The sequence below is a fragment of the Eublepharis macularius genome, chromosome 2 (assembly GCF_028583425.1).
Source record: "Eublepharis macularius isolate TG4126 chromosome 2, MPM_Emac_v1.0, whole genome shotgun sequence".
In the NCBI taxonomy this organism is placed as follows: domain Eukaryota; kingdom Metazoa; phylum Chordata; class Lepidosauria; order Squamata; family Eublepharidae; genus Eublepharis; species Eublepharis macularius.
In genome coordinates this window covers 5,128,538-5,370,744 of record NC_072791.1, presented here as the reverse complement: position 1 = coordinate 5,370,744, position 242,207 = coordinate 5,128,538, and the positions used below count along the sequence as shown (strand labels likewise).

General features: G+C 46.5%; 4 protein-coding genes across 4 annotated transcripts; 1 reads left to right on the top strand and 3 right to left on the bottom strand.

Moving 5' to 3' along the window:
* Positions 1-26,754: 26,754 nt before the first annotated feature.
* On the bottom strand, positions 26,755-60,020 carry L2HGDH (L-2-hydroxyglutarate dehydrogenase). Its single transcript, XM_054971504.1, has 10 exons — positions 59,833-60,020; positions 57,520-57,635; positions 53,430-53,581; positions 43,933-44,064; positions 39,183-39,345; positions 37,232-37,266; positions 33,855-34,022; positions 32,620-32,777; positions 31,137-31,268; positions 26,755-28,153 (listed from the first exon to the last, which is right to left on the bottom strand). Exons 1-10 carry the CDS (start codon positions 59,952-59,954, stop codon positions 27,958-27,960), a joined length of 1,374 nt encoding a protein of 457 aa, XP_054827479.1. The 5' UTR covers positions 59,955-60,020; the 3' UTR covers positions 26,755-27,957.
* On the top strand, positions 59,975-69,538 carry DMAC2L (distal membrane arm assembly component 2 like). Its single transcript, XM_054971505.1, has 5 exons — positions 59,975-60,062; positions 62,386-62,559; positions 66,885-67,093; positions 68,680-68,851; positions 69,407-69,538. The coding sequence occupies exons 2-5, from the start codon at positions 62,453-62,455 to the stop codon at positions 69,519-69,521; spliced, it is 603 nt and encodes a 200-aa protein (XP_054827480.1). The 5' UTR covers positions 59,975-60,062; positions 62,386-62,452; the 3' UTR covers positions 69,522-69,538.
* A 2,102-nt stretch (positions 69,539-71,640) lies between these two features.
* On the bottom strand, positions 71,641-112,516 carry CDKL1 (cyclin dependent kinase like 1). Its single transcript, XM_054972390.1, has 10 exons — positions 112,400-112,516; positions 110,010-110,309; positions 97,765-97,886; positions 92,577-92,649; positions 84,374-84,464; positions 82,187-82,387; positions 80,767-80,849; positions 79,991-80,047; positions 75,351-75,506; positions 71,641-73,690 (listed from the first exon to the last, which is right to left on the bottom strand). Exons 2-10 carry the CDS (start codon positions 110,175-110,177, stop codon positions 73,583-73,585), a joined length of 1,059 nt encoding a protein of 352 aa, XP_054828365.1. The 5' UTR covers positions 110,178-110,309; positions 112,400-112,516; the 3' UTR covers positions 71,641-73,582.
* A 2,300-nt stretch (positions 112,517-114,816) lies between these two features.
* Positions 114,817-224,860, bottom strand: MAP4K5 (mitogen-activated protein kinase kinase kinase kinase 5). The gene is made up of 33 exons (XM_054970520.1): positions 224,676-224,860; positions 219,123-219,400; positions 184,188-184,245; positions 170,326-170,416; positions 169,536-169,600; positions 167,582-167,637; positions 163,938-163,985; positions 163,371-163,413; positions 160,213-160,285; positions 159,387-159,518; positions 159,204-159,266; positions 154,259-154,340; positions 148,781-148,897; positions 146,189-146,267; positions 145,047-145,105; positions 144,335-144,402; positions 139,908-139,952; positions 139,008-139,050; positions 136,157-136,367; positions 134,284-134,381; positions 132,944-132,985; positions 132,000-132,084; positions 131,829-131,908; positions 130,523-130,583; positions 130,098-130,212; positions 128,674-128,732; positions 127,946-128,049; positions 126,955-127,132; positions 125,548-125,616; positions 122,676-122,768; positions 121,161-121,231; positions 120,042-120,097; positions 114,817-116,786 (listed from the first exon to the last, which is right to left on the bottom strand). Exons 2-33 carry the CDS (start codon positions 219,228-219,230, stop codon positions 116,699-116,701), a joined length of 2,640 nt encoding a protein of 879 aa, XP_054826495.1. The 5' UTR covers positions 219,231-219,400; positions 224,676-224,860; the 3' UTR covers positions 114,817-116,698.
* Between the last annotated feature and the right edge of the window lie 17,347 nt (positions 224,861-242,207).

Below are 242,207 nucleotides of genomic sequence, written 5' to 3'. Positions count from 1 at the left end.
CTCAGTAGCAGCAGATTACAGTGGTGAGGATTCAGTAGTGAGGGGCCGTGACTTAGTGGAAGAGTCTCAGCTTTGCATACAGAAGGTCCTAAGTTCAATTCCTGGCATCTCCAATTAAAAGGATCAGGCAGTAGGCGATATGAAGACCCCCGAGAGCCACAGCAAATCTGAATAGATAATTCTGACCTTGATGGACCAGTGATGTGATTCAGTATAAGAGAGCTTCTTTCATGTGTGCTCAAGAAGTCACAAACAAGGCTGTGGATTGGGGCCTGCTCTCCTTCATGACAGGTAACATATTTACCTGAATGGAAGATGGCACTGAATGTAAGACCACCATACCCCCTTTTAAAAAAAATTACAAACAAAAAGTTTTAAAAATTACTATATGTTATATGGTATAAAATATATTGTCTGTAATATTATAATTGTATATAATGTTGTAAAATTTTCATTGTTATTGTATATTGTCTTATATGAGCCCCATGGTGCAGAGTGGTAAGCTGCAGTACTACAGCCCAAGCTCTGCTCACGGCCTGAGTACGCAGATTCCTGGGTGTAGATGACAGGGGAAGGCAATGGAAAACCACCCCACAACATTGATCCGGAGGAGTTAGCTGTATTAATCTGTAGTAGCAAAATAGAAAAGAGTCCAGTAGCACCTTTAAGACTGACCAAGTCAGTTAGTCTTAAAGGTGCTACTGGACTCTTTTCTATTTCACCGCCTAACAAAAAGTCTACCAAGAAAATGTCGTGATGCGACGTCCCCCCATGGGTCAGTAATGATTCGGTGCTTGCACAGGGGACTACCTTTGCCTTTACCTATTGTATTATAATTGTATATAATGTTATAAATTTTAATAGCTATTGTATATTGTTTTAATCTGTATGTTATCAGCTCTGAGCCTGCTTTGCAGTGGGAGTGGACTACAAATCCAATGAATGAAATTAATACCAGTGATTTGTGTGAAAATTTAAGAGGACCAACTGTTTTTCTTGATGGCACTCCTAGAAAAAAACTAGTTTTCCTTCAAGGTAAATAACGTAATGAGGGAAGAAGGGAAGTTTGCCTTATTTTTTTCTATGCTTATTTGAATTGTCAAAGACAACAACCAATGGAATTAATCAATCTGTAAAATGTATAAAGACCCAGTACACGGAATTGTTTAAAAATTTCAAATAATATTAAAATGCCACATGGAATTCTCAATTGATTTAATCACCACCAAACCGGCCGGGAAGTCTACTTCATCAATAAAGATCAGACTCCATAACTGGGCGACAAATCACTGATGAAGATTTTATGAGAAGTCCACTGACTTCCTGATCTCTTTGTTATTTGGCAGTGAATAGTCAACCCACTTCCACCCAGTTAACCAAATCACAACTGTTGCAAAAGAGTCCATGAATAGATTGACTTTGTACTGTAGTGGTGGTCTTTTTTTAAAAAACAGTATGAACAATTGAAGATCCTTGTATACAGGGCTCATTTCGAGGGGGAACACGCAGGAATGCAGTTCCGGTAGTTCCCCAAAGAGGTCACGTGTCAGGTGGCCCCACCCACCTGACTCTCAGCCATTTTGGGCCCGTTTCGGCCTGGATTGGTCCCAAAACGGCCAGGATCGGGCCTCTGACAGGTGGTGGATCACTCTCCCACTCAGCAGTGGCCCGATCCTGATCATTTTGGGCCCCTTTTCAGACATTTTCAGCCCCTTTTTGCCATTTTGGGCCCAATTTCAGCCCTGGATGGCCAGGATTGGGTCCAAAGCAGCCAGGATAGGTGATGTCAGGGGGTGTGGCATATGCAAATCGGTTATGCTAATGACACACTTCCAGTGATGTCAAGGGGAATGGCATATGGTAATGAGTTATGCTAATGAGTTCCTCCAGCTCTTTTTCTACGAAATGACCCCTGCTTGTATATTATAAAACTGACTGTTCCAATCTGGTACTTTATTAAAATAAACGAATGCTGTTGGTTGTTGTGTCTGCTGTTTTTCACTGTTTGGTGTACAGATCATGTGAGAGAACCTCCTTTTCGGTTTTTGCTAATCTAGACGATCTCTTGTATATTCCAACATAAATGTGCAATTTGATCTCCAGTGCCTCTTCCATTTGTGAGTCCAGCTTGAACATCTGGCATTTCTCATTCCATGCATGGTAAGAGTCTTTGTTGTTAAATTTTGAGCATCACGTTGCTTGCATGGGAAATTAATGTGATGGTCTGATAATTGCTTCTCCTTTTTTAACAATTGGAAGATAGATTAAATGTTTCCAGCCTGTGGGTTATTGTTTTATTTTATTTATTTATAGTCTGCCTTTCTCACTGAGACTCAAGGCAGATTAGACAGCATAGTTCAATATGATCAACGGCTGGAGCCTTCCAAAAACAATACAATTGAATATGGATTGCAGAAATGTGAAAACAAGCTTACATCCAAATACAGAGATGAGGGGAAAAAATTATTTGACCTGACATATTAAACTAGTAGGAGCATATTTACATCAACAGACAGTGCCTAGTAGTATTGTCTACAGTCCCTTTACCAAAAGCATCTCCCTGAACCATTTCTTATGGCGCAACCCTATTATCCAAGTAAAAAAAGCCTTCCTAAATAATTTAATTTTGCATAGTTTCTGGAAAGCTAAGAGAGTTGTAACTGTCAGGGCTTGCGGCGGCCGCCGCTGGGCAGGGCCCCAGCATGGCCAGCCCTGACATCAGAGGAGCACCAGGGATGCTGCAGGACCCTGCTCTGTGGAAGGAGGGGCGGTATACCTCACCCAGACTCCCTCTCAGTCCACTCGCTGGCCTGCTCAACCTGCGCCACTCATCGCCTTTGACCTCCACCATCACTCCTACTCAATCAACCCACCCTGAATGCTCTCCTGAGCCAGCTTTTATAGGGTTCCCCTTGGCTGCCTCCGCTCTTCCTTCCAAGCTCCTTCTCTCTCCTGAGGCTGCCCGGCTGTGTCTGCTCTCAGGTGTTCCTTCTCTTTCATTAGCTCCTCCCGGCCTTCCCTGCCTCTCTAGCAGGGGGGGGGGCTGAATGTAAAGGTGTCCCAGCTGAGGCTTCCTCCAGGTGTGCCTTCTTCTCTCCCTCATTCTCCTTTAATCTTCCCTGCAGGACTGGGCTGGCAGGGCCTTTCCAGGTGCCACGCCTTGGCCGTCTCTGCCTCTGCTCACGAGGTGCCCTTCCAGCCAGTATCTGGGCTGCCTGTCTCTTGGAGCGGGGCGTGGCTGCCCTTCCCTGGCAGGCTTCCCCCTCTGGCTCTTCCCCTCCCACACTTGCTGCTGGCTGTGTTGCCTTCCCTGGAGCCTCTGGGCCCCCTGCCTCTGCTGCTGGGGTGCTGTGACTGTTCCAGCCCCCTGGCTCTGCTGCTGGGGTGCTGTGGCTGCTCCAGCCCCCTGGACAAGTGCCTGTGGAAGCAGCTGGGTGGATGTCTCCTGGGGGTCTCCCGTCCTTTTCTCCAGGTAAGTCTGGGAGCTGGGTTGTGGACCCCGGACAGTAACTTTCCTGGACTCTTTAGGTAGGCCATTCTATAAGGGGGAGGGGGCACCGAGAATGCATGTGTACAGGCAGCTTGTTGATTTTGCCCATTTGGAGGGTGGCACCTGCAAAAGGCCTTGTACAGATGAGTGAAGCTGCCTGGACAGAGCATAGGAAGAGAGGCAGTCCTGCAGATACAGGGGACCACGGGCATAAAGAGCTTTGTACGTGATAGCCAAAACCTTGAAATAACAGCAACAGCAATGTGCTTATATACCGCCCTTCTGGACAGATTAGTGTCCACTCAGAGCGGTGAACAATGTCAGTGGTATTATTATCCCCACAAAACAACCGGGGCTAGAAGAGTGGCTTACTGAGCTCACGGCAGTAATGGGAGTCGAACCAGCAGTGCTGATTCACAACCCAGCCATTTAACCGCTATGCTACAGCAGCTCAGATGAGACCAGTAATTAACGGGTTTCCAAAGGGATGACTGCAGAAAAGGAGTAATATATGCCATGTTTCATCTAGCTCCTGATCATAATTGAGCTGCAGCGTTCTGCACCAGCTGGAGTCTCCAAATTGACTTGGAGGTGAGGCCTATTACAGTAGTCTAGCCTCAATGATACCCGTGGCATGAAATGATACCCGTGGCATGAATCCAGGTGGCTGGATTGGCAATATCAAGGTAAGGGGCCAACTTCCAGGTTGGTCTGAGTTGGGGAAAGGCCTTTTTTGTAGCTGTGTTAATTTGCTTCTCGAGCCTCTGTGCTTGATCCGGTATAATCGCGAGGCTCTTTATTGAGTCGGCAAGGGTCAGCTGAATCCCATCAAAAGTGGGAAGCACAATCTGGTTTTCTTATTTGTTGGCATATTATTGTTAAGATTTTGATGGACTCCGTTGATATCCCATCTACTCCTGGGGATTTGTTTCTTCAGTTGTTTTGACTGTAGCTTTCACTTCACTTTCTAAAGCTGCAGGTTCTTCATCAAAAAAATTATTCTTTGAAGGGATGTGTCACCCTTTCCTTTTTTCTGTACAGTTCTTCAATGTACTGTTTACATCTCTTCTTTATTTTGTCCTGATCAGATCATGTATTTCCGCGCTGATCTTTCAGCAATCCTTGCTGTGAATTTATTTTCCCTTTGATTTCTTGGATTTTGTGGAACAAATCTTTTGTTATTCCTTGTTCATTGTTCTTTTCTATTTCTTTGCACTTGTAGTAATTATAATAGTTCTCTGCATGCAAATCACTGAAAAGCTGTGTTTAGAATTCTGATCCTAATTCTGCCACATTTTACTTTTGTTTCAAGTCTGTCTACTTTTTAGCAATTTTAAGAGTTTAGTAGGTCATCTATTGGGGCATTTCATTTCTTTTGGCTACAGGAATAGTTTTTGTGCATTCTTCTATGATAATGTCTCTGGTTTTGTTGCAGTAATATGGATTAAAGTATATTGCAGTAGGCAATACTAAGCAGTATAAAGCAATACACTATTATTCTGGGTGAACTTCTCAACTTTGCATGAACTGCCTGTGTGTTTTTTTCAGAATGTTAGGTAACCAAAGAAGGTGTCCTTTTGATCTTTGACAGCTAATTAAAAATAGTGGACTTGATATAGATTAATGTTCCTCTATCAGAAAATGAATCAATGGTGATCTACCAACTTAACTCTTTCTGTCACTTCTCACAGATTTATAGTTTTGTTTTGCAAGCTGGATATAACATCATTTTTTGGCTAATTAGGTTATACAATAGAAATTATTAATATCTAATGAAGTATCAAACCAATCATAGTTTGTTTATACTATCACGTGAAAATATCTTAGATATTTGCATGAGATAACCTATAAAACATGCAAATTCAGATAGTGTGTTAGCGTTCTGATGGTGAGAATTTAATCTTTGAATTGTAATACATTTTATAGAAACTTTGATTGTTTTAAACTTAGAGTTAATTAGGAAATTTTAGCAAACCTAATTCTTATTGCCTTCCTGTGTTCTGTTTTTGAAGGATTTATATTAATAACCGTATATATTTTGATAACTTGCTTCACTAAGAAACTAGAGTGTAATTTCAATAAAGAAAATAAATAAACTCTAAAAAGGTGTCTGTGTACTTTGATGAGAAGGGTAAATAATGTACTGATAAGCAGATTGTTCAAAGAGCAGTCCTGTTTGACAGGCCATACTAATTGCTGAAAGCTATCCAAGACAGAGTAAAAGATAAATCTTTCTTTTGAGATTGTAGGATCTTTTGGCAAGGCGCAGGTAAGAGTCCATTACAGTTTCAGCCCACAGTTCTTTTAGTCCATGATCAATTAAACGTAGTAATGGAAATCTGTTGTACATGATCTTTAAAATCATCAAGAATTATATTTAGATTATATTTTTGAACTATGATTGTTTTAGGTTTTTTCCCAGCTTTACTCTAGTTATGGTTATTAACAATTCACGGACTGTACTACAATCAGCTCCAGGTCATGTTTTAGCAGAGAGAATAGAGCTTCTCCATCTTCTGCTTCTGACTATGTGATCTATTTGATTTCTGTATTTGTCATCCAGTGACATCCACACAGGGCTTTTTTTCTGGGAAAAGAGGTGGTGGAACTCAGTGGGTTGCCCTCGGAGAAAATCATCACATGGCTGGTGGCCCCACCCCCTGATCTCCAGACAGAGGGGAGTGTAGATGGCCCTCCGCACCGGAGGGCCATCTACACTCCCCTCTGTCTGGAGATCAGGGGGCGGGGCCACCAGCCATGTGACCATTTTCAAGAGGTTCCAGAACTCCGTTCCCCTGCATTCCTGCTGAAAAAAAGCCCTGCATCCACATATACAATCATCTGTTGGGTTGCCATGTGTTTACTTCACAAATTGCAGCCTACAAAATTGTAGGCTTCACAAAATTCTATGCATCACTCTCCTGCTTCATTTCATAATAGTAGTGCACATTTTTTCAACAATATTTGACTCTGGTTTTTACTTTTGCGTTCCAGTCACCTATGATTATCAGCACATCTTGTTTAGGTGTATGATCAATTTCTTCCTGGACACTTGCATAAAAGCTCTCAATTTCTTCCTCTTCCAGTACCTGTAGTTGGGACATAAACGTGAAAGACGTTTCTGCAAACGATGCAAAACTGAATTATTCAAAAGGGCTTTTTACTCAGATAGGAGGTCTGTATTGTAGGGAGGGGATCTCAGATGCCTTGCTAATGAGTTAGGAATCGAGATGGGCACGGAAGGAAAAAAAAGAACCACATGATTCGTGGTTCGTAGCATTCCACGGAACATCGAACCACGAACTTCCGACCTTTTCCCAGTTTGTGGTTCGTTGTTCCGTGGCATTTCAATCGCCCTACACCAGCTGCTGAAGCCGATGCGGGGCGTTTGAAACAGACATCCCGTTTCTTCTGCTGCCATTATTCTCAGATACCAATTTGTAATCTGACTTTTGCAGAAAACATCTTTAAAAGGAGGTAACTAATCTTGAGCAGATCTATTTGCTAGTAAGTCCAATTTGATTTCATTTCACAGACCCTGCGCTGGAACCAGCGCGGGGTCTGTGAAATGACAGCTTCTTTCTCCTGCTGCCAGGGCTGTCAGTTTTACAGACCCTGCACTGTTCCAACACGGGGTCTGTGAAACTGACAAACTGACAGCCTGGGCAGCAGAAGAAAGAGGCTGTCAGTTTCACAGCCTCCCTGCCAGTTCCAGCACGGGGGTCTGTGAAACGGACAGTCCGTTTCTCCTGCTGCCCAGGCTGTCCGTTTCACAGACCCTGCGCCGGTTTCAGCCCATCGGCTGAACCCCGCACAGGGTCTATGAAACTGACAGCCCCTTTCTCCTGCTCGGGGGCTGTCAGTTTCACGGACCCCACGCGGGGTCCAGCTGATGGGCTGAAACTGGTGCGGGGTCTGTGAAACGCCGAACCTGGCCACGGAGTGGCTGGAAAAATTCGTTTGTTTTGTAATGCATGTTTCGGTGCAAACAAACCAGCCATTCCATACGGAATTTTGTTCCGTGGTTCGTTTTGTGCCCATCTCTAGTTAGGAACCATAGACTTCATCACTATGTTGTATTGGTTTCCTCCTAATGCTATATCTATGTTAATTTTGTATCTATTTACTGTATGGCATTGTTTATGGAAATGTTCTTGATATTAAATGTACTAATCTCACAGTATGTAATCCGCCTTGAGTTTCAGTGGGAAAGGTGGACTACAAATGACATAAACAAAGAAACAATCAAACTAATTAACTAATAAAAATATTGATAGGCCTTCTGTGAAATCTGATTGATACTATTCAGTCAGATTTTGTGATAGCTCCTGATTGTTTGTGCTATGAGTCACCTCACTATCCTACTATATAAAAGAGTAAGCATGTATTTGTTGCTAGTGCGCAACATAATTTCTTCTGAGTTTATTTCTAGAGTAAAATACTTCATAATTTTCTGACTGAAAATGTCCTAGTCCAGTCCCCTTTAGTTCACTCACACCAGAATTACAGTGTTTAAACAGTTGTGGTTTAGTGGTAAAGAGCGGCAGGACTCTAATCTGGAGAACCGGGTTTGATTCCCCACTCCTCCACTTGAAGCCAGCTGGGTGACCCTGAGTCAGCCACAGCTCTCTCAGAGCTCTCTCAGCCCTACTCACCTCACAGGGTGATTGTCGTGAATGTTGTTGTTATTGTTGTTGTTAAATGTTCCGTTTTTCATTTTATGATTTCAAGCTTGTCGTGATTCATAATTCTCATGTTCCATGTTCCTATTATGTGTGTTGCTTAGCTTTGACCTTGCTTTTTGCATCTGTTCACATCATCAACTGAATGTTCTTTCGGCTTTAATTTGGTTGTATCATTAATAATATCACTCTTTGTACTTGTCTTCTGCTCTGAGTGCTTTCCACCCTGGGGGTCTTACAGCAGTATACACCCTTACAGCCTTATATCTTCTTTTGTTTGGGATTTGTGAGGTATGAGATGATCAGATGTGGTTTACCATTACATTCCTCTGTGCAGTACTAACTAGGGTTTTCTAAAGCGTCACTGCCGTTCTCTATGAATGATCCTTTGCTAGCGTCACCTTCCACTACTGCTGCTGACCAGAAGGGGGTGGATACCTCTTCGTCTGGTGTCTCAGCTTTGACCATTCCACCTTGAGTGATTCTGCTAGGAGTTTAAACTCTTAATAGAGTCCAAACTTCTGATGGTATTCTTCTCAGCGTCGCTGACTTACCCCCTCACCACGTTAAACTATGCGTTCAAAAAGGGGAAAGTAAACATTATAAATATTAAGAATTATTAAGCCTAAAACACAAACGGAAAAAAGGAATTGGGAGGAAAGGGGCATCGTAGTTGTCAGATCTTATTAGGATGGAAGACGTCTAGGTGACTCACACACATGCTCAAAAATCTCACTGGTCCTGATACCCAAGAGCAGATCTTTATATGCCATCCTTTCAGAGTCCGGTTAACAGAAGTGGCTCTTTGGCTGCAGTCCTAAGAACACTTTCCTCAGAGGAAGGTCTATTGAATCAAATTAGATTTACTAGCGAATAGACCTGCTCAAGATTAGTTACCTCCTTTTAAAGATGTTTTCTGCAAAAGTCAGATTACAAACTGGTATCTGAGAATAATGGAGATATCTTTCTATGGCCGAATGACTAAACTAAGGAACTTCTCTGGATCCAGTTCTAGAACTCTGGCTTAGGTCTCCCTCTGCTATGGTAAAGTAAATGGCTAAAGCAGAACGGACAATGATGTCACAGACCATCCACTAAAGCTTCTAGAACAACAGTAGTCGGAGCAAGAACAGGAACACCACCACAGAAAGGGAGCGCAGGTGACCAGTTTATCCAGGCCTATTGCTTTGACCTGAGGGCCATGATTCCAGCTGGCTTGTAGTAGGAAGGAAAAGAAACGCAAATTGGTCTGCTCCCATCTGGACAATGGTACAACCTTCATACAAGCCACTGCCCTGATGAAAAGAATAAAACAACCCCCGTGAAGTGGGATCAGACAAGATAGCTCTCATGTTTCCTTTATTCATAGCTTAGGTTGGCCCACCAGCAGGGGACAAGACAAAAGGGAGGGGGAGATTTGACTTGCCAAAGCTGCGACCATCGGCTTTAGGCACTCAGGTCCTCGGTTAGCGGTGTGTCTGCAGAAGGAAATATGGATGGTTCTAAGCCCACTCTTGAGAACATACTACTTGGGAGTGAAGAAACCCTAGATGTTGAGGAACGGAAATGTAATGATGAAATCAATGAGGACAACAACAATGAGATCCAATACCAGGAAAGTGGAGATACTGGACCAGCAATGGAGGAAGAAGCCCCAAAGAGAACACTTTCTAGCAAAGATGTGCTGGACCAGTCTCTGCAGACAGACAGCAAAGTGAGTATTTTTAGGCGTAAAGAATATATAGAAAAAAGTCAGCAGACAGATATTTCCGACAGTACAACATCTCTTAGGAAACTATCCCACTCTAGTAGCCCTCGAGTCATTGGCCATGACTCACGCCGTACCAGTCAGAAGTCTGTTGGGCACCAGACACTACACAGCCACAAGTCTTCCCGAGTACAGTCTGAACAGGAGATTATTTTGCCTGAAGATCCTGAAATGGTGCAAGAACTTAGATATAGGAACGAACAACTGGAAGGTCAAGAATCCCGACGTGGTAGTCGACAACTAGGGAAACAAGAGCCACACCGTGGTTCTCAGCAGCCGGAAGAAAAGGAGCAAAACCAGAGATGGGAGTCTCGGCATCCCAGTCTGCAGTCCATTGGCCGCCAGACCTTGCCTGCCGAGGGGCAAACCTTGAATGAAGATGATATAGGAGAGGAAGCAACTTGGATCAGCAAAAGAACAGGTGTAGAAATGCTATGTAAAAGTCAGCAAACAAATAGTGTTTGTGAACTGAAACCACTTTCTGAAGTTCTGCATCTGTCTGGACAAGAAAATGAGATAAGCAGAGCTTCAGTACAAGAGTCTCACCACAGTATTCAACAACCAGTGGAACAGGAGTCGCCACGTGGTAGTCAACAACCTGCAGTACAAGAATCTCGCCACAGTATTCAACAACCAGTGGAACAGGAGTCGCGACGTGGTAGTCAACAGCCTGCAGTACAAGAGTCTCACCACAGTATTCAACAACCAGTGGAACAGGAGTCGCGACGTGGTAGTCAACAACCTGCAGTACAAGAGTCTCGCCACAGTATTCAACAACCGGTGGAATGGGAGTCGCGACGTGGTAGTCAACAGCCAGCAGTACAAGAGTCTTGCCACAGTATTCAACAACCGGTGGAACAGGAGTCACGACGTGGTAGTCAACAGCCTGCAGTACAAGAGTCTCGCCACAGTATTCAACAACAGGCGGAACAGGAGTTGCGACGTGGTAGTCAACAACCTCCAGTACAAGAGTCTCACCACAGTATTCAACAGCCGGTGGAACAGGAGTCGCGACGTGTTAGTCAACAGCCTGCAGTACAAGAGTCTCGCCACAGTTTTCAACAACCGGTGGAACAGGAGTCGCGACGTGGTAGTCAACAGCCTACAGTACAAGAGTCTCGCCACAGTATTCAACAACCAGTGGAACAGGAGTCGCGACGTGGTAGTCAACAACCTGCAGTACAAGAGTCTCGCCACAGTATTCAACAACCGGTGGGACAGGAGTCACGACGTAGTAGTCAACAGCCTGCAGTTCAAGAGTCTCGCCACAGTATTCAACAACCTGTGGAACAGGAGTCGCGACGTGGTAGTCAACAGCCTACAGTACAAGAGTCTCGCCACAGTATTCAACAACCGGTGGGACAGGAGTCACGACGTGGTAGTCGACAGCCTGCAGTACAAGAGTCTCGCCACAGTATTCAACAACCGGCGGAACAGGAGTCGCGACGTGGTAGTCAACAGCCTGCAGTACAAGAGTCTCGCCACAGTATTCAACAACCGGTGGAACAGGAGTCGCGACGTGGTAGTCAACAACCTGCAGTACAAGAGTCTCGCCACAGTATTCAACAACTGGTGGGACAGGAGTCACGACGTAGTAGTCAACAGCCTGCAGTTCAAGAGTCTCGCCACAGTATTCAACAACCTGTGGAACAGGAGTCGCGACGTGGTAGTCAACAGCCTGCAGTACAAGAGTCTCGCCACAGTATTCAACAACCGGTGGAACAGGAGTCGCGACGTGGTAGTCAACAACCTGCAGTACAAGAGTCTCGCCACAGTATTCAACAACCGGTGGGACAGGAGTCACGACGTAGTAGTAAACAGCCTGCAGTTCAAGAGTCTCGCCACAGTATTCAACAACCGGTGGGACAGGAGTCGCGACGTGGTAGTCAACAGCCTGCAGTACAAGAGTCTCGCCACAGTATTCAACAACCGGTGGAACAGGAGTCGCGACGTGGTAGTCAACAACCTGCAGTACAAGAGTCTCGCCACAGTATTCAACAACCGGTGGCACAGGAGTCACGACGTAGTAGTCAACAGCCTGCAGTTCAAGAGTCTCGCCACAGTATTCAACAACCGGTGGGACAGGAGTCACGACGTGGTAGTCAACAGCCTGCAGTACAAGAGTCTCGCCACAGTATTCAACAATGGGTGGAACAGGAATCACGACGTGGTAGTCAACAGCTTGCAGAACAAGAGTCTCGCCACAGTATTCAACAGCTAGAGGAACAGGAATCCAGGATTAGCTGTCAGCCACCAATAGGTCAGGAGTCTTACAAAAGCATCCAACAAGTAGAAGCAGAGAAATCTGAGGACCAAAAAATGAAGATATGTAGAAAAGTACACAAAAGTAAAATTGATCATGCTCAACAAACTGACAGTGCTGAGAGTTTGAAAAGAGAACTGCTAGAAAAAGGTCAACAGACGGACGTTTCTGAAAGTGACAAAATTAGTGCGGCAGTTGAATTGCACGATTCCCGTCATGGTAGCCTGCAGCTTGGCCTGGGAGAGTGCAATTCAGAGAATCTGCCAGACCAGCTGCAAGAAGCTTGTGGTGCTATCCGGCAGGCTGAAGTACGGGAAACCTACCGTGGCAGCCTGCCCCCTGAACTGCAAGACCTGGACAGAAAGCAGAATGAAATTCAAGAATATCACCGGGGCAGTCTTCCACCAAACTTCCCAGAATCCCACCGTGACAGCCAGCAATATGAATTACAAGAATTCCGTCAGAGCAGCCTCCCGCTTGTGTTGCACGATCCCCGCCGTGACAGCAAATACCAGGAGGCTGGTATTTGCAGAGAATCCCTCCGGAGCAACTTTATGCAGGTACAGAAGGACTCTCAGCTTGGCAGTGATCAGACTGCTGTGCAAGAATCTCCGTATAATAATCAGCAGGCAGCGCCACAAGAATCTCAGGATGGCAGCCAACAGCCACCAGGAACAGACAAGAAGGGAGACGAAGATGAGCCCCAGCTGCCCCTTGCTCCTACAAGGGAGCAAGCACAGCAAAAACGAAAAGCGTCATTTGCTCAGCAAACATACAGCATTATTTCAATTGAAAGCGCTGCCTGGTTAAACAGAAGAACAGGCCTATTAATGAAAAACCAGAGCCAACAGACTGTAGAGAGTTGGCTCCAGAACTACTGGGCCAAAAAACAACTGAGTAAAAAAGTATCAAGGAGTGGTGAAGTTGAGGATCAAGAGGCAACCCACCCTGTGGGTGAAATGGAACAAACAAAAGCACAGCACACTGCTGGACATGAAACTCAAGCGGGCAGTGAACAACTCGTAACATCCGAGTCTCGGAGGCAAAGTAAGCAACCTATCATACCAGAGTCCCAGAAAGAGAGTGAACAGCCCATCATAATCGAGTCACGGAAGGGGAGTGAACTGCCTGTTCTACCAGACTCCCGAAGAGGCAGTCGAGAGCCTACAGCACGTGATTCCCGGAAGGGGAGTGAATTGCCTGTCGCACCTGAGTGCCAAAGGGGCAGCCAAGAGCCTACTGGGCCTGAGTCCCGTAAGGGGAGTGAACAGCCTATCATACCTGAGTCCAGGAAGGGAAGTGAACTGCCCACAGTTCCTGAATCTCAGAAGGGGAGTGCACTGCCTCTTACACCTGAGTCCCGGAGAAGCAGCCAAGAGCCAACAGCAGCTGAGTCCCGGAAGGGGAGTGAACTGCCTGCTGCACCTGAATCCCGGAAGGGGAGTGAACCGGCTGCTGCACCTGAATCCCGAAGGGGCAGTCAGGAGCCTACAGCATCTGAGTCCCGGAAGGGGAGTGAACCGGCTGCCACACCTGAGTCCCGGAAGGGGAGTGAACCGGCTGCTGCACCTGAAGCCCGAAAGGGCAGTCAGGAGCCTACAGCAGCTGAGTCCCGGAAGGGGAGTGAACGGGCTGCTGCACCTGAGTCCCGGAAGGGGAGTGAACCGGCTGCTGCACCTGAATCCCGAAGGGGCAGCCAGGAGCCTACAGCAGCTGAGTCCCGGAAGGGGAGTGAACCGGCTGCCGCACCTGAGTCCCGGAAGGGAAGTGAACCGGCTGCCGCACCTGAGTCCCGGAAGGGGAGTGAACCGGCTGCTGCACCTGAATCCCGAAGGGGCAGCCAGGAGCCTACAGCAGCTGAGTCCCGGAAGGGGAGTGAACGGGCTGCTGCACCTGAGTCCCGGAAGGGGAGTGAACCGGCTGCTGCACCTGAATCCCGAAGGGGCAGCCAGGAGCCTACAGCAGCTGAGTCCCGGAAGGGGAGTGAACCGGCTGCCGCACCTGAGTCCCGGAAGGGAAGTGAACCGGCTGCCGCACCTGAGTCCCGGAAGGGGAGTGAACCGGCTGCTGCACCTGAATCCCGAAGGGGCAGCCAGGAGCCTACAGCAGCTGAGTCCCGGAAGGGAAGTGAACCGGCTGCCGCACCTGAGTCCCGGAAGGGGAGTGAACCGGCTGCTGCACCTGAATCCCGAAGGGGCAGCCAGGAGCCTACAGCAGCTGAATCCCGGAAGGGGAGTGAACCGGCTGCTGCACCTGAATCCCGAAGGGGCAGCCAGGAGCCTACAGCAGCTGAGTCCCGGAAGGGGAGTGAACTGGCTGCCGCACCTGAGTCCCGGAAGGGGAGTGAACCGGCTGCTGCACCTGAATCTCGAAGGGGCAGTCAGGAGCCTACAGCAGCTGAATCCCGGAAGGGGAGTGAACTGCCTGCCGCACCTGAGTCCCGGAAGGGGAGTGAACCGGCTGCTGCACCTGAATCCCGAAGGGGCAGTCAGGAGCCTACAGCAGCTGAGTCCCGGAAGGGGAGTGAACCGCCCGTTGCACCTGAATCCCGAAGGGGCAGCCGGGAGCCTACAGTAGCTGAGTCCCAGAAGGGGAATGAACCGCCTGTTACACCTGAGTCCCGGAAGGGGAGTGAACCGTCTGCTGTACCTGAATCCCGGAGAGGCAGCCAACCATCCATTGTGCCACAATCCCGGAGGGGTACTCAACAGGCAGAGTTGCCAGAGTCCCGGAGGAGCAGCCAGCAACTTCTACAAAGAGAATCCAAGTTGAGTGTTGATAAGGAACCCCATGCGCCATCTCATCTTGACAGTGATACGACTCTACCAAAACAAAAGTCTTCTTTTTCTGCGAAGGCTCAACAAACATATAGCATTATTTCTCTTGAGATAAATACCTGGATAAACAGAAGAACGGGTAAACTGATGACGTGCAATAGTCAGCAAACTGACAGAAGTTGGCTTCAGGATTATATAGCAAAAAAACTAAAGCTGACCTCCAAAGAAAGCCAGTCAAGAAATGCTGAACCTGAAGCAGAAAAGATGGAACTTCCCAGCCCTGAGGCTTATGGAAAAGATTCTGCTGAACAACATGCTGACAAAGATGAATTCCACACTGAGGGGCAAGCAGAGGTAACTGAAGATCAAGAAACAATCTTTCTTGAGGATAAGGATGCACAAGAAGTGCTGCAGCCATCTCTTGAACCCCTAACAAACAGCCAACAGGACATTGTGTTACAGTTCCGTAGAGAGAGCCAACCAGCTGACGCAGCTGAGTCCCGGCGGGGCAGCCAACCAGCTGATGCACACGAGTCCCGGCGGGGCAGCCAACCGGCTGACATGCCTGAGTCCCGGCGGGGCAGCCAACCAGCTGATGCACACGAGTCCCGGCGGGGCAGCCAACCAGCTGATGCACACGAGTCCCGGCGGGGCAGCCAACCGGCTGACATGCCTGAGTCCCGGCGGGGCAGCCAACCAGCTGATGCACACGAGTCCCGGCGGGGCAGCCAACCGGCTGACATGCCTGAGTCCCAGCGGGGCAGCCAACCAGCTGATGCACACGAGTCCCAGCGGGGCAGCCAACCGGCTGACATGTCTGAGTCACGGCGGGGCAGCCAACCGGCCGATACTGCCAAGTCCCAGCAGGGCAGCCAACCGGCCGACATGCCCATGTCCCGGCGGGGCAGCCGACTGGCTGACACACCTGAGTCCCGGCGGGGCAGTCAACTGGTTGATGTGCCTGAGTCCCGGCGGGGCAGTCGACCGGCCAATGCACCTGAGTCCCGGCGGGGCAGCCAGGTGGACGTGAAGCAGGAATCGCAACAAGGAAGCCAGCAGCCTGTAGACGTTGAATTTCCACATAGCAGTAACATAAGTACTATGGAAAGTCCAATCCAGCAGCCTGAAGACTCTGACAGCAAAGGTACTCTCGAGAGCACACCATCATATATCGATGGGCAAGATGAAGCTCTGCAGACATACAGCATAATTTCTCTCGAAGATGGAATCTGGTTGAACAGAAAAACGGGCAAACTGCTGATAAGCCATAGTCAGCAGACAAGCGTGACCTCCTTTTTGACACTTGGCAAAGCAGCTCCGGAAACTTATAAAGACACATCAGAAGAAGGTCCAAAGCCACCAAAATCTGGTTCGGAGAAATGTGAAGGACCAGAAGCAGAAACGCACCATCAATCTCTCTGCGGCAGCCAGGCGCCTTCCGGTCAAGAATCTCACCGCAGCAGTTGCCCAGGTCAGAGTGAAGCCTCCGACCACAGCATTGTGCGTCCTTGGGGAGAGAATTCTGAAGACGCAGAGAAGGCGCTTGGCTCCCCACCGAGCCGGACTACCCTGGCCAGTCTAGAATCATCCTTGACCTACGCAGAGGTGGAGGAGGACTTCCTGCCAACTTACAACGTTGTCTCCATTGCTGAAGGAAGCTGGGTCAACATTAAAACTGGCAAGGTGTTGGCATCCTATGGTCAGCAGACGGAGGAGTCGTGCTTTCAAAAGTCTGAAGACCACATTCAAATATTCCAGTACTCTAGCGATATGTCTGAACCAGACCTGAATGCAGTTCCTGATACGAGTAGACGTAATAGCTCGATTGACAGCATTTATGGTAGATCAATGAATGAAGCTTCAGCACCAACCTGTCAAGCTGGTGGTAAAACGTGTGTAGAATCAGAGGTGTCTGATGGATAGGGCCCTCAAGTTTCCTGAAGACAGGAAAGACCTTGGAGAGCTAGTCTTGACCGTGGAATTTTGGAGAACAGCTGCTAGAAGAGCAAAAGAAAGTCCCGGGGAAACGGATGACGGAATAAAAAGGGGAAACCTCTGTATTTTGTGGTTCATCTGCTTGAACAGTTATTAATAATCATTTTAGCACTGTACCAGTTCATTATTTATACAATGGGGGTCAGGCAGAGATTTATGAATGCACATTCATCCCTTGATGGGTATTACATTGGGTGATGATGGGCACGAGCGAATGAGTTGGTGGTACTTCGGGGGATAAAGGGGGAGAAACAAAATAGCCAAGCCTGATCCTGAAAGGAAAAGATGAAGGAGAGTCCAGTGCAGGAGCAGGTGACAGGAAGCAAGTCTGAGGATGAATATTTGAAGGAGGGGAAATCTCAGTGATTTCAGCAAGAATAAGGAAGTTGGTCAGCCTTGGGGTTGGGGTAACAAGTTGGTTCCAGGAAACCAACTCCAAAGGTTTGGGGGCTGAGAGGCAGCTTATATGCACCTTTGGTTGCATTGAGAAGGGGATGGTGCCTTTGCAGCGATGGGATTGGGTTCTGGCTAGAATCACAGAGTTGGAAGGGGCCATAGAGACCTTCTAGTCCCACCCCCTGCCCAATGCAGGATGAGCCTAAAGCATCCAGCCTCTTCTTGAAAACTGCCGGTGAAGAGGAGCTCACCACCTCCCTAGGCAGCTGATTCTACTTTTGAACTACTCTGACCGTGAAAATGTTTTTCCTAATATCCAGCCAGTACCTTTCTGCATGTAATTTAAGCTCGTTGCTTTGAGTCCTACCCTCTGCTGCCAACTGGAACAGCTCCTTGCCCTCCTCCAAATGACAGCCTTTCAAATATTTAAAGAGAGCAATCATGTCCCCCCTCAACCTCCTCTTCTCCAAACTAAACATTTCCAAGGCCCTCAGCCTTTCCTCGTAGAGCTGTCTCCAGACCCCTGGTCATTCTTGTCGCTCTCTTCTGCACCCTTTCAATTTTGTCCACATCTTTTTTGAAGTGAGGCGTTCAGAACTGCACACAGTACTCCAGGTGCGGCCTGACCAAGGCAGTATAGAGAGGGGCTATGACCTCCTGCGATTTTGATGCAATGGCCCTTTTGATACAACCCAAGACTGGGTTTGCCTTTTTTGCCACCGCATCACACTGACTACTCATATTTAGTTTACAGTCCACTCTTATCCCAAGATCTCTTTCGCATACACTACTACCCAGAAGTGTATCCCCCATCCTGTATTTGTGCTTCACATTTCTGTGGCCCAGATGTAATACTGTGCTCTTATCTATGTTGAATTGCATCCTGTTCACAACCACCCATTTCTCGAGAGTATTCAGGTCTTGTTGAATTTTAATTCAATCTTTTGGGGTGTTTGCCACTCCTCCCAATTTGGTATCATCAGCAAATTTAATGAGTAGCCTGTTTACCTCGTCATCCAGATTATTGATAAAAATATTGAAAAGTACCGGGCCTAAAACCAACCCCTGCGGCACCTCACTGGCTACCTCCCTCCAATCTGATGAAATGCCATTGACCACCACTCTTTGGGTGCGGTCCTCCAACCAGTTCCCTATCCACCGAACTGTCCTATAGTCCAGTTCGCAGTCTTCCAGTTTACCCATTAGAATGTCATGGGCAACCTTATCAAAAGCTTTACTGAAATCCAGGAAAATCACGTCGACAGAGTTCCCACGATCCAGTAAGCTCATCACTCAATATAAGATGGAAACCAGGTTGATCTGACAAGATCTGTTGGGGACAAAACCATGTTGACTTCCTCGGATCACTGAGCGGTCCTTCTGATGCTTACAGATTGATCCCTTTAAAATCTGCTCTAATATCTTCCCAGCAACAGAAGTCAGACTGACCGGCCTGTAGTTTCCCAGGTCATCCTTATTCCCTTAGTTAAAGATTGGGATAAACTTTTAACCTTACTGGAATTTTAGGGGAGTGGAAGGTTGAAAGAACTCCAGATATGGGCATTTATTTATTTATTTATTTTTAGGTCTGATATGGAATTAGCAAGTTATGCAAGTGATTATTTATTTATGTCATTTATAGTCCGCCTTTCTCACGGAGACACAAGGCGGATTACACAGTGTGAGATTAGTACAGTCAATATCAGGAATAATGCCATAGGGTAAATAGATACAAGTTCATGAAGGCATAGCATTTGCAGGAATCCAATACAACATAATGGTGAAGTCTATGGTTCCTAACTCATTAGCAGATCATCTGAGATCCCCTCCATACAATATAGCCTTCCTATCTGAGTAAAAAAGCCTTTTTGAATAATTCGGTTTTGCATTGTTTGCGGAAAGCCAGGAGGGTGGGGGCTCTCCTCCTAACCTCCTCAGGCAGGCCATTCCACAGGGTAGGGGCCACCACAGAGAAAGCCCGTGTATGGGCTGCTATTGATTTCACCGATGTGCAGCGTGGCACCTGCAGGAGACCCTGTTCAGATGAGCAAAGCTGCCGTGGAGGAACACAGAGGAAGGCGGTCCTGTAGGTATGCCGGGCCAAGGCCATGAAGAGCTTTGTATGTGATAGTCAATTCCTTGAACCGAGCACAGTAACTAATGGGCAGCCAATGGAGTGACTGCGGAATGGGAGTGATGTTCATGCTCCTGCTCACTCCTGATAACCGTCGAGCCACAGCGTTTTGCACCAATTGGAGTCTCCTGGTTAGTTTAGATGGGAGACCAATGTATAATGCATTACAATAGTCTAGTCTTGATGTTACCATAGAATAGATTCACGTGGCCAGGTTGGCCATGTCGAGGTTATTTTCCAGGCTAGGGAGAAGTTGTAGAAAGCATTTTTGCGGCTGCCTTAGCTTGTTTTTCTAGTAATAGTGCTGGATCCACTATAACCCCTAGGCCCTTAACTGAGTCTGCAAGGGTCAGAGGAACGTCATCGAAAGTGGGAAGTACAACGTCCTTCAGGATCTCTGCCTTCCCAACAAGCATCACTTGTTTAAAAGTATGGGAAAAGTCAACCTGGAGTGCTTAGGTTACCTTAGAACTAGCCAGCTCAGGCCTGTTGGAGAAAGGCTGAGAAGTGCCTTGATTACCCTCCCTGGGTCTGTGGTTGAATGCTTTAGGCTGATCCTGCACTGGGCAGGGGGTTGGACTAGATGGTCTGTATGGCCCCTTCCAACTCTATGATTCTATGAATTACCTGAGCGGCAAGCATGAATAACGAAGGCTAGGAGATGGCTGATGTCCCTGGCATCCCTTAGGATTAGGTTTCCAGGGGACTTCTGCATTGTAAAGTAGGTTATTGGATGGTCAATTATTGTCCAGCAAGCCTTGATGGCCTGAATTTTGATGAGCCTTCAGGAAGCCAAATAATAGAACTATTGTCAAGGGAGTAAAGCATCCAGTAGCACCTTTAAGACTAACCAACTTTATTGTAGTGTCCGGGGTGTGAGGCTCAGCCCCCGGACTTGCTAGGAAGAGGAGGTGGGAGATGGCTGGGAGCCAGCTGCTCATCCACCCCTTCACAGAGACTCACCAGGTGGAGGGACGGAGGGAGGCTGCTGCTGTGGAAAGCAGAGGGGCAGCGGAAGAGGGCAACGCTGCGGCTGGCCCTGCCACCGAAGAGACCACCCGGTAGCTGGCACACGTTGCAGCAGCAGACTCCGGACACGGAGCCCCGCCCCTCCCGATTGCCAGGGGAAGAGATGCCTAAGCCACGGCAGGTCAGGTGGGGCAGGTGGAAGCTGGCCAGGTCTACCCTCCAATGGGAGGAGCGCAGGTAGGGCGAGAGAGGAGAGCCAACCCCAGGAGGGAGGCCCAGGGGCCAAGGCAGCTGCCCATCAAGCCCAAGGGAATGGGCTGCGCAGGGATAGGGCAAGGATGGGAGGTTAGGGCAGGTGTCCCTCCCAGAGGCCCCCATAAAAAAGGCAAGAGAAGAGGAAGGTGGGGTGAGAAGTTGAGCGGAGAGTAAGAGGAGGAGAGTAGTTGTGGGGGGGAGGGAGAGAGCGCACAGAGGTGGGGGAGGGAGAGAAGGATGCAGAGTATGGAAGGCATTTGGAGCAAGGGCACGAGGCGTGCAGGGTGTGGAGGTGGATAGAAGGGTGTGCGGGTGACATATGCCCCCCTCGGGCCACGGACCTGAAGCTGGCAGCAAGCCTAGAGTCCCCCCAGATTCCCTCATCAGGCGTTGGGGCGCCAAGTACAGCAGCATCTCAGTTGAAGCCGGGAAAAGCCGCCTTCAGGATGCCCCGTCAGGCGCTAGGCTGCCCAGCACGGTGGCGCCCGTCAAACTTTGACATGTAGCATAAGCTTTCGAGAGCCGTAGCTTCGTCAGATGATGAAGAGAGCTGGAGCTCTCCAAAGCTTACGCTACAATAAAGTTGGTTAGCCTTAAAGGTGCTACTGGACTCTTTACTATTTTATTACTACGGGCGAACACGGCTAACTCCTCTGGATCTATGGTCAAGGGAGTGTCAGCACCCCAGGGGAAGGTGGCCACTTCCCGGCGCCTCAGCCTTTTTGCTGCCTGCAGCCTGATCTCAGAGCCAAAACACACGAGAAGAAATACCCCGGTTCAGCACGTGTTCTCTTACCTCAAGGTAATCTGCCGGGATCTGTAGGCGTCCTGGAAGCTTAAAGTTTAGCATTTACAGAGCAGCAGGAGGGGAAATACAGGCGCCTGCATTTCCCTTCCCCTCCCTGCTGCTCTGTAAATGCTAAACTTGTTCTTTTACCTCAAGGTTTGTTGGGAAGTGTAGGTGTCCTGGAAGCTTAAAGTTTAGCATTTACAGAGCAGCAGGAAGGGGAAGGGAAATGCAGGCGCCTGTATTTCCCTCCCTGCTGCTCTGTAAATGCTAAACTTTAAGCTTCCAGGACGCCTACAGATCCCGGCAAACCTTGAGGTAAGAGAACACGTGCTGAACCTGGGTATTTCTTCTCGTGTGTTTTGGCTCTCAGTTGCTCAGTTTTAATAGCAAACATGGGTTCTCTTCCACAGTCCCAGACAGCATATGACCTGAGAAGTTACGGAGGTGATCGAAACACAGGGCTGCTTTCAGGTTTACATCTGGCCCAAAGCCTCTAATGCAAAAAGAGCTTTGAACGTAGGCAGTTGCCTTATGCTGAATCGGACCCGTGTTCCATCAGGGCCAGTTATCTTCGAAGACTGTTGCAGCAGCTCCCCGGGGTCTCTGGCAGAAGTCCTTCCCGTCCCTTCGGCCTGATCCTTTTGACTGCAGGTGTCAGGGATTGAACTGGGGACCTTCTGCATGCCAAGCTGATGCTCTGCCACGGAGCCACAGCCCCTCCCTTCCATGATATTTTACTCAGGCATAATTAGGGGCCAGCCAAATGATGCGTTTTCTTTGATCCATCGCCTGCCCTCATGCCAAATAAAGAACAAACTGCCAGATCCGTGCAGCAACATGTCTTCCACAGGGTAGTGCCTGCAGCATTTTTCTGCCCCCGTCCCCTCCGCCCCTGTGAGCCATTTCCACGACACCACATTGATCTTTTAAAAAATGAGTAATTAACATTTTCTGATTAAAAAAACAGAAAAGGCCCCTGGTGGTGTGTGGGGGAGGGAATGGCACAGCTACCATGGAGGAATGGGGCAGAGGAAAATCGTACCAGTGTGGGCAGGAAATATCTGGGCTTTTCTATCTTCACGGCAGAGACTTCCATGTGGGTTGTCTGCCCTAGGTTTGATGCTAATGGGAAATTGTTTTTTTCCCCCAATGTTGTGGTGCTCTCGTACACCCCCTGGCCAATCTTTCTCAAACCCGCTTTGCTCCAAAGTTTTGGGAAAGTTCACAGTAAAGCTGAAATGGCTGCCATGCGGGTGGGAAATTTTGGGTTTTCCTTTCCACATGACAGCCGTTTTCTATTATAAGCCTTTCCCTTTACATCTCTGCAATGGAAAGGGCAGGAGACTTTCCCTCTTGCTGGGGGACTGTGCAGGGAAACTGCAGGAAGCTTGTCTGCCACTGCACTGTCAACAACTGCATTGGCTGCAAGGACCCCCTCCCCATGTCTGACCCCAAGTGGAAACTACAAGCCACTACCACACCTTTGCAGTGGTTTCTCTGAGAGCCAAGCTACAAGTGATGCCTTACACAGGTTGGACACTTGTCAGCTTCCCTCAAGTTTTGATGGGAAATGTAGACGTCCTGGTTTTATAGCTTGGCTCTCCATTACAGCTACAAGACAAGGGTGCCTACATTTCCCATCAAAACTTGAGGGAAGCTGACAAGTGTCCAACCTGTGTAAGGCATCACTTGTAGCTTGGCTCTCAGGGATCATAGTAAACAGGAGGAAAAGCCAGATGGTACACAAGAGCGCCACAATGCTGTGTGGAAGTGGGGGGGGGGAGTGACCTTGGGTGTTTTTGCAATGTTGCCAGTGCTAGACTCCAAGTACTTCTATGTGGCACCTCTGTAACTGAGCTGATCTCCAACGAATCTATTTTTACATCAAGAGCGTCACATCGCAGTCACAGCACAGTTTGCAGTGTCAGAAATTACCTGGTTTCCTGATGCACGAGGTTCCATAGGCCATCGGAGATGCATGAAAGAGCTTGAGGAGGTGTCTGTTTCACCCGTGTGCTGTCTGAGTAAACGAATCCCCCATTCAGGCTGGTTTCAAGTGTACGCTAGGGAAACAGAACTCCCGGAGTGGCGCATGCCATCCCCCAGACAGGCTGGCTTGCTTTGTCCTCACATGTCACTCTTCTCTATGCCGTCTCGAGTTATGAGTATTAGATATCCAAACTTCATGGCTCAAGGTCGGAGTCTTAAAAGCTGTCCCGTTTTCAGACTTTGCTAGTAATCGGCACGTCTTAGGCCTGATGAAACATGAAGTGGGCCGGGCAAAAGGTCTCTGTGGGCCTTTGCTCTCTCACAGCACCTTGTTTAAATGGGGCTGCTACTTTGGAAAAAGCTGAAAGGCTGCTATCGGTGGTAGCCCAGTTTAAACGAGATGCTGTGCGCGTCCCATAAGGTGTTTTTGCGTCATTAGTATCATGTTTAAATTAACTCTTTGGCCATGCGTTTAGCCTCTCGCTAACTTTTGCTTAAGAAAGATCACCAGAAATCCAAAGAAGTGAGCTGTGACTATGAGGCACCCTTTCATAGTCTTTAAGGTGCCGCTGGACTTTTGTTTTATTTTCCTATTTTGTTTTATTTTCGTAACCACATTTCCCATTTGGGAAGAAAGACATAGACAAACGTTCCAATCATTGTTTGGGCTTATGAGTACTAAAATTCAGCTTTCTAGGCAATACACAAGTTCCTTAACTAGCTGAGGGTACTGGTTATGCCATCCTGAGGAAGAGCAATGGAAATGTTCCATTTTCAGACGAATGTAAATAAAGACCAGAAATGGGACATTTCCCCCCACTTTCCCTCCAAAGGGAGAAGTGGTACCCTCAGCTAGCATATCACCCAGTAAACTGAAACTTGGTAATTACAGCCCATTTCATAGTTATTGGGATGATATGTTTTGGGGCGCTGGTCTTTTCTATTCATTACAGTGTTTTGGATGATGACATACCAAATGGTCACTTGCAAAATGCTGAAGTTATCTACCTACTTCATGTCTCCTGTTTTTGTACAAATTATCCATTTTTCGTATGAATGAGGGTTTCGTTCTCAACTTGGTCCAATTTCCTGTGTACCTCAGCCCACATGCGAACTTATCATGGAAGCAATTAGCCGGGTGGGGTGGGTGGGGGTGGGTGGGCTCACGGCAGGTTTTCAAGCAGCCATCCATTATGGATGCTCTGACTTTGTATTCGGAAGAGGAAAGGTTTCTTACAGGCCCCTTCCAGCCCTATGGTTCTATTATCTTCCCTACTTGCTTCGGCTACTTTGTGTCCCTTTGTATGCCTGAGTGATGTCCTACAAAAGCAAATCTGCTTCTATACAATCTAGGAAAGCCTGTTAGATCACAGCAAGTGATCATCACTGCTTCCCCCCCCCCCCGCAGATCTTTAAAAAAAACCCAATCATTAAAGAATTTGCTTAGATGAAAAGATCGTAAGAACTAAGCTAAAAAGCATTTCTGCACATTTGGCAACCAGTCTAGACCATGGAGTTAGCTCACGCTATTATCTTGATGTTGCTTTTAGACCCCCACCGTCCCTACATAAAGATTGCGTTGATTGGCCTGGGAAGGGTGTGTGTTTGCGTGGGGGGAATTCATTCTTTGTCTTATCTGACTTCATGGCCAGCCTGTGCTATAGATGTCACTGCAGTTCTCGTGTTACGAATGGTGCACTGCGAGAGAGACAGATACTTGCACAAAAACACCTGAACAATCTCTGACTGAACAGGGAGCTGAATCCAGCATGCCGTTCAGATTTCGAGACCAACTTATGACAGTCAATGCCAGCTTTCAAGAGGTCTTTTGCACTTGTGGGTGTTTGAAGCAACAAACCTCTTAAAAAGTTGTTTGACCCCAGGGAAACTGATGTCTTGCTAACAGAATCTAATTCATAATTTCAGGTGGGTAGCCATGTTGGTCTGCAGTAGAACAGCAAGATTCGAGACCAGTAGCACCCTAAAGACTAGCAAGATTTTCTGGGTATAAGCTTTTGAGAGTCAAAGTTCTCTTTATCAGATACAGGTACTTCTGTCGTACCTACTTTTATCTAACGAAGGGAGCTTTGAGTCTCAGAAGGCTATACCTAGAAAATCTTGTTGGTCTTTTAAGATGCTGTGGTGGAGGAAAGTGCTGTCAAGTCATAGCTGACTTATAGCAACCCCTGTGGGGGCTTTCAAGGCAAGAGACTATCAGAGGGGATTCACCATCGCCTGCCTCTGCATAATGACCCGGTTCTTCTTTGGTGGTCTGTCCCATGCTGGACTCGAATCTTGCTGTCCATTCATAAATAATCTTTGCTGTAAGAATAGTTACACAGCTCCTCTTTTGTAACCCACCCACCGCAGTGACTATCAATTTATACAAAAAGAACTCCCCAGAATATTTCTGGTCTCTCATCCAGGTCTTCTTGACCAGATCTATACTTAAGCTTCAACAGGGCTGCTGTATCACATGCTATGATACAGGACTCCCCAGGAATACAGGAAAACGCCCTGAGCCCTTTGTGGGGAGGGCGGAATAGAAAGCTAAATAAATAAAGGACTGTTGAACAACATAAAAGTCAAGGCCTTTATGACCTGGGCCCACATGCTTGAAAGACTCTCTGTCCCGCTATGAATCCAATCGCACCCTTCACAACAGAGAGGCCCCTCATTTTCAAGAATATGATCCATTACAACCTGAGTCTTTTCTGTTGCTGCCCTGCTGCTGTAGGGCAGCAGGCTGTGTAAGAGAGGCTGTCAAGAAGGCTGTGTACGAGAGCTTATGGGGCAAGCTTGAACGTGATCGATACGTTCTCTGGCTTATGCATTTAATGATAGTTTTAATGATTGTAATGGATTACTCTTTTTGCATAGTGGTTATTGTTGTTCTTCACCTTGACTCCTAACTGGAAGAGGGAGAGTATATACCTAACCCTAAATAAATAATCAAATTTCTTTCTAGCCTGCCACTTTTCAAAGCCACAATGAAGGTTTTTTACCCTTATTAATGCTAAGCAGGTTCAGTTTTCAGGATCAGAGGAGAGCTCACTTTCAAATAAAATCTCCTGCTTTGGTACCAAGAAAGGCAAGAAGAAAGGGTGGCGTGTGAACCTAACATGCTCAGTTTTGCCAACCACTGAGGTGGACTCAAGAAAGTATTGACTGAACAATCCCATCATAAGCAAGAGTGAAGTCGAAGTAGTCTGTTGGAGACAAAATGAAGGGGCCTCACACAGCATGGCTCAGCAAAAGTGTTTATAATTCTCTTGTCCGTCATCTTTGTATAAACCTCCCTACTATTGCATACAAAAGTTCGCATGAATTTGTCTTGAGCAATTTGTTGTTGTTGATCAGCTCCTACTAACCTTACACACATTCACTATGTTGTATTTTACAAAAGTATCTTGCATTCGGTTGGGTACTCGTTTATTCTGAATCTCTGCAAGGCTGGAACATCCAGAGCAGAAAGATTACACGCGTGTGACTATTTAGTCAGATAATTAAAATGAGACCATTTCCTCATTTCGCCTGTGCAGTTTGGAGAATCAACTGATCTGCAAAAATTCCTCCAGAGGTAACTCAGGCGTGGCTTTTACCCTACTCGCTAGGACAAACCATTCTCTTGCTTCAAAAGTCAGCCCTTTCTTTGCTCCCAATTTTTCCAACAGTACAAAATTTCCCAGGAGAGTTTCCCTCCAGGCACAGAGAGTATTTTCCTATGCCCTCTTCCGCGTCTGTGTGCTGAAGCAAGGGAAACAAAGCTACCACCATGAAAAACAGGCACCCTTTTCGGTGGGCTTGCAGCATGGTTTCCGCCCCTGCCGATACTCCCTGTGGGGTCTTATATTGCCACCGCCTGCAGTGTGGCCTGACAGAGCAGGACAAAACTGTGAGACGAATGTGCTCTAGGCAGACAGTCCACACCTGTGGAAAGAGCTACCTGGACTGACCATCTTCCTGCTCTTCTTCTTAAGGTGATTTACAGGAGGATGGAAGGAAGGCAGATGACACAGTCACAGTCCCCCCCCCCCAACCCAGACTGTTCAAAAGGAGGGCCTCAGTGTACTGGAGATCCTCTTCATGAACAGAAACGAGGGAGCCTTGCCTCCCTCCCACTGAAAACTGCGTAATGTAAAAACACACTGCCTAAGAAGAAGGGCTGCAGGTGTTCTTGGCATTCTCCTGGATCCACCATGGACCGATTTTTTCCAGCCAAATTTACAGGGCATTCACAGGAAGTGGCTGGTCTGCTTTCCTTATCAGAACACAGTATGGACTGTGACTTCTGCAAGGCAAAACGTTGAGCCAGCAGCCCAAGTCTATTCCCAGCTGCTTCTCCCCAGACAAGCTGCGTTCCCTGCTCTTTCTTCGATGGCATCACTCAAATCACGACAGCCTGAGCACCAACAGGTCAAAACAGTCCAACGTCTCCCAGTGTTCCGGTCACAGTTCAAATCTCCTCTCTACCTCATCGGCAATCATGTTTGCAATAGCCAGGGAGGAGGTAGCCGCAGGTGAGGGAGCATTTCTGACATGGAGAATTCGGCCCCCGATGTCTCCGGTGCCTCCATCAAACACAAAGTCATCTATCAAATTCCCGTTGCTGTCCAGGGCCTGAGCTCTGACGCCAGATGGACCCCTGCACAAAAGAAGAAGACGGGCCTTCAAAAACAGGAGAGAGGAGTGACTTCTCTGTCTAACAAGACTCATGCACAAACGCCCCCAAGTGAAGGCTCAGCCCCAGGTCTCTTTGCCAAGAAGCAGAACCCCTTGCTGTTGCTCTTGGGGTTCGCTGCTATTCCTAAGCACTGCAAGGCCAGAGTTCAGGAGGCTTCTTCAATAATTATCTACAAATCCTCTGCATTTTAAAAAATTTCTGTAAGGTTCAGCAGCTATTACAGCAAAGTGTGCTTCTTTTTTGGCAGCTGTCATCGCCATCGTTATCATCTACTAGTAAAAAAGCCTGTTGTGGGAAAAAATACAATGGGCTCTAGAAAAGGGAGGGCGGGCAGGTGGGCATTGCCTCCTCCTCTGTGACTGACCCCAGCTGGGTGAAGGCGGGGGGGTGGGGGGCAGGCATTGCCACCTGCTCCAATCCTGATCCCGGCCAGGTGAAGGGGGATGGGTGAAGAGGGGTGGGCATTGCCTCCTGCTCCACACCTCATCCTAGCCGAGTGAAGTTTGGGGGTGAGCATTGCCACCTGCTCCAATCCTTATCCCGGCCGGGTGAAGAGGGGTTGCACATTGCCTTCTCATCTTGGCAGGGTGAAGGAGGGACGGGCATTACCACCTGCTCCACTCCTGATCCCAGTTGGGTGAAGGAGGGTGGGCATAGCCTCCTGCTCTGCACATGATTCTGACTGGGTGAAGGGCGGGCATTGCCACCTGCTTCGCTCCTGATTCCAGCTGGGTGAAAGGGGGCAGGAATTGCCACCTGCTCCGCATTTATCCTGGCTAGATGAATGGAGGGGCATTAATTGCCTCCTGCTCCAAGCCTGGTTCCAGCTGGGTGAAGGGGGAAGGCATTGCCACCTGCTCCGAGCCTGATCCTGGCTGGGTGAAGGTGGGGATGGGCATTGCCACCTGCTTTGCTCTTGATCCCAGCTGGGTGAAGGGGGAGGGGCATTGCCACCTGCTCCACTCCTGATCTCAGCTGGGTGAAGGTGGAGAGCAAGCATTGCCGCCTGCTCTGTGCCTGATCCCAGCCTGGGCTTCCCGCCACAGAGAGCTCTCTGGAGGTATGGGCTGCCTCATCTGGGCTTCCTTCCATGGCAGCTCCCTCTGGAGGTGCACCAGGGTAGGAAGTGAGTTGTCTGGAATATGGTTAGCCTTTTATATAGTAGGACAGTCTGCCTCCCTCTCTGGGCCTCTACGTAGATTAGAAGTATGATGATAAACTTTCAGTCAATCTGTAAGCAGAGTACAAAGTATGACAGAATCTGAAAATCAGTAAGCCAGTAACAAGATATGATATTTTACACAAGATGAATGAAGTTGGGCTGGTATTATAGCATGGTGGGGGGTGGGATAGTACAATGCATGAAACCTATCTGATTAAGGAAACAAGGCAATCAGTGTAGGAAAAAACATTATCCCTGACAAAAGTTACCTCCTGAGCCGACACATTACACCAGAGCTTTGCTCCCCCTACCAAAAAGCCTTGCTGCACAATCCTGTTTTGCACATTTGCAAAACGACAGAAGCATGGAGGGCCAGTTAACGTATTCTTGACTTACAACAGAGAGTTAACTTCAGCTCTTCCAGGTCAGTGTCATAAGACCTGGCTGATGTCTTCCTGATGCAGCGGCACTTCAAAGGCAGGTGGTGCCAGGCTGAACAGGCAGCCACTTCTCCCTGCAGCAGCTGCTAGTCGGGGGAAAGGAAACCCCCGTTCCGGGACAACAGCAGCTGCCATCCACAGGTCTGCTGCTTCTAAACTGATGTCCCATTCAGTCGTCATGGCTACTGGCCACTGATGTGCCTCTTCTCCATGAATTGATTTCTTTCCCTTTTAAAGCCAAATAAGCTAAAAGATCTCTTTATTTTGTGGCAGTGAGGCCCGTAATTTAATTATGCTCTGTGTAGGGGATCAAGCCCTTTTTTTTGTGGTCTGTTCCGAAACTATTGCCTGTCAACTTAAGAGGAGAAGGAGAAAAATTGTCTCGACCCTTTTTCTTTGTATCATGTATAATTAAGAGACAGTGACAGATCAGGACTAGAGACCTGCATTCAAACCCCTTACTCAGCTGTGAAGCTCAGTCAGTCTCTTTAAGCCTGACCTTCCTCGCAGGTTTGTTGTGCGAATAAAGTGGAGGGAGACCCAAGGAAGCTGCCTTGAACTTCTTAGAGGAACAGCAAGACAAGAATGTCATGGATAAATCTTCCATCACCTCCTTGTACAAAGACAAGTCACTCTTCCAAAGAAGCTGTTTGCACTTAAATAAATGCCTACAAGCTTTCCTATGTGCTTAATTAATACATTTTCTGTATGGAAATGCCCAAATAAAGGCATTTAACATTTCAGCCCACAAGTACCCCCCCAATCATAGGCATCTGCATACTCAGAAGTAATTCTAACCGATTCAGGTTGGTCTGCAGTAGAACAGCGAGATTTGGGTCCAGCAGCACCAACAAGATTTGCAGGGTATAAACTTTCAAGAGTTAAAGCTCCCTTTGTCGGATACCCTTCGGCATCTTGTTGGTCTTCAAAGTGCTACTGGGCTCAAATCTGGCTGTTCTAACTGATTCAATAGCATTTACTCCCAAGGAAGTTTGCATCAGTCTATAGCCCATGCGGACAGAGACAGTTGTCGTCGTAGATGCCAAGCAAAAAAAAACACGAGAAGGGCACGTCACTGCATTGTGAATCTCCTTGCGCTTAAACTGGGGTAAAAACACAACAATGTTGTCATGTCACACATCTTGTTTTATTAGACAGTACCTGAGAAGAGGAAGAAGAGACCTGAAGGCTTTTAGAGGCAACTGTCCCTCTCATCTTGATAAAGTAGTTTCCGTTCTCAGGAGAAGCTATACACTTTTTCCTCTGACTCAACTTATCGGAGGGGAAACAGCTGAAGACATCTAAATATCTCTGAAAAGTTTAAAAGTTTGGTTTTTCTTACCTGAGTATATCATCGATGGTAACTTCAGGTATGAATTTCTGGAGCTGCTTTACTTGTGCCTTAAGGAAGCATGCTCTATACATTTCACCCACCCCGTAAGAGAGGTTCTTGCACACCAGCTTCCATAAACCACTGGAAGGAAAATAGGAAAGTAAAACGTGTTGCAAACAGAGATCTCTCCTTCTGCACTCGTGGCCTTGTATGATGAGCACACAGTTCCAAACACTGGCTGCATTTCACTTTTCTATCCTACCAACAGCAGATATGCCAGGCGTCATGGGTACTACACAGCAAGCAAGGCATTAATCATCCTTTGACAATGGAAATGATGTACCTCTTCTGCTTTTTTATGTAGTCTACTAATGCTACAGAAAGTTCCTCTGGTGCCAGCAGCAAGTTAAGCACAATACAAAGCCTAGACATGGCCCGGACCTTGAACAGGAAAACGTTCCCAAACAGCGGACATGCCTGTGGAGGAGTGCCTGTAGTCAAGACCTGGAGGCAGCTGATAGGAGCTGTGCCTACCAGTTCTCTCACCTCCACCCAAGATTCCCTTTCCCCCATTGCAAGCTTATATCTGGTTTTGGAGCCCAAAGGGGGGGAAATGAAATATCCCATGGTGGGGTTTGTGGGGGAGAACTGGCAGGTGAGGGAAAGGTTAAGGTCCCCATAGGGAAGACAGTCAAGATCAAGGGGTGTCAGTTGAGTGTCCGGGATGGAGGTCAGAAAGGGAATCGAAAAGGGAGCGGATAATGGAAATAATTTTCTTAAACAGATGACATGCAGGAACACAAAGGTGGAAGCAAAATCAGAGAGGAGGAGAACTTGACGTATTAAGAGAGGCAATATAATCAGACCAACAGGACAGAGTTACAACATTTGTAGAAACATCTGTCAGGTCTTGCCAGGTACTTCCCAAAACATTTCACTGCCTCACGGGAGTGAATGAGTTAAAGTTGGTTTTATTAAAGAAGAATACCAGTATCAAGATGATATGACAGGAGCATTGGCTGAAGTGGCTCAAGGTAGCAAAGCAAGGTTAATTATAGGTCAGCTTCCCTGCCTCCCCAGTGGGAAAAGAAAGTCTGTTAGGATTTTGGTGCGCTGAGCCTGGGAAGAGGGGAGGAAGGAAAGGATGAGCTCTGCTCAGTCTCTTAGGAGTTTGGTGCAGTCTCTGCTGAAACTTCAAGGCCATGTTCTCAGGCCGGCCAGGAAATTGTAACCAAAACACCTGCAAGATAAGCAGCTAGCAACCATTCAGCAAAACAGGTTTCCCTCTGCATGTTCTCAGAGGTACACTACACACTGCAGCAAAAAATCCGTAACACATGACAGATATGCTGGAGGCACCTCTATCAGCACTGGCGGGCACAACCCAGTGGGGGCTGACCTATAAGAGAAGAATGTCCTAGAATGTCCACAATTAACATTCCAAGCTGAATTCTCATTCTGAACCTCACAAATAAATGGAGAGAGATGTTACCTGTAAGCAGTTGCATCAATGAAATCCCGAAAGCTGAAGTCATAAAATTTGTAACCTTCTCGCTTGAAGGCAAGCACTGCATTAGGCCCGAGCCAGACGCTGCCATCCATCCTTGGGGTGAAATGAATGCCCAAGAAGGGGAAACGGGGATCAGGGACCTACCAGCAAAGCACAAAAAAGGAGGCCTAAACAACAAGCACATCTTGACATCATACGGGATGAATGGGAAGAGTGGATGCCCATGTGCTGTGAACCTGATACACGGTAATGTGGGCCTCACAGATCCTTGCATAAGATCACAATCCACACACCAACCGAGGGGAAGTTAGTTGGGGATATCTTCCTGCTGGATGAACGTCCTAAGGTCGCATCTACACCAACAAATTGGCTTTATACCAGCTGAACTGTCAATTCCATGGGAAATGTTGTCTTGTAAACAGACATCAATATATAGCAATCCTACACAACTACAATTCCCAGGGTTCCTAAGGAAAGAAGCCATGGCAATTTGTTTGAGGCTTGCAAGATGGATGTGCACTTAAGACAGGATTCCCTTTCCCTCCAGATAACCTAAGCAAACCTCAGAGAGCTACTATGATGACACTAAAATATATCCTGGTATATCTTACCAGTCACATATCACACCTGTCCTGCACCAGCTGCACTGGCTTCCGGTTGAATTCCGAATCAGGCTCAAGGTGTTGGTTCTTACCTTTAAAGCCCTGAGCGGGTTGGGACTGGCATATCTTCAGGACCGCCTCTCCCTGTATGTTCCCTGGAGACTGCTTCGATCAGCGGATAAATGTTTAGTGGTGGTCTCCGACCCTAAGGAAGCCCGCCTCGCTTCAACCAGGGCCAGGGCCTTTTCAGTCCTGGCCCCAGCCTGGTGGAACGCTCTGTCAATGGAGACCTGAGCCCAGCGGGACATATTATTGTTCCGCCAGGCCTGTAAGACAGAGCTGTTCTGCCAGGCGTTCGATGGTTGAAGGGGACGGTACCATGTTGGCCTCCCACCTTTGCGTACTTGGTTAATTTATGTTATTATTGCTTATTGTGTGTTGATTTCAGAATTACTGTTTTCTTGTTTTTATTGATTTTAACTGTTGTTCACCGCCCAGAGCCCCTGAGGATGGGTGGTTTATAAATCGAAATAATAAATAAATAATAAATAAATAAAAACACCCAGAAGACAGCCTGAAGCTCTTACTGTGGAAAACACTGAACAAACAACATACCGGATAAATGTTCCCTCGAACCAAATAGCTCTTCTCTGGCTTGAGCACCAAATAGTCGCCCCGGAAAGGCACAATGCGAGGCTCGGAGCTACAACCGCTGATCTGTGAGAGGCGGTCCGAATACAGCCCTGCGCAGGATACAATGTGTCTGCAGTGGATTTCCTTGCCCTGCCGCAAAACAAGAGGTACGAATTCAGGAGACAAAGCTCTGCTAAGAAGCCCACAAGGTCACAGAAGCCAGCCGCTCCTGAGCTGTCTTCTCTTGCTTCTAATCCCAGGCCTTCTGTCATGTTGCTCCTCCTGCTATGGGGATCCAAGCACCTGCCTGGAGGAAGGGGACCGACCTTGGCCGTGAAGGGGCGGGCAGAGGAGGGTGCAGTACATAGCAGGAGCCGGATCTTCAGTACCTAGGAGAGCTCCCATGGAGCATCCAAGCCTAGCCGTAAGGGACAGAGCTCCTGTTCTTTCCTTCCTTCCTTCTTTGTATCATTTATAACCCACCTTTCTCTCTAATGTGGATGTTGAATAGCATGTATTCAGCGTGACTGCACCGGCTTGAAGAGAACCCAGAAAGAGTCCACACCTTGTTTGTTTAGTAAAGGTGTATAATACAATTTATTTATAGGTGGATAAAGAGCAATATATACAGGTTACAGTCCAGAGAGACAAAGTGCTTCGCCTACACCTGGACTCGAAAGAAGCCCCGACCATACTGTACATAGTAGCTATTTATACATGTAGACACCCAATCAGATGCATGCATGAGTTTTAGCTGAGTCATTCACTTACGTCCTCCTGACTCTTGACTTAACCATCTGACTCTTTGTCACCTGATGTGTCTACCTGTCATACTGATCGTTCTGATCTAAAGCCTCTGCACACTGGCTTTTGACACTTAGATATCAACAGTGGACCCATTTTATCTCCTCCACATTTTATCCTCACAACAACAATCCTGCACGGTAGGCTTGCAGTGAAATTCACTTGTTCATTTCTTTTTAAGTTAAAATATCTTGGGTATGGCTTTTAAGACTCCCCCCCCTCCTTTTAGGGGACGGGGGCTGGTCGGCATGGTTTATTCCAGCCAAATAAGAGGCCTTGAGCCACAGGTGCAAACCTGAAACAGCCTTCAAGGACAAAGCTTGAAAGAGGCTGGAATGGCCCCCTGGCTTGTTAGCATGTAGCTTTATAGGGGTGAGTGATGAGTTCTTTCCCTCCCCCCCTTACCTGTAAGGACAGGCCACGGCCAAACCTGTCATAGGAGGTTTTTTTGGCCCTTCTGATTGGCTAAGGGTTTAGGCCAGCTGCAGGCAGCTGGTCTTGAAAAGAGTCTCCCCCAGTCTCTTGGTGTCAAAGAAAGATCAGGGAACAAGAAGGGAAGAGGGAAGAGAAGAGGATCTGTTCCTGCTTTTGCTCCTACGTTTTGCTCCACGACTGGTGGATTCCTGTGCTACAGCCTTTGGAGCTTTTGCTAAAGCTCCTTTTTAGACTGGGAAACTTGCTGAAGGTAACTTCTGGAACGAGTTTAGGGCCTTCCAGTGAATACAGCCCAAATTCAATAGGCTGTTGTTGATCTGTGCTTCTCCACCTACTTCTATGTTTATTTCGTTTGCTTTTGCACTTTCTTTAATAAATTCCTTTTCTTAATTTAGTGTGGAGGTATTGAGGGTTGTGGCTTCAGTCCAAATCCAGTTCTTTGACCATTCTGCCATATGCTACCTTGTTAGTTTGTTTCTGGACTCAACCTGCCAAGTGCCTACCTCACAGGGCTGACCTCCTGTTTAAAACCTGGCAGGCCTGGCAACTGGCCTCTCAGTTCCAGAGTTGAAAGTTTAGTTAAGAGAAGCTGGTGGTGGGTTTCTTTCTACCCTGGCAGTGAGGCTTCGCTTACCAATTCTTTTGGGGTTTTGCCTTGGGAACCCAGCAAGCTTCCATGGCAGAGTGGAGATCTGAACCTAGCTCTCCCAAATCCTAGTCCAATACTCTAACCACTACACAACTCTGCCCTTCCTGGAGCTGTGCCCTTTGGGGCCTCTCACCAGTAACCTGAAGGTAGAAGCCTACCAGAACAGGCCTCGGACAGCATCATCTTCTGGCCATGGAGGTGGGGGGTGGGGTGGGGTCACTGGGGCAGTCGGGGGTGGGGGGTGGGGGTAGTTGTGAGTTTCCTGCATTGTGCCGAGGGGGGGTGGACTGGATGGCCCTGGAGGTCCCTCCCAACCCTGTGATTCTATGATTCAGGCCCCTCACTAGAAGATAGCAAACAACAAAAGGAAAGTGGCCTCTAACACAGCAAATATACACGGAGGACCCGGTTCAAAGACACAGTCCTAAGAGACCACTGTATACGAAGTATAAATTTAATATGTCAGTGAAAGTGCAAAGTGCAAAACCCCCCAATCAATATGGTTTATGTTACAAAAACTGTGGAACTCACCAGCGTTGTTTCTCCAGTGACAATTTATTGATAATAATTGGGACATTGTCTGATTGTGAATACTGATATTAGGCACTGGTTAAATAATTGTCAGAGAGCTTGGAATATTATTAAGAGCTATAATATTTATTGGGATTTTTTGCACTTTGCACTTTCACTGACGTATCAAATTTATACTTTATATACAGTGGCCTCTTAGGACTGTGTCTCTGAACGGGGTCCTCCGTGTATACTCCCTCACTAGAAGAGCCTTGCCTCTCTTCCTAGAAAGGCCTTGCAGAGGAGACGTGTCCCAGAATGAGCCTCCAGCAGATTGGGGAACGCCAGGACCTTGAGGCTGGCACCTGCTGGCCCTGTGTCTGCCGATGCCTCAGAGTCACTTTCTGAGACGTAACCGCTTCTCTCCCCTGCCCGCACTTATCCCCTTCCTCTTTCAGGCCTTGTCCTTCACCCTCAATCCTGGCCCTCTGCATCCATCAGTCAAGCATGGCTTTAACACAGTCCTCCAGCAAGGAACTGCCTCATTCCAATGCCCATCTTGCACAGCCTGCTGGCCCAAAACAAAGAATCAGCAACTGCAACAATCCCAACAGCTACCATTTGAGTGATGGGATAAATTAGTTATACTGGGGGTGGGGTGGGGGGGGCGCTGTTGATTTCTTGATATAAAATTCTATAGGTAGCTGGCTTTGAGGACCAAGATGAAATTACCTTAGACTGAAAGGAGAAATAATACATTTCTCTAAGACTAAAGGGCCCAGTGGATTTAAAAGCACAACTTAATTACAACTTTGAAACTACCAAGCTTGCCTAAGATGGTATAGGCAATGGCATCTCTACATCGCTATTAATTTTATAAAACAAGGAATCTTTAGAAATGGAAAATCTTCCGCCCCACATCTCTGAAAAAAATAATAAAAAACATGCCGCTTGGTCTTACCTTGGAACTTCTAACAACAACGGGATATTTCATCCCTGCCAATAAGAAAGATGCACATGTTATGAAACGGTCATCTTCCCTGGGGCATAACACTCCAACCAAAGCACAGACTCTGCATACACTGGCCAGACAGGCGAGCTGTCTGGGTAGGCGCTTTTGCAATTAGTGGATCCGGAGGAGTTAGCCGTGTTCATCTGTAGTTGCAAAATAGTAAAGAGTCCAGTAGCGCCTTTAAGACTAACCAACTTTATTGTAGCATAAGCTTTCAAGAACCACAGCTCTCTTGCATCTGACGAAGAGAGCTGTGGTTCTCGAAAACTTATGCTGCAATAAAGTTGGTTAGTCTTCAAGGGGCTACTGGACTCTTTACTATTTTGCAATGAGTGTTTGTCAGGCCAAAGCAGGCCAGCCCCCCTCCCCGCTCCATTTATATCATTGCAGAAGCTAGACAGGTAACCCATTTCTGAACCAAATATGTGAAGCTGCCTTCATATGAATCCAGATCACGTATTGCCTATTCTGACTGGGAGTGACTCTCCAATGCCTGAGACAGTGAAAGGTCTTTTCCATTAACCCCTGCCTGAGATCCTGCGACTCGGAGATGCCAGGCTCCGAAACTGGGGCTTCTTCATGCAAGCCCCATGAGTCACCACCAAGTACCAGCCATTCCATTCACATGCTGTGGTGCTCTTTGGGCCTGTGGTGGCCTCTCACTCTTTTTCTTTGACTTGCTAGATGCTAGGACATGGGGGAAAAAAATCACTCATAGAACCTGTGTGTGTCACAGCTGACTTATGGCAACCCCTTACGGTTTTTGAAGCAGGAAATGTTCAGAGGGTGGTTGGCCATTGCCTGCCTCTGCACAGCAACCCAGGACTTCCTTGGTGGTCTCCCCTCTAAGTACTGGCCGGGGCCAACCCTGTGTAGCTTTCGAGAGCTGATGAGATTGGGCTAGTCTGGGCTATCGCGGAGGCTACAGTGTATTTATCCTTAAACTTGAAGGCATCTGTTGAAATGATCATGCAGCAGGTGTTTAAAACAAAATAGTTCACAATTTACTGGCAGGACTCTTGGTCGCCCAAAGTCGCAAAACCCAGCAGTACAATGGTGTTTTTAAAAAAAAGACAGATTATTTATTTTAAGATGTATACTGTGCCCAATGCGACACTGCAGAGCTGTTAGGGAAGCTCAAATTATGTAAAGCAACAAAAGCGAAAAAGCAAATACAAATAAAACCGATATTCATTTAAATCACACAAACAGCAGGCATCCGATAAGAAATCATATAAGCAATATAGGAGTAGTGGAGGAAACACGCACATTGTAACCGCCTTGGACTTCTGCTGGCTTTAAATCTTTGCAAATTTGCATTGACAGACCCTATGACGTTGTTTACTGAAATGTCCCTGAAACCGACTGTACTAACTTGCACTGTGTAGTCTGCCTCAAGTCTCACTGAGAAAGAAGCACTATAAAAATAAATAAATCCATCCATCCATCCATCTAATAACTTGTCCTGGACTGATGGGTTATACTTCAGATAAAAGTTTCATAGAACTGCTTTAAGGACAAGAAGCAGTCCTGCTTCACTGGATATTTAAAAATACCTGCCTTAAATCGATAGACTAATTTGCGCAAGGAATTCTGCCTCCATGAAATGGCTTTTGGAACAAATGCTAGGGAATGCCTTCCCGCCCTGAATCCAAATGGGTCTGCTACTCAAGCCTCTCAGGTCATCCCACAAGCTGAAGCTATTTCAGCTCAGAGGGTCTCTGGAGGATTCACAAATTACTTTCAGTGAAACTCTAAGCAGAATTACTCCAGTCTAAGCCCACTGAAATCAATGGGCTTAGACTGGATTAACTCTGCTTAGGATTTCACTGTTTATGTCACCACTGAAACAGCAATGGTTAGGAGTAGTAGTATTGGAGGGGGGGGGGGAAGAGTTCACCTTCTTTACTTCCTGTGGGACTTTCTTTTGTCATCTCCATGCCTTCTACCTCGAAGTCAGTGAAGACCGTTCCCCCAGCTGCTTCGAAGTCTTTGGCATAGGAGAGGGCCACCTGCCTGTAGTTCACAATGCCAGTATATGGAGAGTCCAGAGCCATCAAACCCTGAAAAGGAGAGAGCATATGATATAAAGAAGTCCGAGTGGTTTTCTATACTTTCCAATTACGTTGAGACCTTTCCCTAATTTTATTGTATCAACCTGTGACGTCAGTGATATTTCCCCCTTCCAATTTCTGGCCTCCAGGAGTTTAGCTGCTGTCAGTAACAATATGATTTTATTGCCTAAAACTCCCAGTAAGATGACTTTGGGCTATAGGGGAATGGAATCATCAGCTATTTTATATTTAATTAGTGTCCAAAAGTGCTCCATCTTTACATGCTCCCGTTAGGTATGAAAACAGGAACCAGTGTCGCCACATTTCTTCTGGCAAGTTGATGGATATTGACTAGTAATGTGATGTAGTTTATTTAGGGCTATACACTGTCTAGTGTATAACTTAAATGTGAGCTTGCTTGTGTTAACAGAAAATAAGATGAAAAGAGGTGAAGACCAAACAGAAGGCCATGTTTTAGGATGGGTGGTGAGCCAAAATCTCTTCCCCATTTAACTATATATCCTGGATTTTCTGCCCATACACAGCACTCAAAAATTGTATATTTAACAGCAGTTGCCTATTATGTAAAATGACCTCAAATCTTGGTTGTTGTGGGTTTTCCGGGCTGTATTGCTGTGGTCTTGGCATTGTAGTTCCTGATGTTTCGCCAGCAGCTGTGGCTGGCATCTTCAGAGGTGTAGCACCAAAAGACAGAGATCTCTCAGTGTCACAGTGTGGAAAAGATGTAGGTCATTTGTATCTACTCAGGAGGGGTGGGGTTGAGCTGAGTCATCCTGTAAGAGTTTCCCAGGGTGTGGAGTGCTAATGGCGGGAGGCTTCACTGTATCCTGAGGAGGTTCTTTTGCATATGGATTGGTGCTTGATGTGCTAATCTTCTCTGCAGGGCTATTGTCGGGTGTAGAGTGTTTTGTTAGCCTGGTGTTTTTCAGAACTGGAAACCATGCTCTGTTCATTCTGTTCACTGCAGACTTGGACAACCTGAAAAATCAGCAGTGGCTGAACATAGCCTAACTCAAACAGGGCACAGTATCTTATTCCAGGACACCAAAATACTGGACAACACTTCCAACTACTTTGTCAGACTGCACAGGGAAGCCACTGAAGTTCACAAGCATAAGCAAAACTTCAACAGGAAAGAAGAAACCTTAAGAATGAACAGAGCATGGTTTCCAGTTCTGAAAAACACCAGGCTAACAAAACACTCTATACCCTAAAATAGCCCTGCAGAGAAGATTAGCACATCAAGCACCAATCCATATGCAAAAGAACCTCCTCAGGATACAGTGAAGCCTCCCGCCATTAGCATTCCACACCCTGGGAAACTCTTACAGGATGACTCAGCTCAACCCCACCCCTCCTGAGTAGATATAAATGACCTGCCAACATCTTTTCCACACTGTGACACTGAGAGATCTCTGTCTTTTGGTGCTACACCTCTGAAGATGCCAGCCACAGCTGCTGGCGAAACGTCAGGAACTACAATGCCAAGACCACGGCAATACAGCCCGGAAAACCCACAACAACCATCGTTCTCCGGCCATGAAAGCCTTTGACAATACATCGACCTCAAATCTTGTTGGATCTCTATTAAGCTATTTCTGTTTATTGGAAATTGTTTCCTACTTTTAATTGAAATAACATTATTCATTTTTTTTTTGCAATTTCACGTACTCTGATATATTATTTTCCTCCAGATTTGGGAAGATCCTTACATTCAAGGGGGGAAACATCTAGGTTCAAAAGAGTTGGAAATGGGGACAGATCTGGTGGAAGAATTTTTCACCATTTCCCCCAGACTAAGCAGAAACAAGTTTGTTATTTCTTTGGGATGTTCCCCTTTTGCATCTAGGTAACTTCTTCTAATGACCAGTGCTTTATATACTGTTTTTCTATAGCCACCCGCTGATTGTGGAACAATATACATCAAATGACATAAATATGGTTCACAACTAGGAAGCGTAGCAACGTAATTGTATTTTTGGCGTTATCGTGCCACCCTTATCTTGAGGGAGTCTAAGGGCTGATCTGGGCCATTTTTTCATCCCCTATAAAAATATCTATGATTCTATCTATGATTCTTAGAGGTTCAGAAATTACCATAGAATGGAAAAGAAAAAGCAGAAGATCAGCATTTAAGTTATTCATGTATAGAGATTTTTAGTTATTAATAGGTATAGATCCAGAGGAGTTAGCCATGTTAGTCTGTAGTAGCAAAATCAAAAAGAGTCCAGTAGCACCTTTAAGACTAACCAATTTTATTGTAGCATAAGCTTTCGAGAATCAAGTTCTCTTCGTCAGATGCCTGATCAAAACTGGGCAAATACAGAAGAGGAGGGGAGAGAGGGGAGAATGCATCTGGCAGGGAGAGCTGTGGTTATCGAAGGCTTATACTACATAGTAATTGGATGCTTTCACTGCTGCAAACTAACACGGCAAACTGACTCCACACCAAAAGGAGATGTTTACATTTACTAGTAAAGTGAGATTAGTGGTAAGAATCTCAGATTTAATACAGGACCTGGGAATCAGATATTGTCCCATACTCTTGTAAAATCTGGAGCTGCTATCATAGATGTCACAGGCATAGTCAGATATAGCCCGGTGTCATCTGTTTATAAGCTCACCTTGTGATATGTGACTCCTATCAGCAGCCCTTCTATATCTTTACACCACCTCATTTCCTCAGCAAAAGAGTGACGGACAATATGGAACGGACGGGGAACATCTCTGTTTTGTACCTCTGTCTATCTGGAAATTCCCAGTTTTGAAGCTACTCGCTTTTATGGGGAAACCAGAGTTTTTATATAGGGCTTTGACCACCTGGAGGAATCCTTGTCCAAATGGTTTAAACTTTTAAGGTTCTGCAGATACCTCCAGCAATGACAAGCTTTGGTATAAAGCCATTTTAGTAATATTGCCATACTGAAGGAAAAGGTGGTGGGAAGGCCGTGGCCCCCTCTGGATTGGTGCTTCCATGTGAAATACCGATCTGGGAAGGTGGTAGCACGTGTGGTGGTGGTGCAAGCATGCACCAGCTCTCTTGTGGTATTCACAGAGTTAACAGTCCCAATCGGACTGGCCCACGTACCCCAAGGGCTGTCCGAACTGGATGAGCCTCCCCCTCCTGGTCACCTCTCCCACCATCTCTGTAGGGTCCGTTTGGTCGTGGTGAGCAGCTGCGGCAGGCATCGGCATGGGATGCTTGTTGGCACTTCCCCAGTAGGGCACAACTGAGAGTGGTTATCACTAGGGTGCCCCCTTTATCCGCATATGGAGATATTTTGCAGCACCTGGGGATCAGGGCTGGGGCGCGGACCACCCCCTTGCACCCATGTGTGCACGGCCGGGCGAGGGAGACTGGCCCTGTCCAACAGGATGTGTGATGCCAGCATAGGAGGGTGCCATGGCGAGGGTCCAGCTACCTGGGCTGCGTGGGGTGGCCAGAGCTGTGACATGCCCAATCAGTGACAGGAGTTGCTCCTCCGGCACCCAGGCTCCCCCAGGCAGCTTTCCCCCAGCCAGGCACCTCAATGTGGATGCTGTGACAGCGGGGACATGTGGTGCCCAGCTGCCTGCTCTCTGGTGGGGGGGGGGAAATGGAGGTGTTGACAGGCAGCTGGGCCCATGGCCCACGCCTTGGCTGCGCCTTGCCACTCGCACACCTGTCATGGGGGTGGCATGACCTCTGTGGGATGCTGGTGGGGTTGTCAGGGGAATGGCAGGGCGTGTGCTCTCTGCAGCAGCCTTGCCGTGCCATGCCAGGCTCAGCCACTGGCGTAACTCTCTCACAGAAGTGCTTAGGGAGCGGATGGGTGGATTCACAGGCACGCAGGTGTGCGGGCACCAGTGGCACAGCAGGCCTCAGGATTGCGCTATAAATGTTGATCTTCTTTTACATCGTGATTTATGATGGTGGTAAGCCTAGATGCCAATAATAAGGCAAAGATTTCAGCATCTTGAATTTAAGAAGTGAAATCATTCTATAGGAATCCAACTGTGAAAGACCTTCTCCAGGTTTTGGAACAATTATTATATGGGCTTCATTCCAGGTGTGTTGGATGTTTCCTATTTTTCAAACAGTATCGAAAAAAAGTCTTGGCAACCAGATTTCCCCCCCCCCCCCCAATATAAAAACAGTCCAGGAAAGCCATCTGTGCCTGGAGTTTTATTGCTTTGCATTTTTTAGGTTATGTCTAGTGCTTCCTCTCAATAAGGTTCATATGTTCAGTGGAGATAGTTTGTCTCAATATTTTTTCTAAGAATCTGTTTATTTTATCTGGCTCATATGAAAGGTCGAGCATAGCATAACAGCAAATTCATTATCTATTTTAGATGACTTAGACAGACAGGTGACATATTTTTTAGTCTCTATAGTTACATTTCATCTCTCACTCTTTTTTCCTTGTCCCGTTTTATCTGTCAGTTAGACGGAGAATGTGTGATCATCCCGTGATTCCCCCACTGAGCTTCAGGGCAGATTAAAAACTGAACCCAGGTCCCAGAAATTCGGGACTGACACTCTTAACTGTTACATGGCACTAACTTCATTTGTCTAAAGAGCAGGAAGGTTCTTACCCGGCAGTAGGGCTCCTTTGCTTGTATTTCTTTGGCAGTGATCAGTTTCAGCCCCCGGACCCCGTTCTGTAGCCCTCTCTCGTGTAATGCCTTGAGTCTCGGAATTTCTTCATGTTCAACCGCAACAATGAGCTACAGAAGGCACAAGAAAAGTGGGCTAACCACGCCACGAGAATGCAAATGAACCACTTCTGTTCAGAGCACACACGACAACGTTCTGGAAAGCAGAACGGCAGCAATACCATTTTCCTTGAGAATTAAAAGGTGGGGACAGCATAACTTGAGAAGGCTGGACCTAGCTGAAGGCTCTGGGCTTCAGCACACCACGCCTCCCAAGGAGCAGCAAAATGAGCGGATCCAGAAAGACTGCTTTGGAGGTTTTTCAGAGGTGAAAATTTCAATTAATGTTGCGTCAAGATAACCATGCAAAAAATTCAAGTTAATCACAAGCATCATATATAACAACTTATCTAAGCATGATACCAGTGAGGCAGACCATATAGCTACTTTGCATTGGTAGCCAAGAGTATGAAAGTACAAAAACTCACCGGTGAGCTGCTTTGTTCTGCAGGATCCCATTTAAACCAGGCCTACCTCTAGCCTTTGTGATGGGCAGCATATCTAAACATACAGTTGACCCTGGGCCATTAATCTGCCCACGCAGAAAGGAATGACGGTGAGGCCCTACCTCTCAGACACATCCCGCATTGTAAAAAGCTGCAGCTCTAATGGAGTGAAAGTCCATTTGTCGGGCATTAATATAATCTGTTTGGAATTACAATTTGCATCTCCGTTTCTCCTCACTGAAAATGGCTTACTTCATCCCGCACCTCGCCACTTGCTTTAGACAATCCTGAAGACAGATTCTGACACACACATGATGTCTGTATAACACATTAACAATAGCCCCCCGCCCCCGCTACTCCAGCAAGGCAAGGGGTTCCACCAATGGCAGAGACTGCCAAGGCTCACCAACAGTAAGAGGGGAAATCAGATTCCTCAGTGCCCCCTCAAAGAGCCTGCAGCTGGCATCGGTGCACAACCCTCTAGTTTGCCCCCAGGATTGCTAGGTAACCAAGTATAGCGCCAAACTAGAGAAGGCAGTAGGTTACTGAATTGTAGCTGCATAATGGAGGAGGCCAGGTTGTCCCGACCTGGTGCAGTTTTCCCATTCATTCATTTCTTTATTTACAGTCATTTGACCAATCATGTAACACCACTGCACTAAAAAGAAAATTCAAAGCATAAAACAGAACAAATAAAACAATTTGGAATTAAGATCGAGTTGCAGCACAATATAATTTCCAAGTCCTGAATATCACCAAGCAATATCTGGTTACTTGATAGGTCATCTTGGCATTCTTATCAGACAGAAAGTAATCAAGTCTAGCTTGTTCAGAAATTTTACCTAATAAAAATATGATCATCTCATCACTCTAAATCGCCCCATCCCACGAAAGCTGCTATTTGAACCCAGAGGAGAAAAGATACAGATGCCCGTATAGTGCTTGAGGGTTTTATGAACTGGGGGAACAGCAGTGCACATGACAGGGGAAGAGATTCAGATCAGTTCACAAGGGCAGAAATATTAAAACTTCACCTCCCCCAGAGTCACAGCCTTGATTCAATCCCACCTCTCGCTCCCCCTGGGCTGCTTCTAAATTGGAAAAAAAAGAGGGTGGGGGGAGTTCTCTGGTTACAGACATCCCACTATCTTGTCTAGTTTGAACTTTAGCATGCAGTCTTCAGCAGCCAGGGGCTCATCGCTGCAAGGTCATGCATCTTGGGATCATAGAATCATAGAGTTGGAAGGGGCCATACAGACCTTCTAGTCCCACCCCCTGCCCAGTGCAGGATCAGCCTAAAGCATCTCTGACAATATTCATCCAGCCTCTTCTTGAAAACTGTCAGTGAGGGGGAGCTCACCACCTCCCTAGGCAGCTGATTCCACTTTTGAACTACTCTGACTGTGAAAAAGTTCTTCCTAATATCCAGCCGGTACCTTTTCTGCATGTAATTTAAGCCCATTGTTTCAGGTCCTGCCCTCTGCTGCCAACTGGAACAGTTCCCTGCCCTCCTCCAAATGACATCCTTTCAAATACTTAAAGAGAGCAATCATGCCCCCCCTCAACCTCCTCCTAACTAAACATTCCCAAGGCCCTCAGCCTTTCCTCATAGGGCTCAGTCTCCAGACCCCTGATCATCCTCGTCGCTCTCCTCTGCACCCTCTTGATTTTGTCCACATCCTTTTTGAAGTGAGGCCTTCAGAACTGCATACAATACTCCAGGTGCGGCCTGACCAAGGCAGTATAGAGAGGGGCTATGACCTCCTGCGATTTCGACGCTATGGCCCCTTTGATACAACCCAAGATTGAAGTAGCCTTTTTTGCCACCGCATCACACAGAGCCAAGCTACAAGTGACGCCTGACACAGGTTGGACACTCGTCAACTTCCCTCAAGTTTTGATGGGAAATGTAGGCATCCTGGTCTTGCAGCTGTAATGGAGAGCCAAGCTGTAAAACCAGGATGCCTACATTTCCCATCAAAACTTGAGGTAAGCTGACAAGTGTCCAACCTGTGTAAGGCGTCACTTGTAGCTTGGCTCTGACTGCTCATATTTAGTTTACAGTCCACTCTTACCCCAAGATCTCTTTCACATACATAAGAACATAAGAACATAAGCAAAGCCATGTTGGATCAGGCCAGTGGCCCATCCAGTCCAACATTCTGTCACACACAGTGGCTAGAAATCCAGTGCCATCTAAAGGACTGTCAGTGAGGCCAGGACACCAGAAGCCCTCCCACTGCCTTCCTTCCAGCACCAAGACAACAGAGCACCACCTCCCCACAAAGAGAATACCATCTATCTCCTGTGGCTAATAGCCACTGATGGACCTCTGCTCCATATATTTGTCCAGTCCCCTCTTGAAGCTGGCAATGCTTGTAGCTGCCACCACCTCCTGTGGCAACGAATTCCATGTGTTTATCACCCTTTGTGTAAAGTAGTATTTTCTTCTATCTGTTCTAACCCGACTGCTCAATAATTTCATACAGTGCCCACGAGTTCTTGTATTGTGAGAAAGGGAGAAAAACACATCTTTCTCTACCTTCTCTAACCCGTGCATTATCTTGTAAACCTCTATCATGTCTCCCCTCAGTCGTCTTTTCTCCAGGCTAAAGAGCCCCAAGCGCCTCAATCTTTCCTCATAGGGAAAGTGTTCCAACCCTTTAATCATTTTAGTTGCCCTTCTCTGTACTTTTTCCAGTGCTATGATATCTTTTTTAAGGTGTGGCGACCAGAACTGTACACAGTACTCCAAATGAGGCCTTACCATCGATTTATACAGAGGCATTATGATACCGGCTGATTTGTTTTCAATCCCTTTCCTAATAACCCCTAGCATAGCATTAGCTTTTTTTATGGCAGTCGCACACTGTGCTGACGTTTTTAGTGAGTTATCTATCATGACTCCAAGATCTCTCTCTTGGTCAGTCTCCGCCAGTTCAGACCCCATCAACTTGTATTTATATTTTGGATTTTTGGTTCCAATGTGCATTACTTTGCACTTGGCTACATTGAACCTCATTTGCCACATGGATGCCCACTCTTCTAGCCTCGACAGATCCCTTTGGAGTGCCTCACAATCCTCTCTGGCTTTCACCACCCTGAACAATTTCGTGTCATCTGCAAATTTAGCCACTTCACTGCTTAATCCCAATTCCAAATCATTAATAAACAAGTTAAAAAGCATTGGACCCAATACCGACCCCTGTGGCACCCCACTGCTCACCACCCTCCACTGTGAGAAGTGCCCGTTTATACTCACTCTCTGTTTCCTATTAATTAGCCAGTTTTCGATCCACAAGAGGACTTGGCCCTTTATCCCATAGCTACTGAGCTTACTTAGGAGCCTTTGATGAGGAACTTTGTCAAAAGCTTTCTGGAAGTCAAGATAAACAATATCTATCGGGTCTCCCTTGTCCACTTGTTTGTTCACTCCCTCAAAGAACTCTAACAGATTGGTGAGACAAGATCTTCCCTTACAGAACCCATGCTGAGTTTTCCTCATCAGCTTTTGGTCATCAATGTGCCCACTAATTTTATTTTTGATAATAGTTTCCACCAACTTACCCGGTATTGACGTCAGGCTGACTGGCCTGTAATTTCCCGGATCTCCCCTGGAACCTTTTTTAAAGATGGGGACAACATTAGCTACCTTCCAGTCCTCAGGAACAGATGCAGAGTTTAATGACAGATTACATATTTTTGTGAGGAGATCTACAAGTTCACACTTGAGTTCTTTCAGAACTCTTGGATGTATGCCATCTGGGCCCGGTGATTTATCAGTTTTTAAATTATCTAGCAGTCGCATAACCTCCTCTCTCGTCACCTCAATGTGACTCAGGTCTTTCAAAACCCCTCCCAAAGTCAGTGCTTCCGGAGTGGGCATGCACTTCTTATCTTCCACAGTGAAGACAGAAGCAAAGAACGCATTCAGCTTCTCGGCCATTTCCCTATCACCCTTTAGTAATCCTTTTACGCCTTGGTCATCCAAGGGCCCCACTGCCTCCCTAGCTGGTTTCCTACTTCTAATATATTTAAAGAATTGTTTATTGTTTTTCTTTATGTTCTTTGCAATATGCTCCTCATATTCCCTTTTTGCCTGTCTGATCACAGACTTGCACTTTTTTTGCCACAGCTTATGCTCCTTTTTATCAACCTCACTCCGACTAGTTTTCCACTGCCTAAAAGAATCCTTTTTACCTTTTACAGCTTCTATTACATTGCTTGTTAACCATGCTGGCCTTTTCCTAAACCTATTTGTGCCTTTCCTAACCAGCGGTATATATTTAATTTGAGCTTCCAGGATTGTAGTTTTAAATAGTCTCCAAGATTCCCCAAGTGTTTTGACCTTTTTTACTTTCCCTTTCAGTTTCTTCTTCACGTACCCCCTCATCTCAGAAAAGTTACCCCTTTTGAAGTTAAACATGGCTGTGTTGGTCTTATTTGGCAATTTCCTATTTATACATATGTTGTACTCAATAACATTATGGTCACTGTTCCCAAGTGGTGCAATCACATTTACATCTCTCACCAGGTCTTCAGCATTACTGAGGACCAAATCCAGGATCACCTCTCCCCTAGTAGGTTCTGTAACCATCTGTAACCATCTGTTCCATAGCACAGTCATTGACACATACACTACTGCCCAGAAGTGTATCCCCCATCCAGTATTTGTGCTTCCCATTTTTGTGGCCCAGATGTAATACTGTGCACTTGTCTTTGTTGAATTGCATCCTATTCACAGCTGCCCACTTCTCCAGAGTATTCAGGTCTTGCTGAATTTTCATTCTATCTTTTTGGGTGTTTGCTACTCCTCCCAATTTGGTATCATCAGCAAATTTAATGAGCAGCCCTTCCATTCCTTCATCCAGATAATTGATAAAGAAGCCAGTGGATGTCCCAAGAGACAGTGGCTTGTATGTGGCAGAACCCAGTGGATCCACCGGCTAGCTGGACAAAAGAAGCAACTGGAAATGCAATCATTTTAGTCATGTCACAAAAGCCAACAGTCCAATGTCAATTTTGTGTCCTCTGTATTCAAGGAGGCTGTGGGTTTGTTGTTGTGCTGGTTGCCTCTGATAACAAACGGAAGGCCAGGACCCAGTGCCGCCCTCAGTCCCTGCCTTCAAAGGAAATGCAGACGGCAGGGAACCTGGCGAATGGAAAGCACAGCTGATACGTGGGTACCGCTGTACTCGCTGCTTTCCCCAGATATATCCTAGAAAATACTGGGAACAGCCAGTGCAGCCTGTCTCTCATTCCATCCAATTGCTGATGAAGGCAGGGGCTTCATCAAGCTTCACTAGAAGTGGGAAAGTCCGTTCCTCAATGAAGACGCATCAGATTTTCCCACATGAACTTTAAGTCCAGCCCTTGTCCCTTTGGTGAAATAGAGCGTTTAAACTGATAAATTCTTGTGCTGGTCTACAAAGCTAGTTTCTCATGCGAAAGGTGTGGGGTGGTTAAAACATTCCAGCTCTTACAGCCTACAGCGATATATTCCTGGAAATGCTCGGACAGACATCAGAAGGAATGCCATACCCTTCGGGCTTGCTGGTTGAAACATTAAGCTTTGAGAGGTAACCTATAAAGTGCAGGCAAGTGCTCTAACCGGCCTTCTGAAGATGCAGAGAATGTTGAAAACATGCACATTACACCCATTCTGGAGTCACGGCATTGGTTACTAATCAATTTCCAGGAGTGCTTCAGTACTCTCCCCGTATGTGCCCCAGAGGACACTCTGATCAGGATAGAAACAACTATTGGTGGTCCCTGGCCCCAAGGAGGCCCACCTGGCATCAACCAGAGCCAGAACCTTCTCAGTCCTGGCCCCGGCCTGGTGGAACTCTCTGTCTATTGAGACTAGGGCCCGGCAGGATTTGTTATCGTTCCACCAGGCCTGTAAGACAGAGATGTTCCACCAGGTTGAAGTTGGGCTTGGCCTCCTCTGGCTGATTAGAGGGGAAAAAATGGAAGATCTGAACCCTCCCTATTAGGATTGTCCACCCACCTGCTTCTAACTAGTGTTTATCAACTGCTGCCATCTAGTCATTATGTATTGCTGTATGTTATATTATGTAAATGTTTTAAAATGTTTTAAAATGTTTTTTACTGTTTTATATTATATATATATCATATGATGGATTTTAATTTGTTGTAATCCGCCCTGAGCCCACTCGCAGGGAGGGTGGAATAAAAATTTAAAGTAAACAAAATAAAATCAATAAATACTAACCATCACCTCATTTCCTGGCCTTGGACCCACATATCTGTAGGACTGCCTCTCCTACTATGCCACAACAGCTTCACATATCAGAGTAAGACTTTTTGAGGGTGCTGCCCTGCAACTGGGCATCTCCACTGGGTGCTCTGGTCCCAGGTGGTAAAATAAAATGCTCTCGGGGTCAAGAAGCCCGGCACCCCACAGTAGGGAGCTGCCACCCATTACCTCTGACTAATCCTAAGCTTAGAGCCTGAGGAAATAAAGATTCAAGTGGTACTGGGTGTTAACTGCTGTAGCATAGTGGTTAAGTGGCTGGGCTACGAATCAGTACTTTGTTAGTTCGATTCCCACAACTGCCATGAGCAAAGCAGGTGGCCTTGGGTAGGCCACCTCTCTCAGCCCCAGCTGTATTGTGGGGATAATAACAGCACTGACTTTGTTCGCCACTCTAGATGTGGCACACATCTGTCCAGAAGGGCTGTATATAAGCACACTCTTATTGTTGTTGTTATTATTATCTTGGAAGTCAGCCCTGCAAGGTAGACCACTTGCCAGCTGAGTTCCAACACACTAATTAAATAGTAACTGGCCAATAGGCCAAGATGCTGATTGCCCAATACAATGCAAGATTCAATATTAATTAAAACTGTACATAAAAGTTCATATATTTAGAAAGTGTGTAAGACAGGACTGTTAAAATAATAAAGACTAACTAAAATACACAGTACTAAACATACTTGGCAGTGTCCTCTGCAAAGACGTTACCTTGCAAAGGTTATGCTGCAGTCAACAACAAACTCCAAACAGGACGCAAGGGCCAAAGCTCTATCCAAGCTGGTCCAAGCACAAAGAACCATACTGAATCTCCATTTCCCCCCATACTGGACAACAACATGAGGAGGCTCCAGGAATCAATCAGGGCCTTGCTGGGACATGTGGTCCTGGGTCTCTGCCAGAGCAATTATCCTGAGCTGGGTTCTGATAAGCTTAATGAGATGGAATGCAGAGGGTGAACCTCCCTCTGCCCATTTGGCCTTCAATCCTAGATGGTCAGTTGCATCGGAGTTCTGTGTAATATGTCTGGGCACAACTCGGCTTTTCTCTGGGTTTCACTGAGTTACCCAGAATCCTTCCTTGGGCCCAGCCAAGCAGGCTTACCTTAGCATATGAACGAATGAAATCCTGTCCTCAAGTCACAGTTGACTTATACCAACCCCTGGTAGGGTTTTCGTGGCAAGAGATTAACAGAGGTGGTTTGCCATTGCCTGCCTCTGCTACCCTGGTCTGCTTCGGAGGTCTCCCGTCCAATTACTGACCAAGGCCGACCCTGCTTAGCTTCTGAGATCTGCCAAGATCAGGCTCTCCTGGGCTATCCAGGTCAGACCTCGGCATATACTCTGGCCAAGAAGCAGGTTTGGCTCTTGAAGGTTGGTAAAATTGGCAACAGCCCGTACATGTGCATTCTCTGTGGTGGCTTCTACCACATGGAATGGCCTGCCTGAGTAGGTCAGGAAGGGTCCCGCACTTCACTTGCAGAACGGACAAAACAGAAATGTTCAGGGGGGCATTTTTTTTATAAAGGTATTAGAGCTTTAGTATAATGGAACAGCTCAGGAAGATGCTTTTATAAGGGAACAGAATTGTAGTCTCTCGCAATGTTCATTGCCCGTGTCACCTTGCTTTTGCTGCACTGTCTTCTACCTTGGTATCTCATTTTCTGCATTATGGTACGTTGTGCCTTAGTTTTTAAAAAAAATTCTGACTCTGTAATCCTAGTCCTATTACATTGCTTACTGGATATCTCGCGCTGCTTGATTGAACTTTTTTTTATACTCTGTAATTTGTCTCGAATTTCAGTGAGAGAAGCAGGCTAAAAGTGAGCAAGTAAATAAATAACCCACAATTAAATCTACCTGGGAACAGGTAGCCTGCTGCTTGAAATTTCAGATTGGAGTGCCTACCCACAGGAAGCAGAACAAAGGTAGACCAAAGACCAATCAACAAGAAATTTTTAAAAAAATGAAATGTAACAGAGGAAACATAATTGGACAATGGACCGAAGGAAGTTCTGGATCCCTAGATTACTGAAGATTTTTCCTCTGTATAACTACTAACAGGTAACTTCCATTCTGCCCAACAGAATTTTGTGTTACTGGAAATCCTGCAAACTCTGTAATCATCAGAAGTTGGTTCAGCGATTGGTAGATGCTGCCTAGTTGGCCCCTTTCTGGAAAAAAGCGTAATCTAACCAAGCACTAGTGAGAACTATATGGTTGACATGAAAGTGGTAATGAAGGACGCCCCCATTATCCTTAGATATCTGGGTATATGAAAACGTGGCGCTGCACCCAAAGAATTATATTTTCCAGCCTTGATATAGTTGTTTTAATATAAACACAAGGGTTGGGATGCCATCACACAGAAAGGTCACCGGGATCAATCGGCACAGAAACATATAAACATTACATTAAGATTTAGATAGACAACACTTCTTACTGAACCAAACAGTTTTTAAAATATTGGAAATAAGCTTTTTGAGTTACACTGAACCCTTCTTCAGGCAGAGGACATGCCCAGATTGTTCTCAGGTTCACTCTAGCCGAGTCTGGTGTCCTTTAGAATGAAACAGCAGGTGTATCTGAGCGGAAGCTGGGATGGGTGCTTTTGTTTTGGGAGAGTCAAAGAGAAAGGAGAAGCACCTACCATACCTTGCCGCACAGTTTATACGGGATTCCCTTTTCGTCACAGTATTTGTAGCAAAGGGCAGCGCCTTCCACACACAGCTTCGCTTTTAAGGATCCCGGCGTGTAATAAATCCCACTGTGAATGACGCCGCTGTTGTGTCCGCTTTGATGACGGGCTACATAAGAGAGGCAATGGAATTATTATTATTATTATTATTATTATTTTCATTTATAGTCTGCCTTTCTCACTGAGACTCAAGGCGGATTACACAGTGTGAGATTAGTACAGTCAATTTCAAGGACATTTCCAGTGCTATAGGGTAAATAAACTCAATTTTGCAAAGACATAGCATTATTAAGAATCTAATACAGAGTTGGAGAAATACTGAAACAGAACATAAGCAGTTCCTGGGCTGACATTAGACCACATGAAGCACAAGTAGCTCATAGGAGCCCATATTAAAGACAACAGATAGTACGTAAGGCAACATAGTGGTGAAGTCTATGGTCCTGAACTCATTAGCGAAGAATCTGAGAGCCCCTCCCTACCATAGGAAAGCCTTTTTGAATAATTTGGTTTTACATCGTTTGCAGAAAGCTAGGAGGATGGGGGGGGGTCTCCTGACTTCCTCAGGCAGGCTGTTCCACAGGGTAGGGGCCACCACGGAGAAGGCCTACGTACAGGTTGCTACTGATTTCGCCCACATCCAGGGTGGCACCTGCAAGAGACCCTGTTCAGATGAGCGAAGCTGCCATAGAGGAACAAAGGGAGGGAGGTGTTCCCATAAGTATGCTGGGCCAAGGCTGTGAAGAGCTTTAAATGTGATATATATATAACATATATGAAATGTAATTTGTTAAAGAGCCCGGAAATGCTGTTGCTAGGATTGAATATGCAAGAAGTTAACATGAGGGACAGAACTCTGTTATATTATATGACTGCTGCAGCAAGAGTTTTGTATGCACAATAGTGGAAACAAGAAGACGTACCAGAAGTTGAGGAATGGATCCAAAAGCTGTTGCACGTGGCGGAAATGGAGAAACTGACAAGGAAATTGAGAGAGCAGAATCCGAATGAATCTTTAACTGACTGGAAGAAGCTTAAGGACTATGTGGAAAATAAATGGGATGTGAGAGGACAACTGTGGACTTTAGATAGTTATTAAGTAACATGAGCCATGAGAATGAACATGAACTTTACCTTAGATAATAGGGACTACATAGTAATTAGAGATAACGATAAGAAATTAAGGGTTTTTAGTGCTGTTTGAAGTCGAAAAGGGAAAAGGGGGAGGGGGAAGGGATGGGGAGGCATATACGGTAATTATAAGGGTAAATGAGTATGTATTGTCTATTATGTAATATGTTAACCCATTCAATAAAATTTCTATTAAAAAAGGGGGGCTTTATATGTGATAACCACTACCTTGAACTGAACATGGTAGCTGATAGGTAGCCAATGGGGTGACTGCAGAAATGGGGTGATGTTCATGCTCCTGCTCGCTCCTGATAGCAGTCGCGCCACAGCATTTTGCACCAACTGGATTCTCCTACTTAATTTGGATGGGAAACCTACATATAGTGCATTACAGTAGTCAAGTTTTGATGTTACCATAGCATGGATCCAGGTGGCCAGGTCGGCCAGGTTGAGGCAAGAGGCCATCTTCCAGGCTAGATTGTAAAAGGCGCTTTTTGCAGCTGCCTTAACTTGTTGTTCTAGTAGTAGCACTGGATCCAAAATAACCCCTAGGTGAGATGTCTGTCTAGTACAGTATAATCCCATCCTGCCTCCATGGAGATTGGGAGGGGGGGGGCGTGGTGACAGAGAGAGACTGCCCCAAGAGCACCTCGCAAGCTTCACAGCAGTGTGCAGATTGGAACCCAAGTCCGCACACTGACACACTAATCACTACACAACAATGGCTCTGACTGCCACACAGACCGTAAAAAATTCAGGCTAAACTTTTTTTTCTTTTGGCAGTCAGATGAATTACAAGTCCTGCTTTAATGGCCTAGAGTTCAAGGAGATAGCAACTCCGCGTCAGGGCTGTACCACTTTGGCCTGCAGGTGGAGGCTCACATGACAGGACACTCCCAGAGGACCATTCCATGTGGCCCCCCAGTCTGCCCTGTCCTATGCCACTTGCATAGCCAAATTGTAAAGGTGGGCCAAGTAGACATGGAAGCTGTGAACCAGCCACAGCAGAGAAAGATGAGGGCAGCACAAGAGTCAGAGATGGAGGGCATCCAAAGATGGGATGTGGCGGTATGCAGAGCGAGGTGACACTGCGGAAAGCATGTGGCATGCTCCATGCCAGAAAGGTTTGGGGGCTGATGGCTGAAGTCCGGAGTGGGCAGGGCCTCCGTGCCCCAGCTTGGCTCTCTGTAAGGCTGCCCGTGTGGCAGAGCTGAAATGGACGAGCTCTTGCGTAATGAGGACTGGCATGATGGGTACCATGCCTACTTGCCTCCCTGTTCTCATTCACAGCACCCAACCCGCACGTTACCAAGCGAGTCTTGAGTCTAAACACTACCGAGAGGCAAAGCTGCTTGGAGATCTTATCATTCCATTAAACAGCCGGTGCTCAGAGGCAACAAGCTCCCAAGGTGACCCTGAGCGTGTCCTCGTCTCTCAGCCACAGGCCACCCTGCCTCCTTAATAATACTGCCCTACCTGAAAAGGTTACTGTCAAGGTTACTGAGATAGTGCTTCATGTATGTACACAAAGTAGCGTCATTATTTAGCCATTCAGAGGAAAATTATATTTCAGTCACACGCACAGAATAAGGCTCAACTCTTCAGCCAGGCCAAACAACATAAAATGGTCACACAATAGTCTTTCCTATGAGGGTATCAAACAGACAACATCTTGTACAAAATCATTCAGGCTGGGCATGCTAAAATCTTGCGAAGGAAACAATACACATAGGATGAGCTCACTCTTGCGTCCCTTGAAAATAACAGAAAATCTCAGATGTATCGCAGGGATCACTGAACATAAAAAGCATAAAGTTAATGCTGTAGTAAATCTGTTAGCCTGGCGTTAGCCATTTTGCTTGCAACAAGGTAACATGACTATCAAGCGCCCTTTAACTGATTTTAGTAACTGTATCACATACCACAGTAACTGACCATGAAGCAATACAATCGGCACTGCAATTAACTAGCACAGTTCAAGAGCAATTGTGCAATATCCTTAATAAACTGAATGGATGTACAAAATAGGGATTGAGTAGGAGAAGTTACTGATGGATTATACCAGCTTTACTAAGCATTTTAAAAAAACAAAATCGTACAGTCCAGTAGCACCTTTAAGACTAACCAACTTATTTGTAACATAAGCTTTCGAGAACCACAGTTCTCTTCGTCAGGTACTACTGGACTCTACGATTTTGCAACTACAGACTAACACGGCTAACTCCTCTGGATCTAACACCGCCCCCCCAAACCTGAAAGCTAAAACTACAGAAAATATCAGAAAAAACTATGAAAAACCATGGCTCAGTTGAGAATTTAAAACAAACCATGGCTAAAGATTACTGACTGATTTATTTCATTTATAGTCCACCTTTCTCACTGTGGATTACATAATTAAAAACAATACAACCATGGATCGCAATCAGTTGGCAAAACAGAACCAGAAGTCATTGTTTGAAGGTTTTAAAAACATGGGCCCTTTTCACACTACTTACGTGCCTCCAGAACATCGCAAAATGTAGCGCAAGAGACACGGAAGATTGCGTCTTCTCGCACGAATTTTGTGCAATGTTGCACGAGTTTTGTGTGACGTCGCACAAAACTCTCGCGAGAAGACGCGATCTTCCGCATCTCTTGCGCTACATTTCGCGATGTTCCGGAGGCACGTAAGTAGTGTGAAAAGGGCCATGGTTGAAGTTGACCATCTATAATTACAGCTGTTGCTCTTCCTCTAAAGGCCACTGCATTTTAAAAAAGCAGAAAAGAAATGAAAGCAGTAAAACAGTTATCGCTTAAACCTGTTTTGCACTGGGGACTGTAGTTTGCAATCTAGGCTAACCATGGTTGGGGGTCTGAGTAAAACAAATGCAAATTACTTTGTCAGATCCAGACACAGAAACAAATGCAGTTTCATACCCAACTCCTCTTCCTTTTCCAGCACTCCGAAAACGAGGGAGGGATGTCTCAGAACGAGCGCTCGGGCAGATGCCAGCCCCACAAGGCCACCGCCAATCACAGCTACATCCAAGGTGCTATGGAAAATGTGTTTGAAAAGAACATTCTCAGGTCATACGCTCCACCCTTTATGAAGAGCTGATTTCAGTGACGAGCTACTAGAAAAGGTCTGAATTATTTATACATGCTCTTCTATTATTTTTTATATATTATTTATACATGCTCTACTCAAGAAATAAATTCAGAAGAGAATGATCTATCCTGAGATCTTGGACCATTTGGAAATAAAAATCCAAATGACTAAATAATTTTTAAAAATCACGTTGATAAAACTGTCTCTCTATATCCTGAACAAGGGGCAGATACCCAAACTGCCAACTCCCAAAGGTCATTCCTCTGATTTCCCCATTATCCATTGTAATGAGTCCAAAACCTCCCATGAAAGATAGTCTTGGGGTGGCCCCCCAACTTAATTTTCTTGCTTTAATACTGTGTTAACAAGAGACTGAGCTGAGGCAGGGCTATGGTTCATTGCTAAAGGCTCTAGAAAGCTTATACCACGAAAATCTGGTTGGTCTCTAAAGTGCCACTGGACACAGAAACTCTCCAGGTCAATCCCAAGCATTGAGACTTCCTCTGCCTTTGAGAGCCAGCAGTAATCGGTGCTGAGCTGCTCCCTGCAAACAGAAAACAAGCAAAGCAAAGGGGCAGAATCTTTCTCCCTGCTATGCTAGCTTTCTGTTTGCAGACTGTGTTAAACTCAAGGAAGCATTTAACCACGTGCCTTCTCAAGTGGACCCCTCCCTTTTACCCCCTCAGCATTCTGCCCATTTCATTGTCCTGCATTTGTGAATTACACCCACGTCAGAGGAATTCACGGGATGTGGGCTAGTGCTTAAGAGCCTGGGCTGTGATCCAGGAGTTCCCCTGTTTAGATCTCAATTCCGCTGCCACGATCTCCCTATGTAATTTTAGGCAAGTCGCGGTGGGGATAATAATCCCAGCCTGCTGTTAAGAGGGAGAACAAAACGATGCGGCACTTTGCACCCTAAAAGCGCTACATAGTACTTGGATGGGAGACCCCCAAGGAAGCCCAGGGTCGCTATGCAGAGGCAGGCAACGGCCAACCCCCTCTGTTAGTCTCTTGCCTTGAAAACCGGTTTTGGGGGGCGGGGACTATAAGTCGGCTGCACCTTGACAGCACTTTGCAAACACCGTATCTTTTGGCACCCTGACCTGTATGGCCCAGGTTAGCCTGCTCTCATCAGATCCTGGCAGCTAAGGTGGGTCAGTACTGGTCAGTACTTGGATGGGAGACCACCAAGGACGTCCCGGGTGTCAGGCAATGGCAAACCACCCTCTGAAAGTCTCTTGTCTTGAAACCCCCTTGAGGGTTTGCCCTAAGCCAACTGCTATTTTATAGCACTTGACACACACACAACTGAAGCAGGGGAGGCATTTGTGTGTTCCACTGCCTCTTTCAGGGCACTCGCCCCACCAACAGTGCTGGAAGCTGACATTCAACAGGTTCAGCTCTTCCTTCCAGCCAGCGACCCCGGTTAAATGTATGGCTGCAAAGGGCAGCTGCTCAAGGCACTGGCGAACAGAAAAAAAGAGAAGAGATGCCTTGGTGCCAGTTTGGTGTAGTGGTTAAGAGGGGCAGGACTCTAATCTGGAGAGCCAGGTTTGAGACCCCACTCCTCCACATGAAGCCAGCTGGGTGACCTTAGGTCGATCACAGCTTCTAGCTCTCTCAGTCCCACTCACCTCACAGGGTGATTGTTGTTGTGGGGATAATAATAACACACTTCGTAAATCACTCTGAGTGGGCATTAAGTTGTCCTGAAGGGCAATGTATAAATTAAATGTAGTTGTTGATGTTATTATTGGTACTGCCAGCCTCTTGAACGGGTTGTAGGATTGCCAGCTCTAGGTTGAAAAACTCCTGGAGATTTGGGGGGTGAAGCCTGGGGAAGGCAGGGGTTGGAGAGGAGGAGGACTTCAGCACGGTGTAACGCTACAGAGTTCACCCTCTAAAGCGGCCCTTTCCTCCAGGGGAGCGGATCCCCGTGGCCTGGAGGTCAGTAGCAATTCCGGGAGATCTCCAGGGCCCACCTGGAGGTGGGCACCGCAAGGGGTTGCCACATCTCCCCCATCCTGAGTCCCCCCGCCTCGAGTCTCCAGATTTGGGGGGCACTTCGGCCGTCCCCAGCCCGCCCTCCCTCGGGGCCCGCTGAGGGGCCGGTCCCGGCGCGGCTGCCGCCCTCGCTTCACCTCCTGGGGCTGCTGCTGAGGCGCCTCCCGGCGGCGGCTACCCGTTCGCCTCCGCCTGCGCGCCGCCAGGCCCAGGCCCAGGCCCAGGCCCCGCCGCCGGCCCGCGCCAGGAGCGTCCCCATGGCGAGCTTCAGCCCCGCGGCGCGGCTCCTCCTCCCTCCCCGCCCTCCTCGCAGGCCCGGGCGGAGCCACTCGGGCGCCCGGACGCGCAGGAAGGCGGGCAGGCGGAGGTGAGGCCGCGCCGCTTCCCCTCAGGCCGCGCCACGGGACGGCGGGCGGGACGGCGGGCGCCCTTCTTGCCGGTGGGCGACGCCGACTCCCTCAGCGCAGCCGAGGCCGCAGCGCCGCTTGCTCGGGCGTCAACCCCGCCGGGCCGGGCCGGGCCGTTGCGGTTCGTCGGGCTGCGAGCCGGGCCGGGCCTGCCTCAGCCCTCCCCTTTGGGGCGTGAGGAAAGCTCCCTCCTCGTTATATTGGCCTCGGCCTGCCTTGCAGGGTGGTTGTCAGGAGCCACTAGGGTTGCCGACTCTGTATTGAGAAATTCTTGGAGATTTGGGCGGGGGGGGGGGGGAGTGGAGCCTGCAAATGGTGGGAATTTGGGCAAGACCTCCCCAGGGTATAATGCCAGAGAGCTGCTGCGCCGCAGTGGCTAAGTGGTTTGGCTGCGAATCAGCACTGTACTGGTTCGAATCCCACTCCTGCCCTGAGGTCAGCAGGTGGCCTTGGGTGAGGCACTCCTCTCAGCCCCAGCTCCCCAGCTGTATTGGGGGGATAATAATAATAATAACACTAGTACACCCTCCTGGGTGAGAAGAGCAGTAAATAAGCGCAGTTATTATTATTATAGAATCCACCTTCCAAAGCTGCCATTTTCTCCAGGGGGCAAACTCATTTCTATCATAGAATCATAGGGTGGGAAGGGACCTCCAAGGTCATCTAAGTCCAATCCTCTGCACAATGCAGGAAATTCACAACTGCCTCCCCACCACGCCCTGATCTCCAAGTGACAAAGATCACTTCCCCTGGAGGAAATGACTGCTTTGGAAGATGGACTCTATGGCATTATACCCCACTGAAGTCTCTCGACGAACCCCACTATCTGCAGGCTCCACCTCTGAAATCTCCAGGAATTTCCCATCCTGGAGCTGGCAACCCTAGTTGCTCAGAATTTTTGTTAAGAATATATCATTAATCTGTGGGTGGTTCCATGCTTGACTCAGTGGATCCTCCACATTCAGGGGCAATGTGCCTCTGAGTTCCCATTGTTAGGGGCAGCATCAAGAGAGGCTGTGGCCCTCTTCCTTGAAACTGGAGGCTTGAGTAGACCTTGGGCCATTTCCAGCTACGCAGCTCTGTTATTCTTTAATCCTGACACCCTTTTTAGCCATCCTGTTGGTCCAGAGCTGCAGCTTGGCTAAAGCCATATCGTTGTTTCTCCACCTTTGCCAAGCCAGAATGAGGAGCCAGTGGGCTTCTCCCAAGGTCAGAACACCCCAAAATCTAATGCTCTCTTCCCACCTAAACTGCTACCTTTCATGATGCATTCTGGTCATTGGAGGTTTACCTTGTGTTGTTTTCTACCTTGTTTCCCCGCATCAGCCGTAATCCCCTCATCTGGAATTAACATCTATATGGGGCACAAAACATAAGACAGGCTTTTAAGCTAAGCACCTTGTGTGGAAGTGCACGTAAAAGAGCCCCCTTTTTAAGCTTCTTTCACACTGTTTGTCCATATAGTACAGCTATGCATGCACAGGAATCCTACATTAAAATCGACAGAGATCCAGTTTAAATTCATCTTTGCTAATTTCCTCCACTTTTTGTGCTATCTGTAGATGTTAATTCCAGTTAGGAGATGGAAGAAAAATAGGCCCTGGTCTTTTTTTCCTGGACACCTTTAAATTTTTCTTGTGCAGTTGGGTTTGTAATACAAAAGTAGATGCTCACTTGGCAGAAGTGTGCATTTACGCTACAAATATCTCTCTTCTGCTTTATATTTTCCAATGAACAATAGCCAAATGTTCATATACAAAATTCCATAAAGCTCAATTATAGCACATAGACCCCAGTTTCTCTTCGCCTTTTGGAATGCATACCTCACAGTTCCATACAGAAACCACAGCAGTCTTCCGGCGCAACTTTAGAGGCTTTGGGGAACATGACTGCCCCAAATTACCAGAGTCCACGGATGAAATCTCATCAGCCACAAATTCATCTTAAGCAAGAACTAATGGAGGGAAAGCAATTATTTAAGGTTTTATGTTGTATGTTTTAAATTTGAATTGGTAAGCTGCCTTAAACCATGGGAAAAGCTGAGGTGTAAATATTTTAGCCTCTAATAATATTGGCCTACCTTACAGGGCTGCTTGAAGGATTCTTGAGTTTCTGTATTTGAAGCTCTCAGAATGCTTGACGTGTGCTGTGTAAATATTCAGCATTAGTAGGATCTTCTAGCAGACAGACTGCTTGATTACGAGTAAGACGGCACCAGCAATGTATATCTTTTTTTTTATTCTAGAAACTGCCAGTAAACAATGTGTATTATTCCTTTTGCAGGGTCAAAGATGAGAAAACTGATAGCTGAGTTACCACAGCTGTAAACTGCATCTTGTTCAGAAGTTGCATGATGCTGATCAAACATTTGGCACACCAGGCACACAGATTTCAGAAGCTGCCCTCTTGTCAAACTTACAGGCACCTCTGGGGATGGCTGAATGCAGTTTTTAACAAGTAAGGAATCAGGCAGGGATAAATAAAAGGTATTTTCCCAGATGACACTAGGTGCACTGGTGAACTACGGATCTGGACCAGTTTCCAGCTCATTAACTGTCATTCCAAAAGAATTTCTTCTTTGAGGTTTCCCTGCCCTTTCACAGAAGTCTAATTCCTGCTTTCCTGGGTTGGCTGTCGTGTCTTAAAATTACCTGGCCGTCCCAAAGGGTATCTCATTTATACAGAAAAGGATCGTTTTTAAAACAGAAATACAAGCTGCGAGCCAACAAGGAACTGTGGAAGAGGACAAGTTTAGAAATCCCACTTCATCTCCCAGCCTTCCCCTTCCAGGGTTCTATAAACTGCCTGAATAGGCTAATTTCCCTTCTATCCCTTCCCCCCTCCAATCTGACTCTCAGCTGCTAGTGACATCCTGGTGCCTTTTTCAGAGTATTACCAGACTGGGCACCTGCTGGTTAATTTACAAAGTACAATAGTGTCCATGGGAGAGCTGCTTTCATGGCTGGGGTAGGAAGGGACCAGCTCCTGCACTGAGGAGCTTAGTGATATTCCACCTATTAGAATAGTAGAGAGTCCAGTAGCACCTTTAAGACTAACCAACTTATTTGTAGCATAAGCTTTTGAGAACCACAGCTCTCTTCATCACATGCATTGTCAGTAGCTATGGGATAAAGGGCCAAGTCCTCTTGTGGATCGAAAACTGGCTAATTAATAGGAAACAGAGAGTGAGTATAAACGGGCACTTCTCACAGTGGAGGGTGGTGAGCAGTGGGGTGCCACAGGGGTCGGTATTGGGTCCAATGCTTTTTAACTTGTTTATTAATGATTTGGAATTGGGATTAAGCAGTGAAGTGGCTAAATTTGCAGATGACACGAAATTGTTCAGGGTGGTGAAAGCCAGAGAGGATTGTGAGGCACTCCAAAGGGATCTGTCGAGGCTAGAAGAGTGGGCATCCATGTGGCAAATGAGGTTCAATGTAGCCAAGTGCAAAGTAATGCACATTGGAACCAAAAATCCAAAATATAAATACAAGTTGATGGGGTCTGAACTGGCGGAGACTGACCAAGAGAGAGATCTTGGAGTCATGATAGATAACTCACTAAGAACGTCAGCACAGTGTGCGACTGCCATAAAAAAAGCTAATGCTATGCTAGGGGTTATTAGGAAAGGGATTGAAAACAAATCAGCCGGTATCATAATGCCTCTGTATAAATCGATGGTGAGGCCTCATTTGGAGTACTGTGTACAGTTCTGGTCGCCACACCTTAAAAAAGATATCATAGCACTGGAAAAAGTACAGAGAAGGGCAACTAAAATGATTAAAGGGTTGGAACACTTTCCCTATGAGGAAAGATTGAGGCGCTTGGGGCTCTTTAGCCTGGAGAAAAGACGACTGAGGGGAGACATGATAGAGGTTTACAAGATAATGCACGGGTTAGAGAAGGTCGAGAAAGATGTGTTTTTCTCCCTTTCTCACAATACAAGAACTCGTGGGCACTCTATGAAATTATTGAGCAGTCGGGTTAGAACAGATAGAAGAAAATACTACTTTACACAAAGGGTGATAAACACATGGAATTCGTTGCCACAGGAGGTGGTGGCAGCTACAAGCATTGCCAGCTTCAAGAGGGGACTGGACAAATATATGGAGCAGAGGTCCATCAGTGGCTATTAGCCACAGGAGATAGATGGTATTCTCTTTGTGGGGAGGTGGTGCTCTGTTGTCTTGGTGCTGGAAGGAAGGCAGTGGGAGGGCTTCTGGTGTCCTGGCCTCACTGACAGTCCTTTAGATGGCACTGGATTTCTAGCCACTGTGTGTGACAGAATGTTGGACTGGATGGGCCACTGGCCTGATCCAACATGGCTTTGCTTATGTTCTTATGTTCTTATGTTCTTAAATAGTTCTAGATAATGTCACCTCCAAGACCACACGAAGCTGCTCAGCCCCCTGCTCAAGAATGGAATGTTAGCCCCTGGGCAGTAGTTATTTAGATAATCAGGGCCCAGAGATACCTTATTCAGGAGAGATCTCATAACCACCTCTTTCAAAGCAGTTGGAACTACACCCACCCGCAGAGAGGCATTTACTACCTCCTGGATCCACTCAACCAATCCAACCCTGCCCGATTTGATTAGCCATGAAGTGCAAGGGAGGGCCACGTGCTTCTGAGAAGCTTGGTGTAGTGTAGAGCCAGTTTGGTGTAGTGGTTAAGGGCAGCAGAACTCTAATCTGGAGAGCCCCCACTCCTCCTCTTGAAGCCAGCCGGGTGACCTTGGGTCAGTCACAGCTCTCTCAGAGCTCTCTCAGCCCCACCCACCTCACAGGGTGATTGTTGTGGGGATAAGAATAACACATTTTGTAAACTGATCTGAGTGGGCGTTAAGTTGTCCTGAAGAGTGGTATAGAAATCGAATGTTGTTGTTATTGTTATTCAAATTACATGCATCACAATCAATAATAAACAAAGGTCACATGTTATCACTGATTGGCCTTGCTGAGCTGATACAAGTCTCCACAAGAGACCTAAGTATCAACCAGATATCGGCGTAATATGTACGCTGTTCCATGTAGCGCCGTCAGAAAGCTGCAGTTTTTGCATATGAATTGCAAAGTTTTTCGAGATGGTTCCCGGTGCCCCGATGACAACGGGGACTATTGCTGTAATCTTCTTCCATAGTCAGGTGGTTTCTATTGTCAGATTTCTATATTTAACCTTTTTCTTGTTCTTTTTCTTCAACTCTGTCATCCCCCAGAATTGCAATGTCTATTATACAAACTTTTCAATTTTCCACAACTGTTATGTCTGGTGTATTGTATTCAAAGTGCCGATCAGTTTGTATTCTAAAATCCCACAAGATCTTGACTTGAACAGATAAAGCTGTTTAAAAACAGCCCGCAAAGTCATAACGAACTGTTGGAGGAACCCTGTGAGGTGGGTCAGTTTGCACGGTCTAGTACCCTCCTCAAAGTTCAACATCCTGGATTCTTTGGAGGAATCCATGACAACCCGTATCCTGTCTTCATGCTGGGATACATTCGAAGCAGCAGATTTGACTCATGCAGACAAATCACAAGAAGAGAAAGCTTACTTAGAGAAGGGCATTTTAAACAGCGATTGGATGGTTTTCCTTGAGCATTGCTGGCAGAGGAATTGCCTGGGAAACGCGTGTTCGAGAGACGTTTTCTTCCCTGTCAGTTCCTCTTGCTTCAACTGCAGAAATGGTGCTAGATGAACAGTTGGGAGAAGCAGCAGCTGCTAGGGAAGGAGCAGGGCTCTGCGTGAACGCCTTTCGGACTCTTTCGGCATCCTTGGGCCCTCCTCTAGAGTCAGCATTAAGGTGCCTTCACCGATGAATGGCGTGCAAGGACCCCCATTCTCAGTACACAAGAGCAAGGACAGGTGGAAAGGGTCGGCATTTAACTAGTTCTCTGAAAGCGATTCCACCCCTTACAAGAGAGCTCCAATCTGACTCTCAGCTGCTAGTGACATCCTGGTGCCTTTTTCAGAGTATTACCAGACTGGGCACCTGCTGGTTAATTTACAAAGTACAACAGTGTCCATGGGAGAGCTGCTTTCATGGCTGGGGTAGGAAGGGACCAGCTCCTGCACTGAGGAGCTTAGTGATATTCCACCTATTAGAATAGTAGAGAGTCCAGTAGCACCTTTAAGACTAACCAACTTATTTGTAGCATAAGCTTTTGAGAACCACAGCTCTCTTCATCAGATGCATTGTCAGATGCATCTGACGAAGAGAGCTGTGGTTCTCGAAAGCTTATGCTACAGAGGCATTTGACGAATAGAGCGGTGGTTCTCGAAAGCTTATACTACAGATACATCTAATGAAGAGAGCTGTGGTTCTCGAAAGCTTATGCTACAAATAAGTTGGTTAGTCTTAAAGGTGCTACTGGACACTACTATTTTGCAACTGCAGACTAACACGGCTAACTCCTCTGGATCTATCTCCACCTATTAGAGAGAGACAAGCAGGGAAAAACAAGCAACCCCTGCCCCCAGTTTCTACTTATAAAAGGATCTGATTCTTAATTCATATGTACTTGCCAGGTTAAAGTAGAACCAGTGATGATTCCTGGCAGTGTGGATTCCATATGTGCCCCAGGGGTGCATGTGAAATGAAGGAGGTATTCCTGTCTGATTCTAGGGCTCTCGGGGCTTAAACTAAAAAGCTCTGCAAAAAAAGAGAAGAATAGAAGTATTTTGATCTTCAGGGGCTAACGTTTGGATTCAATAAAGTGCTTGTATGATTGGAAGATGCTCCGTATACCTGGGAGGTCTAATGAGCTGTGCCTCTTTGTTGACAGAGTAGACTATGAACGGATTCAGGCTGTTGGTCCAGACAGAGCAGCCTCGGAATGGCTCCTGCGCTGTGGGGCGCACGTGCGCTACCAGGGCCTCGATAAATGGCAGCAAGATTACAATGGACTCCCTACAGGACCGTTAGGGAAGTACAAGATACAAGCGATCGATGCCACAGAATCTTGCATCATGAAACAGGGATTTGATCATCTGGGTAAGTTCTTGAAATAAGCGTTTGATAGAAGCTCTTGTTCCCTGCGTCTCATGCTGACTTTGTGCTCTAAAAGACGCCAAAATGGTTAAATGCCTCAGTTATTCAGAGCAGTCTTCTGGACAGATTAGTACCCACTCAGAGTGGTGAATAAAGTCAGTGTTATTATTATCCCCACAATGCAGCTGGGGCTGAGAGGAGTGGCTGATCCAAAGCCACCTCCCGAGCTCAGGGCAGCGGTGGGATTCAAACCAGCAGAATGCTGATTTGCAACCCAACCACTTAACCAGCAGCTCTCCCTAGTGAGTTTGTGCGGTACAGCAGTGAAGAGTGTTTGACTATGACCTGTGATGCCTGGGTTCAAATCCCAACCCTACCATGAAGTTCCCAGGATGATTTTTGTTCACTGTCAGCCTCAGCTATCTCCCACGGTTGTTGTAAGGATAAAATACAGCAGCGGAAACTAGAGTGGCAAGCGGCAGTACTGCAGCCCAAGCTCTGCTCACGACCTGAGTTTGATCCTGGCAGAAGCCGGGTTCAAGTAGCTGACTCAGCCTTCCATTCTTCCGAGGTCGGTAAAATGAGTCCCCAGTTTCCTGGAGGTAAAGTGTAGATGACTGGGGAAGGCAATGGCAAACTAGCCTATAACAAAAAGTCCGCCAAGAAAACGTCATGATGCGATGTCCCCCCATGGGTCAGTAATGACTCAGTGCTTGTACAGGGGACTACCTTTACCTTTACTAGACAGGTAGAAGCATGCTGCTTTGTGGCCTTTGATAATAGACTCAGCTGTCCCGTTTTGCATGTACTGCGTGGATTACTTGTGGAGAGATTTCATTTAAAATGTACTCTCTCCTGGTGATATCTTGCATTTAACCACCTCCGAAAATGCCTCTAAAAAGCAAATCTTTCCACTTCTTTTTAGCCTGACACAGAACTAGCCAGGATAAACCCATGACAACAGATACACGTTTGAGCAGTTTAATACAAAAGATTTTTGATGCTGAAATGCTTAGCTGCAGACAATTGTAACTTGTTTTGACCAGCTGCAGCAACTCAAAACTTTAAAAAACCCTTTCTGGTAGAATATGCACAGCCAACCCTTTCCCCTTCACGCCGGTGTCTTAGCTTGATTTCAGGGACTGGAGTAGCTGCCAGCCCTCAAAGACTATTAAGCAAGCACCAGCTGCCAAGTAATGCTTAGAAGGAAGTTCCTAAGAGGAGAGGAGAACGAGGTGAACTGTTTTGGGTCCCCATTGCAGAGAAAGGCAAGATATAAATGAAGTAAAATAAAAAAAAATATATGAATAAAAGTCTGCATAAAACCCAAGGCTCATGTTTGTATCACGTGATGGAATGGTGCCTGGAGCCACACAATTATTAAAAAAAACCACATCAGCATGTTGCATGGCACACTTCTGCATTCCCTAATGAAAGACGTACAGGCCTGCATTCCCCAAACAGTCATCTCTCGCCATTCCTTTGTGGTGGAAGCCTTCCTGTAATTGTTTATGAGCTAGAACTGTAGCTTTCCAGGCAGGCTTTTGTGGTAAGCCCCCTTAAAAGTGGATGTTTTCCCTCTGTTCCAGATGGCCTGGAGCACGTTGAGGAAATCAAGTTTTGTAAGTGTATGTATCTCCAGGATGAATGCTTGCAGCGGCTCAGCGAGATCCAAAACTTACAGAGAAGCCTACTGCGTCTGTGGCTAATTTCCTGTGGGAATGTCACAGACAAAGGCATTGTTGCTCTCCATAAACTCAGGTATGCAAATTAAATTTGTTTGTTGCATGTACAATATTATTGCACCAGTGTTTTCTGCAGTCAGTGCGAAATACAGAAGGCGTCAACCTCATCATTCAACCTCTTATGTCTGCACATCTGGGAACGGCAGTTGGGCCAGGACCTCTAGATGAGTATGCAGGTACTTAAACAGAACATACACCTGTTCTCTTGGAAAATGTAAAGTGTGAAAATAAGCACATTTCTGCTGATCAGTATGGTGGGCTTTGAACATCTTTCCGAAGCTATCTTGTCCAGTGTGACTTTAAGTGAACCGGATTCAAGAGGATGACGAGAAGGTAACCTGTCTGGGGTAGCCCAAAATTTTTCAGACCGTTTTGAGTGTGTGTGTGTCGGCCTCTTTTCAGACGAGCAAGGTTAAAAGTACGTGTGAAAATATCCTGCTAGGTTTACATTTCCTATTGCTAGATTTTCCATTCCTGCTTATTGCTGCGTGTGCGTATCTGAGGCACTGTAGCCGAGAGCAACTCCTTTGCCAAGCCTAATCCCCCCCCCTTCTCCTTTAATTTTGTACAGTAATCTGCAGTATTTGTTCCTGAGTGACCTGCCTGGGGTAAAAGAGAAGGAAACGACTGCACAGATCCTTAGGAAATCAGTGCCCTCACTGGAGTTGGAATTAGACCTGGAATAAAAGGAAATTCCACGTTATTTGGCTTTAATGTATTACAAAGTGAACTGCCTTACATCACGTTTGCCCAAGAGTAAGTTCTGGTCCTGCTGCATTTGGAGAGGATGCCCCTCGCGAAGCGTGATCTGTGTCTGTGGCCCCATGAGCATCCTGCAGTGTCGTTTGAGTAGTCCTGCAGCTCTTTGAGCTGAGCTGCTGAGGCCAGCTGCTTAGGTTCAGGAGGACAGATGCCATTTGGCAAGTCATACAGGTGCCTGTAGCCCAAAGGCCAGGGCAGGAGCAGCCCAGGATAGCAGTTCCTTTGCATTTCTCATTGACCGCTGCAGGGCTTTTTGTGGACTCTGGAAGCCAAAATCTGACTTGTAAATGTACTGCTATAATTTCTTCTGATTATTTACTGTGCTGCTAAAGCTTGTGGCTGGAAGCCACCTTGACTTCCAGAAATGGTAAGGTATATATTAAATAATAAAATGGTTTGCCGTGCCATGGGGAGGTTGGCTCCTTATTCTCTCTTTCGTGGGCTGCACACTGGCCTGAGCACCATAAACTGCCATAAAAGGGGACTTAGGTGGGGCTGTGTGAGATGCCTCCGCTGCAGTTGTCAACCAGAGCGTATGACTTCAGGTGTTATGGACTGAAAATGACTGTCTGTTAGGATTGCTGAAGTGAGCTGTGGGTGCAGATGGACTAGGATTGCTTAAAATCACCTGCTGAGTTCAAAGGAAAATAAAATATAAAGTAAAACCAGGCATAGCCTGGTTTGCAGGTCTGTCTTTCTCAGCGTACACCTATGCTTGTTTACTCAGACATAAGTCCCACTTTACTCGAAGCTTAGTCCTACACAGGGCTTTTTGGGGCGGGGGAAGGGGTGGTGGAACTCAGTGGGTTGCCCGCAGAGAAAATGGTCACATGGCTGGTGGCCCCGCCCTGATCTCCAGACAGAGGGGAGTTGAGATTGCCCTCCGTGCTGCTTGGCGGCGCAGAGGGCAATCTCAACTCCCCTCTGTCTGGAGATCAGGGGGCGGGGCCACCAGCCATGTGACCATTTTCAAGAGGTTCGAGAACTCTGTTCCACTGCGTTCCAGCTGAAAAAAAGCCCTGGTCCTATATAAACATGCAAAAGATTGCAATCTGTGCTAGACTAGTTCTGATTGTTACCAATTAACACATGTAAAAGGGCCCACTGAGTGTTTTAGTGAAGTTGCAAAGTTTCCAGTGCTTATCGTTTGGAGCCGGAGAAGTTGATTCTTAAATGCGTCTATTAGTAATAAATAGAGTGTTACAGATAAAATAATTATACAAGTTTGCGCTTGTGAATATGGAGTCTAAACTGTTGAAAATGGAGGGAGAGGCAGGCAGGGCCACAGCTGATAAATGGCTTGCTGATGCCGCAGGTCTGTGCGTCCAGGCTTTGCTTTAGTTGGCATAAAGGATTAAGAAATTTAAGACACACCATCAGAGAGAAGGCAAGTCTGGAATAGGGATTTTGATGAACAGAGAAAAGAGTGTCTTCTCTTCCATGCTGCTGTGCTATTCATAGACGAATTTAGGCATGGCAAATTCAAAAGGGTGCCACCTCTTGCCAACTTTCCAACCCTCTCCTGGAGAATATTCAAATTCACACGACGCCTGTCTTTATTTTTAATTCATCGGTGATTAATTAGAAGGTCCAGAGTTTCATAATACATCTGAAGGGGGATGTATATAGAAACCTCAGAAGTTATCTTTTCCCTTTTAATTCTACAATAATAGTATTTTTCCTTAAAAGTTGCATTTAGGACAGCAGTCAGGATGGTTACATCAAATGTTAGCCCATTGCTCCTCAAGCACAACATCACAAATAATATGCAGTGTGTGTTACCTTCACACACAGTCCTGTGAATATAATTATGTGACTGGTCAAACCAGTTACATTTCTTTGAAAGGTATCGATGTGTTGGCTTGTTGCCTAGCAATCCTGCCATCTCCTAGTAATCCTGTCAACGTGGTGTAAAAAAAAATCTCTTAAATAACCTTAACATGACATTCATCATTAAACAATTGCTAGTATTTAGAGAGCAGTATCAGTAAAGGATGAGCTGCAAATAATTCAAAACACATTACCATTTATAATACAGGTGAGGAATAGTAGACAGTTTTTTATTCCAGGCAAAAATGCCTGCTGTCCTTTACCATACACATGGAGTAGCACAATTTAGTTGAAGTTACTGTGAACCATCTGTGAGCTGCCAAAGTGTTTTGAGTGACGAATGATCCCGCAGACAGAAGTTTCTTCAAAATGAAAATGTCAGGAGGACCCAAAATAGCATTTGGAGGGTGTATTTCAAGCATTCGGAGCACTTCACATACATCAACTTACAACAACCCAGTACTATCACTCCTGTTTTGTACACTGGGGCTGGGGAGAGGAGAGCTTGAGAGAAAGCGGGATGAGAAATGATCTAAATTGCTAAGAGAAAAAGATTGCATAAAAGGAAAGCTGCATTCAGGTATCACTGAAGGACACAGGTTTACCCGTGACAGGCACAAGAGCTTGTTCTCACACTTGCCCAATACATTCCCCCCTTGCCACAGAGAGCAACAAAAATGTCCTTGTTGGGGAAGGCTTCAGTTCACTATGACATTAGAATACTTGGGTGAATGAAGTAATTTCCCCCTCCTCCCAAAACACCACAATTGTAAACTGGGATTTAACCATGATTTAGGAAGCCGATGTACAGAAAGGAACTAAACTAGTTCGCCCAGGAACCTGCAAATTGGGACGTCCAAAGCAGGAAGTTTTCAACTGCACCTCTACAAGTGGTAGAGGGAAGCAGCCAAGCATGAGGCCGAGCCACACTTGTGCTAGTTTCCTCTATCTGAATGTAGTCCAGAGTTCCTTTTTGGGATTCACTATTTTCCCAAACATGCATTCCCCGAACAGGATCCCTGGCCAAATTGGTGTGGAGAAAATTGCTTTCTGAGCGGCGATCGGCATTACCCTGGGCGTTTAAGAAGGGGCCACGAGAACTAAGCACTGATGTAACCCTGGTTCACAGAATCAGCATTGCTGTCAATGGCCATCTAGCCTCTGCTTTAAAACCTCCAAAGAAGGAGAGCCCACCACCTCCCAAGGAAGACTGTTCCACTGAGGGACTACTCTAACGATTTAGTGCATCATTTGTAATGCTCTTTGCCTTGTCAATGCCCCCCCCCCTTCTTCGGTCATACTTCAGGAAGGTCCATAACCATGTTGGCGGAGCATCTGCTTCACCAACACAAGACCCCACCATCTCTCTCAAGCTGGAAGGCTTGAGGCAGGTGGAGAGGCATTGCCAGTCAGCACTGGGATATTTTTTTATTTTCAAAATGTATACCCTGCCTCTGCAGCCAAAAGCACCCCAAGCAGCTTCCATACAGTATTAAGAAACACCGTAATAAAACAAGACAGGTATTAAAAGTTATTTACTACTTTCGTCAATCACCATAAAGGGAGGCAGGGGGACCCCAACATTTGATGGAAGGCCTGGGACAATAGATCAGAATCCATAGAAATCAGCTTCAAAGCTACACTGGCTAAAGCTAAATAGGGAGCTCGTGGCAAAGACAACAAGGATCCTCCTCGGTTACAGCCCATTCTCTCAGCTACTATATCCACAGGAACCTTTCGTGTGCAGGACCAGCTATTCATTGCCACTTTCTGAAACAAACCCAGAGTTTCTTTCCCTTGCTTTGACACAACGGGATTTTGTGAATCAAAACTGATTTGGCATACTTGGGTTCCGTCCTCCAGCGGCAAAGCCTCACACGCAGCAGCGACGAGCGTGGGCTGCCTCATATTGGACAAGACGATGGAGCCAGCGGAATAATTCGGATGCAGTCCCACGTTTTTGCAGCAAAAAAAAATCCCCCAAACAGATGCATTTTCCACTCAGCTGTGAGCAGTCCAAAATCTTCGAAGACCACCTTTCCTTCCAAGGTTTGCTTCAGGATACAGTAACGCAGTATTCAGCCTCTTCTTTCAAGTCCCCTTTCCAGGTTTGGGGGTGCACTAAGACTTTCAGCGAGAGACAGAGCTGAGCGTACTAGATGTTAGGGAATCGGTAGTTCTGCTTTCTGGTGCTACAATAATACTTCTTGGTATCCAGAGCAGGCAAAACGTTACTGCTGGTTAACTGGGGTAGATACTGTAACTAAGAGAGCAAAAGAGGATAAACCATTTGGCGAATACATGCTTCGTCTTAGCAAATAATGTAAATTATTCAGAAAAGCGCAGGCAGGGCTGGCTCCAGCTTTTGGGGCCTTATGCCAAGTGAGAACCAAGGTGGCAGTATTGGCACCTGATGTGAGGGTCAGGCCCCCCACAATAACAAGAACATTCGATTTATATACCACCCTTCAGGATGACTTAACACTCAGATTGGTTTACAAAGTATGTTATTATTATCCCCACAACAACAAACACCCTGTGAGGCAGGTGGGGCTGAGAGAGCTCTGAGAGAGCTGTGACTGACCCAAGGTCACCCAGCTGGCTTCAAGTGGAGGAGTGGGGAATCAAACCCGGCTCTCCAGATTAGAGTCCTGCCACTCTTAACCACTACACCAAACTGCCACAGCCAACCAGCTGAGAAAGATTATTTTTGCCTGTCATGAAACAAACACGGAGGCCAGAAATGAGGTTCATCTTCGTTCTTCTGTGCCTCCACACATGGGGACTGCGCAGGCGCAGAAATGAGGTATCTGGGGCCCCTCTGGAAAGTTCCAGTCCTCTTCTCAGAAATATCCAGCTTCCATTCATCAAAAGAAGCCCTTCTTGTTGAGAAAAAGGAGAGGGAAAAGGTACCAGGGGCATTCCACTGAGCGCAGTTCAAAAACCACGTACTCATAAATCATAACAGAAAACTAATAAACAAGTCCTACACGGCTCTCCTTCTAGCATTTTAGCGAATGAGGATCAAAAGCAGGAGCTGTGTAATTTTTTAAAATATGTTCTGAACATCTGATTAACATTTAATACATGGGATGGGGCCGTGGCTCAGCACCTGAGCATCTGCAGAGTGCACCAGGCCCAAACTCCAGCATCTCTAGTTAAAATGTATTTGCTTCACTTATACCCCCCTTTTCTTTCCCAGTGGGGACTCAAAGCGGCTGACGCCATCCTCTTCTCCCCTCCCCTCCCCTCCATCAGGCAGTAGGTGACGTGCAGGACTTCTGCCACAGTCCACTGCCACTCAAAACGGACCCTGGGGGGACAGTAGAAGCAGCCTCGTGTACCAGTCCAATATATAAGCTATCTGTATGGACGCTCTTGGTTTCTTCACAGTCTTGTCCCTCCCCCAGTTTATTCTCAGAAAACTCCCAGCTCTGGGCCGGATTGCAGCCAGCAGGGGCACAATGGGGAAACAGACGAGGTGGGGGGTGGAACCAGAGGTCTAGGGGGTGGGGGGTGGGGAGAGGAAATGTTCTACTGGCCTCCTGTGGCTACAACTACCATCAAGGAACGGGAAGCCAGGACAGCCCTGGAACCAGTCAAGCTAAGCAGCCTCTGCGATGCTACAAGCCAACACTGCAGGGCTGCTCATCTCAGAGAATGGGCATTAGCCCACCCACCGCATCATCCCCCAGACTGAAAGCTACGCAGGAGGAGAACCAACTGCCAGCTGGGCCAGGCAGTGGCCCGCCAGGAAATTTCCCTGCAAGGTCAGGGTCCAGTCCACCCCCGTGGGAAGCCCAGGATTTCCAGCTCTACACTCAGCAGAGCAAGCCCTGAAGTCCAAACCAAGCTCGGCCTCGTGGGGTGTGGCAAGCAGCCAAGTCCTTGCCAGGGCATGCAACACAGCAGACCTTGCTTACCCCAGGAACATGCTTCCGAGTCGGCCGGTTTGGTTTCCGCGTGATGGATTTTTCACGCTCCCTCCCAAGCTCTACGTCTCGGATGCTATCAAAGTACGAGTGCTGCAGGAGCTGCTCACAGGTCAGGCGCTCGGCAGGATCCATGTGGAGGCAGCCCTAAGGGGATGTGAGAAGAGAGATCGGGCCACGGCAGTGAATGCCTGTAGATTCCAGCCCAATTGTTGCCACCAAGCTGGACGATATTACTGGTCCAAGCATTTCCTTCATTTACAATAGTTTCTCACTGAGATTCAAGGTGGAAAGGGGCCGTGGCTCCATGGTAGAGCATCTGCTTGGTATGCAGTACATACAGCAAAAAACGGAGGACCCACTCAAGAACAGAGTAAGTGAAAGGCGGAGAACCACAAAGGTGGGTGGCCCACAAGTATTTCTTAATATAATTGAACTCAACAGAGGTTACAGGTGTTCTTTTCCAATATTATATTGCAACAATGCAACAGTCTTCGCCTTGGAGTTTTCCCAGAAAGGACACTTCCCCATATCTCTGAAAGAGTTTACTGCCGCCCCAACTGGGGCGAGAGACTGGATACTTGACTTTTTTTATTGTAAGACTGTCATCCAGGGACTGTTTTCTCCTTGACTGTTCATAATGTATATGCTTTCATTTATGTAACTGTTGCATTGTTGCAATATAATATTGGAAAAGAACTCCTGTAACCTCTGTTGAGTTCAATTATATTAAGAAATACTTGTGGGCCCACCCACCTTTGTGGTTCTCCACCTTTCACTTACTCTGGTATGCAGCACGTGCCAGGTTCAATCCCCAGCATCTCCGGCTAGCCACGGCTAGTCTGACTCAGTACGGAGCAGCTGCATGTCCACAATTAAAAACCGTAAGACAAAGCAAAACTACAAAACTAGAGCGGCAGCACACTAAAAACATGGTACTATATACAATTAAACAAAACGAGATTACCAAACAGAAACAGTACTAACAGACCTGGTTCAACAAAATGGGGGAAACAAATTTGCTCGTGTGGCATCCACGTTAGAGCAGGGTTTTTTGGTTGCTGTTTTGGTGGTGGCGGCCCGAACGTTCGCTGTTGTGGCCTCCACTTTGTGGAATGGCCTGCCTGAGGCATTCCACTGACTACATAAAACAGATTTGTTCAAGACTGCATTTTTCTAAAGGTAGTATTATTAAAATGGTCATAGATCCAGAGGAGTTAGCCATGTTAGTCTGTAGATGCAAAATAGTAAAGAGCCCAGTAGCACCTTTAAGACCAACCAATTTTATTGTAGCGCAAGCTTTCGAGAACCACAGATGCATCTGATGAAGGAGAGCTGTGGTTCTCGAAAGCTGACAATGTATCTGACGAAGAGAGCTGTGGTTCTCGAAAGCTTATGCTACAATAAAGCTGGCTAGTCTTAAAGATGCTACTGGACTCTTTACCATCAAAAAAAATAGTTCAGAAAGGCACTTTTAAAAGAAACAGGACAGGGAACTATACCACTGTGTACCCTGAGTGTTACCCCTTATTAGATGTCTCATCCTATCAATTTACACTGTGTAATCTACCTTGAGTCTCAGCAAGAAAGATGGACTATAAATAAAGCGAATAAACAATAAATATGGTCAAGGAAGGGGCTCACTGTTGAAGACCCTGCCCACGTCAGTGCCGTTTTCCTTGCCTAAGCCCCCCCCCCCAGGATCGCCAATTCCACCCTGCCCCCTCACCAGAGGGCTTTCCCCAGCTGTTTTTAACATCAGCAAATAACCATGTCATAGTGATCGACTGCCACAATTTACTAGTTCCTTTGAATTCCCAGACACTCCGCAACAGAATGGGCTAATGGCTTTTAAAATAAGCAGAGGAATAACCAGTCCATCATGACAGTAGATCGTTAGAATAATATTGCACTACTGCAACCAGAGTGCCAGTTTGGTGTGGTGCTTAAGAGTGTGGGACTCTAGTCCGGAGAACAGAGTTTGATTCCCCACTCCTCCGCTTGAAGCCAGATGGGGGACCTTGGGGCAGTCACAGCTCTTTCAGGGCTCTCTCAGCCCCACCCACCTCACAGGGTGATTATTGCCGTGGGGATAATAATGACATACTTTGTAAACCGCCCTGAGTGGGTGTTAAGTCATCCTGAAGGCCGGTATATACATCAAATTTTATTATTATTATGTTATTAATCTAGCAACTGCTGATGTTTAAAAAACGAAACTAGGAAAAAGCCCTCCAGTGATATGGGAGGTGGCAGCCAGGGGGAGCTGAGGCCGGGAAAAGGCAGGGAAAACTGCCACATGGAAGCTCTGCTGCTTTTGCAAATGTTCCTGCATTCCCAGCAGCAGGGAGAGCCACACTGAGGTTCGTCCCCCTGTGGAAACATCCACTGGGGGCCACACCAGGCATGAAGTTCTCCCGTGAGTTGGGACCGGGCTCCCCTGATTCTTATCGGGACCACAGCAAAGCTGGAAGAGGGGCCTCAGCCTTCCCCCACGCTGTTTTCAGGGGAGGGGCGTTATTTGCCCCATTGGGGGCACCACCCATGCAGTATTCTTTGCATGTGCAGCCTGCCAGTGGGGCAAATGACACCCCCAGGGACAAACTGAGTTGGGAAAGTAGAGCGGGAAGAAGCTGAAGCCTCTTCTCCCTCCATGGTGAGGTCCAGCCTTGAGTTGGGGCCAGGGCCGGTGCCAGACTTCCTGGTGCCTGAGGCTGGGGACAGCTTCAGGGCTGTTGCCGCCCTCCCTCACACACATGCGCACCCATATGACGTGATGATCACGCAGCATGCCACTGCTAGCCGGCCCAGCGCACGGGTGGCCTCCCAGCCCTTCCGCTCAGTTGCCCCGTGCTGTCCCGGCCGTCTGTTGCGCATGGCCCGCAGCTGTGTGCTGGCAGCAGCGGCGGCAGCACGGGGCAACTAAGCGGGAGGGCTGGGAGGCTGCCCGCTCAGACTGACCTGTGCTGCCACCATCAACATGTGCTCCCAGACGGGCGCAGCAGCTGCGGGCCAAGTGCAGCAAGCAGCCAGGGTGGTGCGCGGGTGGCTTCCCAGCCCTTCTGCTCAGCCGCCAGTGCTGTCACCGCCAGCTCCGTGGCATGCACCCCCAGCGCCCCCTCCGGTGCCTCAGCGCTTGAGGTGGCTGCCGGACCCACCTCAATGGATGCGCCAGCCCTGGTTGGGGCCCTACCACACTTGGGAATTTAATTCCCAGCAGTGTAATGTTCGGGCAGGGGGAACCCAGTCCCGACTCATGGAAAAAGTCACGTCTAGATTGGCCCCTCGTTACCTAAAGAAGAATAAAAATCCAGTCCCTGCTGGCTTGTTATTGACTCTGCATCACCTTTATCAGCTGCCCTCTACAGATTCAAAACCTTCAGCCACCTAGCCTGTACTAGAACAGGCTGGTTTCTCCCCAGTGACCCTGAACTAGAGATACCAAGGATTGCACCTGGGCCCACTGCAGTGCATCCTCTGGCACTGAGCTCCGACCTCTCTCCTCCTCCTCCTCCCTGTTTGTCCCAATGCTAGTTTTCTAACGCAGCTCTCATACGCAGCATCCAGCCAAGCCCCAACCCCACCCACCCATTCCAGCCAGACTGCCCTGCTACCCATCCAGAGCGATGGGTGGGGTTGCCGGCTCCTTCCATATTCCTCACCACCGCATGGAGGGGAGACCCTGCCCCACAGACAGGAGAGCCGACCTTAGGCCCATTGGCGTAAACAAAACCCAACATTTACTTGCAAAATTAAATTTAGGGGGGGAAATTAAGCAGAAGCACTCCAAGTCTTTTGTCCACAGTGGCTCAGACTGAAGAAACCTGAGTCGTATCCTATGCCTTTGTTTCGGAGAAGAGGCTCTCTTTCATCAGAGGCAGCCTCTCCTCATCTTAGCAGAGTGTTAGGGTGCAACTGGCTGCGTTCTGACGAAACAGTCCCACGACTAAAAAACCTCTAACCATAACAGAGATAGAAAACGCAAAAGTGGCAGAAGTGATCTGAGATCTTTCAATACACAATTTCCTCCCATTTCTTGTTTAGTTACATCAGCAAGGCGGAGGAACAAAGTTGTGAAGAATTAGCAAATTGTTAACTTAATGGGAACAACCGGAACTGAACTGGCACACAAGTGCAGAGGCCTAAAAGGCCCTTTAAACTGAGAATGAGATTGAAAGAATTCAGAATAAGGTTTACATGGTTAACCTTTACAAATTGAAGTAGGATTTGGGAGGGAAAACAAAATAGGAATAAGGTAGATCCAGAGGAGTTAGCCATGTTAGTCTGTAGTTGCAAAATAGTACAGTCCAGTAGCACCTTTAAGACTAATCAACTTTACTGTAGCATAAGCTTTCGAGAACCACAGCTCTCTTGCATCTGACGAAGAGAGCTGTGGTTCTCGAAAACTTATGCTGCAATAAAGTTGGTTAGTCTTAAAGGTGCTACTGGACTCTTTACTATTTAGGAATAAGGTAATGAGCCATATCAAAGGTTGGACCCTCTGACAGTTATTTTGGAATGTGTTCTAATCAAATTGTTCCCTTTGAAGCCTTATTATTTCCAGTTTATATGATGAACTGTACCCATTTCAGTGCAAATATAAGGATCACAATCGGATGGGTTTCACTCACCTTCATAAGACCCAGGGCCGAGTAGGAAATGGTTGGGAATTTCACTTCTAACGGCTCCTAAGGATAGAAAATATTAATACAGCAAGGATTTAATTCATTTTAGCCAATCAAAACAAAAAACAATAATGGAAGTAGATGTGTTTTTAGAAGCGCAGTTACCCAGGGCAGAATGAGACAGCCAAGCTTGACCTTACAGTTTTGCAGTTTTTATAGGTTTGGATTTTGACTTGGGTGGCCTGCCGTGTTCTGCCTGCTTTCCATTAGCGCCGCTTCTCCCCTCCCGCCCCACCCCCAATATTCCTTTCTGTTCACATCTCCTAGTTACCCATGACTTCACATCTCCAATTGTCTTTGAGAACAGAGATGAATTGGAAAGTTAACCCAGGCAAGAAGCAAACTGAGCGGATCGGTCTGTCCCTGCCGCATTGGCTCAAAATCAGCTAGTGGAGGTGACAGCAGCCATATCCTTGCCTCTTCACCTCTGAAGCTTACATGTTGTTGCCGAGGCATGACTCATTCCTAGCTGCGAGTGGCCCTCCCCAATATGACGACAGGCCAGCTTGCCTGTTTGGGCACTAGCCATTTCCATCAGCTGGCCCCCAGCTACCAAGCAACGGGACCCAAATCTCTGCACATTCCCTTTGCCAAGGCAACCAGACTGGAGCCAAAGCAGTATCATCCAGCGCTCCCTCCCAAGGAGACACCAAACAGCCAGAGCCAGATGGCAGTGCCCCTTTGTGCAGATGGGGCACTGCGGCTAGGCAGGGGCCGCTCACCATGCTTTCTGGATCTGGAATCCGCACCCCACTGAAGAACTGGTTGGTGCTGAAGACTTGCTGGTGCCTGGGAATGAGATCCCCTGTGAACAAGAAGGAAAGGAAAGGCTCCGTCAAAGTCAACACCGTCACTGCCGGTGGGAATACTGGGGAGAGTCTTTCCATGGGGGAGGGCTGCTCTGCATGGGGAGGGAAGAACGGTGGGTCTCTGCACGAGTGCCGGCACCTGTTTCAACGGGGCCTTCATCCCCACTGCCAGTTTCTCAGATTTAAAATCATTACTTTTGACTAGAACAATTTTGCCCTGCAAGCGACAGCTCCTAACGTAGGGCATTTTACTCTCAAAATGCTGTTTGCAGGATTTTCCGTGCGACACAAAAACTGTCTTACCACACACAAGGGGTCAAAGACCCACCAATGCCCATGTGACCTTTGGACAGGCCTGTGTTGAGGGCGAAACTCCAGACGCCCAGGCCCCAGTGGAAGCTCACAGCCTGGGCCTGGCAACTGGCAGCCAGAGCGCTGCATACGGCAGGGAACTCCCCCAGCGTTTCCAGTTAAAAGGACCGGGCAGTAGGTGATGTGAAAGACCTCTGCCCGAGACCCCAGAGAGATGCTGCCAGTCTGAATAGGCAATTCTGGCCTTGATGGGTCAACGGTCAGCGTCAGGCAGCTTCATGTGTGTTCAGGGACCTTCTATCAGTGCCAGAAACTTTCTTCTAAAGTAAGAGTGTCCTTCGCATCAGAGAAGGAATTCTTGTGTCTGAAGAAGGGAGCTCCGACTTTCGAAAGCTTACACTCTGAAACTCCTGTTGGTCTCTAAAGGGCCACTGGACTCGAAGTCCTGCTTGCAACACAAGAAAGCGCTGCTGAGAGCTGAGCAAGAGACACACAGGTAGGTTACAATCCCTCACCTTTGGCTACACCGGCAGTTACACAGCCCACCACTTCACGGGATCTATTTCTTGCAATGAGAGTTGTATCAGAGACATTCCCAACAGATTAAGGCCGTTTTCAAATGCACCCGTAAGATCGCGCGAAACTCACGGAACGAAGCGTCTCCCTAGCACGATTTCCCATCACGATCCCCTTTAATGGCCCGATGACATCAGAAATCGCGCCATTCAATGGGATCATGCCAGGAAATCATGCTAGGAAGACGTTTCGTTCCGTGAGTTTCGCGCGATCTTCCAGAGGCTTTGGCCATGTGGAAATGCAAGCAAGCAAGCAAGCCTTTACTGGCATATAAAAAATTATAAGATTTTAAATACAGAAATGAGTCCGTGTGGAAATGGCCTAAGTGTATATTATCTGGGGGAGAAGAGCATCTTCAAGATTCACAACACATCCGGTTCAGATAAGAGCTTGTGGCCCACTTTCCCTAGTGTTTCTGACGGGTCCTTTTGACAGGCAAACTCACCCAGCGTCCTTCTAATCAGGTAAAGTTGATCCACGTCAGATTTCCCAGGCCACAGAGGGATGCCTGACAGCAGCTCAGCAAAGACACAGCCGATGGCCCAGACATCCACGGGTGGGCCGTACTGGGTGTCCCCCACAAGGAGCTCTGGAGAACGGTACCATCTGGTAGCCACGTAATCCGTGTAATAGTCGCTGGGCCCGGCTAAGCAGAAGTTAGGAAGGGAACACAAAAACAGAAGGGGAAATTAGAAATGCAAACCCAGCAACTACAGGCAGGACTTGCCGCCACTGTAACATCTCGATTAGATTACTGCAATGTACTCTACGCGGGGCTGCCTTTGAAGAGTGTCCAGAAACTACAACTGGTACAGGACGCCGCAGCAAGAATGGTATCTGGAGCGATCGGAGGGACCATACCACTCCAGCTTTGTTCCATCTGCATGGCTTCCAATCTGCCCGGTCTCTGAGCCCAATTAAAGGTGCTGATACTGACCTTTAAATCCTTAGGTGGGCTGGAACCTGCGTATCTTAAGGACCACCCGCTCTCACATGAATCTACCTGACAATTACGGTCACCTTTAGGATCACAGCAGTCTCTAGCCCTTTTCACTGACGACGCAGGAAAGCAAAATGCATAGGCTGTATTCTACCCAACGGCACTGCAAGAAACAAACCTGCTCCCACTTAGGAATGTGTTTGTGTTTCCAAACAACTGACCAAAAAAAAAAAAAAGACTTTGTTTCTTTTCATCCATTTAAGTTACAAAAACCACCCAGGAAAAGCAAACCCTTCTTTCTTCTTCCTCCTCTCTGGGCTGCAGGCTGGGCCTCTGGGTGCTTCTAGTGCTGTGGCCCGGAAGGCAGGAGGGTCACTAACCAGTTTGCCAACAGGTGGGTGAAACTATCTCCTGTCTTGGACCTTTCGCCCAGAAGTTGCATCTCAGAACATCCTGAAGACTAGAAGGGCAGGCGAGAGCTACTTATCCAGTGCATACTAAGGCACAGCTCCCCAGAGAGGAATTCCCCCACACCGCTTGGCTGGCTAATCGGACACCACATGGCTACAAGGAGCCACACAGATAGGCGGGCAAGCAGAAAAAAAAAGGGGTTGCTCTTCCCCACAGGAAGGAATGTAAATGAACTCAAATGAAAGGGAAAAACCCGAAGGACATTTTTGAAAACCAGAATGGAAAAAAAAAAAAACAGCTACTGGAGATCTGCTAAAAAGAGTGCCAGGCAAGGCGCCGAGGTGACCAATAAACAACTGGCACTTAGCTTTACTTCCACCAGAAGGATCTCTTTTTATTTTATTTGCAACACTTAATTAAATCACATAGAAGTATCAACAGAGGGCAACTGTGTGAGCCTGCTGCAGCAAAAACTAAATCCGTAGTGGCATCTTACAGACTAGCCCAGCGTTTCCCAACCAGAGCTCCATGGAACCCTGCGGTTTTGCAGGACATTACCAAGGCTTCTGTGAGGAATCGTGGAACAAATAAATACAAATGTTGAAATACTGTGAACAATTCCAAAAATCCCTTGAAATATCATAGTTAATAAGGTTATATAAGCTGACATGTAGATACATAGCGGCTCTTTACAAATAAATTGCTGCTCCCTGCCAAGAACTTGTCTCTGGCCTGTAAACGTTTTCGTTAGTAAGGGTTCCTCAGGATTTGAAAAATTAATTTAAGGGAAAGGTGGAAAACAGAGCTCTAACCATCAATTTTGGAGGATTTGCGGCTGCTTCATCAGATGCACCCTTCCAATTCCTGGAAAGTTTATCTTAGAATAAAAATCTTTTAAGGTGCTACAAGTCTCCTCTTTATCAAGATACTAGACTACTTGCATTAAAAGTTTTTAAGACATGTTTTTATTATGTATGTTTTTAATCTGTTAGCCCTTGTGAAGACAGAAAGGGAGGGTATAAATTTTGGTATGTAAATAAATAAATAGGTATTGGTTGTTATGCAAGGATGTCACACATCTCACCCTTCTACTACAAGATCTGTGGATATTCAAAGAAGAACTTTAGACAGCATGAAGTGCAGAAATCCACAGAAACCACACAACGGAGGCAAGGCAGGCACAAACACTGTCCAATGCCATTTTCCTGGATGTCACAATATTTAGGTCACAACCACCGGATAATTTTTAGCCTACACAACACAGACAACCCCAGAACTTACTTAGGATCCGAGCAAATCCAAAATCGCAGAGTTTAATGACAAAGTGCTTCGTTATCAGGATGTTCTCCGGCTTGACGTCTCTGTGTATGCACTAGGCACAAAAAAGAGGGACATCATTGGCACAAGCAAACAAATTCTTTTATTTAAATCAGGGACACCCTACACATTGGATCTGGGCCCCGTGGCAATTTTTTTAAAACAGAAAAGTAGAAAAGTTGTATCTAAGTAACCAGCAAATTTTCTTTCTATACATATGGATCCAGAGGAGTCAGCTGTGTTAATTTGTAGTCACAAAATAGTAAAGAGTCCAGTAGCACCTTTAAGACTAACCAACTTTACTGTAGCGTAAGCTTTCAAGAACCACAGCTCTCTTCGTCAGATGCATTTTTATTTTATTTTTTATTTTATTCATTTAACAAAATTTATACCCTGCCTTTCTGCCCTCGTAAGGGCCACCAAGACAGCTAACCAATTAAAACATATGTAATACATAATAAAAATACATCTTAAAAACCTGTTAAAACCAACCACAACAAAAAAACAGGCCAATATCTAGGCCAAGTTGGAATGCTATTTCCCTTGGGGGTGGGGTGGGGGGGGAAATATGCCTAATTTCTAGGTGAGGCTTTCCTAAATAAATCTTACTTTGGTTTTCTATTGAACTTTTAAGTGATTTAAAACCATTGCACTGCAGTCACCCTGGCTATGAGCACATATAAGGAGGTAAGGTGGAGGAAGCCAAAGACCAGGAGTTTGCCAAAGCTCCTTGGCTACTAAGGAGAGGTTTTAACTCCCAGGGCCAAATACCAGGATCTCTCCATGGGCCACACCAACATTCAAGGGAAGCGGAGCATTTTAGCGCCAGTGTTTTTCCTTTGGAATCCATTGATTATGTTGAACTCTTAAGTTAGAGCGGGATACAGCTCTTCATGGCACGTTCTCTCTCAACAAGTAACAGGAAAAACACTCTTGACAGCAGTTCCTGCCCAGTGCTTCGTCATCAGGGTGAGCCTGGCTTCTCTTTTTTTTTTTTTTGAAAATTTTTTATTGGGTTAGAATCCATTATTTCCACATTTACATTCAATTTTCCCCAATTTTTTCATCTCTAACCCCCTCCCTTCCCCCCCCTTTTTGTTGACTTCCAACAGCTTTCCAACCCTTTGTCCCCTTTCCCTTACTTTTATTAGCTTCCTCTATCTAAAACAAATATATATTCTCCATTATTCTAAGCAGTACATCCTTAACTATTTTTAACATTATATGCCCAAACTGTAAGCCTTTGTTTCCATCTTAGATAAACAATTTATCCCAATTTTTCAATTTCAGGTATTTCTATATATCATAAACCATATAGATCATACATTCGTTTATATCAAACAATTTGACTTATTCTCTCTATATATTACTCATTCTATCTTTTTATAATAGTTCTATATATCTCTCCTCACGTAGTCAATCAATTTGACCCATCTATATCTTCAGACATTCAGTTTGGTACAAAACTTGTCAGAAAAAAAAAGAAAATATTGTTAGTTAATCGCTCCTTATATTTAGTCCTTATAATTAATTATTTTCTCTATGTTCTGTTTGTTAACCTATATATATCTATATATATGTCAATCTATTAATCTGACTGCTTATTAATTCACATTTATCTCTTCTCCCCCCGGTAAAGTCTCCCCCCTCTACTTCAATACTTCAGTAGCTCTCAAACTGCCACAGTTTTCCTCCCACCTCCCATTTCTTCTCCAGGTATTGTTTCAGCTTCTCCCAGTCTGTGTTGAACTGCCCTGAGTCCAGATCTCTCAATTTTCTTGTCATCTTGTCCATTTCAGCCATATACAGCAATTTGTAAGTCCAATCTTCAATAGTTGGCACTTCTTGTACTTTCCATTTTTGCGCATACAAAAGTCTAGCTGCTGCTGTCATATAAAATATCAACGTCCTGTGTTGGGCTGGAATTCCCTCCATTCCCAAGTTCAGTAGCAGGAGTTCTGGGTTCTTATTAATTTGAAATTGTAAAATTTCACTCATTTCTCTTATTATTTCCCCCCAGTACTGCCTGGCTACCTCACACGACCACCACATATGATAGAGGGAGCCCTCATGCTTCTTACATTTCCAGCATTTATTAGAAGTATTCGAATTCCCTAGCGCAATCTTCTTTGGTGTCATGTACCAACGATAGATCATTTTATAAATGTTCTCTTTGATATTAATACATGTCGTTGTCTTCATTGTAGTTTTCCACAAGTATTCCCATGCCTCCATTGTTATTTCTTTATTAAAGTTTATAGCCCATTTCACCATTTGTGTTTTAACTATCTCATCCTCGGTATACCACTTCAACAGTACTTGGTATACCTTGGATATTCTTTTCTTATCTTCTTTAAGAAGGGTCTGCTCTAGTTCCGAATTCTCTATTCGTATACCTCCCTTTACAGAGTCCGAATTATATAAGTCTCTGATCTGTCTATACTGGAACCAATCGTAGTTAGGTGATAGTTCCTCTTGTGTCTTTATTCTAAGTTTGGATGCTTCAGTTTTAGTTATTTCTTTATACGTTAAACATTGTTGTTCATTATCAACAGCTCTCGGGTCTATCACCTCATATGGAACCACCCACAAAGGGGTTCCTTCTTGTAGATAAATTCTGTACTTCTTCCAGATTATGTATAGACTTCTCCGAACAAAGTGATGCAGGAACATCGAGTTGACCTTTACTTTGTCATGCCATAAATATGCGTGCCATCCAAATATTTTTTTATATCCCTCTAGGGCTAATAGTTTCTTGTTCTTTAATGTCATCCATTCTTTCAACCAAACTAGGCAGATTGCATCATAATAAAGTCTCAGATTGGGCAGTTGCATTCCACCTCTTTCCTTTGCATCTTGTAAAACTTTCACTTTCACTCGAGGCTTCTTGCCTGCCCAAACAAAATCTGATATTTTCCTCTGCCATTTTTCAAATTGTTTGGAGTCTCTGATGATTGGTATTGTCTGTAGCAAAAACATTACTCTTGGTAACACATTCATCTTAACTGCTGCAATCCTGCCCAACCATGACAAATTCAATCTATTCCATTTAATCAAGTCTCTCTCTATCTGAGTCCATAGTTTTTCATAATTGTTTTTGAATAGATCTATGTTCTTTGCAGTTAATTCGACTCCCAAATATTTCACTTTACTTGTTACTTCACAATCCGTTGTTTCCATTAACAATTGTTGTTTCTGCTTAGTCATATTTTTGCATAATATCTTTGACTTCTTTTTGTTAATGAAGAAACCTGCCAAGTCTCCAAACTCCTTGATCTTATCTATCACTCTTGGCATGTTCTCCAATGGGTCCTCTACAATTAACATTATGTCATCCGCAAATGCTCTGACCTTGTATGAATAGTCCTTTATTTTTATTCCACGAATTTCATCATCTTGACGTATTTGTATCATCAGAATCTCCAATACTAAAATGAACAACAATGGAGATAACGGGCAACCTTGTCTTGTTCCTTTACTTATCGTCAATTTCTTGGTCAATTCATCATTCACCACAATTGCTGCAGTCTGGTCTCTATAAATTTCCTTAATTGCTCTGATGAATCTTTCTCCCAATTGTAGCTTTTCCATAGTGGCAAACATAAAGTCCCAGTTTAAATTGTCAAACGCTTTTTCAGCGTCAACAAAGAAGAAACCAACCTCTTTGTCACAACGCTTGTCATAATATTCAATAGCATTGATCACTGTCCTTAAGTTGTCTCTTATTTGTCTGTCTGGCAAAAAGCCTGCTTGTTCCTCCTCTATGACTTCCGAGAGCCACCCCTTCAATCTCTCCGCCAATATCTTCGCAAAAATTTTGTAGTCATTGTTGAGTAGCGATATAGGTCTATAATTTTTCACATTAGTCAGGTCTTGGCCCTCTTTTGGGATCAATGATATATTCGCTTCACTCCAAGTTTCTGGAATCCTTTGATCCCTTAAAACCCCATTCATCACCTCTTTTAGGAATGGTGCCAGTTCATTAGCCATTGTCTTATAGAATTTAGCTGTAAGTCCATCTGGCCCTGGCGCCTTTCCTAGATTTGCAAATTGTATTGCCTTACTTATTTCCTCGTCAGTTACTTCACTATTCAACTTATTTCTCCAAGCTTCCGAGATTTCTGGAAGTTTGGTTTTCTCCAAATATGACGCTATTGATTCTTTGTTTACTTCTTTTTTATTATACAGCTTAGCGTAAAATTTATAAAAGGCTCTACTAATGGTAGCCTGCTCCAAATACGTTTTGTTATCTTCGCAAATTTTATTTATTATCTTCTTTTCCCTTTTCTTCTTCAATTGCCATGCCAGGTACTTCCCAGGTTTATTAGCACCCTCAAACGCTTTTTGATTCAGTCTTTTGAGATTCCACTCCAATTCTTTATTGCTCATTGCTGTTAGCTGTTCTTGAAGTATTTTAATTTCCTGGTATACCTTCTTTTTCCCTGGTCTCTTTTTTAGCTGTATTTCTTTGGCTTTTATTTTCTCCTCAATCTCTTGTCTTTTCTCCTCTTTCTTCTTTCTTGCTCTACCATTTAAGTCCATTAGTATGCCCCTTACAACCGCCTTGTAAGCATCCCAAACTTTATTGGTTGGTACTTCTTTATTCACGTTGTATTGTATAAAAAACTTTGTCTCTCTTCTCAGTATTTCCATATTCTCTCTTTCCTGTAACAAGTCCTCATTTATTCTCCATGCTTTCCTTTTTCTCTTTTTTCCAAATTTCCACATAATTGGGTTGTGATCTGAGCCTACCATAGGCATTATTTCTACCTCCTTAGTCCATAATGCTAAGTCTTTTGAGGCCCAGATCATATCAATTCTTGATAATATAGAATGCCTTGCAGAATAAAAGGTAAACTGTCTGCTTTTAGGATATTCTCTCCTCCATACATCTTCAAGAGTCTCTTGTTGAATCAACTCAAAAAAAAGCTTTGGTAATAGTCCTCTTTTCTTTTGTGCCGTTGTAGTCTTTTTGTCTAGTTCCAAGTCTGTCACTCCATTGAAGTCTCCAGCAAGAATTATCTGGTCGTATGCAAGATCGTCTAAATGCTTCCTTAAATCCTCAAAGAAGCTTTCTTTTGCACCGTTAGGTGCATAAAGTCCGACTACCAACACTCTCTTTAAATTCCAAATACATTCCACTGCTACAAATCTAGCTTCCACATCTCTCATAACAAATTTTGGCTGTAGCTCCTCTTTTATGTACAACACCACTCCTCTTTTTTTCTTGTTGGAGGCCGCTACATATTCTTTGCCCAATTTTCCAGATTTTAAATATTTTACATCCTGCTTTCTGATATGGGTCTCTTGCAAACAAACAATGTCACATTTTTGTTTTAGTAGCCAGTGAAAAGTATTTTTCCTCTTATTCGGTGAGTTTAGTCCATTTACATTCCAAGATAATACTTTACACTCCATACTCATGATCTTGTTGGTAAGTCTTTTTCATTGTCCTTAATAAATCGCTCCATCTCTCGCTCAGATCTGATGCGTTTTTTGGCCCCTCCAAACTCAAAGGACACTCCTTCCGGTAACTCCCATCTGTACCTGATTTTCATGTCCTTCAAAATCTGAATTAGCACTTTATATTTTTTCCGGTCCAGTAACACTGATCTGGGCAGTTCCTTCATTATAATAATCGTCTTGCCATCAATCTCCAATGGATCTTGAAACTGTTTTGTCACAATCCTCTCTTTCATATTTCGTGTTGTAAACTGCACAATCACATCTCTTGGTAGTTTCCTCTGGGTTGCTATTCTCGAATTCACACGGTATGCCACATCTAGGATAGCCACAACTTCCTCCTCCTCCTTCCCCAGGTACTCAGCCAACACCTCAGTCATCTGTTCTTGCGCTGACTTTCCTTCCACTTCTGGCAAGCCACGAAAACGTAGCTGCTTCTCCATATGTTTAGTTTCTGCAACTGACATTCTCCCCTTCACCAATCTCATCTCTGTTTGTTGCGTGTCTGCTAAATTCTCCATCGCGTCTTCTACTGTTTTAACTCTCTGCTGCGTTCCTTGTAATTCATTTCGTATTGTTTCCATACCTTTTTTCACTTCTGACAGCTCCGATTTTACTGTCTGTGTAACCTCTTTAACCTCTTTTATCAGCTCCAATTTCGTGTCCTTAAGTTCTTTAATCATATCTAAAAGTTTTTTGTCCAGGTTTTTATCCAGGTTTTCTATTGCCGATTGCCACTCTTTTTTTGACATCGTGGGGCTTGCTTTAGCTCGCTCCCACGAATCCGCTCTCTTCCTTAACTCCGTGGCGTAAAATTTAACGTTTTTCTATTTTAAATGTCCCGGTCTTCTTATAGAAATTAAGTTTTAAAGAGTCCAAAATGTCGGGCGTCTTTTCTCTATGGTTTCTCTATGATTTTGTAATCCAAGATGGCCTACTTCCTCTTCCGCTGAAGCCGCGACCCTTCCCCTTTCAAAAATGGCGATTCCCTACTTCCTGCCCTCCAGCAAGGGCCGCTTCTCTCCAGCCACTCTATTGTTATTACGCACTTCCTGTCTCCCGTCTTCCCACAGCAGATCTCGCGATGGTGTCTTTTTCTCACAGCTCCAAAGCCACAGGTATTCAAAACAATAGTCCCATTTCTTTAATAACTTCTTTAAACTTAGTCTCTTTTTAAATTCGATTCCTGCCGAGTCTTCCCCTCCTTTTCACTAGTCTGTTGCAGTTTAAAAATCTACTTTTTTTCCTCTCTGTTTTTATCAATCTGTCCCGTCTCAGAAGATAATGATCTTTACCTTCTCTTCACTTTTCTCGGGTTGTAATCGCTGTTTCGATTTTAAGTTCTCCTCTCAGCTTCTTCCCCCAATCGATGCTTGGGTATGTAGGTCTTATGCCAGCCGAATTGGCCCCAAAACTGCCGCAGAGATTATAGCCGACCCGTCGCAAGGTGGGACCTCAAGGATCGGGGGGAGACTCGTTGTGTAAAGCCCCCCCTCGTCCGAGATCTAGCTCACCCTAGGGTCTTGAGCGTTCTTTGCCTGCTCCCCGCCTGAGAGCAGTCGGCCGCGGGCTATTTTCACCCCGCCGGCCGGTTAAAACGGCAGTCCGGTCAGCTCCGCAAGTGGAGCTGCATTAGACCTCCATGGATCCCAAACAGGAAGTCCAGGGTGAGCCTGGCTTCTCAAGGTGGTCTTGCACCTGAACACGTGCGCAGACTGAATGCTGGCTCCACCAACAACAGAAGCGGCCCTCTAAGTCCGACATCTTGTCTCACATAGCCTTGGAAGACCGATAAACAGAGCACAGACACCAAGGGTGGTTCCTTTTACCACTAAGGTTTACTGCCTCTGGTTCCTTTAGTCCCCAGGGCTAGTAAGCCCTGAAGGCTCTATCCTCCGAGAATCTGTCCCATCTCCTTCGAAAGCCAGCTCTGGACGTGGCCTTCACTACATCCACTGGGCATGCATTTCATGATTTAATACTTGTTGAGAAGTTCTTCTTTTTCTCCGTCCTGAATTTATTGTGCCTCATCATGTGTCCCCGAGGCCTAGTATTTAGGGATAAAAACTTCTCTTTGTCCACTTTGTTTAATTTTATAAGCCAGGCATCTATCTATATAAAAGGGAAACCGTGTTCCCAATGATGCACTTTTATCCTGGGCACCTGCACAGGAGCACCAGGATAAAAAATGCGTCCTGGCCAATGCGGCTTCCAGAAGGAGCCGCTGCCGTGGGACAGCCAGGCAAGCCCGCCCACCCTCTGGAGGGAGCCACTGCTATGGGACGGTGGGCAAGTTCACCGGCCCCTCCGGAGGGAGTCGCTGCTGCGGGAAGCCCAACGTTCCCGGGTTTTCTAGGGCCCTTTATTTAAAAAATGGTCTGTATTGCTAGTAATTTCATAAACTTCTATCACATCCGTACTTCATCTGTCTTCCTTCTCCCCTTGAGCTTCAACAATGCTGACTGTTTGGGTTTTTTTCCCTCCTTCACCTACAAACATCTGCAGACATTACAGAAACAGCTGCTAAACTGCTCCAGAGACTGCTGGAGGGGGAGGTATACCCCAATGGGCCCTTGAGCAAGTCCAGAATCCTCCGATGTCCGCAAGGGTTCTTTGGCAGACAAACGGATGCAAAAAGGAAAGCGCTGCTCCACAGCAACGAAGTGGAAGGGAAAATCTACGGCGCACAGACAATAAGACTTACATTATGTTTATGGCAGAAGTTTACTGCTTGGAGGGTCTGCCAAATTATGCTCTTCACAAGATGCTCAGGAACCCTGGGGGAGAAAAACACAAATTTCAGCCACTTTCTGCAGTAAAGAGAGACACCCGTCCTTGGGTCTCTATTTCAGTTTATCACATTTTTATCCTACCGTTCTCCCAGGAAGCTCAGGGCTGGCCTACCCTCCTCCACTACCCGCTCGCCTCCTCACAGCAACCCTACGAGGTTGGCAGGTAGAAGGCAAGTAACTGGTCCAAGTCCACCCAAGGTGCTCCATGGTTCACGAAGGACTCCAAGTCAGCCCTTGCCTGACCCTCCAGACACCCAACTGGTTTTCTGCTTGGCCTTACGTAGAATCCCATTATCAGAGTCGGCTTTAGCAAGCGGTCTCAAGTATGCTAAAGAAAGTCAGGATACTGGCGAAATAAAGAAAACAAACAACACATGTATGGAAACTGATGGACGGGGAAAAAACTAGAACTTAAGTTTCAAAGCCAGTGTTACATCAGCAGAGCAACATTAAGAAGCTAGAAAAGATGAGCAACGACACTTGGTATTTGCACAGAAGTTTCTCCCCTTCCACTTGAGCATCAAACCAACAGGAGAATTTTTTGGAAGCTCAGTTGTAACACAGAAAGCCTGGTCTCTCAGGGAGTGCCATCCTACAGGAGGTTGTGCCTTGCTCAAGGGAGGAGAATGGGGGAGCCAGAAAGCCCACAAAGGCCCTGCTAGCATGTCCCCTTGTGCCAAGAAGACGGATGACAAAACAGCTCCGTCTGAGGCTCAGAGCATGCACAACATTTGAAGGACCGCCACAGGACACCTAGGAAACATACCTTCTTTCAAAGCATAAGCTGTATCATGTGGAGTAACTGGAGCCCGTGGGACCGAATACAGCCCTCTGAGAAGTGCCAGTTTCCAAAAGTCACTCACAGATTACGGTCACCTTCTGCAGGCACTACACCTGAGCAGCTCAGAGGTGGAGACCAGGCCTACCACCACATGCCCCTTCTCTCAAGGAGTTGCCCCAGAGAAGTGGTTGCTGACAAAGGGGCTACACCCTTGGGTCTGAGCAGGGAAAACCCACATTCACCTGACCACTTAGCACTATTTCACATGCTACATTTTTAACAGTTCCACAAATGGTGGAAGTCCCAGGGGCCAAAGTTAGAAGTATAAAGGTATTTTATGGAATGTTTTAGGGGAAATCCTATTGCAAACAATTAGAAACAGGATGTTCTGTTTTGTTGGGTGTTTTTTCCCCCCATGTACATTGTTAGGATACCATGCTTTGAGGGAGCCAGCATACTGGAGCTGATGAACCCAGACTGAGGAGTCACTCCGGAACCTTCCTGGGGTGACCATCGGCCTGTCACAATCTCGTAGCCGAAAGACTGTCATGAGATGCTAAACTCATGCCTGGTGCTTTGACTTCCTTTGAGGAAGATAGTTGGGGGTACAAATATTTATACAATTTCCAAGAGGAACCACACACATGCTGCACAAAACTATAGCACTGTACTTAAATTTACAAGGACATGGGAGACCCAGATTCAAATCCTCACTCTGCCCTGGAAGCTGGATGGATAACCTTGGGCCAGTCACATACACATTCAGCCTAATCTAACTCACAGGAGCAAGAGTCCAGTTGCACCTATAAGACTAACAAAATTTGTGGTATGGTATGAGCTTTCGTGAGCCATAGCTCACTTCTTCAGATACCTGAAGAAGTATCAGAGATATGAAGAAGTGAGCTGTGGCTCACGAAAGCTCATACACTACTGCAAATTTTGTTAGTCTTATAGGTGCTCCTGGACTCTTGCTCTTTTCTACCGATATCTGAAGAAGTGAGCTGTGGCTCACGAAAGCTCATATCCTGCCACAAATTTTGTTCGCCTTATAGGTGCTCCTGGGCTCGTGCTCTTTTCTACTGCTACAGACAAACACAGCTACCCATCTTGATCTACCTCAAAGGGTTGTTGTGAGAATAAAATAAGAGTGGGATATAAGCCGCTTTGGGACTCCACTGGAGAGCAAGGCAGGGTATAAATGAAGCAAACAGATTCTGTTTCTTATTTCAAAGTGCCCATTTTACGTTGCACTTGCGTTTCTGCCAGTTCCTCCATATTGTGCCGAACACGTAATTGGCCCCTCTTTCCAGACCTCTGTGGACACACAAAACAGTGAACAGTGGTCCAATTGGGGCTCACAGCAGTGTAAGGCCATGTGCTTGGTGGCCACGCTTTCCGTGAGTCTTTGGGGCACACTGGGGCGGTGGCGGTCTTGTTCCACAGCAAACGGCATTCCCGTGTCAATTTGAGAGCCGCAGCCTTGCTTTCTCAGCCAGCCCTTCCTCTTCTGCGGGCCCCTCAGCTCATATAAGGCCGGCAAACTAACCTGTAAACCCAGGCTCAGGAATGAGGGAACCAGGGATATCAGTGTCCTCTGCAAACTCAACCGATTTACCCACATCCCATAATACGAGAGAAGAGGATTCTCTTCCCCCGCCCGCTAGCGACGTCCTGGCTCCTTCTCTGTGTGAACCGCTGTTTAAAAGGATGAGCGGTTGACCTTCAAGGGAGGTTTACAAGCTCCGCTGGCCAACATGCTGGAGCAAGACCCCTTGACAACGGTCTGGCAGAGGCCGATCCGCCCTCCACCCCTCACCGGGCCTTGTTTTCCCTGCAGATGTGTGGAAAACAGCAAAGCATGTACTTCTCGCAATGTTCATTCGTTCACTTCTGCAGCCGATCCCATAAAATATGGGCCCGTTATCTAGACTGTAGACCACTGTACCTATGACTACTATGCATTCCTGGAAGAAAAGCAGGATAAAAATATTTCCATAACTTCGGCTCTACCCGGACAGATGCGATTTTTAATATCAGAGCTCTGACCAAGGCTGGCCCACCCCGTAACATAACAACAACATAATAACATCCAATGTATATACCGCTCTTCAGGCAGTATACTCAACTGCTTGTGTTTGTTTTTAAATATTTATATTGTATTTATTACGTTTTAAATTGTGCTTGTAATTTTAATATCTATAAATGTGATCCACCCTGAGCCTGCTGGAGGGCGGAATACAAATTTAAACAAACAAACAAATAAAATAACACCGACTCAGAGTGGTTTACAAAGTATGTCATTATTATCCCTACAACAATCACCCTGTGAGGTGGGTGGGGTTGAGAGAGCTCTGAAGAGCTGTGATTGACTCAAGGTCTCCCAGCTGGCTTCAAGTGGAAAATCCAGCCTGGCTCTCCAGATTAGAGTCCTGCCGCTCTTAAACACTACACCAAACTGGCTCTCGGCCTCAGCTCTCAGTCCAGCCTCCTTTTTCCTCAAAGTGGCCAACAATGATATTCTGCTTCCCCCAGGCAGGCGAGGAACACCCCACCACCACAGAGGCCTAAAGCCAAAGATGCTGCCTGGTTTGGGCCTGGCTGTAGGCGGCTCATCCCAAGTTGCAATGCCAGTCACTTCCCATGCCACTGATGACTGGGACCCAGCTGAGCCACCCTCCTCCCCCTGGCATTGCTTGGGAGGCTTGGTTGGAGACCACTTTGTGGGCATCTCCACAAGCAAAGCACGAAGGCCACCACCTTGCCCCATCCCACCTGTCACTGGCATTCAAAGGGATGCCGACAATACTTAGTCATTCCACAGCACCCCAAGTAACTAGTTGTTTACTAATCTCTCCATTCCTACACAATGTTGGGCTTTGGGTCCAATGAAACAAACAAGCAAACACCCCTGCAAGGAAGACTTTTGGGGGAAATAAGAGACTGCTAAGGGGGAAGAGGGAGAGATGAAGCCCTGTGAGGTAGATTTTATCTGAGGGCACGCAACTTGCACGAAACCATGCAGGGGCTTTATGGCTGAGTACGGGGGCAGTCCTGGATCTCCCAGATAATATTTCCGCACGCTGGCTCTATAGAGCTCCGTATCCGATTTCTCCTGTTTTTTCAAATTTCTGCAATCTATACCCTATTGTATTGTTTATCGAATGTCCCAGCTGTTGATGGTACCGAATTACACCGTGTAATCTGCCTGGAGAAAAGCGAGCTATAAATAACAAAAATAAATAAAAGCACGGCACTCTACGAACTTCAGACAAAGATCCCCCAAAGAAAATAAAAATATTCTTAACAGCTTTTACTTCTGAGAGATCCCTTCTAAAATATTCCAGTTCTATCACGATAGCTCCCCCACCAAAAGTTCTTGCACTGAAGGAGGTGTGCAACTGTCTGAGATGAGCCTCTGTGCCAGAAAAAAAGGCTACATGGGTCATGCCCCCCCACATTCTCATTTTTGCTTACTGGACAGAGGCTATGTGCCATCCTCAACTATGTGGGCAGCAGTTCACTGCCAGGAGAAACTTGCAGCGTAATTGTGCCATTTTTACACTAAAGAAAATGGCTGAACTAGTACTCAGTTTTCACATCTCCTTGTCCAACACTCTGTTTGGCGGGCTTTTCCAGCTCTGAAATGAATTCAAGAATCCTTTAGTTCCACAAGAACCACATTACTAGAACCAGAGGAGTTAGCCCTGTTAGTCTCTAGCTGCAAAATAGTAGCACCTTTAAGACTAACCAACTTTATTGTAGCATAAGCTTTCGAGAATCACAGCTCTCTTCATCAGATGCATCTGATGAAGGGAGATGTGACTCTCAAAAGCATATGCTACAGATGCATCTAACAAAGAGAGCTGTGGCTCTCGAAAGCTTATGCTACAATAAAATTAGTTAGTCTTAAAGGTGCTACTGGACTCTCTACTACATTACTAGAAGGTTTTCCTGAGCATTGTAAAGTTGCCGCAGCAGGCAGGGAAAACTCTGTCCTCAGATACCGGCTCACGCTGGCTTATCATATGCCAGAGATTCACCGAGGCCTCTAAGGAGCGATTCTCTCCCCCTCCCATCAAGCTAACCAAATATCACTCCAAATGTTCTACCTTAACCGTGTTATCTCCTTGGTGAGGTACTGATACTTAGCCCATCCTTTCAGGCAGCATTGCCGCACTCCATAGCAACGAAACACGTTGCCCCAGGAACGGCCCTTGTGGTCTCTCTCGACTTGCGATCATCTTTGTGTTTCTATGGAGAACCTTTTATAGTGAAAACCTCATCAGAAAGGCCCTCTGCTGTAGGAACTGGCAACTTACCCACGTGGGTTCTTGTCCAATTCGTGGAGAACAGTGTGATCGCAGTATTCAAAGACTAAGTGAAGCTTTCGTTTCCTCCGGAAAACCTCCAAAAGGTTGACCAAATTGGGGTGTTTGAGTTGCTGAAAAACAGAAAAAACAAGGCAAAGTCAACAGGGGCCTGCGTCCACCACACAGGCTGTGTTCAAATGAGTGGGGCCGGCAGGGGGAAAACAGTATTTCTCTTGACTGTTTTTGGCTGTGTTGTTTTGTTTTAGTTATCAATCCTAGTAGCATAACCTCCACTAAGCACACATCTCCTAATCCCCGACAGTCAGGGAAGAAGATGCTCTTGATGGGCAGCCCAGCCTCCAAAGAAAATCACTGTACAAGTAGCCCAATTTTTCTAGCAAAATTCTGTATATCAAAATGAATAAAGTGCATACTTAACCATTTTAAAAGTACTCCAATGTCTAAAGTGCAAAATATTTTGCACTTTAGACATTGGAGCACTTTTCAAATGGTTGATTATGTACTTTGTTAATGAACTTTGATATAAAAAATTTTGCTAGAAAAATTGTTTTATAATTTGGGACATGCAATGTATTTTATAGTTAGCTTTTCACTGCTTATTGCTTCTTTCTAGTCTCTTTCCGTGCTACTCTCCTTGTAAGTTACACAGAACGGCTTTTGAGTTCTCTGGAACTCTTCATCAGGTTGCACATTAAGAAAAAAAACAAAAAAAGGAGGGGAAAAAAACATATTTCGGGCCTCTTTTCTGCCTCCTGTGGGATCTTTGGGTCAGGGAACCAAGGGGCCCCCAACTTCATTGAGTCCAGGTGCCATCCTTGGTGCCCACTTGCCAAGTCAGCAACATGGGTGACGCTTTTAAGGCAATGCCTGTTAGCCAGCTGTGACTAGTCCTTTAAAGGCCAACGGCCTGTCAATCAGCTGGGAGGCAGCCTTGGAGAAGGGAATGAGTTGCAGCTGAGCTTCAAGGCAGCAGGAGCTTTCCAGGGGAACTGCTCAGATATCAACTTTGTACGGGCTCGGGTGGGTCTCTTACACTCTAAGGATGCTTAGTTGACATGAGCGGGTAAAGGGTGTGGCTGGCTTGTTATCCGATTGTACCCCTAGCATGCTGGAAACAAAAAATGGAAGCATCTAATAGAAAAATACAAAAAAAGCAGCTAGTCAAACATCTAATATTAGGGCAGGCACACAGATTCCTTGGAAGGCTGAGAGAAGCAGAAGATTTTGTACTACCCATGCTGGAAATTAATTTTAGTTGGCATATGTGGCAAAAAGTCAACAGAAACCAACTGGGATAGTATCAGTTTGTAAGAGGGAGATTTGAATCCAGTGTCCCTTTAACGACTAACAAGATACAGTCCTAATACAGGCAGGGGACTACGACACAATAGGCATTACTGAATCTTGGTGGAATGACTCTCGTAACTGGAATACTAGGACCGAGGGATACAACTTGTTCAAAAGAGAGACAATTGGGGTGGGGTTATTTTTTTCTCTTCTGTTCAGTATCTCATAATTATTCTTTTATTTATCTAAAATTAAAATAAATAAACATAAAAATAACAAAAAGGGGACAAAATATTATTGAAGAGGAAATAGAAGAAGGTTTGTCTGGGTTTAGGGAGGGAACTCTACCTTCCCAAGAAGTCTTGCTGTGCGATTATTTCTCTGTATTTATAAAATAGATTTTGACATAGTTACATTTCTACCCACTGTCAATATAGCTTCTAGTCATAACAATAATTCCTATTAATAATTAATTATCAATATTTTGGCAGTAGTAATATTTATTATTAATATTGTAATCGATAGGATTGCTCATTAATGTATTAGTAAACGTGATTACTTCTGTGTTTGTCCTTATTTTAAAAAATTAAGGTGGCGGGTTTGTACAGTAGAGGAGGGTTGTTGGCTTTATTTGGTGTGGTTTAAGGGACTGGTAAGCTATGTGTAAAGTAACGTCACAAATCATATATTATTATTATTTCTAATTTTTGATTGATTCAATTATAAATTATACTTTTCAAATTAAAAAAAAGAGAAAGATAGACAAATAAGGAAGGGGGGGAGGAGTAGCATTATATGTAAAGGAGGTATATACTTGTGAGGAAATACATATATCTCTGAGCATGGAAATTTAGTTGAGAGTCTCTGGGTAAAAATAAAAGGAGTAAGAAATAATAGTGATATTACGGTGGGGGTCTGCTATAGACCCACAAGCCAGGCAGAGGACTTGGAAGAGATGCTCCTGCAACAAATACAGAGTTCATAGAGAGACAGGACACAGTGGTCATGGGAGATTTCAATTACCCAGGTATCTGTTGGAAGTCTAACTCTGCTAAAAATGAAAGATCAAATATATTCCTGATTTGTCTTGCTGACAACTTCATTTTTCAGAAAGCGGAGAGGGGAACAAGGGGTTCTGCTATCTTGGACTTGATTCTCACCAACAAGGAAGAACTGGCTGACAAGGTGAAGGTAGCGGGCACCCTGGGTAGCAGTGACGATGTAATTTTGGAATTTACAGTCTTGGGGAAGAGAAACGCCATACGCAGTCAAATATATTGGTTGGACTTCAGGAAAGCACATTTTAAGGAACTGAAAGTTATGCTGGGTTGAATCCCATGGTCAGAAATACTTAAGGAGAAGGGAGTTCAAGAGTGGTAGGTGAAATATTAAAGGCACGATCACAAATGATTCCTATAAGAAGGAAAAACGGGAGGAGCCTAAAGAAGCCAAGGTGGCTCCATAAACAGCTTTCTAACAAATTGAGAAATAAAAAAGACTTGTTTAGGGAATGGAAGGAGAGCCTTATAACCAGATACCCAGAGGAGTTAGCCGTGTTAGTCTGTAGTAGCAAAATCAAAGAGAGTCCAGTAGCACCTTTAAGACTAACCAAGGCTGATTCCGCACACGTTGGATAATGCACTTTCAATGCACTTTATCAATTGTTTGAGGTGGATTTTTTGTTCCGCACATGAAAAAATCCATTCCAAATGATCTATAAAGAGGACTGGAAGTGCATTATCCAACATGTGCGGAATCACTCCAACTTTATTGTAGCATAAGCTTTTGAGAATCACAGTTCTCTTCGTCAGATGCAGGCTGCATCGTCAGATGTATCAGACAAAGAGATCTGTGATTCTCGAAAGCTTATGCTACAATAAAGTTGGTTAGTCTTAAAGGTGCTACTGGACTCTTTTTGATAACCAAAGACGAATCTAAATAAATAACCAATGCTTGTAGGGAGCGTGTTAGAAAAGCTAACACTCAGTATGAGCTTAGGCTAGCAAGAGATGCTAAAAACAACAATAATGGGTTCTTTGCTGATGTTCAAAGCAAGAAAAAGGGCAAGGACGTGGTGGGCCCTTTACAGGGACAGGAAAGTGAAATTGTAACAGATGATGAGCAGAGGGCAGAACTGCTCAATTCCTACTTTTCCTCAGTCTTCTCCTGCGAGGGAAACGGTGCTCAACGTGGCAATAACAGACCACATGATGGGGGAAGGGAGTTACAGCCGAATATTGGCATAGGGGTAGTACATAAACTCCTAGTTTCTTTAAATGAAACTAAATCCTCAGGGCCAGATGAATTGCACTCAAGGGTACTAAAAGAACGTGCAGATGTAATTTCTGAGCATCTGTCCGTTATTGTTGAGACTTCTTGGAGATCAGGTGAGGTGCCAAAAGATTGGAGGCAGGCAAATGTTGTCCCCATCTTCAAGAAGGGGAAAACGGAGGATCAGAGTCACTACAAACCCATCAGCTTGACGTCTGTACCTGGAAAAGTTTTAGAACAAATCATCAGTCAGTCCTTGAGCATTTCGAAAGGATGGCTGTGATTACTAAGAGCCAGCATGGGTTTCTCAAGAAGAAGTCATGTCAGACTAACCTTCTCTCTTTTTTTGAGAAAGTTATTACCTTGCTAGATCAGGGGAATGCTGTAGACATAGCTTATCTCGATTTCAGGAAGGCTTTTGATAAGGTTCCACATAATATCCTTGTTGACAAGTTGGTAAAATGTGGTTTGGATCCTATTACTATTAGGTGGATCTGTAATTGGTTGACAGATAGCATTCAAAGAGTGCTAGGTAATGGTTCCTCGTCCTCTTGGATAAGAGTGACAAGTGGAGTTCCTCAAGGATCAGTCCTGGGACCTCTTCTGTTCAACATTTTTATAAATGATTTGGATGAAGGAATAGAGGGAACACTTCTTAAATTTGCAGATGATACTAAATTGGGAGGGGTGGCAAATACGGTCGAAGACAGAGTAAGGATACAGGATGATCTTGACAGACTGGAAAACTGGGCTAAAACAAATAAAATGAATTTCAACAGGGATGAGCAGGGAGGGCAGGAAGGGCCACATCAGTGCTTAGTTCTTGTGGCCCCTTCTTACATGCCCAGGGCAAGGCCGATCGCCACCTTGGAGTCAGGAAGCAATTTTCCATAGGCCAGTTTGGTTAGACATCCTGACAGTGTTTTGCCATCTTCTGGGCATGGAGCAAGGGTCACTGGGTGTGTGTGTGTGGGGGGGGAGGGGAGGTAGTTGTGAATTTCCTGCATTGTGCAGGAGGTTGGACTAGATGACCTTGGAGGTTCCTTCCAACGCTGTGATTCTATGATTCTAAGATTTCCAGGGTATAAGATTTGAGAGCCAAATCTCGCTTCATCAGATACAGGGAGAAATGTTATTTTGTAAGAAAAATAATGTGATTATTTCATAATGCGAAATCTTATTTTGTATTGCAAGGAAAACTACTATGCAAAGCCTTTTCACACATTCATTTTCCTCCAGTTTCAAACCCCTTTCTTTATAAGCTGAACTCAGGTATTCCCTCAGGTATTCTTTGCTGCCTATTTACACATTGGAGATCTATCCAAAATGTCTGTGGGAAGCCACCTCTCTTCCCCCCTTTCCATGCCACCCTCAGCTTAATTTTCATTCCATCTGAAGTGTGGACTAGTTTATTATTTCATCCCTTGTTATTCGTATTTGCTCCCCCACCAATATAAGCTCATTTGGACTGTGGCTGTAAGCTACTTGGGGCAGAGCCTCATCTTTTTGGAATCAACTTCCATTGCTCTGGGAAATGCCAAGAACACAGATAGTGTTCCTAAATCGTTATAATCTGCAACTGCCGGTTCCCACAAGCGCCTTTATACATTCACACCCTTCCTATCTTTGACCCTGTGGGTCTGGAGGACACAGGCCATGCCTTGATAGAAGGGACCGAACTTCCAGTTTTTGGCTCTTTCCCAGCAATAGTTAATTTCTAGAAAGCATCTCAAACCTGAAGGGAGACACCCACACCTTCAAAACTAGAGGCCTTTCTCCTAAATGCTGGTGTTTTTCTTCCACATTTCTCAAGACTAAGCCAAAGCAGCCAGAATAGCGGCCAGGGGTGACCCTCAGCTTTGGTTACCTTTGCATAATTGTTTCCAGCAGGGCTTTTTTTCAGCGGGAACGCAGTGAAACGGAGTTCCGGCACCTCTTGAAAATAGTCACATGGCCGGTGGCCCCACCCCCTGATCTCCAGAGGAGTTTAGATTGCCCTCTGTGCCGCTGCGGCATAGAGGGCAATCTAAACTCCCCTCTGATCAAGGGGCGGAGCCACTGGCCATGTGACCATTTTCGCCGAGGGTGATTTAAACTTTAAAAAACTCCCCCCTTGTTCCAGCTAACCCAAAGTGACGTCATTGTGCGGTCCTGAGTTCTACCACTGAGTTCCACCACCTCTTCCCAGAAAACAAGCCCTGGTTTCCAGTAGATATATTTTTTGAAACTGAGTCTAGCAGCCACTTGAAGAGAAACTGGATTGCATTCTAGCACAGCCGACTTCATCAGATGCATGGAGCAGATCCTCGGTGATTGCCAAGCGAGAACCTACCGCATGCATGTCTTTAAAGTGCTCTTAGACTCACTTATTTTTGCTACCAGCGTTTAGGAGAAAGGCCTCTAGTTTTGAAGTTGTGGGTGGCTCCCTTCAGGTTTGAGATGCTTTTTCTGGAATTTTCTGTACCTCTCTTATACCTGAAATGTTAGGCCCCCCGACTGCCCCGAGAGGCTACAGGTGAGCTGGCTGGCAGAATATGAATTGCAGGATAAAATAAAAGTTTAAAATGAAGCCTACACAATTCTGTGAAAAACAGCTGTGTTTGCTTTCAACTGTGCACATTTGTTCTACAATGCAAGCCTGTCTCTCACATGATTATCCACCCCTCACAGAACTCCTTTGATTCTTTACAGGTTTTATTCTGGACACACACAGAGACATACTTTTGCACTGTTGGAAACCAGGTCACTTTTGGTGATTAAAAGCTTTTCTAACAACAGCACAAAAACATCAGCGGAGAGACAGAGGGACCTGATGTCTTTGTAAGACACTTCCGCCCGCCCCCCCCCCACCCATACACACATTTTCCCAACTTGTTTTTCCACACATTTCAAAACCATCAACAGCAAGAGAAAGAAAAAAAGAGGGGATAACAACAGTTCCCTTTTTAATCTCCTTGCCACACGCTGCCTGCCTCTCCGATCCCTGCTACCAGAGGCTGTGCGTTACCTGGGGCCTTTGTTCTTCAAGTGTTTACAAGGCTGGGGGAAAAAAAGTTTCATCAGGAATCTCATTTTTCACTGATGAAAGTGCAGCCTTCTTAGATCTGAGACAAGGCCCCGGTGGCCCAACTTGCACTGCTGTCTAAAGCGCAAACAAACAATCTGTTACTATTGACCAAGGCGAGAGATGAAGGAGCAGGCCTGCAGTTACTTGTTCGATCAATACCCTTCGGCACAGGCCCCGCATTTCACGTTGTCTTGTTTTGTTTGCAACGGTTGCATGAAGAGGAGACGCATCCATCACCCACGATGCCTGACATGAGCTGACGGTGCTACTGTTGGGTTCCTTTCTGGCCCTTTGGAATCCTTCTCAGAGGAGCCCTGTTAGATCAGAACCATGGCCCATTTGGTGCAGCATCATTTTCCACAATAGCTAACCAGATGACGTAGGAAGGCCTCCAATCAGAGCAAGGAAATCTAGGCTTTCCCCTTTGGCTGTTCCCCAGCGCCTGGTATTCAGAGGTAAACTGCCACTCAACTTGGAGGTTCCATCATACTAACAGCTGTCTGAGAGTCTCTCTACACGATACCTCTGACACGTGAAGAACACTTGTCGGGAGAGGCATGTTAGCCGGGAAGGGTAGTTTAAAAAGACAGAGCCAGCGGCAGGGCAAAGGCTTTGCTATACACTGGAGCTGTGTGAAGGGGCTGTGAAATGGCAGAAGGGAAACTTCAGCCCATTTTAACCTCTCCAGGTCCAAGCCCAGCTCTGGAAGGCAGCTCCAGCCCATCTCCATTCCTCGCTACCCTCTGGTTGCAATCCCACAGTTTTAGACTGGAGAGGTGAAATTGACAGAGCCTACCTGGCAGCGAAGATGAAATTAACAAACTCTCTGAGGAGTGATCTCCACCGGCTGTCTTTTTAAACTACCCTTCCCAGATAAAATTGTGTCTCCCAGTCCCTACACTTGACAAACACGCAACGAAGCATCTCATGTATAGAGACTCTGAACTGGTGGCTTTCACTACATCCCACAGCAGTGAGCCTCATGCATTTGTCACGCCATTATATTAAGAGAAGGTTATGGAGATGTGAGGCTCTGATCAGGCAACAGTTGCCTGTTCATGGGGAGGGAGGACCACTGAGAAAGAAACATAAGTGAGGTTCCTGAAACTGCACATAAAATGCAAACAGCTGCTAAAGTTACCAGAATGGAATTGTTGGGGGGAGGGGAGGTTATTTTTACATGTTGACACGGAACATTTTAATGTGAGGGTTCAAAAAAAAGTTTAAAGCTGTTTTGAGTTTTTTTCTAACATGCAGGTGATTCTATTGCAAGATGTCCGTAAACGAAGATGGCTTTTGAAAAGATCAGAGAAATTAACAGAGAACAGAAGTCTGGCAGTGGTCCTCAGTCATGACAGCTAACCTCTATGTTCAAAGGCAGAGAACCTTTGACAACCAGAGTCTATGAAATTACAGGATAGTTACTTTTATGCTTCCAGAGGCGTCCAGCTGTTGAAGGCACTACTGCCCTGTGTCCTACCACTCTGCTAGCTACTGGTCCCTTCCCCCTTGGACGCAAGGGCTTTTTGCATTGGAGGAAAACTCCTTGGCACCTCCGATAACAGTTCAGCACGTGTTCTCTTACCTCAAGGTTTGCCGGGATCTGTAGGAGTCCTGGAAGCTTAAAGTAGGCGTCCTGGAAGCTTAAAGATCTGTAGGGGTCCTGGAAGCTTAAAGTCCTGGAAGCTTAAAGGATCTGTAAGCGTCCTGGAAGCTTAAAGGCGTCCTGGAAGCTTAAAGCTTAAAATACAGGCGCCTGTATTTCCCTTTCCCTTTTTGCTGCTCTGTAAATGGTAAACTTTAAGCTTCCAGGACGCCTACAGATCCCGGCAAACCTTGAGGTAAGAGAACACGTGCTGAACCTAGGTTTTTCTTAACGTGTGTTTTGGCTCAGAGTGGTGGGATACAACCCTGAGTGCTGGACTAGAGGAATGCCTGGCCCATTCCAGCCTGGCAAACCTTACAGCCTTATCTTGTGTTCTTAGTAGCACAGCACTCACACAAATCCCCCATCAACTGCATTGTATACAGAAGACTTATGACTAACAGCTCTATTCACACTTCACATCAACAATCTCTCTCAAATCCTGCACCACGGAAACCAGAGTTCCAGATAAAAATAGACAAACATGAACAGGCCAACGTGGTGTCGGAAGTGGCATTCTTTGCCTAGAAGCGTAGGCGCCAGCCCCCAAACCTCTTAGGGTCTAAGCATTGTAAAGACAGGCAAGGACCCACACAGTTACATCTCCTGGCTGCCTGACAGTGGAAGGCCCCAGCTGCTTCCATGTTTGTAACCAAGGCTGTGCTTGATCTGTGACAGCCAATGCACACAGATCGGTCTTTCCTGGATGCTGCAAGGTAGTAGGGGAGCAGGAAGAGCGAGGGAAGAAGCTTCCTGGGCCCTCCTCCTCAAATACCTGATAACATCCGTCTGTCTTGTTTAACTTAAGTGCAGAGCGAAAAGCAGCTTCTTCTGTTGTAAGCATGCCACCAGACAGGGCTGGGCATTTTTGCCAATTCTGCAGCAGCTAACTGGTACAGAGGGCCACAACAAGAGAATGCCTGCTATCAACCTAGCACATACTGTAGAGGATAGTCTGGAGTTGTTTTCCATTGCCCTAGCAGGTCGGACCACAACCAATGGGTTGAAATTAAGAGAGTTTTCAGCTGAACATTAGGGAGAACTTCCTGACAGTTAGAGCGGTCCCTCAGTGGGACAGGCTTCCTCGGGAGGTGGGTGGGCTCTCCTTCTTCGGAGGTTTTTAAGCAGAGGCTCGATGGCCACCTGACAGCAATGCTGATTCTGGGAACCTGGGCAGAGCATGAACGGGAGGGCAGGAGGAGCTACATCAGTGCTTAGTTCTCGTGGCCCCTTCTTACATGCCCAGGGTAATGCCGATTGCCACTCTGGGGTCAGGAAGTAATTTTCCCCAGGCCAGTTTGGCCAGGGATCCTGGAGGTTTTTTGCCATCTTCTGGGCATGGAGCAGGGGGTCACTGGGGGTGGAGGGGGAGGTAGCTGTGAATTTCCTGTATCGTGCAGGGAGTTGGACTAGATGACCCTTTGATTCTATGACTCATGAATGGGCGCAATGGCAGAATGGAGGCCGTATGAGCATTACAGCTTGGGTAGGACTGTCAACCAGGTATGGGGCACAGCTTCATTACCCACCTCCAATACACACAAAGATGAATGAGGTGGCTGGTGGTGGAGGGCAAAAGTCTTAGCCGCAAGTGGATTTCGTTTGCACAGTTCACCTTTGGCAACTCGTTGACGGGGGCGGGGCGGGTGGAGCATTCCCCTGCCTTCCCCCACTGGCAGAAAACATGGGATTAAATTTGTGGGGGAGGGGAGGAAAATACATAACCTTCTCATCTGTCTCCTTCCCCGAAACACAAGGTCAGGGGGTGGGCAGGCCTGGTTCTGCAGCCAAGCCACCGAAACAACTTTGTGGGGAGGCACAAAGGGGCAAGTGCAAGTACCCCCCAAAGGGCTCAGCTCAGCCCTGCTCACTGGCAGCACGGGAGGGGACGGTGTCCCCCACTGCGCCTGGGCCAGTTGCTAGCTCCTATTGTAAGGTGTCAGCACTGGAGCTTTATGATTTGTAAACAGATACACAATATATTACTGCAGAGCTGCCCGTACCTGCACACCTTAGAAATAATGCCATGAGATTTTAATCAGACACACAGGGAACAGCCACTTCTAGCGAGGCAGTCTCTCCCACCCCAATATTTGCAGGTCTCCGATCTTTAATCCTCTGGTGAGCTGACTACAAGCGAGTCAATGCAAAGAGGCTGCCAGGTTTTTCCCCCCTGCTCCACCAAGAATGCAAAGAAGAAAGTCAAGGACGCTGGGAGATGTGCCAAGGTGGAACCAGAGACAGGCACAAGAGAGAAAGAAGTCTCAGCCTCCATGCTGCCAGCGTTTCCCAAGGGAGGGGGAGAACGATACCCCTAAAAGCACAAACGTGGCACGTTCAGGCATCCCTGGACGGGAACTCAGCCTTGCAAGGCAACAGTTGGCCAAAACAGACGGGGAACGTCAGTTTGCATTGTCATTTGGAAAACATAAGCTGTTGGTTGGATTTAATCCTCGCGTTCCTCAGAGGAAAAGCAAGGCGGTGGATTCTGGAGGCTCTCCAAGGCAGGAGTAAGGAAGGGGGAGAGAAAGAGCCGATCCTTAGGGCCTGACCTCTTGGAAAGTTCGCCTGCACATCGCAGCAACACAGTGGGTAGATTCTGACCACCGCAGCCACCGCCTTCGGGATGGCCCGGCCGTGCTGCCTGTTGCACACGAAAGCAGGTTTGCCAGGGTCTGGCAGGAGGTGAAAGACTCAAATGAGGTCACACTTCCCCCAAGCACGCTTCTCCCTCTTGACAAAAAGCAGGAAGGTTGTCAGGGAAGATCATACGCAGGGTTTTGCAAAATGTGCCACTGGGAGCAAAATCCAGCTTCTTAGGAACCTCATTAAAAAAATGGTTCTAGCCTTTATGATTGAAAAAATATGCTTGAAAGTGAATAAGCAAAGGAATAATAACAACAACAACATTTGATTTATATACCACCCTTCAGGGCAACTTAACACCCACTCAGAGCAGTTTACAAAGTGTGTTGTTATTATCCCCGCAACAACAAACACCCTGTGAGGTGGGTGGGGGCTGAGAGAGCTCTAGGAGAGCTGTGACTGAGCCAAGGTCACCCAGCTGGCTCCAAGCAGAGGAGTGGGGAATCAAACCCAGTTCCCCAGATTAGAGTCCTACTGCTCTTAACCACTACACCAAACTGCCTCTCTCAGAAGCCAGAGGAACTGGCAAAGGATGGCACTTTAAAGTACAGTTTCTTGCTCTACCTATCCTATGAGTAGTATATACAATTTTTAAAGTCTCTAGTTCTTTTTGTTGCAGATATAGGATTTCCCTTCTATCTTTGCAGTGAAAAGGGCTAGACTTATTTAATGAATGCTGGCATTTCAGAGGAAAAGGGAGATCACAACAGATCAGTATAATTTTTTATAGGACAATCGCAATTACCACTTTTTTTAAAAAAGGCCTCTGGTGGCACAAGGGGGAAAATGTAGCCATGGGGGGATGAGTCAAGGAAAACGGTACCATTGTAGGTGGAACATAAAATGCAAACGTTTGCTTCAGAAGGCTTATGAATGCAATTGGACAGCATTCTTTCTGGAAAAATTGTGCCAAATCGGGTTGAGAAAGAGTGCATTGGCGATGGAAAAACCTGGAAGGTGGACAATAAGAGGACAGCGACATGTGGATGCTCAAAGTATAACCCCCAAACAAACCCAGTTTTTTAGAACCCAAGGTGGGTTCAGCCTTCCTTACAGATACAGCCATCAGCAGTCAGGCTTGGCAGCAATGCTGTTTCCAAACCCTTAAGTGACTTGAATATATGTTCAAAATACTGTAGGCATGAGATAACCCTTTTGAACCTCTGCCTGTATTAAGATGATAATGGTTATTTTTTTTTAAAGGTTTTAAATAATTTTTTTCCCTTCTAACTGATCTGCTTGATTAAACTGAGAGGAAGAAAAGCGGACTGGCACACAGCCCTAATTTTCTGTTAATGAGAATTCTGAAGAAGTTACCTTTAACATCCGGATCTCTCGAAGTGCGATTTTTTTAATAACAGGATCGTCTTCGGACTCCAGGAACTTTTTGATTGCGACGATTTGGCCGGTGTCCTTGTTCCGGCACTTGAAAACGACTCCATAGGAACCTTCACCAATCTTGCTGATCTTCTCATATCTCTCCATAGCACTAATGTCCAGAGCTGAAGGTAAAGCCTCGTAGTTATGCTATTCCAGGGGGGGGGGGGGGAGGTTGGAAGAAGAGAGAACACGGTCCTTCAAAAGGTGCAAAATAATCCCAGCACCATTTCACAACACCTGGAAAACAAAAACCAGAACTGAAGTTACACTGGGTAGCTGAAGAACTTGAGAATTCAAGATCAACAGTACTTAGAACCATAGAATCAGAATCATAGGGTTGGAAGGGACCTCAAGTCCAACCCCCTGCACTATGCAAGAAATTCACAACTACTACCTCCCACAACCCCCGTTTGCTCCCATGCCCAGAAGTTGGCAAAAAAAAAAAAAACCCTCCAGGATGCATGGCCAAACTGGCCTGGAAAAAATTGCTTCCTGACCGCAAAGTAGAAATTGGCATTACCTTGGGCGTGTAAGAAAGGACAATGAAAACTAAGCACTGATGTAACCCTTCCTGCCCTCCCTCTTACGATCTGCCTGCTTATTAAGGTCTTGATTATAGCTGAATTTTAATGCAGAGCGCAATGGAACGGCATTCTTTGTTTCGAGTCCAGATTTGGGGTTTTGTTTGTTTGTTTTCTTCCCTGTCTATAAAGTGAATTGACTGGAAATCATTAGGGGAAAAGCAAGTTTTTCTTTCAAAGAGTGCATTTATTTGGGGGGCCCACTGCCATTTGTTCCCAGTGCATTCAACAAGATTCCCCCCCCCTCACACACACAAGCAAAAACCTTCCCAGCTCAGCCTTAAAGCAGAGAGAGCAGATTAAAGCTCCTTATGCCAGACTCCTGGCTTCACACCCATTTCTCTCCTGGCTTCCTTGTTTGAGAGGGGCACATCTGGCTGCATCTGTGCTTATGCTCCCTTCTCTCTAGCAATTTAAACATCTTGGGGCAAGTACCCTTAAAGAGCATAGCAACAGAACAGCAGTAATAGGATTGGGAAACGGAAAAGATGGAGAGACCACAGGTCCAAATCGTTTTGCATCTCATTCTTCTCGGCAGCCACCCCTGATGCCTCCAGGAAGGTTCGCACATGGAATGAAGCCATTGGCCCTTTCCCACAGGCTGCCTCCAAGCATGAAGGGTTCATTTCGAACAGCCGTCATGGGCCTCTCCCGCTTTCTAAGCCATCTAGGTTAGCGTCTGCAGGTTTCTTTTTACTTTGGTGTATTGGATTTTAAATTGTTTAATTGTTATTACAGTGTTCTAGCCAGCCTTGAGGCAGCTTATGGGGTGTGTGTGTAAAAATCAAATAAATTTAAATTAATCCTGTGACAGCGAATCCCCCCAATTCAGTATGAACTGTGTGTAGGCTTACTTTGACCTGGCCTGACTAGTATGCCTGTCAGTTCACCAGCTGACACACAATGAGTTAAGAACCATAGACTTGGCAGCTACGTTGTATTGGATTCCTACTAATGCTGTGTCTTGTAAACTCATCTCTCTTTACCCTCTGGCATCGTTTATGGAAATGTCCTTGATACCGACTGTACTAACTACCCTGTAATCCGCCTCGAGTCTCAGTGAGAAAGGCGGACTAAAAACGACATTAATTAAAATAAAATAAATAACAATACAGCCCTCTGCAGAAGAGGCACATGGGATGGTTGCCCAGGAAAGCGCACAGGGTGAGGGCAATGGAGCCGCTTCTCTAAGGCGCACCTGCTCAACACAAGAGCCAGGGATCGGGGCCCGCCGCACGCTGCCTGCCTGCCTTGCCCTCTTCGCGCCCGAGGCACCGCGTCCTCCGGGGCCCCCGTGCACGGTGATAGGGCGCACGGCCGGGGCACCCCGGAGCAATGCAGGGCCGTCCCCCGGTGCAGCCCCAAGCGGCTCTCCCGCCCCGGCTTCCCCTTCCAAGGGCCCGCGGGGGAATTGAACTTTCATTCAGGCCCTCCGGGGCTGCCGAGGAATGCGCGGGCGGGCGGGGCAGCGGGCGCGGCGCGGGCTCCGGTGCCTGCTCTCGCCCCCCTCGCCTGCCTGCCACGGCGCGGCGCGGGCAGCCGAGGGGCCGCGCCAGGGAGGCGGCTGGAGCGCTCCCGGAAGGCCGGCCGCTCTCCGGGCCACGGAGGTGAGTTGCCCGGGAGAAAAGGCCTGCTTTGGGCGGCACGGCCGGGCGCTGGACCCGAAGGGGCGCCCCGCCGCAGCCCCACGGCGCCTTCTCTGACCCCCTCCCCGGGCAGGCCTCAGCCTCGGCGCCCCTCACTCACCGGCGCCGGCGCCTCCTCCTTCCCGGCCGGGCGCGCCTTTCGGAAGCGGGGCGCCGCGCTGGGCTGAGCCGCTAAAGGCGCCGTTGCAGCCAATGGGGGCGGCCGCGGGCGGAGGTGTGCCTTGGCCGGTCAGCCCGGCGGGGCGGGAGGGAGGGAAGCCGCGCCTCGCCTGGCCTCCCGCCGCAGCGGCTCCAGGGGCGCCTCCAGACGCCGGCCGGCCGGCCGGCAGCCCTCCGCCCTGGCGCCCGGCTGCAGAAGGGGCTTCGGAGGAGGGCAAAGGCGAGGCCACTTTGGCGCCTGCGGGCAGCGAAGCCCGGACGGGGCGGCCGTGCCAAGAAGCGCGCGCCTGTGGAAGGGCGCCCCGGGCGGGCCGCGTCGTGGCGCGCGGGGCCCCTCCTCCCAGGCCGGGCGGCCCCCTCCGGGCTTGCCCCTCGTGCGCCCGCCGCCGCTTTCCAGCCTGAGGGCGGCCCGTGTGTGGGGGGCCTCGTGGCGCCCGCGGCTGAGGCCCTGGTCCGGAGCCTCCCTCAGCGGTGGACTTCCCTGCCTCTCCTTGGCCACAAGGGCGAGGCGCTGGTGGGGAAAGTGAAGGGCGAAGCTGCCCGAGGGGAAAACGGGAGCGGACAGGGCCCCGCCTTCCCAACCATTCCGGCTCAGCAGCGGGGCTTTTTTTCAGCGGGAAGGCGGGGGAACGGAGTTCCAGCTCCTCTTGAAAATGGTCACATGGTTGGTGGCCCCGCCTCCTGATCTCCAGACAGAGGGGAGTTTATTCCCTCTGGAGAGAGGATAAACTCCCCAGTGTCTGGAGATCAGGGGGTGGGGCCAACAGCCATGTGACCGTTTGCGGAGGGTGATTTAAATTTTAAAAAACTACCCCTTGTTCCAGCTGACCCAAAGTGACGCCATTGTGCAGTCCTGGGAGTCTGCATGCACTTTGCGCAGGCTCATATGGTGCCAGGGACACCACCTCCTGCCAGGAGTCGCCCCCTGTGCTGGCAGCCCACTGAGTTCCACCACCGCTTTTCCCAGAAAAAAAAGCCCTGCTCAGAAGTCAGGCCTGGGGGACTCCCATTCCAGCTGTAGCTGAAGAAGTGAGGTGTGACTCACAGAAGCTCAAACCCTACCACAAATTTTGTCCGTCTTACAGGTGCTACTGGACTCTTGCTCTTTTCTACAGCAGAGAGGGGGAAGTGGGCTGAGGCAAAGTTTTTATTTATTTGGACTAAGGCATCCAGTTGTCCATTTCTGCGTTCTCGGCTATGGAGGAGGTGGGCCAGTGTCAAGTGCCTCAGAGCATGTGCAGAGTGCTATGCCGTATAATCGCAACATAACCGCAGCAGTGTCCCCTGCGTTTCTGAGTTGCCAAGATGAGTATCCATGCAGTATCCAGCTGACCCGCATGTTTCACTAGCTGCAAACTGGCGATGAAGACTCACAGAAGTCTGAAAGCTGGTCAACATTAGTGGCATTTTGGTGTAATGTAGAGCCAGTTTGGTGTCGTGGATAACAGCTTACTGGTTAAGAGTGTACGTGGTGTAGTGGTTAAGAGTGTAGAGCCAGTTTGGTGTAGTGGTTAAGAGCAGCAGGACTCTAATCTGGATAACCAGGTTTTATTCCCCACTCCTCTGCTTGAAGCCAGCTGGGAGACCTTGGGTCAGTCACAGCTCTTCCAGAGCTCTCTCAGCCACACCCACCTCACAGGGTGATTGTTGAGGATAATAATACACTTTGTCAACCCCTCTGTATGGGCATTAAGTTGTCCTGAAGGGCGGTATATAAATGAAATGTTATTATTTGACAACGCAAGTGTTTTAAACAGCAGGGTGGAACAGACATTATGCAGTGGTCAAGGCAGGCCTTGAAGGGACACATGGGAGAGTATGAGAGTAGCTGCTAGTCCACACAGGCACGTGCAGGACAAGTGTTGAGGTACTGAACATCACAGACACCATCCAATACGTCCTCAAGACATTTCTGAAACTCTGAAATATTCAGCAGTCCAACAGGCAAGAAAGGATCCTGCAAACATTTTCCCAGCAAGGATACATCGTGGCTGCTGGGAAAATATACCCCCCACCCCCAATCAACTGTGACTCCCTGAAGGGAAAATGGCTGGATCCTTAACTGCAATTGTATGAGTCACTGCTAGTTTAGTCTACAACCAACATGGTACAGGCATGAGCAAGGCAATTGTTGTGGTTCTGAACATGAAGGTGGCACAGACACTGTCCAATACGTCCTTGAGACATTTCTGCAACTCGGTACCATCCAACTGACAAGAAAAAATCCTGCAAACATTTTCCTAGCAAGGATCTATCGTGGCTGCTGGGAAAATATAACACTTAGTTGCCATATAAAAATCGCACAGCAAGTATAATTCCTTGTTTACCCTAAACCTTAATGAAGAAAGGCAGACAAAATCAGAGGCAAAGGGATACTTTAATGGGGGGGAAACAAAAAAGGAGAGACACGAATGACAGGCTCGAGAGTGGGCTAAAGGAGATTCCCCATCTTTTATTAGACAATACTGCATCGTATAGATATATTTATACCATACCGCTGGGAAACAGCCCAGAATGGGGAAAACACAGGCTCTGTCCTTTCTCCGGCTCCCCTCTGGTACAGTATAAATAAAATACGTGTCCATGAAGAAGGTCAAAGCAGCATCTTAAAACTTCTTAAAGCAGATTCCTGGACACCACGCTTTCAAAAGACTTGTCCTGTTGGCGGCTTCTGAAGTTCCTGGGTTGGCACCACAGTGTGTGTGTGTGAGGTTGTGTTCCAAGAAAAGGAACAACTTTTGACCCCTTTTCCAGCAGGCCAAATCTCACGGTGAGCACTCTGGCGGTCTCACGCGTGCCTGCCAGCTTTTGTGTATGGACCGTGACCGGGAGAGGCCGCCACATGATAGCCGCCACATCTGGAATGCAGTGCATCAGGAAGCCCCAAGATCCAGCAAGACAAGCCTTTCACCTCTTTTCCCACAGCAGCTTCTGAGACGAGAAGGTTCTATGTATCTACCATTTCTATCCAGACCCCAAGAAAATTTCCTGATTCTTTATTAAGAGCTTGCTTGCATTTCCGTAATTGTTTCAAAATAGCAAAGAGTCCAGTAGCACCTTTAAGACGAACCAACTTTATTGTGGCATAAGCTTTCGAGAACCACAGCTCTCTTCGTCAGATGCATCTGACGAAGAGAGCTGTGGTTCTCGAAAGCTTATGCCACAATAAAGTTGTTTCTGATGAAGAGAACAGTAGTTCTCGAAAGCTTACGGCATCTGATGAAGAGAACTGTGATTCTCGAAAGCTTATGCCATAATAAAGTTGGTTCGTCTTAGAGGTGCTACAGGACTCTACTGTTTTGCAACTGCAGACTAACACGGCTAACTCCTCTTAATTGTTTCAGTAAATACCAAGCATCCTTATGGCCAGTTCCTTGGGCAGAACCCATACAAATTACTCTTGTACAAAACTGCATTGATACCGGAACAGCCAACAACCCACCTGTCCCTTCCTCCATATACGAACGCTTCCCTTAGACACTGTGCTTACATCTAAGAGGAAGACAAATGAATGCCTGGATCTTTGTACAATTGTAAAAAATAAAAGCCCCCCCACCCCAACCAGATGCTGCTCTGCAACCTTCCTCTGCTAAAAGTTAAGATACGACACACCACCCTAGCAGCAGATTAATAAATAAGGATTAAATAGTCTATTTTACAAACCCACAGAGGAATAGTTACATTTTTTAAAATAAATCAAAAACACCATACTGGAAAAGTCACTCGACCCCTTGAAATGGGGATATTTGTGGGGCATGCGCAGGAGACGTTCCCGGGGGTCATGCCCCCGAAACATCTCCCCATTCTTCTGACTTTGACACACACCGCTTGCATAAAGAAGACGCGTTGCCATGTCAGAAAAACGGAAGAACGGGAGGCCCAGCCTTTTTGACCAGAGCATGGAGAAATTATATGGCACCTTTACTGCGTTGGGTCTTCCGCACACCTAGCAAACAAAAAGGGCTAATCATTTCATAGCTTTTATTAAGCGAACTTGACATAACCAACCACATAGTGGCAAGTGGCACGAACAGCTGTATTTCCAGCTGTGAGACGCACACAAGTTTGGCTCTGGTTCCTAACGGATCGGGTCCTTTTGCATATCGACACAGAAAAAAGTAGGCGGCGGGGGGGGGGGGGGGGAGTTGTCCCAGAGTCCGGTCTGTACAGAGTTTCCTTGAAGGCTGTTTCCTTATGCGACGTATTCCTTGGCTGGCTCTCCGAGTCGGGTTACGGTTGCCTAGTAACTGTTCTCATGGCCTGCCAAAATGTAGAGATTGCTGTGTGCAGTTGGGTTGTCCGTCGGCCTGCTTTCCAGCACGACCACCCTGCGACATAATCAGAGGAAGGGAAGGTCAGCACTCCCAACACAGCACGCCAGTGACCGTATCTGGCCCACCAACACTGCCAGCACCCTCGGTTTGGGCTGCTGGAAGTGACAGGAGGGTGCAGGGGTCCTCGGTGGCACAAACTCTAAGCAGGCCCCACTGCGTAGCCCTGCCCTTTGGATTAGTGCCAACTCCAAATTCTGCAACCCTTCAAATCAATTCAGAATAATGAATGCACATGGAACAGCCAGGAGAATGGCAAGGGTACAAAACGGGAATGGTGATCTAATAATATGTTCCATTTTCCTTATGTCCTCCCCCATCTTCCCATGACCCGAGTTTGGATGTGTATGTAGATTCCACAATGGGAATTCCCTCCCAAGGCACGTGTGGGTTCGACCTAAGACAGGCCTGCAATGTGGAGGGAGGGGGCTCCTTAAGTCTCTCCCCATCCCGTTTTCCATTTTAGGGGCAGGGGGAGCCTAGGTGTACACCATCAGTACATGAGGAGCCCGCAACAGGGAAAATGTCCCCCCCAAGGCCAGTACCGGATGGGCAAATGGCATGGGGGAGAGGCTTAAACACCCTCATCTCATAATCCCACCCCTGTCCTACTCCAAATTTGGCCTGTGCATGCCTGGGAATTCCAAGACCAGAAGTTGTAACGTGCATCGGATAACGCAGACCCAGGGAAGACACACAGAAAATGAGATGTGAAGTTAGCTCCTCACCACCACCATGGGAGGAACCAAGTATATGCTCGAATTGTCACGTTTTGCCTTGTCCTCTCTTCGCTTGATTTTTGGCATTTCAGGCTCAGAGATTCCCTTCCAGCCAATAATAATCCATTAATGCCCAACAAATGGCACCTACTCTTAGCCCTTTCAGTTTGCACAGCCAGGACAAAGGCACGCCAACCAAGCCCAAAAGGCATTTCTTTTATTCGTTTTTCGTGTTTTCCAGGACTAAAAGCTGTTGGGTTGGGTTACTGTCTGCAGACGTAAGACACTTGGTGAGTTAGGCAGATTTCCCCTCCTACTGCAGACCCTGGCACTGCAGCCAATGCTTTCCCCAGGGATCTTCTGAACCACAGGGGTAGCGTTTCAAGGGGCTCGGGTGGTAAAGGGGGAGGAAGGAGATGAAAAAGCGTTCTTCTGTGAATGGAGTATAAAGTCAGCACAATGAAATCGGAAGTGGTACCTGGGCTTTACTGCTTCAGGCTTTGGATTTCATGTTTCATAGAAATGTGTACTCACATTTGTTAAAACTCCTTGAATGTAGAAAACCAGCATGTGAAGGGTGAAGGGTTTAATCTTGCCTTTTCCCAGAAAAAAAAATGTCTTTCTTCAAACTCAGTCTGGCTTGGAGGATGACCACCTACCTTGACACGGCTGACCTGGATCCACGCCATTGTGATATCAAGACTAAGCTACTGTACTGCACCCTACATAGGTCTCCTCTCAAAGTCAACTCGGAGACTCCACTCAGTGCAGAATGCTCCAACTCAATTACAGTCAGGTGCTAGACGGAGCATGCATATTGCTCCCGTTCTGCAGTCATTTCATTGGCTACCCACCAGTTACCAGGATCAATTCAAGGTTTTGGCTATCACATACAAAGGCCTTCATGGCCTTGGACCTTCATATCTGTGGGGCCACCTCTCTCCTTATATTCTGCCATGGCAGCTTTGCTCATCTGAACAGGGCCTTCTGCAGGCACCACCCTGCACATGGGCAAAATCAACAGCTCCCTGCACACATGCACTCCCTCTGGTGGCCCCTAACTTATGGAATGGCCTACTTGGAGAGTTGAGGAAAACTGCCACTCTCTTGGCTTTCCACAAACTATGCCAAAACCAAAATTTGAGTCCAGTGGCACCTTAGAGACAAACAAGATTTTCAGAGTGTCAGCTTCTGAGAGTCAAAGCTCCCTTCTTCAGCCTGAAGAAAAGACTTGTGATTCTCGAAAGCTTACACCCTGAAAATCTTGCTGATCTCTAAGGTACCGCTGGACTCAAACCCTATTGTTTCTGCATCCTTTAATACGTCATGTTAAATTACTTATGTTTTGCTTCAGCATTGTTTCAACTCTGTATCAGATTTCTGCCTGGTTTTTTAAAGATTTCTGCAATCCATACCTTATCGTATTGCTTATTGAATGTCCCAGCCACTGATCGTATTGACTTGTACAGCATAAGCTGCCCTGAGTCTCAGTGACAAAGGTGGATTATAAATAATGTAAATAAATAAAAATAAATGCTATTTTTCAACATTGCAGGGAACCATTTCTTCACAAGGTCAAAAAGAGTCCAGTAGCACCTTTAAGACTAACCAATTTTATTTTAGCATAAGCTTTTGAGAATCAAGTTCTCTTCATCAGATGCCGAAGAGAACTTGATTCTCGAAAGCTTATGCTACAATAAAGCTGGTTAGTCTTAAAGGTGCTACTGGACTCTTTTTGATTTTGCTACTACAGACTAACACGGCTAACTCCTCTGGATCTATTTCTTCACAAGGGGCATTCAAAACACGATTGTTCAATTCTACTGACCTTAACCCAAAATGAAAAGCGACGGGGGATTCCTGACGTGTTCTAAGGTCCTTCCATACAGAGGCCCCTCCAGCCATGGCCTGGTGTGCTGAGTGAGCCAAGCAGGTACTCGTTTGCCATTCCTATTCTTGTGGCCTGGAGCACACGCTGGGGCCCTTATCAGCAGGACCCCAAATTTGCTGCCTGTGGCCATTGCCCATCTGTGGTGCCTTTAATAAGGGCGGCAGAGCAAACTCCCTGGCAGGACTGCCTCCGTCTTTGTATTTCAGGCCCCCCAACCAAGCACTGAAGTGCAACGCGCACACAGCCCCATTACATCCATCCCCCCCCCCAAGGAGTCTGCCCATCCTCACCTGTTTGGAAGGCTGCAGCACCCTTGGTGTGTTTGACCAAGAGATTCACTTGGATGCTCCAGAGCGAAGCTGACAAAAAAAGCTGTGGGGGGGGAAGGGGGGGGGAGGCAAAGCTGCTCCCTTAGACACGGGAAGGGACCACCAACACACTCAGACACACACAAGTGGCTGGATTCTTTGGTGGTATCTTTCAGTGGAAGAAGAAACTCCCTTTGAAGGGAGGTGGTGGCATGATCCGGGGGGTGGGGGGCTGTTGACCCCTTGTAGACATTCCCAGCTCCTCCTCTGAACATTCAACTTTTTTTTAAAAAAAAAGAGAGACAAAAGGTGGGTAATTTTCTCTGCAGATTACCTGTCTGAGCCCAGTAAGCGGAACACCCTGGTTTCATCCGAGATCTCCTGGGTGACCTGCCGAAAAGGGGAAAGGGCCAGAGAGCGTGAGAGGAGACCAGTGGAATAAGAGGCGCTCTCAGCCATTTAGAGAAGAGACGCTGTGTCCCGACTGCCAATATACACTGGCTGAATTGTACCTGCTGCTTTTAAACCCACACCTGAGTGCTGGTGGAAGGATGAGCAATCAGGCCAGCTTGTTTATACTGATCTTGCCGTAGTGGAGATCATGGGCTGGGGGGTCTCGACGAGCACCGCAGAGGTCCCGGCGCACACAATGAACAGACAATGCACCCACTTCAAGAGTCATTCCCCATTCTAACAATCTCTGAGTGTGCGCACTGACAATTCACAGTAGTGCCGAACGTGGGAAAGAATACCAACGTGAGCTTCCTCGAAATCTCAGGCCTTTTCACAGAAGCCCCACCCCCCAACTGCCAGGTCCCTGGATCTCATGATTGCAAAAAGATTCTTAAAAGCATATTTTGCATGCATCTTCCACATGCAGTGCAGGCACTCTTCCACTCAATTACTGCCTCACAATAATTAGGGAAACGTGCACATTATGGGGCAGGTCCCAGACTATGATTGGTTGGCGTCCTGCATTTATGAAACAAGAGAAGTGAAGGAGAAGTAGGAACAATTAATTGGTATGTATGTAGTTTTTAGAGTGTTCACACTTATACATTCTCTCTGTGGGCCTTTCAACATCCCTGTGAAGAGGTCCAGTATTACGATCGTCCGCAATTGCAGACGGGGAGCTGAAGTTCAGGGGCTCACTAAAGATCACCTAAAGGCTTCAGAGCCGAGGTTAACATTCAAACCCAGGCTGTAACAGCGTGGACTCTGGCTAATGGCACCCCACCAGCTCTCAGCTGTAGTGGTACATGTGAAACTTCCCATGCATACCAACAGCTCTCTTTGGCCATTCTTGGGCAAGTGTCCGCTTCTGTCTTGTGTGAACAGCACAAAAATGAACCCCCTTCTTCCACTTAAGCCCTTCAGGCTTTAGCTTTGGCAGTATGAAAACCCAGGCAGGAAGAGGGGGGGGGAATCTATAAAACCCAAGACTGATACTTACTTCATCGGACTTAAAGCTTTTGCCCTGCATCCCGTGCTTCCAAAAGGCCAACACGCTGTCTTGAAGGCACACTGAAGAAAAGACACAACCTGAGGTCGGCAACTGAGAGTGCAGCCTTTGATCGCAGAAAAGCAGAACATCCCCGTATCACTTTATACATGTGTTGGGGAGATGCCCTGAACACGGTGGGAATGCACGTGGAATCATGGCCGAGAGACGGGAGAGGTTTTGCACTGCTCACACCTGATGGAATTCCGTAAGTACCCCCCCCCGGGGGGGGGAGGGAGGCCGAGAGGAGGAGCTGCTGATGTTGGGACAGAGTGTTGGCTTACCCATTCGCACGAAGACCAGCAGCGCTAGCTTCTTGCTTACTCTCTGCCCCTGGCATTCACCTTCGCCTGCAGCCTGACCACTGAACCTTGTCCAGAGAATTCATTAGAAGCCGCCTGGACCATTACTAAGGAGGGGCCGTCCTTAGCAGCCCTGGTCAATGACAGCCCTCTTCCACCACAAACTACCATCCCAAAGAAGTGGGGTCAGGAGGAATATTTCCGCTATAAAAACTGCAGCGCTGTGGGCCGAACCAGAAGAGATCTTGGAGATCCATGGTCTTGCTCCATGCCTCCCTTCACTACATTTTATATCAGTTGCATGAGTGGCTGAGAATATTAACCAAGACTGCAGTGTTCTGGGGTGGGGAGATTAACCCTCCCCCCCCGCTATTTCTCCTGGTGTAAATGGCCCCCCAAGCTACTACTTGTCCCCATATGGAAAACGTATAGGTCTAAATTCTGACCACTGCAGTCCAGACCCAGTTCACACACCACCACTTCACATTGGCTGTGAAGATAAATTTAAAGAGACGGGAGGTCTAATCTTGGATTTCCAATGTTCTGTCTCGTTTGGCAATCAGGGAAGACGCACAAATATACTCTCACACTATGTAATCTACCTCACTGAGAAAGTAAAGAGTCCAGTAGCACCTTTAAGACTAACCAACTTATTTGTAGCATAAGCTTTCGAGAACCACAGCTCTCTTCGTCAGATGCATCTGACGAAGAGAGCTTTGGTTCTCGAAAGCTTATGCTACAAGTAAGTTGGTTAGTCTTAAAGGTGCTACTGGACTCTTTACTATTTTGCAACTGCAGACTAACACAGCTAACTCCTCTGGATCAGTGAGAAAAGCAGACTATAAATGACATAAACAGAATAAAGAAATCTGAACCCAGTAGCATGTTAAAGACCAACACGGTTTTCTAGGTATAAGCTATTGAGAGTCAAAGTTTCCTTTGTCAGATACAAGTAGGAATGGAGATGCGTAGAAATGGAATGGAAGCTGCCTGCCCCTGTACACCTGACAAAAGCTTTGTCTCTCGAAAGCTTTACCCGAAAAACGTTGTTGTTCTTTAAAGTGCTACTGGATTTGACTCTTGCCACTCTACTGCAGACCAAACAACAGCTTACATTCAAAAGATTATTATGATGTTGTAGCGGACTGGAAAAGCTCTTGCTTACCTACAGATACGATGCGGAAATCAAAACTGAGCTCGGAGGCCAGCTTCTTGCTTGACTTCAGTTTTCCTTGCAGATTCACAATTTTCACAAATCCTCAAGAGAAATGCCAAAAAGAAACTAATCACCTCAGTGGCAAATCATGGTTGTTGAAAAGGGCTCAGATGCTGTGGAAATGAATGCTCTAAAGAGGTTTCTTTAACAGGGCTTTGGGGGGAGCTACAGAGAGTGCTGTTTTTGATCAACGTTTCTAGCAGGTGGGTGGGTGCACAGAGCCTTCTTATTCATAGACAAACTCTGATCTTTAATCCTTATATTTATCATTCGAGGACTGGCTCTCATGTGTATCAAGAAATATGCACAATCAGGGCTAGGCATGGCTATAATTTAGGATTCTGAAAACCTGGGAGAAGCCCCAGATTAGCAAAAAGCAAGGGATAAAAAACGGTAAGAGCTGTCTGTGCATGTGCAGACAGCAGAGAAGTGCGGCTTTTTGACTTGGGACTGTTGGCAGGTTCCCTTGTGTGGACATTCACTATTGTTGACAGGTGGCAGAAGAGAGGGTGGACAGCCATTAAATGCCACCCCCCCTCCCTTCCTCAGAATCTGGTCTCGTCCTCAGCTGCTAAAGCTTACCCCAAAGTTGGCCTTTTATCTGGACTTCTGCATATGGACATCCCTTGGAACGTCTGAAGCTGCCATCTGCAGACCAACTAGACCACTAGTGTACCTAGCTCAGGCAGAGAAAAGCCACACACACACACACACACACACCCCATACCTGCCACTCAAGATTCCTTCACTGAAGATGCAGGACTGACCCGGGAACCGCTGCACGCTCTGGCCCCTCCCTTACCCAAAGGCAGGGAAGCTGCGTGCCCCTGTACACCTGGAAGCAGCAGCAGGCCGTGAAGCATTTATTGGCCAATCACACCCCTCTGACGAGGAGGTCCGAGATTCCGAGGGCCCTTATGCAGCAATTCAGGGGACTTGCCACTTGGGGGCGCTCTCGCAAGAAATGTCCCCAAGCAAAAAGCGGCCAGTAAAATCAATTTTTTTCCCCCTCCGTCACTTTATTGCATCGTAAACGAATCGGAACAGGCCAGTGTCGGCCCTAACCGAAAACCTAATTTTGCAGTGCCTCAGGTACAAAGCAGGACAGTAAAATCACAGCAGTGTAATTACACTTTGTGCTTTATTGAACATTTAGCTTCCCACAAAATATTGTTCTTTCACTCGACCGAGAGTCTCACCCAACACAAACCTGTTCACCAACTGCCTTCTCTGAATCAGTTTTTATTCAGTTTTATTCCCCCCCTGCCCCCACCCTTAAAGCAGATAAAACAGCCACTGCTCAGCTGCAAGCCTTTCTGGCCATGGCGCCACACTGTGGAATGGCCCCCCTGAATGTTTAATGCTCCCTTAACGTTCAGGAAATGATACAAAACAGAATTGCTCAGAAGGACTTTTGGCAAGCACATCCCTGTGTTGTTTTTGCAAACCGCTGTAGCTTTGCCCAGTTAACTGCTGCTGTTATCCAAGGCTGCTTTTAACTACTGGCACTGGCTCCCTGGCTGGAGAATGGGGCCCCCTGAGAAGGATCTGAATAAAAATTAACAGCTCCCAGCACTGAACACCGGGCACTTCGAGCTGTGAAAGGACGTCATGTGCATGACCTCAGGAATCCTCTACGGCAAGAAGTGCCCTTCTACCTGGGACCCACCCTGCATGGAACTGACTGAATTGCAAGCATGTGACGGAAAGTCATGTGACATCAGAGACGTCCTCTGTGTGTGTGTGTGTGTGTGTGTGTGTGTGTGTGTGTGTGTGTGAGAGAGAGAGAGAGAGAGAGAGAGAGAGAGAGAGAGAGAGACCAAACAACCACCTGACTGCAGTCAAGGTCAAGAGTGCAAGTAGCAGCTCATGAAAACTGGAGGCAGGAAACACATGGAGAGGGGTGTGCCACAGAGCGGGGAAAGTAACCAGCAGAGCCCTGGAGGAATCCTCTCCACGGCTGCGTGACTTCACCTTGCTGCCCCGCTGGATGCATGCAGAGAGACGCACCCTCAGTTTCTACGCACGCACCCCAGCAGAAGACCCTTCCAAAAAGCAGGGGGTGGGGAGGCAGCTGGGCAGGGGCTCCCCACGCCTAGCAGACGGTAGGTAGTCCGTGACTCACCAGAAGGCCCTGATCCAGGTAGGTAAGGCAGGTAAGAAGAGCCGCCGCTTTACAAGGGAGGTCCCGGGGGGGGGGGGGGGGGCTTGCCTCGGCACAGCTGTGAGAGTCCTGAGCCAGACCTTTCCCACACGAGCAGTCCATGAAATCACCTCCCCTGGGGTGCTTTAGGGAAGTGCTCATCCTAAGAGACTTGGGCCAATTGTGTTAGGGCTATTAGGATGATGCTGGCCCTGTTTGTCGGTGGGCTTTGAGACACGTAGGTAGGTATGGACTTGGAAACATTTGTTCCAAGAGGCAGGATTTTATTGTTGTTCCCATGCTGGGGTCAGGCGTAGTCCACCTCGGGTACCTCAGCAAGGGAAAATGACAACAACAACAACATTCTATTTATATACTGCCCAGGACAACTTAACACCCACTCAGAGAAGTTTACAAAGTGTGTTATATTATCCTCAGGACAATCGCCCTGTGAGGTGGGTGGAGCTGAGAGAGCTCTGAGAGAGCTGTGACTGACCCAAGGTCATCCAGCTGGCTTCAGGCAGAGGAGTGGGGAATCAAACCCGGCTCTCCGGATTAGAGTCCTGCCGCTCTTAACCGCAACACCAAACTGGTGTGTTTCTTAATGTTTCAGCAGAGAGATGCATACAGCAAATCCCACTGTGGCCAAAGCAGGTCTTGGTGTGCCTCGTTACTTACTGTCCAAGCACACGAGGACGGTGTCTCTCTCCAGCTGCGTGACGTGGATGGCATCCAGCTGCTGGCAGCCTTGAGGGGAGAAAAAAGATCAATGGGCAGGATTCTGTTCTCCCAAGTCAGCCTCCCTGAGCCTGTCTGAGGCTCTGGCCATCACAGTTACAGGAGAGGCGATCGTGGCACTGCCTTCGATGCTGACGAGCGTTGCTAAAAGCTTTGCTTTTTAAAGGTGCTCTCAACATTTCCTTAGTTTAAATTACACAATAGAGGTAAAGTGGAGAAGTGATTCACTGGTAACGGCTACTGTAATGGAGGAAGCGCCCCTACTTAACTCTGGGCCAGAATACACATGATACCAATCACAGGACCTCTTCAGTTTGTGTCAGGTAAAGTGTGTGTGTGCGCAAGCATGGGCACGTGTAAGACCAGCCTCAAATCTAATTGGGGTCATGTAGGAGGGAGAGAGGGGTGTTTGTTGTTTAACCCGTTCAATTTTAATAATAACATTAATAATAACGTTTGATTTATATGCCGCCCTTCAGGACAACTGAATGCCCACTCAGAGCAGTGTGTTATTATTATCCCCGCAACAACAAACACCCTGTGAGATGGATGGGGCTGAGAGAGCTCTGAGAGAGCTGTGACTGACCCAAGGTCACCCAGTTGGGTTAAAGCGGAGAAGTGGGGGAATCAAACCTGGCTCTCCAGATTAGAGTCCTGCCGCTCCACCCAACTGGCTTGTGCTCGTCGAAGGCAGGCTTCTCGCAGTTATTGATATTTTAGAGGGTACATGGGATGCAACTCCCCTCTCCCCTTCGAAGTGAGGCAGAGAGCAAAGTGCCTCTCCCTACACTCCGTGGCATCAATAAACATTGGGACTCTGTGCAGACATCCAGTTTGATTTGTATAGACTGATGGCAGTCCAGTGGACTGGAGGTTAGCTATTAGTGTTTGGGTAAAAGAATCATTCCAGCAACCCCCCCCAACCCCACCCTTCACCTTCCTTGCGAAATCAGGAGCCTTCCTCAGACACAAGAGGCTCTTCTGCTAAAGCATCATGAAGGAGGGAGGTTCCTCGGGCTGGAGAAAGCCGAGCAAAAGGGTATCGCCCAATATCACCCCTCGGGCGGCTGTCAAGAACAACAGCTGAAGAGATGTGGGGAGCCACGTCCGTACAACAGGAAGATGCTGCTGCTGCGAAGAAGAAGCTCCCAGGGCCACGAGACAGCACACAGAACGCTAGAGTTGCACAGCGGCCCTAAAGCAAAAGCGTTTCCTCAAATTCTCTTTGTGCCCATAAGGACTAGAAAGTTGCCAACACAACAGCAAATGAACTGAGACCATCTGGGCAACTGTTGGTCGTGACTGCCGACACTTAGAAATCGAGGGCCATCGCGCCAAGAGCCTCACCTGCGCCTATTTCTGTAAACCACGAAGAAGCCGAATTCAAGTTGATCGTCTCAAACTGAACGACTTGGTTCGGGTCGGCCCCCTTGCTGATCGCAACGCACACCATGGGGTATTCCTGTTCTGGGATCACCAGCATTTCAAACACGTTCAAGGGGCTTGGCAAAGGAAAATCAAAGTGCTGGGGCGAAAAATCAAACACAGATCAGACTGAAAAGCAACCAGCCGGTTTTAAGATCCAGTTCCTTAAAAGACGGCTGTTCCATTCATTGCCTTGGTTGGTGTCCCCTCCCTGTGATCAATGGCCCTTCGGCCTCCTCCCAACAGCTATGAATGCATCTAGTACCACCCACTACATAATCTGAATTAAAACTGATGTTAACTACACCACTGTAATGAAAACGTACACAGATACACGAGTCAGGAGTGCTGCCCAAAGGCCTTTCTGAAAAGAAAGGTCTTTGGCTCGCCACAAGACAGCCTGTTTGATTTGCTTCTCAGGGGAGAATTCTGTGACAGAAGGGCCACCGTAGAAAAGCCCCTCCTCTCCACTTTCTTCTCTCTTTAAATAATAACATTCAATTTATATACTGCCCTTCAGGACAACTTAACGCCCAATCAGAGCGGTTTACAAAGTATGTCATTATTATCCCCACAACAACAATCGCCCTGTGAGGTGGGTGAGGCCGAGAGCGCTCTGAGAGAGCTGTGATTCGCCCAAGGTGACCCAGCTGGCTTCAAGCGGAGGAGCGGGGAATCAAACTCGGCTCTCCAGATTAGAGTCCTGCCGCTGTTAACCACTACACCAAACTGTCTCTCCTGGCATTTAAGCTAGGCCTCCCCTGATGATCGTAGGATGTGGAAGACCAGCACTGGCATCACGGACTGAGTCCACAAACAACTGGCCAGCAGTGTTCAGTTAAAGGGAAGCAATTCTCTCTCGAAATGGCCCATGGAAACAATTAAACAACTGAGCAAAGTAGATAAAACGCACCTTTATTAACATGAATTTTTGCATGGGTTCATACCACTGAAGCAAAACGATTCCTGACTGTAATGCTCCACAGAGGTATTTATGGCCGGTGTATGGGTTTCTTACTAAAAAAGAATTTTAAAAACAATTCATTACACAGCATGAAATATTATGGCTAATTTGATTAAAACTCACAAGCTGTTTGCATTTTTCTCTCCAAATTCATCAAACCGAACACTTCAGACCCCGCCCTCTACTATCTTCCCTTCCTCCCTTCCGTTCCCTCTCCCTAAATTCCTCAGGGTAGGGGCTGTCTGTCTTTTGTCCATCATTCTGAAAAGTGCCCATACGGTGATAACTCCTTAAACGATGCTAACGGTTTCTGCTACAACATTTGCAATACAACCCCCTTGCACCCATCTTTCCTTCAGCGCAGTCACTACAAGATGGTTCGGCAATATAAACACATGGTACAGATGTCCTTTGCATGCGCCCACCATGACATGAGTGAATATTTAGAACAGCCAAGAAAACAAGGAAGTGTGTTAAGAGACATAAAGGTCCACGTTCCAAAACCTCACTTTGAGAACTCTGATTAAAGACGGGTTCTCAGCAAGTTGGCCACAGTCACAGTTAATGCTCAACCTGGATCACAGGGCGAGATTACGGAGGATTCCACCAAAGCAGGGAGACTTCCCAGTGGATCGTGCTAAAAAGCAGAGGAAAAACAGCTCGAGCTGTAGACTCACCTATGCAACATTTATGGCACCCTTTCGTATCCGGGATCTTGGTGGTTAAGGCAAACTTCCTGGAATGACAGAGTCAGCGGTTAGCAAAAGAACGAAGCCTGCAGAAGTCTTGAGCAGCACAGCAGCTTCTGCATCATTTTTAGTTAGTCCCATAGAAGAGAAAAGGGAACGGGAAGGAATAAAACTAGTCTCAGTGACTAGTAAACATCACAGCTATCTAGATCCTCCATTCCATTGACCATACAAGGTCTGCTGCCTTCATGCCTTGCTTGCTTAACCAGACAGAACTTGGAGAGGTCCAAAAGGGCCCCTTCATGGGCATCGTTTTACTCTCTCTCTCTCTCTCTCTCTCTCTCTCTCTCTCTCTCTCTCTCTCTCTCTCTCTCACACACACACACACACACACACACACACACCCCTTTGTCTTGTTTCAGCATCCATTTTTTTGTTGCTCAGTCATTTCCTAAAGATACTCTGTGCGCGCTCGAGTTCCCTTTAGTGAGAAGCACAGAGACCGCAATGGTATATCATACAATTGTTCGTATCACCGCAGTCAGAAGCACAATTCTGATCAGGGGATATTCGGACCCCATCCACCAGTCAGATAAGCCATGTGGCCTGCTATAATTGTTCAGACACATCTCCCTTATTTCTCCCCAGCCTCTAAAGCTATCTGCATATTTAAGGTCCATCACCAAAGCAAGCATCCCATACGATCTACATACAGTCTTCCACTAAGTCCTCTACAGTCTTCTATTTGGTGACTATTAATTCGCCCCCTTCTCTTTTAAACTCTAACAGACCGCAGAGGGAAGCCGCACAAGAAGGGGCAGAGTATCATGAGAAGGGCAGTTTTCATTCGCAGCAGCAGCGAAGAGAATGGGACAAAGCTTTGAGGCAACAGCCGGGGCAAGCTGGGATGTTCAAACTGCCCACAAGCCCTAGTGCCACAGCTAGATCTGGGCTAGGGGCCCCCCTCTGGTACAGCCAGTACGGCTGGGGCTTGGCTCACATCTAGGGCAGCAGCCACCCCCCCCCCACCCATAACTCTCCTGGTAAGATAAAGGGCCCATCTTTCCCCAGGCAACGAGTGAAAACATGTGAAGTGAAGCAAAGCACAGTTGGAAATACAGCTCTGTGTCGAAGGCTTATCTGTATCACAGCCCAGCAGGGTCCTTTTCTTCCTTCTCAAAAAGGATTTTATTGGGTGCTTATGATGAAAACCAACTGTAAAGAGTACCAAAACTGAGCCAGGCTCAACAGAGGTAAGAATTCACAGAGCAAAACCAGCACACACACACCCCTCAACATTCGAAGTTTTTGAGATGGGTGTCAGTTCAAAAATCACAGCTTTATGGCTCTCTCTTGTGACAACACCGTTTTCTCCACTGTTCGGTTCAACAGACAAGGCGGCCTGTCCTTACCTGGGTAATATTCTGTCAGGGAAACGATGGGTCTGAATGTGAGCCGCTAGTCCTGTTTTCTTGGCTTGCTCAAACAAAGCTATTAGGTTGTGGGAGTAGAGCTGGAATGTTTTCCCTGTAACAAAGATAAACATGACCGGTCTCAAAATCTTACAGAAGAGAGAGAGAGAATGTGTAAAACCGAAAAGGGGAAAAAAAGTAAGAAAGAGTGAGAAAGATTACCTTCTAAAAGGACAGCCCCAAAATATCCAGAGAAGTCCAAGCAGAGAGCAAAAGACAAAACAGAATTACTGGTGACTTTCATCGCATTACCAAGCCTATATAAGTTTAGCAGATTGAATTAAACGTTTCCTCAAAGGGAATCTGCTAGGTGTCTTCTAAACCTTCTGAAGTGTTACGGCTTATTTCGGAGGCAACTGACATACCTGAGAGTGACATCAAGGTATTGTTGATCACATACAGCCACGTACACCTCCGTGGAAACAGCTGGAGAAAGAAACAAGTTATTTCCAAGAGTGAGTAAAACAAACAGGCTTCCTCGGGAGGTGGTGGGCTCTCCTTCTTTGGAGGTTTTTAAGCAGAGGCTAGATGGCCATCGGACAGCAATGCTGATTCTGGGAACCTGGGCAGATCATGAGAGGGAGGGCAGGAAGGGTTACATCCATGCTTAGTTCTCGAGGCCTAAGGTAATGCCGATCGCCACCTTGGGGTCAGGAAGCAATTTTCCCCAGGGCAGTTCAGCTAAGGATCCTGATGGTGCCTTGCCATCTTCTGGGCATGGAGTAAGGGTCACTGGGTGTGTGTGTGGGGGGGGGGAGGTATTTGTGAATTTCCTGCATTGTGCAGGAGGTTGGACTAGATGACCCTAGGGGTACCTTCAAATCCTATGATTCTATGAAACATGGTCCAGTTATTCCTAGAGCAGTATAACTTCTATGGCATGTGTGTGCCACATAAGCATGGGATATAGCACTGAAAATTTCAGCTCTCACTGCTTTGGACAAAGCAAGATTCCATTCCTTTACGGTTGTCCTTTATGAGAGAGCCAGTTTGGTGCAGTGGTTAAGAGCGGCAGGACTCTAATCTGGAGAGCCGGGTTTGATTCCCCACTCCTCCACTTGAAGCCAGCTGGGTGACCTTGGGCTAGTCACAGCTCTCTCAGCCCCACCCACCTCACAGGGGGATTGTTGTTGTGGGGATAATAATAACACACTTTGTAAATCACTCTGAGTGGGCATTAAGTTGTCCTGAAGGGCAGTATGTGTTATTATTGTTGTTGTCAAAAACATGGAAACACAACAGTAAATTCTCACAGGAAGCCTTTAAATCTAAGCACCACTGTCCTAATGGCAACCACGTTCAGTACTGGTTCTTAAGCTACGAGTCTTAGGCAAGCACTGGGGGATTGCAGGCAGAAAACGGTGCATGCCAGAACACTTCATGGCTGGTTCAATTCCTCCTCCTGGACAAAATTGAAGAACCAGGTTTAAACTTAGGCTGGAGATGGTTTTAGCAGACTCCCTACTCACAGGGGCATGGAGAGGTGGAAAACAGAGCTGGTATTTCCCCCCCAAGCAAAAGCAGCACCGATGTTACCAAAGAGGAGTGCTCCCGGGAATCTCGTCCCAATCATTCCCTGGAACGCCTGGTCAACTAGACTCAGCCCACTTGCCTAGGAACTCGGCACTCCTTGACCCGCCCCCCTCGTGATGCGCTAAGCAACTCTCCTACCTGTTCCATGGTAGCTTCGTGAAGCTCGTTGAGGTTCAACGTATAAATGCCCTCTTCGGTTCCAAAGATAATATACTGATCTGTAATACGGGGGAGAAAAAAGCAACTTAGTCTGTTTAGGAATGCAACAGGTAAACGGAGCCCAGGCATATAAATCAAAAGCTACCTTACCTTTCGTGTCTGGATGTATCCATGAGGTGGCACAGTTGATCTTCAAAGGGCAGCCGTCGAACACTTTGGAGAAGCACGCTCCCATCTGCAAAGGAGGAGAACCAATTGCCCAAAGATCAGAGGCATATGCACCAACAGGTTACGCATGCTGCTCCCCATGGAGCTCTCTGGGGCCAATTCAGTTCATAAAAACAGCAAGAGGGAGGCAAAGGCTGAAGTACCCCCCTCCCTGCACCACGGTATTGATCCACATCGGGCCACACGTGCCTCAGAGCTGGTCTCCACTGGGGAATGTGAGACAAAATCCACATGACCAGCTTGGAGGCGAACATAACGTGTAGTTCGGCCCCTAGTGTGTGTGCCCGTGGGCAAGGGAAAGCTCAGGAGGCAGAGAACAGGCTGAGCGTGATTCTCAGGGTTCAGACGGCAGGAAGTCAGTGACACACACAGCCCTTCCTGCTCCCACCAACGACCCACGCAAGCAGAGGCAACCCTGTTCAATTACTTGTATGCAATTTTAAGTGAAAATCTAATTTAGTTCACAGGAATTTAGCCACTTGCCAAGGGGAGGGAAAGAGCTTTTCAGCAGCAATGCTCAAAGTTTCATCGGAGAGCCAGGGGCCACTCCTGCTCCTCGACGCCAGGGCAAGCCCTACTCATACGAAGCCACAATCCAGCTGAGCAAGGCACCTTCCAAGCTACCTTTCTGCAGCTCACATATTCTTACAACTAGAAAGGAGACAGGCAGAGGAGGAGGGCAGAGGCTTGGCCTCCAGCAACCTAACAGATGGGATGGGATCCCAAGCAGGGGGTTAAACCAGTGGGGAGAAGAGCTGAGAAGGACCTGTACTTATTTCTCTTGAATCGAGTAAATATACCGCTGAAGCAAAGCAGCTCCATGCGCCCTTGCAGATCTTATTTAAAAAGCCAAAAAGGTTTCTCACCAGCACCTTTGGCGTCGGCGGCAGGCCGTTGATAGCTGGTTTCTGCAGAGAGAGAGAGAAAAAGGGGTTGATACCCAGCAACGGCAAGCGATGCGACTGTTCGGGTGAATTCTTAAAAGGAAATAATCCAATCTGGGATATTTTAAAGTTCCTTACGGTTAATGGCACTCAGCACATGAGCATTACCCTATTCTCTCACCCCCACCCCAAAAAACAGATATGGGAAGCTACAGTCTGGAGTGGAAGAACACGTAGGGGCAGCTATAACCCACCCCACCCAGAGCTGCTTTTCAACTCACAGTAGAGAAAACACTCAATAAGCATGATGTGTAATTTTAATCTTAAGAAGTGGTATATACTTATCATTACCAAGAACCAGGAGCAGTTGCTCTGTATTTATTCTTCATTCATACCCCACTTTTCTCCCCAACAGGGACACAAACAGCACAATCCTAAGCAGAGTTACTCCAGTCTAAGCAACTCTGCTTAGCATTGCTCTGAAAGTGGCTTACAACATTCTCCCCTTCGCCATTTTATCCCCATATCAACCCTGTGAGGTAGGCCAAGCTAAGAATGTGTGACTGGCCCAAGGTCAGCCAGCAGACTTGCTTGGCAGAGTGAGGATTACAACTGAGGTCCTAGCCCAACACTCTAACCATGACACTATGCTGGCACATTCAGTTATTGCCCAGCTCCAACACAATACCCACATCTTCCGCGTCGGACTAGCCCAGAATGCTGAGAACAACAACTGACATTCCAGTGTCAAGGCAAGAGAAACCTGCTTGTTTTGGAGCTGTAATAAATCAGAGTGCTTGGTGAACTCTGGCAAAAGGTTGCCACCCTGCAACATTTGAAAGTACCCATTGTTTCTGGACCCATTTGAGAGCAACCAGTTAAAATCGCCAGATGGACCAAAAGTCCCAATCCTCCCAAAGGCATTTAGACCCTGGTGATTCTGACAAGATCATGGGGACATACCGGGGCATAAGGGCCTCAGAGCCACTAATGAGTCCTGATGGCCCCTCTCCCTTATGCAAATTACAAGTCTTTTTAGATAAAGGAACGCAAACGGCTTGTTGCCCGAAATGCATGTTAGAGATCTGAACATCTCTGCCCTTTCCACCACTGTGTACCTGAGATGGATCTCTTAACTCTTAAGAAGATGGATCTCTTGTAAGCCACTTAACTCCGGAGAGCGTGGCTTCCCAAAGACAGGAACCCAGGATGGCAGAGGCTGGGAACCAAGGGGTTACATCCGTATTATCCTGAGCACTCTATGAAACCAGGGAAGGGTGAAGTGCTACCATTTGGCCACACAACAGAGGAAAAACACCCACCGGATAATCTCGCTTCTCCTTTTTACGTGGCAGTTGTGGCACTTGTCCCAAAGCGTCCGCATTTTCCTCGGCGAGTTTTGGCACGCTATCGCCATTCCCTAAAGAGAATTTTAAAAGCATCTAAACACCATGTGAGGAAAAAGAGGGTTCAGCCAACAGGGGTGGGGCAGGGAGTGTCACAAGAAGAGCGAATGACAGCTATAAACTGGCCACAGCCAGATTTGCAAACAGAACCGTATTCTGCCCAGCATCTTCCATATGCTGAAGTGTGAGACGGGGGCAGAAATGACAGAATTTCAGAACATAAAAATGGGAGACCTGGGGACAAATTCAACATACAGGTTTTGCCTCAAAGCCTGTCAGCTGGCCCAGACAAAATTGCTGACGCGCTGCCCAATGGTTTTAAAGTTCGCTATACTTTAAACTGCTATCTGGGTTTGATTATTGCCAATTGACACATTTTCTTATGTTACAGATCCAACCTGGACCCCATAAGAACATAAGAGAAGCCATGTTGTATCAGCCAATGGCCCATCCAGTCCAACACTGTGTGTCACACAGTGGCCAAAACCAAGGTGACCACAGGAGTTCTGCCAGTGGGGAAGGGACACTAGAAGCCCTCCCACTGATTGCCCCCCCCCAAACACCTCCACTTGCAAGGTGTCCGATTCCACTCCTTCTATACTCCAGTGCAGCTGTACCAAGTGCTCCAACCAAAAGAATACACGTGAACGGGGAAGGCCTGACTGGGAACAGTACCTAGGGATGCATGTCGATGCATGTCAGGCTGCTTCTGTGTAGCTGGTCTGCTCCACTGCAGCACCCAAACAGGAGTCATTCTCTTCCCAGCACCCCCACAGCACTCTTGTGCATTCACGCCCTTTCCATGTTTCCCTTTGCTTAGCTGTAACCTTTCCTGACACTGCTTTGGGACAATCTTTTCTGAAAGATCTGAGCCAAAGTGTATTTGCTCCCGTGTGGACAGGCAGGTGCAGATATTTTCCAGGCGCTGCCTGTACTGGTACCATGTTTCCTTCACAACTACCTCTGCCCCTCTGCCCCTGCAACACTTCCAGTGACCCCCTGCTCCATGCCCAGACGATGGCTAAACACCAACAGGATCCCTAGCCAAACTGGCCTGGGGAAAATTGCTACCTGACCCCAAGGTGGTGATCGGCCTTGCCCTGGGCATGTAAGAAGGGGCCATGAGAACTAAGCCCTGATGTAACCCTTCCTGCCTTCCCTCTCATGATCTGTCCAGGTTCACAGAATCAGCATTGCTGTCAGGTGGCCATCTAGCCTCTGCTTAAAAACCTCCAAAGGAGGAGAGCCTACCACCTCCCGAGGAAGCCTGTCCCACTGAGGGACCGCTGTAACTGACAGGAAGTTCTTCCTGATGTTTAGCCAAAAACTCTTCTGATTTAATTTCAGCCCGTTAATTCTGGTCTGACCTTTCGAGGCAACGGAAAACAAAAAAATCCCCAATCAGGGAGAAAATTTGGACTTTTAAAAAAAAAAATCTCTATAGCATTACAACACTGTAGCAATTACCAATTTTTGTACAGCCCCCAAAACCCTTTGGTGGCACGGGGCGGGGCGATCGGCAGCCACGGGGGCTGAGGAAAGGAAAGTGTGTGGAAAACCTGTCGTATGAATGCTCCACAAGAGTGACACAAAGAGCTGATGCTGTGTGGAAGCAGGCCTCTGCCAGCGACGAGGAGCAGAAGAGCTGCATCCAAAAGGGATGTAGCCAGGTCTGACTTTCGGAAACATCCCTCAGCATCTTCCCATGTCATTTTCATTGAACATCCAACGAGCACACAGTACACAATACGGAACGGACCATGCCGGCGACCGCAAGGAAGCCGCTTACCCATGTCGCTGTATCTGGCAGTGAGCAAGCCAGGGCTGCTGACGCTACTGGTCATGCCGATCAGGGGGGGCTCCAGCTGCGGCCCACACACGGGGATGCTTTGCCTCCTGTGAGCCGGTGGCGCTGGATGGTGGGAGTCGGGGCAATATTTGATCGTCTGGCTCTTCTCGTCGTCCGCGAGGCTTTCTTCCTGGTAAATACTGAGCCTGGGCTGGAGAAGAAAAGGCAGACACCGCAGCTGCTTTTCAATTCGAACTGGGAGCGCTGAGCCTCCCAAAGCCCCACGTTCCAACAGCCAACTGGCAGAGTCTATGGAACCCCCTTGCTTTCCCTCCACGGCATGGCCCCTCTCCACTGCTCAGCAGCTCCCCGTCCGCCCTGGGGAATAGGATGCATGCTCCAACACTGCCGTGGGCACAGAAGCCCCAAGAGAGCAGCCGCTTCCACCGTCCTTGGGGTGCCATTAAGGACACCAGACCTGTGACTGCCGCCCTGCACGATACCGACCAAGAGGCCGTTCGTATCTTTCCGGGCCAGTGACTGGGAAGCAGCGGGAAGGGGCGAGGGCGTCTCTGAAATGCCATCCTGAGACAAAGCACGTTAAGGAAGGGCTAGAGAAGGGTCAGCAAATCAGAGGAGAGCTACGGACCCAGTCAGTGCTAAGGAAGGGAAAGGCACAGAGCCTGGAAGGAAGTGGCAAACTCAGGCCGGCGTTTCCTGCCCCTGGGAGCCCTCCAGAGTAGCCCCCCCTGCTCCTCTTCCCCCTTCCGTCCCCCCACATTCCTACCCCTGAAGTTCTCTCCTCCTGCTACTGGCCACCAGCAACCTCCTTTCCTTCCAGACACATTTTTGGCGTTCAAGCCAGGAGACCCAATACACTTCTCATAGGGCTGGCTGCCTTCCCTTCCCCTGCCCTTGGCTATGGAGGCACCTGTAGAGCCCCCTCGCTGGGAACATCTAGCAACGACATCAAGGAACGCGTGGAAGGGGTTGGAGGACAAAAGGGAAGCGCGCTGGGCAAGAGCAGGAAGGGGTGGGAGGCCATGCCTGGAAAATGTATGTACAAAAGTGCAGCAGAGGGCAAGTGACCGGGAGGTTGAAGTTTCCATGGGACAGCCAAGCAATTTTCTCGGTAGCCACCAACTCATTATTAAAGCTTGCTACTTTGTATTGTAATTGTTCACAGGAAAATTAGCAGACATAAATAACTCTTAGTAAGCCCACTGTCCTGAAATAGATTAATTAACTGCCCATCGATATAAACCAACGGCACCAAGATCCTTATCTCAGCTAAAGTGGTTTCCACACACGGACAGGCTTGTGTGGTTTCACCATTGCTGCTGCAGCTGCTGCTGTGGTGCGCTGAAGCAACAGGGCTTCCACGTGGCAGGATGCCCCACGGTTGCCCTGCTCCAGTCCCCGAGAAGAACCATCCTTCCTTTCAAGGCCTCAGGGAAATTTTAATTTTTAAAAAACTAGCAACGGACTATCATTTAATTGATATTACATTATAATACTTAACGTACCAGGTATTCTGAATTCCCAGCTTTCATTTTTTAAATAGTAAATCTCTTGCCTTTTTTGTTGCAAATATATGCTTTTCCCTTTATATCTCCACAATGAAAGGGGCTAGAGCCCTAAAACCAGGGATAGGGGAGGAAACGGCCCCTGCGGAGACAGGGTCAGGGAAAATGGCTGCCCATGCGGGTGGAAAATCCCACTCAAGCAGCAGCCATCCAGGCTTTACTGAGATCTTTCCCCAAATTTTGCAACAAAGCAGGTTTGAGAAAAATGGCAGAAAAACCAGGGAAACTCCGCACCACAGTGCTGTGGGGAACCAGGGAAAAAAGTATTTCCCAACAGCATCAAATCCAGGACTAGTAATGATGTGTGGAAACGCCGTAAATTATAGAAGTGCACTGAATGAAGGCTCATGGAACTTATGCTATAATCCTTCTTTTGCCACAAGACTCTTGTCACATAAATTAAAATACTGTCCATATTTAACTTGGTAAATTATGAGGAGAATACAACTAATGCATGTTTCCTGATAAATTGCACCTAGAAAAAATTAGAGGACTTAGAGTGCCATCCTAAAACAGAGTATGAGCTTTTGTGAGTCACTTCTTCAGATACAAAGAAGTGGTATCTGAAGATACGAGGCAGTGGTATCTGAAGAAGTGAGTTGTGGCTCATGAAAGCTCATACCCTGCCACAAATTTTGTGTCTTATAGGCGATACAGGACACTTGCTCTTTTCTATTGGTATCGGAAGAAGTGAGCTGTGACTCACAAAAGCTCACACCCTGGCACAAATTTTGTTAGTCTTAGAGGTGCTACTGGACTCTTGCTCTTTTCTATTGGTATCGGAAGAAGTGAGCTGTGGCTTACGAAAGCTCACACCCTGGCACAAATTTTGTTAGTCTTAGAGGTGCTACTGGACTCTTGCTCTTTTCTATTGGTATCGGAAGAAGTGAGCTGAGGCTTACGAAAGCTCACACCCTGGCACAAACTTTGTTAGTCTTAGAGGTGCTACTGGACTCTTGCTCTTTTCAATTGGTATCGGAAGAAGTGAGCTGAGGCTTACGAAAGCTCACACCCTGGCACAAATTTTGTTAGTCTTAGAGGCGCTACTGGACTCTTGCTCTTTTCTTCTGCTCTAGACAGACTAATACGGCTACCCGTCCTGACCTATCCTAAGCAGAGTTATACCCTTCTAGGCCCAATTTATTTCTGTGGACTTAGAACGGTGTAACTCTCCTTAGGATGTCACTGTGAGTTTTTTAACTGATATACTCAAATGAAAAAAAATCGTTTGTCCAACTCATCTTTAAGTAACGGCCTGAACTCACCTTCGGAGGGAGAGGAGGGGGTCCCGCTCGTTTCAGTGTTGATCTGGAGGAGAGGCAAAGAGAGCAATAGAAAGCCTTTATTTCAAGCTTGGGCATTATTTCTCTCAGTTTCAAAAGACAGGCCATCAGGGTTATTTTCCCCTTGTTGCAGCAGGTAAATGTTTAAAAGAGTTAGAAAAGTGAAGACTAAAATTAGTACGATCAGACTTGTGGCTAGCTAAAGCTCTTTTGCTCCCCCCACCCTTTCAAAGGACCAATTTATTTCTCACATACCAGAAACAGTCACATTTCTGCATCCTCCCTTAAGTGTCACGGACAGGAACGCCCCTGGTAAAGCACTGCCCTTCTTTGTGATTTTTGGGGGATGGTTCCCGAACTTGTTAAGGCTGCCAGGGCCGAGTGTCCAGCAAGAGGGCTTATGGGGCAGCCACCCTGCTGAAGCTCCGCAAGTTAGGGTCAGTGACCGGGGGGGGGGGGGAGTGCAGAATTTTCATTTTAAAAGCACGCCCCCCTCCTTGGGATCCTCTGGTAATGGCTACTATTCCACCAGATGGCTGTTTGCTTTAAAGCCATTCTAAAGCACAAGTTCTGGGACAATGTGTTAATGGCATTCCAGATGGTGTGACATGATTCATGCGCTGATTTACATTTTTTGAACACTTTGTGCCTGAGAGCTCAATGGGCAACACGGGAGTGGGAAGGGATAGCTTCCCCCCACCTTCCTTATTGTAACTATTTCTCTCTCTGTTTGTTGGGGGGGGGGTGATTGTGCTTGCCAAATACTCCCAGAAAACGCCTCCCTTTCGGGAACACCACCACAAATCCAAGGGCCACTAGGATTGTTTTTAAGAAGTGGGGGAAGAAAAAGAGAAAGCCGAACGTTAAAAAGCAGTCACTCACTCCTCGGCATCTTCGTGGCCATCGCCAAATTTGGTAGGAAGGGCCCTAGATAAAATGTTTATAAAATTAAACATGAAGAAAGCATCTTTTTTTAAAAAAACAAAAAAACAGGCTGGGCAGTGGGATCGAAGAGGGCTGATCTCTACGGCACCTGGGAAGACCGGTTGGCCAGAGTTCTGTTCTGGAGAGTAAGAACCAGGGCTTTTTTTTCAGCTGGAACGCGGGGGAACGGAGTTCCGGAACCTCTTGAAAATGGTCACATGGCTGGTGGCCCCACCCCCTGATCTCCAGACAGAGGGGAGTTGAGATTGCCCTCCACGCCACTGGCGCGGAGAGCAATCTCAACTCCCCTCTGTCTGAAGATCAGCGGGCGGGGCCACCAGCCATGTGACTATTTTCTCCAAGGGCAACCCACCGAGTTCCACCACCTCTTTCCCCAGAAAAACCATTTCAGAAAAGCGATGCAGCAAAGCAGCCCCTGGAAGCATCTGAGATTCTCAGCTTAATGACGTATGATGAGGATAAAAATAAATATCTTTTCATCATGAGCCATGCACTTGACAGCGTTTATCACAGCAGTTCTTCCAACCTATCTGCAAAGTGGGCCAGGCTCATTCTGTTGGTTATATTTTATGTATTGTAAGCCGTCTTGAGCGCTTTTGGAGGAAAGATAGCTAATAAATGTTTTAAATACATAAGTCAATGGGGAGCTGAGGCCTGGAGTGAGCAAGCTGTGAGATAACGGCCAAAAGAAGATCCAAGCTGGTGACTCCTTGCTTCGTTCTTGTAGCTGCTTTGCTGTCTCAGCCATCTGATCCTTCTTTTCTTTCATCAGGAGATTTGTACAGACGGAGGACACCTCCATTACAGCTGCAATTCTCAACGCAAACTGCGTAAGTTGGGGAGGGAGAACACAGTACTCTGTGAACAGCAGGTGGCCAGCACTCAGGTGATGGGAGACAAAGCAATAATTTGCTAGTCTGAACTAAGGAAGTGGTGGAGAGTGCCCTCAAGTCATAGCTAAATTATGGCGATACCCCGGCAGGATTTGCATGGCAAGAGACTAACAGCTGGTTTGCCATTGCCTACCCCTGTAACCCTGGTCTTCGTTGGAGGTCTCCCATCCAATTACTGACCAAGGTCGACCCTGCTTAGCTTCTGAGATCTGACGACAACGGTGAGCTTCACATGGGAATTTGTCCAGTGTAGACATCAGAATTCCCCCAGGCTTTGGAGAAGCTTCCACACAAAGCCATTCTGAGCATGACGAATTGTTCTGATTTAAAGGGGAAACAGCAGGGTGGCTACAGGAGAAGTTAAGACAGGGCAAATTGTGCAAACACACAACCAGTGGCAACGAGGGGACCTAAATGAGAGATGAGATGCTCAGGACGTCAGACCCCAGATTTTGAGCAAGGGCAATGAATGTCCCTTTCAAACATTTCCTTTTGCTGAATTTCAGGTGGGCGTCAACAACAGTCAACCCTTTAATTCAACATCCGGTGTGGTTTTGGTCCTGGGCCTAGAGTTTAGCAGGAAAAATAAAGCAACTCCTCTATTCAGCTCTTTGTGAACAGAACATGCAAGTAATTCAGGGCTATCCAGGTCAGGGCCGAACTAAGGAAGAGGGGCCATGAAAGGCTGATCGTGGCCCTTTCAAGCTGTGGAGGTAGCAAGAGACAAACTACACCTAGGCTGTTGCTTCTCGTATCACAGAGAGGTCTCCATGCAGCCAGCTGAGCAGGTAGGTCAACAATCCCATCTTAAAAGGGAAAAAATGTTACAAGAGGAGCAGTTTATGTAATAGCTGAAGGGCCGGAGGGGGGAAAGCAACACACTTCTGCAGGTATTCAGCCTCCCAAGAAGTCAGCCTGCCAGTCACTAGAGGAACAGGGTTTCTGATCCAGATGGCTGGTGCTCCTTTGACACCAGCGCATAAATATCCTCATCTCTCTAAGAGTCAGCACGACAGCGAGATTTGCTCAAAACAGATTCTTTGGGCTTTTGTGACAGCAGGAGAAAACAAAGGGAGGATTACTCCACCGAAAAGTATCATCGGAATGATTTCAGTAAACGAACGACAAGGCTTTTCCATTCCCCCACCCCCCACCCCACGTCCATGGAACTTTTTTGCTCTGAAATGTGAAGGTGGGGGGGGGGGGAAGAAGGTGAATTTAGTATGATACGAGAAAGGCTCTGTTAAAAAAAGAAGAGAGGGAAGGCAGCCTAAAAAGAGGGAGGCGGGAGATGCTTTAGGCTGATCCTGCGCTGGGCAGGGGGTTGGTCTAGATGGTCTGTATGGCCCCTTCCAACTCTATGATTCTATGAGAGCATACGCTAAAGGAAATCAGGCAGTGGGACAGGGAGACCCTTTGCTGTCAAAGGCTTTGAGGAGACATGGCCAGCAGGGAAAGAGGTTACTGGCTAAAGGGACCAATGCTCAGGCTGACGACAAGACACATCGATGAGTCCCAGTGAGAAAGGCAGGCTCTAAAGTAAATAAATAAAAGCTACCCAATGTAAAGTGTGTGTAGACAGACAGACAGACAGACAGCACCTAATCCTTGCCTAACCTAGGCGGGAGTTCAGCAATTCACCCAAAAGACAAAGAGCAAGAGAGGGAAGGCATAAAACGAGACCTGGTGAAACATACTTGTTTGACTAAAGAGTGATCCCTTCAGTGAAACAAAACAGTAAAAGGTCCAGTAGCACCTTTAAGACTAACCAACTTTACTGTAGCATAAGCTTTTGAGAACCACAGCTCTCTTCGTCAGATGCGTGCAGAGAATGAAACAGAGCTTAAAGGCCTTTAAACAGAAGCCTGGCTGGAGCTGCAGCCCTTTCACACAGTGCCGACCCTTGACAGAGCCTATAAATCTGTGCAGTGTTATTTCTGGCTGGGTTGGAGAGCACAGACAGCGGCCCAGAGCCACAGCTCAAACGGCTCCTTTCTTTCTTTGTGGTGGTGACATTATCCAGAATTCCAGGCCTCCGAAACCCAAGCATTTCCTGTTTACGCGGCTGAACAGAATTTGACTTGCAAGGCAGTGGCAGATATTTTCATTCTCTCTCTCTCTCTGGTGTGACATGCAGGGGTGTTCCTTGAAGAGGTCGTAAGTTTTGCATGGTTAGCGCAGGTGACCCACACATCACCACTGACCTCTGGCCCCTCACCGCTTTCTTGGAACCCAACTGGGCCTGAGCAAGCTCTGATTACGCCAGAAGCCACATAGAACTGCCAAATGTCAGTCCATCGCCCAGCACACCCCGTGGGCTGCCCAGCAGTGGATGCCAGTGAAAGATAGCCAGCAAGGAAGCACAGCTTTAGCTACACACGGCGGGGGGGGGAGGGGGGGTAGAAAGTCGTTGAGTGACAAAGAAAAAGCAGTCAAGAGTTACAAAGGCACCAGGAACACCAGAAGAGAAGAGGAAGCAGCAGCCATCGAAGCTGTCTGGATTTCACTGTGTCCCGAGCACTGCTTCCTCCAGTGGGAAGAAGCCTCAGTGCTGAGAGAACATGGAAGTTCACATTCAGCCCCTGGCGCCTGGCTCTTCTTTTCCTCTCTCACGTACGGCAGGCCAGGGATCTCCCTCCCTACATGAAGCTCCACGTGCTTCGATGGCAATATATGAATACTAACAATACAACAGAATGAGGCCTGCACACATCCGCTCCCAGCCTGCCGCTCTGCCTTGAGGAACACACACACCAAGGGAATGCAACTAGGGCTGCAAGATTAAAGGTGTCTGAACAGTTCTTTCCCCTTGACAGGCAGCCCCCACAAACAGCCACTCTCTGGCACGTACAACGAGAGCACCCCAGAGCCCTCACTGCAGACTGGTTCACACAACCCCCGTGCAGGCAGAGACACGGGCCGAGTGATCTCTATGGGATCCTTCTCCCGCCGTGTCACTTAGGCAACTCGATAAGCAGCACGCAGGACGGTGGGTAAATGCTTGTCTCACAGCGTGCCAACAGCTGAGGGCAATGCAGTCAAAGGGGCACAGGACCTGCAGGGAGTCATAGCCAGGGGGATCAGGAGGCGGCAGCGGGGCTGGGGGGAGACAGAATTGCCCCCTCCTGCCTCTTCCGTCAGTGATGCTGGATCCAACTCGTCCTGCTGTGTTTTCTTTCCCAGCCAAATCAGCTTATACTGTATTATGAGTGATTCCGCACACGCTGAATAATGCACTTCCAATCCTCTTTATAGATCATTTGAAACGATTTTTTGTGTGTGCGGAACAAAAAATCCACCTCAAACGATTGATAACGTGCATTGAAAGTGCATTATCCCACGTGTGCGGACTCAGCCGTTGTAAACCACCTCAAGCATCAGACATGGTGGAGAGGCGGTATGTAAGCTGAATCAATCAGTCAATCAAATACTAATTTATTTAACGACAAGGCCATGCCGACCAGTACTTACTTAGCGCTACTTCCACAGTCAACAAAAGGATTCCAGTGGGACGCAAAGTGAGCTCCAGCAGCTACGACCTGTGGAGGGAGAAACCATCAGGCCCACTCCTTTCTCAAAAGGGCAGGACAACTGCCCAAAGCACGGCTACCTGGGGACAGCGCTGAATGCAGAAATCCCCAGGTCCCATTAAGGCCAAGCATTTTCTAGACGAGCATGTCTCCGATCCAAATTCTGGCAGGTTCTGATTTGGGTCATGCAAGGCAAGGCCTGGCACAGTCTAGGGTGTTGATGATGTCAGGGGCATCACCTCACACTAGAGAACTGCAGTTATAGGAGATGAGGGTTAACCGAGCCTTGAAACAATCCCCAAGCCAGGTGGGACCAGATCTCACAGGCTTAGAAGCAATGGGAAGCCTATCAACCTCTTCAGCTGTTGTAGCACAGTGGTTAAGTGGCTAGGTTGCGAATCAGCACTCTGCTGGTTCGACTCCCACCACTGCCATGAGTTCAGCAGGTGGCCTTGGGCGAGCCACTCTTCTCAGCCCAGCTCCCCAGCTGTATAACAACAGTGAGTATGTCCAACGCTACGACTGGGCACTAATCTGTCCAGAAGGGTGGTATACAAGTACACTCTTGTTGTTATTGTTATTATTATTATCATTATTACAATTCAATTAAAACCACAATTTTAATCAAACTGGGGGGAAAGTTGGAGCCATACCATTTCGTCCCTCGCTTCCGTCTCTTTTCTTAAAGGTGGTTCAAATTGCAACTTGTCAACTGTAAAACAGACATTTACAAACTTGAAATGAATTTCCCTGGGAGAGATCTCCTCCCTCTCCCAGCACCAACCACTGACAGGACTAATAAAAGCAGCATGGAGGATCCCACGAAAAGCTCCACGTGTATCAGCCAAAACAAGACTTTGTTTTCACACCATTCCGGAACTAGGCCCGCTGATATGTTGCGGCCTGCTGTCCCCTGAGGGACCACCAATTTAGGGGCTGCAATTTCCAAGGGTCTCTTGCTTCATAATACATCTGGGGGATCATCCACATTAGAAACAGAGAGCAGCTGGTAAAGGGTGTTTTTTTTGCTTTGAATCAGATAAAGAACTGGCTCTTCACCAAGAACACAGCAAGCTGCATCTCCGAAGCGGGTGAAGCAACATGAAGAGGGTTTTTAACAGTATGTTCTCCAAAACCGCAAAAGACCAGCTTCCTCTGGAGTTACTGCAACTATTTAGATTTTTGTGGGCGCTTGGCCAGAACACAGAATGAGGCTCTCCTGCTTTAAGAAGCCGTGTAGGTTTGTTCTCGTAAACTGAACCAAGTATCTCGTGAACCAGACGCTGCTTTCACTGGCCTCGTCTGAGGCTCTGCGAGCATCAGACAAAGCACGGCGCCTTCTGGAGGGCAGAAGAAATGCTCGAGTCCAGCACGCATGGAGAGGCAGATCTCACGCCTCCTCATCAGCACATTTCAGGGCACCACACATAGCAGCCGTGGGGAGGAGCCGGTCTGCGAGGTTTCTCTCAGGTCAATGAGGAAAGCGAGCACCTTCTACTGAACCTTTCTGAAAAGCAAGATTCAGATCCAGCGGCACCTTAAAGACCAACGCGATTTCCAGGTCTAAGCTTTCCCAAGTCAGTTACAAGTGAGAAGGAGGGAGCTTCGACTCTCAAAAGCTTACACCCTGGAAGTCTTGTTGGTCTTTAGTGCTACTGGTCTTGAATCTTGACTGTTGTACTGTAGACCAACATGGCTACCCACCTGGAACAACCTTTCTGGAAAAGATACTGAACTCTCTTTGCAGTTTAATCAGGTGGGAGAACGTTCCTTAAAAAATACACAACGGACTCACAGTTTATTTCGGATGCCGTCCTTTCTGCTCTGACGTTGCGGTTGGTGGAGCGGATGGTTGGCCGAATAACTGGGTGAGGCTGTCAGGGCCAGAAAGGAACAAGTCAGACGCCAGGAAGCCTCACTCAGGCAAGAGAAAGACAAGACCTGACTGCCCCCAGTCTTCTTCACCTGCTGCAAACTGAGACTGCATGAAGTGAGTGGGCCTCCTCCTCGCCCTGCTTTTCTGTTAATGTAATCATTTCTGTTTGTTTTTCACACAGAAGTATCGCAAAGTGATGTCCTTTAAAGTGATGTCCCCATGAAACCACGACACAGGAGCCCCGTTTACAAGACACAGTGAATGCATGCACAAACCGTGTACAGCGTACACTCCATTTTTCATGTGTACAACTGATCATGTGATAACCACACATTTATCCAGGTACTGGCTCCTAATTTCATTTGTAAAGTAAGCACGCATTGGCTCTTTCTTACAACAAATGTGCGCGGAGTAGAGAAGAGCGAGAGACCAGTAGCAGCTATAAAACTAAGAAAATTTATTGTAGGGTATGAGCTTTCATGAGACACAACTCACTTCTTCAGATACAGCTAGAATGTGAGTCCATGTACATGTGTCACTGTGACATGCAAACAGGGCTAGTAAGACAAGCCAAAGTCCAATCCCCGTCTATGCAACTGCCTGGGCTCACGTTTATCCCTCACCTCTTCCCCTTCCCATTGCTAAATTTTAGATGGCAAACCTCTTGGGGCAGGGACCTGGGTGGTGAATACAGTTATCATGTGTGTTGATATTCACTGGTGGTGGAGAACCCTCAAGTCATAGCTGACTGATGGCGACCCCTGGCGGGGTTTTCACGGCAAGAGACTCTGTCTCTGCAACCCTGGTCTTTGCTGGAGGTCCAGTTACTAACCAAGGCCGACCCTGCTTAGCTTCTGAGATCTGACGAGATCAGGCTCACCTGGGCTACCCAGGTCAGGGTGTTGATATTGATAATCATCATACCAAGTTCTACTGAGAATGAACGGCTATTATTTCTCAGGTTCCATTCCTAGCCCTAATTCTTTTGCTTTCATTCCTAAGGGAGGTGAGTGCATGAGGGGGCCATTTTAAAAGAATCCCATGGTGAAATATACCTAGAACAATTAGTAGGATGGATATCCCTAGAACAACTAGTAGGATGAAGGGTTTTTTAAAGAACATTTCCGCCCCCAGTAATAAACACGTAACTCATGTGTTGGAGCAAAATCACTTTTTCCCGGAGTCTGCTGTAATGGTGGGTTGCTGGAAACATGCAATTGGCCAGGGAAGCCCAGACTATCATTTCCTCTGCATTAGGGAATTCCTAACCATGCAGAGGCTTAAAGGCCATTCCTGGTGGCAGAAGTCATCCCTCCCACATTGGCACTATAATGAGAACTCTTAAGATGGTTTACATCGCTACGGTATGAATGTTTCCACACCATAGCATTAGCCAGTGCAGGAAGACTTTGACAATCTTTAAAGGGAATGGGGGGGGGGGGAGGCGAGGTTATAATATCTCTTACAATAATGTCCACAGCCCTTGTATCTCTCTGTTTGCTTTGTTCTCTGCTCTGAATAGTTTACTTTGAGAGGAGAGCACAGCTCTCTCCCCTTATTAGCTTGCTTGAAGGCAGGGGGCAAAATTAAAAATGCCCCCCCCAGGACATTCCCCCTGGAACGCTGCTACCTCTAAGCAAGGTGCGGGTTTTAAGGAACCATCTCAATGGGGTTGTGAACTTCACTGCTTTCTCAGCCCCAATGCTGAATATACCCCCCAACACGCGATACCCTGAATATATCCCCCCACACACACACGCACTAAAAAGTATCCCCCTCCAACCACCATGATTTTGCCACATGAAAATATTAGTTTGTTCAATGCCTGCAGAACTAAAGAAGTTGAGGTAGAAGCTTGGCCTATCTTGAGGCCTAAAGCCTAGATATGAAAACAAAGTGAGACACCTGATTTCAACTTTACATTTCTGGGCATTTCGGGCCCACATTTCACAAGAGATGGAATTTGCGATTATGATCTTTTGTGGTTTTTTTAAAAAATTAAATGTAGGAAAGGGTTGCGGGGAGAGAGAGTGCATTTAACCCTTTCTTCCCGTGGCTCTTCCATGGAGTTGCTAGGCCTCCCGCTATGGCAGGAGGTCTCCCAGCAGCAACCTTTGTTGCCTGCCACTGCTCCAAGCAGCCACAGGAGAAAAATAAAATCAAATTGTCAGTGTTGCACCTGGTCTGACAACTCTTCAGGGGGAAATCCAGAAGTGACCAGCACACAGCGTTAGGAATCACTGGAAACGCTGGGTTTTTTGCCTAGAGCTTCCAGTGATTCCTACAGCAACATGACATCACTTCCAGTTCCCCTCGGAAGTGACATCACTGTCATGCGATGCCACACCCCCATGATCCCCACCCAGCCTTGACTGTACCATTTTAGCTTGCAGGGAGGGGGAGCGCTCACATGCCTAAATGCTATTCTATACAAATAAATCTTCCCTATCTATCTAAGTCGAAATGGTGCTTCAGCAAGACCTCTAAGCCCAAGACAAGGGAGGAGCTCACCTCGAAGTCGTCATCGTCAGCCTCGCTGTAGTGGGGGTGACTGTCAGGATTGTTCACTTTGTCTAACAGTTCAGTGGCCAGAGTTCGAGTCAGACCAGGCTGACCGACAAAGCTATGCTGGAAAAAAATATATCACAAAGAAGAGAACTGGCTTAGGACGCTGACTGCACCCGGAAGGAGGCACTGAGACAGACGGCTTATTGTTGCATAAGAATCGACTGCAGTTAGGAGACAGCAGCGGTCCATGCCTCACACAAACAGTCGCTTCAGTTCCACACAGAGGCTCTTAAAACCATGGCCCGGGAACCACCAGCAGGCCCTGGTTCTCCTCAAGATTACAGTAAATTGCATGCTTTGCTTCCAGGTGGCTATGTCTTCCAAGGGCCACAAAAATCCACAATCCACAACAATCAAGCTGAACAGGATTGGAGTGTCCTAGATATAACCATCAGGGGCTCAGCTGATACTAGTCTCCCCCCACTGTGTGACCATGGGTGAACTCAACAGTAGCCTGTACACGGGCTTTCTCTGTGGTGGCCCCTACCCTATGGAACGGCCTACCTGAGGAGGTCAGGAGAGCCCCCATGCTCCTGGCTTTCCGCAAACGATGCAAAACCGAATTATTCAAAAAGGCCTTTTTCTCAGCTAGGAGGGCGGGGTATTGTAGGAAAGGGTTCCCAGATGTTTTGCTAATGAGTTAGGAACCATAGACTTCACCATTATGTTGCCTTGCATACTATCTGTCACTTTAAATATGTACTACCTGTGCTTCATGTTGTTTAATGTCAGTCCTCGAATTGATTATGTTCTGTTTCAGCGTTTCTTCAACTCGGTACTGGATCCTTGCTAATGCTATGTCTTTGTAAACTTGTATTCATTCAGCCGACACTGTTTATAGAAATGTTCTTGACACTGTATAGAAACGCCTGCCCTTGTCCTTGCTACTGATTGTACTAATCTCATACTATGTAATCCGCCTTGAGTCTCAGTGAAAAAGGCAGAATGTGAATGAATGAATGAATGAATTAATGAGGTACGTTAAAAGCCTCAGTGGTTAGGGACCGACATAACAAAGGACAGTCCCCGCCCACAAGAACCTCCTCAGATTGGTGAGTCCACGTATTCATGCTTTTTATCATATGCAAGCACGTTCATTTATGTGTTCTTATGTAGCTTCACAGCCATTCTTCTACAGCTGGCCAGGAAAAGTACAGGACTGCCTCTCAACTGACAGTTCATAAGTACAGCTGAAGAAATAGCATTTATTGATCTTTAGCTGTGAACAAGTGCAATTGTAAGCTCTATAGCCTTGATGTATTGTCGAAGGCTTTCACGGCCGGAGAACGATGGTTGTTGTGGGTTTTCTGGGCTGTATTGCCGTGGTCTTGGCATTGTAGTTCCTGACGTTTCGCCAGCAGCTGTGGCTGGCATCTTCAGAGGTGTAGCACCTCTGCTACACCTCTGAAGATGCCAGCCACAGCTGCTGGCGAAACGTCAGGAACTACAATGCCAAGACCACGGCAATACAGCCCGGAGAACCCACAACAACCATCTATAGCCTTGCTTTGAGAATTTCATGAGTTATCAAGATGTATTCTAGTCTACCTGTTATTCATTTGCATAATCCCTTTAGGGACCGACTGTTTGATTTGGAGGGCAACCATGTTTTATTTCTGTTCCTCATTGCCACCTTTTCTTTAAAAAAGCATCATGTAAGTGTCTAAATGGGCTTTCTGCTGGTAGCTTCCAAGTCAAAGAAGACTGTATACTGGGTGACAAATATCCTATGTGCAGAGCTTCCCATTTTAACCAAGATTCTGACAATCAGCTTACAACCTGATCTGCCTTAATATTAGAGTCTCTCTACACAAGACATCTGACATGTGAAGAAGAACACATGTTGGGAGATGCGATGGGAAGGGTAGTTTAAAGAGACAGCTGGTGGCATGGCAAAGGCTTTGCTATACACTGGAGCTGTGTAAAGGGGCTGTGAAATGCCAGAAGGAAAATTTCAGCCTATTATAATCTCTCCAGGTCCAAGCCCGGCTCAGGAAGGCAGTTCCAGCCCATTTCCATTCCTTGCTGCCCTCTGGTTACAAGCCCACACAGTTTTAGAGTGCAGAGGTGAAATTGACAAAGCCTTTGGCCAGGCAAAGATGAAATTAACAAACTCTCCAAGGAGTGATCCCCGCCTGCTGTTTTTAAATTACACTTCCCGGCTAACACTGCGTCTCCTGATACTTGACGAACACGCACAGAGGCATCTCATGCAGAGAGACTCTTAGACAGCTGTAGTGATTATGGATTTAGCTAAGTTTGTGAAATGTACAGAGACCTGATTTTTATCGCATCTATCTTTTCTGTTGAACCTGTTAATCTTTATCACATTCTTCCCTTAAAAAAAAGTTACACTTTATTTGAAATAAAATCATTAACTCAAGGAAAAGTTCCATGCTTATTCTGCTGGTAAAAGATCTGGTGCCTGACCTATAATGTTTCATCGTGCTGTAAAGAGACGAAGTCTTGTTTAGAGAGTTCCTATGGGACAGACGGGGGGGGGGGGTGATTTTGCAGCTGTGTTCAGCTAATGAGGCTCGCTCTCCCGGAGCAGAGTTCTGTTTGGATCCCTGGCTTGGGTGCGAATCAGATCATTCACCATGGATGGGTGGGGCTTGATTTGCTGACCCGGCATCATCTGAGGTCAGGGCTTTCTCCACAAATTACGGAACACGCCACCAAAAGATGTTCTTTCTGCCTGGCAGCTGTTGTAATAATATAGATTAAAGCACATTATACTAATCAATATTAAGCTAATACATACTAACGGCTTGTATTCTAGGTGAACTTAAACTTTTCATGAACTGTCTGTGCATTTTTTTAAAGTGTTAGGTAACTAAAACAGGTGCGCTTTAATCTTTTGACAGCTAACTAAAAATAGTGGACTCCATCTAGATTAATGTCTCTTTATCAGAGACTGGACCAATAGTGATCTAGTATCTTAACTCTTCCTGTCATTTCTCATGGATTTATGAATTCGTTTTGCAAGTTAGCTATAACGCCATTTTTGGCTAATTAGACAGGTTATACAATAGAAATTATGAATATTCAACGAAGCATTAAACCAATCATAGTTTGCTTATGCTATTATGTGAAAAGATCTTGGATATTTGCATATGATAATAACCTATAAAACATGCAAATCTAGGTGATGAGTTAGAGTTCTGATTGGAAGAGAAGATTAGGTGAGATTCATATCTTTGCAATGTAGGCTATGAAAATCTTAATGCATTTCATAAGAACTCTGATTATTTTAAACTTAAGAGTTAGTTAGGAAATGTTAGCAAATTTAATTCTGATTGCCTTTCTGCATTCTATTTTCGTAGGATTTATATTAATAATCATATATTTTTAACTACTTGCTTCATTAAAAAAATAGAGTGTATTTTCAATAAAAGAAATAAATTCTAACAGGCATCTGTGTACTTTGATTAGAAGCGGCAAAGCAATGAAAAACCTTTTTACAAATAAATGTACTGATAAGCAAACAATTCAAAGAACAATTTTGCTTGATGGGTCTTGAACTAATTGCTGAACACTATCCAAAAGAAAAAATCTTTCCTTTGGAGTAGTGGAAGCTTAGTTCAGACACAGGCAAGAGAGCCTGTTACACAGCGACAGCTGAAAATCCCGTTTCTTTCAGAAGGCTTCGATACAGGGAGTGTCACCAATTTAATTGCTGCTGAGGGTTTTTCACTTGTTTTATTACACCGCTGCCTTTTTAATTTAATACCTCTTGGGGTTTGGGGTTTTTGGGGGGGATATTTATTATTTTAAATATCTGATATTTATTATTAAACTTTGACTGCTATTAATATTTTTGTGTTGCCGTTTTGCACGAACAAGGCAATCCAAAGCAGGCTTACTCACAAGTCTACACAGGTCTATTCAGTGGAGCTTACTCCCAGGAAAGTGTTCTTTGGATTGCGCTGTTAAATTTGTTTTCCTTTTAAGATGTAAAAGTGAAATCCTAATTCTAATCCAGTTTATGATTTTACCGTCACTCACCTTGACTGTTTTGAAACAGAAAAGAGGGATGAAAATTGTCGAAAGAAATACATAGGTACAAGCTGCTGTCCTAAGGACACATTTCTTGCAGTGAGCCCCCACTAAATAACAGAATTTACATCCAAGTAAGCATGCTTAAAATTGCAGCCAAGTTCTCTGTGGGCTGCACCCCAACACACAAAAGATGAAACACAAACACCAGTTACAGAAGTAGCAGCTTCCCATATTGAGCAATACCTCAATAAAGATATATCACTCTGTTGCATGCCAATGTTACGCGAAGCAGCTATGGAGGATATTCAAGACTGCAAGGAAGTATTAATTTACAATGGGAAAACACTGATTCAATTTTCCATGTAAATTTTGGAAGGAAAAATAAACAGGATTCTTGTTTGACAACAACCAAGAAGAACATTGGATTTGATGGGCGTTGATTTCTTGATTGCTGTTCAGTGTCCTAACTGTTTATGTTGCTGTACCGTTTTATGATGTTTCAGGATTCATGTTGTTCCTCCATCACTTTGGATACCATTTTTATTTTTAGCCTGCCCTCCAAATTACTCGGGGCAGTGTCTATAACTCTTCCCACCTTCATTTTACTTTCACAACAACCCTGTGAGGTAAGTTAGGATAAGAGAGATGACTTGCACAAGATCACCAGCAAGTTTCATGGTAAGCAGAGATCTGAACCCGGGACTTCCCAAACCCTCTTTTTGACAGAAAATGCAACTCCCAAGTTGGAATAATAAAGTAATACATTAAACTAGGGGAACAATACTGGATAGACAGACATTTTCTGTGACATGCCAAAGAAGCTTCCAGCTTTTGGAGGGGGGGCTGGATGCAGATGTGTTTTTGAACGAGAGAAACAAACCAAGACCCAATGTTTAATTTCTGTACTAGAATTCAGTTTGGATGCCATTAACTTCCATGATTCCCAGTTAAAAACAGATATCCATTCAACCATCTTTGTTTAGTCTTAGCACAGAGCTATTTCCTGTATAAGTAAGCAGCAGTTTTGTGCCTGAAAGTCTTTAACATTCATTGTGTGATATAAACGTATGCAGTGTGGCTCTCGTACTTTGGTCACATCATGAGAAGACACGATTCTCTGGAAAAGTCAGTAATGCTAGGAAAAGTGGAAGGCAGTAGGAAAAGAGGAAAACCTAAAACGAGACGGCTTAACTCAATAAAAGAAGCTATGTCTTCCAGTTTGCAGGACCGGAGCAAGCCTGTTAATGACAAGACGTTTTGGAGGTCTCTGTTTCATAGGGCCGCCATTGGTCGGAGGTGACTTGATGGCACATAACACACACAAAGTACCTCTGGGAGCATGAAAATGTCTGAACAATGAGGAGTTTTTAACTTTAATGTTCTACAGAAAAAAATGACATGCACACACATCCCACTTACAGTAAGAAGTCTCTCTGCTGTGGGCCTCTTCTTTGGATTTTTTGTAAGTGCTACTTTGACAAAATTATGGAATGTTGATGACCTTTAAAGAAAATGAAAAATGCAACATTTAATGGGGCTGCACACAGCTTAAAATATAGTCTGTCTCTGGATTATATAAAATAATTAATATTTATTTACTTATTTTCTTTGGATTTGCATTTCTATTCCGTTCTCCCCACGAAGGGCTCAGGGCGGATCACAACATATTAAAACACATCAATTTATACAGTTAAAAAACATAAATAGATTGATAAAAACAAAGAATATTATAACATATTTCACATATAAAAAATAAATATAATGGTTTCCTGTCAGTCCAGTGAATATTCTGTTATTGGAAATTTAGATGACTCCGCAATAATGTTGATAGCTAGAAAATAGTAAATGACTATCAAAAGTGCTCACTGATATCCTAAGTATCAATTTAAAATGTTCCACAGGTAAGTCACTGGGGGAACACAGCACGTGAAACAAATTGGTCTTTTATTATATGGCGAAGTAGGAAAGAACATTATTATTATGAAATTGTCCAGAAAAGTGGGAAAGGTTCCAATTTTAAATGATGATGGGGTCTGAATTGAGACTGACTGGCCTGAAAACAAATCTTGATGGAGGGTATCTTAAATCATTAACTCAAAGTGCAATCCTAAGCAGAGTTACTCCAATCTAGGCCCATTAAAATCAGTGAGCTTAGACGGGAGTAACTCTGCATAGGACTGCACTTGTCAGTCTTTCCTGCAGAGCAGAGTTGTGAAGACCCAGGTGGAAAAAAACCAGAAAAATTAGGGTTGGATTCCCCCCCCCTTTATTTTTAATTTTTCTGATGAAAAAATGGAGACGTCTGGGGCAGTCTTGAAAAATATGAAATATTTTCTCTTTCAGAATGAATGAAGTGCCCTTTAAGACAAAGGTTTTCTTATTCAAAAGGTACGACATGAAAAAGTCTGAGGGCTTTTTTCATTATTCCATGGGGAAAATTGGGATTTTTTTTTAAAAGTGAAAAGCTTTTTAAGACTTAAAATGTGTAATGTGAAAACATCTACAAAAGACAATCCACAGTTGATAATATCTATGTAGTGTTTTTAATGTTATGAAGTTTTTGATCAAGTACTGAGTATATTTCCAGTTATTTGTATAGAAAACCAGACACTGACACTTTTTTAATTGCAGAAATAATAGTACAATTTGCTAAGTTATAAATGATGCATTTTAAGTTGTTCAATCAGTAAAATCAGCCTAGATTTGATAAGAAAGTATTGCTTATATTCAATCCCTCCCCTCTTAAAATTTTTAAACTGAAAAAAATAGACTTTTCCCCATGTCTTCAATATTTCCAGAAATTTTACATCTCTACTGCAGACTTGGGCTCATCATTGCTAATCCTTGATATCAGGTCATTTAGGAACAAATTAGGTATCATCCGCAGTGTTCCCGCTAATGTGAGCACGTGAGCAATCGCTCACAGATTCTGACTCCTCTGCTCACAGCTTCTCAGCTGTAGCTCACAGATACTAACCCTCAGGCGGCCCCGCCCTACCACTCCGCCAGCATCTGCAGGTGGGCCCTATAGGGGTGGAGCAGGGATGGAGCCTCATCCCACTTCTGGCTGTGGCTGGTTTGGCCCCCAGGGTGGTGCCAGAGAGCGCCTCCAGCCACTGCTGGCTCTCTAGCTGGGGAACAGAGCAGAGCTGAGTGATTGACCCATGCAGCCTGAAATCGCTAGGATCCCTTCAGCCCCAGAGAGCGGAGGAGAGGAGGTAGCACCTCAGCTGCCACCATGGTGAAGGCGTCATTTAACTTGGCCTTGGTGCAGAAGGAGGCTGAAGAAGTAAGCATTGACTCACAAAAGCTCATCTTGAAATAAACGTGCTAGTCTTTAAGGTGCCATTGCGTGTCTGCTTTATTTTGCAGCAAGAGACTAATACAACTACCCCTTTGTAATCCGCATGGACATATCCATTTTTATACAGAAGCATACTCTGATTTTTGTGGCCCTTTCACCTAATGGCTTTTATTGTTAAATTGTTTTGCAATCAAAACAATTTGATTGTAATTTTTTTTTTAAAAGGAGATGCGCTCAAAACTTTAATGAAAGTTGTTGTTTCGGCTCACAAAGTAGATTTTTAGCTCACAACACTGCAAAGCTTAGAGGGAACATTGAATCAGTCCTAACATGTGTGACCTCTGCTTGCTTCACTCTTTATTCCAACCTACTGCTTCCATTTAACCAGATGCTAATCCACATGAAGGTTTCTTACTTCTTCTCATTCTGCTGAGTTAGAGATGCTGGGAACTAAATCTGAAATTTTGGCACGTAAAGCACGACAAATAGTTATCACTGAACGACAGTTCCTCCTTCTCTCATCCCTGGACCCCAGCAAAGCATTTTCTGTGAAAATTTATTTTTAAACCTTTTTTTTTTTTTTTGCAAAAGTATTGGCTCATTTCTTTTTCCAAAAAAGGAAAGAGAAAAAAGGTCACTGCAACTATTATGCAAATAGCAAAACCATCTGTAGAAAAAGAATGTGGTTTCAACCCTCCAGGCGCTGGAAAATGTGGCTAACTCCAAGATCAAAACAGAACTGCTACAGGGCAGCCTTTTGGAAATAGAGAAAGACAGAGACAGACACACACACACACACAGATACATACACAAAGAGGGAGCAAGCCCACCGTGCCACAGAAAAATCCTGGCACTCTCAAGGCTAGGAGAAACAAGAAAATGCAGAACTGAGGAACCTCCAAAGGGGAAGCAGCCCTTGAGCTTCACCTTCTTTCGGGGCCAGTGGTTCATTTCTAGAACGAGAGCAGCCGAAGCTCAGGCTTGCTTGGAAGATATGGCCTCCGGCCTAAAAACCTCTTCCTTTTACAGTCACACACGTCATCCGATCTGTCTTTTACAACTAGGCAACTGTGCCTTCAGAAGAGCCGGACAATCTCTGTTCTTCCACCTGCTAGTTGTACAAGAGATTCAGCGGAGGCAGACGAACCTATCCTGAAAGGACATGTGGAGTAGGATGGAAAGAGCATTTGGGACAGAGGAGATGCTCAGTGGTCCTATAAAAACGAAGTCTGAATAAAAGGAGCTGCAGACGGGGAAAACTTGAACTCAGGGGAGAGGCTGGCAGACCAACATTAGCTGTGAAGTCACCTTCCACTCTCCCCTTGCATGCTTGTCCCTGTTCACTCCCTTTCTGTTCCTTTTGGGTTCAAACCTGCTTTCTCCCGGACCCTCCTCTCCTCGCCCACCTTCTCCCCTCCCTCTTACCCTTTCTTGCCCACAGAAAACTGCTTCAATATTCGTGTCAGTTTTAATCCACTATTCCTCCTGTGAGCAAAAGCACAGCCATTTTGCAACACTCCTATTGCTCAGGCGTGCATACAAAGTTCTCTTTTCCTCCAATGTATCCTCACAGCAACCCCTGTGAGGTAGGTGAGGCTGACTGACCCAAGTTCACTCAGTGAGCTGTATGGCTGAGCGGGGATTTGAACACAGGTCTCACCGGACCCAGCCCAACGCTCTAACCACTACACAACAGTGGCTCTCCATCTGCCCTTCTCTCAGGTCTCTTCTTCACAACAGACTGCCTTGGGTTTTTTTGCTTTTGGATTTTCTTAACCTCCCTATTTAGTTTCTTAGTGCTCCATAAGTGCCTTTGGAGATTCTGCCCAGCCAAACTGATCCTTCGCTTTTCTCAAAGAAGCAGTGCTATTCGTCATAATCTTCCCGTTCCATGACATCACAGCAAGTCAGCCAGTAATGACTGGCTCTCACAGACACACAACAATTTGTTACAAAACACTGTGGCAAAGTTTCCACAGGATACATTATGTGTTTCTTGACTGGGGAAAGAAGAAAGAGGAGCTGAAAAGTTGGGAGGCGGAGGGAAGTGCCACAAATGGTCGATGAAGAAGCAATCCAGTTTGAAATGTTAATGCTTAAGAAGACATCACCCTGGTAAGTAAACAAAAGGCAAGGCAGAGGAGCAAGGTCACAGGATGACGGGTTCCCAACCACAGGAACATTAATCAGTCTAGATAGATCTGGTGATACCATCTAAAAAGAATTATGAGAAAATAAACAGAACTGTGCCGGCATCATGACAGAACTGTAGCACGAGACTGTCTTTTCCCAAAAAGCTGCTCGCTTTGACCATTGGTGTTTTGTTTATTTCTGGATTAGAAACATAACATACAAACCCACTCTTGACCTGCTTATAGGACAACAGGCAAGCATCTTCCTTCAAACTGCGGGATCGCCCAGTGGCTCCCTCACTTCCCAGTGAATTCTGGGCAATGGTGATGGAACCGTTCTGATCAGCTGCGTCTTCTTGAGGATGACGCCGCTATGCAGCGACGGGCAGGAAAAGGGGTGGGCAGGCGACCAGGGCAGGAAAGGGCCTATCTGCTCCAAGGAGCACAGAGTGGGAAATGCATCCAACCTGGTGGTTTAATTTTCCAGCCACACTCAGCCTTTCATGTGAGACGCTGACCTTTTCCGGCGCAGAGTTTGGGAACTGCTGCCATCTCATTTTTTTAAACAGAAAGAATCGTATCTATTCCTTTCTTACCAAGTCACAGCTTTTCTATGTATCTAGAAAATTTCTACGCCATCCAGAGATCTGCTCCAGACAGCTCACAAGGTAAGCCAAAGCATAAAAAACAATAGCACAAGAAGGAGCGATAATAAACAAGCCGGGGGTATAAAAAAAGAGCATGTAACAAAGTTCAGCAGCCTAAAACGATACTCAGAAATCAGTCCTCAGGTTGGAAGTAGATCATCGGAGGAGTGAAAAATGGGATTTTATTTAATTTGATTTTTTACACACAAACAATTTTTGGATGGAGCAAAGCAAATCCCTCTTCAAGCACACTGTGAAAAGAAGGAATTCTTCAGACTTACCATTTTGTTTTCTCCTTTAGTTTTGGAGGCTGAAAGTTGCTTTTGGACATTAGAAAGAGGGCCCTGAAATAGAAGGAAACATCCCCAAAGTTTATAAGGCTCGGGGCTTTCCCATAATTCCAGTGTCTAATTCTATTCTGCCGCCCAAAAAAGAGGGGGAGAGGATCCCATCTGCCCACTCACCTCATGGGATGAAGGTCAAACATGGGGGGCTGCAGTTCCCCCAGTTCAATGGCTGTTATGCCCACGGCCCAGATGTCACAGAGCTGGTTGTAGCCACCATTCTTCTCTACAGCTGCCACTTCGGGGGCCATCCTGGAAAGGAGACAACGTTGTCACCAGGTGGTACCAGTCGCTAGGCCCTCCCTTGTCCCACACCAAGTATTTTCTGAGTGCCTATGAAACTAAACCCAGCATGTCCAATTTTTGATCCACACTGCTAGATAAAACCCCATCTGAGTAGATCCAGGCAGGCAGCCAAAGTAGGTGGTCTATCGAGCTCCTGGGAGGGGGGAGCCACATTCAGCCTGGTAGATCTCAAGATGCGCAGGCCAGAATAAATGCATTGTACATTGACTGACTTGCCACTGTGTTCCCTCAGGAACTTTGGCAATTACAGATTCTCTGGCAGCCTGAATTCAGATGGACAAAGCCTCCTTGCAGAATAATTCCCAAGGTTCCTTGAGGAAAGACTTGACAATTAAGTTTCTTTCAGTTGCTCCGTTTGCTCACGCACGTTGCACAACCGGGTAAGTTTGTTCGTCCCAGCAGCATCAAGTTGAGACCAGGCCAAAGGCGGATTTAGCAGAAGTATTTGGCCCCAGCTGAAGAGGTGGTCCCCGGCAAGAAGCCGAAGTGATCAAACAAGGAGACGGGCTTCACAGCCTCGCACAGGCTCTCTGCTCACTTTATCCTTTGCTGGCTATTTATTTCAGAATTACTGCACAGCGTGGAAGCCCTGGCTCAGCATCCCATACTCTCATTTAAATAATCCCAAGGAATTTATTACCAGTAAGGGGTGCCAATGAACGATTTCCTCTTTGCAATGGTGGCTGTTATTTTTGCCGCAACGCCGAAGTCAGCTGCAGGAAAAAGAAAGGAAGATGTTTCCAGAGAGCCTCCCTGGGGCCAGGGACTACCAGTAGGTGTTTACCTGCCAATCTAAGGGCTCTCTGGGGTACATATGGGGAGAGGCGGTCCCTTTGGAATGCTGGTCCCGGTCAGTTTAGAGCTTTATAGGTCAAGACCAAAACCTTGAACCTGATCCGGAACTCCACGGGGAGCCAATGTAGCTGCTGCAGAGTAGGAACCACATGTGCCCTGAATGAAATTCCTGTCAGGACATGAGCAGCAGCATTTTGGACCCGCTGCAGTTTCCGGGTCAGGCCCAAGGGAAGCCCTGTGTAGAGCGAGTTACAGTAACTCCACGATGCTTTTATAAAAGGTGAGGACAAATGTAAAATTTTTGGAAAATTTGAAGATATGAACAGGGAGGGTTCCCCTCCCCCCATTTTTTTTCCTGAGGAAAAATGGAAATTTGGGAGGAAATTTAAATACATGCAATATTTTCCCATCAAACTTAAACTTCTTTTTATGGCTTTAGCAACATAAAATGCATCATTTATAATTTAGTTACCATATAAAACTGTACTATTTGGCATATTTATGGAATTTAAATATAAATATCTGCGTTTTCTGCGAGAAAAAATTGGAAGACCACTGAACAATACTTGTAAAGTGCTTTATCCTACGTAACCATAGCATATGTAGCTTAACTTTTGCCATCTGAGAGGCAGTAAATTACAACAGTTGAAATCAGAAAACAAACTTTGCACTAAAAAAAGAAAGTGTAGTGCAAAGGAAGAAACATTCTCATAGTGTCATAATATGTAGGACTGCCAGCATGTTTGGACATTAAGCCAAATTTCAGCACTGAAACCACTATACTCTTTAACAATGTATTATCAATAAACGTATCGTACCATATTAATTGTTGCCACTAGGGCTGGTCGCTTTGGGTTTCGCTTCGGGTAAAGTTACCCGAAGCGACCTGATTCGGAAAGCTTCAGGATTCCCTGAAGCAGGGCAAACATGGCGGCACCGCTTTGGAAATACCGAAGCTAAGCTGTCCGAAGCGATTCGTGTCGCTTAGGAAAGCTTCGGAGCAGCCGCGAGCGCGGGAAGCTTGAATAAGCTTCCCATTGCCGGCTGATTGCAATTGCAAGCAGCCGGCAATGTTTTGAAGACTGTTCAAGGCTTCCGGGTCTGGCTTTGGAGAGGGGAGGGGGAAAGTCCAAACTTTCTGAAACTTGGGGGGTTGTTAGAGAAGAGGTAGGAGAAGGTCCCCCCCAAGTTTGGTTTGCCTTGGAAAGAAATTGCCCCCCCAGGGCACCGGAAAGCCGGGAGTGAAACTGACACCCGAATCTTTCCGAGGCAAACCGAAGCTTTCTGAAGCTGTATTTCCGAAGTGGCTTGCTGCTTCAGAAAGACACTTTACCCAAAGCTGTTTTCTGGTTCGGGTAAATCCAAAGCGGGAAACTCGAAGCGACCTGGGCTTGCACAGCCCTAGTTGCCACAGTTACTTATATTTAAACAAAAAAGTTCTTGAAAACATTGTATACACCTGTATTTTTTTTCAGCACTCCTCAAAATTTCACAATTTTTTTCCCTTTGGAAAAATTGATAAAGTTCTCAGAGTTTCTCATGCTGTATGTTTGGAACAACTGAAATGTCGTGCAGGACAAGGTTATTCTTACTCCAAATGAGACGATATTTCGTAAGAGGTTTTGTCCAGCACTCCTCAAAATTTCCCAATTTTTCTATTGGAAAATGGAAATATTGAAAAGACCTCATACCTTTTCATGTTCTACATTTTGAGTGTGAAACACCTTGCCTTAAGAAATATCTTATTTTTATTTATTTTTATTTACTTTAGATTTTTACTCCACCTTCCCCACAAGCAGGCTCAGGGCGGATTACAAGAAGTTAAAATCCATCACATAATTTCCATATAATTAAAACAGTAAAAAACATTTAAAACATTTGCATAATATAACATACAACAATATATAGAGATGGCAGCAGTCAATAACATTAATTCAGAAAACAGGATGGTGGACAATATAATTTTACTTGTAAAAGAAAAAATATTTCCTAGCATTTTTTCAGTGCTCCTTCAATTTTTAAATAATTTTTCCATATGGTTTTTCTGAATTTTTCCAGTTTTCTTCCAGACCTTCACATCTGTAGACAGCTGTATTATTTCAAGAGAAGGCAGAGCAGGTTTTTCAGACCTGTGATAATAACATGCTGCTTCCTGGTGTACATGAGATCCACCCCCCGCCCCTCTCCTGGCTTTTTGTAAATTATGCAAAACTGAGCTATTCCAAAAGGCTTTTTACCCAAATGGGAGGGCTGCATTGTAGGGACGATGCTTTACTAATGAATTAAGGACCACAGACTTCATCACTATATTGCCTTACATATTATCTGCTGCTTTAAATATGTACTCCTACGTACCACCAGTGCTCCATGTTGTCTAATGTCAGTCCTAGAAGTGGTTATGTTCTGCTTCAGTATTTTTTCTTGTATTGGATTCTTGCTAATACTATGTCTTTTAAACTTGTATGTATTTACCCTATGGTATTGTTTATAAAATGTCCTTGATACTGAAATGTATTTGATACTGATTGTACTAATCTCATACTATGTAATCCGCCTTGAGTCTCAGTGAGAATGGCGGATTATAAATGACATAAATAAAATAAAAATGTTGCAATGCCAGACACAGGTTCTGTCAATTCACTGGTCCATCCCTCAGCATCTCCCCTCCAAGATTCAGGCAGGCTGACTTACCTTGTTGTTGTTTTTTTTAAAAAAAAACCACATGCACTTTACCTTCTTTATACAAACGGGAAACATTTTTTGAAAGTCTCAAAACTGCTCTGGGGATTGAGGTAGGAGCTGAAATGGAGATTTCATAAGCACCAGCCAGTCAAGGTAAACAAACCTCAGTTTTGCAGTAAACAAACCTCAGTTTGTTGCATGAGCAGAAAAGATGCAACTGCATTGAATCCAAGGAGAGTGCTTCCAAGCTGTCCAACTCCTCTGAAAAACATTACCTATGCCCTCGCTTTTAAGGAAGCAAAGGAGAGTCAGCTCACTTACCTAACTTGATGTCCCCGTGGTCTGTTAACAGAATATTTGCACCCTAAAAAAATAAAAAACTCATCATTTTAAGTTCAGTAACTCCGCTGATGAAGATCTATACTGCATTTTCTATACTGCAAACATTCTATCTTAGTTCATCTACCTTTTTTTAAAATTAGAAGTTTTAAATAATTAAAAATGAACCTAAAAAATTACAATTGCATATATACTAATAAAATATACAGAAACAAAAACAACTAATCAACATATGAAAACATACATAGTACAGAAAAAAACAACAAAAAATAATCTAAACTAAAAGGTTTCCAATTTTTTCCAAAACAAATATTCGTATTGTGTCAAATCTACACTTTTTCTAAGTAATGATTAACAGCTCTTTTTTCTAATGTCAAAATCCCTTAATCCATATACTCAAAAAACTTCAAATCACTATATCTATTTCGTATTTCATATAAATAGTCTATGAAGGGTTTCCATTCATCAACAAACCAAGTTATTGACTTCTTTCTAATCAATGAAGTAAGCTTGGCGATCTCAGCCAGCTCCATCGTCTTTGTCACCTACCTTAATGTCCCTATGCATTTTGCCTTTCATGTGCAAATAAGCAAGCCCCTAAAAATACAAAGAAGAAGAAAATGAGGACATTTTCCTATGAAAGGAAATTCAAGAGCAGGGCTAGCCTGTAAGGCAGTGAGCCCAGCTACCTTATGCAGCAGATTTTGAGTACCAAACAAGGAGGCAAAAAAACCCCCATGGGTTACTGTTCCTTTTTAAAAATAAAATAGTATTTTTTTACAATGGAGAAGCATAATTTGGATTTTACACCTCAGGCTCCGAAATGCCAAGACTGAGAGCTGTCCTTCCCATTGCACCGAAGGGGGAGACAAGAATTCTGCATCCTATCACGTTAGGTACAGTCTAGTAACGTGTTAGAGAGAAGGCTATTCCGAACCCCCCTCTCTCTCTCTGATGTAGTAGCTGGCACACGCAAGGGGCTTTTTACCCGAAGGCTCTAAAAAAACATGGCCCCCTTCCCTTCTGTGAAGCGTCACAGTCCAGAATTCTACTCCCCAGCTTGTGTGATGCACACAGCAGGAACTTCCCCCCCACAGCAACACTTCCCTATGGAAGTCCCAGTGTTGCTGCAGCTGCCAACACAGGACAGCGGCAACAGGGCCTCCGGATGGCAACTCTCTGAGTCCTCAATTTCTCCGTCCCAGTCCCTACAGCAGCCATTCTCCCATACACCACAGGGCGAGGGGAGGGGGCTTTTCAGAGGCTTTTAAAAATAAAAACAGTAACGGACATACTGATACACCATTGACACCCCAACTGCTGATTTTGAAAAAGCCTCCTAGTGGCACGCAGGGCAGCGGGGAGGTAGCTGCCATGAGGACTGGGGCAGGGGAAATGGCTGCTCTGCGGGCGGGACTGAAAAAATCCAGATTTTCCTGCCCACATGGTAGCCAGCCTGACTTTACTGCGACCTTTCCCAAAACAGCACTGCAAAGCAGGTTTGAGCAAGATCACAGAAAAGCTGGACGGCGCATGGAAGCGAGGAATGCTGTGAGGAAGTGGGAGAGTGCTTCGCAACAGCAGGGAGCTGGGCCAAACGATGCATGCGTAAGTGACCCAGGGTCGTACATGACCTAAGCTGCAAGGTCGAAAACATATAAACGATGATAACTGCATCAAAACTTCCCCTGTGGCTTGCCCCCCACAGATCCACAACTGGCCAAAAAAGGTCTGTCTAAGCTACCTCTGTTTTTATTACGATGAGTAAGAACCAGCAATTGGACGTATGACACACTGCTTGAATGGTTACGTCACTTCTTCTGAAAGCAAACGAGGGGCCGTCTTTTCCCAGAGATGTGGCTGCTTCACAGGGCCGGCCGTGCACTAGCTGCTCAGTGCTGGCTTATCCCAACCACGGAGCCTGTGAGCATCCTGTCAAACAGCAACCGACTTGCACATTTCATGTGGAAGCAGCTTCTGTGAACCCGAGCTTGCTTTGTCCAATGCATAAAGTGCTGCATTCAGTTGGCAGAGATTTATACCCAGAGCAACAGGCAACAGCAGAAGGGCAAGGAGGTATTACAAAGAGAGATCAAAAGGCCGGTTCCCATGACGCTACACACCACATCTGCCCAGTCTCATATGCAAATGGAGTCGTTTTATACGCAGCCGGACTATTGGCCCAACCGGCACAACACTGACAGTCACAGCTTTGTCCTGCTTTTCTTTTGAGGAGCTTAAGGTGCCATATGGTTCTCCCCTCCTCTATTTTATCCTCACAATAGCTTTGTTGGGTAGGTCAGGCTGAGAAAGTGTGATTGGCTGGAGGTAACCCAGGGAATTTTATGGATGCCTGAAGACTTGAACCAAAGCCTTCCTAGTCCGACTCTGTAACCGCACCACCGCTCGGCCTCTTCTTTGACTGACAGCAGTCCTTGAAGGCCTCATGGAGAGATTTTCTTCCTAGCCCTATTACTTTAAGGGTTAGGAGGACTGAGTTCTATGTCCTTCTGCATGCAAAGCATGTGCTTTCCCCCAGTGGGTTATGGCACTTCACCATCCACATATCCATGCTCAGGCATAGGTAAATTGTGCGTGCCAGCCACTCCTCCATGGAAAGCTCTCTCCAGCCGTGCATAAGCAGGGCTCTGCGCCTACGAGGGTGAAGGGGCAGCAGCGGCGCAAGCGAGTATGCGCCAGCCACTCCTCCCGGAGAAATTCCCCCCAGCCAGGCAGGAGTAGGCCCTGCGCCCACGAGGGCCACGGGCCAGAGGAAAGGAAGCAACGGCAACGGCTGCAACAGGAGGAAAAAGAAGACGGCCACCACAAGCCAAGTGCCTAGGGGCGGGGGCCAGCTTCCCAGACCAGGGGCCTGCAACTGGATGTGCATAGGTGTGCCCCCCTGGCCCCTGGTCATTCCCCGCCCTCTACATCATGGCGGCCACCATGCCGTCTCCCCACTCACCTCCCTCGCATCGCCCGCAACCCAGGCTCCCAGTTGAGTCTGGGAGCCGCTGTTTCCCAGTGAGTTATGGCACTTCACCAGCCACATGTCCACGCTCAGGCATAAATGAATGGTGCCAATGCCACCTGACCTAGCACCTGGATGGTCTGCGCTGGTCAAATTTTACCTCCGTTCAATCCTTCAAATGGCAGCAGGGACTTGGGCAGCAGTTGTGAGCTTTACAAGAAGTGGTGCTCTTCAAGGTATCACCTTGGGCACCTTTGAAGACACTGTGCTCTGAGTGCACATTTTATGAGTGAATTCTTTTTAAAATCTATTTATGGCTTTAAATTGTATAAATTAATTCTAATACGTTTTTAAATTGTTGTAACCTGCCCTGAGCCCTTCGGGGGGAGGGCAGAATAGAAATTCAAAGTAAATAAAATAAAGAATTAAGTAAGATTAGTATTTTACTTTGAAGTCCATGCTTTTTACTTTGGACATGCTTTTTACTTTGGACATGCTTAAATGTCCATGCTTAAATGTCCATGCTTAAATGTTATTCACAGCTATGCCAATTCCTCTCCACACAATCCGGGCCAGTGGCTACACATCTGAAAAGTCCAAAGCTCAAATCTCACCTCAGTCACATACCTGCCAGGTATGGCCTGAGGCAAGCGGCCTTGTCCTTCAACCAACACGGGCAGTAGACTGTATCCTGCCCATCTTCTTTCACCTCGCAGAATCCAAGCTCCGAAGGAAGTGCCCCCCCAGTTTAACGCACAGTTTGCACACAGCACACGTGACCTTTCATCTGAACTGCATGAACTGTGGGGTGGCTAAGCCTGCCGAGTCCCCAGTTCAGAACTTAGCCAAGCTATGGACTCTCAGGGTGACTTTACCCTCTCAGCCTCCCCGCATTCCACAACAAACAAGGATCTACTTTACAAGGCTGTTGTAGAGATTCCTGAAATAATGCACCAGAAGTGCTTGAAATAGTTAAAAAATCTATACACAAGATTATTTTGTTGGTCAGCATATATGGGAGAAGAAATACAAAATAGTGGACTGGAAGTACCAAAGCAAGGGTATTCAATGTATCAACTGATTTAGCAATTTATTAGACAAAGGTCATTGGCCTTATTCTCGCCTGCACACCTTATTTTATCTACAGCTGCAATTCACCACTCACTGACAAAGCTGAGTTTCCTACGTCATCATAACCCAGGGCTGCATATTAGTATCTTACCTGTAAAGTCTCTCTGCATACATAAGCAATCTGCAGCTCTGACAGTGGGCCTGTGACTGAAAGAAAAACAAACTTATGAATGCTAAGGAAAGCCATGGCAAGTCCTTGACGCAAAACAACTGAGCACCCATCCAGCCAAAGACGAAAGTGGCATCCAACTTAAAAGAGAATCATAGAACCATAGGGTTGGAAGGGACTTCTAAGGTCATCTAGTCCAACCCCATGCACAATGCAGGAGATTCACAACTACCTCCCCTTCCCCCCCACACACCCAGTGACTCCTGCTTCATGCCCAGAAGATGGCCCAGAACTGCGACAGGTTATCCGACCAAGAGTGACAGGTGAAGGAGGCACCTGAGTGGTTAAATCCAAGCACAGGGCTTATTGGATCAGTCCGGAGCCTGCTTCCATCCAGCAGCAACCTGCCAGAGGCCCCTGAAAGCGCCACTCTCAGAGTATGCCAGCAATAACCTTTCCCCATTGTCCGTTCCCAACCCCCGCTTTTTACAGCTATACCGCCTCCCTACATGGAGCCTGGCAAACAAGCATGCAAAAAGGACTAGCCCGTAACAAGAATATGGATTAGATCATACTATATATTCTAGTGAACTGTGTGTGAACTTTAATATAGTTTTTTTCAACAGGTTGTATAACCACACGGATGTCCCCTTCATCATAAACAAGCAATTAAAAGTAGTGGGAAGAAAAGTAGATAAATGATTCTTTAATTACGAGAATAGACCAATCATGATCTGCTCACTTAAAACTTTTCTGGTCACCTTCTAATGATTGATGCAGTGATCTTGCATGCGGACATGGTATCATTTTTGGGCTAGGCAGAATGTCACATGATTGAAAGTTTGAATAATCAGCTAAATCTCAAACCAATCATATTTTTATATTGATTCCGCATGTGAAAAATCTTAAGATTTCTCAGTAGATATTTATTATAGTAATCAGTAAGAGCTGCCACCCAGATAAGGAGTTTGGGTTTTGTTGAGGAAAACATATTTGTATGTGTGCTTACTGAAAATGCTGATTTAGGATCAGATTTACTATGAGATGCATCACATAATTGAGATTTAATTGAAAGATGTTAGGAGAGCTAATATTTGTTGCATGTACTTGTTCCATACTCAAAGGTTTTATTTTAACAACCTTTTTTATATTTTGGTGTCTTGCTTTATTTATCCAGAGGAGTTAGCTGGGTTAGTCTGTAGTAGCAACATAGAAAAGAGATCATGTATCTGACGAAGAGAGCTGTGGTTCTCGAAAGCTTAAGCTACAGTAAAGTTGGTTAGTCTTAAAGGTGCTACTGGACTCTTTTCTATTTTGCTTTATTTAAACAGAGTTTATTCAATACAAAATAAACACTGAATTTTAAGAGGAGTCTCTCTGTGTTTTGGGGGGAAGAGTTAAAACAAGTAGAACTCTTATAAATTATCTGTACTTATTAACAGGGTCTCCAAGAGAGATCTCTGTAAGGCATTCCCAGCTATTCAGACGTGAAATACAAATCTCAGCACTGGAGGGTTTGAACGCTTTAATGAGGCATGGATAAAAAATCCACTGCAACGTTTTTTTCTAGCCCACCTAAATACCTGTACATGCACTTGATGGGCATGGACAGTCTCCAAGGAAAACAAAACAGACAACCCTTCAAACTTCCAAACATTTCCTCGCCAGGTCTTACTTTCCACTGATGATGGCACGGCAAGTGGCTGTTTCTTCACCCAGTTTAGCAGCTATTGACAAACGTGTCATGTCCCCAGTGACTTTTTTTTATAAAAGCCATCTAACTTAGTGACCACATCTCCAGGGAGTGAAGCATGCATGTATTTCCCCACTTGATAAAGCTCACACAGGACTTCTTCCCAGTGGATTTTGCCCCACGTCCCTTATGCCTGAAAAGGTGGGATGTGAAAAAACAAACATTACGTAAATGTCCAGTTACCGTGATAAATGTCCTGAAGGGATCCTCCTCCACAGTATTCCATACATATCCACAACTTCTCACGGCTTCAAAACAAAGCAAAAAATTATCAGGATTAAACCAACGTCTACAAAAGAAGCTGCTGTTGAGAATCACAGGTTTTTGAAACTGCACTGGCATTCAATTGCCTGTCCTACCCTGACAGCTCATAGTAAACTTTTTCAATTGTTCTTAGACTTAATGACTACCCGGGTTGTCCTCCTTCCCATTTTACAGACAGGAATGGAGGCCAGAAGCCACCATCAGTTGCTCTGAATTTACGACTCACAGCTTCACAGACTGTAAACGTCAGCAAAGCATGTATGCGCGCACACACATCTTGACAAGAGGAGTGGGAAGTGCTGCCTGGTCTGGTGTGCCAATTGCAGAACATTTACAGGGTGCCTGGGAAAACTCAGTCCTTTGAATGTCAGATCTCCAGAAAATGCACACTTGGGGCAAGAGATCAGATCCAATGGGGGATGAGATATATGTCCAAAGATCCGGCCAATAAAATAAGGAATTCCAGAGAAATGGAAACTATGCTGCTGCGAGTCTAGTGAGAAAAAGTTCACTGCTGCCACGTCACAGCCCCAAAAATACTTCTGCTAACAGCATTCGAGTCTGAGCAGGCACATCTTGTAGCAGAGTTGTTAAAATCAATCACCTCCAGGGAGTGTCGCACTTTTGGGGACGTCTGCGCAGAGATTCTGATCGCTCCAGGAAGCTGGCGCAGAAACAAGTTTAAGTTAAATATAACAACTGGCCTCACCTGAGATAGCTTCCAAAGTAAGCCACAATGTTACAGTGTTTGCATTCTTTAACCATGTAGATTTCTTGCTGTATCAATGAAAAGTCATCTCCTGGAAGGAAAAAAGGCGATTAACGAACTATGACGCCCACAAATAGAACATGTTTACTAATATAATTACTTGGCCCATGCCCCCAGCGACCCTGTGAGGAAGGACGCTTGCCGTCACGTCGTGTCTCCACCCACTTCCCATCTGATGGTCACCTCACCCACACACAATGCAATTCAGCATAAACGTCTCTTCAGGGTGGTATGTCTAACTTCACAGTTTTGTTGCCTTAAGAGCTCTCCTTTTCGCTTGCCTTCTTTTCCAATTCTTCAGTCTGAACCCCACTGCTCTATTTGTTCATTCATGACCTTTCCTCACTGGCTGAACTGTTTTTATCATGTTTTGTAATCCACCTTGAGTCTCAGTGAGAAAGGCAGACTGTAAATGAAGCTGTTCATCATCTTCATCCTCATCGTCGTCGTCATCGTACAAAATGTCCTCTCTATTCTTCTAGGCAATAAAGTGGAGCCAAGTGATTTAAATTCCAGTGTGCCCAATAAGGAAGCTGCCAGGTTGTCACAAGAGGGCCAGAAAGCCGTTTTTGATAGCTTTTGACGAATCACTCCAGATCAAAATTATTACTGGCAGGCAGGTCTCTGTTCTGATTCTTAAGACCACAAACGTGTATTTGTATGGTAGGAAAAAGCAAGAGTCCGGCAGCACCTGTACGACTAACAAAATTTGTGGCAGGGTATGAGCTTTTGCGAGTGACAGCTCACTTCTTCAGATACCAGGTATCTGGCACCCTACCACAAATGTTGTTACGCTTTATAGGTGCTACTGGACGCTTGCTCTTTTCTACTGCTACATACAGACCAACACGGCTACCCACTGCGACATATTTGTGTACTTTTAAAACATGATAATTTATTACAACCAAATAAAGACAGACGTCTCTCAATCCCTCCCCAGGAGAAAGTCCCATTTCCTGTGGTATAACAAGGTTCCTCGACTCTGTGGCTGCCACAGTCAGACCCGCTCAGAGTTTAGGCAGGAAGCAACTTTAGTGGCGCTCCCAAGGTGCTCCATGAGCCTAGAAAGCAGCTGCAGGGAAGGGGCAACATGTTTCAGGACCACAGTCCTAGAAAGGGGGGGGGGGTGTTCGTCCTCTCTGTCACCCTGAAAATGCCCTTTTGAAAATGGTCCCAATCCTTTGCGCTGAGGGGGGAGGTACGATACCAGCCGTGTTCCCCTCCTGGAGCTTTAAGCAGCCATTCCCGTTCCCTATGCCCCCCCCCAAGCTGCTTTTCAGAGCCAATCAAACACCTCCATCAGCATACACATTTTGCCCTCCCCGCTCCGCAAGTCGGCAAGAGGCAGGCAAGCTGGCTCTCATGAATAAGGAGCAGGCAAGGGCGCACAGGGACCAGAGGCTAAAAACGACATCTGAAAATGTTTGTGCAATTATTAACACAACGCCCAAGCAGTGGCATTTGAGCAGAGGAGGTGCGGGCAGCGGTTTCTCTTGCAAGATCTCATGAGCGGTGAAAGGCGCCGTTATTTCTTCTGGACGTTCTGTGGCTGCCTCCTGGCCTCTGAGCCCTGGAGGCAGAAGTCAGTGACTTTTAGGATTATGGGGGGGGGGGGGGGGGGCTACAGGTGGCTACTTGGGGGCTATTTATTCTGCACTCCTTTGGGGTTTGATAAGGTGGCATCCTCACGGGCCTTACTGCATTTATGTTTGTTAGTGGGGTTTAGGGAGGGGCTAGGTTAAATATTTTAATGTCTTTTAAAAATATATATATTATCATACACAAAAAACCAACCTATAAAACATAGACATAAACTAAACATATGCATTTAAACAAACTAAAAATCATTCAAATCATAAAGTTCACATATCTCTATAGAACTTGCCTTATACATTCTTGATTTTTCACTTCTATTTAGATATTCCTATTCTGTCCTATCTATCTTCATATCTAATGGTGATTTTGTTACAAACGTGTATTGCAAACATACATTGCCCATCTCTTTACTTTATATTCTAATTTAAGCTGAAATGTATTCTTGCTTATTCTTGATTTCTAACTAAATAGTCAAAAATTTTGACTATTTAGTTAGAAATCCATTTTTCTTGAAATTCTGAGACCGGTTTATTATGGATATATGAGGTTAGTCATATTTTAATTTCTGTTTGTGCTCTGTAGAAGCAGCATATGCATTTTTAAACAGCTGGAAAAGCCGCCATCCCCCACCCCTCCACCCGATTCTCCAGCACAACCCAACCCTGGTTTTCCACTCTCAGTTGCTTTCTGTGGCTCAGAAGAACACTCCTCGCAGGGCTGCAGCAGCAGCGGGCTGGCCTGGCAAGCCTTGGGGCTGGAGAGCCGCGACGACTCTGGAAAGAATGCACTCAGCCCCCGAAAGGACGGGGAACATCTCCTGATGCCCAGCGGCTTCAGCTCCTCCTGCTATTTTACAAGGAGAACGCCTGCTTGTACAAGGGACCGTTCCAACGCTCAAGCTAAGAGGGGGAAATCGCAGGAGGTCATAGCCCCTCTCTATACTGCCTTGGTCAGGCCACACCTGGAGTATGGTGTGCAGTTCTGGAGGACTCACTTCAAAAAGGATGTGGACAAAATCGAGAGGGTGCAGAGGAGAGCGACGAGGATGATCAGGGGTTTGGAGACTGAGCCCTACGAGGAAAGGCTGAGGGCCTTGGGAATGTTTAGTTTGGAGGAGGTTGAGGGGGGGCATGATTGCTCTCTTTAAATATTTGAAAGGCTGTCATTTGGAGGAGGGCAAGGAGCTGTTCCAGTTGGCAGCAGAGGGTAGGACCAGAAGCAACGGGCTTAAATTACACGCACAAAGGTACCGGCTGGATATTAGGAAAAACTTTTTCATGGTCAGAGTAGTTCAAAAGTGGAATCAGCTGCCTAGGGAGGTGGTGAGCTCCCCCTCACTGGCAGTTTTCAAGAAGAGGCTGGATGAATATTTGTCAGGGATGCTTTAGGCTGATCCTGCATTGGGCAGGGGGTTAGACTAGAAGGTCTGTATGGCCCCTTCCAACTCTGATTCTGTGAAACTGGGCATGTCAAGAGGAAAAAGAATTCAGAGAGGGGGCTCTTGCATTTTGCTGGCATGGGCAGAACACGGAGGATCCAGCTGAGCTTTGGAAGCAGCACAAGAGACTCTGCTGACACAGGGTGTCCGGTACACACAAGGCGCAATTGGGATGGGGGCACGCGGTCTCTCATGGTCTCCTGCACTAGGTTGTGGAGGCCTGATCCCGCCCCGCTGCCTGCAGCCCAAGAAGGGATGGAAGGGGCCCCCGGCAGCCACAGATAAGGGCTTCAGTACTGAGCAAAGCGGCAATGTGGACTCTGCCCCCTCGCCTCCACCATAAGGACCTCAGGAGATACCAGGACCCAGAGACAGTGGCAGTCTCATACCATAAAGCAGAGGATATACTCTCTTATGTGATGACTTTGCATGCAAGTTGGCCAGAATTTTACCTTCCTCCCCTCTCTGTCCACGTTCACATGTACGTATGTACCCTCACACAAGATAGTACAAGGTACACTCACGCAATACTGAAAGGCAGGCTTACGGCAGGTCTCTGTGTTGTGGGATCCCAAGATGCAGCGGCACGGCATGCTCGCACCCCTTCAATGGAGGCCAAGGGCCAAGCGCTTTTGCTTTCCCTGAAAAGCACTCTCTCGACACAGGACTTCATCTTCTTTGGAAGTGACGACAGTCATCGAGAATGCACTACCCCAGGTGCTGCAAACTCCTCTCTTTTGAACAAAGACTAGACGTTGCAAGCGTGCCCCCACACACATACCCTGCCTGCCACTTTGTCACCCCACGGTGAGGACTCCCCTCCCCATATCCTTGCTGCGGGTCTTGCTCTTTGCCGGCCCGACAGGGCCCTGCATGCTCCCCCCCCCGCCCCACATTCCTCCTTGGTTTTTAACGCTGAGCGGTATTTTAAGAGTGTTGCTTCTCCTGCTGGAGTGTTTTTGTCAGGAATGTTTTTATTGCAAGCGGCGGGTTTTATTGCCACTGGAGTTCATTTATGATTACATTAAAACTCAGAACAGACCTGGACGCCACCTCAAGCCTGTTTTGGCTGGGAGTTTGTGGCCTAGAAACCGTTGGCAATAAAATAAATTTGCAGGCAGAGAAGGAAATGAGGGAGGTGGGGCAGCATTCCTCTCACTGCCGCTTCTCCTCTCCCTTCAGGGTGTGCAGTGTTTCCCCCACCCCAGCTGTGCTCAGCCCAGGCCAGTCAGCAAGTATGTTATTATTATCTCCACAACAACAATCCCCCTGTGAGGTGGGTGGGGCTGAGAGAGCTCAGAGAGAGCTGTGACTGGCCCAAAGTCACCCAGCTGGCTTCAAGCAGAGGAGTGGGGAATCAAACCTGGCTATCCAGATTAAAGTCCTTGCCGCTCTTAACCACTACACCAAACTGGCTCCCTGAACTGGCAGCAGGTTCCCCCGCCAACCCAGGAGTTCTGGGAAGCCAGTTCCTGGGTTCCCGATTCTTGCAGATTACGAAATCTACCTGAAGTGAAAAACCAAGATGAGCCCAGAAGTCCAACAAATAGGAAAAAAGAGCCTTGGAATGCGGGATCGTGGCCAAGGCAGAATACGCAGCAGTTGGACTGGGGCTCAGCCTCCCAAACGCGACCACGAGGACAGGGCAGGGAAAGCAGAGCCTGCCAGCCATGCGAAGGACCTGGCAAGTACAATCTCACAACACCCTCCCCCTGGATCAAGAGACAAAGTCTCCAAGGGCTGCCTTTGGTCTGCATGTATCTGAAACGCAACAACATCTGCACCTCTTTTCAGAGGCGGCAACTGCCCTCCGCTGATCAGCACACACACTACGCATACTACACAATGGCTTCATTCAAAGGGCTGCTACCCTCAGATGCTACAAATTCACGAAAGCCCTGGAAAACAGGGATGAATTAGAGCTGCTTCCTTCTTCTCTCTTTGTTTCTGACGGTTTGGCGTATCTCCTGCTATATGGTGTTTAAAACATGAGGGCTAGAAACTTTTGCTTTGAGAAAGCTGGAAAGCTCAGGATGGACACAGCAGTCTTTGGCCTTCCCAACAAGCAAAGGCAATGTAGGTTTCTGCCCCTACATTATAGGCCTGTTATAAGATTAAATGGCATAGGATATGTATGGGTGCACACATCTCTCTCTCTCTCTCTAAGCAGGGTTGAGCCGTTCAAAATCAGACACCAGCCAGTCTCTAAAGCCCCCAATAATTTCTCTCTTAGTTCAAAAATTACTGCATCTGCAAAGCTTGTGGTAGGGTACGAGCTTTCATGAGTCAGACCTCACTTCTGCAACAAATTTTGTTAGTAGGTGCTACAGGACTAGGGTTGCCAGCTCCAAGTTGGGAAATTCCTGGAGATCTGGAGGGTCAAACCTGGAGAAAGTGGGGTTTGGGGAGGGAAAGGACCTTGGCATGGCATAATTCCATAGAGTCCACCCCCCAAAGTAGCCATTTTCTCCAGGTGAACTGATCTCTGTGGCCTGGAGACCAGTTGTAATTCCGGGAGATCTCCAGCCATTACCTGGAGGCTGGCAACCCTATACTGGACTCTTGCTCTTTTCTACTGCTACAGACACAGCTACCCATCTTGATCTGCCTCTGCAAAGGTACCCAAAATCTCAAATCCAATCATTCTAGTCTCCAACAATCTGCATGCCCTTGAACAACGTATGGTTTAAGCCACACGCTTGTAAATTCCATATATATCTATATATCTATATCTATATCTATATCTATATCTATATCTATATCTATATCTATATCTATATCTACATTTATATCTATATATAAAAAATATGTAATGCAAGTTGTATGAATCCATGATTTGATTCTGTATAAGACAATTTCATAATACATTTTTAGATTTTCTAGCCATTCCAGGATGCAATACAAAGGAGTAAGATTTTTTTTTTTGCCAGATCAGACCCACCAGTATTAGCTAGCCAATCACCCCTCTAAATCTCCTGTGCTAGGCATGATGGAGACAGACACCTGCTGTTGATTGCCTCATGTGTTAACTGTAGGTATATGGCCTCTACACATGGATGTTTCAGGTTTGTCTAATAACCACTGAGAGACACATCCTCCCTGAATTTGAGTAATTCCCCTTTAAAGCCATATGAAGGTAGCAAAGATTCCAAACTTCCCATCACAACCATGGAGGCCAAAAACTTGGTTTGAGTTAAAATAAACCTGGGTCTAGAGTCCACTTTGTCACATGCATGCAGGAGTCCGCCCTATGCAGATGTTTTTTTATACATGAAGTTATAAAGGGGAAACAATGCAGCTGAAAATATATAGGAAGTGCCGGGTAAATTCTAAGTATGAAAATTCAAATGTAAGCCACTCTCAGGAGCACTGAACTGGCAGTCTCGCTAGTTTTGCTAAGCCAGTCAATACCTGTAATGACTGAGGAATCCCAAGTACTTGTTAAGCCCTTGGGAGATGGTGTCAAACTTTTGGAGGAATACTAATTCAACAGTTTCACACTGGAGTCTCCTTCTGAAGTTCTTTTGCTGGAGAATGGCTACAGTCACACAATTCTCCATGCTGAATTCAATGCCGTTGCTAATGGAGAGCGAATGCAGCAGCAACGGCCCATAAGATCAGGTGAGCGGTGAACTCCTGCCCCGCTCCAGGCCATCTTTCAGATTCCCCAGCCCCATTCTTTTCCAGATAATTGGGACAAAAACAGCCTGCACTTTCCCCAGTTTTTCTCCAGTTTTTCCATCTTTCCCCAGTTTGCCATCTGGGGGGGGGGGCTTTTTTAAAATGGCAATTCAATCACAATATATCTCCGCAATGAACAGGGCTACAGCAAGGGTCCCCAACCTGGCCCATAGGCACCAAGCAGCCTGCCAAGTGTTTTTAGAAAGTGGGTATGGCACTTGCCCACTGGAGATCTGCAGATTTTTAAACACTTGCCTCGGCAGCAGCTGCTACCACAGCAAAAGGATCTTCACTGCATGACTGAAGGTAAGCTGTGTGTATGGCAAGAAAATATTTTTAAACAATATTTTCATTTTAAAAGACATCCTGATAAACAGAGCTTCTGCTAAAACTGTTGAAAAATTATTATTAGAGCTATGCATGACCATATTCCCTGACATTTTGTAGCTGAATCCTCCTCCTGTGGCAGCCATTTTTTTAAATTAAATTTTTATTTTTTTTAGAAAAAAATAATAAAAGTCTTATACACAATAGAAATAAACATATAACACTAGTGAGAAATCTACACATAAGCAACCAAAAAAGGTTTCCAAGTATCTAAAGATAAGCCCATTCAGAGCTGTCATCTATATGCTCAAACATAGATAAAGTTCAAATATAAAGTTCAAATACAGATAAAGTTGTAAGGTCCTCCATCCACTGAATTATGAGAGGTGTTTATTTCTCCAATATTACAATATAAATCTTTTAGCTACATCCTGTGTCAGAATTTCAAAGGTGCCTATTGACTCAAAAATGTTGGGGATCTCTGGGCTAGAGACTTTTTTTAAAAAAAGAAGAAGAAAGCTGGAAGTTTAGAAAACCTAATACACAGTTATGAAAAAATGAAATCCTGCCCTCAAGTCACAGCTGACTTATGGCAACCCCTAGAGGAGTTTTCATGGCAAGAGACTAACAGAGGTGGTTTGCCATTGCCTGCCTCTGCAACCCTGGTCTCCCCCGGCGGTCTCCCATCCAATTAGTTGATGCGAGGCGGTGCCCCCTAGCCGGGGGAGTACAACATATGCCCTCCCTACTAGTGATACCTCCGTCTCTCATATTTCCCTGCCAAAATGCTTCAGAGAGAGCTAAGAAGGTGGTCATCTAGATTATGTGCCGCTGTGTTTTTTTTTTATACACACGCGCGCGCACGCATGTATGTATTTTAATCTGCGTATTTAAGATGTTTTATGGTTTTTCATTGTATATACTGTGAAATATGATTTTAAACTTGGCTGTAATCCACCCGGAGCCTGCTGATGCGGGGAGGGCGGAATATAAATCGAATAAAATAAATAAATAATAAATTACTAACCAAGGCGGACCTTGCTTAGCTTCTGAGATCTGACGAGATCAGACTTCATAATGATATTCAACTACTCATTTTCAAAAAGCCGAAAAGGTTTGGGGTGGCATGGGGATCGCCACTGCCAGGGGGCTGGAACAGGGAAATCATGGACAAAACTGTCTTGTGGAAGCCCAGATGCCACTCTGCTGTATCAGCAGCAACAGGGAAACTACACAATTTGTCCTCTAAGGTGTTTTTTCCACACAGGGACAACAATGACGAGCTTCACATGGGATTTTGTCCAGTGTAGACGTCAGAATTCCCCCACGTTTTAAGGAAGCCTCCACACAAAGTCATTCCGAGCATGATGAATTGTTCCGACTTAAAGGTGAAACGGCAGGGTGGCTACAGGAAAAGACCTACGGGCTCCAGTTTGGAAGTTAAGACAGGGCAAATTGTGCAAACACACAACCAGTGGCAACGGGGGACCCTAAATGAGAGATGAGATGCTCAGGACGTCAGACCCCAGATTTCGAGCAAGGGCAATGAATGTCCCTTTCAAATATTTCCTTTTGCTGAATTTCAGGTGGGCGTCAACAACAGTCAACCTTTTAATTCAACATCCAGTGTGGTTTTGGTCCTGGGCCTAGAGTTTAGCAGGAAAAATAAAGCAACTCCTCTAGCCAGCTCTTTGTGAATAGAACGTGTAAGTAATTCGGGACATATGTTTAAACGGAGTTCGAGAACTACCAAGCATGTCAGCCACATACACACCCCAAATCAGATCATAGGAACTGATGTGTGCAGCCTCTTACAGACTGTGCAACTCCATTCACCTAGCACTTAAGCAGAACTGTAGCTCAGGGGCAGAGCACGTAGTTGGCACTGCTAAGTGACTGGGCCAAGATCACCCAGTGAGCTCTGTGGCTCTGGAGATTTGAACTCACATCCTAGTCTAGCACTCTAGCCTTTACACTACGCTAGTTCTGGTATAAAGCCAGCTTCGCATGTTCAGACCATCCGAAGTACGTGATCTGGTTGTCCTTCTAACGCCACTGAAAGACATGCCCATGTCATTTCCCACAGACTGAGTGAAGAAAAGGAGAGTTAAATCAGGGATCCTGGAAGTTAAATCTGGATTGCTGGACGTTCCCGTTGCAACATTTTTGTCTTTCAGAGGCCACCGGGCTTTTGCTCCTTTGGGCCAGCCACGGCGGGAATCTGCCTTTATGGCTTCACAAGCCTCAGCAATGCCTCCACCTTCGAAAGGCCAGGTTTTTGCTTCATTTTCCATCTTCCCCTTCCCCCAGACAGAGGGGAAAGGCTTTGGCAGGCAAAGCCCTTCTGACAGCAGCTGCCGGGCCAGCTCATCTGCTCAACCCATACAAGGAAGTTGGCTGTCACACTTGGGCTGCTTTTTGGCCCCCGAACTCCTGAAGCTGCCCAGGGTCTCTGGCGGAGGCAGCGCTGCCTCGCGCACTGTGAAGCATCCAGATGCACGGAAGAGGGGGAAATTGCAAGCCAGTGGCCTTGGAGAAGCCTTTGCGGGAGGGGCTGTTTGGTTAAAGCAGCCTTCCGATCAGACTCACAGCCTGAAATTGGCGGGGACTGGAGAGGGATTCTTTTCTTGCTGGCCTTACTGGTTACTGGCCTTACTACTAAATGCTGGGAGCAAACGACTGGGCCCAGGCCTGTGCCCTCCCAGAACTGGGCAGAGTTTGGCTAGGTCCAGCAGGGCCTCTCTGGTGCCGACAGCACAAATGTTCAAATCAAAAGGTTATTTTAATAAAACAATAATAGCTTTTAATTCTTCTTTTGAAGTGCTTCTTTTAAACGTCTGTCCCTCAGTACCTTCACATCCATTCCTGAATGGCAAGGCCAAGTAGATTTCTATAAGAGTAACTGGGTCGAGCTGCCAGGAGAGAGAAAAGGAACAAGTCCTTCACTCAAACGCGTGTGGCTCATGGCGCTGGGGTGCAGCGATGGCTGCCAGTGTAGACGGCGTTAAAAGGGGATTAGACAAATTCACGGCTCTGAGCTGTGATGGAACTTCCATTTTCAAAGCCAGCAACCCTCTGAACATCAGTGCTGGGCCAGGGCAACCACGGGCTCCTGTGGCCTTTGTAGGCCTTGCAGGGGCTTATTGTTGGCTACTGTATGAAACAGACAGGCCTCTGCTGTGATCCAGAACAGTTGCTCTTCTGGTGTGATTTTCCTAGACTAGAGATTCTCTTTTAAATACTCAAAATTCAGGGTAGCCACCTCAAGTATCCTGAAGGGACCAGTGCCACCCCCAGCTACGCTCCCCGTTTGTGGTGTCCATCTGCGCTCAAGAAATTATCTTTGGAGTGGCCTGGAAGGAGGTTTAGTCTCCTTTCTCTCCAGCGAGCATCTAACCGCCCCTACACAAAAGCAGCTATGAAGTTGCTTGGCACTCTCATAGCTTTCTCCACGTGCCTTTTTGTGGCCACTGAGACGCACTAAGGATACCATCTTAACAGCACCATCTATTCATCAGGGGCAGACGGCAAGGGTGCAAAGTACTTTCTGCCGCTGCCCCAGTTATTGAAGCGCCTTCCTTTGTAAGGCTGCTAAAGGCCAATTCTCAGCTCTTCCGAGAAGCAGTGGGAAAATCCATTGCTTAAACTGGGCATGGGAACTCGGGATTAAGGGAAAAAAGGATGGGGGAAACTGTGTTTACTTGGATTCAATGTTATTCTCTTCTGCAGGGAGTGGGGTGGAGTTTGCTTTTGTTATCCAGTCAAAACTTTGGGAGGGGGCAGATTCTCATTCTAAATAAAATACCAACAACTGGGGGACAATCACGCTTTGTTGTTGTTGTTATTATTACTATTATTTATTATATTAGATTTTTCGTCCGCCCTCCCCACCGAGCGGGCTCAGGGAGGAGCACATTTTAATTTACATTAAAAAAACATAAAAGCAGATAAAACATTACAATAAAATTTAAAACACTACATACAATAAAAACTTCTTCTCAGATGGCGATGGAAGAGTTACTTCATTTCAGACATGGCCCATCTATCCGTATCTATTGATATATATATAGGGGACAGATATTTTCAAGTCAAGTCAAGTATGGCCAGCGGGGATCCAGCCTAGCCTCCGCCATATGCCTGGCGGAACATCTCTGTGTTACAGGCCCGGCGGAAAGATAATAAATCCTGCCGGGCCCTGGTTTCATCAGACAGAGAGTTCCACCAGGCTGGTGCCAGGACCGAAAAGGCCCTGGCTCTGGTCGAGGCCAGGTGAGCCTCCCTAGGACCGGGGAACACCAGAAATTTTTTGTGTGTAGAACGAAGTGTCCTCTGCGTATATATAGGGAGGGGCAGTCCTGCAGATATGCTAGACCCAGTCTGCATAGATCTTTATAGGTTAGCACCAAAGGTCGTTGTGAAGGCACAGGGCTTCCTTTCTCAAAGGAAGTACACCGGGAAGCCACAAACTGATGCAAATCTGACAAGATCCAAATCTGACAAGTGATGTGCTGAGGCTATCCATCAGCGCCAGGAAGGCCCTCCTTTCTCCAGCTGCCTCACACACCCAAAGGCCGAGGCTCCTTAGCTAAGCCCTAGCAAGCCAGCCGTGGCTCAGCACACCTCCCGGAAACTCATAAATAGTGGTGGTGGCAGGAAAGTCCGACAAAAGCTGAACGAGAAGCTCAAATACCAGACAGCAAAGTCAGTTCAGGAGCCCAGGGACTGTCAGGAGGCAGACAAGCTTGTCTCTCTCCAGGCCCTGGTTTTATTTATTTTATCCAGCTACAGCTCTGGGAATGTCTAAGAGGGAGTGAAGACAGTCACTGGTCAGTTGTTTTGGTTTCTGACTGGGGGGTGGGGACCAAAAGACAGAGTTACCCCCTGCATGTACTATTTGCTCCCCCCCCACCCCATCTCTACCATCTCAAGCGATCACATGGCAAGGCAGCTCTGGGTAGTGTACAGCCCTGAGAACAAACGCCTTAAGCATTCCCCAGCGCAGCCTTCTATAGAAATTTCTCCAAGGAGCTGCTGGTTTGCAGGTTGGCCACTGAGGAAGGAACAATCCCCCCCCCAATGCTACACTGTATGGAAAGTTTGGAAAGAGGGAAACAACTCGTCTGCAATGAAGGTACCTTCAGAAGGAGATGCTGCCTGCTCTCATGAAGACCTTGTCGGCCAGAGGAAGTTTCTCACAACGGAGATTCTTGCACCAAGGCTGGTTAGAGCAGAACTTCAATGCCCCTTACGCAGAGTCAGGCTAAGGGTCCCTCTGAGGGCCAAACCACACACTGCGCTGGAGATCAGTGACCAAATGTGCTTCTTAAAATACCCTCAAAAGCAACCGGGGGAGGGGACAGCAATTGGGACCGTGGCCACAGTGCACCAGCAGCTGTGCAGTGCAGTGAGATGCACAGGGGGGACAATCCTTTCCTCGTGTCCCCTGATCTGCCCTTTCCCCTAAACCTCTGGTATGTGTTGGCTACTTGGGGTTGCTCAGAGCTAAGCTACAAGAGAAGAATTACTCGAGGAGGAGCACATGAAGGGAGTCACAATGTTAACCAGGAGGCTGGGTTTTAAGAGAGATCGGAAGGCTTTGTCAATTTCCCCTCTCTATAGAGCCAGGGAGATGGCTGATCAGAGTGTTTGTTAATTTCCTCTTCGCCTCCTAGAAGGGGAGGTGAGACTGACAGAGCCTTCCAGAGGCAAAAAGGAAATTAACAAACCCTCTGAGCAGTCATCTCTCTGGCTCTGCAGAGAGGGGAAATTGACAAAGCCGATCTCTTTTAAAGCTTCCCAGCTAACACTGCGATTCCCTTCACGTGCACGCCCTCGTTTAATTCGTCTCTTGTAGCCTGGCTCTCAGTGAGGTGGGGAAAGCACTCTGCAGAAGTAACCTATTTATATTAGTACTTCAGCTGAACCAGGACTGAACCCAAGTTCTGAATCTTTTCCATTTTCTTTTTGATCGGTCCAATAGATAGCAATTAAAAAAAAAAGAGTAAACTGACACTTTGAAGCCGAGTGGACACACGCAGCGCAGTGCCTGGAGTGCTGGAGGAGGACGCGGGAGTGCTGCGTTTAGATCTTGAAGCTCACTGGGTGACTCTGGGCCAGTCCCTCTCTCTCGCACTCTAACCTGTCTCACAGGGCTGTTGTGAAGATAAAGCAGCAGGATCATGTCTGCTGCCTTCATCTGCTTGGAGAAAGGCAGGGATAAAAAGGAGACCGACCGCCACCAACCACGGATGGATCCATCTAGCTCGATCTTGTCTATGCTGACTGGAAACAGCTCAGGCACCGAAACAGCAGAGATTTAGACTGGCCTTGGAACTCTCTGTCTGAGGAAACCAGGGCCCAGCGGGATTTATTATCTTTCCGCCGGGCCTGTAAGACAGAGATGTTCCGCCAGGCATATGGTGGAGGCTAGCTTGGGCCCCCACTGGCCACACTAAAGATCTGTCCACCACCCTACATGTGAGCCAGGGCTTGAAAAGCAGTATTTTATCACCGCCATCTGAAGAGAAGCTGTATTGTATAAAGTGGTTTTAATGTTTTTTGTATTGAATGTTATTTGTATACTGTTTTCTTATATACTCTTTTATCTGTTTTTAACTGTATTTATGTACACTGAAATGTTGTACTCCGCCCTGAGCCTGCCTGGCGGGGAGGGCGGACTAAAAATCTAACATAATAAATAAATAAATAAATAAAAACACACCTCGGTCTGGCAGAAGCAAGAAAACAGGAAAGCACTTACCTGGTTCCAGCTTAATAATTTTTACTGCAGCCAACTCTCCCGTGTGCACGTTTCTGGCCTAGGGGGAAAAGGAAAAAAAAACTCAAGAAATGTAAACGGATCACAGCGTCACATTAACCAGGGACTTGCCTGCGTCCTCATACACGGTCTTTGACGGGCTTGCCATTTTGAAGTCATTCCTGCAAAATAGCAGCTCTTGAACTGTGATTCACAAACCATCGGTCGTCCGAAACAAGCACATAGAAAGCCCATCAGACCACAATGAGAACAGGAAGAAACATTACCATCCATATATTGTCGAAGGCTTTCACGGCCGGAGAACGATGGTGGTTGTGGATTTTCCGGGCTGTATAGCCGTGGTCTTGGCATTGTAGTTCCTGACGTTTCGCCAGCAGTTGTGGCTGGCATCTTCAGAGGTGTAGCACCAAAAGACAGAGATCACTCAGTGTCACAGTGTCACATGAGGTTCTTTTGCATATGGGTTGGTGCTTGATGTGCTAATCTTCTCTGCAGGGCTATTGTCGGGTATAGAGTGTTTTGTTAGCCTGGTGTTTTTCAGAACTGGAAATCATGCTCTGTTCATTCTTAACCTCCTCAGGATACAGTGAAGCCTTACACCATTAGCATTCCACACCCTGGGAAACTCTTACAGGATGACTCAGCTCAACCCCACCCCTCCTGAGTAGATAAAAATGACCTGCCAACATCTTTCCCACACTGTGACACTGAGAGATCTCTGTCTTTTGGTGCTACACCTCTGAAGATGCCAGTCACAGCTGCTGGCGAAACGTCAGGAACTACAATGCCAAGACCACGGCAATACAGCCCGGAAAACCCACAACAACCATTACCATCTATGTTTATTAAATGGCAAACACTACCTTGAGACCACACAGCAGCAAATGCTAAATTCAAGCTTGACTCTGTCTGCATTCTGATACAGCTGCACTGAATACGTCAGAAACGGTTGCTTGGTCGGCAGCAGAAAAGCCGGAATCGAGAACGGTAGCGCCTTAAAGACCAACAAGATTTCTAAGGTATAAGCTTTCAAGAGTCAAGCCCCCTTCATTGGATAGATGCGTTGATAGATTTCTACAGCTCTCCAACACATGAATGAAATTGGGTTGATGCAAAAGGGACAATCTTAAACTGCAGTTATGGGATTGAGAACAAACCGCAAGATGAAGCTCTTCCTCCCCCACCTCTCCTGTTCTCCAATGCAAATTCCCCTGCTCTTTCCTTTGCTAGCTTTATGTAGTTAATTCCTACATCGGCACCAACGTTAACTGAGGATCAGACTAGCTAGGTTACTTGCTCACCAAAGCTTGCTACAGCTTTGAAACTCCAGTCAAGGAAGAAGTCTAGTCAGCGTTAATCGTGGTTAATGCTTGTGCTTAACCACAGTTATGGATGGTGGGCAGAACTTGTACGGGGGGAGATGAAGCGTGTGAACCTGAAGCCCACTCCCTATCGCTTCATCCCAGTTAAACCATCCCAGCGAGAGGTTTTCAGTAGACATTACGATACTCAGATCCGATTTGGAAGATATTTTAAATGCCCTGATTTAAAAGCTCAAATAACTCACATTTCTGAATCCTATGTTTAAAATCCCCACCTTGGATACACATGGTGAGTGGGTTTGAGTGCATCGGGGAAGCTGAGAGCACTACCATCAGAAGCGCAGACTCAATCAAGAGTCTAAACTCCTCGTGGAGTCACTCAAGGAGGAATGGTCAGTGCCGAGACACCAGACTAAGAGGCATCCACCCCCTTCAGGAATCAACGGTCACACCAGCAGAAGAAAACTGATGGTTCCAACGGTGATGAGGTGGATGAATTCTTGAAGGACAGCAACCGGGCAGCAGCATTAGTGGAAGGTGACACTGGCGGTGGATCTTTCACAAACACTTCAGCTAACCCAGGTTAGTATTACACAAAAGAAGTCCGTGTTCAACCACTTCTGATCCTCATCTACCTCAAAAACCCTATCATGAGACAACTCAAAATGAAAGAAGATAGAGTGCTGGAAGACAGGACCCCTAGGTTGGATGGCACTCAACTGGCTACTGGGGAAGAGCAGAGGATAAGTATGAATGGTGCTGCTCTTAATGACGGGACTGGGTTAAAGCTGAAAAGATGTCGAGTTGCCGATGTGAACAGGTGCAAAATGAAAGTCCAAAGCTGTGAGACACCCTTAATAAGTGTGGGATAAAAGGTTGAGGCATGGAAAGCTGAGCCGTTTGTTATGAGAGGAAATAAAGTTTTTATATCAGTATATTAGGTAAATCAATAAACAGTCAAGTCATACATACAGCTAATAGATAAAGTAACGAGGCTATACAGTAGCAGCGCTGCGCGTCTGCATCTGCTTCAGCGTCTCACACACACCTGCTGGTGATTAACCCTTTTATGGCTTCTAACCAGGACTGACTCTAAGCCAAGGTTCCACTTCCAGGTTAGGTCTCATGCGATCAAAACAAATGCATTAACCCAATAGTGACTGAATTTAGATCTTGCCAACTCCCAACAATAAGAACACGGAGTTCAAAAAGTATGAAACCAAGTCAGCTTGAAATTTTAAAATGAGAAACGGAACAAATCGCTTGGACTAGATAGATATCAATAGAGCTATTTCAAGAAACTGACTCCATCAAAATCTTAACAAGAATACGTCAACAAATATGGAGAACAAACCAATGGCCCACAGACTGGAAACACTCAATCTACATTCCACTTCTAAAAAAAGGGGATGCCAAAGAATGCAGCAACTATCAGACTATAGCGTTAATTTCCCATGCAAATGTCAGGTGCTTATCATCTGTCATACCTGGCCTGCTCTTGCTATGTGCTCATGCGGTATGTTATGGTTACGTATTGAAGTTATTCTGCTCCATGAAACTATGCACGGGAGGAACACATTCCAACTATTATCTGTGAGCTTCTCTGGGTCCTCTCTCCTCCGCTGGGAAGAGGCAGCTGGATGACCTTGGAGGCTCCTACATCATCTCTGCTACTTTCCTGCTTAGCTGGCCGTTAGAGAAAGGGGAGGAGGTAAGAAACTGCCCGCGCTTTGAAAGCACTATATATGTTTGATGCTTGCCTGTAACCATCATTCCTGGCAAAGACGGCATGAGTGTACAAGACTGGCAGTTTTTCAATAAAGAACTTTTACTACCTGAAGCAAAGACTTTTGAGAGCTGCTTGGCATCCTTACAGCAAGCAAAGTGATGCTCAAAATTCTACAAGAAAGACTCTTAGCATATATGGAACTAGAAATGCCAGATGTTCAAGTGGGATTCTGAAAAGGAAAAGGCACTAGAGATTGTATTGCAAATTTACGATGGTTAATGGAGCACACCTGTATTTTATAGATGACAGCAAAGCTTTTGACTGTATTCCCTATTACTATGTATTGATGTGAAAGCCGGACAATGAAGAAAGCGGATAGGAGGAAAATTGACCCATTTGAAATGTGGTGTTGGAGGAGAGTTTTATGGTTACCATGGACAGCCAAAAAGACAAATAAGTGGGTATTAGATCACATCAAGCCTGAATTCTCCCTAGAAGCTAAAATGACAAAACTGAGGCTATTGTACTTTGGTCACAAGCCTCAGTGGAAAAGTCAATAATGCTTGGAAAGGTGAGAGCAGAAAAAGAGGAAGACCCAAATGAGATGGCCGGACTCAATAAAGGAAGCCACAGCCTCCCGTTTGCAAGATATGAGCACGGCTGCTAATAATAGGATGTTTTTGAGGTTGTTAATTCACAGTGTTGCTGTGAGTTGGAAACAACTTGACAACGCATAACCCAAAGACATGCTTAAAATGCTACACACAAAAATTGAAGCAGAGATCTCACCACACGAGAAGTACATCCATGCACTGAAAATCTGAGTCAGTTCCCAAGTGCCCCTTTTAATAGCAAGGTTGATGGGGAAGCGCCTGTCAGGGGAGGAACAAAACAGGCCCCATTACAGCCAAGGTAGGTGGTTTCGTGTGTGTGTGTGTGTGGGGGGGGGAGAATAGGCAATAAAGCACTCGCCTGTAAACTGAAATAGAGAAGCAGTACTGGGGAAGGCAATGGCAAACCACCCCATAACAAAAAGTCTGCCAAGAAAACGTCGTGATGTGATGCCCCCCCCCATGAGTCATTAACGACTTGGTGCTTGCACAGGGGACTTACCTTTACCTTTACTTTCCTCCCACTGTAATAGCCTGATAAGGGCTAAGTATGCTTTAGAAAGCACAGATGTTAAGCATAACTGAGCATCAGTGAAAGGGAAAAAATAAAGTGTGCGTGGGGGGAGGGGGCAAAGTCAAGCCCCTAAGGAGGGGGGGGGATATGGATGAGTGGGAACTTTCCCCATGGCCCCCCAATCTGCAAAGTTTCTAAGACTGCAGCCTGTCTTGGACATCCTTTTTCACAATGGATAGAAGCCACTTGTTTCCAAATCCACACCCCCCATTTAAAGTAATCCCCACACTTAGATTTATATTGTAAACACTTCCGACAGCAGTTCACAACCCTGCTACTGCATCGCTGCTCTTAGAGCTAACTGCTGAAAAACCGGGCAGCGGAGGGGGCTTTGCCCACCCCCTTCTGCTACTTTAGCCACTTTCGGAGTCTCCCAAGCCCAGGCTGCCTCCCTGACAGCCCAAGAAGGTGAAAGGACAGGGGGGTCGCCCCAAATGCAGGGAGGCAGCTGCTTCCCTTCCTTGCCTGCAGGAAACACACGACATCTGTGCCAAAGCAGGGTACATTCAGTCCTTTGCAAGCGACAAAGCAGGGGGGAAATAATAAAAAGTTTACTTAAAAAAGGGAGAAAGAGGAAAGGACGGTGGGTGGCTGGCTCTACAGCTCTGTTGCATTTTTGAAACAGCAAGCTTACACTGGTTGCAGATTTTCTACCTTCAAGGAATTCTTTCCACCTGGGATTCCTGGAAACACTTAAGCACAGCAGGGGATTCTGAGGTAAGTTCATGGGGACGTATGAAGTTCATGGAGGGGTGCATGAAGCCAGGCCTGTTAGAGGCCGTCACCGTCCCACTGTAGAAGACCCTCCTGAAGCGTCACACTGCAGGGAAAAGAGTGTGCGGAGTAGGCCAGCTGTACATCGAGGAAGCTTTTCCTCCATTGTTGATACTCTGATCGTTGAACCAGATAAACTTTCAAGAAATGCCGAGGCTTTCTGGAACACGCTTGGTGTACCAGCGCATTAAAGCTTTAGTTGATTCAGTACAAGGCCCGTGTTCAAACAGATCTCTTGATCCCGTACACACTTGAAACATGTCCTCCCCCACACACAGACACGCATAATGCCATCCCATATAAATGATTTCATGAGTCACGGAAGAAAAAAATGTCAGTATTAGTTCTGAAATGATGTGAACAGATATCAGACTGCCCCAAGCTCCACTGGATCTCTGTAGAGTGCGCCCCGTTCTCCCCTTCCCATGACATGGCCCTGTACGGAAGCCACTTCCTCTGCAAGAGCAAACGTTCCTTGACCTGAGACTTAGAGGTGCACTGATGAATTATACATATAATATGGAATTATCTAACTATTAGTAGAAACTTTTATTACACTGGAATTGAGGTACAGTTTGGTGTAGGGGTTAAGAGCGTGGGACTCTAATCTGGAGATTAGAGGTTTAATTTCTCACTCCTCCACTTGAAGCCATCTGGGTGATCTTGGCTCAGTCACAGCTCTCTCAGAGCTCTCTCAGCCCCACCCACCTCACAGGGTGTTTGTTGTTGTGGGGATAATGATAACATACTTTGTAAACCGCTGAGTGGGCATTAAGTTGTCCTGAAGGACAGTATATAAATCGAATGTTCTTGTTATTATTGAAGAAGTTGGTGTCATGCAAACTTATTCGGTCTATCAGAAGGACCGGTCTGGACTTTCAGTTCTTCTTGATCAGCCTTTATTTAGATAATTCATAGGAGCTACGCTGAATACCGACTTTATGGACCTTAGTTTGACTCTTCTTGAGAAAACAGTTATCAGATGTATGGTTGTTAATGGCTATAGCACTTCACCTTAGTTGTTAATGTTCTTGTTCTTGTAGTTATTCTTGTTCTTATCATGTTATGAATGTATTATTGTATTAATAAAAGTTTTTTTTCCAAAAAGGACCGGTTCACTTGGGACAAATGAGACCAACATATTGACCCAGTTCCTCAAGGATGTTGAGTGAAGGTGTGGGCAGTGTTAGAAATGTCAATGCACGGATGCAATATTTTATCGTATGTGGTGGACATGTAAGAAAGCACAAAGATATGGGATAAAGATACATGAAGAGATGCAGAAGATTCTCAAGCTTAAGTTTGAGCTAAATCCAAAAAATGTGCTATTAATAATTCTACCAAATACTGTAACAAAAGAACAGAGAGACCTTTTTCGGTACATGGTGACAGCAGCAAGAGTACTACATGCAGCAAAATGGAAAGCAGAATTGTGCCCTGACACGCCAGAGTGGATAGAGAAGATTTATGAATACGCATCAATGGCCAAATTAACTTATGTGCACAATAAACCAATAGCGGAATTTTGGAAAAAATGGGAAGATTTCTTCAACTACTTAGGTTAAAAATTAGACAAATTAAGGTAATATGATACAAAGATAAAACGCAGGAAAAATGATTGATCAAAAATTGTTGATCCTAAAATTTGGGTATAAGCAACTTAGGAGAGGGAATGAGAGCTATTACATAATTTAGTTGTGCTGTTATTTACTCTGAATGTATCTTTTTATTAGCCTAATTTAAACTCAAATATAAGGCTTATATAAGTTCTTATGCACTTTTTCCTGTTATATATTTTCTTTTTAAATAAATTTAAATATTTAATCCAAAAAAAAAAGGATGCTGAGTGAAGGGCTGTATTTTGAACTAGATGGCCCTGAACCCGGGGGTTGGACTAGATGACCCTGGAGATCCCTTCTAACCCTATGATTCTATGTTACTCCATGGAGCTCCACACGTTCTGGCAGCCCACGGGCTCCTGTCTGACTACAAATGGCTTATTTGGGCAGCTTCCTTTAGACACTTCCATGCCCTCCCAGACTGCCAGTTCCCTTGCCTGCTGCTTCCCCACACCCAGCCTCCTCTGGTCGGACTGCAGGCTGCCTTTGCCTCTGCTCTGAAGCTCCTTCCGAGGCTCTCAGGTGCTGCTTTCTTCCAGACTCCCACCCCCAATCCTGCCATGGCACCCTGCTTTCCACATGCCCAGCTGCTCGGTGCCCTGGACTGCCAGCCAGCCAACAGCTTGAGCGCTCGTGCTGCAAAATTAAAGGCACAGAGTAGATGTTGCGCCCCAGGATTGGCGGCCGCCGGAATAGTCTGTGATAAACTACCACCCCCTGCCATTCCATTTCATTGGGAACTTGGTGCCCACACAATTGAGCGGATTTAAAATCAGCTCTGGCTGCTGGGGTGGAAGGGGGTGGACTAACTCTGCAGGCCTTTTGTAGCTTTCAGAGCCTCTTCATTTTTTGAAAAGGCCCCAGGCGATTGTGGATTCTGTGCACTTGCCCAGCTTGAGCTCGGAGAGAGACCGCCGTGACAGGCTCCATTATAGTGGCGGGGGCAGAAAACATCACCGAAACAGAGACTTTACAGACTCCAGCCATTGAAGAGATCCGTCTCTCAGAACCGCCATTCAGGCTACTTTTCAGGGGCAGCGGGTGAGAAATCCAAAACTTGCAGGAAAAAGGGATAGATAGAAATAAAAGAAAAAATAAGAACACAGTCCAACATTTCTTCTATCAGACACAAGCATATCACTCAATGACAGTGATGGTCACGAGCACGGATGGCTTAAGAAGAAGAGGGACTGTGGCTCAGTGGAGGCGCCTCTGCCCTGCATTCAGAAGGACCCAGGTTCAATCCCCGGCATCTCCCGTTAAAAAGGACTGAGCCACAGGAGATGTGAAAGATCTCAAGCCGAGACCCTGAAGATCTGCTGCCTGTCTGAGTAGAGAATACTGACCCTGATGACTCAGTATAAGGCAGTTCCATGTGAAATGAGACAGATCCTGGGAGGAAAGGCCCATGAGTGGCTACTGGCTATGGTGACTAAAGAGAGCCTCCATATAGAGAGGCAGTTAAATAAAACTTTTTTCATTGAGCTACTGAAAGAATAAAGCTGCACAATCCAAAAAGGCATTAAAACAGCTTCTAAATGAGGAGGGGGATTCCCAGGGAATTCCCAGTTGGTCTGCAGTAGAACAGCAGGATTTGAGTCCAGGGGCACCTCAGAGAACAACAAGATTTTCAGGGTGTAAGTTTTCGAGAGGCAAAGCTCCCTTCTTCAGACTTGAGTAGGAATGGAGATCCCTGAGCCTTTATACCTCAGTCAAAGGTGGGTGGGGTGTTACAAGGGGAGGGGCATCCGGATGTAAAGGTACAATGCAGATTGATGAGAGGGGAGAAGCGTAGCGAAGAAAGATGTCAGGATGTAAAGGTAGGGTGATACAATGCAGCTTGATTAGAGCAGAAATGAGCATGGGTAGGGGAATTTCCAGGTGGTCCTTACTGATCACCCTGACCTGAATAGTCCCGGCAAGACTAAGCAGGGCCGGCCTTGGTTAGGAATTGGATGGGAGACCTCAAATGAAAATCAAGGTCGCAGAGGCAGGCAATGGCAAACCACCTCTGTAAATCTGTTCTCATGAAACCGCGGCAGGGGTTGCCGTAAGTCGGTGATGTCTTGAAGGCGTTCTCTCTTTTTTTTTTTTTAATTTTTATTGGAATTAGAAATATTTGGTCATTTATAACAATCAAATTACTTTAATATTCCAGTTCTAACCCCCTCCCTTCCCCCCCCGTTTGTTGACTTCCAACAGTTTTCCAACCCTTTGTCTATTCTTCCCCTACTCATTTCAACTTATTTTGTCAATTAAACATATACTTTCACACTCTTCTAAGCTAGTCTATTATAACACAGTGCTAAGTCAATTTCCCTTCACTTATCAACTAACTAATACATTCCTGGCATGTTATTCAATAGTAATAATACTGGTAATATTCTCAATATCCTGTACTCTAACTTATTCATTCTAATGTCATCAATGCGGGACAAAATTTATCCCTCCCTATACATATCTTGAGTACTCATAAGTGATGAATACATTTATAAGTCAACCAATTTAACTTATACTCTATATGTTACTCTTTACTTCCTCTTATATCTCTTATCTTTATAACAAAGTCAATCAATTTGACTCATATTCTACACATTTCTAAATATAACTATAAACACAATATACATTCGACATAAGTCAATCAATTTGACCCATGTTCTGCACATTTCTAAATATCGCTATAACCAAAAATACCTGTCTTGAAGGCGTTCTCCATCCCCGTAGTCGTACTGATCAAAACAAAATCTGAGAATAGACCATAAACCGCACTAACACATTCAAATGTTCACGTTCAAACCTCTTTGTAATCCTCCCAACAGCCCAGAGCAACACGCCGTCCGAACCCCACTGCCACGGAGGGCAGAGGCCCAGATTCACAAACCTTGTCCATCTGAAAGCAGGAACAGTCTCTGGGGGCTAGAACAATCTGCCTCCACTCTCAGAGGGCAACACTCCACAATAACACTACAGAGTAAGGAACTGTGCAGGTGGGCTCAGTTGGTAAGGGGTCTCGAAAGGAGGGGTGGAACGACTTGTGCGCTTCTCAAAACATCCCCCACAAGAGACAGGTTTGCTGTTGGCGTTCATCTTTTGGCTGAGTATGTAAGACAGAAATACAAACACTGGTGCAAAATCCAGGTGCAGGCTCATGCCTGCTTCTCCGTGTAAGTGAAATCAGATGCATTGCACCACAACTGGCATTTGGAAGGACCACCAGAAAACAAAGTGGTACGGGGAGCTGAATGCAGCCTCACCAGCTGCTAGTTGACCATCTCCAAGGCAAATTAAAGAAACATTTTCTGGGTTGTGCCAACTTGGGGCAGGGGGGGGGGGGGTTGTGCCTCAACAGACAGTAACTGCAACTCAGAACGGTTTTAATATGATAGAAAAAAACAGGAACTAAATTCCTGAACTTCTGTAAGATTCACACACTCCCCGAACAGGTTTTTCTTCTTGAGCTAAGAACAAACAGCAGCCAGAAAGGCTAAACAATCACTTACAGGGTGGTGCAAAATCTGGGAGAAGAGTTTATTCATTTCCTTGTCTGTTTTGAGCAAATCCTATTTTTTTCTCCAAATGGCTCCCATAAGCAGATAAAGTAGTCAAAATTACCACTCGTTACGCACTTCAAAGCTCAATGTGTTCGTTAACTAAAATTGAATTAAAAATTTATTCAGCATCAGCACAAAACTGTAATGCAGCAGTCACAACTCAGCCCCGAAACTTGTCAGAACAGAAAGAAGCCATCCGTGGGCAAAGATGTTGAGGAACGAGCCCCACTCTGCTTCCAGGGACAGTTCACAGTGGAGTTTGCTAATCCAGGAGTTTATTCTTTCAATGGAAGACAGCCTGCTGCTTAAACATGTCTAGACAACATGGACATTTTGCCTCCAAAGGATTCCTGCTCTTTATACACAGATATCGTCTGTGTTTCTCTTCACACACAGTTCTCTGCAAATTTGGAAAAAGGCTCGGAAGAATCAGGAACAGAAAAAGAAAAGCTCGAGTCATACAAAAAGCAGATCAAACGGGCACCCCGCCCATTTATCCCTTCACTGACCCCTCGGACTGCTTGTGGCTCTCCTGGGCCACAGGAAAAAAGTCTTTTGCAAACCAGCTACATTTCCCTAGATCCTTTTTTTAAAAGACAAAAGAAGAAATAGATACGCCAGGGACTGAACCAGAGGCCTTTGGCATGCAAAGCACGAGGAACACCACGAACATGTTCAGCTCCACCAGCTTGCAGAACGTGGATTCCTGAAGGGCAGAGACTTGATCGTTCTTACTACCTTTGTCAAAAAGCAATTCCAACAGAAGTGTAAACACAACGCAAGATGAACACAACACACCAGCTGATCAGGGTGGAAATGTGTGTGTGTGGGGTGGGTGGGTCTATTTAAAATTACTAAAGTGCTGTAATAAAGATGATACTAAAATTTCATGGCGGCAGCTGCTCCACACCAGTCAGTAACTTGCACTGCGAGGATGGAGATACGTTCTTGTTTCTATCCCTCCTGTATCCTTCTGTTTGTTTTCTGATTCCTTATTTACACAAGCAGACATCAGACAGGTTAAAACAAGCCCTTCTTGTGTTTAATTTAAATCATCCAGGCACATTCGTTTGGTGCATTCTTTATTTTAAGTAGATCTTCTTTTTAAATGGTGAGCCTTTGGGGTGGCTTTCTTTTTCTCGATCCTGTTTGCATACATTTGCACCACCTTCAAATGTTTATAACAAATCTGAAAAAAAGAAATGCCTGCCAAAGATTCACTTTGAGGATTAAAATTAAGCATATTGGCGCATATGTCATACTGCAAACAAACAAACAATGCTAAGGATATCAAAAAGCTTCAAAGCATATGGTTCATAAACAAAACTTTAAAGCACACCCACACAAGAAAATACCTTTATTAGCAATCCACAGTGTCTGACTGTAAATGACCGACAGTGCTGTGTATCGCCTGGAGTCTATTGAGTTGTTTTCAAGGGCAGACTCATGTAGAGTGCATTTCAGTACTCTAAGCCAGGGGTTACCTGGTACTGATCCATGTGGCCAGATTGGCCAGTTCCCAATAGAGAGCCAACAGCCATGCCAGATCCAGTGTACCTACCCCCCCCCCCCCAAGACCTCAGCCATCCTGACCCATGTTCCCCCTGTCCTGTCTGAATTCCACTGCAACTTGCCGGTCAGCAGCAACTGCCAGGCACTAGCTTGGGGCAATGCCTTCCCCACTCAACAGGCTGCATCCTGCCTCTCTGCTCGGCTAGCAGCCGGGCTTTCTTCCATGGGGAAGCAGTTCCTTGTTGGCTGGGCTACGATGGAATGTGAGCCACTGTGGATTACTGATGAAGAGAGACATTCATCCACACGGGAAGAGCTACAGCACTTGGGAGGTTTTACCCTTTAACTCAGAAAAGAATCTTGGGCAGACAAAAATTATGCCACTTTCGAAGTAATGCTAACAGGGTTCAAAACTCAATAACAGGGTCACCCACTTATGTTCTAAACAGGTTAGTGCCCCATTCAGAGCACTGAACAAAGTCAGTTTGGTGTAGTGGTTAAGAGCAGCAGGACTCTAATCTGGAGAGCTGGGTTTGATTCCCCTCTCCTCCACTTGAAGCCAGCTGGGTGACCTTGAGTCAGTCACAGCTCTCTCAGAGCTCTCTCAGCCCCATCCACCTCACAGGGTGTTTTGTTGTGGGGATAACAACACGCTTTGTAAACCGCTCTGAGTGGGCATCAAGTCGTCCTGAAGGGCAGTATATAAATTGAATGTTGTTGTTGTGGTTATCCCCACAATACAGCTGGAGCGGAGAGGAGTGGATTACCCAAGGCTACCTCCTGAACTCATGGCAGTAATGAGATTCGAACCAGCAGAGTGCTGATTTGCAACCCAACCACTTAACTACTAATGAGGTCCAGGCATCACCTGAGGTCTGTGGGCACACCAGTTCCAGAACCTTCTCAGGCACAAAAGGCAAACGGAGCAGGCAATTTCAGCCCTTATAGCAAGCATACAAAACGAGGCCTCTGATCTGGCCAGGCCAGACACCAGGAACCCAGGGGTCTGAGATCCACATCTCCTGAATGCTCTGCTCCTGCCTGACCATGCCTACCCTGGCGAAGCAGTGACTCCAGACTCACTGCCAGGCTGCAGCGGACCTAGGCTGAACTCGAGGTGTGGCCACCCACCAACCTGGCCTAGCCCAAATGGCCTCACTCAGACACAGGGTTCCTTCCTATTTGTTCAGCAAAAACAGTTATATTTTCCCAATTGCTCACAATGTTCCATAATGCATATTTCTCAGTTGCTTACAATGCATATTTCTCAGTTGCTCACAATGCATAATTAAAACATTTAAACAATAAAAACCCCAATTTCCCCTCCAATCTAATAAAATGCAATAAAATGCCTGTAACCCCTTCTATTCGTACTCCTGAAAGGCAACTTTGAGAGTTTTTTTTAGGAGTGCAGGACTTGCAGAAGAAGAACATCTCAGCCATTTCCGGTCATCCTGCTGAATGCTACACACACTAACCCAGCCATTGAGCAAGAGTGCCAAGAATGAACACACCAGAGAATAATTTGCTAGCACAGAGGATGTGTAGCACAAAGGGAAGGTGTAAGCTACCCTGTGCTCTTTGAGGACTGGATGCACAAAACTCCCCCCAGTTCTGGGTGCCCAAGATTCAGAAATGCTCACGCACCATCAGACTCACTGCAGGATTTCACGTGCAACGCTGAGGCTACATTCTCACAAATGACAGGCAAGACAGCAGCTGTGGGTCCCATACCTCTATAGGAACCAGGTCTATGGTCATAAGACAGAGCTCCCACATGAGCGGGAGGGGCTATGGCTCAGCGGAAGAGTCTCTGCTTGGCATGCATAAGGTCCCAGGTTCAATCCTCTGCATCTCCAGTTAAGAATCAGGCAGTAGGTGATGCAGAAGACTTGGACTGCTCCCAGTTCGAGTGCACAGTAACTGACCTCGACACACCCAGGGTCCGATTCAGTCGAAGGCAGTTCCATGGGTGAATAAAGAGCAGTAAGAATCAGGCCTGAGAGATTCTCAGGCAGACTACACAATAGTTACCACCAGCCAGAGTGGTTTCCAAAGCATTCGAAAGGGCATGTGGACATATGAAGTTAGAGTCAGACCACTGCAGTGTCTAGCCAGGCAATACCTACAAAGGCAGCTGCTCTCCAAAGTCTTGGGTAGAGAGCAGAGACCCTGCTTAACTGAGATCTGCTTAACTGGAGATGCAAAGGACAGAAGCTAGAACTTTACGGTGCTGTGCTCATTGAAGAGCTTGCAGAAGCGATAGGGAGAGAAATGGTACTTAGCTTTGATGACAAGACCTTCTATACAGACAGCAAAGTAGTACTCGGGTACATACACAATCGAAGCCATGGGTTCTATGTGCATGTCAGCAACCGGGTAGAACACATCTGGCGGTCCTCACACCCTGGCCGGTGGCGACCTGTTCCCAAAGATCAGAATCCGGCAGACCAAGCAACACGGTCTACCCCTGCCTCCCAGCTGGCTGAGTCCTCCAGGCTGAAGGGACCTGACTTCCTCCTACATCCGGACAGCCCATCACAGCACAAGGAGGAACGCTACGAGCTTTTGGACCCGGACCAGGACGCTGATGGTCGCCCTCAGGCCACCTGCATGGAAGGGGATGTCCCAATGCAGCCTCTTGGTTTGTGGTGGTACATGTGGACGCCTCTTCTGGGTCAGAGTCTGGATGTAGGGTGCGTGTCGCTACTGCACACATAACACTTGACGCCAGCCTTGCAACCTGCAGCTGTGTGTTCCCGAGACTTGCAACACTTGGGGCACACTTTGTGCTGTTTTAGCAGGGCCGTCCGTGCCACCAGAGGCATCTCCCTCAACGACTTACATCTATTCGCCGGATGTCTGAACTTGGGAAGCGGGCAGGAGTGCTGCTTTGCTGGTGGCTGCTGAGCAAGTGGTTGCTGATCTCGCTTCTTTCCAGCGTCGGATTTTGCCAGAGCGCCTGAGACTCCCATCTTCAGCACAGAGACAGCTGCCTTGGGCGTAGCATCTTGTGGAGGTGCCTTCTCGACGCGGGGATCAGGAGGGCGTGTGGTATATCCGCACTGTGGATCATTACGTGGCTTAGCCAACCAGTGGATGAAGTCCACCAGGAATGAGAAGGGAGTACAAAGAACTGACCACGCCTCTGAGTATTGCCCTCCCGCAGAGGGCCTCTGAACCCTGCAGCTCATATGCCCCAAAGGGCTCCCGGTGCTCCCCATTCCCAACCCCTTCCCTAGCACCGAAGCATCAACTATACACAAGCCTATAGGGTATCTTTGAAATCCAAGGTGTGCAATTTCTCCTCCTCCAACCCTTGTTTGGTTTGCAACTTCTCTGTACAACAGGACCATAAGGGTCAAACTACATATTTTGTGTATTTGCACAATACCCACCATTGTCTACCCCCCAATACTGTAACCTTCATGATTTTGGTCTCCTGTATATTAGCCCAGCACAGGAGCTACTGCATCAAATTTTCTTTCCTAACACCGTGACTTTTTTTTTGGAAAAAAAAGCAGCAATTGGTGACCTTCTGCAAAAGCCTCCAGCAAAATATTCTGGTGATTCCTGACCCAGATATGATCTAACATATTGCAGGTTCCAGCAGGCAGCTGGGTGACAGCAGGGCGTTACAGAAGAGCAGCCCACTTTCCTTGAGAGTCAAAAGAATGAGCCAGCGGGAAGGGCAATTCGAATCCCAGCCCTTTACATAACTACCTATTATGCTCACCCAGGATGAGGAACGAGTTCTGTGATAAAGCTCAATTGGACACAGATGTTAATCAATTCACAGGAATTTATTCTCCCATCCCCATAAAAAAAAATAACAGCCCTGTGGTACAGAGTGGTAAGCTGCAGTACTGAAGCTCTGTTCACGACCTGAGTTCGATCCTGACGGAAGCCGAGTTCAGGTAGCCGGCTCAAGGTTGACTCAGCCTTCCATCCTTCCGAAGTTGGTAAAATGAGTACCCAGTTTCCTGGGGGTAAAGTGTAGATGACTAGGGAGGGCAAGGGCAAACCACCCCGTAACAAAAAAGTCTGCCAAGAAAATGTCATGATGCAACGTCCCCCCATGGGTCAGTAATGACTCAATGCTTGCACACCTTTACCTTTTATCCCCTTAAAAAAGCTGTTTGTCAAAGGGGTAACTGGTTGATCATCTGGTGTGAGTACAAACTTCTTTCTAAGCAACCTGGCAGGGAAGCTTTTAAAAAGATTTGGGTCCAGTAGCACCTTAAAGACCAGCTAGATTTGAAGGGAGCTCTGACTCTCGAAAGCTCATACCTTGGAAATTTAGTTGGACTTTAAAGTGCTACTGGACCTGGATCTTGCTCTTTAACTGCAGACCAACACAGCTACTAAAAATGTTAAGACATTTTTCTCCCTTTACACAGCCACAAAACAACACACATGTATGTGGGCAGGCAGGCAAGTAGCCTTTTTTGTCACCAAGTACCCTTGTGTATTTATTGGCAAGACTAAGTTTATGCAGCCAAGAAGCACCCGCCCATTTCATCTACTTTAGAATTCAAACACAATCTGCACTGGGACCATAAAGGTGAACTGGCAACTGCTAATCTTTTTATAAACGGATCGCAACTTAAAAAAAAAAAAGATATTAGGAATAATCCTGATCAGCAACTCATCTCTGCATTAAAATGCAAAACACTAAAATATATTAACCGCATCTTTTTTTCCTAAATGCACCAGCTGCCTGCAATCTGAACCGTGCGCTAAGTACATGCAGCTCGTCATTCACCACAAGTACGGCCTCCAGGCTGGGAATCTGAACCCAAATATAAGGAAGGGATTATCTACCAGCCTACACTGGGCAGGGGGGACAAACACACCTCCTTTGAAAAGGAGAAAAGTCTTTTCATATTTTGGGAGCAGGGAGAAGTTCTCTCTAGCTCTTTATAAACAAATCTTGAGCAGTTGCTCCTGTCTAAGCCCATTGACTTCAACGGGCTTAGACTGGAGTAACTCTGTTTAGGATTTCGCTGTCAGTCATCTTTTTTCTACACTGACCCCCCTCCCCAAATCTCCTTAGCCTTTCCTGGATCCGCTTGGCCGACCTTCTCTGCTCCTGTTCCAACAATGCAGCTCCTTTTGGCTCCTACAACAACCCACTTTTTAAAAGTTTATTTACTTAATTTATCTTCGTTCCACTTTTCCCCAAATCTCAAACTCGACCCGACACATAAAATTCCACATGCAATCAATAAGGCCTCACAGATTACAATAAACGAGCCAGGGCAAAACTAATAACCAGCCGAGGGCTATTCTCAAAAATTACGCTTTGGGTTTTCCCCTAAAGTGTAGAATGGAAGGAGCAAAACATTCTTGTCAGGACTGAGGCTCTTAGAGAAAGAACCAGAAGCGGGTATTGGTGAGAAGGCTGTCGGGTCTGCCCAGGCTCATGTGGGAACATAAAACATTTTAGTAAGTGCATCTCAGGCCCCGGAGCGCTTTAAAGGTCAAGCGCTACATTTTGAATTGGACCCAGAAACAAAAGGTCACCTTACTTTCTTTATTCAAAACAGTTATATCCCACTTTTCTCCTGCTCCACAGGATTCAAGGCGCTTTAAACTGCCAACCAGGGCAGCCAAATGCTGCGATGATGTGGCTAGTCCAATCAAACCTACGAGAAGTGCGCTGCTGCTCTGTCAACCAACCGTAGTTTCAAAGGGAAGCTCCACGGAGAACGCATTGCAGTAATCTAGTCTCAAGTTTATAGCAGCCTGGATCAGCGAGGCCAGGGAATCTGTTTTCACAAAGGAATGGAGATCTTGAGCCAGAGGGAACTGAAAGAAGGTACTCACGGTGAGTGTGTTTTGGGGTTTTTTAAAGTGCCAGTACTCGTGATACTCGCCACCTTAGGGACCCTATCAGGGTGGAAAGGTGGCACAGAAATGTTTTAAATAAAGAACTGATGCCTCTTAAGCAAGGCTGGAGGCCAGGCTGGGAAATCTTTTGGGCCGGAGCTTGGGCATCTTTTTGCGCTGACTGCTCAAAGGTGGCAGCCAAAATCACATCCCCTGACATCATCCGGCGGGTTTGACTTTGGCTGCCGACTCCCAGCAATCATCCTAGGCTCCTGCAAAAGCAGGATGGGCCCAGCCATGGCTTCTGATCCATCGGCTCGGCCTGGCCCCAGTGCAAAGAGATGCCCAGGCATCAGCCAAGAGAGAAGCCAGTACACCACTCCGGCACAGAAAAAAGATCTGTTCATAGCGATAGCACCGGTCAACTTCTCCATTGCAGGGCTGGGTCTAAGAACATCCCCAAGACATGTAATACATCTAATGCTGGCAACAAAGCTTTCCTAACCAACATCTCTTCCATCTTGGCTGAAGGAGATTCCGGTCCGGGAGCACCTCAAAGACCAACCCTGGAAATCTAGATCCAGAGGAGTTAGCCGTGTTCGTCTGTAGTAGCAAAATCAAAATGAGTCCAGTAGCACCTTTAAGACTAACCAACTTTACTGCAGCATAAGCTTTCGAGAATCGCAGTTCTCTTTGCCAGATGCATGGAGGGTACTGCATCTGGCGAAGAGAGCTGTGGTTCTCGAAAGCTTACACTACAATAAAGTTGGTTAGTCTTAAAGGTGCTACTGGACTCTTTTCGATCCTGGAAATCTAGTTGGTCTTTAAGGTGCTACTGGACCCAGATCTTGCTCTTCTAATACACACCACCTCAGCTAATCACCTGAAACTATCTCCAACATGGCTGAATTCCAATGCGGCAATCAGAACAATACGAAGTATTCTAAATGCAGTTGCGGCACAATCTATTCAAGGAATTATGATACCAGCCACAGCCTTTTCAGCCCTTTTCCTAATAACCCCTAGCATCAAGTGTACCTTTTTTCACTACTGCCTCACACTGAGCTGACACGTTCATTGAGTTCTTCACACTACGTACCTTGATGTATCTTTAGCAAATGTTCTTTCCATCCCTCAGAGTAACTGCTGAGTGTTTTAACAGTCAATGTGATAAATGGAGCTGCGTTTCTAGTTTTTCATCATCCAAACACCCATGTGATTAACAAACAAAACAAGACTTTCCAAGTCAGATCTGCAACTAGGTCTATACAAGTGATCAGTTCACAAAGATTTTTCCTAGCCTGCTTGCCATTACCCACAGCTAGATTAATTGTTTACGACCTAAAAGTGGGGGAGAACCCAGAACAAATTATAACTAATTTTTGCAGAACTTCCCATCTGGAGACAATTCCAATGCACAACAAGCATCCAGGCGAGGGACCTGTTCCAAGCTGGACGCAACTCACACAACAGATCGGCAAGATCCTTTTACTAGTCTTATTGCTACATCTCCCAGCTCTCAGAATTTAAAGGTTTGGGAGTTGCAATTTTAACAGAGGCTGCTTCCACACAGTGACAATTCTCAGAGTCGCTCTCATTGCCTCTGCATTTGCATTCATATTAACAACAACAACATTCGATTTATATACCACCCTTCAGGACAACTTAATGCCCACTCAGAGCAGTTTACAAAGTATGTCATAATTATCCCCACAACAAAACCCCTGTGAGGTGGGTGGGGCTGAGAGAGCTCCTAGAAGCTGTGACTAGCCCAAGGTCACCCAGCTGGCTTCAAGTGGAGCAGTGGGGAATCAAACCCGGCTCTCCAGATTAGAGTCCCACGCTCCTAACCACTACACCAAACTGGCTCTCCTAACCACTACACCAAACTGGCTCTATTCGTAACAGAATGTCTACATGGAAGTTTTCCAAGACTAGGGCCACCATTTCCCATCTGCACCACTAGAGGGCTTTTCTGGACATCAACAAAATGGTAATTCACAGAGCATGACAGCACAATAACATCAAAGAGATCTATTGCTACAGTCTTAGTAGGTCACAGCTTTCATTTTTTAAAAAGACTCTAGCCCTACTCATTGCAAAGATATAAGGGGAAAGATTCAGGATGCACAATTCATGTTATAACTCCACAACAAAAAGGGCAAGAGACTTTTTTTTAAGAGCATAAAAGCAGGGAACTAGGTCATGGCAATAGACAGCATGACAACTGTGCTACAGAGATGTACTAATTCCTGGGGTTTTTAAAAAAAAAAAGCATGAAAAAGCCCTTTGGTGTGGGGGGGTTGGGGGCTGAGGCAACGAAAATGGCACCAACATGAGAAGATCCTGAAAAAATGTGCAGCTTCCTATCCACACAGAGTTCAGAGACACCCTTCCGAAAAGATGGTAACAAACCAGGCTGGGGAAATATTGCAGCAAGTTGGTGAGGGTGGAGAGATGACAAAGAAACAGGATGAATAGAGGATGGTATCACGTGGCTTCTGTAAGGAAGCGAAGACAAAGGAAAACGTTTGTGTGGGAACAGCCATCATCCCAGCATCCCTTGGGCTCCATGGACCAAACACCACAGCTGTTATGGCAAGTCCTTCTCCCAGCCCTGCACAATTTCACCCCCTCTTCACAGAGCATGAAGCAGGAGGCTGCGGCGCACTGCAACTTAGGTAAAACATGCATGTGCGTCACCTGAATCTCTACATTAGGTCCAAATTTCAGATTCAAGTCGCTTGCACATAGCTCATACATGTGCCTGTACTATCGCTTTGAGGGCTTTTAATTTGGTTTCACAACATGATTTGCAGCTGAATGTGAGAAAGGCTCCACTAGAACACATTGCATTCAAGGTGCTCTGAGACGTCTGTCTGTGGTGTTGGATAAGTAATGGCACATTCACAACCTGTAAGTAACTGCTAGATCTTGCAGCTTTCAAATAATGAGCGTGCATGCTTATCAAGGAGGGCGGAAAGGGTTTTAAGACTTTGTTTTGCAGAGCTGACATTCCTTTGACTCTGCTGGATTCCCATAACAGGCCAATGCAGACTGTCTTGCATTCATACCCCAAAACTATCGGTCCGTTCCTATGTATGTTTACACAGACGAGGCCAGCTGGGGTCAGCTGAGTTTAGGAATGCAGCCTAAACATCTATCACTGTTTTTTCGAAAAAAGTGAAGCATGTCATTTTGGCCTTCTCCACATGCTTTGGTATTAACTACAAAAAAGGAAATGAAGAATACAAACACAGCTCTGTCCTCTCAAGTCATTCAGCCTACCCCCAAGTAAACGTTCCTTCTTCTTCGATAAAGGATTATTGCTTCTTCTCAGCAAACAAAAAATAAACACCGTATGTACAGCTTTCAAAAAAGAACAATGGATCAAAAGTCTTTTTCCCGCCCTTCTCCATACTGAGCCTGCCAATGCCTCGACACCCGTGTTGGACACCGTATCACCCCTGCAGTGTAGCTGTTCCCCTTTTAATCTATCTCTTTCAAAGCTACAGGGAGTAAAAATCCAAACATCTCCAACCCAGTACTCCAGGAACGTCTTTGCTGCATGCATTAAGGTGTCCGGACAGCAGCAAAAGAGAAGAGTTCCATGTTTTACTCTTGGCCAGCAAAACTAAGCTACAGGACAAAGACAAATAAAAAGGGTTGACTCTCGCAATGTCTTGATATAGGGAGAGAGAATCACGGTAAAAACCAAACCACCAAGGAGTGAACCACCGTGATGGCTTTCAATGACTTGGGTAGAAACCAAAAAGGTATCTTAGGGCAACATTTCTGGCCATGGTTATGCACGAGAAATGCATTGTGGGACTGCATGGACCCCCCCCCTCTCCTCACCCCTTCCCTCTGCAGCATTAATTTCTCTAGCCAGCCTTTACCACTTTACATGGGCATGCTTGTTCACCCCACTTATGGCTAACCCGTTTCCTTCTGAACCAGCGTTTGCTGCCTAGCTTCAAACCCTGGATGGTGCCTAGGCTCATGTAGTGCGTTGATGGCACATCAAAGATTCCAACCAGGGACTCTCTGCCTTGCCACTCAGTCTCCTAGCCATGGTGCTACATCAATTGTCGGCCTGCTTAGGCCAAAAGTTGATTCCTTCGAACCACACACAGGCAGAAAGAAGCAAAGGATGCAGAGCCCTGATGGACCACCACAGGAAAATCTGCTCACTGTTTAGAGAATTGCACAAGGCACGCTTGCAAATCATCTCTGCGGCCATAAGATCTAGAAACTTATTTTTTACATGGGGTCACTTCCTGTTGAGAAGGACCTCCCTGGACAAAGCTCAGACGGGGAATTCCCAGGCAGCCCAGCTGAAAAGGAAGGGGTGTGGCTAGTGCTGATAGGCCAGCTGAGATGACATGACCGAGCCACAAGTAATGCCCCTTCTGGCACAGACTACCCGCCCAGCACACATCCAAGAAGCCCGTAAACACTGCAGGGGATGGCAGAGGAGAAGCCAACCAAGACGACGTTATTATTAGCTGCATTTATGTAACAACCAAAGTATTGTGCAATGCACAAGCCATTCATTCTCACAACCACCTTCTGCATTTCATTATTTTACAGATGGGTAACTGAGACTCCAAGACGCCCAAGGCCACCAAGTGAGGCCTGCTGGAACCAAGGCCACACCCTAGTCCTAAGCAAAATGCTCTACCTCTCTAGGAAGAATACATGGGCAGATCTAGGGGGGGCTATTTTCAGTTCCAACAGCACGACTCCTGGCATGTTTACACAAAAACAAGTTCAACAGCTATTCGAGACCAATGCTTAAATTCCTAGTCCGCTACACACATGTCCAGCATCTCGCTGAAACCCAAAGAATGGGACTGACCATTTTTTAATGAAAGTGACAATTCCTAAGTAGCTGGAATTTGTGCCCAACACCACACTCTAAGGGTTAAGCTGGCAAACAGCGGTCTGTTGGCACATTCAGTCATTCCAAGCCCACAGAGCAGTCAAAGGTACCTGATACAGTACCACCATGTCTGAAGAGGAGGGACACAGGCCCAGCGTCAATGCTAGAAGGGGAACAGCCTACGAACCCAAGAGGTGACGCTCCGATGTCCTCTGAAGGACAGGATCCACATAGGAAGAGCTCTCCTGATCTGATGTGCTGCATTCCAAGGGAAAGTCAGAGGCTGAAAGCCAACAGCTGGCTCTCTCCACCCACCTCTCACTGATCATGCAGCCAAGAACAAGGCTGCTCCGCACTTGGCAATAGGCTTCTCAAATCTGCAGCAAATGCAGCCACGGTGGCTAGAACGGGAATCGAGAGCCTCCAAACCTGTCCAATAGCACCTCTGGGGGAAGCTCCTCCAGGCTGCATAGCAGACAAAGTAGGGACAGTCATATCTCCCATGGCACCAGCAAGGTTCAACCCACCTTATCCTCTACCCAGTATCATTTTCCACCACGCCTGGCTAGCCATTTCTTCTGCGTCAGGTCCAGGCCACAGCAAAATCCAGCCTCAGTGGAGCAAAATAGTAAAGAGTCCAGTTGCCCCTTTAAGACTAACCAACTTTATTGTAGCGTAAGCTTTCAAGAGCCACAGCTCTCTTCATCAGATTGACCGATTCTCTAGCCTACTTGAGGCCCCTGTTTATCCTCAAATGCTCTTCCTGTCCTCCGGCATCCCCAGACGCTGTCGGTCATTTGGGCTACCTGTTTCCTCACCCCAGGTTCAGCAGACGGACTTCCCACCCAGCAACTGATTCTGCTTTCCCGCAGGCACGCACACACACCCTTTCCATAGATCTTCTCCCATGCACCATCCAGCTCTGCCCCCAATCCTGCCAAGATTCTCACTTTAGTGATCCATGTGTCCGATTGCTAACAGGTTAGCAAATGGAAGTGGCCAAAACACACCCTCTGGATTTTCCTGTCCTCACAGGCTGTACATCAAATGACAATCCGGATCTACCCACTTCCACCTCCTGAGCACGTGGACAACTTGAACCCACACCTCAAGGCTTCGTGGCTAACGTCCCTCCAGGCATTCAATGCAGGGCTACTATGACGAAAGCTGTTGCGGCGACGCTCCTGACGTGATGTCCCAGAGACGCGCACTCTAATCGCACAGGACAGGTCTGTGGTAGGGCTTTCGGGAAACCCTAATGAGCAAAGACAGCTCCTGTTACGTTCAGTGGTTGATGGAAAATGCTTATCTACTCTCTGAACAGCCACACTCTCCTGTCTCTTCCTATTTTACAGAGAAGTTTTTATTTTTACACTAATGCCAGTAAATCTGGTTCACTGCTTGTAATTTGGGAGCTTAATAGTTCACAACAAAAGTCAATCTAAACACCCAATATGCCAGAAGTTGATGAACCCTTGAAAATATCTGCCTGGTGGGTGACTGCTCTGTATCTCTCATTGATACCATAAGCCTCCCTGCCCCCCCCCCCGCCATACCCTGCTGCTTCGGGGCTACATCAAGCATCTGTCTGAGAACAGCAGCAGAATACAAGCGCTTGGTGCTCAACTTCTGAAGGGCAATCCTCAGTAAACTAGATTATAGCCGCTTGCATTTCTATCCCACCAGGTAGGGAGCATACAGGGAGTTTACCCAGTTTCATTCTCACAACCACCCTGTGAGGTAGGTCAGGTGGTGAGAATGTTACTGGCCTGAGGTTATCCGGTGAACTTCATGACGTGGAGATCTGAACTCGGGCTTCTGCAATACTGGACTGACACATTCACCACCGGATCGTATCAAATGTCTCAATGCACTGGCGCCAGCTAGCTTGGATCCAGCCTCCAGATGAGTCTGGAGATGCCACCAGTAAGGGATCTAGCCTGGAAGAGCAACTCCTCACATTCATCCAGGTCTTTGTGAGAAGTTCACTTGCTTATTGAAGCATTCCTGTCCTGCTCTTCCCCCAGTTCAGAGCGGCCCACAACAGAAGTACCCACAGCATGAAAACAAATCCTCAGCAGCCAGCAGACCAAACTACAGGGTCATCAGCCTTGAAAATGAGAATCACAAGCCAAGATGACACCATAACGGAAAATGTCCAGGTTGCAGAAATACGGGCCTGTCCAATGGAGGCCCATCACTAAGACAGCCTGCTGGCCTGATCGGGAGAAAGATGGCAAAGGAGTGGTGATATAATCAAAGGGGGTGGCCCTGCGTCATACTTTGCCTGTGATGGGCTAGATCCAGTCTGTGTAGAAGAGATTATTTAGGAAGAAAGGGCTGATGTGACGAGTCGTTTGCCATCAAAATGCAACTCTGCAAATTAGCTCATGAGTCGTCTCACTGATTTTAGTGGAACTTACCTACTATGAATGCAAGTTTGGTGTAGCGGTTAAGAGTGGCAGGACTCTAACCTGGAGGACCGGGTTTGATTCCCCACTCCTCCGCTTGAAGCCAGCTGGGTGATCTTGGGTCAGTCACAGCTCTCTTGGAGCTCTCTCAGCCCCACCCACCCGACAGGGTGATTGTCATGAGGATAATAACAACACACTTTGTAAACTGCTCTGAAAGGGCATTACGTTGTCCTGAGGAGCAGCATATCAATCAAATGCTGCTGCTGTTGTTGTTATTATTATTAATTTGTGAAATTCCATATTATTCAGCCTGTCGCTTGAAATACTCTTCTCAAGATCTGCTCTCTATGCTTCTGTCTGCAGAGGTGGGGGAAGTGGTGACGAGAAAGGGCTTCTCTGGTGGTGGCACCACGCCTCTGGATTGCCCTCCTCCTCCTGAGGGTCCCCCGATACCTCATTTCCTTTATTTTAGGTGCCAGGCCAAAACATTTCTCTTTCCCCAGGATCTTAACTAAGGAATTTCACCTCTCTCTCTCTCTCTCCCTCCCCCTCTCTCTTTTTTTGCTACCATTTAATCTTTTCTTTTCTTTTTTGCTACCAGTGATCTGCTTCTAGTCTGAGGATGGTTTTAGACAGGCCTATTTTATGTGCTTTTTCGACTGTGCAACTTTTTATCGGTTTGGATTTATTATTGACTTGGATTAGTTTATTATACTTTAAATTGTTATGATTCGTTTTTATTGTGTGCTTGGTTTTATTTCTTTACTGCATTTATACCACACCTTTCTCCCCAAATGTGGACCCAAAGCAGCTTACACCATTGTCATCTCCTCCATTTTTATCCTCACAACAACAATCCTGTGAAGTAGGTTAGGCCGAGAGATTGTGATGGGCAACTGGGAAATAGGATTACCCAGCAAGCTTCCATAGCAGAGCAGGGATTTGAACCCGGGTCTCCCAGATCTGAGTCAGGCTGGCTTTTATTGATGTACGCTGACTTAATAAATAATAAAAATGATAACATTCGATTTATATACCACCCTTCAAGATGACTTAACACCGACTCAGAGTGGTTTACAAAGTATGTCATTATTATCCCCACAACAACAATCACTATGTGAGGTGGATGGGGTTGAGAGAGCTCCTAGAAGCTGTGACTGACCCAAGGTCACCCAGCTGGCTTCAAGTGGAAGAGTGAGGAATCAAACCCGGTTCTCCAGATTAGAGTCCTGTGCTTTTAAGCACTACACCAAACTGGGTCTTGAGCAGGTCTAGAGGGGCAGCATACACATTTTCCAGAATAATAACAACAACATTCAATTTATATACCGCCCTTCAGGACAACTTAACACCCACTCAGAGCAGTTTACAAAGTATGCTATCTTTATCCCCACAGCAATCACCCTGTGAGGTGGGTAGGGCTGAGAGAGCTCTAAGAGAGCTGTGACTGACCCAAGGTCCCCCAGCTGGCTACAAGTGGGGAATCAAACCCGGTTCTCCAGATTAGAGTCCCGCCGCTCTTAACCACTACACCAAACTGGATACAACTCCCTCCTGCAATGTGCAGACAACTGTGAAATAATTTTGCACTCTAGGATCTGGTTTGAGGCTGCGTTGAGGACCTTGAAGGACTGTGCCGGCGCTGCACCGAGACACCTGCCCCGAAGCAAACATTTCCAACGTCTCCGCTCAATTTGACTCTCTGAAGACCAGAGGCACAATCAGGTTCCAGGGACCTCTATAATGAAACACCGGTGAATGATTTCAGGCAGGTAGCTATGTTAGTCTGTAGCTGAAGAGCAAGATTCAGGTCTAGTAGCACCTTAAAGACCAATTAGATTTCCACAGTACGAGCTTTCGAGAGTCAGAGCCCCCTTCATCAGATAAGAGAATGAGAAAAAAGGGTCCTTATAATCCAGGCAGAGTGGGAGGGGTATTGTAAATTAGAGTTTCGGGAAGTTAGCTACAGTACATGTAGTTAGCTTGACAGTGCCTGGGTGAGCCTCAAGCAGCCCTCATCCTCCCCCCCCCCCCCCGCCCCCAGTCCGAACAGCATCCGCATTCTCAAGCGAGGCCATCCAGTCCTTCTAACTGTTAGCACCCATGCCATCATTCTCAGCATTCCTGGCAATCTTTATAAAGTAGACATATAGCTTTATAAAGTAGATCAATATTACTATCTTTCCCCTACTACAGATGTAGGGAAGGGGAACTGAGAGAACCGTGGTTTTAGGCCTTCAGACCAGCTAGTGAGTTCACAGCTCAAGCACTGCTCTAACTGACGGTTTCCCAGCTCAGAGCTCACGCTCCGCTATGGCAGCTCTCGTCAACCTCGGAATCAACCAACTGTTAATCTCAGAAACAACCAACCATTACCCCGACTGGCTCGTTCCATCCCACTCAGCCTCCTTATCCTTGTACATCTTCCACACTAGATAATATTCTATGTATCCTGCTGGCCAAACTACCAGCTTGCTATGTTTTCCTGCCAGGAAATACTCCTCTCTGCTTAAGGCGGCGGACAGCAAGGGAATTCTGAGTTCTACTCAGTAGAAGACAGCGCCAGGAAAAGCAAGGGGCCTTCACGACACCTTCACAAGCTACAAATCCGGAATCAAAATAGCCACAGGACTGCTTGCGAACTAAGATGTAGATTCCTTCACTTCTGGATGGGCACAAAACAAAGGGCTGGATCCAGACTAAATTTTCCATCAGCAGAACTGAGCTTGCCTGCCCCTCGCCTCTCCTTGCATCCCACAGATCTCTGCGAAACGCTGCTCAAGGGGGATATGAGACCCTGCAGAACATCATGACGTGGGTCTGCAGAGGAGGTGGGGGTAGAAACTGCCCACTGAGTCTGGATCCAACCTCAAGATCCACAGAATATTCCAAATGCAATGCCAACCTGCTGCCACCAAAGGTTGGCCTTAATCTGATTCGCCCTCCTGCAAGCTATTCTATCTTAACCCCAGGATAAACCTGTGTCTTTTTAATCAGGCACTATAAATGCCAGGTTCCCACAAGAGATAGATAAATATACCCTCACCTTCTTTAAGCAGGTCAGATATACAGACAATAGCAATCTTTGGCTAGGAATCTCTTGCTAGAGCTTGTTGCACTGGGAAGAAGCAGCAAGGAGGAGAGATACTTTCCTCTGCCTATCACTTGGCTGAAAAATATTACAAAGGCTGGACTTATTTATATATGCACATATATACACACACACTGATTAAAAAAATTAAATCAAACTCATACTGAATCATGCCAAAACAAAAATGTAACAAAAATCTGAGCAAATATGAAATATTATCACAAGCCAATTATCTAAGGGCAGGCCCAACTGCCACAAAAATTCAATTTTTATGCCATGGAGAAACCAACTCCTTTTATATGAATTAATTCTGCAAATTAGCATAGGCCTGCTTCTCTGCATAAAGTAACACAGAAGACAAAGGCTTTGCACGGAGAAGGTTTGGTCCTTGGCATCTCCAGGAACAGGATAATGGGAAGTAGGAAATAACACCTACCTACCTAATACACCTACGGGACCGCCTCCCTCCCTATGTTCCTCCACGGCAGCTTCGCTCATCCGAACAGGGTCTCCTGCAGGTGCCAGGCTGCACACGGGTGAAGTCAGCAGCAGCCCATCTTTTAAACTTGTACCTATTTACCCTATGGCATTGTTTATGGAAATGTCCCTGATACTGTATTGAAATGTACTTGATACTGATTGTACTAATCTCATACTGTGTAATCCGCCTTGAGTCTCAGTGAGAAAGGCGGACTATAAATGACATAAATAAACAAACACTGACCTAAATGGGCCTGGGATCAGATTTGGGACAGAGTAGCTTCATACGTCTCAGGAACGGACCTCTACTTGCCACTAGGAAGGGACAGGGGGCTGAGCTTGACCGAAGTGACCTGGGGGGCAATGGGGTTATGAGAACTGCCCCTACCCCAGATCTGCCCTGCAGCTCTATCATTATTGGAATGAGGCAAGAAGCAACGGGCCATCACACCCTAAAGCTACTGTAAGAATCAGACCTCAACCCTGTTCAACTTCCCACCGATTTCCAAAAAGTTATTCACTGCTACCTTCATCACTGCAGCTAAAATAGCTGGAAGCTTGCCGGGGAGAGGGGGGGCTCCACGTATTTTGTTGCTTTCTGTCAGATGTGCCCTACTTATCAGCCACGTATGTCTATTGCACTCTGGCCCTCTGAGAATGTGTGGAGGAATATCTGTGTAGCTAACTGTGTAGCTGCGAATCGCTTATCTTGCAGGTAGCTACTTTCATTTTCTCGACTGGCCTGGGAAAGTGTCCTTGGAGTGCCGGTGGGAGCTCTATCTTCTTGAGACATGGAATGAGCTCATCCTTGTCTTCCCCTACCCCCTACTCCATCCAACTGTCTAGGCCCTGTGCGCCTAATTCTAACAGTCCCTATCCCAGGGCGGGAACCTTGCCCTATAACTAACATTGCTTTCCCCCTTTCCGTCACTTCTGCCAATGCTGTAGTCTGAGTGCACTGATACGGATGGATCTCTAAGAAAGAAACTTTAACTGCACTCTAGGAGTGTCTGCAGTGAAGTATCTGGGGATCTAACTAGCAGAGCCTGACACTTTCATTTATAGTTCTGCTGAAGCTGATTTCAGAAGGTTATGACCACCTTGGAGTTCTTGGAATCACAAGAAGCACCCATCTACTATTTTCAAACATTTACGGTGGCTCACAGCATAAAGAATAATCCCATAGTTATCAACACAATTAAAACAAAGCATTAATAACAGCCTTGGCCAATAGGAATAAAAACAGAGAGCATCAGTGCAAAAAAAGGATCTAGACTTAAAGGCGTGGCAGGAGGCCAAAAGAGAGGAGTCTGGATGAACTTCAGGGGACAAGGGCTTACACAATCAGGGGCCACAACCAAAAGGGTCCTGTCCCATCTGCCTGCTAACTTTATTATAAACAGAGTTCATTTTTATACTAGAAAGAGGACACGCCCAAGCTAGAATAGCAATTTGTACTAGATACCACATTTCCACAGTACAACAGCAATAAATCCATACAGCTCTAAAGGGCTGTCTATTGAATAAATTAAGTGACTAAAGCGCATCAACCTAGATTTAAATGCTGACTCATTCCGTCGCTTGCAATGCATTTACTCTGAACGTTCATGGAGCGATCCTCTGCAGGAGCAGAAAACTGAACACACTCTGGTTGCCATCAAGGTTTATTTGGCCTTGCGGAGGCTACTGAACGGGGATGCCTGCATTCCGCTTCCCTGCTTGGTTGTGCACCGATGCACAGTCGGTACACAGCCTAGCCGAGGGGCTTTACTGATTTGCCCTGAGCCTCAATGGTTCACCAATCTAGATATTCATGCAGAGATTCCGCTCACACACGTATGTTTTTTAGGAGCAACATCAGGCCCTCTCATCTTCTGATGGCAACCATTTCAGAACAGGAATGTTGCCTTAGAAACGCAGCCAATCTCCTGATCACAATTCCTCCACGGCCATTTTAAGGCATATCAACAAGACAGTTCTAAAAAGTGACACAGTTCTGGAAAAATAACATGTTGGGGACCCACAAAAAAACACTGGGGTTAAGTATTAGGGAACACCCCCCACCCACCCACCCAACAGCACAACGTGACACTGCTGAGCTCTGGGGCTATACCCGTAACTTCCTGCTCGTGTTGCCCCAACTTTCAGTCTGGCATTACAGTGCAATTGTCCTGACTGCTGAGATTCGAAGCGAAGTGCACGGGAAAGCCCGGAACCCAAGGGGCACAAAGCAGGAGGAGGGGACAGCTGGGGGAGAGCAGGAGGAGGGGACCGTTGGGGAGAGCAGGAGGGGACCGTTGGGGGAGAGCAGGAGGGGACCGTTGAGGGAGAGGAGGAGGGGAGGGGACAGTTGGGGGAGAGGAGGAGGGGAGGGGACAGTTGGGGGAGAGGAGGATGGGACAATTGGGTCTCTTCCTCCTAGTGACGTTTGGGACAATTGGGAAAGGAGACCCAGCTTGGGGAATCCACACAGCACACATCCCCAACCCTTATTTCTCTTTCCCCACTCAAAAGTACTATTTATTTATTTATTTAGTAAAACATTTTAACCCTGCCTTGCTCCCTTTGGCACAAGCTCCTTTTATTGTCAAGGAGGTATCTTAACCTTTCTTCACCATAGTAATCTTAACTTTTCTTCACTATAATAATTGTAAAATACATGTATGTATGTATGTATGTATGTATGTATGTATGTATATAATATAATGTGTGTACACACACACACACACACACACACACACACACACACACACACACACAGGGCTCATTTCAAGAGGGAACACGCAGGAACGCAGTTCCAGCAGTTCCCCAAAGAGGTCACGTCAGGTGGCCCCGCCCACCTGACATTTGGGGCCCGGTTCAGCCTAGATTGGGGCCGGAACAGCCCAGATCGGGCCTCTGATGGGTGGTGCATCACTCTCCCACTCAGCAGCCCGATCCTGACCATTTTGGGCCCCTTTTCGGCCATTTTCAGCCCCTTTTTGCTATTTTGGGCCCAATTTCGGACCTGAATGGCCAGGATTGGGTCCAAAACAGCCAGGATAGGTGATGTCGGGGGGTGTGGCATATGCAAATCGGTTATGCTAATGACACACTTCCAGTGATGCCAAGGGGCATGGCATATGCTAATGAGTTATGCTAATGAGTTCCTCCAGCTCTTTTTCTACAAAATGACCCCTGTATAGACACAATGTTAAAATTATATAACTGGTGGTGGAGAGTGCCCTCAAGTCAGAGTTGACTTATGGCAACCCCAGTTAATGTTAAATACTTTTTAAATTTAAGTTAACTCGACTATATAGTTTATTAATCATTGGTGAATTTAATAGCAAGGTTATTTAGGATGAAGAGAGGAAATACGCTTAGGTTTTGTTTGTGTTGTGTACTCTAAAACGATATTTTAAATGCTATATGGCCACTGTATTTTGATAAATAGTAAAGAGTCCACTAGCATCTTTAAGACTAACCAACTTTATTGGAGCATAAGCTTTCAAGAACCACAGCTCTCTTTGTCAGATGCATGGAGGGTACTGTATCTGACGAAGAGAACTGTGGTTCTCGAAAGCTTATGCTACAATAAAGTTGGTTAGTCTTAAAGATGCTACTGGACTCTTTACTATTTTGCAACTACAGACTAACACGGCTAACTCCTCTGTATTTTGATAGTCCTTGTAACGTTTAATCTTTAATTTTTCCAAGAGTGGTAAGTTGCAGCACTGCAGCCCAAACTCTGCTCACGACCTGAGCTTGATCCTGGCGGAAGCTGGGTTCAAGTAGACAGCTCAAGGCTGACTCAGCCTTCCATCCTTCCGAAGTTGGTAAAATGAGTACCCAGTTTCCTGGGGGTAAAGTGTAGATGACTGGGGAAGGCAATGGCAAACCACCCTGTAAAAATCTGCCAAGAAAACGTTGTGATGTGACGTGCCCCATGGGTCAGTAATGACTCGCTGCTTGCACAGGGGACTACCTTTACCTTTCACCTCCTTTCCTTTCTGTACCCCTTGATCTGTTTTAAAAAAACAAAAAATATGAAAAAAGTCTGGGAGGTTTTTATTTAAAATTGGCAGCAGCGCATCAATTTCCTCATCAGGACTCTTGCCTTTAAGGCAGCCAGAGTCCATAAAGCATCCACAGATGGCAAGTCAGCCCCCCAACCCTAACCTACCCTTTCCAGGATACTAACCTCTTCGAGGCTTGAGCTGGCAAGCTTTCCCTTCCTTTCAGTTCTTTAAAAAAAACCAAAGGGATTAAAAAGCTGACTGACTGATAACCGACACACTACACTCCAGATTCACTCCAGGTAAGCCACAAGCTTCCCCAGCACTCAGGCTGTTGGGGGCAGAATCCTTTCTATTCAATACAATTCATAAATATTTTCTGGGGTGTCCTCCAAATATACATGCCCCCATCTGACAGGCATAGGACCATCAAGGTCGCTGTTAGAAGAAGCAACAAGGATCCCCCCCACCCCTCCCAGGAACCCTGACAATCAAGGTCTGGGATTTTTCCAGCTCTACATGCACATTAGACCCATAAGTACCACAGTTAGCATGTGCCTATGGCTGTATTCTGACCGAGCCCAATTTCGGTGCCCAAAGCAACACAGCACCCTCCACCCACTCATTTGCACAGCACACCGTCCATCCATCGGTCGGGCAGGTCTCACGGAAAGGAAGCTCTGGGCTCCTACTTAGTTCCTCTTTGTTTCAATGAGGCTGGCGCAAGAGAAATTGCCACAGGGGGACTGGGCTGCGACTTGCATGCGTCCCACTTTCCAGAATTTCCCCGCCTGACTTTGCTCCAAGTCAGGCTGCCTCCAAGAATCACATATAACACACAATGATACAAAAGTAATTAAGTCAAACATCTGAATGGGGGGTGGGGGTGGGGGTTATGCACAGCAGACAAAATGAAAGTCGACAACTCATGTCACAATGAGGGAAAGGAGAGCCGTCCTGCGAAGAACATTCATTTAGGGCTCGTCAGATTCTGGATGGTCCTGGAGATCTCAACCTCCATAGCCCCCATCCCAATCCAAAAACCCAGGTTCTAAAGGGAAATCTCTCCCTCTCCCTTCTCCCCCCACCAAACTAACTAGGGCTGATTGTCCCTGTCCTCAATGCTAGATCAGGCAACCTTTTTTGCTTCCTGTTCAGTTTTCATTTTGTTTAAAGTGTAAACATCTGATGCAACTTTCCTCCCGCCCCTAACGATCACACCTGAGCCCCCCAGGGCCTTCCAGCAACAGCCTCATTTATCAAATCCAAGTCAAGACAGCAACATTTTGCCTGATCGGCTGCGGGGTTTAAAAACCTGCTCCCAATGGGTGGGGTCACTCATCGGCTTGAGGGCTGCTGGAGTCCCAGATGTGGTTAGAATAAGAGACACACACAGGTTCTTTCCACCTGGTCCACACACCATTATCACTGTCTGATGATCAGAAAGAGAGAAGACACCCCCCGCCTTTTAAATTTTTTAAAAAAAAAACTACAGGCCAGCCTGAAGAATAAAACTGGAGAACTGTATATAAAAGACTGGGCTCATATGCACTTATATCTCCTTATAAGAGACAAGGTCTACCTCAAAGTAGCTTGCTCCTGCTACTCCAATTTCTCCCCCCACCCCCACCCCACAAAATATCGTGGAGAGGGGGCAACCTTTGAATCTCTCAATGGTAGGAATAAGAGGCAAGGAACACCCATTCCACCCCAGGTCCCTCCCATTCTTATTCATCTTGCCTGGGGTTTATAATGGCTAGGAAAGGCCTATAACAGACTTCCCAGGGTAAAGCAGAGTTGCTAGTGTTTCCTGACCAGGTTAACACTTCATCACCCATCTCATAGCTTACATGCCACTCTACAGTGTTTTATTTAAACTGGTATTTTACTGTTTTACACTGACCTTCGTCTAGAGAGCTTTCACTGTTGCCTTGGGGTTTTTTTTTTAGTTCTGCTGGTTGATCATTTTTATTTTACTCTTGTCAATCTGAGATACTTCTGATAGGTGGCTGTTTAGTTGTTTAGTTATCTGAATCGCTGTTGACCTTTTTATGGTCTTGTATGCATTGTGAGCAGCCTCAGGCAGCTTTGCGCTGGAGGGGGGGGGGTGTAGAAATGTGCCAAACACATAAATAAAGAAGAGCCATCCCCTCCTCTGAGGTCATTCAAAACTGAAAGGTCTCAGGAGGCCTTTCTTACAAGAGGCAGATGGAGGAAGAGATTATCTGTGAGAGGGCTCCCTATCAAAGTGTTGGCATTACAAACAAGAAGTGTTGGGGGCAGGAAAGACTGCTCCCCCAAACCAGGGTGGAGTGCCTGGCCATGCCCTGATCCCCCTGACCCCAAATACCCCCAACCACTGATGCCAGGGAGGAAAAAATGTCATTCTGCACCCCAGTCACCCCAAGCGATTCAAAGGAAGGGAGGGAAGGAGGGAAGCAAGAAAAGAGCCTTCGGGTTTGTAGCAGAAATGGCCCCTCCCGTTGCAACAGGGCTGCCGAGAGACGTCCCTGTTGGGTTCCCACCTTGTAGACGTCTCCGTACGTGCCGCTTCCCACTCTCTGCACCAGCTCGTAGTCTTGCTGAGGGTTCCGCCGCATTATATCCCCAACTGGGCGAGTCAGAGGCTCCATTGCCCGCTACTTCTTTCTCCTTCCCTTCCCCCCAAAGGGGGACAGGGATGGTACGCGGCTGCCTCTCCTTCCCTGCGCGCAGGTCTCCGAGATCGTCAGCAGTGCCCCGGAGGTCCTAGCGAGGAGACTTGACGTTGACACGCATGGCTTCGGCCAGCTTTTCTATAGGCCTAAAACATAAAAGAGGGACTTGCGTGAGGTTCCGACATGGAAAGAGTTGTCCTGAGGCAATCTGATGTCTGAGTGAGAAAATACGAGTGCCTCACTGAGGGTTGCCATCCTCCCGGAGGGGCCTGGAGATCTTCCGGAATGGCAACTGGTCTCCATGACTACAGAGATCAGTTCCCCTGGAGAAAATGGCTGCTGTGGAAGGTGGACTGTGGTATTATGCCCCGCTGAGATCCCTCCCCTTCCCAAACCCCGTCTTATCCAGGCTCCACCACCAAATCTCCAGGCATTTCCCAATTCAGAGTTGGTAACCTAGCCCACTTCCAGCTAATGCACATGGGACACAAGTCAACCAACAGGGAGGTGCCTTTCACATGCATCATGGAATCAGGCCCGGTGCCAGGTTTTCTGGCGCCTGAGGCTGGGGGCAGCTTCCGCGCTGTTGCTGCCCCCACACGCGCACATAGCACGCATGTGCGCACCTGGACTGCATGATGACGTCACACAGTAGGCAGCTGGGACAGCATGCATGCACCCTCTCAGCTGTCCCACTCAGTTGCTCCGCACGCCGCCCCAGCAGCCTGCTGCACCTGGCCCGCAGATGCTGCGCCCGGCCAGGAGCGCGTGCTGGCAGCAGCGGCACCACGGGGCAGCCGAACGGGAGGGCTGGGAGGCTGCAACAGCTGCAGGCCAGGCGTGGCAGGCAGCCGGGGCGGCGCGAGGGTGGCTTCCCAGCCCTCCAGCACTGCCGCCACCAGCTCCGCATAGCACGCCCCCACCTCCGGCACCCCTTCCGGCGCCTCAGCACTCAAGGCGGCTGCCGGCCCTGCCTCTATGGACGCGCCGGCCCTGCATGGAATGGAACGTTGCTGAAATTCAGCAGGGCTTGTGCAGGAGAACATCCCAGGATATGGTACCACAAATCAGACACGTGCATTCACCACTCCAACACTGTTAACGGTGCCTGTGGGGACTGCCTCCCCCTGCTTCAGGGCGGAGCCAACACTGCATAGGGCCACAAGGACAGCTTCATGTTAGCCCTGAAGAGAAGCCCCATGTTCCCTTTTCAGCTATTCATTCGGCTTCAAGCACAGGGCTATGCAGGCTAAATACCCATAGTTCTGCAGTAATAAGAGGATCCACTGGATTAAAATCCTGCCATTTTACTGCAGACCAACACGGCTACCCACCTAAAACTAACCTTGTGAATAAAGAAACCAAATTCCATGACTGGCAATCACACTTACCCTTATAAGAGCCCGTCTGCCCGTTTTTAAAAAGTGTTAATTTATTTGGCTCTTACTAGTAGTTGGAAGAGTAAAAGAGCTACCCAAGGCTCACAACCACCGGAAATCCGCCTGCGCCCCCAATCTGATCAGGTATCATTAAAATACTTTCAAAGTCATAACAGAAGAGGGCAGCACCGCAAAATGCAACAAAGCTACAAGGGAAAATCATTGCGAGCACAAGCACATGGACTCCCCCCATTGTTTAGGGATACCAGATAATGGCTGAACTCCAATGGACGCCAATTTTTTGGCTTAACGGAATCTAGTTCTAGACTCTATTGAGGTCTTCCTGATTTAAGATACCTGCAAGATAAGCATCATGGTCTTAAGGGCTGGAAACTTGGCTCTTTGTTTAGTGGAAGCTGAGATTCTCAGTGCGTTGAATTCTGCACCCAGGACCTCTTGCTATGCCCTGACATGGAAAGCCCAGGTGAGCCTGATCTTGCTGGATCTCAGAAGCTAAGCAGGGTGGGCCTTGGTTAGTAATTGGATGGGAGACCCCCAGTGAAGACCAGGGTTGCAGAGGCAGGCAATGGCAAACCACTTATCTTATGTCTCTTATGGAAACCCCATCAGGGGTTGCCGTAAGTCAGCTATGACTTGGGGACACCCTCCACCACCACCTCTTTCTATACCTGCGCAGTACAGTTAAGACGGCATGTGCCACAAAGTCACATCTAAGATTAATTTATGCCAACAAGAATCAGCGCAACTGTGTCAAGATCCCATCAGCACAGCCACGTGCACATCAGCTGCATTCAGTATCTCTAACACGGCACCAGCCAAGCTGGCAGTTGATTGGCACGTCCTTCAAGGAGGAATCGTAGTGCGCAACGCAAACACAGATTAGAAGCCTGTTCTGACATCTAGGTCACAGAAATGTACAGAGCGTGTAACAGCAGAACTACTGCTACAATAGTTAAGTTGTTTTATGCCACATCTACCCAGGAGTCCAGACTGGTGCCTTAGCACGCACATAGAAGCTCAAGAAGTAATACCTGCCAAAGGAACTGGCTGGCACTCAGGTCTGAGCGGCAGCAAGGTCTAGGACAGGCAACAGCAGGCGGCCAGCTCTCCTGATTCCAGGTACCAGGAGGACTGTGGTTTGGGTTATTGGTATCCTAGCTTGATCCGTTTGCAGTTTCTTCCTGTGCGGCACAGCAACCAATCAGAGAGATTATGCGGCATGGGGTTCTGAATGCCCACCCTCTCTTCTTCTCCACGCAACTTACAAGTGCCACACACAGCCTAGGGCCCTGCACCCACATGACACTCCAAACTCATTCCCCACCCCGTGTCTCTACAGATGTGCTGACAGGATCCTCCAAATTTTGGGCAGGACTCAAGGAGCCGCTTTCCCAGACGCTCTGCCACGAGCCTAGAGGAAACAGTCAGGAAAAGAGGGAGGGCCAACTGGCCAGGCCTTCCATGATCCAAGCTGCTGCGGATTCTCCAGCAGAAAAAGGCACACATTTGCCAGCGGAAAATCTCACACGGTGAGCAAAGTTTTGCAAGAGAAATGGTTTGGCTGATCCTCGGCTGTGCAAAGAGTGTTTTCCTCCCAAACATAACCAAAGAGGCAAACGTGCTTTATGGAAGAGTGCAAGGCTGCACAAGAGTGCAGTACTTCCAGAAAATTTAATAACAACAGAAATCCAAAGAGTCATTTCTGGAACATCGTCAGGGTTCTGACTTGCATGAGAACCCTGCGTGAGAGCAGAACACCAAACACCGAGTTCAGCAATCGGAGATCCTCAGCTTTTAAAAAAGTCAGCAAACTCCTAGCTGCAAAAACAGGCCTAAAAGTGGCCACGCAAAGCTTCGTGCTCCTAATGAGTGGAACCATTTAAGCCTATTAATGATCTGCCTTTCAAAATTAATAACGACCAAACCCTCAACGTGGATGTCCTTTTGAGATAGGAATGATCTTTTTAGCTCCTCCGTATCCCACCTACTAGGGAGCTCCAGAGCAGCATAAATGGCTCACCCTGCCCCTTATTGTCCTCTCAACAACCCTGCAAGGTAGGTAAGGCGGAGAGTGAGGGGCCCAAATCCACCAGTGGCAGAGTGGGAGCACAAACCTGGTTCTCCAAGATCCTAGTCTGACAACTAACCACTACACTGCTCATTCTCAAGAAGCAATACAACAGCCAAATACAACTATTCAACTGGCCTATTTTTCCATTACACAAACACACTAGGACCAAACCTGCCCTTAGCCTTCCAGGCTTACAAATTAAAATCTGCCTTCCCTGAGAAAGCAACTAAAGGTTCAGTCGATCTGTCTACCAATTTCAGTTCTGTAAGTCAGCCAGAGGGAACCCAAGTTAAATTCCCCAGAGTAGAACAAGGAAAAACAAGCAAATTCGTGTAAATCTGTTTGCTTGACTGTACAGACTGCAGAATCCAACATTTCTTGGCACAGCATCAGAGATTAGTCAGACGCCAAACTTCGATTTGTTTAGCGCACAGGATTCGTAACCAGCCACTGTCATGAAGTTTGCAGCAAGGACCGCAGTGTCCAAGAATCCAGGCGACGAACTGTTTTTGCCTGAAACCCTGCGCAGCATCTTGCTAAACATATAAACAAGAGGCCTGAGATAAGACCCGCTGAGCAGAGACACTGAATGACTTCTGAGCCAAGCCGTTTCGCCCAAGTGGGAATCAAATCTTCTTAAGCCACTTCAGAGGGGGGATGAAGCATTCAGTGGGGGTGAAAGTCCACCCCAGGTGCCCACACACGTCTCTGCCATAAGGGCTCTCGGGCATCTTTGGTTATTACATCTATTACTTTTATTACATTTATACCTTGCCTTTCCCTCAACGGGAATGCAAAGCAGTTTTTATCTTTCTTCCCTCCTCCATTTTATCCTAACAACCCTTTGAGATGGGGTAGGTGGAGGGTGTGTGACGGACCCTCCAATCACATAGGGTTGCCAACCTGATAGCTGGAGATTTCCCAGAATTGCAACTGATCTCCAGGCCACAGAGATGAATTCCCCTGGAGAAAATGGCAGCTTGGGAGGGTGAACTCTATGGCATTGTACCCTGCTGAGGTCCCTGCCCTCTCCAGGCTCCACCTCTCAAATCTCCAGGATTTTCACAACCTGGAGCTGGCAACCCAGCAAGCTTCCAGGGCAAAGTGGAGATTCATAACTGGGTCTCCTAGATACTTTAGCCCCAACACTTTAACCACAACCCTGCACTGGCTGGTGGAGATCCCTCCACGGACAGAAAAAGGACTTGAGATCAATGGATGTTGGATACTAATTCCAGAGTGGGGGGAGGAAACGTCATTCTATTGCAACAAAACCCCAGACCAGGAGCCCTGTGACATCTTGAAGATGAGCACGTTTACCGAGCTTCCACTTTCCTGGGTCCTTAAAACTCATTAGCCCCTTGTCCCAAGCGAGGCTGCCAAAAACGTAGGGTTGCCAGCTCCAAGTGGGGAAATTCCTGGAGATCTGGGTGGTGAAGCATGGGCAGGGTTTGGGGGTTTGGGGGTTTGCAATGCCACAGAGCGCCCTTTCCAAAGCAGCCACTTTCTCCAGGGGGACTGATTGGTTTATTTAACCATTATTTCTCTTTATAGCCTGGAGATCAGTGGTAATTCCGGGAGCTCTCCCACCTGGAGGCTGGCAACCCTGGACGCCGCTCCTTCCCTCGCTGGTTCAGATTGGGGGGCTCAAGGGCTGCGGGGGGGAGCAGACCCCGAGGACGACCTCAGGCCCGAGAATGGCGCCCGCACGCCCACCGAGCAGAGGCGCCGCAGCCGCAGCCCGGCCCTTTCGGCCTGCAGAGCCTCCCCTTCCGCCGCAGTCTACCTGCGAGGCCGTCCAGCGCGCCCCCCACCGGCCCGGGCTCCGCTTGGGCCCCGAAGGCGGCCCGGCTCCAGCGCCCCTCCGCTCCTCCTCCGGCCCGGCCCGGCCCAGGCGGGCTCCGCTCCCCGCCGCCTCCCCGTAGGCCCCGATCCCGCCCGGCGCCTCACCTCTTCCCCAGCGGCCTCCCTCCCTCCAGCCGGGCCGAGCCCAGGGAGGCCCTCTTTGTCCCGCAGGGAGGGCGGCTCGGCGGCCGGAGTCGCTGGCCGGCCTGCTCCGCTCCGCTCCCCGCTCCGCTGGGCCGCCTCGGCCTCGCCCGCCTTCCAGAACGCCGCTCGCCCGCCCGCCCGCCTCTCGAACCCGCTCCGGGCCGGCCCGCGCCAGAGCCGCCGCCGCCGTGGCCCGCCTCCCTTCCCAGGCCCGCCTCCCGAGGAGGGAGGGAGGGAAGGAGGGAGGCGGCCTGGATCCGGCCTCCTCCTCCGCCACGCCGCGCCGAGGCAGAGCCAGAGCGCCCCGGCGCGGAGGCGCCGCGCAGGCCGCTTCTCCTCAGGCTGAGGCGGGCCGCCTCCCCTCGCCTCAGAGAAAGGCTCCTCGCGCCTCTTGACCCGATTCCTCCCCGAAGCCCAACGGCCCTTCCTCCCTTTTGAGGACTTGGGAATAACAACAATAACGACAATAATAATAATTACAACATTTGATGTATACGCCGCCCTTCGGGACAACTTCACTCCCACTCAGAGCGGGTTTACAAAGTATGTTGCTGTTATCCCCAAGACAAGTTTCTCATCGATTCCAGTTCGATCAAGGGGGATTTTTTTAATTATTTAGTTTTATTATTCCATTTATAGTCCGCTCTCCCCTCAGGAGGGCTCAGAGCGGATATCATCATATATGGTGTCATCGCAAAAATCACATTAAAAATAGAAAATTCAGTCAACATCGACTCTAGGCGGCAGCCCCTGTTGCCTGAACCCGACCAAATATCCCATGAGATGGGAACTGGTAGACAACATTAGCAGTGCAATCCTATGGAGAGTTACTCCAGTCTAAGCCTATTGAAGTCAATGGGATTAGACTCGAGTAACTCTCCATAGGATTGCACTGGAAAACCAGGGTGAGGGGTTTCGGTCCCCAACAGGAGACCTATTCTGGAAGCAGCTAAGAGGAGATGCAGGCTTCCAGGTAGCTTTAAGGCGCTGCCTCTTTCAACCCAGATTGTAAAGAAATCCTTACTTACAGTTGGAGCCAGTGAACGAGACATGGTTCAACCAGAAGCAAGATACATCTTTATACAAGACAAGCAAAGGAGCCCACAGCAGAAGAAAGAAGGCACAGAAAAGGGGGGTGTTGCACCAGTATAGATAAAAGCGCATGACAATCAGTATAGGATTGTATAGGATTGCACTGGAAAAACAGGGTGAGGGGTTTCAGTCCCCAGCAGGAGACCAGCAAGGGAGCCCACAGTGGAAGAAAGGCACAGGAAGGGGGAGTGTTGCACCAGTATAGATAAAAGCACATGACAATAATCAATATTAAGCAATACTAGCCATGTGCTTGTATAGGATTGTATAGGATTGCACTGGAAAACCAGGGTGAGGGGTTTCGGTCCCCAACAGGAGACGTATTCTGGAAGCAGCTAAGAGGAGATGCGGGCTTCTAGGTAGCTTTAAGGCGCTGCCTCTTTCAACCCAGATTGTAAAGAAATCCTTACTTACACTTGGAGCCAGTGAACGAGACATGGTTCAACCAGAAGCAAGATACATCTTTATACAAGACCAGCAAGGGAGCCCACAGCAGAAGAAAGAAGGCACAGAAAAGGGGGGTGTTGCACCAGTATAGATAAAAGCGCATGACAATAATCAATATTAAGCAATACTAGGCCATGTGCTTGTATAGGACTGTATAGGATTGCACTGGAAAACCAGGGTGAGGGGTTTCGGTCCCCAACAGGAGACGTATTCTGGAAGCAGCTAAGAGGAGATGCGGGCTTCTAGGTAGCTTTAAGGCGCTGCCTCTTTCAACCCAGATTGTAAAGAAATCCTTACTTACACTTGGAGCCAGTGAACGAGACATGGTTCAATCAGAAGCAAGATACATCTTTATACAAGACCAGCAAGGGAGCCCACAGCAGAAGAAAGAAGGCACAGAAAAGGGGGGTGTTGCACCAGTATAGATAAAAGCGCATGACAATAATCAATATTAAGCAATACTAGCCATGTGCTTGTATAGGACTGTATAGGATTGCACTGGAAAACCAGGGTGAGGGGTTTCGGTCCCCAACAGGAGACGTATTCTGGAAGCAGCTAAGAGGAGATGCGGGCTTCTAGGTAGCTTTAAGGCGCTGCCTCTTTCAACCCAGATTGTAAAGAAATCCTTACTTACACTTGGAGCCAGTGAACGAGACATGGTTCAATCAGAAGCAAGATACATCTTTATACAAGACCAGCAAGGGAGCCCACAGCAGAAGAAAGAAGGCACAGAAAAGGGGGGTGTTGCACCAGTATAGATAAAAGCGCATGACAATAATCAATATTAAGCAATACTAGGCCATGTGCTTGTATAGGATTGTATAGGATTGCACTGGAAAACCAGGGTGAGGGGTTTCGGTCCCCAACAGGAGACCAGCAAGGGAGCCCACAGTGGAAAAAAGGAGGCACAGGAAGGGAGGGTGTTGCACCAATATAGATAAAAGCACATGACAATAATCAATATTAAGCAACACTAGGCCATGTGCTTGTATTATAGATGAACTTTCAAACTTTGCATGAACCGTCTGTGTGTTTTTTTCAGAGTGTTAGGTAACTCTAACAGGTGTGCTTTAATCTTTTGGCAGTCAATTCAAATAGTGGACTCTATCTAGATTAATGTTCCTCTATCAGAGATTCAACCAATAGTGATCTCTCAACTCTTTCTGACATTTCTCAGAGATTTATAGTTTTGTTTTGCAAGTTGAGTATAACGTAATTTTTACTAATGGGAAGGTTATACAATATAAATTATGAATATTAAATGAAGCATCAAACCAATTATCATACGTTTGTGCTATCATGTGAAAAAAATCTTAGATATTTGCATATGATAACTTATTTGAAAAATGCAAATTCAGATAGAGTGTCAGAGCTCTGATGGAAGAAATCTCTTGAGAAAATCTAGGTGAGATTATGCATTTCATAGAAACTTTGATCATGTTAAACATAGAATTAATTAAGAAATGTTAGCAAACTTATTTCTTATTGCCTTTCTGTGTTCTGTATTTATAGGATTTATATTAATAACCATTTATATTTTAATTACTTGCTTCATTAAAAACCTAAGGTGTAATTTCAGTAAAGTGAAATAAACTTTAGACAGGTGGTCTGTGTGCTCGATAAGGAGCTACAAAGCAATATCAAACCCTATATAAAATAAATGTACTGATAAACAGGTGGTTCAAAGAACTTAGCTGTTTGACAGGTCTGAAAACTAATTGCTGAAAGCTTTCCAAGAGAAAAGATACATCTTTCTTTTAGCTAGTAGAAGCTTAGTTCAGACACAGGCAAGAGAGCCCGTTCAGGATCTCATTTTGTAGATGCTCAGAGGCAAGCCTTCCGCTCCTGCTACATCAAACAACAACTACAAGGGTTAAAGTGGCAAAGGGGCACCTTGATTTCTCTAGGAAGAGAAATGAAAGAGAAATCCTACCCTCAGAAAAAAGAGAGTCAGAGGAACCAATGGCTATATCTAAAAAAAACCCTTAATTTGGGGGAAAGAAATTTCCTACCCCATAACAACAACCCTACTCTGAGTTAGGTGAGCTGGATTAACTGCCCCCCCCCTTCCATGGATCGTGTACAGCCGATTAATCCTAGAGTTTTGCTGTGCGCTGTTGACATAAACGCACATGAGTGAGTACAAACTCAGTGGGGATAATCCAGATCACCTAATTCGGAGTAGGGTTGTTATGGGGTGGGAAATTTCCCCCAAATTAAGGTTTTTTTTAGATATAGCCATTGATTCCTCTTGTTCTCTTTTTTTCTCTTCTGAGAAGAGATTTCCGTGAGAAATCAAGGCACCCCGTCACTTCAATTCTTGTGGTGGTTGTTTGATGTTAGGCACCCCTAGGGGGTGCTCTATCAGGAAGAGAGGAAGGCTTGCCTCTGAGCATCTACAGAGTGATTAAAGAATCCCGATAACGGCCATCGCCTTGCAGTCATCCCAAGGAACTTGCTATTTAACTCCAGATTGTTCAGCGGAATTGAGCAATCAGTCACAACCACACACGTTTCTAGAGGTTCAAGATCTGGAAGACATGAGTTCACCCCTGCCCACCCCCCCACCCCCCATGGAAGCTGGCTGGGTGAGCATAGGCCAGTCATACCCTCTCCGCATAGCCTGCCTCACAAGGTTGTTGTGAGGATGAAAGGGAGGAGAAGAGAATGATGAAAGCCCCTTTGGGTTCCCATAGGGTGAAAGGTGGAGTATAAATTAAAATTCATTCCAGAGGATCAGCATTCATGTGTTACAGAAAAATAAACTGAAGCCTGAACTAGCCTTCCTAAGTCACTCCCACAAAGATGAGCTCTGCTTCACCTCCCAAGTTGCAGGTCACACACACACACACACAACTTCAGCACAACATGTACAATTGTCCACCTTTCGGATCCCCGCCCCCCCCTCCAGTTTCCAGCTGCTTGGAAAGACTTTGCTCAAAGCTGGGTTCAGTTACCGCATGGCCAGATTTCCCTTTGGTATCCTGTTTACGATTCCGTCCTCGACTGGTTTTTTATCTGCTTTTGGGGGAGGGGTAGTTAAAACACTATAGCAACATTGCTGCTAGTACTTTTTTTAAGCCAGCAGGAAGCCACCCAGTGGCCAGGGAATGGGGGAACTGGTAAACCCAGGAGATATCAAGGAAAACAGGGAGAATCCCCAAGTTGTCATTGCCAATGTCTCTCCATTCATAAAAAAACAATGAGCGCAGGCTGGGATCGTTGCTGTGTGGAAGCAGGCCAAATATCTTAAAGCTTACTCTTTATTTACACTTATGCATTTACTTATTTAAATTATATCCCACCTTTCCTTGTGGCTCAAGGCAGCAGCCTGTACACAAGATCACACTATTTGGGGACGAATTAATTCACAATGGCTGCTACCTCCTTATAAACACCAGCATTTATGGGGTTGACCTGGTCAATTCTACTCCCTATTAATTATGGAATAATTACCACTCCCGTTTCTATATTCACAGTCACATGGATTATCATCCCAGCTGTGCATAGGGGGAAATCTGCCCTGTTCAGCCACTTTGGCTATGAATACAATTTAGGGGTAGAAAGGGCGAGAGCGCTTACTTACACAGGCAATAGGGCTGTGCTGAGGAAATGGTTCAGAGAGTTGCCTCGGTACAGAGATAGGGACTGTAGTGTAGACTATGAGTACTGCGTTGAGTACTGTCTGTTGCTGTGAGTATGCGCCTACTGGATATTTCCATGCTGTTTAATATGTCATATCAATCGGCTTAAAATGCTTTAATATAGTTTTTCAACACTGTATTGGATTTTTTCAAATTTCTAATAGCCTTACCCTTGTTTATTGAATGTCCCAGCCAATTTTCATGTTCATATGTAATCCAGCAAGTCTCAGTGAGAAAGGTATAGAAATAAATAAATACATAAATAAACAAACAAACTTAGGAATCTGTATCACAGATGAAAACCTCTCTCCTGGTGTTCTCCATTATTCCCACTCGCCTCAAGCATTCCCAAAGAGCTCTTGAATTGTAAGCAATTTTTATGGCATTTATTGTTATGTTCAATTTGAACAGCAACTGAAAAGAGTCCAGTAGTACCTTTAAGACTAACCAACTTTACTGTAGCATAAGCTTTCAAAAATCACAGCTCTCTTCGTCAGATGCATGGAGGGTAAGAAGAAACTGGTCAGATATATAGGTGGAGAGGGGAGGGCGGAGTAGATGCTGTCAGGGCTTGTCGCTGCTGCCGCTGGGTGCCAGCTGGGCCAGCCCTGACATCAGAGGGGTGCCAGGGATGCTGCAGGACCCTGCTCTGTGGAAGGAGGGGCAGTATACATCACCCAGACTCCCTCTCAGTCCACTCGCTGGCCTGCTCAACCTGGTGTCCTCCATCATCTCCTCCTCCCAGAACTCTCCTCCAAGCCTCCACTCTCACACTGCTCTGCTCTCACTCCACACCATCACTCCTCACTCACACCCACCACCTCAGAGCATTTCCTAGCCACCCTTTATAGAGTTTCCTTTCTCCGCCCCGCCCTCCTTGCAGGCTTCTTCCCTCTCCTGACTTGGCCCAGCTGTGCCTCCCCTCAGGTGTTTCCCTCCTATCACTAATCCCTTCTAGGCTTCCTTGCCTTGCTGGCAGGGTGGGGTTGAATGCGAGCCATCCCCAGCTGAGGTCTCCTTGGCCTTGCTCATGAGGAGCTGCCCCAGTAGCCCTTTGAGCTGCTGAGCTTGCCTGGCCTCGCTCGCGAGGAGCTGCCCCAGCCGGCTTCTGTGCTGCTGAGCTTCCCTGGCCTCGCTTGTGAGGAGCTGCCCCAGCCCGTTTCTGTGCTGCTGAGCTTGCCTGGCCTTGCTTGTAATTGCCCTGGCCAGCTTCTGGGCTGCCTGCTCATTGATGCTGGTTGGGGCTGCCCATCTCCTCCCCCAGAATGCCTCTGGCGGCTCCACCTGGAGGTGCTTGGCTCCTAGCACCTCCTGAGCCAGGCTGCTGTCCTCTAGCCGGGATGTGGCTCTGGGCTGTAGTGGCTGCTTCGGGCTCTGTTTGGGCTGCTGCTGGGTCCCTATTCCCCCTGCCTTGGCCCTTTTCCTCTGGTCTGCTTAGCCCCCTCTCCTCCCCCTGGAGGGTGGGACTGGCTGGTCTCTCCCTGCTCCCTCCAGCCCTCTGAGGCTTTGGCCTTTCGCCTCTTCCCCCTGGAGTAGGCAGGTTCTGGACCTGGTTGCTGGCTGGGGTGGCAGGGCCGCTGCCTCCCAGTTGCTTCCCACTGTTCCCTCCTGGCAAGTCTGGGGGCTGGGACTCAGACCCCTGACAGATGCAATCAGTAGCTTCTGATAATGGGATCAGTTTGCTTCTGATAATGAAATCAATTACTTCTGATAATGAGATAACCATTCATAGTCTCTATTCAATCCAAGCCTGACTGAGTCCAATTTACATATGAATTCCAATTCAGCGGCTTCCTGTTGGATTCTGTTTTTGAAAGGTTTCTGTTGAACTACAGTGACCTTTAAGTCCTTGATGGAATGTCCCGGTAGATTGAAGTGTTCTCCCACTGGTTTCTGGACGTTGCCATTTTTAATGTCAGATTTGTGTCCATTTATTCTTTTGCGCAGAGGTTGGCTGGTTTGTCCAATGTACAGAGCAGATGGACATTGTTGGCACATGAGGGCATATATCACATTGGAGGATGAGCAGCTGTAAGAGCCAGAGATAGTGTAGTTGACACCATTGGCTCCTGTAATTCTATTTCCTGGGTAGATATGAGGGCAGAGCTCCCCTCTCCACCTATATATTTGACCAGTTTCTTCTTACCCTCCATGCATCTGATGAAGAGAACTGTGATTCTTGAAAGCTTATGCTACAGTAAAGTTGGTTAGTTTTAAAGGTGCTACTGGACTCATTTCTATTTTGCTACTACAGACTAACATGGCTAACTCCTCTGGATCTGAAATATTATTGGAGTGCTAAACATACTCTTTTCCTATATTGTGTGTGTAATGTGCCATCAAGTCGTAGCCGACTTATGGCAAACCCTGCTGAAGTTTTCCAGGCAAGAGACTGACAAAGGTGGTTTGCCATTGCCTGCTTCTGCATATCAACCCTAGACTTCCTTGGTGATCTCCCATCCAATAAATTAGTAAAGTGCTATATCCACATACAGACATCTGTTGGAGGACAGAGAGTTAAAACCCCTTGCAAAAAACATACTGGGCTGTCTGTGGGACCCCGGGCCCTCCCACAACCACCACAACGAATGGGGGCAGAGACTTGTGCACGTGTGTTCTCCACATTCTTGGCAGCAAAGAGTGGCAGTTGGGTGCCAACCCCTGAGAGGCTGAAGGGAGCCAAGCACTCAGCTGCCTGCTTTCTTCCAGCATAAAGAAGAGGAAACCGAGTTTGGAAGGCATGCATCTTCCAAGCCCAATTTCCTCCTTCAAAGATTTCTTTCCCGGATGAGGGAATACGGTTCCTGAAGAGAGGAAAGGACCAGAGGAGGCAATTGGCTTCAGCAGCCAAGAAGAATCTCTTTGGTGAGGAGGGAAATGGAATGGCGGTGGGGGCTGCAAACAACCTATTACTAAAATGCCCATCCAAACGACAGGAGGGCTTGTATCTTGCAAGGCGTCTGGCAGAATCTTTGCCAGGCGATCCAGCAGCCCTTCACCACCGTGACCTCAAGTGCAGAGCTTTGCTTTTCTCCCTGGCAGTGAAGGGAGAGAGCAAAGGGTAAAGTCGAGGGCACCGTTGGGCTCGGAGCCCACAGCCACAGAGAAAAGCCCAGCTGCAGTCTGCGATGCATAGCTCCATCGTGCTGTCTATGGTCATGCTAGAGTGTGGTCAATGTTAGCTTCTTTATACAGCGAATCATAGTATGTGTCTGTTTCTTTGTTTGTTTACTTACTGGCTATATTGTTAACAGTTCCTGCGGGAGCCCTTACAGTACCAGATGCATTGCAGGTGCTTTAGAATGATGAGAATCATTCCCATCTTCAAAATTTGTTTTTTTTTCCGTTAAGAGAATCCTTTCCATCTTTGGCATTTGCTTTCTAGTGATCCCTTCCTAAATCAGAAACCAGAGGGCAATCTGCTGTCCTCACAAGTCATCTTCCCATGAACTTTTCATGGAACAAAGCTCTCCAGGACAAGCAGGGCTTTTTTTCAGGGGGAACGTGGTGGAACGGAGTTCTGGCACCTCTTGAAAATGGTCACATGGCCGGTGGCCCCGCCCCCTGATCTCCAGACAGAGGGGAGTTGAGATTGCCCTCCGCGCCATGCGGCGCAGAGGGCAATCTAAACTCCCCTCTGTTTGGAGATCAGGGGGCGGGGCCACCGGCCATGTGACCATTTTCACCAAGGGCAATTTAAACTTTAAAAAACTCCCCCTTGTTCCAGCTGACCCAAAGTGACGTCATTGTGTGGTCCTGACTTCCACCACTGAGTTCCACCACCTCTTTTCACAGAAAAAAAGCCCTGAGGACAGGTAGTCTGCCCCCGGCGCCGCCAAAGAGGGGGCGCCAGGTGCAGTTGCCAGCCCCGGGAGCATGCTGCCAGCCCTGGGACCGCGCCTGGGGGAGGCTGGGAGGCAGCCCGCACCGTTCGCCTTTCCCCCCCGCCCCTGCAGCAAGCCGGCTGTCCTGGCGCACCACGGAGCTGGTGGCGGCGGCGGCAGCGCAAGTGGCTGGGAGGCTGCCCGCGCCGTTCACCTTTCCCCAGGACAAGGGGCGCGTGGCAAGCCACCTGCCCCTTATCCTGCGGGAAAGGCAAAAGGCAGCGCGAGTGGCTCGGAGGCTGCCCGTGCCATTCGCCTTTCCCTAGGACAAGGGGTGCACGGCAAGCCGGCCGCCCCTTGTCCTGCAGGGCAGGTGAATGGCACAGGCAGCCTCCGAGCCACTCACGCTGCCGCCGCCGCCTCCAGCTCCGCGGCGTGCCAGGACAGCTGGCTTGCCACGGGAGTGGGGGGACGCCCCAGCGTGATGACTTCACAGGAGTGACGTCATCACGCAGTGCGCGCGTGCATAGAGCCTGACTACAGTTGCCCTGGGCACTGGCAAACGTAGATCCGGCCCTGTCTTCAGAACAAGAGTCCAGTAGCACCTATAAGGCTATCAAAATTTGCGGTAGGGTATGAGCTTTCGTGAGCCACAGCTCACTTCTTCAGATACAACTGAAGAAGTGGGCTGTATCTGAAGAAGTGAGTTGTGGCTCACGAAAGCTCATACCCTACCCCAAATTTTGTTAGCCTTATAGGTGCCGCTGGACTCTTGCTCCTTTGTGGCATTTGACAGCCATAACTCTAATCCTCACCTTCATCTGAGCTGCATTTGTACGTCTAACAACCAACACACTAAAGAAAGTGTTAAAGTGTGCTATAAAGTGTGTAACCAGAGACAGGGCCTTTGTAGCGGTGGCACCCTGTCTTTGGAATGCCCTTACTAGTACCTCCCTTACTTCACTATAGGCATTCTTTTTCACCCAGGGTTTTAACGAAGGGTTTTTACCTAGTGTTGTGTATTGGCCCTCACTTCAATAAAAGTTAGGCTCCTTTGGCTTGATCTATCATTGGTTGTTATAGCCGGCAGCAGCCAATCAGTCCTCTCTAAATAAAGACCAGATCCCTGTTGTGTAAATATGTTATATTGTATATAGTTCATGCAAATGACGGTATTCTAGAGTGCTTGTTACTATTGGTTGATGGTTAATTCAGGGGCAGGACTTGTGTGCATATATTGGGGTTCTGTTAACTGAAGTGGTCTGTCTGTTCTGGCTTGCAATAAAGCACATTGTCTTGAGCTAAAACCACTCTGGGCTGAAATTATTCTGAGCGCCAGGCTCAGTTCTTATTACCTAGTAAATGTTTTATGGTCTGCTTCTGGCTTGAGGATCTGCATAATTTTAGAATGATCGATGTGCGTTCTGCTGTTTAGCCTGGAAGATGGCCCCCTTCCCTGACCCAGCTGATCTGGCCACCTTAATCCATGCCATGATTAACATCTAGACTACACCACTGTCATGCACTCTGTATAGATCCCTCAAAATCAACCTGGCAACTCCAGTTAGCGCAGATTGCTGCAGCTTGGTTATTATCGAGAATGAGGTAGAGCACCCCTATTACACGCATTCTGTAGTCACTCCATTGGCTGCCCATTAGTTACCAGGTTCAGTTCAAAATACTGGCCACTTACAAAGCCCTTCATAGCCTTGGACCCCCATATGTGCAGGGATCACCTCTCCTCCTATGCCCGGCTTGTCTAAACATAGCTTTCTACAGGAGCTACCTTCCAAACGGCTGTCCATGTCTGAATAATTCAGTTTTTTATCATTTGCAGAAAGCCAAGATGGTGGGAGCTTTCCCGACCTCTTCAGGCAAGCCATTCCATAAGGCAGGAACCACCACAGAGGATGTCTTTATTACTTTTATTTCTCTTAATAAAGTGCTTTTGGCAAACCTTTCGAACGAACAGCGCAAAGACTTGTTTTCTTCTACGCCTCCCTCAGATTCTCTCTGCTAATTTAATTTATTTCATATTTCTTTTTTCCCCCCTTTATGTAACCGGAAGATGCAATCAATCTCATCCTTTTGTGTAATGTTATCTCTCGCTTTGTTGCCAGTTATTGAGATATTAAATATTTTAACTTGATACTTAAAATAATACCCAATAATGCTTTAGTTAGATTACGAATGGTTGTGAGTGGTAGAGGAATTTCTGCGTTAAATAACTCTCTGAGGGGGTTTGTTTTGTCTATACCAGTGGTGTTGGGGCCTGTGGTAATATATCCCCGCCGCAAATAAAAGCAGTTCTCCCACAAGAAACACTTTAAAAATCCACGAGACGTGCACATGCCAAACATAGGAAGTGGTTACTTGACACAATATGCCAAACACCCAAATAGCAATTATGTAGATGACACCAAACCAACACCGATGCTGGGAATTTAAATATCACAGTAGGCAAAACACTGGGCAGTGTGGCTGGAATGCCCGTCTCAGGTGTTGGCTGAGCTGCTTGTATTTGAAGTGGGTTCCAGTCCATGAAATGTTATGCTATAAAAATGTTCTATCTTTTAAGGTGCCACTAAGCTCCTACATGTTTATGGTGTTATGGGATCATAATTACACAGGAGTCCAGTTGCACCTTAAAGAACTGAAAACCAACAAACTATTCCCAGGGGAAACAACACAGGCAAAAAGCCCTACAACCAACAAAAACGTTTGTAAATTTTTTTAACAATTTTATAAAGTGCAAAAGTGTATCAAAATATTTACAAAATGTTACAAACCACTCATAACACAATATCTATACAAAAGCACTCTTCTAATAACATTGAAGCTAGAAATAGCCCAGAAGCCAACTCTATGGAGCAAAAAGACTGTAAACTTCAAGTTGTTTAGGTTGTTACACAAAGCTGTGGAAGGTCACGCCTACGGGTTCAGCTAGCAAATTTTATCACATCCTGTTTCGCATTATTGCTTCATCACAGGCATATTTTAGCACAAGCTTTCAACTCCTTGTGAATGGATTAACTTGTGTTGAATCATTCTTTCCACCATTTGAAACAGAGTGTATATGAATTTTGTATAGATATTGTATTATGAGTGGTTTGTAACATTTTGTAAATATTTTGATACACTTTTGCACTTTGTAAAATTGTTTTAAAAATTTATTAAATTTTTTTGTTGTTGATTGTAGGGCTTTTTGGCAGTGTTGTTTCCCCTGGGAATAGTTGGTTGGTTTTCAGTCTGTAATCCCAGGGAGATCCCTCTCGGTTTCTGGCACCTTAAAGAACAACAAAATTAAGTTCAGCATCTTGCATCTGGGGAAGGGGGATCTCACTTACAAAAGCTCTACTGGAAATAAATATTGTTTGTCTTTAATGGTCCCTGGCCCCAGGGAGGCCCACCTGGCCTCGACCAGAGCCAGGTCCTTTTCGGTCCTGGCTCCAATCTGGTGGAACGCTCTGTCTAATGAGATCAGGGCATGGCAGGATCTGTTATCTTTCTGCCAGGCCTGTAAGACGGAGCTGTTCCACCAGGCGTATCGTTGAGGCTGAGCTGGGCCTCTGCCGGCCAAACAGAGGAGATCGGGGCCCTCCCTAGCAGTAGCATCCACCACTTAACTTCTTTTTAATCTTTTAAGTATTTTTCAGTGATGGTTGGGTGATAAACTGTTGGATTATTTCTGTGCTGCTTCCTCTACTTTTAATATTTATATGGTATTTATTGTTGTTTTTAATTTTTGCTAAATGTAAGTTTTATTGAAATGGTATGGAATGTAATCCGCCCTGAGCCTGCCAGAGCAGGGAGGGTGGAATAAAAACCGAAACAAACAAACAAATGTAAGGTGCTCTACAGGATGCTTGTATAATTTTGTGACTCAATTACTCCTATGGATTCTTTTATCTATTTTATTTATATCTCACTTTTCTCCCCAGTGGGAACTTAAAGTAGCTTGTAATATTCGCTTCTTATCCATTTTATCCTCACAACTGGTGGGTGGAACATTAATAACTTGAGATATGCAAATGACACCATGTTACTGGCAGAAAATAGTGAAGACTTGAAATGACTACTGATGAATGTTAAAAGGAGAAAGCACCAAAGCAGGATTGCAGCTGAACATCAAGAAGACAAAAGTAATGACCCCTGAAGATTTACACAATTTTGAAGCTGACAATAAGGAAACTGAACTTGTTAGAGATTTTCTATTCCTTGGCTCAATCATCAACCAAAAGAGAGACTGCAAAGAAGAAATCAGAAGAAGATTGAGACTTGGAAGAGCAGCTGTGAGGGAGCTAGAGAAGATCCTTAAAGATAAAAAGATGTCTCTCTGGGGACCAAGATCAAGATAACCCAAACAATGGTATTCCCCGTTACCAGGGCTTTTTTTCAGCAGGAACGCAGTGGAACGGAGTTCCAGCACCTCTTGAAAATGGTCACATGGCCGGTGGCCCTGCCCTGGATCTCCGTGCTGGAGCGGCGTGGAGGGCAATCTAAACTCCCCTCTGTCTGGAGATCAGAGGGCGAGGCCACAGGCCATGTTACCATTTTTGCCAAGGGTGATTTAAACTTTAAAAAACTCCCCCTTGTTCCAGCTGACCCAAAGTGACGTCATTGTGCGGTCCTGAGTTTCACCACTGAGTTCCACCACCTCTTTTCCCAGAAAAAAAGCCCTGCCCGTTACTATGTATGGATGTGAAAGTTGGACAGTGAAGGAAGCTGACAGGAATTTGAAATGTGATGCTGGAGGAGAGTTTTACGGATACCATGAATGGCCAAAAAGACAAAAAAGTGGATACTAGATTAAATCAAGCCTGAATCCTCCCTAGAAGCTAAAATGACAAAGCTGAGGCTCTCGTACTTTGGTCACATCAAGAGAAGACAAGACTCTCTGGAAAAGTCAATAATGCTTGGAAAAGTGGAAGACCTAAAACAAGACGGCTTGACTTAATAAAAGAAGCCACGTCCTCCCGTTTGCACGATCTGAGCAAGTCTGTTAATGATAGGACGTTTTGGAGGTCTCTCATTCATAGGATTGTCATAGATCGGAGGCGACTTGACGGCCCATAACACACACACACACACACACACACACACACACACATCCATTTTATCCTCACAACAAATACCTTGTGATATAGGTTTAGCTGGATCAAGGTCACCCAGTGAAATTCCACAGCAGAGTGTAGATTCCAACCTGGTCTCCCAGATCCTAGTGTGTTTGTTTAACACTACACATCTGGCTACCAATCAAAAGGATGGGCCTGGAGATATCCTAGAATCACAACTGATCTCCAAACTACAGAGATTCCATCTCCTGGAGGAAATGGCGACTTCGGAGGGCAGTCTATGTAGAAGGCAGTCTTCTCAGAGTCTAGGAAAAACATCTCTTTGCCCGTCCCAAACTCCACTGCAGATTGCTGGAGTTGGCAAACCTAACTCCCAATGTACCTCATAACTACAATCTAGCAATAGAATATTGTTGCCCTCTTCTCCAAGCAGCAAGAATTTCTAGGAACAAGCACTCAGCTCAGTTGGTTCCCTTTGGAAGAAAAAGCACTTGAGAATTCTGGTTTTGTATTTTTGTTAGCTTTATTTACAAACATGAAGTACAGCATAGCTTGGGGCGAAGAGGCACGTCTACAGAAATGCACTGCAGGCATTTTTGGAGGCAAGGGAAGGGTAAACAGGGGTTTTACTGTATTTTGTATATTTTAAAATTTTGGAATTAGTCTTAAAAGAAAGGCCACCTGAGAGCAATACTGATTCTGTGAACCTAGGCAGATCATGAGGAGAGGAGGAAAGGTTACATCAGTGCTTAGTTCTCATGGCCATTTCTTATACCCCCAAGGTAATGCCGATCGCCTCTTTGGGGTCAGGAATAGAGATGGACACGAACAGGAAAAAAACCGAACCATGTGGTTCGTGGTTCGGCAAATTTCATGAACCACGAACTTTTACGAACCTGCCCCTGGTTCGCGAAGCGGTTCGTTTGGTTTGTGAAAACGTCTCTTCTGGGTCAGAAAATTGTCACTTCCGGGCCAGCAGAAGGTCACTTCCAGGCCAGCAGAAGTTCACTTCCAGGTCAGCAGGTCTGCAGGAAGTCCATCCTCTCTTGCCTAGGAAACTGATTGATTGGCACCAGGCTGTCCGCAGTGACGAACCAAAAAACGAACCAAACGAGCCAGCCTAAAAGTTTGTGGCGGTTCATCAGAAATGGGATCTGACGAACTGTGGTTCGCGAACCACGAACCGGTCTGGTTCATGATTAATTTTGGTTCGTATTTCGGTTCGTGCCCATCTCTAGTCAGGAAGTGATTTTCCCCAGACCAGTTCAGCTAGGGATCCTGACAGATTTTTTGTCGGAATTTAGCAAGTGTTTTCAATTCAGTCATGAAAGAGTTAAACTGTTTGTGTTACCTACTTAATTAGTAAACATAGTCGAATAAGATTCCCGCCCTTAGAAAGTGGAGTCACTAAGCATAATGAAATAGGATTAGGATTTTCTATTGGGCAGTTTGTTTATTGGGGGCAATTAATTGATGCTATGTACTGAAGTTTTATTGCTCTTTGTTCACTTCCACTTTTTCTTGTCTCTTCTCTAAGTCACTTATCTAGCAAGATGTAGTCAGATTAGCAATTTATTATTTTATCCAAATGAAACCCTAATTTTTATCCTTTAGTAAAGTAATCTTACAGAGCTACACTGGAGTGTGTGTGTGAATCTATTCTCATTACTTCCAATGCGCAATCTTTGCACAATCTCTGCTATATTTTCCTACAGTTTTGCCATCTTCTGGGCATGGAGCAAGGATCACTGGGGTGTGTGTGGCGGAAGGGTAGGTGTAACAGGCTCTCTTGCCTGTGTCTGAACTAAGCTTCTGCTACTCCAAAGGAAAGATTTATCTTTTCTTTTGGATAGTGTTCCGCAATTAGTTCAAGACCTGTCAAGCAAAATTGTTCTTTGAACCGTGTGCTTATCAGTACATTTATTTGTAAAAGGTTCTTTATTGCTTTGCCGCTTCTAATCAAAGTATTCAGACACCTGTTAGAGCTTATTTCTTTTATTGAAAATACACTCTATTTTTTTAATGAAGCAAGTAGTTAAAAATATATGATTAAATTTGCTAACATTTCCTAACTAACTCTTAAGTTTAAAAATAATCAAAGTTTTTGTGAAATGCATTAAGATTTTCGTAGCCTACATTGCAAAGATAAGAATCTCACCTAATCTTCATGAGATCTCTTCCAATCAGAACTCTAACTCGTTATCTAGATTAGCATGTTTTACAGGTTATCATATGCAAATATCTAAGATCTTTTCACGTAATAGCATAAGCAAACTATGATTGGTTTAATGCTTCATTGAATATTCATAATTTCTATTGTATAACCGTTTAATTAGCCAAAAATGATGTTATAGCTAACTTTGCAAAATAAAGCCATAAATCTGTGAGAAATGACAGGAAGAATTAAGATACTAGATCACTATTGGTCCAGTATCTGATAAAGAGACATTAATCTAGATGGAGTTCACTATTTTTAATTAGCCGTCAAAAGATTAAAGCACACCTGTTTTAGTTACCTAACACTTTAAAAAAATGCACAAACAGTTCATGAAAAGTTTAAAAGTTCACCTAGAATACAAGCTGTTAGTATGTATTAGCTTAGTATTGATTAGTATAATGTGCTTTAATCTATATTATTACAACATAGGTAGTTGTGAATTTCCTGCATTGTGCAGGGGGGTGGACTAGATGACCCTGGAGATCCCTTCCAACCCTATGAGTCTATGAAAGGCAGCGTATAAATATTTTAATAAATAAAGTCAAATCCCCAGAGAGAAATATTCTGCAGTGGCAAGGCATTCAAGCAAACTCACAACAGTCTTTGTGCTTTTCTTATTTGAACAAGTCACATCCAGATATTTCTGTCCCCTTCCTCCTCCAACTTCTGCTGGTTACAACAGAGTCAACTTATGTCACTAGTAGTCCTTGGCATTGTAAACAGTATGTGGGCCATAGCAGGTGCGATCTCAGAAACCAGAGGGGAGAGGAATAAGTTTCCAAGTGCTAAGGTTTTAGCACCCTTCCCCATGATGAGCAGAAGCAGAATAGATTACACAAGGTAGGGGAAAAGATTGAAACGGGCATCATTGAATAAGGTTGCATCATTCTGTTTTGTTTTCTTCTTGGCACAGAATGTTGAGACTTATTTTTAGCACAAAATACATATCGCCTGTGTGTGTACTGATGCTCTATTTATTATTCGTGCCATATATGCCCCCTGCAAAACCACAAAATTCTCAGGATGGCACACAAGGCCAGCAGTACAATCCTAAACAGAACCACATCTGTCTAAATCTGTTGTTTTACAAGGGTTTAACTCTGTTTAGGATTAAAACAACCAATGAACATAGCTGGCTCAATAAAAACCAATAAAACTAGCAACCAGCTTGCCAGCTAAAATCTGCCTCTCAA

Bases quoted from the DNA above. Each gene is read 5' to 3' on its own strand.
- L2HGDH (XM_054971504.1), bottom strand. From the start codon at position 59,954: ATGGGGACGCTCCTGGCGCGGGCCGGCGGCGGGGCCTGGGCCTGGGCC. The intron at 57,636-59,832 runs GTGAAGCGAGGG...CATTTTCCATAG, and splicing joins CTCAGCAGCAGCCCCAGGAG to CACCTTGGATGTAGCTGTGA. The intron at 37,267-39,182 runs GTGAACTCTTCC...TCTTATTGGCAG, and splicing joins TCCCACAGGAAGTAAAGAAG to GGATGAAATATCCCGTTGTT.
- DMAC2L (XM_054971505.1), top strand. From the start codon at position 62,453: ATGATGCTGATCAAACATTTGGCACACCAGGCACACAGATTTCAGAAG. The intron at 62,560-66,884 runs GTAAGGAATCAG...CTTTGTTGACAG, and splicing joins CTGAATGCAGTTTTTAACAA to AGTAGACTATGAACGGATTC. The intron at 67,094-68,679 runs GTAAGTTCTTGA...CCTCTGTTCCAG, and splicing joins ACAGGGATTTGATCATCTGG to ATGGCCTGGAGCACGTTGAG.
- CDKL1 (XM_054972390.1), bottom strand. From the start codon at position 110,177: ATGGAGAGATATGAGAAGATCAGCAAGATTGGTGAAGGTTCCTATGGA. The intron at 80,048-80,766 runs GTGAGCGGCCCC...TTCTATCCTTAG, and splicing joins TTCCAGATCCAGAAAGCATG to GAGCCGTTAGAAGTGAAATT. The intron at 73,691-75,350 runs GTAAGCAAGGTC...TTGCTCTCTTAG, and splicing joins CTCGGAAGCATGTTCCTGGG to TTACAGTATCTACCCCAGTT.
- MAP4K5 (XM_054970520.1), bottom strand. From the start codon at position 219,230: ATGGAGCCTCTGACTCGCCCAGTTGGGGATATAATGCGGCGGAACCCT. The intron at 145,106-146,188 runs GTGAGTCCGTTG...TCTGTTTTACAG, and splicing joins GACGGCATCCGAAATAAACT to TTGACAAGTTGCAATTTGAA. The intron at 136,368-139,007 runs GTGAGTTCAGGC...TTTCTTCTCCAG, and splicing joins CCCCTCCTCTCCCTCCGAAG to CCCAGGCTCAGTATTTACCA.